The 229,984-nt window shown below is 34.8% G+C and overlaps 1 protein-coding gene and 1 long non-coding RNA gene across 2 annotated transcripts; one reads left to right on the forward strand and one right to left on the reverse strand.

Annotated features, from left to right (window-relative positions):
- Positions 1-1,458: 1,458 nt before the first annotated feature.
- Positions 1,459-221,221, reverse strand: LOC114871252 (zwei Ig domain protein zig-8). The gene is made up of 6 exons (XM_029176926.2): positions 220,474-221,221; positions 164,035-164,198; positions 86,083-86,293; positions 26,797-27,016; positions 22,397-22,494; positions 1,459-1,942 (listed from the first exon to the last, which is right to left on the reverse strand). The coding sequence occupies exons 1-6, from the start codon at positions 220,547-220,549 to the stop codon at positions 1,839-1,841; spliced, it is 873 nt and encodes a 290-aa protein (XP_029032759.1). The 5' UTR covers positions 220,550-221,221; the 3' UTR covers positions 1,459-1,838.
- LOC123988211 lies at positions 95,215-95,837 on the forward strand. Its single transcript, XR_006829778.1, has 3 exons — positions 95,215-95,306; positions 95,403-95,681; positions 95,787-95,837. It is a non-coding gene; the product is annotated as an uncharacterized LOC123988211 (long non-coding RNA).
- Positions 221,222-229,984: the final 8,763 nt, after the last annotated feature.

Below are 229,984 nucleotides of genomic sequence, written 5' to 3' on the forward strand. Positions count from 1 at the left end.
TGGGATCAGTTAGCTACATTTCGTTATTGAAAATTGAAAAATTGATCAATCCACGGTTTAATTATAAAGTATCCCCTTGATGATACATTTGGTTGTAAATTGAAATCTCGATTGGTTCCGAAGATATAAGGCTCCAAAGTTTACTTCGTAACGCGAGGGTTGTGAATGACCGAGATTGTATAAAAATGGGGTGACCCACATTTTTTCCTGGAAGTGCGTACGGGTGGTGGTAGTAGTGACCGTAAAAACATTGGACTTCAATGAACGGAGAGAGTGGGAGGTCTAAGAGTGCGAGTGAGAGGCCTGTCAAGTGAGTGAAGGGTTTAAGCTTGCAAGTGAAAGAATTCCAAACGTGCAAATGAGTGAAAGGTATGAGCGCATGAACAAGAATTATCTAGAATATTCTCAATATTGCAATATAAGAAAAATTCTCCTAATATTTGTCATTTTTCATTAAAGGACGAACGAATTCAGTTTTGCACTGTTAACAATCGTCTCCTTTCTAACAATTAAATTTACATAATCATTCCTACTGATTCACGAGCTTACGTATTGAAATACCATTTTCAAATCATATACATACAGCCATTCTTTCTTATTAATCACCATTAACAGCATACACCATGTAAAATGTTCTTGTTTCCTTATCTCGATGACACTAGAACGCAGTAATAATCTGCAAGTTATTACACATATCGAACCTGGGATACTACGACTGACGTATCGATAGAGTGTCTATAGATGCACTGAAAATTGCGATTACGCGTTTTTTTATTATTTTTATTATAGAGTTCCTTCATCGACGATCCTTCTTGCACCAAGATAGAGTGTGCTTAAAAAAGTTCCATCGTTGTTCGTTGATTCGTGCAATTGAATTTTCTCTTGTGCGTTGAAGAAGCTTTCTTTAATTTTAACTGAGCTAATATTGATTCAATTGTTTGCGGATAATAATCAATTTTATAAAAATTTTACCACGAACGAAAATAATTATTTGTTACAAGATTGAACAATAAATTGAACTTGATTGAAATTAAATTACAGCTTCTTTTGAAACCATTTCTATACACACATCTGAAATATCAATTTTCATTTCAATTTTCATCGCTAAAACTCTGAAATTCTATACACACATTTTGATTAAGAAATGAAACTTCCCAAGTGCGATAGTATAAATATAAAAAACATGAAAACAATTAAAGTAAGGAAACCTTTCACGGGACCAAATATGATACTCTATCATCAACAATTTTTGATTGAAAAAGATGCTAAAGATTTAATCCTTTTTATTTGATTATTATTAAATTTTATATGAACTTTCTCAAATTTATTAAATGAATTTCAATTATTTTTAATAAAACACGAAGGACTGATTAGAGTTTAAACTATTATTGAAAAACTGACCTTAGGGCTATAGTACTGCTTCAAAACAATCAAAAGAAAGTCTTCCACCTAATAAAACAAAAAGCTTCGTTAATTCACGTTACCATAAATTTCCACTAAAAAGAGAAAAAAATGGTTAATGACGATTCCTCCGAATCAGAAAATTAAAAGAAAGAGAAAAAGAACTTGCCAATCAGCTTTATCGTTCATCGCACGGTACAAGAAAGCTTCTTCGTCGATGATTGCTCGTTCAGCCGTCAATTGAATTTCGATCAAGGTACAAACAGGGAATGGGGGTGACTACGTCTTATTGTGTCCAACGATCCATCGAATTTCACTTAATGCTCGGTAAGATTCATCATGTGCGAGAAGAAAGCTCCTCACACGTGAATTCACACACATGTTCATTCACACACACATGTGTACATGCCACGCACAGACACGTACGAGAACACACATTATCTCAATTGACCCAAAAAGAAGGCGAGCATTAGGAGGACCGTCTTCGATGTTGGCGAGCCTGCTGCCGTGTTCCCGTGCTGCATTGCGGCTGGATGCTCTCCTGAAACAAAAACAATAAGTCCTGGATTAGTGCCTGCTCTACACTTCCGGTTCCACTTCCACAATTACCTTTTTTCAAGCTTTAGTTGAATGAAATACTTGGCTTTCTTTCCTTTCACTTTTATATTGAATTATTAGAAATTTTTATTATACGATAATTAGGTGCTAATTTCTTAATTACTTAAATTGATTACCAGGCAGAACTTTAATTTTTTTACTTTTAAATTGCCAGGTATTACATTTTTATTCTAAACAAATTTATCTATTATTTTTCTAATATTTAATTCAATTTATTATTTATAATTCCAATTAGGTAAGTCAAAGAATTTCTAATTAAGAATTCAATCTAATTAAAAATAAGAGTACTATCAATCATTGCAGTGTCATAATTCGTAAAGAATATCTTATTCATATTATATTAATATGAACTGTACTGTATTATATATGATACAATTACAAATTAGGTCGGCATAAACTTATGACCGGAAGCGTATAGATAGTGTCATAGAGAAATTGTCGTCGGATCAGCAACGTCAAAGCTGTATCGCATTGGGAATTAAGATGCGCTACTGTCTGTCAATCATATAGGATGAAAGGCCCCTTTAAACGGCCGCGACAGAACAGAAATTAGAGCATCGATTAGACGGTCAATTATGAAATTGCATTTGGTGGACATCATACGAGTAATTCGACGCTTTCAGCCAGTATACCCGCGTGCCGGGAATGTGGATCGTTACGAGTGCGCGTTTTGTCCAAAATATAATTAATTAATGCTGATAATTAGAAGCATTTGGTAGCCGGCTCACGTAACTTCCCTGACGTAATTAAATATTTTGTTATCAGTAGATTGCGGATGTTTATACATTTATATCACACTGGAGTAATGGAAACAATTTATAAAGCAACACGATGGTCATAAGAACACGAAAGACATAAAAGAATTGTTCAATAGGACTTATGATACACCAAATTAAAGATTATGGATTAATAAAAATAACCACATAAGCATTTCTTTAACATTTTTGATACAAAATGGTTAAATCTTTATTTAAACATTACATAGTGCTAAATTGCAAAATGCTTGATTCGTTATGGCAGCTACTTTGGATTAAGATTATCAATGAAATATTTATATAGTCATTTTTAATAAATTTTAAGCTTTCAAATGATATATCATAAGCGGTATTCTGAAATACTTTTATGTCATGAAATTCAGTCAGATTTTCCATGTTTCAAAACCTAACGTCATCCAAAATTATGAGTCTGAAAAAATATATCAATATTATCCACATCTTTTTTAAACGAAAAATAGGTAGCTGACATTCGAAACGGAAGTTAGCATGCACATTCGACGAATCTACGGGACAGTTTTTTACCATCAAAAATCAGGTTCCTTTTTCCGACAGTGCAAATGAGTTACGGATCCGTTTCGAAGTGTAATTAACACGAGCAAAGTGCACGAATTCATCTCTTTTCCATGCTCGATGGATGCACTGGACACCGCGAAAAAATAAATATTCAAATATGCATAACAGCCACGGATGGAGAATTTTCGTCCACATTTTAAACTAGTCCAACTTTAGCTTTATTTTTTTAATTCCTTTGACTTTGTATTTCAGAGTCAATTAAATTTTAATTCTGGGATTTAAACGTAATTGAACGTTGAAGCAATGAAATGTTAACTACAAAAATTGGTTGCATTTAGAATTGAAGATAATATTATTGCGTTTATTATTTAAAATAACATATACAAGATACATACTTGCAATAATGAATTACTATCACTTTTAATATTTCAATAATATATCATAAAAATAGCACTATGCTATATTTGATATTTAAAATAAAAATTATAAAATAAAATACAAGATAGTTGCAATGATTAATTGCCACTACTTTTGAATTGAAAAAAATTGATTAAAATCGTCGGTGTAATTGCTTTTGCTATTTCGAAAAATTTGAAATGCAAAGTACGATGCGAGGATAAAAGCAAAAATAGAATAATTTTCTTCCTTTCTATTCGATTTACGAAATTTCAGTGTAATTTTGTACACGACCGTCGTCTCGCGGCGCGTTCACCTTTTTGATTTATTATTTGGCTGCGTTGCTTTTTGATTTATCGCGTCCCATGGGATATCCAGCTTGTTTTTTCACCGGGCGTGAAATAAAATTTCTCGTGTAGGTATATTCGGGCGCGGGGGTCAAGGGTTGCTTTCGCTACTAATTTCACCATGGCGTACACCTTACTTGCAGTTGCACATCACGCGCTATACGATTTACGTGACGCGACGGGGCTCGTGACGAGCTGTTCCACCACTACGAAACACGGTACATCCCTTATGCAGTAATTTCGTCTGCAAAATCTCGTGGGTAGCCTATTGAGACTACTGATTTACAAGCAACCTCTGAATAAAGTGCCTTAAATGAAGTATGAAAGATTGCCTTTTAGGAGTAGCAATCAGAAATCCATTGTTTCTTTAATAAGTTAACTATCCACGTTGACTATCTATATTTTGAAATTTGTCATTTAACAAGCAACAATCTAACCGATTTAGCTTAATTAAATATTCCTTCAGACTGAATGCAATTAATTTCTGAGATTACACATTCGTAGCTGAAGAATTATATTCACGGTTACTTATACAAACTTATTAATTAGCCATATTACGAACAACGATATTGTGCATAATGAAATGTTAATGATATTTTAGAAGCATAGTTATTAAAGGTAATAGGATAATAACAGAGGATAAAGTGAATTTTAATAATACAAGGGTTATGTGTTTAAACGGTAACATTTTTCCTGAATATTTAATTAACACGCCACGTTGAGGATTTCTGAAGAGCTATGAACACATAATTGTTTTAAATCCGTATTTAAACTTGTGCGCTTATTAATTTTTCACTCTGATGTTTTATGCTCAGTCCAGTGAAATTTCAACTGTATAATTTGTACTTTAAAGAGAATAAAGTATTTTACAATTATTCATCTAACTATTTTTTATCTTTAAAATCAAATTTTTTTTTGTGCACTTAGACAGAGCAATTATAAATAAAAGAGTATCTAATTTCCTTTAATTAAAGTGACTGCAATTTAATTTTTCCTGACAAAGAATCGAATTAATTCGCATCCTTTGTAGAGGCTAAAACTGTTAGCAACTCGCTAAAGACAATTATCCAGTGTTCCTTGACCACTCTAATCGCATTTATAAGCGGAAAAAAGGTAAAACGATAAAGGCAAAGAGACTGGGAAAAATAGTTGAGAGTAAAGAGAGTCAAGTACACAGATAAGCGGAGTAACAGCCAGATAGGGTGAGAATAAAAGAAGGAAAGGGGATGATATATACGGGGAGTAACGAGCGATAAGGAATACAGCGTACAAAATTGTCTATAATTTAGGATAGTTTTCTTTTATTTAACATTTACTATGATTTACTGTTTTACTATGATTAGATTTTATTTTTGCTATAACTTTTGTTTAACTTAGAATGTTCTCTCATATTTTTATCCAAATGAAGAGGAATTATTATTAGTTTTAGGGTTACATTCTATATTTTTAAAATAATTTGTACTTCATTTTATGAAATATAATTGATTAACAAAATACATCTACCTAAATTATTATAATTTTCCATTGATTTAATCATATTAGAAAAATCTTTTAATTTTGTTACCATTATATAAAGCCTTTACTAAATAGTTGAAATCCATGCCAGAATCACCGAGGCGAAGTTGAATCACCTTGAAATTCAAGATGCTTGTTGCACCCATGAAAGCAACACCTACACTAAGGTACATTGTAATAACGAGGTAGATTTCAACAACAGTTCCTTGTTATAACTATACAGGAACATAACAGGTTTCAGGGTGGAAGCTACTTGATGGATTTCTACCGTAAATTAACTGCTACTGACATTAACCAATACCACTAAAAAATTTGTAATTAAAATAATTATTCAACCCTCGAATGGCGAACCATCTGAAATTTTAATTAAAATTTGGATTGCATATTATTTTCATTTTTTAAATTTTACACTGTGCCTATAAAAATGACTTTTCCAATATATCTTCACATTTCTTTATTACAAATGTACCTAAATTTTTAAAATAAAATTCTACTTTAAAACCTATAATTACTAAATATTTCCAAAATTCGGAATGGACATTCTCATTTTACCCTTCATTATTCAATCAACATCTATTGATCTAAATAGGTGAAAGTAGAGCAGAAAATTGTCTACATGAACCAGAAACTTCCAAGAAGGAAAAGAAATTATTTTTAGAGTCCCATTGACCAACAAAGGCAAAGAATTTCCACGAAAGGCAACAGTTTCGACGCGCAAGAACCGTGCATTCTTCGCTCGTTATTCACTTTAATTAACCGTGATTCATCAGGAAGCATACAGTTGGTAGGGGGACAAATCTTTCGCGAAGCGGATCTAGCTCGAAAACGAAGGTAGCAGGCCGATTCGTCTTCATTAATTACTCGCGTCGGGACGCGGCCTTTGAAGCTGCGGTTGCTGCATTACTTCCGTGGATGCATCAAACCTCGTGACTCGTTGGCTGTCACGTTTCACGGTTAAATTAATTCGAGCGGTATCAGCAACTTCCTGTCGAAGGCCAGCCGGAAATGAAGCGTTTCTAAGCGACTGGACGCTTTACTGTTAACTATCATCGACCGAGAGGAAGATAATTAAAATAAGAGAATTTCATTTCAAGACGCGTTTTCAAATATTTTCTAATGCTTCAAATTTAAGGATATTTTAACAATAATAAATTGTTTTAATCTTTTAATATTAAAATTTGCTTTTTAAAATAAATTTCAATAAAATTCCATAGTAGAAATCCCCCCGACCTCTTGGACAATTGATCCCAGCTCGCTAATTATACCAGCCGGAAGATTACAAGGCTCTCAAACGAGCCATGGAGGAAGTTGGAAACACCGGAAATTCGGTGGTTTTCAAACGAGCTCTTCTGCTACTTCAGTCTCGATCGTGTCGCATCATTTCAAAGACACTTTGCGACAGCTTCCCTCGTTCACTTTTCATTCACCGTCTTTGGTACACAGTTTAATGGTACTTCGTGGTCATTGAATGATGTCACGAAAGCTTAATTCCTAACTGAATGTCCCCATTGAACGGAGTTGATGAGAATTTCCCTCATTCAAAGTTTTACTTGCTTGCAGAGGTTGTTTTGAATGATAATTCTACGGTTTGCCATGTAGAAGTTTGATGGCGAACTACTAAATGAAATCACTCAGTCGATGTTACATTCACTTAAAATTTCAATCGATCAAATAAAAAGAAATATTTAAAAAATCAGTAAATTTATTACTCTGTTAATATAATTAATAATTAATTGTAATTCGCTTTTCTAGTCAACTTTTATTTAGTATTTATTATTCTGGTTAATTAAATGATATACCATGAATCGAAAAGGAATTTAATGACACAATTTTGCAAGCACCTAAAAACGATTATTTCCCAAACAATTTCAAAGGGTGGCCGAAAACACTTCTCAGACAATTTCTGAAGTGAACTCCAAGCTGGTCGCCCAGTGTCCTTTTCCCTGAAACATCGGTTAAAACTTTCCTCACTGATGGCGAACGGTATCAAATGGTTGGTAAGAACGCAAGACTCGCTGAACATGGAGCAATTACCGACAAATATTCATTTCCTTCGTGGAATTTCAACGGTTTAAGAGCGTCGAGCGAATTGAAATCTGTGAATTCGTCGACTCATTCCAGCTTGCACGAATCAACGCCTCCTGGCCACGGTTTAGAATGCTTTTAACACGATGCAGCTGTTGTTGGAAGGCAACGACCATGAAAGGGCACTGTTTTATATGGTGCTTTCGAATTAATGGAAATTTTTTTTCAACGATTGACGCAGTATTAAAAGTATCAGAAATAAATTTTATGGCATGAAATGCAGGAGAAGGATATGCTAATTTTATATAAAATTCGTAAAATTTTTCCTTCTAAAGACTCGATATACTAAGTTTAGAACAAACTTGTTTTATACTTAATATAATATTAAATAATTAAACCAATCAAAGATATAAAAAAAATAATAATGAGTAATTTTTAATTATCATATTAAGAAATTAGAAATATTAATACAATAATCATTCAGTATAATATTTTCAACAATTTTTCTATTTCTTTAATTTAAAATTTTATTTCCTTTATTTTTCGTTACAGAATTTAGTAATTTAATTTCGTATAAATCCAAATCAATTCTGTTTGATATATTTAATTTAGTATGACACTAAACTGTCACAATTTATTGCGTTAAACACTTTCATCAGAATCAAATTACCATTCACATTTTAAGTGCGAATCGATCATTTCAAATGAACCTCGTTTCTATTTTAATTGTTTCAATTACTGACAAATGCATTTCTATTAAGTGCAAACACTTTGCAGCTGCTTTCAAAATTAATTTGATTTAATAATTTCAGTGCAAGAAACCTATTAGATTCCGGGCAAAAATTCTATTTCTAATCTGTGTTCTTTCAAAATAAAATTAAATATACTTTTACAATAATGTAAATTAATTTTAAAAATTAACTAAATTTTTAGAAACACTAACCTTGTAGTTGATGTGACAATAAACCCTAAATAAAAAAAAATATTCATAAAATAAACAGAAGAAACATTAAAATTTATTTTTAATCTTTCATATAATTTTGAATGAAATATTGAATTTTCCGTGCTTATTATATAATTCCTTTTCATGTGGCTGACATATTTATCATTCCGTTTATCTAAAACGAGCTATGACACAATTTAAACGTTGAAATTTCACTGGAATGCTTAAAACAGTCGTGCTAGTTCATCGTTGTTTGCTGTTTGCCACGGTTTTCTTTCATTTTCCTAATTAAATCATATTTAGGTTACTATAATGTGGGTCACCTCCCAAGGGGACGCTCTGAGGCAACTTTTATCGAAGTTTCATTGTTTCTGAATTATTTCATCTAACAATCGAATCGTCTGCTATTTATACAACTAGCCAACAAAATAGAAAATAGAAATGGAATTATACTACTGTAACCAGATCGAAAATTCAATGCTTTTTGAGTTAAAATCCCCCTAACATAAAAGTGTGAACCCTTTGATGTTTGACAAGTTCTTTTTTGAAGGATATTTAAAGGATTTTTTATTTAAAATTTAATTGCAGAACATCAATATTTGAATGAGATGAATGGTGCACAGAAATATAAAAAAAAGGGATGGGTGAAAAAATGATGGAAATTTTTCTCTTTTATACTGTTTCCCTTTTGATATAGATTTATTTAGTTTTTTTTAGAGTGACTATAAAAAGAACTATTTAAAACTTCACAGAACCTCCAGTCAAAAAATTCTATTTGTATACGAATTCTTTCCAAAGAGTCGATTTGGAAACGTAATTTGGAAAATTAATGGAAATAAAAAAAAATTCTACAGAGACGATATATTTTGTTTAATATTTAACACCATTAATTTTACATTAGAAGACCAAGCATGAAGCATAAAAAACTTTCAAGCATAAAGCAATTTGAAATTCAAATTAATGTCTTCCCTGTTGTATTTCTAAAGAATTTTTAAAATTCTCGCGAAGAAGTAATTTTATTATAAAATCACAAATTTAATATTAAATAAAAAATAGATTTTTTCAATTTAATCATTTAAACTTCAAAATGTTCTAAAACAATTATAGTTGTGTAAATTAAATACTTCATAACGTGACAAAAATGAAGAAGTTGAACGAATGAAATTTCACCACCTTCATCCAAAACACGTCAGCAAGGTAACAACATAGCTTTCGTTGGATCCATGATCCATTTCCAAGAAACATTCTTTTAACTTCACAGGACTTTAATGTCTCTTCAAGCACAGAGAAGAAGAAAAAACACGAAGAAGAGAAAAGAGAGAAACATGTGGTCGGATACAACTACGAGGATTCGTAGAAGCTTCCTGTAAGATGAGATGATTTCCTTCGAGACCAGATTTCTTAAACCCTTTGTTATTGTCTTCATTTTTATTCTTCGTCTGTCCTTCTGTACAACGACAACCAAAGGGTAGCTCCCTTGCATTTTTTACCAAGACATTCGGTTTCACACCGAGATGAGCAAAGCTAAAAATACCCCTTCCTTTTTTTTTCAGCTCAGCTTCTCTTCTTGGATTAAAAAAAAAGCTAACACCTTACGCCCCAATAAATTACTGTTTGCCTGTGAAAATTTTTTCCAAACTTATTTAGATGAAAAGCACTGCAAGCGTGTGTTAATTTTATCCAAGGTAGTTCTAAAGGTAAAGCTTCAATTCAAGAAATTTTATTTTTATTCAAAAAATGTTTAAACTCGAAAAAGAAAATTCTAATTATATCATAATAATTGCACTTATGTTTCAAAACTATAGTAACACTTTTCTATCAGTTAATAATTTTTCATTTATTATAAATTATTAATCTTTCTACTGAGTGAAAAGATACAAGTTAAATATCAGAATTATTGAAATAGTAATTCTGCAACAGATTTAATTGCAATCTTTCCCATATTTACTTCTGCACACAAAGTTTATTAAACATTTAATAATGTACAAAATACTGTTAAATAAATATCACTTCTTTTAGTCAAATAAAATCAATTCCTTCCTTTAAATGCCAATCATAATTGGAATCTCGTAACCCAATATAAAACCAAACGTTTCAATTGTCAATCTACAAACGTTTTACGAGTAATAAATGTATTTAAATGAATATATAACTTCTCGTATATTTTCCACGATATTCGATTGGAAAATCATTCAATTCTATCGGTTCGATCAGTAAAAGGAATGTAATATACCAAACGGGTGCAAACGCGCTTTCTGTAATAAATCGGTTCAATCAAACACGTGCATGCTTTATCAAGAGAAATCTATTTTCACGCTGTTATCAATTGGATGCTTTTTAATTCAAGCTGTTTGAATTAAACTAAAATTGTCAATTTCTCACGCACAAAAATCAAAAATTTCTTTTCATAGATTTTTCGGACGATTGTTTCATACGGACTATTGTAATCAATCGAACGTCACGGTAAGAAATGAAATATTATAACGCTTCCACGGATGGTAAACACATTCGCGTCGGTATTTGTACAAGGACAGACTGATGTCGAGTGCATCCACACACTTTTCGCAAATATTGAACGAACGTGTGCATCGCGCCTACGCGATTCGACCGAATCAACAACGCCTTATGAAAATCGTGTTCCATCGCGAATCGTGGAAAAAGCACACGAATAGGGTAAATAAATAACGTACGTTTGAGGAACGGATCATTAACTTGCCCCTTCAAATATAATACAAATATTCGTCTTTTTGATTTTTATTAACATTTTTTTTAAATATGTATCACTTAAGAGACAGATTTGGAATGACTAAAAATATTATTTTAATTTAACTGGGCATATTATCGTAAATGTTTATGAATATTTATTGTAAATTTGTATTAATATTAAAAATATATTGATTTACGTTACACCATGCCATCAGAATTTTAAATACGTTAATCTGTTCCATTATACATTCAATGATATTTACAAATACATATCGATAACCCAAGGGTTTATTTGTTTAACATAGGTGTAATTTAAATTTATTTAAAACTTTGAATTTGTATATGAAATGAAAATAAAATATTCAATCCATAAATTCTTTCCCTATAATTAGAATATTTAAATAGATTTCATATTTCCTGATTCATTTTCTCTTCACTGAACAAATAAATTCCAAGCCATTATTTCTTCAACTAAGGAACTTCCACAGAAAGGAAAGCTTCTTCATACTCGATGGAGAGCTTCTGTTCCGATAAAAAATTCATCAAATCAAATACATTTCATTCTGTCCCGAAAAAAAGAGAAACAAAACGAGAAGAAAGGAACGGTCGACCGTATTCAATCAGTTCCACCTTCAATTTCCACAACTCATTTCCACATAATTTATGAAAAACTGCAATGCATTCGCGGTTGGAGAATACGGAAACAAAGGAAAGAAAGGAGAAATAACGAACTCGACCTCTGCCCCCTATTCCTATCTAAATCGAACAGAAATGAATCCCTTTGGAGTCTTGCGAATGAAAAGAGCAACGAAGACGTTCAATTTGCATATGTCACAATAAAAACTGCAAAATTTATAAAACATACATTTAACAGTCAATTAATACAAAAGTATTTATTCTATTAATTATTAACCATCGGATTATACTGTTCTCTTAAAAATTATTCTCCCAATATATGTACATACGAAAGCCTTTCATTAAAAGATTTAATTTTAGGTTAAAAAGTTAAAACCTTTGCATATGTTATATAAGTTTGGATCATTAAATTAAATATAGAAATGTCTATTATTTCTGGTAATTATATTTGTTAATTATTAATACCCTAAAATGAGAAATAAAAATGTTGAGATATCACAACTGTACAAAAATTATTTTCATTCAATTTATGAATTTTTCCTGATTTTTCCTGTAATTTACAGTAATGGAATTTGAGAGTAGATTGATAAAAATGTAAAAAAAAAATGTATCAATCATTCATGTTCCTGTTTAATGGACATCGTGTTTATACAGTAAGTCAGCTAGGGTTTTAATAGAAATGAAAATGATCCATGATCGTAGCAAACACAGATCTATCATATCTGTCCTATGAAACTGGATGACCCAGGAATTATAAACGTCCTGGTCGATTCTCGCATTACCATGTTGAAATGAAACGAAAATTGTGCTGAAACAGCGAAACAGTCGATTGAATCGCGGTTTGATGAATCGAATCGCGATTACGCTCGTACTAATTGCGAGTAACAACGGCGTTCTCTTAATTGCTGTGATTACCTATCGAGCTTGATAAACCCTCGAGGCGTTCCAGAAGATGGAAATATACCTTTTAAGAATAATTTAAAATAAAGTACATGGTGTGAAAATAATTTTCAAACACTACACTCAACCTATAATAATTTTCAGTAAAATGGAAAATTTTGACAGGTATTTTATCATTTGCTTTTACAAACATAGAAAAGTTGGATTAAGTAATTATTGTTGAAAAGTATAGTGTTTCTGAAGTTAGAATCAATCTAATCACGGAAATGGTTTCAAATGTATTATACGAACCAAAGAAAGACAAACTTCAGAAATCACTGTGTTTGCTTTCTTAGAATCTCCTGTCTCTGAAGTGCACCGAAGAAACCAGAGATCCATATCTATAATTCTGACCTACCATGCATTATCAAAGAAGATATTGCTGTTAAGTTGCAAGCTTCTCATAAAATAGTACCAAGAAAGAGGTCAGTGAAGATCATTACCAGAAGTCGAGGAGAAACCGATCAATTCGGTCGAAAGGGTAGCTATTGTTCGATGGAAAACTAATATCCGGCATTATCGAACGACATACCCACCGAGTTGTCGCTTTATTTATTTTTACTTTCGGCCAGAAGCTGATTACTTTTCCGATATTTACCTCGGTTATTCACTATTAATCACCGTTCAATGATTTCCTATGCGAGCAACATTTTCCTATTTCCCTTTGATTATTCAGAACAGGGAGTAAATATAGACCAGCCCCCTCACCATTTTAACGTTGAAAAATTTTAATATTCTAAGACTTTTAGATTCTAAAATTCTAAAATTCCCAAATTCTCAAATTCAAAAATACATACTGCAATTCTAAGATTCTCAAATCCCCAAATTCTAAAATTCTAAAATTTCAAAATTCTAGGATTCTAAAATGCAAAAGAATTTATCTACGACTTTTAATTGAAATGTTTTATGTTACACTTTATGATACCTGGTAAATTTTCACACTAGGAATCGTACACGTGTACATGTATGTACAAGGGGTCACGATTATCCCTGTAAAGACGTCTACGTATATTTATGATCGAATTAACCCACGGAAATACCAAGTGCACCGACATAAATGTGCTCGTATAAATACATGACGACGGTTGCGTTTATATATAAAATCGCCCCCTGGCAGAAGCCAAGTTTTGTAAGGGTAGACAGCATTTCAATTTATGGATTTCGCCATGGTAGACGATGGTTAGGTGAGATCCTGGGACATTCGAAAGCTATCGATTCCAACAGACGTCTTGCTGAATTCGTACAACTGGCGTTTGATCTTCTAGCCAATTCAATTTTATGGGAAATATAGAAAGTTGTCAAATCTTCACATTATCATTAGTGAATTTAGGATTCTTTTCGCAAATGGACTGAGAATTATTTTTCAATGAGAAATTGGAAACTTTCGTTTTAGATATTGATTCGTTAGAAAATAATTTCGTTTTAAAAAAAGACAAAGAAATATTGAATATAAAGAGGCAACAACAGTGAATAGACTACAGTCAATAGGAGCCGAGATACCGGAAATTAAGTTGGTCGACGAATTATGCAAATGGTAAATGATCGGCAAGTCGAAGAAGCGGGTATTATCGTTTCTCGATCAGACACCAGCACCAAAGACCGATCCGCGTTATTTAAAATTGAAATTGAACGTCCCCGAGCTTTTAATTAATGCAACGCGTGAACGCGGCCTTGGTCCGTTTCTCTTCTCACTTTTTGCCAATTAAATTTCGCCATCGACGTTTCCAACGATATTTCATTGTCTCTTTCTTTCTTTTCGCGCCTACTGCGTCCAATTAATACGTATTCGCTTAATTATTCCGTTACAAGAATACGATTGGAATTTGGAACGAGTGATTTGATCAAGATACAAGGACCTCCCATAATAAGTGTTCAATAGCATTTAAATTGAGAATGAAGAAAAAGGCGTAATTAACGCATGAAATGTATGATACACAAATCAGTGATTAATTACACACGAGCCCTTCAAACGTCAAAGAAATTAATTGATTTGGCGAATGAACAGTGGTCTTATTAAAAATAAAATGGAAAATTGTTATTAGCCCTCTCTGGTAAATTTTCTTCATTTAAATATTTAATAAATAATTTTAATTTTTCTATTTCTGATGCAATTATATTATTTTTTGAACAGTAATAAAGAAAATTTCCAGGGTTAACAAATTCATTCCATTTTAATAAGCATCACTGTCTCTCAAGATCTAATTAGTGTCTTTAAACTTTTCTTAAATCTTTCAATTAATATCCTCGTTCTTTTACACTCTTCCAATTAATACTTTCGCAACTTTTTCTTATTAATATCCTTCGCATGCTTTCCTGAGTTTCCTCGTTAAATGAAAATTTCAACAGCTCGAAAAGACTCCTTTCCTAAGAATCGACGTACGTGTTCCTTTGCAAAAATTGTTCATTATCAGTTGAACATGAAAGTAACTTTTAAGAGCCGAGTGATTAGAACAAAATAATAAAAAATAGTCTTTTTACACATATACAACACTACAAGTGTACAATCTTTCCATTCTTTTTAATTAAAATTGCCTGATGTATCCTGTATTAGAACAGAAACTGAGGTTCTCAAACTGAAAAATTCCATGTAATAAAGAAAAATTTCTCACAATCTCACGGAAAGATGGAAAAACGAGCCTTCTTAATTCAAATCAAAGGGTTTGGACCTTTCGCAGGACCTTGGTCAGCGAAGTGCGAGACGAACGTTTACGTTTCCCCGTGTACGTGCTTCGCGTGCCGCTTGTCTATTTGCTCCTGATTTGATTTCGATACCCTGGTGCGATTCACTCAAGGGAATCGCGGAAAAATCTGCGAGGGCGAAATTTTCCAAGCCGACCTTCGAATCACGCGAGGTCCCTTTGGTACCGTCTCCACGGAATCGGTTGATCGAATATCGAAATCCTTTCTGTTTCCATCGAACTAACCCCGCCACGATATTAGTTTCTGTTTGTCCAACAAGATTTTACGAGCAATTCCAAATATAATACAAATAATTAAACCATATGAAAAGAAAAGAAAACTCTGAACGTCAATAAAGCTACGCTATAATTGGAAATAGTGTATTAAAGCGTTAAATCAAAAAGAAATCTAGCATTAAAATTTAGGTAAATAAAAAATGGAAGCAATAAAACAGCTCTGAATATTATTAAAATCACTAATAATGTAAAATAAAATTTTAAGTGGATTTCCTCATACGTCTGACAAGCATTGATGTTTCTACTGTGGGAATCTATAATAACTCTCAGACGGCGGACCATGGCGAGAGTCCTAATTTTAATTGAATTTTAAACTTGATTTTTAAAATTATTTTAGATTCTATTATTAATTATTCTAGATTCTGCTATTTTATTTTATTTATTTTTAATGTTCCGGAGCATTCTTTATAATCTAACTAAATACAATATCATCGTTATTTCAATCCTGTTAAATTTTTAAAGACAGAATTTAAATACTGTACAGAACAATTTCACTTTTTCACTAATTAAGATTTCACGTTACTTACTTTACTTGCATTCCATATCGAACAGACATTTCATCGATTTCCCACGAGAGTTTCATTCCAATCTATATGTTCGATCAAAAAACTACATGAAAGATATTCCGATACCAAACGGATTATATTGAACCCTGATTACAAATACTTTTATAACTATGAACATTAAAATTATTATAACCACCGATGTAAATTATTAAATCAAAAAATTCGAAAACTTACAATCAGTAAAAATATATGACACTGAAAAACTAAATATTTGTTGAATCTATCAATATAAAATTAATAAAAATTTAATATAATCTTCAGGCTTAAAATAAAATTAAGCAAGCAAAAGTAGATGACGTTCAAAATTTAAATATTTTCTGAATATATAAATATAAAATTCATGGAAATTTTGATATCATAGGTTTCTCTCCGAACTAATAAATGTTATTTATCCGAATTTTGCAAACTGCAGGAAAGCAAACGGTATATAAATATTGAAAGGTTCAATCGGATCTGCAGGGAAACAGGATGGATCGTTATGTTTCCATTTAACATTCATCAATTTTGATGGATAACTTGGTGACAGTAATCTGTTGCGCTTTACTGCTCTGCAATAAAATTGCTTTCGATTCATCTTGTTTTATATACTTCCCAGCTGGTCGTTACTTCGAACATAAAAAACTTGATATCCAAATGTGACAGCTATTTCAAAGTTTTCCCAACAAACTTTACTATCATCATCACTATTATTTTATTAACACCGGTATAAACTACTCTATATTAATTCTATTCTATATTTATCCCCCCCTAAATATTTATATTTGCAAAACAGTGCTACACACACACACACACACACACACAAATATAATAATAATAAGCTGAAATATCATGAGTTCCAGTTTTATAAAATTACCAAGGGTTTTTTTCTATGTTACGTACTGGTTTCATTATCTCGTTCTTTTCTTACAAAAACGAATCCCAAGATTCCCGTATTCTGTTTCAGGTGTCTAAAGCAACGGCGGTTGTTTCAGCGGGGCCAGAAGAAGCTTCACCATGCTTTCGAGATATCGAGTGTTTTGAGTACTTCTTCGGTATTGGATATCCAGAAGAACTTTCATACATACATACATACACAAGAAGTATCGAATTACCAAGTATCTTCGGGACACCTTCGGTTGCTGCGTTCGATTACCATAGAAATGCGTCGGAAAAATCGTATCTAATGCGAGTATGCATTTTCCAGAAATGCGCATAATGTCAGCCGCATGCATTTACATTTATTGTGCTCGTTGTTTCCCTTTGCTTTTGACATCTTCGCCATACGGATCGAAAGAACGGACTCGATATCAAAATTCAGATGGCGTCAAACCAAACGTGTATTGTTTCGTTGAGTTTCTTTAGTTCGAAATGAAAATATTGATAAATAAATAGGACTTGTAATACATTAAATTAAAGCTTAAAGTTTGCTGAACATGATTATATAAACCGCCTGTCAATATTTTTAACCCAAGATGCGTGGTTATGGATCGCAACGGACAATCTCAAGTATTCAATTTCAAAACGTGAAAAGTCTAAGATGATTTCATGACATAAAAGTGTCACAAAATAGCACTTGTGATATGTCAATTTAAAGCTTAAAATTGACTGAATATGGTGGTATAAATGCTTCATCAATATTTTAAATTCAAAATGACTAATTACTCGTTAGAGTAAGGTAAGGATCTTTAAGTTCACAAAAGCCCAAACTTGTTTACAGATTAAAGATCGAATCGTATCGACAGTTTTAATCACGTTCATCCCGATATCTAATATAAGTAGCGAGATGCTGTTCGCAGAATCAGCTCGAACGTTGCCGGAAGTGGCTCGTGAGTGAAGAAGAGGAGGTGGATGGATGGTGGTATAAGGTAAGGGACGAGTGGTCGTGGTCGTGGCTATGGTGGTATGTGGCCTATCTAAGGGTTAAAGGTTACCAAGCGGATGTCTAAGTGACTTGCAAGGCTGCAAGGTTCGCGATCGTTGCTAATCTTGTTAACCCCTTCAGACCCCACCCTCTCTCTTTCGTTTTCCACTCACTCAACGGATAGCTAAATCGTCGATCTACCGGTTGGATAATTTTCTTTCAACTCGATTGAACATTCAATCGATCAAAAGCGTCCTTCGTGGTACATCATTCTTGATCTTTGATCGTTCAACAGAGATTGAAGGATTAAAAATTTCAAATAGTTCTGTGATTCAAAATCGGTTCCAAATTACACTTTTATAATTTAGTTTAATTTTGTCACATAGATAAATTCCAATGAAAACTCATTTTAATTAATTTAAATATGAAATATGAAAAAATGTGAAATGTTTAATTATCAAATATTAAACAAACTAAATCAATGCTCATATTTTCTATTGTCATTAGAAATCATAAAATCTCATGAAACGTGAGATATTTTCAAATGCCATAAAATAGAATGGAAGTCAAAGAACCATCAATAATCCTCTGATAGAACATACAGCTTTCAATCACCGATCCATCATCCATTCAGTGGTCACGTTGAAAATAAACCAATCTTACGGCTGATCTTGAAAAAAACAGGAAAATAACAAAAAAAAGGGGTCTACGCGATACGTGGATTCCTTTTTTTCGAGCTTCAACATTCTACATACTACGCGTCATTCTGAAAAGCACGCAGAGTCTAATTAATCTGTCAAATGCAGCCTAGCTCGGCTAGCAGACGCGTGAAATGTCAAAGAGCTTGTCAAATCTCACCGTTAGCGTCCCGTTACCAGCGTCGGGACGCTTTCATTGAAAAGTATGCGGAAAATGCGACCGGAATGTGTCGAAGGAAAACAAGCAAGATATCTGTTCCCTGGAACGGGCGTCAATCGGTAAACTTGGTGACATCATCCTCGTTTTTTTCCTTCTAAAATCAACGAACAGAAATGTAGGTCGTTCATTTCTTTTTCTTTCTTTTTTAATGTGTATTTGAAATTGAAATATTTTTTTAAGTGATACATATTTTATTTTATTAGTTGAAAAATGTTTTTAAGGGTTGAAAAGTTTCTTTAACATTTGTTAGATGATTATTTTTAGAAATAGGTAAACGAAATACTTAAATCGATGATGTAAAACCAGAGCGTGTAATTTTGCATATTTATAAATTCTGACGCGAACGCGGTAAAAGCCATCGTCAATCGAAATTGGAAAAAAATTCCAGCCTTCGGAAGAGTGGATCTGGTAATAATCGGAACAGCTCTAATTTATATTACCGTGTCACCTGTTTAACGAGCATCCAGACCTCAAGAGGGATTGTTTATCGATCAAATATTTGCTCCGATGTATAGTAAATGACACGGTTTCGTTTTGTAACTAAACACCGTATAGAATTCAAATCGTTAATTAATTTTCTCTATTTAACGAATTTCATGAACATAAAAAAATTAAATAAACAATTTGCTATTTACTAAGCAAAACTACTATAATTATTTTGACTAAGTAAGGTTCGAATCCTTTTTATAATTTAATATCTAATTGAATTTCATTAAAGTTTCATAAGTTCGTCATCAACATGTTTGCTTGGTATAATACGTACGGCAATATGAATGCAGTTTACATTGTGTGGTGCACGAGTCTCGAACAGACACAAGTTATCAGGGAACATCGGCTCCAATGTGCAACAAGGAAAGACAAACAAGATAGTTTGATGGCTCTACGATCGGTTCAGTTAACAATATGTCTTTGGTCAACGTCAAAGGGCTCGTTTGGGAAAGTTAATGAATCAGTATCTAATATCGTGCTTAATAGAAGATGAACGAAACTTATGGACGAGAACGTTCCTTACGGACAGAATTGATGAATTTGTTATTTAATCTTGAACTACAATACGGTAGTGAAATGCACAAGTCATCAGAATAATTGAAAAAGAACTACTTTAAGGTTCTATTGAAATTTTCGTGATTTTTAGCTATCTAATGCCTCAATAGGAAATTCCTGATTCTAATTCTTTATTTTTCCAATTCAGTAATTATTACTGTCATATAATATTATTCTTCTCAATATTATTTCCGAGGTTATATCAATTTTCGGGAATAAATCCCTGATTTAATTGTAAAACATTTTACTATGTCGATTTTTCTTGGAAAATACTCGTACGAGGTAATCGAAAATTCGTAACGAGCAACCGACAGGATTGCAATTTCACCATCTCGCAAATCGTTCTAGTTTTTACGTGGTCCATAAATGAGACGTTTAAATTTTTGAAACTCAACTTCGGAAAACTGTTCGCCACCTTTTTACACACTACTAAAAGCAAACTAACTTCCGGCAGGTAAAAACATTTCAGTTGCTTTCAGAGCTTTTTTCGCTTGGCCAACTTACCTCGAAACTTTCTAAAATTCACGCTTTTCAACAAATTTTACTGCTCTTTATTAATTATGGTATAACTGACAAAATGGTGCATTTCGTAATGAGAATAAAATTCTTTTTTATTAATTCTTAATTTTGTAAAATATTAATAGAAAATTTCCAATTCTAATTTTGTAATGTCCTAACTTCTAATTTTTTTAATTTTCAATTTTTCGAAATTTTCTTAATTTCCTAATTAGAATTTTCTAACTGTTGAAATTTCGATAATTCTTAATTTTCTTAATTGTCTGCTGATAAAGAGAATCCTGTTTTTCTATTAATTTTTCCAATTTCAATCCTTATTATTTCATCCACCAAATACAAAAAATTGAAGGGATTAGTGGTCTCATTCATTTACCATCATCAAACTACTATTTAACCCGTTCAATTCTACACACAGTTGGATTGATCTAAAAAGAATATCTATGATTGCACGTGCACAGGACGTGTTCCAATGCAGTGTGGAAGACTGACCGGAAGTCAGGATCCGGAAGTATAGACGAACGGAGAAAAGTACAGAGAGAGCTACTAGTTTCCTTCTATATCTAAAAGATTCGATGGTGGTTCGAGAAAGGAATCGCATTACGTTCCGTTGGAACTGTTGTAACAAAAGGGGAGATAATGGCCAATGGAAAACTCGAGCAACGAAACGGATAAAGATCCCTGGATTACAGCTCCACCATCTTGTTCTTGTATCTAATTCCTTCTATTTACAGGGTCCCCTACCGTGAAACCACCCTGATGAGAAAACCAGCAGACCTTTGCCTTTTTTTTAGAACAGAGCCATTTCTTTCAACAGAGTGAAACTACTCTTTTCTGCTGTTTATTTATTGTCTTGATAAATTGAAATATTCTATATTCTTCTTTATTTTGGACTGTATTAACCAATTTTGACCAATAAAAAGTTTATCAACTTTAGTTTATTTTCTTTAATTTATAAATTAGATATTAAAAAATTAGAATTAGAAATTTCCTATTAAGGAATTAGAAAATTAAGAATTAAGCGAAATATTATCATTTTGATAATTGGAAAATTGTCTTGATTATTGATTTTAATTATTAACCGAAATTTAATATCGTTCAAGAAAACGTTTCCTTTAATATTCCCTTTTTTTAATTTTCTTTACCAGAGGAAGTTGCTAGGAGTTCGGAATAGAATTGATAAAAAATTTTCTGATCGAATCAAGTTTCTCGCTGCGTTCAATTATTATACAAAGACTCGAGAAGCTCGGAGTCGAGGGGAATCTTTTGAAAATTCCTTTTGCATTCTTCTGTTTGAAACGCGTGAAACTATTTCGCCGAAGAAATTCGAAAGAATAGGAGATTCAGTTGCAGCTAGGAAACTTCGATGAAAATGGTATATCCTACTGATATCGAAACTTCCCATGGATGTTCGTGAAATAATTATTTCAAGATATACATGGTAAAAATGTTAGAGAAAATAAATAAATTGTTAGAGAAAACTAAGAAGAAAAATTAGTATCAAGGAAGATATTTTGTTTAAGAATGATTTCAAAAGATTCACGTTTGACTTGGTCTCCTCAAAAATTCACAGATGCGTAAAGTGATCGCGATTGCAATAATATCGAGTGTAATTCGAGGTCTTCGAAATACATGTATAAATATCAGCCCGTTTAGAATCAAGGGACTGGCTAAAATACGCGGTATTAGAATCGCTGTACCATGCAATTTCTATATGCAACTCACCATTGATGACGTGCACGTTGACGCTGGCCTTCTCTGCCACAGTGGGCACACAGCTATAGTTCCCAGAGTCGCCTGGCTTTGCATGGGTGATCCTCAATCTGTAATAAAACGAAAAACCGATATTAATCTTACTGAAAATTCATATTTCATACATATATACTAGTTATGATTTTCAACATAAAAATAAAAAATAAATGATGATCAAATTTTCATTGAGAAACTTTTCTTTCTGAGCAATAGAAAAACAAAAAAATTAGAAAAATTATGTTTATTACCTACAGTAATACTTGGATTTTAATTTACAGAGAAATTAATCGTATAACGATGTGTAAACGACAGCAAATGGCTTCGATTTCACGGAACGATCGTTGTTACGCGGTTCCGTTCACGAGCTATATGAAATAATTAATGACGAAATTAACAATGAAGTGTCGATGATCTAACACCCTATTAACTGGTGTTCAATAGCGCTTGCGGTACGACCAAATTTCCCCTCAACGAGAAATATAAGCGTTTTGTGATTACACTTCACTGCGTATTCATCAGTTGAAATTTTAATTACTTCAAAGTGATGTATTTATACCGAGTGCTCTAATTATTGGTAAAAGCTACCGACTTTCTCTGTCGTTGAATAGATCAATTTCCTGATTTTCACTGACAAATTTTCAGTATTTGGTGTTAATTTTATATAGAAAATCATTTTTATCGATTATTATAATGACCTATGAACGAGATGGCTGCAAATGAACACAACAGTATATTAGAATAATATCTATTCTAAATAGAAATGATTTTTTATATGGTACTAATAATTTTGGCAAATGTAATCCTTATACGATTGAACGTATTAAAAAATTCATTAAGCGACTAATACTAATTAAAATTACAATTTTATTATTTAAGTGAAATAAGAAAATTGAATTTAGTATCATCTCTGAGAAGAATTCTAGAATGTAATTTTATCTAAAAATTAAAAAAAACCCTGCAACAAAGTTTTTATCCCAGCCAGTACGTAAAAGGAACTAATTGTAAGATCGAATAACCAGGTCAGAGTTAGCTACAATCCTTCTTGTCTTTTCTAATGGCAATTAATCCTCCTGTCGCGAACCTCGAAGCAACACACACGAAATTACACTTTTCAGCATCATTTAACACGAGCACACTGTACTACCAATAAAAGTCATTGGACGTCTGTTGCTAGAAACAGCAGAAATATTGGGTATCATATCCAGGCGTCGTAAATAAATCCAGTGATCCTGTTCGCCTAAGCGTATTATCCTGGTGGTAACGTTGTACATCATCCTTTTCAGCGACGTAATAAAAGCACCAAAACCCTTCTGCTTTCGCGACCTACCACTACTTTGTACACACTGATGTTAACGGAACAGTGTGTTTCAGGATAAGTTATATAAATCGTCCCGAAGGGACGAATATAGTTCACTCGTGATATGTGTTCTATTTTTATGAAACTCTTGGTAATTGAACATTTTTGTCTCGAATTAAACGATTTAAATAATTTAATGGGAGATTTTCAGTCAAAGTACAAATGTTTTTGAAATATTACATATTCTGAGGATAATTTAAAAATCAATCATTAATTGGAAGGTTTTATTATTTTGGAAAATTTACTTCTTATCAAAATTATTCGTTTTAAATTAAAAAAATTATTAAACTACCTTTGTGAAGGTATATGTCAATCTTTGATTACATTTGCCAATTTATTTTTAATTTGAACATAAATTGGTATACTCTAATGTTAAATAGAAAACTGATACCGGATGTATGAAACAATTTTCACACTCCATTATCGAGCAAATAAAAATCCTCTAAGTCTACAATAAATCCACTAGGTCAAAGGAGGGTGTCTCTCCCAGAGAAGAGAAAATAATTTGACGTCAAATACACAGGTGACACAATGTAGTGGCTCGTAAAGAAGTTCCAAAGCAACTCGTTCCCAACAGATTATTGATTAATCATTTACTTGTGTTTCAGTAGTTTCATCGTTCGTCGTACTAACGTATTACACCCCTGGGGCTAATAACGATCGTTTAAGAACTACGTAACAGTGGCCCTGGAGTTGCTGTTCCACCGACAAACCGAGAAAGCCTTGAGAAATAATTATTTTCATTTTCAACGAACAAACTGGGTCTGCCTTTAATAAACCCTCGAGATAATGAACGTAAATAACAGGTGGACGAGGTTAGTGTCGCCCAGTGAATTCTGTTGACTTTGTACCACATTGCTGATAAAGTGGTTGTGAAATGTTTAATTCAATTTTACTGAAGCTATTTTAACTCTTTCATACCATATACTAAGGATTAATTGACTTAACAATTTAACTGCCAGGATTATAATTGGTACGACACCTTTTATAAAGAGATATTAACACTTTGATAGTCAGAGATTTTATGATTTTTGAAATTTCTCTGAAAGGAGATTATTAAATTCAGGGGGAATTAATTTTCAAATTATAATTAATTATAAGAAATTAGGTAATGATTGGTAAAAGTGTGGAGAATATGAAAATTTTTATTTCAATTTGATAATTAGTATTATTAGTAAAGTACTTCGCTTTTTCAACGCTTGGAAATGTGCTGTACCATCTAATTAAGACACACAGAAATTTCATGTAATTAGGTCCGTAATTCTCCCAATTTCAAAGTTTAGGAGATGAGGGTATAAAAAATAACTTAAATCAGATTCCGTTTAGCGATCTTTAATCCTCCGTGGCCCATGCGGAACTCCTCGAGAGAGAAGTCTCGCCACCCATGCTGCACCACTCCCCTTGCCGTAGCGACTCTACGGCGCACCATGCCAGTATAAACATAGATAAGGGCCCGATCTGGCCAACGCTTACAAAAGCTTTAATTAAAAATGAACACTGAAATTTTGAAGTGAAAAAAATTTACATAATGTATCTAAAGTAATGATCTAAAATTTTGAAAACCAAGAGAAAAATATTTTTTACTAATCTGGTAACATCTAATTGCTCATTCTAGGGCTGTAGGGCATCGAGTTGTACAGGTCTATTGTGTAACCACGTAATATTCAGTTGGTCGTCGAGTAGGGTAGAAACAAGGCGAGCGAAGTGTCCTTTGTCAGCTGGCCTGTGCACCGTGAAGACGGATCGGGCGTGCTCTGCATTTCTAGCCGGACCTTGTCAGCCCTTGCCGCCATTTCTGTCACGTTATTGCAACCGTACTGCATCTGTTTTTGGACGTGATTGACGATTGTCAGCCCCGATGAATTTACGAGGTCGTACATTGGCTCAAGAACCCCGAATTAATTGTCTCGTGGATGACACTGCATGTTACTATCTCTGTCTTTTTGCGGCGGAACATGTGTTCGTCGGTCTTTGTTGTGAAAATTAGAGCCCTGCGGCGAATTGCCCTTTGAAACACTTGTAGGGATAACTAGTGGATCAACGGTTATAGTTTTGATGATTCATGCGGGCGATAATGGGAGAGAGATTATGGGGATGAATGGAGCTGCTGTTAGAAATTAGTGTCAGGGGTGATTTAGTAATTTCTCAGGCTTTTTATAGGTTTTTTACTTTCAGATCTTTAGTATTATTAACGATTATAGCAAAGAGATAGGTTTTGAAACATTATTGATTTCTCAAGAAGGATACTTAATCAATTTGTAAATTTTCAAAAAATCTTATCAGAGAAATTCAATAACTTTCAAATGATATTTAATTAACTTAATTAAGAGTGCTTGAATTTTTAGGACGGCTCTCAAATTCTGATACCGAGAATCGTTAATTAAAGTTAAATAGCTAAATAATTAATTCTGAGATTCATAATAAAAATTAACAAGTTTTGAAGTATTTTTTTATTATATTCGTGAATCGACCTACAAGAATTTCGGGCAAACTTTTAATTGGAATAGCAAGTTTCCACGATGGTGCATGCAGTTCACGAAAACGTCTCTTTTTATTAGAAGAAAGCTATTCACTGCAGAAAATCCTGCTTTGTTATGAAACATTTTATTCAATTTGGAAACTTTTACTATAGAATCGTTCTATACCATTGTTCTAAGAACTTTTAACCGAACATATGATGGTACCAAAAGTTGTCATAATGGTACCTTTAATTTTATTTATCTCACCCCATGTTTTATTTCCATTTATTAGAGTTCAATTTCTTGAGCTTTGAAATTTTGCTCTTGTATTAGTATTAATTTTTTCCAAAATGGAACTTTGAAATTTAACCTTTAAAATTATTACCTTGTATAATTACTAGCATCAGCATCTGTTTTCTTCTCCCTAAATTAATTAATTATACGACCAGTGTCCCCATAGTAGAACCACCAGGTATTACGTTAAGACTCTTAATTCCTCTACATTTTTATATAGAAAATAAAATAAAATAAAATAAAATAAAATAAAATAAAAATACCTTGATGTGAGTGCGTCGCTCCATTCTGTTTCCACAGTGATACGAGGCTCACCGTTTACGTCGTTCTCCGAATGTGGCGACGTTACTACTGGCTGACTACCACGGTACCAAGCTACTGTACCCAAATCATGAGGTCCTTGAGACATCAGGCAGGTGAGTGTGAGAAGGCTGCCAGTTTTTACGTATATATCCGATGGCCCACTTATTCTAGCTCGTGCTTCTGTAACAAAAAATGTTTTCATTCGTCAGTACAGCTATAATTGGATTTAAGGTAGGTATTTAAAAATTGATATTTTCAGAATTATTCAGAATTTTTGCAAAATATCTTGTACAATTTTATTAGAAATCCCATTAAATGAGTAATTGTTAAAATAAAATATTAATTAATTTTGAAGCACACTTTTCTTCATTTACTTTGTGCTTATTTGATTAAATTTATGACTATAGGTAATCGTCAAAGCAGTTAAAATGTTAAAGGAATAAAATGATAAGAAGTTAGAAATCAGAATGCCAGTTGACTAAGCTTTAAAGGTAGTTTCGAATGCTGCGTCAATGTTACGGACCTGGCTATCCGATATCCGATACCGATAAATTATTCATATCGCGGGGAAATCGCGTCGTATATAAGCACCTAGTGTTGGACCATCCTGGGATTTAGTTCGACCTACTTTGTAATTAGCACGCGAATGGTTTCCTCGACGCTGTACATTTATAATGTGCGTGAGTAATTAGGTGCGACTGAAATTATCGTTCGAATTTACAGTGAGAGGTCAAATTTCGTCCTAATACAAACAGTTCAACCCTGTCATCCCATTTATGGGTCACAAAATCTTACGTATTCAGTCTCGTTTAACAAACACGATACCTTAACAGGTGAAAGAATTTAACTACTTAAGATTAAAAATAAAATATGTTAATAATTTTACAAATCCACACATCGTATAGAATGTTTCAAAAATTCAATGGCAACCAAGTGTAATTTAATATTTGATTCCTGAAAAGTTGAACAGATGTCGAAGAGATAGGAGGAAAAATTTCACCCTAGATGTATTAAAATTTAAAACATATAAGACTTTTGACAGGATACTCGTTGAAAAGCAACTATAACCGAGGTTCATTCGCAGGTGTTCTCAAAGCGAGTGTCAGATCCTTTCGAATTCTGCAATAAATCTTTAAATGTCTGACGTATCCAGTTGAAGCCTTTCCTTCACTTGGTTTTTCTTTTTTTTCCTATTTTCCGCACACTTTTTTTCGAAAACCCTCATCAATTTCAGCCCGGCCAGAGAGGTATCTATCAGGCCACAGTTCAACGAATACGGGCTAAACAGAAGAAAAATGTGTCCAGTCACCGTTGAGATATCAAATTCGAATGGGAATAACGAACATTCGATTTGTGGTGTTTCATAGCGAAACAAACTAAAATAAATAAAAATAAAATAAAGTAAAAGGGTAGAGTGCAGTTTTATGAAAATACAAAATTACCCACCATTCATTAAAATTTAAGTTTTATATAATTATTAATTAGTTGAAAATTACGAATATTAGCATTTTCATTTTCGAAGAATTCAATGCAAAATTGAAAGTTAATTAACATCAGAGATTTTACAGATACTTTCACACCAAGAAATCATACTAATTGTAAATGGTTAAAAATGGCTGCTCGATAAGATTCACGATGAATGGAGGGTGGCAGGAAAAAGCATTAACGAGTAATTCACACCAAGCAGAATCGACTTTTCATTATGGAAAAGTTGGACCAAGGCTAACTCTCTCGCGGGAGAAGAGGAAGCTCGTTCAACTTCCTAATGAAATGTTCCTTACATTGTATAAAATAGATAGCGACGTCTTTCTTTTGCTCTTTTAAAAATTCTTTCACCCACCTCAACTTGGAATATAGGTTAGAGACTCTTGCTTTAAAGGGTTAAAGCTAACAAGAGACAGAGAACCTTATCGTTTTCTCTGCCTTCTTTCACGTCATATACATATAGTGTATTCCTTGCACTGTGTTTTATACAAATCCCAACAAATTTTATAATCTGGACTAAAGAGAAATTTATTTAAAATCCTGTATTAACTAACTACTTCAGTATTTAGTTATTAATATTTTTATATTATCGCTAAATATCTTTCAATAAAATTCTACAAATTCACGACTATAAAACATCATAAATTATCCACAGTCAGCTAATAAAGAAGATCAATCTCTCAGTGAACAAAGAAAAAAGAAGTCTAACCAACCCACGTTGAAGCGAATCCACCCTCCACACGATATTGCTCATAGCGAGTTCTCAAAAAGAGGTTTACGCCGAGTTAAAAAAAAAGAAGAAAGAAGGTAACAAGGAGGAAGAAAAAGGAAGAAGGAAAGTAAGCTTTGTAAGCAGCGGCAATGAGCTTACCCCGGGTACTTCTAGAATACCGGCGAGAAAGGGGTGAGACCTAACGTTAGCTAGGGAGAGAGGAAAAAAAAAGCCTTGAAAGAGTGGATGTCCTTTTGTCGTTGCACCCTGAAAACCACCGACACCAAGCGTCGCGACGCTCGGTGTCGTTACCGGTGATGTTAATATCTTCGTAGAACATTAGGGTTTATTAGAAACGAGACTTCGTGCAAGCGAGCAGTTTCTTTTCTCTCTTCTTGCATCCTTTGTCTTTCTCTTTCTTTTCAGGAAGTTGAATACGTTTTTAAATTTTCAGCTTGATATTTTGTTCAAATAGTTATTCATACATTTCTCTTACATCAATTTTAATATTATTAATTATTATTATAGAAATTTTGCATTTTTTTCAAGATTTATAGTTCTTAATTTTCTTTAGTAAAATACAAAATTTTTAACTTCTAAGGTTCACAGTATGTTATTTATTTATTTTCGAAAATATTTTTGGAGGCTTTCTGAATCAAAAATCAAAGTAGATATTCCATATTATTAGCATCTGTTTTTTGTTATTTGAATTCAGGGAGATACAACACAGCCAAGGATTAAAATCATAAGGAGAACAGGAATCTGTCTTTTGAAAGGGTGTCATGGGGTTATCGGGAAAATTCAAAATCTGCGTAAACACAAGGACCATGATTACGTTCACTGGCAAGAAGCACTTTGGGCGTGCAGATACGCGTTAAATTACATCGTTATGCAAATTGAACGATGTTGCTAGTTTTCGAGTCGGCTGAATTGCCCGACCGGCAAATCCGATTAACCCCCTTGCCTCTCTTATAATAACGACACTCGTCCTCCACTTCACAACCTAATTTCACTGATTCGCCTTCTAACTTGAACGAACGATGGAAAATTTTATCCCGAGTAATGAGCAACGATGTCGTTTATGTCCTGCTATCCAGATAAATCGTTCGCGAACCGATTTAATTAGCTGCTACTTGATCCGTATTTTAATCTATGTATGCTATCCTTCAGACAACTTTTTTTTCTGAATTTCATTTATGGAGCAGCAATAAATTATTAATTGAAATTAAAAAATATTGGAACCCGAGTCCATATGATTTATACCTTTAATCCAACTTCTTACTTATGTATTTATGAAAAAATTAATATGCATCTATAAGAAATTTAATATCAAATGGCATTGTTTGAATTCAAAGAGTTGAAGATACAGAATTAATCAACGATACTTCGATGAATCATCGATAATCCTTGGATTATCGAGGCCGAAGGTACCGTAACTCATTCGAGACAGACTTTAAGACGAATCGTTCGAATTAATTGCTTTTCTGTCGGACGCATCGTACCATTGCTCGCAGCCAGTTGTTGATCGTATCGAGGATTATTCGTGTAATTTACGCCAGTTTCGTGCGTCCTGCTCGAAATCGATTATTTGCCACGTTTAACTTCCATCAGCGTTCAACCAACTGTGTTTGTGCGGCTGATAATTGTAACAGGAATTGCGTGCAATTAGGCACAAACTGGAATTGTGCAACTTTGATTCCTCCCTTTGTACAACCTGCCACGCGATGTTGTTAGTGATTCGAACTGTTCAATCGAACTGAAAATTGATTTTTTCACCTATCAAACCAACATCGACACCTGTCAATTAATTTAAAACACCTTTAAAAATAAATAATTAATTGAAAGTAAGAAATTCCAAATTTCACATTATAAAATTTGAACATCGATAAGATGATCGATCGAAGGTGTTCGATATTTCCGGAAACGGTATGAATAGCCGGCTTAAATACTCGAAGGCAACGGATGTTAGAGATGCCAATACCGACAGCTGGCCGTATATCAAACGTCAGTAAGTCGGATTTATTACGTTTCAAAGTTTAACAATGTCCAAGGGAGCTAGTGCCGATTGGCGTGACTTTAACCGAGTTCACCAGCAGCTTCCCCGGTTCACGATAGATAGTACAGAGTAAAAGGAAGAAGGGGGTTCTCGACGGTGATTCAGCCGGAAGTTGCACGGGTTTTATCGGTTCCACGCGGACCCCGACCCTAGCCCCTGAAGAAAATAAAATCTGCACGAGATAGATTGCGAACGAGCAATAACCTTGGATGTTATAGTGGATGGCTTTCGCAGGTTTACAGTTGGATTCCTGTGTAACCAGTGATTTCTATTGGGCTACATTTCGATAAATGTTTCGGGGGGATGTTATGAAAGGGATGGAGGCGAACGGATGTTTGCAGACACTGCTCTTATTCTTTCTTATCTATGTTTCATCTTCTTCCAGCAATAGGATAGATTTTCCAACATATTGCTTTATTTGGAAATTTCGTAGATTCTAAAAATATGAAATTCTTTTTAGAAATATTAAATTGTAGGCGTTTAGTGGAGGGGAGAGAGTTTCGTCTCCCCGGACGCCTTGAGTTCGGGCCAGGGAGCACTAGGTGGCGACGAGATCGCGGGTGTTCTCTCGCAAGTGCTCTCCCGGCATGCCGTTCGGATATATAGAAGTTCCGAATAGCGGTACGATAGGTGTCTGGGGCAGGGATCGTCTGTTGTCAGCCCCACTGACGAGTCTGACAGACGATCCCGAGACGAAACGCCTTTCTCTCTCCTACAAAATGATATTGATAGTTTCCTATTTCCTAATTGTCCTAAAGTTTTAATTTCCTATTATTTAAGAGAATTTCACCGCGAATATTCCTTCAAAAGCAATATTTTCCTGGACAGTTTGTTTTGAAAACGAGGCAAACGGAAACAAAAGCGAGTTACGATCAGAAAGCCACAAAACAACAATGAACGTTTCAGAGAAACGGTATACAGGATGGTGCAAAAATTCGTTCTGATCCCAAGTAGGATGCATAAAAGATCTCAAGCTAGTAAATACGTCGGGCCGAGTCGATTCGAAAGCACCACACTTAACCCATCGCGTACACACACGTGCACCCTCGACAAGAGGTTGGAGTTACGGTGTTTATATCATACACGTTCGGTCTCGTTGTAAAATTTGGAATGTTGCCCGAGTATCTGGGTTAAGAGTGGCCACTTGGGTTGCATCGGCGAGAAGAAAAATGCTCGAACGTCGTCCATGGTTCCCGGAACGGATTCCCCTGATCCCAAATGCTTTAATCGATCTGAAAACCATCCTCGATATATCGACGAGTCTGGAGGTGAATGATCGAATAGTTGTTTTTGAAAACCATTAAACAGAAGACGAAGATAACTACTCTACCTAAACTGACCACGGGTCTGGATGAACAAAATTAAAAATTAATTTTCTAATCGAATTCTTCCATCTGTTATTTCAAATTTCCTTTCCCCTTTCATTCATCCTCAACTCGGCTAAATTAAATTCATCCGACTGGTCGGTTACCCCCTCTGCAGCAGTTAATCCATCAAAATAAACTCCGCACCACATTTCATCCCATAAAACGAGAAACACGCCACAATATGAACATCTTCCAAGCCATATACAGCATAGAAAATTCACCCCTTAATACAACACAGTCCGTTGCATTCGCGTACCAATCATCCCGCGTAAAACCATCTCGTAGAGGCAGCAAATACGGGAGTAATCCTCTTCGTCCAGATATTCCCTGGAGCAAATTTTCTCGCGGAGAGAGAGAGAGAAAAAAAAATAGGAAGGCAACAGGAACAGAACGGCGAAAGCGTGGCTCGGGTACGCGAAGTTGCTATAAATCGTGATGCCATCAAGACGGACGAGCGCCCATCCGTGGGACGATAATAAGCCGTCCATGTTTCTAAGTTTCCGCAATTTCCAGGCGCAAAGTGAATTTATACGGTGGCCAGCAGGCCGTAATGCAAACCGTTGGCAAGTGAGTTATTCGACTCGCGGGACCATGGGCAATGGAACTTGAAGCAGGCCACGAACAATCGTTGCTGATGATAATCACTCGGGATACGACAATGGGCCGCGAGGAAACGCGAGGAAAAAGCAACGGACGAGTTCAAGAAGACGCCCGAAGGTGGGTTTTGGACAGAGCCGCAAAACACTGGGGAGTTCAGGGAAGTTCATTTAACTTTAGACGATAATCACTCGGTCGAAATGAGATAAACCGGCCGAGCCGAGAACGGTCGAGAGCTTTGGGAATTGTTGTTTTATGTTGTTCAATGATTAGTTAGGTGTTAAGAGATTTTAACGAGTGGGTATATATATTAGGACCTTTTGTATGCTACCATTAGTCAAAGAAATAATATTCGTATCTGTTAATCAGAATATAAAATATAATTATTTTGTTAATAATGAGTTTTGTGCTGGAAAATAATATGCTCTGTAATTATTTAATATTTTAAATTTTGTTTTATATAATTTTACACATTTCTTCAGTTATGTTTCTGATTAATTAAAAAATGAATCTAATGTTTGCTCATCTCTTCTGTTAAATTATTGTTTATTAATTAAAATTTAAAATATAATACTAATGTTCAATCACGTATTTTTATTCACGAATATTTTGAAATAATTCTTTTCCTTTTATTCCTACAAACTCTCACGTACTTGCATTTGATTTTCATTCAAATGTCTGCATCTATTGTTTTTGTAGAAAAAGGGTGATCGCTGCAAGGAAGATCCATGCGAATCCCATAGCTTAAAACTTAAACTAATACGTCAGTGCGTAGGATGAAAGTTTCAATGTAGAACGTAGACAAGGGAATAGCCTGTAGAATAGTTAAGTTGGTGTCCTATAGACGATGTAATCTGGGCTACCTGTTCCTTAAGCTGCTTACTGTCAAAATAACTTAACGTGCATCCATGCTGTCCCAACAACGCGTCTAATGTCCTACTTAGCGCATCCTACTTCATTACTAATGCAAAATTTGTGTGTATAGATTAAGGGAATTACAAGGAATATTTGTCCGAGTGTAACATTGAAATATTCCGCTTAAAAGCGGATCCTATTGAAATTTATACAAAAACATTGAAAAGAATAATTTCACCTATCACTGATAGTGTAATAAGTGTAAAGAATGAAATGGAAAATGAAACCATTGTACTTTGAAGAACTGCAATTAGAAAATTATGATAATCAACCATGAACCCACGGTTTAGAGTTGATTTATTACAATAAAATACAACCGATTTGCGTGAAAATGACACTGACATTTATACATACTCTCTAATTACTCTCGATATTTGCGTTTGGCGATAATCATGGCGACGATCTCGTCGAACCAAGTAATTATCGTCAAACTTTCAACCGCATAGTGTGTCGTGCAAAAGCATAATCGTGTTTATCATTAGAATACCTCTGTTTATAGCTGTGAATAGGGATGGCACACGTGTCCCGTCGTTATCAAGAGAGAACATCGATTATTATCCAGCAACACAGCACGTTCATCTGGCTTGATAATTACAATCTCGTTCGGTATTCTGCTAAAACGTACGATGGGATAACCGAACGAAACCACTTGTAGCTTAATAATAACACCATTAAGCCAGGGTCACCCCGTGTAATGGGGTTGTTACTGTTCTTCCGAAACCGATCGGAAGTTTATGGTATAGGAAATCCCAGAAAAATGTGAATTTTAAATAACAATAGCAGAAAAAAATTGTTTTATTACAATTTTATAATATTATTAACTAGGGCTAGAAGTTAATCGAGTTATTTTTAATTTTTACCTTCTTCACTATAATATGTACTACTTGAAATTTTTATTTTTATTTTAAATTAATACATCAACGAACTTCAAGTGTTCTAACTTAAAGTCATTAAGAATGAACACCTGATACTATCCGCTGTCTAACAAAATTAGATCAAAATGGAAGGGGACCACTTTCGGCCTAGTCCTTTGTCAGGTAACATCAGTCCATTGTACTCTTTTTAGTAATTAACACGTCCAATAAGAGTGTACTACATCTACAATAAATATTATTTTTAATATCAACATCAAACCTATCGAATTTTTCTCTTTCTAGCATCAATATACGACCGAATAAATTTAATCGTAACTTTGTAAGTAGTCAATAAAATCTCTTATAAAAATTCAGAGTATAAGTTTAAGCATGACTGAAAATATATGCAAAACGTTAAATCTTATAATCTACTAGTTTTCTTGAAATAAATTTTCAAAGAAAGTATAAAAAAAGGGTGGTCAAATGAGAATCTTTGGTTAACCTAAGTTAATCTCCGCAAATAATAGAAATTTTTCATTTACTATTTACATTTACCATCATGAATCTACTGAAAGTTCACTAAAAAAGAATCTACTTCCCAAATTCGTTCAAACAGCTCTGACATCGCGGTTTCAACAAAGTGACGGTGCAGCAAAGAGCCACACTATCCGACCGTGCAATTCTAATTGTTCCCGATTCGAACCAACATCATTCGAATATCTGGAATTCATGGATCGTTCTTTGAACGGCATAGATCGTAGCCGGAACAAAAGAGGCAGCGCGTGTTTCCGCCGAACAATGTACGACCGGTTATAAGCAACGAAACAGTCGGTAAACGCATTCTAGCACGGCCAGAGTGTTCGCCTCGGTGAACAGTCGTCCACGTATTAATTATCTCGTTATACGAGACGCATTCCTACTGCCTGCTCATAATTTATGCAACCTATTTCCACTTAGTGGCGGACCAATAAGCGTTGATTGAGAATTCACCGCAAAATTTGACAAATCCATTAAAACGAAAGAGAAAATTTGAGAATTACTATCAGAGCTGCAATGTTAATTACAATTTGAAAATTTAAAAATTTTATTAAGCTGGTAGCTGAAGAAAATTAATTTTTCGAAAATTTTGTAAATCTAAGATCATATTGTTAAACGTTTCACAGCTATTGTTTCCTTACGAAAACATCCACGTTCTGTATTTACCCGTTCGTGGAATTCGCGAAATTTTACGACACTGTTTATATTATGGTGTCCAGTTTGCACTATTATGAAGCGTGGTCGGTTGAAAAACGGGATAGTAGTTTAAATTTATGTCGCCCTCGCTTGAAAATGTGTTTTACTTTGTTTTTTCACCAGCTAGTATTTAGCTGTCGGTTTATGCAGATACCCTTGCCTCGTTCAGTATGCAAATGACCAGGGAAACGGATACGGTAAAATTTAGCTTGATGTTATCGTACAAGCTCTGTGTCTTATTGTTTGCACGTGTGCTGATGAGTATGTTTCAACGTGTGAAGGAAAATATAATTTTATTTAAATAAAAGTAAAGAAAATATATATATTAATATTTAAAAAACTTTGATTATGATAGTCAGGAGCGAATTAAGATTTCTGGGGCCCGAGGTATCCGAGGAGGCTCCTCAAGGGAGGAATCCAGGACTGTTAGGCTCCTCTTATTCCCCTTATACCGGCGCTGATGATATTTAACGCGTTGTTAAAGTTCATCGAAGTTTGCCATTTGATTTTCATCAAAAGTACTCGCACAGATGGAGAGGCTGTAATCAAGCCACGAACCCTTTGGATCTCTCAAAGCGATATGCCGTTTAAAGTTTCACTTAGCCGAGTTTACATTTTTAATTGATCGTTTAATTTCTCGCCTCTATCTGCAAAGGCAATCAGCTAGGCAAACAAACGTCGCCGACGAATGAGACGAGACAAAATTTGATCATTCAAGAAGACGCATCGCTTCAACTTCATTTTTGCTTGAACTTTCAAATTCGACAAATTCAAAGCATACAGGATATTCTAACATTATACATGGTGCTCCAGATATTTGAAAATATCTTGAAAAATGAGAAAATGGTGGATTGGACACTTTTACTAGAAGGGGTAGTGTATGACACGTTGGGAAATTGGAAAAACAATTTGTCTTCTTTGAACAGTTTTCTTGGACAACTTTTTGCTTCGAAAACGTGCGTCGACTTAAATGTGTCCAGTGTCTGAGATTCTCGAATGATGTGTGAGAAATGGGTTCGAGAACGATTGGAATTTTGCAGAATGTTCGAGTGCAATGGATGTTGGAATGTTTTGATTAAAAGGAAAATCGAACTATAATCAATTGTTTAAAGTAGTTTTAAAAAATTCTTCAATTATAAAAAGGAACATTTGAGAAAAAATAAATCAGTCCTGTATATCGAATTTTTTAAAACAAATTAGCTATCAATTTTTCTTTTAAATAACAAAAAAGAGTATCTACTCGAACCGATATTTTCCACTTGGATATTTTCAACGGATGAAAAATTTTTTTGCATATTGTAGGAGGAAGAAAATTTACGGCGAATAATTCGAGCAGCCTCTAATTAATCCCACGGAGATTTCCAAAACGTTATCGATAGCCGATACCTGTTCTCTCGATTTCTATTCAAGCGTGCCACTCGCCGATTCTCAAGTTTCAGCAGGTGGACAAATAATTTTGCGGAGGAGCAAGTGCCTCGTTAATTCTGTCGAGTCGCGATTCCACGCTGTTTTTCTCGCACAAAAAGTTCATTTCAGATATTTTCTTCGAAAAATACAAAACCGATAATAACTTCACTTTAAAAAGTTTCAAAAGTTCGAGAAGTTCTCAATATTTATGGTAGATTGAAAAATAGTAGGAAATGCAATTTTTATATTCCTTGTTTGGTATGGTTTCAGTATGAAAATACTATAAAAATTTAATAAAAAAATTAAAATATCAATTGTGTCTATTAATATATAAATAAATAATATTTTTCTAGAAATATTGTTTCATTGGTTTAGTCTGGTTCCTTATTACATATTGCAATAATTGTAGAATAAAATATGTGTTAAGTAAATTTTTAATACGTCTGACAGAAATAATGTGTTCCCGATTTTAAATAAACGTTTTATATTCCATGTCGTAAGTTATCCATGAGTCATATACTCAGTGACACATTTACACTTGGCTAACCAGTGAAGTTGCGCTCGATCGAGCATATCGTAAATTGAAGCTTTATAACTTCCTTACCTCATAAATACTAAAATAAAATTCGAGCCGTGAGAACTGCTAGCAGCATTAGGTTTAGTACCTTTAAATTCCAAATCAAACGCTAAATCTAATAACTAGTAGTTCTACAAAGTGAAGTAAATTATTGTTATAATTTTTTCCAGACTTCAGAGGATAAAGAAGAAAATATTTTAGTTAAACCTTTTCTTTACCAACAGTGATATTGATACCTTGAATTTCATGGATCCATTAAAAGAGCATTTATATGTAAAAAAAGCAACAGTATCTTTCATATTTTACTCGTTTTCACGGTAAATCACATTTCCAGTCACGTAAAACTGAGCACAGAGACGTCATTAGGAAGAGAAGACGTATATAGAAAACGCATCTAACGACAGAGTCTGAAAATACATACTACTGCCTCTTGATATAATTCATTTTATATTCTTATATTTTCTCAGGGTATACAGAACGAAGAGACAACTTACTTCGTGTTCACCTCTTGACATTTTTGATGTTGAACTAAAGTGGAAATAAAATTTTTAATATTTATTTATCATCGCTAAAAATTTATTCAACATCTCTATACTGTAGTCATTACGAATTGAATTTATAAGGGACAAAAATATTTTCAGTCTCATTGCAAATTTAGACTTTAACGATAAATAAAAATCGACAACGATCCAGGTTCAAAAACCAAAAGTCCTCCAAAAATAAAATAAAATTCATTTCAAAATTCCGTGCAATTTTTCCCGTAACCGATACTTTTTCAAAACAGAAAAAGAATAGAAAAAATAGCATCGCTTTTTGCTGTAATTCAAATCGTAAAAGTTTTCAAGCGCACACCTTAAAGCTGAAACGAGTGGGTAGCTCGTTCAGCCACGATCGATGCGGCCCATCCGGAAAGAAATATTGCGTCGGCGTGTAAACAAATACTTTTCGAATAAAAGCATCCGATACTGAGGTAGCCGGGCTATCGTTTATTCTTTTTTTCTCCAGCTTTTCCCGCTGTATTTTTTTTCCCCAACCAACCAAACGCGCGAACGTAGACACAAGGCCTAGCCCAGTGAATTTGTTTGGAGCCGCCACTTTCGATACACTAGCCATGCACGGGAAGAAATATCGTGGCCATACGTGGCCAAATAACGTTGTTTCACGTGCAGTTGTTTTTTAACGGGACGATTTAAATACGTGACTGATGGTGCATGCTGATCGATGAAAAGACTGATTGCGACACACGAGACACTATTGAAGAAACGCGAAAGTGTTCCTATGGTGGGAAGGGTTGCAAATTTACAACTACTGCGGAGTTGAAGAGATACCATTAGAAACTTTACAATTTCTTTTGAAATTATTTTGGATTCCTAATGACAACGCGTGGAAGAGGACTATACAAGTTAACATGTCAAATGATAGGAAGGTATTCCGACAAACACTATAACTTTTAAATTCTAAATATTATAGCTTCAGTATTATATTAATTTGATTGCGTAATAAGTGGAAAATTTAAATGAGAAAGTAGAATAATAAATTAATTTTTTATTATTTTTTTACCTACTCTTTCAAACATCTGCTTCATCTAATATTTATATTAGTTTACGTTTAAATTATTATAGCTTCAGAGATATTTAATTTATTTTTTGCAAATAAATTAACACGTACTCTTATATTTTGCCTGGAATTAAAAATAGTTAATTTCGAAGATAAGTAACGAGTTTCTAATATTTTCTAGACGCATAATGTCGAATGTTAAACACGAGATAAGGGATGAACAAGGCGGAAAATGGAACACGAGCGGCAAGCTTTTATTATTCGTCAGCTGCGGCTCTCTCAGCAACGACGAAACACCGGCCACTTTCATGGGTGCATTATGTGCTCGGTTGCGATATGTGCATCGCAAGTTTACGATCACCGTAAACACCGTGCTGTCTTAATGTGCGTTATAAAGTGAACTTTCGAACAATCCTTTGCCTTCTTGCTTTTATTCCCGATCCTTCGAAACGAAGCGCGTGACGATCAAATGTGTGTTTTAAAAAAGTAAAGGAAAAGTGAAAAAAAGAAAGGCACAACGAGTTAGATAGAACAATAGAGCTCGTTGAAACGACAATTAAACGTCACGAGGCCAATAATAATTTCCCCCTCGTTGTACACGATATTTCGCGACCGCCATTCAACCACCGATTGTTCATTGGCTTTCATTGCGCGTCATCCACCGTCATTTTTCATCTTTTTAGAGAGCGTTCGCACGTAGCTGGAATTATTTGTTCCGTCGATGTCGGCGCGATGAAAAATGCCCCAACTTCTTTCAGAAGAAACTTCGTAATTAATTTCCCTTCGTGTTCGCGACAATGTTGACGATTGTACCGAACGATGCTTCTTAAATGCGAAGTCACGGGGTTCTTTTTTGTTCTCGTTCGATACTGACGGCGAGACATTTTGTGAACTTTTGCTTTTACTTTATATTTAAATTTTTGTTTGAGTTATAGAAGATAAAATCAAAAAATACAAAATGATTTTGGAATATTTGAAGTATTAGATTATCATATTAAAATTAAGGATCTTGGAATCTTTAAATCAAAGTAGAAATTAAATAATTTTTAAATTGTGGAAGGTTGAAGAAAAGTTGTTAATAAAAATAAAAATTTTTCAGTTGCTTAAATTTTCATTTCTACAAAGTCCAAAAATTTCAAATTTTTAATTCCTATACATTATAGATTATTCAATATTTATTTCTACTGTAAATATAGGATATTCAAACAATAACTTCTAAGATATTGTTCTCAACAACAGCTTTGGAGATAGTTTGAAATGAAAGAAAGAAATCAGATAGAAACTACAGGATATAGATCTGATTTCTACGCTGTAGCCTTCACCTCGCACAATTTTTATAGAGCAATCGCTTTCCACGTTCTCTAAATCACATTTCTCCTTATATGGTTTCCCGTATTCGATTCGCGCGAGGTTCTTCAATTTTCAAACAGCAATTTTCTTAAAATTCTACCAGAATGTATCAATAGTTTCTTATATCCACATTTCTCTCACTAGCGATCGAAGAATACCAAGAACCAAGAAACAATTAACTATATAGTATGTTATTTGGGTTTTATTTTATAATGACTTAATTAAGAATTAAATCAAATTTTATGTTAATTAAAAAACTTCAATTGAAGAGTCATTACATATAACATGTAAATTATCTGTATTTACCAAAAATAAGATAGTTGCTTTTAGTATTAATAAATCTTTGAATTTTTCTAATAGAGGATGTGTAAATTAATTGTCTAAAATCATTAAAGACCAAAAATTGGTATAAGAAAATTAATGTTCTTTAAAATTCAATATATGTTAATTATAAAACTTAAAACTTGCAAAAAAAAATATACAGATAATAATAAAATGTAGAGGTAAGTAAGAGACATAATGTTTACTGCAATAATACATTTACAAAACAGTTGGATGGGAGAAAAGCTTGAAATTAAGAACACCAGTGAAACTTGGCAAGAGTGTCTGACCAGATACCGACTTATCTACTTGCGCCTGAATATTCAAGTTAACACAAGCGTTCCTTCACGTGTTTTTTTTCCCTCGTTTTAAGGCAAACATTTAACCAGTTTCTAGATTGTGTTCCTTTGATAAACCTTGCCAAGAACAGAGATAAAGTAAAGTTCTTTTGTAGAAAAAAACCTAACCAACTTCTATTTAATTCTAATTCTAAACAAGTTCGTTCGTAAACGTTGTTAGTAAACTGTGCAATACTTATTCAAATTCCTTTAAACGTTTATGCTAATTTGAAGAGGATACTCTTCCATAATTTCAGGCAACAAATATTTACATACTATTTAAATCGTTAGCATCGATCGCCATGTTTTAAAATTCCAGTCATGATTCTTGATACAGCCTCCCTAAAATGTATCAACCACCCGAGAATAATTTTTAATTTTCTTAACTTCATGAATTTTATACCGAAATTATTTTATCCATTTGCAAAGATGGATTCGTTAAATGAATAAAATAAATTTACCACCACATTCGAACGGTAATTCGGTAGTATTTATTTCGAGTAGAAACGGAAGTTCATCCATGAATATTGATGGGACAAGTTTAAGTGCAAGCTCCATAAAATTTCATTAACAACCACGGCCATTCGAAGCGCTAACGCAGCGGCAATTATCGCTGGGAATGACGAACGTAATGGGAATAGGTAATAACCGTGGGAACCTATTATGCGTCCTATTTAGCAAAATCTGAATTGGATTGCATTAGACACGTCTTGTCACAAACTTAAACGCGAATTGATCGTCGAAATCTGATTTTAATTACGCATTAGCACGTCAACTGCTGCAGTGAAAATTAGGGTATTTGGTCAGACACGTTCTAATACAAGTAATTAAGAATAGAGATAATGATTTTCTTAATTTGTCATTCTATATCATTGGTTAAATATTAAGAGTAATTAATTAAAATTAATTAGTCTGCACAATAACTTAAATATTATCAAATTTCTTTATGTTTTCTTTCATCCAATGAACATACACAGGATCTAATACAACTCAGAAACTAGTTCGTTCACCCTGTAGAGTATCCTGATTCTAATAAATCTAGTTTATAGTTACTACTATCCTGCATGTATGATTTACTAGCTAACTCGTGGACCGTGCACACTTTACCCTCAGGTTCAACACTAACAACTATTTCATGCTAATTATATGTTTTAATATTAGAGAATCAGGAAACTAACTTAACTCTCTTCAACTATTAAATCTTCAACTAGAAGCTTTCTTGTTTAAATTTAATTTAACTATATTTATAATAAACATTCACTAGTATTATATTTCATAGTAAAGATTAGTATAATAAATAAGTCCAAAATTTTCCTTGAAATGCACAACTTTTAATTATTATTTTATATCAAATATTAAATAAAACCCTTAAGTCTCAGACCCTTAGGTTCTCAAACTCTTAAGAACTTAAGGTTCTTAAAAAGTTTAGATACTTAAACTCCACAAGTCTATTTATTTAAAACAGCAGAAATATGTTTAATCAAAACGAATCCTAAAAGATAAGAATAAATTTTTGAAGATGCCAAGAGGATCGTCCTTCCTTTGTAATTTAGACCAAAAGCGCTCTGATTTCAGAAGTAATATTAATTTAAAATTTTCTACTTCTTGTATCTGAAACCGTGAAAGATTCAGTAAAACTTGAAGTAATTCTCAGCAAGTGGCCCGATGAAACGTTAACACCCGCCTACTTGACAGCTCCTTTCAAACTTTTCGTCGACCGTCTCACGAGTGTCACTCTCGAGTTTCGACTGGATGGGTCATTTATGCAATTCAGAGCCGGGAATAAAAGGCGAATCGAGGCGTACAGCCAAGGGTCCAGATAAGGGGAACAGATTGCGAAGTGAAAAAGAGAAAGTTACCCTCGATTATGCACCCTAGCACGAAGCCCAAGAACTAGGCTAATGCTTGCTGTTCGAGAAAATTATCATTGCAGACTAATTGCCCTTGTGCTGGCGTTAGGCCAATTATACAACGTTTCTATCCTACAACTGACCGTTCTTCTCTGTAGCTGGCAATTATACTTTCGTGTTAAGAACGACAATAATCAGTGAAACTGCATTTTCGTCACCTCTTCAACTACTTACATGAAATTTTCGAAGTAATTGAAACTGAAAATTAAAGTACAAGTGACATTTCTTAAAATTCATAAATTAAGAACAGACACCGTTAATTAAATCCTTAAATATAATATTGTAAACGAAAAAGAAAAAAGAAATTGAAGATAATAAATGAAGACGAACTTTTCTACTAGCCTGTATAAACATATAAATAAATAATCATTTTTCAGAAAAACAGTTCCACTGATTCACTTTCGCTACCCTCCTAAGACAGCAAAAAGTTAATGCACTTGATATTTTCTTAATTAATCTCCAGTTCATTCTTAACTATTCTTTCTACATCAGGTTAACTAAACAGAGAGACAGTGATGATATATAGAGGCGTAGAGACAAAGACGAATAGAGGCTCTGTAAATTCACGTGGATGAGCAACGAGCTTAAAAGCTGACTCGACCATGGACGACCCCTTGTAAGCCAGGTACACCAAACATTCAACGACTACACATGGGAGAAATACGCGCGCGCAAGTGTGAAACGCACACAGTCGGTCATCCAGGACACGTTTACTGAATTTCCACAGGTTCTCCTTTGAGCCTTGGCTGTTGGTCCGCAAAGAGAAGGCGAAGGAGCTCGTAATTCTCTAAGCTCCGCTTCTACACGCTCGCGTCTGTCTACGCGGCTATTTTCTGCGGTTCGCGCGTATTATGCGACGAACCGAGCTGGCGCAAAATTATACGCTTCGCGTGTTTCTCCAAATCCTCTGAGATGGGTTCGAGTATTCAGACCGTCGTCTTACAGTCGAAAATAAGATAATTCAAAATGCAAAAAATAGATAAATTTTGATGTGAACGATAACGACGAGAAAGTTGAAAGAATGAAAATCACGATTGAAAATTTCATAAAAATTTCGTTTCCGACCGATTTCACGCTTTTACCCCGAGTAATTATAAAACGGATTTCGAATCTCTTCGCGGTCTTTTCGTTCGAATCGTAGGACGGAAATTTAAGAACTAACTTGGAAATCCCTTTCATCTCGAAACGGACGGGCTTTTATTGTTAGCACCAAGGAAACTCGTTTTCCACCGGTCTCGTCGTTCATTCTTGCAGCATACATAACCGGCTTCCTTGAAAATCTCATCTCCTGACAGATTTTGTTACGTGCCCGCAGCAATTTCCGCCTATACTTTCGTTCGTGTTTCATTTCGACCAATTTCTCTGTCTTTTTGCCGCAAAAATCCGACCAAGATTATCTTTCGTCCTTCTCGACGAGGAAAAACCGACTTCCATTTAAAAAATAGGATAACCATACTTCTATTTTCGATTTTAATGGAACTGTAAGATATACGAATATTTCTTCGATTCAAAACTGAGAGATTTTCAAAATTGAGTTTTTTGAAAATGAAGTTTTATGAAAGACAAAATTTAATTTTAAAAAGAAACTAATTGTAAGAATAAAGTAGTTGTTGATTGATTTGCCTCTAGGAAGATTAAATTAGAAAAGTTTTTCAAGATCTTTTCATTTGTCCCAATGAAACAATCAAATATTCCATAATTATAATATTAATAACGGTGGAATAGATATTCTTACCTTATCAAAAGTTGGAAGGTTTCCGTACATTCGGGGGAGAGCACTCGACGAAGCAATGTAGCAAGTTGTCAATGAGAAGATTATCGAAGAGCACCAACACTTTCATCGCGGAATATCACTTAACTCTATCAAAACTAGTTCAAGACAGCACTCAAACGAGGATTGAAGACGGTACTCCAATTTGAAATACGGGTGCAATATTATCTTCCCGATGCTCCACGAAATTATGGAATATGGTATCAATAAAACCCGCTAAGATTTTAAATTCTGTTCTTGTTAGTCAAATTTTTCATTAAAAGATGATAGTTAAATACTATTAACGATCTCAAAATAAATATATCTGTTAATGCACTCACGTTTTAAAATAACGTAAATAATTGAGGAAACACACGTACGCGTTATAATTTCGTACGAGGTGTTCACGCGACGCGAGACGAACACCGACTGACCCTGTTTCGAAGCTATGTAAGTCCCAGTTGTAAACAAAGTGAGGATTTATTTTGAAATGATCGAGAGCCTCCTCCGAGGCTTCTTACAAACATTGTTTACAATTTCTCAACGGGTTACTCAGCCTTGAACTTTTTCAAATTAAACATCTGTTTCGATTATTGTTCTCCTTTTTGTATTAAGCTTTTTGATATTGTTATATTCTGTAATTTAATTTTTAAATAACGTTTATCATACTTTACATTTAAATTATCATAGTTTCAGAGATATTTAATTAATAATTAATAACATATTTTCTGCGAATTGTAATTCAAGGTAATTAATTTTCCAACTAATTTTAATGCATACTCTCATGCTGTATATTCACTTTAGAATTTCATAATCTACTGAAACATGTATTACTCTTAATTGCTTAGTAAATATTACCTCGTTATGAACATTATTATAATGAGTGATACAAATGATTTCTAATATCTTGATTAGAATAAACTACCCTTACAATTATTTTAAATAATAATCATAAGAATTGTTATATCCTCATTTTATAAATTACAATACATGTTCTATAAGTCTCTATTTTCTATAATTTCTCCGTTTTAATTTCAATAGATTTGTAATTGCCAAAGTCATATTAAATTATCTATTAAAATTGTTCTTAAAATGAAAGGTAAACTTAAAACAATCTTTCTTTTAACCTGATCCTCTAACTTCTAAGATCAAAGAGGCTGCAGCTGAAGTGTTGCATTCTGTATTTAAACCAAGTGCGAAAGTAAACGTAATTTGTCGACTCGATGTCCTCTCTAGGGAGTTGGATATACATGCAACTCGATCGAACGCGTGCAATTGCAGCTAGCTGCTGCAGCTGGCAGCCATGAAACCAATTACGGAACTCTGTTAATCTCTCGAATGTTTCAGGAACTCGGTGTCAAACTTCTGACTAGCTTAACCATCGTTGACACTTATGTTTATGCATACGGGTGTACCAATTTCTCGTAACCACGTGTTCTTGTCAAACATATGGTTATATTTATTTCTCCATTCATAAAAATTTAAAAGATTGCTTTAAAATTATAAACGTCTTAATCAATTTTTTCAAGAAAATTTCATTTTTAACCTTTGATGTTTCTAATCTATAAACCCATTATATTATCTAAATAGCAAAAAAATAGATTTTAAAAATCAATTGAACAATAACCATAAAATGAAAAGCATTCACTGCAAAAAAACTCAATTTACTCTTGTTGATCAATACGCCCATGTTTATTTTATTTACAAACAGGGTGTAAATGCAGATAGCGATTGTAAAATACCCAAAATGTTAAATATTCAAGACACGTTGTGAAACTCCTGGCACAACACCAGAAACAATAGCGTGCATTTTAAAATACCAAAGCTATTGTGTGTCCCAGTATTTCGATAAAATGAAATAAACCACAATCAATTTTCGGTAAGAAAATTATAACAACTGTTAAAGGTTTCACATGGTAGCTTTTATCAAATTCCACCGGTATGTATTAGTGTCGATTTTGAAAGTTCCACGGGGTTGGTAACCGCATAACAATCAGGCTCACTTTGCTCGTAGCAAGGGTAGAAATTATTTGAAACATACCAACCATGTAATTGTAAATTCATGATGCATTACGAGTTTCTACGATGCGAAAGTACATTTTACACCATAGAAATGTTGGTGAATAGGCAAACGCGATGAATAATGGAATTCTAAAATCATCCACTAAATTCACCGTGAACATCGCAGATACACATAAATATCTGAATTCATTGAAGCTTGATTATTCACAAATTTTCCATTATCGTACATGTTCCATAGATTTAGATGTTACAAAATGTTTTAAAGATTTCACTAAATGTTATAAGAAACACTTAGATTCTAATCATTTTTAAACGAATAGTGTACAATGTAGAAAATGATAATCATATGAGGTACAAAATTAAAATTGTGGCTCTCTCCATGGTTCGTCATCTGGGGGTTAAGCTAAATGGTACTGAAGTATGAAAAAATTTAGGAAGTGGACTTTCTAGGTGGCTCATATTATTTTTCCCGAGTCCCTAATACAATATTACCAAATTTTTGTTATAAATTATTTATGATTGAAGCAAATGGACGAAGCAAGGCAATGTTGAATTTTTTGGAGATTAAATGTTCTTTAACGTGTGATTGACTTTCTGAAGCCTATTCTTAATACAGTCAATTAGAATGCTTGCCATCGTGACGTAACGTTATCTCCTTGGCGAGCTCTGAATACAAATCATTCCTAGGATTACACCATAGAGCAGCGAGCCACGTGTATATGTAGCAGGTATACAGGTATACAATTAGAGTCTGCGGTGGCAGGAGTCACGAAACTGCCATGAGAAACTGTGCTAATCCCTCCGCGTTGCTTCACGATGTCGCTTGCCTCGATGTTAGCCCTGTTTGACGACTACCACCGAGTTTCAACAACTTTGTTTGCAGCCACATCTTCAGACGTCTTGTTGCAAATGGCGCCTACGTTTCCGTGCCCTCGCCTTTCCTTCGTCGCTTTCCTTATGCTTTTCCTCTACCAATAGAGAATCGCCTGGTTCGTTCGAATTGTTTACTCTGACTGGTCGACTCGACTGGATCGATTCGACCAGGAGCGATTGAATCGTTTCACAGAATTGGTAAAAAATTCTCTATTTTTTTTTTCGGTTAAAAATAGTTTGATGGTTGTCCATGATATACAAGAGATTAAAAGAAATTGATAGCTTTCGATGAATTTTTGGTGAAGTGATCAGTTGATGTGAATTTTTATTTAACGCTTGAATTTTGTTTTTTCAGGAAAATTGTTCTGTACAATTGCCTATCTTGTATGTATTTATGTAATAACATATAATTTTGAATTTGAGAGCGGGTAACTTATTTTATTGCGAATTACTTTAATTATTTTATTTTATCGTGATTTATAGTAATTTTATAGTGGTTGTCAAAAACTTGATATTTTTTAATACATCGTGTTCGAACAAGTATATCATTTTGTAGTAGAAATCAAAAGGACAATGCCACAAACAAGTGAATGCATGTGTATGTCAGAGGTGGTTTCCGAAATTTCGTACAGGAGAAGTGGATATCCAAGATACACCTCGCTCTGATAGGCTGGAAACCACAGATGTCCAGCAACTGACCACATTAATCGGTTCTGATCGACACATCACAATTTAGGACATCGTGGTAAGGTTCAGCATTGGTCAGTCAATCGTTTCAAAACAACTTCAATAAATTGGAATCGTAAAGAAAGTTCAGTATTAAAATTTATTTGAATTTCATAATAAAGAAGATTTTAAAGATTAAACATCAACTAATTGTCTCATTTCTACTGTATTAAATATTAAATTAAAACTTTTACGTATATTTTTAGATTTATTGGTGACTTTTCGATATACAAAGTATTATTCACTTATGCGGCTATCAAGTCATTGTTCACAAAAATAAAAACAAAATTAACGACTTGGTCACCGTTCGTTCCTAATCCGTCAAATCGTCGAAAAAACAGAGTATTGAACCCTAAAACAAACTAACCCAGAAAAATTTCAACCGACATTGAACCAGTGTTGTTTCACGGTGGGAACAGTCCGCGTGCAGAACAATCACGATAGTGTTTAGCGTCGAATAACCCATACATGAAATCGGATTTATTCCATGAAAATCGATCGAAATTCGACTAACTCCAGTACCATTGGGTTACGAGTAAACAGTGGGAATAAACCTTGGCGAATAAAATAACATTATTACTTATCCTTTATGCAATAATTTTGTCTTATATGGAGTTGATACTTTGACAGTGTACTAATTACTTATTTTTTGAATATCATCATTATCGAGACAAGAAGTCAAAATATAAATTTAATTCCAGAATTTCCAGGATATTGTCCAGCTACCTAATTGTTATGCTTTTATATTTTTTTAAATAATATTTTGCAAAGGTATTAATTTATAATATTCCTCTTTTTAACTAATCTTTCAATTAACGTATTAAATCGTCTTCTGACAAATAATCACCGATCTCAAAACAATTAAACAATACGAACGAGTCGAAAAAAGGGTGCTACAGGAATGCATGATTGAATAAACACTGTGAACAAATACGATGTTTCTATAGATGGAAAGAGGGGGAGTATAGGAATACAGGATGAGAAACAGAGAAAGTGATTCTCAACACGAGCATTGTTCAAGCTGCGTTCGTTTTAATTGAAAGGATATATGGTACACAGGAAACCTAACAAACAGCACGTGTCATCGCGCCAGGTTCAATATTTGCGCTCTACCGGTGGCTGCTGAGATTGAAATGAATTGGACGAATGCAGAAGAATGCTGTTAAAAACAACAAGACACTATGCAAATATAGAAACGTGGACAATATAAATAACGACACTTGTAAACAGTCCTGAAGTGTAATAACAGGATTGTTCGGGAAGTGGTTTTTCGAATACACGTCTCGTAAAACGTGTGAATCTTTAGTTACGTCCCTGACAATTCATAGAATTTCTATTGTTTTCGGAGAACGGAAAATACCATTGTGTTTGTAAAAATTTAATTTTGGTAGCAAATATGATGGAGTTTCTACAGGAATTCATATAATTAGAAATTCTTTTATTTATTTAATTAGAAATACTTAGAAAAAAGAAGAATGATCATCTCCTATTTTACGAAACGAATATGTACACTGGTGTCTAACGATAAAACAAATTTCGAAGAAATTCAGGAACTAACGAAATTATTGAAAGCTAACATTAGCTTCCCACGAGTCGAGTAATCGTCGTTAGTGGGCATCGAATTCCTCTCAGAAATTTTTCCGAATCGATGATACTGGGGATGGAGGGGAATCGGGAAGAGGGAAAAAGAAGCAAGAGATTAAAGAGTTTGCAATTCAAACAAAAGAAACGAACACACGACGGAGCTTGGATCGACAAACATCTTCGCGATCGGTGCAATATGACTTTCCGATCTCTTGGCGATTTCGATCCTAAGGAATCGAGCAGAGAGAGAGGAAATAAGTAGTTCAAGACTTTCTTCGTCGTCCTGGGAGAGGAGTATTTACGATCGCTAAGCCGATAAGAAGGATTCCAAAGGGGAATAAGGAGAATTTGGCCGCTTTTTCACCTCTTATTTCGGGACAACGAGGTCGTTTATCTGTAAAAGAGTGCATCCACCGAATGCACACCCTATAACCAGCCATTTAACGTATTCCTGGTACTTTTTGGGGATGGTTCAACCCCTATTTACAGTGGTATACTGCGGCTACATTATTTGCCATTAATTATTTTCTCATTCGACAAATAATTTTTACTTTTCTGGTCATTAGTTTAATCAGTATTTTTAGTGATAGAACTTGGTTCCTTAGAAATTTAAAAATTTTTGAATTTCTAAAATTAAAAGGTTGACCTGAAAATATTTGACTACCTTTTCAATCAATTCAACGAACTTCGACAGAAAAGGGTTAATTCTCAATTAGGAAACTTAACTAACGAAAGGATTAGAAGACAGCTCGACAATGCCAGCCATTTCCAGGACGCGACAGATTCGAGAAGAATTAATCAAAGAGACCAAGTCGGACAGGAGTTTGTATCTCTTGCGATTCGATTTGTAATCAACGACGGTTCAATGAAATTCCTTTTTGAGGCTCCTTTGTTCCACAAAACAATGACGACGTCCGATAGTATGGCTCGATGGGAGAGGGAAGGGAGATTGACTTCTTGAAGCGTGTGCGTTGATCAGCAAAATTCTTCGTTGAATTAGTCAAAGATCCTGGCTCCCAGTCGAACCTGATGATACCGAAGAATGTTGGCGGTAGCTCGACGAATAATGCTTGGAATGTTCGAATCGATAGAGCTACGATAGATCTTGATGAACGACTTCACACCTTCGAGGTGACGAGTAAGATCAAGTTTAACATCCTTTTGTTAATTACGGTCACACTTCTTCTATTTAAAGATATTAAAAATTTCTCATCACCTAATTTGAACGAATTTACAATATTTTCCAGAACCTTCAAAATATACGATCGTCTAAAATATCTTTGACGCTTTATTCAAACCGTTCGACAGATCCATCGGAACACGGATATTTCTTCTGGAACCGCAACAAAATAATGGGAAGGATTTTAAGATAAGGTGGATAGCGGAATCCCACAGGGACGACACGTAATAAGAAGAGATTTCGACCATTTCCCCATTTCTTTCGAGACGATCACATTGTTCAAGCCAGCAATTGGGCTTCGATTTCCACGGCCGCTCGTCATTTCGTGTCCCTTTCACTTACACGTTCTTCAGAACACCAGATTTTTCTCGCTTTCGAACAAATCACCGCCAGAATAGCTGCTTCAAGTGAATAAACTGACCAATTGTGGCTAATGGAACCGTTGGAGTCCGTTGGTCGTTACGAATCTGAGGCCAGTCGTTAGTTTGTCCACTGAACCACGTGCCCTTCTATTCCCTGACCATTAGATACCTTGACGTTTCGTTTATCTCGTTTTTTCCCCCTGAGAGAATTAAATTCTGTATTGAACTACAGACTTTTTGCTACGTTCCTTGTATAGGGTTCGTTCCATCGATTTCTTATGCGTTTGGCAGCTCTTCTGCTCTTTATTGGGGCGATTTTTGAAACTATCGTCAAGAATAGTTGTTTTGAAGTTTAAATTCAACCAACCGTCTTTGATTTTTATGAATTTTTATTTAATTTTGTTGGTACTTGTTGGTGGTAATTATCTTTGTACAAATGCTTCAATTAAATAAAACTGAAAATATTTTTATATACACTCCCCTATTTAAAATAAAAAATAATACATAAATGACTGCGGTTTAAATTAGTCTCACAGTTTTACGTCAAGTCTGATTATACTTCACTCTCTGCACACTTTCGTTTCAATTAAAACGTGCAAAATTCTGCTTTTTTTGCTTCACGCTTCAAGATTCACATCAAAAGAAGGCAACATACGTCCGCAAGCATTTTGCGCAAGTTGAATTATCTCGGTCGTCAGTTCGACCGAAAATGAAAAATGGGAAGAATAAGGATCAAAGGAATCACTGACCGCAATTATACGATCAAAATTTTCTTCATAAAAATAGAAAGATTGTAAACATCCTTGACAACTGAAACATCAATGGAAGGATTTTCACTTTGTCAATTTTCAATGGCAAAATCAACAGTGAATACTTTTTAACGTAGATATTATAAAAGAAAAATAGTGCAACATGAAATCTTTATAACCAAGAAAACGATTAAAATATTTTATTATCGTCTCGATGCAACATTTAATGCATTATTAATTGCATGTCTCAATTATTTCGCAATTATTAGAAATTCTAAATAATTGTTCGTTGTTCTATATAAAATTTCGGAATCTTAAGATTTCTAAAGAGTATACTGTTTAAGGTTTAAAAATTCCAGATACACGCCAACATGATATAAATGCATAAACACCCGCGGATTAATTATGACACGTACAAGCGTAAAGAAACAAAACACAAAGAAAAAAGGAAAAGCGTGAGGTGAGGATTTAAATTCCCCGAAGACGAGAGGAAGAGCTCGACAAAACTTGCTGGGAAAGTTATTTAGAACAAGGTATTACCGTCGACAGTTGGTGAAGCTCTGCTTAGAAGAACGGATATCTCTCCCAAGGGAGCTTGCAATTTTCAAGCGAAGAAAAATCAGTTTTTTTTTCCTCTCTTTATCTTCAGAAGTCTCACGAGAATATCCCGCAAACGAGTAAGTAATATCGATACCTTGGGATCCTCCTTGATCTGTTGTTCGATCACATTGACAAACCGAGCACGCACCTTTTCTTTGACAAGGATTACTGTTCGATAGGTCAATTTCAGGAGAAAAGAAGAAGAAAGTTTTTTAATATTTCTACGGTCATTTAAATGGGATTAGGTAATCTTGGTTTACCAAGATGGATCAGAGGAAATTAAGTAATCATGGGTAAGTGATTCAAGTAACGAATTTAGGAGATGAAATTCTAAGAGAATTTGATGATAGAAAAGTATTGTAAAAAAGGCACTTGTGGCATGTTAAGTTGAAGATCAAGGTATAATAAATATAATTACATAATGGTTTTATCAAAAATCTTAATACAAGTTAATTAATGTTAATATGTAAGGGATTATAAATTAGGTATTTACTAACGATAGTTCTTCTAGGAATTCTTATAATACTTTAAAATACTGTTATTCAATTTTAGAATTTAAGTTTGCAATTTACTAATGTTATTTCAAACTTTCTCTTTAATTAATTGGTGGTATTATAAATTTCTGATGCCAATCATCCTTGGTAATTAATCTGTTAAATCTGAAGAAAACTTCCAAGAAACTTAGATATGCAAATTAATACGTCAAGAATATTTGAAACTAGTATAGGTACCAGTGAAAATTGAAAAACTTGTGATACTTAAATACAGTTTCTTTGTTACTTAAAAAAAAAAGGAGAGAAATAGTATACAAAAGTGATTAAGGGGATGAAAATAAGGAAAGTTTTTCCTTATCTGTTACAGTTTCGGTGAAAATACCTTGTGATACTTCGTGCTAGACACGTTGCATAAATCTTCGAAGATAAAAGAGCTAAATCAAACTCGTGGACAGCTTTTAGAACGAGCCATATCACTATAGTATAGACCGTGCACAAGTAGCCCGAATAAATTCTATGAGATAATAAAGTCCTGTTAATGTTCATTGCTAAACAATGCAATATTGTTTAATGTATTCAACAAAAGGAAAATTATCTTTCTTTCAAATTAAGAAACGAAAATTGACTTTAATTTTTTATGAAATAAAGTATTTTCAAGTTTCTTTTACTCTAATAAACTGTTTACCTAACACTATTGAAATATTTTTTAATTTTATTTTATAGAAATGCTACTCAAAATAACAAATTCTTATTATTGTTACTATTATTATTTTTAATTATTTGAAGACATTGAGTTTACAGTGTAAGTCACTGATATTTGTCTGAATGGAAGCTATCAAATTTCAATTTCTGTTTCATACATAGAAAATTAAAAGATGCGTGAATCATCAGAAAACCACCCAACCCTTTTCCCTTTTCCCTATCTAATTTTCTTTTTAATTTACTGGACTCGTGTAAGAAGCCATAATTTAACAGGGAACCACAGAGACACTGTTGAGACATTCCGAGACATTAAGCGTGAAAAATTCAACGTTCGAACAAGCGAGCGAGTGAATCGCGTTGGGACAGGCGGTAGCTTTGGGCCAACCGTATAAAAATGAATTCTCATGGCAACAGAAGGACTTAAGGAATACGGGGTGATAATTTTTTTTCCCTCCCCCGCGTTTTCACATAAACGCCAAAGAACGGTATAAATTGTCGTTGTATCCTCGAGGAAAACGTCGGTAGTTAATTTTCCTGCAAGGAGCCGCGGAATTTCCGGTATCGTAACTGCATCCTCCCTGGCCAGCGCAAATATAACAGCGTCGAAATTAATATCCGCTCGCGTTGATAAAATAGGACACTGCTTTATGAAATTTTCTGTCCCTTCGTCGCTTATAAAATATAGAGCCACTGGCTTGCTTTAGGAACTATTGATTTTCCAATGGAAACTTCATTGTAAAGGAAACTCGAAAAAATATCGACTTACAGGTTTATGAATTTCTTGTTTTATGTATATATTCTTTTACAATATTTTATTATAGACTTTTATATTATTTTTTCTGTGATTAAAAAATAATAGTGTGATGTTTAAAGAAATGTTTTTAAAATACTTATTTCTAACTTTAATGTCAATACTGGTTTAGTAGAAACAGCTGTTTCAATAATATTGAACACTGCAATTATGATGTTCAATCGAATAATCTAATTTGTATTGACAATTTAGCAAGATTTTGTATGGAGAAAATGTATCATCGATTCTATTTGCTTTCAGATTTCCAAAATTCGATACCACAAGCTAAACCAATTGCCACAAGCCTATCTTGTTTCACTGAAATTTACTGCAGAGATAGAAAGCGTGTTTTCCCGGTAATAATAAAAACCAATATATGCTTCACGAATGCAATGCTTTGTACACTTTTGATGAATTCAGTATTTAGTTTTAATAGGATGCATCAAAAGTGATGATTCTTATACGAGTTTTGCAATTTTCTAATTTAATATCACAAAGAGATAATGATTTAAATGAAAAGGAATTGTATTTTCTAATGAAATGAATATATATTGTGTTCATAAAATATTGTAAAGTATTTCAGCTTTAATCGTAGTAAAAATATAATCTCATGCATAAACGATTTTATAGTATAATTTATATAGATCTTAAAATTTATGTTACTCTCATTCAGTGAAAGTTCACGATAAAAAGGTTTTTTTAAAAATGCTGAGACTTGGTGTCATCAAATATGCGATTTACATATCAGAATCTTCAATAAACTGTTATCACAGAGAAACTCCTTAAAAAATGATCGACATTATTTAATCACTATTATATTGTTAACCAAATTAGAAATACAGTTTTTATTTTTATCGCTGTATTCATAATATAATCACAGTTATGAATAAAAACAAATGGTTTGCCGAAGGAATGAGTGATTCTTTTTGGCGAATTGCTTCTTGTTAGTTTCTGCGTGGGTAGAATAAAATCAGTTCATTTGTCAAATAAATTCTGATTGCTGTCTTCTTAAGTCACCCTTCTTAGGGGAGGCACGTTAATCAGTTCACCCTTAAGGGAAGATAAGATTATTTGATCAAATAACGAGATAACCAAAGAAACTTAAGTCACAATCACTTTCCAAACATTATATTTTTGTTATTCCTACATATACTATTCTATTTTGATAAAGATTTGTATTATTACACGAATGCATATCTTTATTAACTTTATTAACTTAGAATTTCAATTATTGAAATCTGAGAACTCTTTATTTGAAAAAAAAAAAGAATTAAAAATGTTAATCTTTAAATAATACTACTCTATATCAAATCACTAAATAAATTACTATTAAAATTTCAATATTTTAATAAGCAGAATTTTACCACTTTTTTTTGTTAACTTATTCACAATGCAATTAGCAGCAGCTTCTTTTTAAGATTGTTCAATCAACCTCAAATTAAAGAGGTCAGAATTTATCTATCGTTTTAATTAACAACCTGATTTATTAGGTGTAAAAGGGTTCATCGATGAATATCTTGGAAGCGTTGAAGCCGTCTTCGCTTCATCGTTATGAAAAATATCCTTAGATGTAAAAAGAATAATGCATCAAGTTCTTTGCTGGTCGTCCAACAAAGTACTCGTCCGGCAAGTTATAAATTGTATTAATGAAGGTACTATTAATCATGGCGGAGGTAATTAATATTAAAGCGGAGTCGAGCTGACGAGGCCTCTTCGTTTCGTCGCTTTGACATGGAAAACCAGCCCCGTATAATGCAATCTGCTAGACGTAGTACGGTGTAGTAGCTAATACACTAATGTGCTTGTATTAAGTGGCCGAACAAGAGGTATATCCTTTTCTTCTTATTAAAAATTCTTTTATTAAATCGTAATCCCCATTTTATGGCGATTACATCAATTTTTAATAGAATCCTTTAGTTGGTTATATCAAACTTCCAACGTAATTTCAATAATATCTAACATTTTCTTTCTCTTTTTATGTTCCAATTATCTGACCACAGCACCCATTATAATTAATTAGCTAATAAAATTCGCCCATTAATTTTCAAACGACGAGTTCTGAATTTTATTTAAAAATATTATCACCATAAAATTCAACCACCTTTCCTCTAATAACTCTAACGAGACACCATTCTGTTTTATTCAATTCGATTACGTTGAATGACAAAAAAAGGTGCCAATCATTCGAATTATTTATTTTCGGTCGAACGGAGCGTGATAAAAAGTCTGCTCATGATAAATCGACACGATAAAAAGCGACCAGGATAAAAGGAATAAAAACAAAGAAAAATCAGACGGCGAGGCCACGAAACGGTGCAACATTTGACTTTAAATTGGCATTTGCTGCCAGCACCGGAACAATGGCGACAGTTTTTATTTTTACTCTTCCTTTTTTTTTTCATCGGACAATCGAATGTTCATTAACGTATCGGGCGTTAGTCGAAAACGATGCGTTCGGTCGCACCTGCTGTCCGTTCGTCGTTTGTTCACGATTATTTCGACTGCGAGGGGGGAATAATAATATTAATGGCCGGCGATCGCGCTGCTACGATATCGTCGACGATAATTTAAACGGGAACATGCAAACCGGAAGCACGCTTTCCGGCGGCTTGATTAACTTTGATGTATTTATTGCTGCATTCTGAGGTTGCCTGCTTCAAAAACCGCGCGTTGAACGCTGTCCTTATAAATGAAATGGAATGAATTAATTGAAAATTAAGTGAAAATGTTACAAAATTTTTTAGATGATCTTTTGGAGATATAGATATACAACATGCATGATGTTAATGATTTCTTGGAAATTGAATTTAAACTTCGAATCAGCAAATACTATTTAAAGGTTAACGAGTATAAATTGTATATAATTAAGCAACATTACTTTATCCCCTTTTTAACAAGTGGAAAAATTATCGTGCCCATAATTTCAGCAAAATCACCTATTCTCCACTATAATTTGAAGTTTCAAATTAACGCACGAACGGGATTATTTCCTACTTTCATACATCGATTGCTTTTATTCGGGCGCAAGTATGTCCCAGATTTTAAACGCGATAAATTTCGAGCAGTTAACAAACAAGAAGCAGATGGAATTTCACAAAAGTTTCACTAGAAAATGGCCCAGTTTCGGATATATCCGGTCGTGCGTGAAACACGAAATTCATAGTCGTTTAAATGCCACACTTTCGGTAACAATGTTTCAAACGAAAAAATATTGTTACGTCATGAAAAATTGCGTTTGTTTCAATTTCTGTGTATTCCGAAACGTGTGGTCTCTCGAGGTACAGTTTCGTCGATGTTCGTTCCATCGCGGACAGAAAAAAAGATTCTTCTTTCTCTTTGCCAGTTCACAATGAAATTACTGTGGACTAGAAAACGAACTTGAAAGTCGTTACTTCCATTTGCAAAGGGCTTTTGTTGGGATTTAATCTCCCGCCCTATAGGGATATTCTATATTCGTTTGTACTCTTTCTCTTACTGAGCGTCCTCGACGTATTGTTCTTGTTTTTCCTTTTTCTCTTTTCCGTTCAAAGCTACTAGAATAAGATGTATCTTCTGTCATGAATACATTTAGCATTCCTGGCTTATCAGAATTTAAGTTTAAATAACATTGGTGAAAAAATAGAAAGTAAAATTTTATACAATTAACATCTAATAAATAATTTTTAATACGAATCAAGACAGCTTTTAACGATAAACGTTAGACATTTCTCTTCAGCGATGTTCTTATACCGGTGTTTCGTGCACGAAATTGCTCAGCCATTAACAAATAACCTTGTTACATTATCGATTTTGTTGCTCGTTGTAAGTAAGTAACAGCGCTGCCACGACATTATATTCAGCTGACGTAGGTGAATTTAATTGCGCGTAAAGTATGTTCGTATTGGTTCCTTTTATTCAAAGAGTAAAGTAACGCTGGTTTAATTAAAAAGTTTATTTATTTTGCAATGAAATTATGAGGATCTTGAAAAAAAGATTGAAGAACAGCATTGGAATAATAAAGTATTTCAAAGAATATCAAGTTTTGAACTATATCAGACTTAAAATTAAGGGCTAAACTTCAATACTTGCTACTAAATTATTTAAATAATTCTAAAATATAAAAATTAAAGAGTAGCTATAGAAACACAAAGCAGATGAAGATCGAAAATGTTTAAAGTAACTTGCACTAGCGATTCATCAAGCTATAAAAAGCTAAACAAGCTTCTACCATCAAAATTAATAAATAAACAATATTAATGTTATTAATATATTAATAAATTGATAACATTCTGTTGATAGAATCAATTATAAAGCTCATAGTGTATCTCAAAATACATAAGAAAAGCGTATTAAAATTACTAAAACTTTAAATTGTTATTAACAAAAAACTACTCGGTATATTTTCATAAAATTATTCTGGTAACAAACTAGAAACCTTTCTCTTTAATGCAGTGTTTTCTGTTTATGGATATCTCTATCTGTTGCTGAGATATCGTGGTGTGAAGACAAGGGTAATTTTTTGATAGTTTTCGCTAGCGCTCACCGCTGGTCAATGAGTGGTCACGTGGTCAGTAGTAATTCACCTGTTTTACTACTACTATAAGTGCGTACGCACTTCCTTGAAAAATGTAGGTCACGGCGCCCATTCATAAATTTCTCCTTACGTGGCACGCGCTATACGCACTTTGAAGCCCTATATCTCCGGAACTAATTAAGATATCGCGTTACAACAAATTGCGTTATCAAGGGTAGACTTTCCTTTACTTCTAAAGCTAATTATTGTATAAAATGTTTCATTTTTTATATTAATTGTTAATGTTATTTTATACTATTTGGACATTCTGGTATTGTCGAAAGCATTATTATGCTCTTTTAAACGAATATATTATTATTTCAATTATCTAAGTAATATTGCAGACTAAAAATAGTTACAAAATATTTATTGATAATTTTACTTCTAAAATCGTGCAGCAACCTGTAGTTGAAGCAATCATTACTTTGGAAAACTTTTTAAAATGGATTTTCATCAATGTTGATTAATTATGCAAACGATGCCTCATTAATTACTGGAACTTCAATACATTAGACACAACCACGTATAATCAGCAGTGAACAATTAAATAATTTGATGGAAAATGCGTTCCAATTTAATCCACTGTGCTTGTGCAACGCATTAAGAGAATTAAATTTCCCTCTCTGAAATATGAATACCAGAATGCAATTCTTCTTCGGCCAAGTAAACTCATTCAATCTAATCCTCTGGAAACGTACAATACCGTCACGTGTACACAGTAATTTAAAGTATCTACAAACGCAATTCTTATAAAAAAAAACCGAAAACAATTAAGAAGACTTATTTGTTGCGCTGCTATAATAAAACGATAATTAACACTGAATTACCGCTGAAAATTTTATTAGCCAATTATCGTTAGTTTTCAAAGTTGCAGTTCCAGTAAACGGTTCGTTGTTTTATTATCTTTCAAGCACTCCGAGAAATTTATGAAACGTTTCCTTCCGGCGTAACAAGTCGCTGAAAAACGAAGGGAAAGGCGAGTGGAAGACCAGAAAGATTTATTACCTTTTCAAAGATCTCTATATTAAAATTTTATTGTTTACCAAGTAAAACGCTGTGTTCGTTATGACGTTCGACGACAATCGTACCTACGCAATTTTCCTTGTCGAAATAAAGGCTTTGCGAGACCTTTTGTTTATTGCAAATTGTAATACACTCGTGAGTGCCGGCACCAAGTTAAGAATGATTGCTCCGGGAAATGAAGAATAGGGCCACGGCTAAGATAAAGAGAAACGAGAAGAGTAAAAAGAAGAAGGTTACTTTTCCCTTCTTCCAGGAAAAGAAGAAGAAAATAAACAAAATCGTGTGATACATTGCGACTACCCTTTGTCAAGAAGAGAAACACAATTTAAAATGGAAACCCCTGAAATGGAAATAGAGAAGCTTTTCTTGAATCCTATTGTGGAGAATGAAAATTGATTTTAAAAGTAATTTTCAATAGCTTTCTGGCTATAGTGGTTAAAAAGAAGTTTTTAAATGTACGAAATATTAGCTACAATTGGAATATGTATTGTAAATATAACATTGAGTATCAATAATGAAGTGACAGGAGTATTCGATATATTCATATGACATTCTCATTCACTTTCGTTATATTTTGATTGTTTGAAGTATCAAGCAACAATCGTGACGTTCGACTGGTAGATAAAAATATCTGTCATCAAAGAGACGGAAAAGAGACGAAAAAGAAAAAGAGGAACATGGAGATCGTGTAACAGAATTGAAAACAATGTAACGTAAACTTCGAGAACGAAAGCTGACCAGGTTTCAAATTTCTACGTCGATTTACCAACATATGTACATACGCTAAAACTGTTTCACGTATTGAGGTTACAGACCGGATACATTCGTACAATTCACTTTATCGGAAAATTCGAAAATGCGATTTCTACACGAAAATCGAGTAGAAATTCAGCGTTCAACAATCCCTATGTTGAAAATTTCAAATGACTCTATACAGCGACATGGTCACGTAATTTTATAATATTCTCTGTCTGTTGGTTTCGTGGAAAAATATCAAAAAGTCATTTGTATTTTATACCAACTCGTACGATCGGGTTTCAAAATATGGATATATAAAAAATACTTAAATAATTATATTAAATATAGACTGCCTTTGAATAAAATGATCAGTCGAAAGATGGAAATTTTATATATAAATTCAAAACCTTATATTTTAAATAATATATTTTCTGACATCGATTTTTATTCTATCCCATATCGATTTCATTTTATTCCATTTTCCTCAAACATAAAATCTTGTATGTAAAAATTTTACTTTACATTTTCGATCTATATTTGCACGTGAAATCAACAGATACCTTCCCAGTTGTAGTTTTCAGCTTCGAGATTCTGCTTCCATGGAATACAAAATCCAGAAGAATGATAATGTTACAAACTTTGTATTTTGAAATTCCAATTCCAATTACAGGAAATAAATAAAATCATTTTATTTTATGATAAAATAATTTTGAATATATTCTTCGATTATTAAATAACGCTGACAAGAATAATTCATTTACAATTCCTTATCGTGAATAACTCTCATTTGCTTTTCGATTTTATTTCATGATACTTTTAAACAATGAGAATCATCAGAACGGTGAAATGCGAAATAAATGACGTACCAATGCTCTGTAACCAATTGATCCGTTATTTGCCAACAAATAATTACGAATTCCTCGATCGAAGGGAAACCAAGTATTTGAGAATACACATACTTAAAAACCCTCCAGTCAGCGTCGACCGACTAATATCGGTTGAATTTAATTACACGTGAAATACGACCTCGTTAGCTTCAAATCAATCTTTCTCTTATAATAAACGCGGGGGCTCCTAATTAACGGGCCCGATAATGAACAGATATTCACTGATTTTCAATATTCCGGCTTAACGTTCGCATCCCATCATCGGGATGGTTACTCGATTCGATGCTTCATCCTCATTTTGCAGCTTAATGGCATTGTTTTTATCGCTGATTTCACCGACACGATCACAATTATTCGCCAACACCGTTTCGATAGACCAGCTTCTTCGATAAAAGCGATTTCAGAGTTAATGGAGGAATATTTCGTTCGTTGTTTTCTAATAACGAGCAATTGATTCAAATTGGAATACAATGGTAATTTTTTATAATTACTGCCGAGTAATCTGTGCACGAATATTGCATTGGTCGCAGTCGGTATTATTAAATATGTAATACTTAGGAGCTAAGAAGATCTTCTTTGATTTCATTGAAATCGATAAAGATCTCGAGCTCTTTAGATGGCGAAACATCATATAAGGAAAGAATTCATAAAACGCTGACTTTTTGCATTTTTTGCGCACATATTAATGGAAACTGCTTATTTCATGCCGTTCAAAAAGAGGCTGGAACGAAGGAAAGAGGGGTTCGAACGTGATAAATCGTCGTTTCTCGGGTCGGATAACTAAATACGATATTCCAAACACGTATACGCGATCTTTGTGCCGCTTATAGAGGAGAAAAGCGTGATAAATGATGGTTCAATCAATAGTTGCGTTTCCGAATAACGATCCTCCACGACGTGATGGAAATATTTGATAAGCCGTGAGATATCGAATGACCGAGAGGACAGGATGTTTAATTACGAAATGAGGAAAATACTACCGGTAACAAGATGAAAATTAACAATTTGAAATTCGAAATACAATATTACTTTTCTATTTTAATTTGAATACAATTTCATCGTTAATGATGAAATTAATAACTAAAATCAAAACTATTTTAGGATTTGAAAATTTGGACAATTCTAACGTTTCATTAATGATTTATTTCAAAATGTGAAAAGCTTGGAAATTTCAACACTATAGATCCCCGTTGCATCCATTAAATATTGTATAGCGTGTTCGTGGTACACATGTCAACCAGAAAAATTGAAAATCTTAGCTGTCAAAAGAATACTTCTTGGTCGCAATATATCATTCAGGGGATTTCTTTTTCTCTAGCTAGCTGATATGTCGAGCATCTCGCAACCTTTCTGCATCTTCCATGGGGGTATGATATTGAAAATAGAAAAGAGAACGACCATAAAAGTATTCTCCATCATAGAGGCTCGCACAGGTTAATCACCTAGATGGGATACTCTAGCTAGAGATGCTGAAATTCGTCTGGAAATCCTACGAATGGTATTCAGGTGGCTGCATAATTAACACTAGACGCAGTGGAGTGCTACCATGATGCAAGTATTGCAGTTCCTCATTTTTCCTTCTCTTTTTCTTTTTTGAGCATATGCGCAGGTGATGAATTCGTGTTTTAACATATGCTTTCCTACAGTGAATATTGTTCTGGACGAACTATTGAAAATTTTCGAGTTGCAGGAAATTTTTTTAAAAAGATGCTGCTTCAGGTAACTCAGCCATTAAATCAAATTTCATAAGATATACACTATACAGTACAACATTTTTTTTATGCTTATGTTAGGTATTTTTCAATACACAAAATTTGAATTGAACAATTTTCATTTCGTCAAAGAATAATATTACTGTGTTTGATACGAGATTGATAGAAAATTCATACTCAGAATATATCATCAAATAACATTTAATTATAACATTTCCCTGGCTTATGTTTTATATTTCAATTTTACAGACGCGAAGATCTCATCAAAAGTTCTCTCTTGACACCGTAATAAAATCAAATTACTCATTGACATAAAAATTTTAATCTGAAAACTTCCTTTCCAATAAAACAATCCCTAGAAACCCTACAGAAGTTTCGCAATATTCTCAATCGTTCCAAGCAATAATACTTAATCGAATAAAAAAAAGAAAATACACGATTAAAAGATTAATTAAGCTTTTCATGCTATTTTTTGATAACTATACAGTAAAATGATTTCGTAGCTATATTTACTAGGTCTGATATAGATATGACGTCTCACAGAATGTTATGGAGTATTAAGAAAGTAGTTCGCGGCTTACAGGAAACGTAATCCTGCTCGACGGTACCTCTATCCTTATTAGGTCTTAACGGGTTTCCGGTTTGAAGATTTCGATATCTCTACTTCGATTGCAACTTCTCGACTTGTAAGACGAAGCTTAAAGCTATCATCCATTTGATTAATATTTCTTAAATTACGATTTCTATTTAATTAGAGAACCTTAGATTTGATTAATATTTCCACTGTAAAATAATTATATGTTATTGATTATTTGGTAGATGGAATAATTCATATTCTAAGTTTAAAATTTTTTTAAATAAAAATTAAAGATTTTAGAATCTAAACAATTTAATGATACATCTATTTTGCATTGAATTTCTATTATTGGAGCCACATGTACTTATTCTATTAAAATAAACTACAATTTTTAATAAATAAATACACTCGGATATTGAACCTCAGTATATGAAATTTGTTAAAAAGCACGTATCAATAATTGAAACATCGAAAACAAGTGATTCTAAAATGAAATTACTGATTAAACAAAAAACATTCAATGCAAGAGGAAACAATAATCCTTTCAAATAATACCTTTCGATCGTTATCAAAATTATTTCTATCACACTGAATGAATTTATCAAGAACGTACATTGTTTATTAAAACACTTCAAACAGAATTTCCAAGCTTTTGTTTTATAAATTTTAATAGGTACATGAAATTAAGGAGAGAAAGGGTAAATTCAACCCTCTTATTTCCAAAATCGATTTCCTGTTTAAACGTGAATTATTGATCACGGTTTAACGTGAAATTATACGTACTTGTTGATGCTTAGTTATAATTATTGTAAATTCACAATGAAAAATAAAGAGCGTGTACTTATGATTGCTACACCGGAGGCGACGAAACACGATCTGGCCAGTTAAATAGCCTGTTAGCTATCTGCTAGCTAATAGAAACGAAATTATTAGTACGGTCAGAGTTAATTAAAATCGAAGCCCATTTCATTAAATCCTAATTATTCTCATTACTAAGTTTTAAGCATTATTAATGCCGGAGGTGATAGCCATTAAATAGTTTCTGAACTGTCATTGGACAGATGTGACTAGAATTATTCGAAAAATAGGAAAAATTATAATTGGAGTGCTTTATCTATTTAGATTTTTAAACAAAACATTTTCCTAACTTTTCAAGGGATTAGAAAATCCCTTTGAGCTCTAATGGTCAAAGGAAAATAATTTTTCATTATTATAATGGAAGCATAATAAAATTTAATTTCGATATTTCATGAAAGATAGGTCCTAAATGAAAGGGAAAGGATTAAATTTTTCCGTTTGACAAAAGTTAAAAGATCCCTTTGATCTGGCACGTACAATAGAAAAATAGTACATCAGGAAACGCGTTAATCCTTAGATCAAGCAAGCATGTTCAGCTGTCCGTACGATGTCAAAGTTAACGATCGCCTTAGTGTAATACGGATCCAGAAACTGATACAGCTTAAGCCGGTGCATTAAACTTTAAGCCGAGCTTTCCACGGTGACTCGCCTATCGACAGAAATGTACGTCTCGCATCGAAGCTGCTTCTTTAAGGTGAATTTAGAAATCGACTCCCGGGAAATGCGATTCTCTCGCGAGACGCCCCAGTTGAATGCCAAGAGAAAAAGAACAAGAAAATCGCGACGCTTTCAACTTTATCAGCGACTGAAAACGTTGACCCACTTTTATTTCATAGACCTTTCCCTCGATCACTGTTCTATATAATCTTGAGGTAATTAACCCTTATAATACCATTATAAGTATTAATTGCTTATTACTATAATTAGATAAATCTCAGATATTTAGAATTTAGATCTATAGATTATTAATATCATTATCAAATTGAATTTCTAATTACTATCATGTCACAGTATAAATAATTTTCAGTATCAATTTCTTGCACTTGAACATATTTAACGAAGTACTTAAGGGGCATCGTGCACTAAACTTGTATAGATAATGCAACGATAAATTAGCCTCGTTATCAGCGATAAAGGATAATCAAGGGGATAAAGAACACGGTTGACAACATAAAGCAGGCTACGACCAGATCGTTTCACCATGAAGCTTTCCCAAAAGGAGGTAGCAAGTTACGTGTTACGGATAAAAATGTGGAAGGGATTTTACTGAAGATCAGCAAAGCTGGGAAATCGTGCGTGGAAACCGAGGGAAAATACTATGAACTGGCTGACACAGAAGGAAATAAAGGGAAGAAGGTAAAGTAGTCGCTGCTTTAACCTTGTTACGTGTTACGTCTGATCATTTATCATTTCGTACTACTGCCAGATAACTTGCTTCCAAGAAGAAGTTTTCAGTCGAACAATAAACAAGAAAATATATTGTGTCAAACATTTTGTGTTCATTTATTTTCCTCCAGTTTTTTTATTTCTTTTTTTTTGAATACTTTCATAAAAGTTATATACAGAGACAATTATGGTATAGATAAAAGACAATAGTGGTCACCAATAACTAGCACTGACAAGTAAAAAATTATAAATATAATTTAGCAGAAGTTTCTATTGAGAAAAAAGGATTATAAAGCTATCTATTATTCTAGCTTCCAAATGGGAATATCCCTTTAACAATTGAATTGTCCCTCTAATTTATTTTGACAGGACCCTAATTAAGTATGAATATAAATTTCCATCATTTTAATTAAAATTTGATGAACATTTTTTGGATGTACCCGGTCGACAATAGTAACTTTGCTTTTCCCAGTCGTCCGAGTCGAATTTTTCCAAAGAGGTCCCGACGAACCTTTGATAATTTCGCGTTTCGCTGCATAAACCGAGACTTTCCGCGAGCGGTCGCTTTAATTGCTCAAACGTCATTTCAACACACGGGTTTCCTTCCGCTTTCATCCATTTCACCGTTTCGCGTTTCCCGTCGTTAACAGTGTTCTATTAGCGCTTTAGACAGCCCTGGTTAAGCGGTTGCTTCAGGAACAAGTTTTCACACGGGACGGTTTTTTGTCTGGTCGACAGACACCGATTTTTTGATGAGCAGACCAATTAATTAACGACGCGTTCAAAACGTGAGTAAAGAAAAAAATTTTCACATCTGCCTTTAATTCCATCTTCAATCGTCTAGACATCATTCACCATCGAATCAACCCTTTTCTCTGTACATGTATTAAAATTTTGATTGTTAAAAGCATCTTGGTTTTGATATGAAAAATTGAAAAACAGGAATTAACCTTCTCGAGACGAAAAATAAATTATATGTTTAAAAGGGGTTAATTGAAGGGTCAAAGTAAACGCGTTTGTGCTCGACCCTTTTAGAAAGTAAATTATTTACGAAGAGATTGGATTGCTTAGGATAATACGACAAAATGAACCGTCCGCTTTTCCGCAAACAAAACGGAGCACCCGGGTTTTGAATTTTTGTTAATTAACTGCGATTAAATCGACTTCAGCCAGATTGTTTCGCTGCTGCGCACCAGGGATAATATTTGTAATTAAAGACAAATAGAACGGTTGTGACGCGAACTAGATGGCTGGGTACACGCGATATTGGAGGCTTTATATCGCCACGTCATATTCGTGGCTCGTTATTTCCGCTAGAGTTGACCGCAGAAAAAGGATAATAAATTGCCGGTATTGAAACACCGCTGCTTTCTGTGCCATCTCTCATCATCGTCATTGGAATATGTTTCTTTCTGGGATAGAAGCTTTCATAAAGTATTGTAAGTAGTAATGGTCCGGTGATTACTTTTAATACACAAGATATCAGATGACTAATGGCACATGGTGAAAGGTAGTAATTCGAAATAAGAAAATAAGTGGAAAATGCGAACAGAAAATATCTTTGTAGGAGGCATTCTTTATCAGAAAATCTATTTTCATGAATTTGGTTTTATTTTCTGTAATAAAACACAGTTTCTAATCCTTTTCTAATTCCTTTAGTTTTTAAACATTCGAACTTTTAAATTTTATTTAACAATTGTACAATTTCCTTTTAAAGGAACGAAGGGTTAAGCTAATTAAAAGAAATTCTTAATAAAGGTTTTTTTATTTTGTATCTATAGCGGTTTTTTTTGTGATTGAGATTTGATTGGTTAAGTGATTACTTGGTCGCGAAGAAAATTTATAGGAATGCATAATTTTATGGAGAAGGGGTGGAGGCTGAATAACGTGAAGGTATTTTTCATGGCTACCGGTTGAATGAATGCATGAACCACGGTTGGTCACGAAATTTATCGCGGTTCAGACGTAGTGTTGAATTTTTATATCGAATAATCTTCACCGGTTCGGTCAAACGTGAAATCGTTGCGACGTGGAAATATTTGTTTACAATGCATTCAAATTTCCCGGGTGGAAGAGAAATTTATTCATGTGCTTGCAACTACAAATGGGGGTGAAAAAAGAAAACTGTTTCGTTCCTGATCCTTCTCCTTTGCTTGCGTTCTGTTCGAGAATTAACGAAGCATGAGTTAATATTTAAAATGGACTTTTATAACGACCGATTAAACATCTTTATTAGCTATTTCATCAAGTTTCTGAAGTATCGTGATAACTTTGATTTGTTGATTTTCACCAGGAAAACTTCGATCAATATTTGTCGAACACTTGTTTGTCTTTGAAATTGAGATTTAGTTTAATGTGATATTATTTATTAAATTTGGAAAAATATTATTAGGTTAGTTCAGTTAAAATGTAATCAAAGCTCTTATAATAGAATCTTAGAATTTGAAAATTGGAAAAATAGAGGATTAGAATCTTAGAATCTAATCTTTTTCTAATTGTATAAGAACTCCCTGATTACCAATAAAACACCCTTCAAACAATTCTCAAAATCGAATCACACTTTCTGCATAATAAAATGGTCGTGCATTACCTTTGAAACGTGTCTGTTCTATCGACAGGACGTCAAGGAGATCTATTAATCGGTAGGAATCTCCTTTGACCGTTGAAACCCGGTTAATGGAAAAAGGTAAAAGGTCAGCGACGACACGTGGCCAAAGACGAACGAGCTATACGACGGAATAATTCTTGCTCTTTGAACGATGTAATTCCTTTCACGCACAGAAGCTTCTCTCGAGAAGAAACGTGAGAGGGAAGCTTGAAGCTATCGCATCCTTGCAAATTATTATCCACGTTCTTTTACGACCGTATTCTACTAACAAAATGACACGGATTACATCGTCTTTCATCGAATCAATTTTTTTTTTATATCCCTCTACTAGGAAGACGGATACCTGATCTGTACAGGGTGTCTTCAAATTGGTGCAATCTTAAAGGGAATGATTCTGTATAAAAAATAAATTGTGATTGCAAAATCAAAATTTAAGATGATTTTAACAAAGGATAACCTTAGCCAAATAATTTAAAAATAAAGATAACAGAAGCATCCACTTTCCTATTTAAAATGCTTCGAAAATTTGAATTATTAAAAATATCAGTTACAAATTTAATTGAACTATTTATTATCCGTTCAATAGGAACGTGCAGATTAAAGATAATATTTTATCAACTTTGAAAGAAGAGATTAAAAAGTGCAATCTATTAGGGGTGGAAAGATACGAGAAGATTTTCAAGTCGGCACTCGTGTTTCTCGGTGTAATCATCGTAAGTGATATCTACCATAAAGCTTGCTGACCATTACTATGCTTATCCATGGGATTTGTCCTTGCTACCACTTCCTGCTTTCGTTTTCCTCTCTTTTCCTCGATCCCACGGTGGAACGAATAACTTCTACGATCCCCGAACTCTTGAAGCTTTTCCAATTATCGGCTGAATCATTCGATTCGCGCATTTGCATTCGGCTCGTCCCCTTCAGAACTTATTTCAATGCTAATACGTCACTATTTACCGTCTCTTATGTACTTAATTCATACAATGTAGCCTTTAGAGACACACTGACGATCGGCATTGATTTTCGCAGTGATTAATGCTCTTCAGTGATTATTCTTCCAGATTTTATTTTACAAATTTTTGCAGAATTATGGATGAATTTTGTGAAACGAACAATTATTATTTTCAGTTGAAATCAATTACAAATTTTCTCAAGTTTTAAGAATCAATCAAACGTATATTTGCTTCAAAATTCGAATAAAATAAAATTTGAAAACAGGAAACAGATTCAAATATTCCAACACTGCAGAAATCTAGAAAGAATAAAATTACCTGAATCGAATAAACGAGCAGAGAAATACGAGTTTCGATAATGTTTCTGGAAAATAGTGAAACAAATTCCAAGCTATAGATTCCCGTGGGAGCGAAGAAGCCAGGAAATGACGCATTGGCGAGCTTTTCCGTGGGAAAAGTCGGTCGATCGCAAATTTCGCGATCTCTTCCTTCGGAAGATGCTTGAAATTTATCGCGTGTGTGCTTCCACGAGTGTGCACTCTCCCGCACAACGAGATTCGAAACACTTTTTCCTGCGAACGTGTACCAGCCAAACACATGGAAAATGAACTACATCCAGAAGATACACACAACTACCGATTTTATCGAATTTCTTCCTTCTTTTTTCTTGTACAGGGAAATTTCAAATAACAGATGATAACTATATTTCTCTACGCTGTTACGTTGTTTTCTCCAAAAGAACACATTTTCCTTCTTTTTTTTTTTTTTTTAATTGTTCTACCTATAGAGGAGAACTAGAAATATTCTTCTATAAGTAGAAATTTACATCTGTTAATTATCAAAAGGTGTAATTTATTTTTTAAGCAAATTAATCACCTTAAATTCAAATTGAACTAGTTCATAATTATGTAAAATACAATCATCCTTGTAACATGAATTTATAAAAGGCTAAAAGTTTCTTGAAAAAAGTGAGTTCAATTTCTTGACTCTACTTGAAAGTTGCAAATTTCAATTAATCTTAACCGTTAGTATATTAATTGATCATTAAATATTCAAGATCAAAAAGCGCTCTGCATTATAGCTGAAAGTCTCATAGAATCCATCAACTTCTTTGCATTAATAAGAAAAGTTCTCGGAAAGAAGAAGAAAAGACTACGATGATAAGTTGTTTTTCCTTGTGCGGACAAGAAAAGTGGAGGTTATCAGTCACGTGAATTTTCGTACCACTTGTATATTTCCCGTGTGAACTTTCGAGAATTGTGTTTCGATATTTTTCTTATCGAACGTACTCCTTTCAATAACGAGTTTTCCCCTTTCCTGTACAGGTATTTCGTATCCATGTAAATCCCGCCGTTTATTTCGCCTCGATGAAAGAAAAGTGGTACGAAAGAATTTGAATATTAATCTTTAAACGAGATGGAAGATGAGGGATACACGTGAAAAATGTGTTTCACGTGTGATTGATATTTTTGTCAGGTCTCAAGAGATAAAATTTAAAAATACCTTTATTCAATCACTTGACTGATATTAGCAATAAAAAATCAATTTTGACAGAATTGAAGTGTGTAAACAGTTATTTATTAATAAATATTAGTTTTAAAATGTTGAAAGGTTAGCTTTCTAATTTACTTTAACATCAATCATGCAATGTGTATTAAAAATATTAATAAAACGTTTATGCAGTATTTTTTGCCACACCTTAAGCTTTAGTTTGATGTATCACACATGCTATTTTGCACTACTTTTGTGTCATCGAATCTTGCCTAACTTTGTACCTGTCGAAATCAATCATTTGATATGCATTAGTCCAGTGGTTCTTAAACTGGGTGTCGCGAAATTTTGAACTATTTATATGTAAAATATGAATAAAAGCTTTCATATCTTTACTAACTGTAAAAATAATAATAATAGGAGTGGCGTGAATTTTGTTTAATTGCCAGACAAAACAGTTTGAGAATCACTACATTAGTCTAATACCGTATAGTTTCTCGTAAAAATGATACGACAATTCACAAGAAAATAAAGCAAATAGTTTCTCCTCTCATCGGCCAAAAGATCCATGAAAAATTTACTTTATTGCGAATAAAAACGAGCGGGAAGAAGGAATCGATGTAATGTCCTTTACTGCACGATGCGGCCATTACACGATTGCTGGAACCACGATCAACGTCCTTTTAACAACGAACAACCCTTGCAACTATCGTTTGCTTTACAACAGCTTCGATAAGTCGAGGTTGTCCATACACCCACGCACCAGATCATCGAAACGTAATGGATTAGAAGTGTAGTCCGATTCGTGTTATGAAACAGCTCGCGTAAACGACATGATTCGCATAGTTGCAGTTTAGATAGCGCCTTAAATGGATGCTTTCCTGGAAAATCGTTGGATTTTGCTTCACAAAGAGATTCTGAAGTGTATTCTCTTTATTTTATGGAACTACATGTACGAGTCTCTTATTGTTTGAAGTTTAAGCTATTAAAGATCATTCATCTGAACGAGAATAAATTATATTTAGACTTTGTAATATAAAAATAGCCAAATATATAACATTTTTGTGAAAGAATAATTTTTTATTTCATGGAGATAATTAGAAACCCAATTTTTTCTTAAATTAACCCTTGGGGAGTGGATTATTAAATTAAAATAGGTACATTAGTATTTGACTTTTATTAACTACGACAATGAAGTTTCAAATTATCAATAATTATGATTAAACTACCACTGCGTTCTCCATTTGATCCTCTTATAACTTACTCGCGTTATTACCACTGTCCATTTTCCATCACAACTTTCAATCTATCATCTGATAACTAAAAACCTGCTCATCTAAGCTTAACACAATTTACAATCTCTTCAACTTCACAATTATTACGAAATGTCATGCCTATTCATAAAAACCACTTCAAAGAATCATTCAAATGAGGTTCCCTAACGTAATTCAGGAAATTTGCAGCTCGTTCAGTGCAAACACAAGAAACTAACAGGGAAATTTGTTTCGATAAAGTTCAATGTGCAAATCGGTTAAAGGTTTTCAGGGCGTGAATCAGTGGGTCCACTAGAAACTTTCCATTGGCTGTTTAGTGGCAAACACCCAATGGGTGCTTCGTAAAACAGCGTCTAACCAATAGCAATTCCAACAGGGTAACCCATAAAAAGTTGGATTTTAAACGAAACCTTTTTCCCTCCTGTTTGCCAGGAAAATACGCATCGATTCTATAGACATTGGATAATTCGCTATAAATTCGCGATCAACCCCTGATGGATGCTACTTTAATGAAAGGCAGTCGTAATTTTGAATGAATGATCTCTGCAAGCACGGACCATGGAGAAACACCGTAACAGATTTGCCTACAGATAAAAGTTTTATCGGTTCGATTGGTAAAAGAAACTTTCGGTAACTGTTTCGACTTTATCGTCCCATAAAAGCTGGATATATTAGGGAAATGGGGTTTGAAATTTAACCTTCAGTTTTCTAAAGGTTTCTTTCTTCAATTTTGAATGAGGTACTTTAAGAAGCTCACTGGTGTACTGGGAAGTATAGCTGAACTTTGAAATTTTTTTATTTCAAACTTTCAATTTGATACCTTGAAGTTTTAATCGTTACGGATACGAATACTTAATTTTTCAATTTAAGCTATAATTGAATCTTAACAGTCTAAAGCGATTAAATGCACTTTTTGAATTTTTTAAAATTTGAACGGCAAAGCATTTGACTGATGCTTAACTTTTTGTACTTCATTGATTTCTCAGCTGTTTTGTGAAATTATTCAATCTCAATTATAAATGATCGGAAAAATCACACATCAAATATCATCTTTTACAAGTATTTCCGTGACCAATCCGTGATAATAATCACAAACCACTGTACAATCTCATAGTTTCTCCGAAACTATTAGTACAGTTATCCGTGAACCAACTGTTATCTTACTACCAAACTATTCGCAATCGAAATTCATAGTTTGTGGCAACGTTTCCAGGTGGATTTCAGTGAAAATTTCGTGACAGGAAGCAACTAATAGCAAAAGTCGTCACTGAACTAATTCTTGCCCACGTTCACCCATGAGGTAAACCGGAAGTTTTGTCACTTTCGGTATGCTGAATTCCCGAAAGAAAAGTATTCCCCGACAGAGGGTAACTTTTCGTTGAAAAGTTTTCGGTAAGTTTCGCAAGCAAAGCCACAGATGCTTTATTCGAAGTATAAAATCGACTTTAGAAGCTGAAAAGTTGACGTGACATTCAAGTGACACCGTTTTCCTCTTCATACGACTGCATGATATTAAATGCAGCTTGGGAAAAGGAGAATTTATTGTTTGTTACTTCAACATTTGATAAGGTAAACTGTTTAAATTAAAATTTCTATTCGTAGAAAAATCTCAGTTATTTGAAATGTTTAATTTTATTACAATTTTTTTGTATATTCATGAACTTTTTCTTTAGGTAACATTTGGAATGTCTACTTTGATGTAGTACTGCATGCTACATTTTCATATTACATTTTTCTTTGCTGGAAAATCAATAAACAAATATGATTTCCAAGAAAGATTATCGATGCTATTTTTGTCAGAACAGCCAGCAAAATAGATCGAATTTTCTTGTATTGTCAGATGTCAAAGCAAACAACGACAACGAAGTGTCTCGGTTAGAATAGCAGAAGAATTCTAGACGGTCGACGTACACTTCATGAAATTGGAGACGTACTTCTTGGATATTTCAAGAAACTAACCCGCAGAAACGAGTGGCTATCCGGAAATTCCACTTTACAGATGCGAAAACATTAGTTTAAATATTGTATCACCGTTGCTGCCTTCGTTCAAACCGAATCATACCGCATTGCGAGCGCTGTTCTACTCAACAAAATTATACACAGACACGATTCTCTATTTAGTTGCAATATTTAACATGTAAAACGATACAGTGAAAATGGACACATGTGATTTATTTTCTAATTTAAACCTTCTATTTGTTTGTAGAAATGTAGAAAAATGTAGAAAATTTCAATTTCTTTACTTTCCACAATTATTTGCTCCAAGTTTAAATCTACAAAAACACTGTCGCGACAAAACTGCTCATTTTCTCTTGCAAATTACCACGTTTCACTGTCGCGATCGCACAAAGGAATTTTGCAAATTTTCAAAGTTGTTCAATTATTTAAAAGCAACGTTCAAAGCTCTTCTTCCGACTGCGAGAAATATTTGCGCCAGCTACGTCCTCAACGAAGCTTCGTATTTCACTTAGCAAAAACATCGCGTACCAAAATTTTACCAGTTAAATTCTTTAATTCCCTTGCGCTCTTCAGCGTGGAAATGAAATGAAAATCCAATGGAAAATTCCTGCAGCGTAAAATTTTAAATACGCCAACTTTTCTCTTTTTAGATATTATGTTCGGATTATAAACAGAAGCTTAATGGGCTGTTATTTTAAATGAATTTTAATATTTAAAATCAGAAAATGAGTAAATTCTCAGCTGAAGAACGCAACTTCGACACGATCGGACTATCAGAAATATTTTTGCAGTCGCGTTTGCATTTTTCTCGTGTCTCAAAAATCGTCGCGATTCTAAGAAGGAACTTTGCAAACATTAACAGCTGTTTCGGCCGTGGGAAATTGGCTCCTTGAGTATGACTCGTGGCGGCGGGGATTTTTCCGAGAGCAATTTTCACGGCGACCGCGTCGCGACTGGCTCTTTCGAAAGTGCCCGTAAGAAATTCGCGAAAATAAAGCCGTCAGTCCGTAAAGTGAAATCTTTAAAAAACCACCACCCTCTGTTCTTGAAAAAGTATTCCCCGTTCGTCTTTCAAAAGGCAGAATCAAGCTTAATAATTTATTTATTACCTATAAATGAATTCTTTCAATTAGGTTTAATATCTCAATAATGCATGTAATTTATTGGCTTCTCCTGCTGTGAAAATTTTATAAATTTTCAAGAATTAATAGAAAAGAAATTTTGTTATAGAGCTAGAAAAGATTTGAAATTCTAATTCTAACTTCTAATCCCTCTACAAATATAAGATACATAAAATGTGTTAAGTATGAAAAAACTTCGAAGAGAAAATTCCACTACCAAAAGGAACCATAAATTTATCTTTTTTCTATAATCCTCCTGTCCACGAAACTCTGTGATACACTTTACAACTTAAACATACGATTCCGGAAAGAAATAAAATGACAAACTTGAACGGTTAGTGTTCTACGTGATTCGATAAAAATATTTGTCACTGAAATTCTCGAAGAACATTTTTAAAATCCTCCTGTTACTTTATTCACATCGACACCCGTGAAACATCCCCTCTATACCAAAGGCTTTTCTTTTTCATGTCCGCAGGAATCGATCCCCTCATATTTTTCACCCGCAAAACGGGGTGGAATTTCAAAATGAAAGAAGTCGCTTTTCCAGGGACGACACACTTCGCCTCGCTTGCCAAACGTCAGCTGTATAAAAATAATATTGATCCTGATATTCCGGGGCCGGGTTCAACGGAAGGAAGTAGACTGGAGCAATACTCATGCGGTTTCTATTGCCGGGATATCGCTGATATCCTACGATCATCCAGAGACACTTTCGTGTCGCTGTTTCCGCGGAAAACTATCCTCTATCTCTCTGATTTTTCTCGTATCGTAGAAATACATGGGACGAGATTGCATTTTTCCCCCCTTTCCTTCTGTTTCTATCCCCTTAGAGTTCCTCGTAAATCGAAATGAATTAATTTAACACATTTCTCTAGGTTTCATATCTAGTAATGTAACAAGTGGAAGGTTTAAAATGAAAATTGGAACAATTGGATTTTGAATAATAATAATAATGTAAAGTGTCAATGAACTAATTTCAAAAGGTAGATGCAAAGAAAATAAAAAATTTCTAATCTTAATAGCAAGCAGTCTAATTACTTTTTCCAATCATATAGTATTTAATTCACAAACTAAATACTTGAACGTCTGGAAAATGATAAGATTGAAAACCCAAGTTTATCAGGACTTTCCATTCTATTTTCGCGAATTTCATTACTTTTATTAATTTACGATTCGACCAATAGTTCATTAACACCCTGTATTGAGATTTGCAAGAACATTCCGGACGTAAATAGGTCAGGCGTTTATTATGTTATAACAAGCACGCGTTCATTATACCAGCTTCCGTTTAACGAGATATTCCCGACGTAATGTCGGCCTATTAGCAACCGGCAGCCTAACAAAGATTATTTTAATAATGCACACGACCGGGGACTAGAAGGTGGTGCAGAAAGGCATTACGCTTAAATTATTGTACCATAAAAGATTCTTACGCATCCATCCATTAGATAAGCAAATAAGATCATAGTTATTAATTACTTCATTCACTTACACCCTTACGTACTTTTTTTTTTTTTTTTCGTAAAAAATTGATGTGAAATATAGATCAAAAGCTTACAGAATGTAAGTGTTATAAAAATTTCATGTTTTAAAATGACTGATGGGATCAGAACGCATCTCGCAACCTGTTAAAAAATGCACCATGTATTCTCGAAGAGTTTTTACGAGCACCCAACGTTATTACCCTTTCTCTACGTTTCTTAATAAGTTTTTAGCGACTCGTTTCAGCTCACGTAATCTTGGGTGATAAAGTGTTATGAATATTAAAGTGGGATGCAGCTTATGATCAACAGAGAAAATTAATACACTGTATTATTGTTAGTATTCAATCTTATTAATCCTGAGATGGAGGAGACGAGATTTTGCTCATGTAAATTACAATTTATAGTTTAAATTTAATTTTGATTTAGGTCAAGATCGATTCGATTCAATTAAAATCTTGAAATAATAGATAAACGTTTGAATTATTAACAATTTCTCTGCTATCACCAATCTCTAATTAATTTTTCTATAATATCTATTATGAATAAGAGCAAAAACTCTGAAAATTAATAAATACCATGGCCACGCAAAAAATGATTACAAACTTTTAATATAATTTAACGAAGGACATCGGAATTGTTAGCTTATTTAAAATGTGATTGAAACGTTAATATCGTGCATAGTTCTGAGCTGAGTTAACTTGATTAAAATTCCAGGGTCGGACCTGGCTTCAACAATTCCCTCTCTTGAAAAAACTGTCTTTATTGGTATATACTCGTTAGAAGTTTACGCTACATCTTCATTTATAAAAGAAGTTACAACGTTCAAGCCCGGGTTGTTTTACTACGTCACTGAAAACAATGCTTCGCAGGCTGTCATAAACAATTTAATCCCTTTGGAAGTAAATATGAATCATAACGGCTCTCTAAGCTGACAGATAATGCTACTTAAAAATTATTTTTCTGAAAATGTAAAAACGGGTTGTTTAACTTCCCGTTAAACAAATTTCAAAAATCAAGACGACTGAATACTTTTCAAGAAACAAGTTTGTGGAAGATTGAAATAATGAACCGGTTTGTGCAATTGTTTAAAATAAGTAAGTAAACAAAACGGTCAGAGTGAAAGGAAAGTTGCCGGTTGAATAGAGCGATTGCAAATAGAAACACGAAACAGAAACGCAAGAGGGGACGTAATTATTCGCAAGTTCGAGCGATCGATCCTCGTCGAGTACGCTTGAACGAGTTCGTTTCATTTAATTCGAAATTATGAGCTCGCGTGTCGCGCACGGCCGAAATTCCAGGTACACCGAAAATTCTGCAAGCCGAAAAAGGAAATTTGATATTTGTCGCTGAGGTACGAGGTACTAATGCAAATGCCATGCTCGGAATTCCGCGTCGACCGAATGATTTTAATCTTCGAACTCGACCCCGTGAAAGTATCGATTTTGACCCCTAGCATTCGCGAAACTGTGTAGAACCACTGCTTTATGCGCGTCTGCCACCGACATTCGGATTTCAGAAATTATCCCTGCACTTGATATGAAAAACGTTCGCTTTGTTCTTTCGGACAGAAAATTATGATCAAAGAACAATATAGAATTTCATTATCAAATTCGTACACTATAGAAGGAATATGATTTTATACTCTACATTTTTTATAATAATTTCAAAAATATTTTTGAATCTTACAAATAGCTTCTGAATAGAACAAATTAAACATAATTTATATGCAAATAACAATTATTATAATTGAATCGTTGCAAGATCGAATATTCTACATTTAAAATAATTACAAGTACAAAGAGATAATTTTAACGCAAAAAATTGCTTTCAAATTGAATATATGTGCCTTTTAAAGGAGCTCAGTTTCCATAATGATGATCAATTTTGATAGAAACGTACGATAGGTGCATTTAATGATGTAAGTGGGGTACCAACAGAATTTTTCCAATTATTGGAAAATTGAGGGATGGTAAGGTACTTGATCAAAAGGAAAAAGACATTTCTATCCTTTCTCTCGGCGAACACGTGAGATTACTACTGGAAACGAGGGGTTGGTTTATTTGTAATAGGTGTTCGGTAGACCAAGTGAATCTATAATGTCTATATCGATCCTCTCTCCGCCCACTGATAACAGGGAGCCTTTAATGGTCCTGAACCGGTGAAAGCAGTTTATGTGAATAGTATATTGCGCCGAAGATGAAGGAGAATGGCAGAAAATGGGCAATTTTGCACTTCCCAGGGAATGCAGAATTTTTATAAGACCATCTCGCGGGTTTAAATGATGCAAAATGCATAATCATTTATCCAGTAACGACGGAGCTGATTCTGTAATGCATCTAATTAACATATATTTTATCACCTTATTAAAATAATTATTTTGACGAAGTTGGAAGTCAAATAATAGAAAATAATTCTTAAATATTTTCTTATGAATTAAAAAAAAAAATTGAATTTCTATAAAATTTCTATTATAAAAAGAAAGTGCCTTTTCTTTTTGTACTTTTTAAATAATAACATCTTCATACCTTTGCCTTTGAAATGAACACACTTTTACAAATTACAACTCTCAGAATGTCTCTAAAACAAAGGAATTGCATCTCATTACTCAGCTCCTGACAACAAAACATTTGTCCCGTTTCAGTAAGAATTGCAGCACGGTTCAAGAGAATATCTTATTCTCCCATCGATCATGGAGACGTTTAATCACGACGTGAAACGAGTATCACTCGTAAATGCTTGAAGCAAGTCTGCCAGAACCATTTAAGCACATTCATCGTTCACGATAGGTCATAAGCGACGAAGTTGAACGGAAGTTCGCGCAAGAACGGCACGGCATTTCTCGCGTTGAGCGCATCGGTTTCCGGTTAAATCATTGCCGAATCGACCTCGAAGAACGAACGCCATTATTCTCGCGCGATTACCGCGAATTTCACAATTGATTTGTAGCCCCCTGTGCTGCGTTGCAACACAATGACTACGCGAGCGAGGAAGGCTGGTAGAAGCGGATCGGAGGAGGGTGAAACCAATTAAGCCGTCAGTGCGTTAACGCGTGTCATTCAGTCCCATATTGTAACCAAGTGTGACCGATCGTGACAATAAGACTTAATTGCACGAACAATGTCAAACGCAAGCCTCATAATGATTTGTCATCACTTTACCTATTTCCTAGACCAAAAAGTCTTTCATTAACCGAAGGATATTTTCTTAATGCATTTTTCACGGAAAATTCTTCGCGAACGCATCTCAATCGCATCGTACCAGAAATAATCGGACTTTTAAAATTCCATTTTCTAAAATGGAAAAGCTTGGTAAATATGGAGAACGAACAGAATCCAACGTTGATTGAAATTTATATACAATTTTCTTCGTAATCCAGTGATTACTTTGAAATTTAATAAAACGAATGCAGGGAAATTGGTATTGTAATATTTTACTACATTCAATATATTTTTGAAGAAAATTCATGAATATTAAAATAGAGACAAATGAATTATATGATTTCTTTCGATTTCTTCTTGAAAATTTTTAAAATGAAAAATTTCAAAATACTCACAGCTCAGTATTAGAAATTACAAAGACATACGTTTCTCTTGTAAAGTTAATTCCTTGAACTTCTGTCTATAGAAATATTTTAGTGAAATTGAATTCCAAAGAATACTGTGAAAATGAAATTCGGACGAGAATTGCTACGTCAGAAATGTAATTATTAATTAGCGAAAAAATGGTTCACGGAAATATACTAGGTTCTTTCTTACGACATTAATTTTCAGAAATTTTGTTCGTCGATAGTTACTCTAATTAGAGTTTTAATTAGCGTCGGCGTAAGTTATTTTCGGTGAAACGCAGCAGAAGAGAAGGCTGAAACCCGAGAGGCACGGTGCAATCGTAAATAAGACCGCGGACAGTCGGTGTTATGGTCGATGTTACCATTGAATAATAATTTTAAATTAAACGAAACGCCCGGAGGATGAAATTTAATTCAATCTCCGTAAAGGTACTCTCTTGGTGTTCGTACTCAAGTACTCGTAAAAGTAAAAAAAAAGGTGAACTAATCTATTTTTACGCGCGTTCATTTATCCAAATTTCGTAGCATAAAATGAACTTGCATGAAAATTAAAAAAAAAGATGATATTATTTTAACGCGTTAAAAGCCACTACGAAAACAGCCATATTTACAATTTTTTCAATTTCCATTTCTTACTTTGAGAAATTAATAAAAAATTTCCATTGTATTTTCCCTTGAAAAAAGGGGTAATTAATCAAAGCCAATTTAATCATTTCCTTGTCACGCCATTTATCGAAATTTAATAACGACCGTTCATATTTTACTAATGAAACTGAAGGGGGTTAGTTAATGGTAGTGTAGAATATCCGAGTACAGATACGAGTAATTTATTTACGAGAGCTCGTATCGAGTAGGCAGGCATCATAGCATGATTCCGCTTTCAATGAATATCGGTCAACCAAGCATAATATCACGATCAATTACGCAATCTGACGTACCAAAGCGAAACCACTATGCCAACTGATTCGCTGCTGAATTAACAATGCTTGAACTTTCGATGTAACGCGACTGTTACTCAAAACAGCCCTTAGAATTTCATTTAAATTGCACCTGTTTCGAGCGAATGTTATAATATTCAATTCTTGGATGCGGTTACACCCGTTTATCAACGGATGCTTCGCACCTTGGCTCGTTTTCAGCCTGGAATCTTAAAGGGTTGACAATCGAACGAAGAAAATAGAGAGAGATTTCCCGCCTTGGATAATTCTCCGCCTCTTAGAACGTATTCTGAAATAAGTCGCTGAGGAATCTAATAACGTGGAATATTTTCCAGACTGAATTCTGTTGTCTCGTTCTCGATGTTTTCAATCCGCTCTGAACAGGAAACGAGAACGTAATTCTATTTAATTAAAACTTTTGTTGCTCTATTCTTCTTCGACGTTGCTTTGTTCGTATGGATATTAGCATTATTTGTCTGTCATTGTTTTTAGCTGGTTTATTTCTGATGTCGAGAAACATTATATGCAAGAATTTTTTTAATTAGGTCAATATCTTTAATATTGTCTCTCATTTTCTGATTTGATTATTATTGATTCATTTGAAGACTTGATTAAAATAATAGAAATAATTTCCTTCAATTTTTAAACAAAAATTAATATATTATCAATATGCACTCTCTGAAATTATTTTATAATTATTAATTATTCACCTTTACTTGTTGAAGCAAATTCACACAAGTGCTTACTTCTATTTTGCTCTCGACACCACAACACCTAATTACCGGCGTTCAACCCTTTCCACAGTCAATGTCTTGCACTGTGAAATCACGATCAGATCCGATACCACCCTTCAACCGGAAAACATTAACCCTCCCCTCGTCTCGCATCATCCCTACTGGCGACTTGCTTGACAACCCGATGAAAATGCTAATTAACTGGCGCGGATTTGGGAAACAATAACGGTGTCATCGAGGCTGGACAAAAGCAAAACAAGCCACCTCCGTTCGCAGTATCCTTCGGACATTATGTACGCACGAGTGCAACGATGGGGGTTTAATGGGGGTTCTCCTGACGATGCAGGAAATATGCATACAATGTGCTCGAAGCAAATGGATCGAATTATAAATTTAATATGTTAAAAAATAGAAAAGAATTTTTTAATGATGTTTATTTAAAAATTTAATAATAAAATATAATTATTTTATTTATATTAAATTCTGGGCAGAAGAAAATTTAATTTTTCTTATTTTTGGAACATTTTCATTATTTGGAGAGGATTTCAACATTTTCTTTATCATTTTTATATAATTAAAATTGAACATAATATTTTTGGAACATCGAATATAATTAACGAATGAAATAAAAGTTTAAAGCAGAGCGTACGATACAGTGTACGAGTTCGTGAATAAAAAAAAAAAAGAACTTTTTTCCCCAATCCTGTTTAAATTATCACCGATGAGAGAACGGTGGCTATTACCCAAAATTAAGCACGTTCCACCCTGAAACGATCTCAATTCACAGGCCAGCAAATTTCTCTCGAGCTTTATCCTGTACGCGTAAAGTTTCGGTCTGTGCTTTTTGCCCGACGGATTTGTAAAATTGATTTCACCATCGAGTCCATGGTTTACGACTTCGACCGTTCGTTCGACGCACCGAAAGAAAGAAGATTTATTTCGCACGAACTTTTTCTCTTGCTCGAGTACGAAACGACAGCGACGTTAGACATTTCAGAGATTCAAATATAGAGGAGTTACAAGAAATTGGTGTAGGATTTTTCCGGATTTATAGAATCAGTAATGTTTGAAGTAAATCTTGGGAACGGTGATGTAGAACTGGGAACTTTTTTTTATTATCTCGAATCTTAAGTGAAATTTTCAAATCCCCACATTCTAAAATTCTAAGATTCTAGGATTCTAGATTTCTAATATTCTAATACTCTACTATTCTAGTACCCTAATATTCTAATATTTTAATATTCCAATACTCTAACACTTTAACATTCTAACTTCAAACCTAAGGTACAGAGATTCCGAGAATCTAAAATTCTAAGACTTTCTCATAAAATTTCGTAATACAAATGCAAGATATAAAACACTTCACCCTGTTAATAAAACTAAAAAATCTTTTCCACCCTAGAAAAGAATCCTAGTTACGCCAATATTCATCGCAAAACCTTCCTTTCCCACCTGAGCCTGCATCTACTATCTCATACCTCCCATTTTCTTTGTCTGTGTTCACAATTATGACTCCTCGAGCTCCGTTGCTCGTCTATCTTGTCAAGATTTTAATGTCAACCCTCGTCTATGTACACGATTCTACATCCGCCAGACGAGCTACATAAAATTTCAACTGTTTCTTCTTACAGACGTTGCATTTGGCGATAAGATTAGACCGATACGAAGAAGGATCAAGTATTATTTTTTTTCCCAGGTTTCTTTTTAGATAACAATTGTCAATGGATTGTTGCGTCTGCTGTGGCTTTTCGCAAGCGTTGTAAGCCGGGATTCGTGCTTGAGACGTTTTCAGCTTGAGCCACGTAAGCGACGCGGATACGCGGATTTTCTGGCGCAGCCATTCAAGGGATTAACGATAGGTGTCTGCAGACGATACTTTTATTCTCAATCTTCGGCAACAAATTTTATTCCATACGTGATATTTTATTACCTATCACAGATAAAATAGAAATAGGCAGATTCAATAGATTTTATGTACTGGCAAACTTTAATTTTGAAATGAAAACGAGAAAAATCCATTAATGGTAGTTTTTCAATTTTTCTACTCAAAAATAACTTGCTATTCCTGCACGATATTGTCACAGAATGTAACGATAAGATTGTATGTCTCTCGTTGATTAGACACACGCTAAGATAAGTGAAACGCGATAATATCGTGTCGCAGGGTAATTATGTACCACGAGTTACAGAACACGCTTTCCATGTTGCCCTGAAGGGGGTAAACCTTCAGCCTTATAACACCGAGTCACGCTCTTGTCACAAACCATCGTCCAAAAGTGACAAATCAAACCATATCTATGGAACAGTCAAATTAGGAAAAAGAAAGGGGATAATTTTATGCATTTCAATCTACAGTCGATTGCAATCAAATTGCTATCCCGAACTCTCCTTAAAGAACCATTCTAATTTCAGAAATTTTCATTGTAACTTCAGAATCTTTAATGAATCTTGGTTCTATCTTTGCCAAGCGAAAACGTGGACATAATTTGCCACAAGCGTTGCCTTCAATTTCACAGTGAACGCGGAAAGTTTACGAGAATTCGGTTGCAAGTTGCTAAGTTATTGAACTGAGAAGATTAAGTTCTCGCCTAGCCAGTTATGCCAATATTGAAGTTAGTCTGTTTATAGTATACCTTAATTTCAGCAACCGCTATTAAAGTAGTTTGTTCGCGGGTTCATGCTACGTTTTATAATTTTCAAACGTCAGAAACGTTTTACTAAAAAGGAAGTAGAGTAAATCCGTAAAAATCTTAAGATACAAAAATGGTTCCATCGATTGCTCCAATATTCATCGAGGATTTCGTAAGAAAAGGAAAAGCATCGCCAGTGTCGTTGCTTGTATCACCGTCTGAATAATATAGAATGCACTTACCGATCACGTTCAAGCTGTAGTTCAACGACATCTTTGGTTCCGTGCTGACCTGGCACTCGTAAACCCCGGAATCTCGTTCTTGAGGAGACTTGATCTGCAGCGTCCAGTTCTCCGATTTCTCGGGATGGATCACTTGGAACCTTAGATCCGACGTGTACATGGAGATCCCCGTGCTAAGGATGTGCATGTCCCTTTTACGCATCCAGGACACCTGTGAAATAAACAGAAAAACTGGTTAATTAGCGCATAAAAGGTTTGTTCGTGAAAGAGCTCAAGTGTTGAGGTATCCTTGAACTATTCACATGAAGATTACTCGAGACGTACGCGTTTAAACAATCCCTTTCAAGGGGATGCTATTTTCATAACTGAGAGATTCGTTTATATTTGCATTTCCCTTGCTACTCGACCTTTTTTCCACCTCTCTTCTCTTAACGAATTGTAAGTAGACAAGATTAGGAAACCTAAAGAGGAACTTCCTTTTCGACCAAGAGTACTTTACAACATTATATTATGGAAAATTTTGAAAATGAAAATGATACGAAATTGAAAATTAAATTGAAATTGTGGTTCTCTCCCTGGTCCGCCGTCCGAGGATTAACCAAAGGGATGCGATTAACTTGATAATAATTTTAACAATTGTAATTTTAATTTACTACATTTTTGATTGTTGAAAAATAGACATATTCTTGATACTTTACACGTGATGATGAAGTATACTTTTCATCTACCTAAACCGTACGAGTCGTGTTTCAAGGATTCATCGAAAATTTATTTCCCCGGTTGACGATCTTACGTGGCACGGTAATTAATAAAGTAAATTGTTGTCCGTGCAGAGTCATAAAATGTTCCAACACCGGAAACCGGTCCGACCACGGACTTGGTTACGGTATCGTTTCATAATTAATTTCGCGACTCCACTTTCCCGCCCACGTAGCGCGAAACTACAATTAAAAGCGTTTCGGACGTTTCCTCCGTGAAAAGTTTTTCCCGTACCAATTACCTCAGCTGACCACTCGCAGGGACAATGACAAAATTTAAGGTGGTTCACAATGCGAACTACGTACAGGACCGCACGCTGTTTTGCGTGTGATTCAGAGGTGGCTTTCCGGACAAATGACAATTAATCCTGACCATTAATTAATGGCCGCGGTCTACCATCAATTCAAAGGAAAAACTAGCTACGTGAAAACGTGATTTTGGTGCCCCAACGAGTTCAACAGCTATTCTAACCAGAAATTTAGTTTACAAGTTCACAGGATATTTATAACAAATTTATTTATTAAATCTGACAAAAATGAATTTTCTCAGGTTGAAACAAGAAACTTAAACTCAAATCATAACAGAATCGTTAATTTTTCAAATATAATTTGTTGATGTAATAACAGGACTGCTGGATAACAAGGTAGTCAACACGTTAATAAACTGTACAAATTTCATTTTAACCTGTGCAAACACCTTGTATAATTGAAAGATGCAAACGGCCGTGCAACATGTTATAATTATCGTCAAATAAACTTCCCCTGTAGGGTGAAGAGTAATTCGTTACTCCTGTACGTTGCTAGAGTATTCTAATTGTATTTTCCTCTCATGCATACATATCCGAATGGATGGTCGGCTCATTTACGATGCTCGAAGAGACTGGAGGATCACGTTTCTAAATGATTCGGTAGAGCGAATCAAACTTCACGGGCGAAAGGTACGCTTCGGTTGGAATTTAATTTTCAGCTTCGAAGTTGCTAATGCAGCAGCCGATGCATCATGGAAATGAATGAATCAACGGATACTGGTGTTGTAGGAAAATAAAAAATTCGATATTCCTTTACGAATTGTCCTTATTTTTTAATCATTGTAAAATTCAAAGGATATTTCTTTCAAATAAACACGATGATCAAATAGTACTATTTACAGGTTCATTAAAGTTCAAAATGATTTCACATCCCAAAATATTCATCGTTTCCTTCGAATTTCCTTAATTATTTCATTACACTGTAACTAGGTACACAAATTACAGTAACACTATCACGTATACTGTACACGCGGGTGACTATCGCTTACAGTATTGATTGTAAATGATCGAACACTATTAGTAAGCCAGATTAATTTGACTAATTTGAATCCCTCTGGACAGGATCGAGTACAGTAAATCATAGATGGATAACTGAATATACAAACGAGTCAACGTGCATATCTTTCAAAATACTGCACTAAATAAAACATAGCCGTTGAAAATACTTAATGAATATTTCAAGCTTTTACGAAAGGTTGAATTTAAACGACGAACAAAGGCTTTTCTCGACACAGTGGAATGGTTGAATCTCGCGAACTGACGTCGCGTCTTGGATGCATTCGAACCGAAACGTGTCCCTCTTTCTCGCGAGAGTGCACGCTTGCGAGTAAATTTCGCGTGACGATGAAGTTTGATATTAAATTTTCGGACGAGCTTCCCAGTTTTCTCACTTGGAGTAACGCGAATGGCCTGCGGAAATTCAGACCACCTAGGCACAAAGGGAGCGAACGAGTTTCGACTAATTTCAAAAGACGAGACGAGAAGAAGCGTGGCGCGTCTCGCTAAACGCGTTTTAGAAATTGCCAGTAAATTTCATCGCGACTCATTAAGCATCGGACGGGAGACTGACACTCAACCGTGGCTCTCTTTATTCTGATATTCACGGAACCAGTTTTATATACGTGAAATTAGAATTTTAGCGACGCGAATCTTTGTTCGCTTCGCGCGATTCATTTACCAGGTTGTGATGCAAAAGTGTCATTTATCAAGGGTGGTTTTTTCATTCATTTTCAATGCACTTATTTCGTAAATGCTGCTAATGAGACTGAGATATTTCATCCGATGAATTCATTTTAGAGTTGTAGTTGAACGAGGGTTTTTGAAAATCTTGAAGACATAATTTACGAATTTCAATTGACACTCGAATGACGTAAAGCGGAAGCTAGATCTGCGGTTGGTTGCTTGATTTCCGTACAATTTACCGTAGACAAACTTTCGAAAGCAAGGACAAGAAGACGCCTGTGGGCTCTCGGTACGATAACTTCGCCGATTGTCAAATCGCGAACTGGTTTTGTTCCTGTCCGAGGAGGTAGCCCATGCTAGCCCAAAACTTCTACGGATTACTTAGACAGCAGTTCGAATGGCGAGAGATATTTGGACGCCGGTGTTCTCAAATATCTTGCCCGTGAACAATGGACACGCTATGGCGGATAGATCGTTACGACTGAAACTACCCTTTCCTTCGTTATGGAATCTTATACCCGGACGATGTACATGGATTATTGTTAGATATTCGGGATGTCTTTTCAAATTGATATAGAAATTGAGATAGAACATGTCTAGCATTTGAAGGAATAAATATTAATCACTATAATTATGTGGTTGATAAATTGATGGTTCATGAGAAGTGAAATTATAGTATCATTAAAAGGACAGTATCTTCGGGTGGTCAAGATAGAACAATAGAAAAATACAACAAAGGAAGCTTTGCTAACATTATTGTCTGAGAAAAAGGGAAATTTGAATGAGAATTGAAGTTTCTAAGAAGGAAAAGTTTCTTTGTATGCAGGAAAAATACCTCGATAAAAATCTTTCTCTTATATCTTTGATCCAACTCTTAAGATCTTTCAAGGGTGTAATTGCGAATAATAGGTCACAGTTTGTTTGACGGTTCAAACAAAGGAGTCTTCAACTCAAGTCCTAAGCACATTTGCTCCTTTCTTCGCAGAAAAAACGAACTTCTTTTAAGATGAGAACATTGGGAAGCTATCTTGCTTAAATTAACGTTTGATTATTCATTTAGAGGTGACACGTACCTACTTGAATTTCTATTGAAATTGAGAAATTTAGAAAATGGAAAATGATTTAAAATAGAATTTAACACTCTAATTTATATACTCAGTCTACTCTCACGTACAATCAAAGAAATCTTAACGGAATAGATGAAAATATTTTTATGAAGATTGATACAGCATTGTGGTTCTTTGAAAGGAGGTCCGTTTTATTTTCCGACACCCCCCTTTTTTCGAATAGGAACGATATATTCACCGTTTCATGGATACGCATTCTACAAAGCCCTTTTTTTCAAGCTATTCAGTCACACTTTCACGCGTAATCTTTTTCATTCGTGGATGAAATCCGACCAATACTGAAATGCCGAAAGCTTTCGAGCTTTTAAGATAAGTGCTACATCGAGCATGAATGGCTATAGAATAACCAAGAATTGTTCGGCTTAATACGTCTCTGAACGACAGAATTTACACGTTTGAATAATATACGTAAAAATGATTTACGATATAACAGAATCATGTTATCATATTCATCAAATACTTTCATTGTTAATATGTCATTCTGCAAAAAAATTTGTAATTATTCAAGCATGATTATTCTCTTCTGTACAGCTGAAAATTTTCAAATAATTGCAATTAGATATTATCATGATATGATGCAATAATGTATGATATCGTATTATAAAATAATAATTACAGATGCTAAGGCAAATATTCTCATTAGCAACCACGTAGCATATTAATTATAAACCATATCTCTGCTCCATTATATAGAAATTAATATTCTGATATTTCAAATTTCTTCCCAGCTTTTATACAGATAATTATTCTTTCTTATTTACCATTTTTTAATTTTTTAGCCGTAGTATGTAATGATCTGTAAATGTCTCAAGAAGTTCCTCAAAATGGACGAAATATAAAAAATAAAAATTGGGAGTATTGTATATTTACCCAACATTTTCTATTTATCGCACAAGTGGAGTGGAAACATATTTTTTACCCACCTAGATCTCGGCTAAACATTTTTGTTCACTTAATGTTCGCCGAGTTAATAACAGCGAAAGGAAAGAGGAAACGATGTTCCCGGGGTGCGCACATTATTTAAGCATTTCTCGATACCGAGACGCGTTTCGAGGGCGTTCGCTGTTGTATTTTGCCCGCGATAACCGGCGTCTCCGGTGAATAAAAAATAGATCTCGAACTCTCCGCGGCACGGGCAACGATTTAATCCGCTGATTGCGCGGAACGTATAACCCCGGCCGACTCGCAATAACGTTCTCGATCTGCCGTATATTTGTGGAAATCGGTCGGCACGATGGGATACGTTTATGAGTCATAAATCACCATGGCAGGAAAGGGCCTCCCCGTATAAACCCTGGAAAACGTAAACAGGTATCGCGATATACGATTTTTTAAACGGTTCCTATCGCGGAGACTGCCAAAAATTTCGCGAACGATAGAAACACGAGACCGTAACGGACCCCCGATCGATTTTTGAAACTCGTTACATATTTCTGTACACATACATTTTTTGTTTGCTCATAAACCATATGGAAATTCGATTTCTGTTGCTGTTATTGCTGTTGGGGGAAAAAAGGAAAAATTCGATATAAGGGCTGGTTTAATTGATACGTATTTTTAATGAACGTGCGTCGAAGGTTTTTGTTAATTACGATAGTAATTGCAATTTGAACACGTTAGAATATTTAGATTTCAATTGCAAATTCAAATGAAATTTTATCTTAATTTATTAAGAATTAAATTTTTAACTTAACCCCAATTTGGAATTCAACTAATCAAATTTCAACTGAGATTTCTACTTGGAAATATTTACTCCTTTTAAAAGAATTTTTATTAACACAAATTTCACTATACATAAACAAAAATTTCAGTGACGTGTAATGCAATTGCAGTGCAATTATTCAAAATTACAGCTCGGATAGTAAACTGTTTCATGACAAAAGTTTTGAAAGAATTTCATCAGCTAATGGGTCCGAAATTTCCTTCGTAAATTTCATCCGGTGTGTTAAACTGAACTATCCTCGCTACCTTGGAGCAACGAATAAAAATAAATGACAGGTGGTCAAGAAAGGAGCATTCAGACAAGCAGACAACATGGCCACGAGGTTGGAGGGAATAGACGGGACTCGACTTAGCCGGCGCATTTGCAGATTGCATGCAGCACGATGCACCCAAGAGGACGCATCAAAGTAAACTTCTTCGGTATGCGCGACGTCGTTCATTCCCGTTGGGAACACGCCTTCAAGCAACGCACTGAAATTTCGTTGGTAAGAAACGACCACCCGAAAATCTCACGAGGAGCTTCATTCAACGAAACGCCGGGTCGACTACAATATTTTCATCTAGGTCGATCCAAAAAAGGAACATTTCTTTTTGTTGCTACCTACTATAGAATTCCTTCCCTCGATTAGGGTGAAAATGATTCGATGTATGTTAGAATATATTTAGAATTCGTATTCGTTTGGATTATTAGTTTATTAAATTAATATTTTTCCTAAAAGTTCTCAAATTTTTCGTTAAATCATAGAATGTAAACATATATAAATCTAATTATTTTCGTGATGGAACATCGGTTGATGCATGGGATATTTGACATCTTAATCCAGCCTAATCTAAAGCATTTCCCTCTGGGTTAAAAGCTTCCGATGACATAATCCCCAGTTATCAAGCTTTCTCACGTATATTTCTAAAATTCGTTGAAACTTTGCGCAAAAGATAAGACTCGCGTACACAACCGATGTTCGTCTGGCAACGTTTTCGCTTGCACAGTTATCAGAACTTTTAACAACTCGCGAATCTTTCCGCCTTGTTCCATTTGCGACCAGGTTTTCGGGAGTAAGCTTTGTGTCACGATGAATGACAGACCATTGAAAAGGGATAAAACAAACAGAGAGGAAGTTGCGTGTTTCGCGTTGAGACATACGACAAATATCTAGTATGAAAGTTCGAGGAAGAAAGAAACATTGGAACAGGGGAAAGAGAAGCATCGGTGCGGAAAACATTTCTATTGATACTTTTCTTGTCGACAACAAGTGGGCACTTACTGGAATATTCTTTGACACATTGATTGTTACAGTGAAATTTGACATACGAAAAATGTAGAAATTTCAAGTTTTCAATTTCAGTATTTAATTTATTTACCCCTAGGTGTGTCATTGGTTTACTGTTAGAATTTTTAGAATTTCAATATTAGAAAATTAGAATATATACTACCACACGGATTATAGGCAATTAGGAATATCAATAATTAATTCTTTATTTTAATATTCCTATTTAATAATTTAGATTACCACTTTAATTTCAGTTCCTCTAATTTTAATTCTATGATAATTCTAATGCTTACTAATTTTTATTAAAAGTAATATAATATTTGATAGAAGAATCCTATACCACCATAGAACTCTACACTAGATAGAAAAATATTTTAACTAACATGTTTTATTCGACGAAAAGTTGTAGCAAACGGTGTCACTGGGACGAATTGGCAGCAGGTACGGAATCGTTATCAGGAGATGAGATATTCCAGCCTTGCTAGGATCGAGGAAACTTGCATCCGGCGTGTAGGCGATAGAGAGGACAGGGGGTACGATGACAACGAGATAGGAACAGAGAGAGAAGGAGAAAGATTTTTGCCGGTCAGAGAGAACACGAAGGCTTGGCGTAACGCCACCCAAACGAATATTGCCAATAAACTGCCAATCCAATTTAGCTACGCAGAAAATACTGCTGCTCGTCGTTACGAACAGCATTGACTTTTCATCGGCTGTTCTTGATTCTGTTTTCTGTTCCTGACAACCTGTTTCAACCAAAGGAGAATATAAACGTCTATCCTTTAACTGTCTGTGAAATTGTCGAATACTTATCACGTATTAAATAATGAATTTATTGATCCTTACAGGCAGATTCAAATTGAGAGTACTTCTGATAAATAATTACATTCTAATTATTAATGAAATTAGGCTTTCTACTTGGAAATATCTTTCTTTTATTATAAAAGAAAATAATAATTATTTTCCTGATCTAATAATAAATGGCTAACTATTTTATCTCGTTTTCTGAATATATATAACCACAGTCTAGACAAGAAAAATATCCAATTGTCTGGAGCACGATTAAAAGTTTTTGTGAGCAAAGAAAATCGTATACAGGTCCGCGAAGACACGAAAACAGAATGAAAAGGAACCTCCGCAACGACCGGTTGGAAAATGAAGCGAAAGAAATAAAAGCTCGGTTGTACGTGCGATGCACTTTTACTGCATCATCGAGGTAGATATTTGTTTGGGCGCGGTATCAGTAGTGTAGCTTTTTCTGTGCCTGGAATTTCAAAGCACCGCAAATTACATTTGCTTCCCATAGTTTTCGGATATGCTCTAGCGAACGATAGAAAACACTGAGTGTTTGTTTCGCGATTGAAACAAAAGCTTCTTTTATTATCATTTGCTTTGTATAAGCTTCGTTACATGTACGTACTCAGATTCGAGTTGCATTTCCTTTGATGTTGAACTAACTCTATAATGTTGTTCTTGAAATAAAATAGACATTTTTATCTCTGTTGTTTCAGTCAACTTTATTAACATTTTTTTATGCGGTTAAAGTTTGAAACAGGAAACAATTTAAAAATAGGTCATTTGGAATGTTTATTAATTATTGAAACTTGTATCGCTGTAATTTATTAAAACTTTTTTTTTAAGCCAAGAAGAGCAGTGTAATAAATCGCGACATTTCTGATCTAATTTAAATTTAAAATATGAGAATTTTAATTAGTAATTAATATATGAATAATATACTGTCAAACATCAGTAACTTTTCATTCGACTGTCTTTACACTTGATGCCCATTTTTCGGGCGTGCAAGGTGTTCCTCCCTTTGATATATTGTTACAGAGAATCCATTTTTCATTCGTTGTAATCAATCTGTCGAAAAATAGATCGACGTTCCGACAACTGACAGGGGACGAGCAAATTCTTGTTTGGTCAGCGAAATTCTTTCCCAACGATTCGCCGTGAAACTCGAACGCCGCACTTTCAAACAAATTTCAGAACGTTTTATAGCTTTTCGAACGGTCGTACGATGCGTTTCGACGTCCTTTGTAGCCGTAATAAACAGTGGAATGGAATTTTTTCGGGGTCAAATTGCCAGTGAAATTTGTGCATTGGCCCTTAAAATTTGTATCGTCGAATCAAAATCTGATGGAAATCTAATATAAAATAATTATTGTTCTATTCAAGGATTCTTTTTTAAAATTTATACTTGGAAAAAGTGAAAGGAATGCTAAACACTTTTCTGATATACTATTAATTGAAGGAAAATAGAATCTGAAATGGCAAGTGATAATCGTTTCCCGAGTACAAAGGGGTAAGAAACGTTTGCAGGCGGAAGAAACACGAGGAATCTTGTAGCAATGCGGGGTGAGATATGTATTTAGGCCGACAGTCAACATAGAAACTAGGAATATTCAGTTAGCGGTAGCGTAATCTAAACTAATCTGGTGCAATCTCACGCAGAGTCACCTATACACGTAGCAAGTGCTCGGAAGTTTATTTACCTGAAACGAACGTTTCATCGTAGCCGTATCAATTTGCAACGGGAACGTTGTACCATTCAACTGAATTATTGCGAAGAATAATTGTACGAACGGAAATTGAGTTCTCCGTGAATTGCTTCCGAAGTTTCAAAGCATTTTACCTGCTAACAGTACTCGGTGATTATTTTCGAATGAAACGATAGAAGGGAAGCCAATACCTGTTAATCGTTTCCTTTCTTAATTAACAGAACTCCAGTGGGTAAATGACCGATTTAATTAACGCATTAATTCTCTATTCTTTTGGAAAATTTTCTTATCAATTTTTATTGACTATCATAGTACATATAACTTTGATTTTCCACAGGGAGGTGAAAAGGTGGTTACGATGGTTTGTGGAAAACTTTTTCAAACTGTGAAGCCCAAAACTTTATCGTTTCACGACGGAAACCTTCGTCGAGCAATACCGTATAACCGCACGCACTAAAATATGGATTTACGAGATACCGATTGCTATTGAGAATTATGTAATAAACCCAAGAAGCACGTATAGTCTTAAAACGCTTCAAAAATTTTGATACCACACATAACTTTAGTAGAATTTCAAGTATTTTATTTTATAGTTTACGAGTTTGAAATGCAATTGTCATAAATTCAATGCAGATTGCTTTGGCACATATTTGATAATAAAAAAAATGAAAATATCATTCTACAAATGATATCAAAGATCGATGCGTTGTCCGATTGAACATGATAAATATTTTGTTTCAAAGGGTTTAGATCACTCGATCCTCAATTTACTTCTGGAGATGTCTTCTTTGTTGGTCCGTCTATTCAGCACTTCTCCAAACTATGCATTCATGAGTATGATGCTCGCGATCAAGCCGTAAAAATAAAGAAGCGTCGGTTCCCCAGGAATTTCCCGCCTTTGATATTGCGAATTCCGTCTTACATATCTGTAGAAATGGAATCAGGCGAGCGTCAAAGTACGTTTCACGGTGTCTCCTCTTTCGACGAGGATCCCGTGGAGATTCATCGATCCGACGTGAATACGACAGCTGGCTTCTTGCTCATTTTGGCCTCTGATCTTCAGCGTAAGACTGCACAAGGTCCCTCGGGAAGGGAACGTAATTAACGCTGAAGATCAGACAAACTTGTACATTCTGCCTGCTATGAATCGAACACTCAGATCTGATCCTTCAAATTGATATGCCGTAAGTGCATTTCCGCGGTATCCCTATGAAATTGTTTATCATTGTTTGTTGTAATTGAGAAGCAGCCATTTTATATTGCAGAATTTAACGAGGGATTTATGTTGTTATTTGGTGGAACTTTAAGTTTCTGATTGATGTACCACAAGTGCTATTTTTCAATACTTTTATGTCTGAATATTCAAATTATTTAACCCTTTCATTCTCAAATTATCTAAGAAATGACTTTTTCCTATTTTTATCCTTATTATATAACACATAAATGATATATAAAAATATTTTAATATTTATGGGAAAATTAGATTTTTATAAATATGGATACTATTCCATTTTATATTTTCCAAATTCGTTTATTAAAATTTATGCAATGTTGTTAAACACTAGTGAATATAAAAAAAATATATGATAATGATATTTTATTTCATAATTTAAAATATGTAGGTTAATAGGTACACTGAAAATGAAAGAGTTAATAGTTACAGTACTTTTCTCCCTGTTCCACGTTTATCGTTCCAGAAAGAATGCCGAATGTTACCGTATTCTGTACGTAAAACAATTTCCCGATGCGAAATGTTCATAATAAAAGCCAGGCATAAAGTATTCTCACCTAGCCCTTTTACGATCGTCAAGATTTCCCCTGGAATTCATAACTTTAGTCGCAAAATGCAACACTGCCTTGTAGATCTATTGCGTAAAAATTCAAATAAAAGAAGGAAGTATACATTTTGTTCTAGTATAACCATAACCATTACAAGCCTAAGTTTTACTCATAAATCATAAAGTTACACCTGTTTTCCTGGGATACTACCAGCTGTAAATATTATTTTTAATTTTTAAAATTTACTGTAGTTCATAATAATCAAACATTCTATAGATCAAGTGATCGATTTTGGAAGCTTTCAATTATTAGAAAACTTAGAACGATAAATTCACCTCAAACTCCTATTCGACCCCCAAGTAATTCCCTAACCATAAATCTTTGCCACCTCTGTTACTAACACACTCTCTATAAAGGTCCTACCCAATGAAATGTTAATACTCACTGATAGGTACAATAGAGTTTGTACTTCTATCTTAAGAAAATTACATTAATTTTTAATAAAAATTAACTCTAGATTGCTTATCCTTAATTGTAGATTTTCTAGAAAAAGTGTAAAGCAAGGGATTAACTCTTTGATAGTTAATTGCTCATCAATAACTCGATAAAATTTATTATTTATAAGTTCAAATACCTAATTAGGGGAATTTCTAATTATAAAGGGCGATTCAAAAGTCACGAATTCCACACAATTCTAGGGATTGCTTGAATTATCACTCTGTATTGGTTGAAAAAGAAATTCCAATTTATGTAGGTGATGGATTTTCATGCAAATTCAAGTGACATCAACACGTTAAAACGTTAATCATTGCATTCGTCTTTGAAACGCGACAATAGTGAGAAGAAATTGAAGAGCAGCAACTGTTAAAAAATTCCATTCCTTTCAAGGAGTCGTTGCACGAACACTCGAACATCGGAGTGGATCGAACGAGCAAAGGAAAAGCGTACGTATTTAGATTGAGCGATATCTTGCAGAGATTCCTATCGAGAGAGAATGCTTTTGTGCAGACAGCAATATGTTCTTTCTTGCTGCTGACAGATATGAATGGCTCGCTGCTGTAAAAGCCGGGAAAGTTTCACTTACTTTCGAGCCTGTCCTCTCCCTTTTTTTTTTGCACTTCTACGCTCGTTAACCCCGCTTGCACTAAGAATATTTTCGTCGTCAGAAACGCTTAACGGATTCCAGCTTTCATCTCAAGTAAAAGCTCGATACGTAGCATCTGTCAACCGATAAAAATCGATCTGTATAAGCTTTACCGAACGATTAAAGAAGATGGAACGTTTTTATTAGCTGGCGTTTAAAGGTTTTTGTTGGAACAGAAAAAACGACGTTACACGGAAGTATTCTAATCGATTTTCTATCATTCGTGAGTTTTATCGGGTCGATAACTTTTTTATCGATAATAACGATAATAAAACTTATAAAGGTTTATTTGTATACTTTAGATTCTAGAAAATAATAATTGTTTATTTATAAGAAATGAAAAAAAAAAAAATAATTTTAATAGTCTATTCTTGAAAATATCTCATTTTTAATTCTAGATCCTTGGATCATGGTGGACTAAAGTAAAAAATCTAAAATAATAAATTAAAGTAAACCTAAATATTTCCTAAAAATGATTATTCTACCGTGGACTCTGAATTGTACTGTGGTGCATTAATTAAAAAATTATCATGAGAAACCCTAACTATCCACGACATTGATACATTATTTAAGAAAAGATTATCATCTGCTCTGACGACCATTTACCAACGAACGTAATCTCAGGATTAATATTTCAGTACTTAATAACACCCCGTAAAATTAACACAAAATTGAAATAAATAAATGTCCCGTGAAAAATTGGTGACTAATATATGCTGTGATTAGTATAAAAATTATGAACTACGATCCTGTACATCGTGCTGGAGTATCGCGTGCACAGTTTACATTTATCTGCACATAAATTTTCACGAAAGTACTTGAAACAGAGATAAAACGCTTTGATCGATAATTCACCTAGCGATTTGTAAGGAAGTTAAAAGGTTGTCACGTGATATCATTAATGTAAACTAGGATCATTTATATGTGAAACAAATATGCATGATTTGCATTTAACAGCAATTTTAAAAGTAATAAAATATACGTTTAATTGTACTTGAAATACTATCCAAGTTGGTCACATTTCAATTATAATATGCAATTAAATAAAAATCGAAGCAACGAATGCTTTATCTCAGGTGTTAAAAAACAAAATTAGGTGACGAAATCTCGACTTTCTCATGATTTAATGAGTTGGATTTTAATCGTTCCCGTTAATTAGCCAGTACCGTTCGATGCATTACCAGTCGACGTTTTATTTCACCCAGATCGTAGTTCGTTGTTCAACGTGAAAATAATTTCTCGCGATTCATCCCCCTTTGCGTTCGAGTTGCAATTGTAATTGCTCTCGCGTATATCGTTCGCGTAAACCCCATTCCCATAAAACAGTTCTATTAAATTGAGAGAGCGAGAAATCGTGTCGATAAATTTATTCAGAAATTCCCAGCAACCTCTCGTGTGCTGACGTTAGAATTAATTTACACACGCGTTTTTAATTGTACGTAGAATTATTGAAATTCTTAACTCGTTCGAAAATGCATTATTTTCGAAGGAAACGTTGTTCCATGAAATTCATTCACCACTGCGTCTAGCTTTTAAGGCTTTAATACTGTTAAAAACGTCATCCAACATGCCCGTCCGGATAGAGGGATCCATTGAAAGCTTGAAAGCATCAGCTTGTGTTTCTTTAATCTGCATCAGCTGCAAAATCGAGAAAATTCCGAATCCCCAATCGAATTCGTGAATCCTATTCAAAAATTTTCAAAATTCTTTAAAGACCCCGTTCAAAAATTATATTTTGCTTCCAAATCAATTTCTTAAAAACTTTCAGTATTATAAGACAATGATATGTACACTTTTACAAAATATTTACCAAAAAGAAATAATCTCTGGACGAAATTTGTTAGAAGTGATACCGTTTTTAGAGAACGCAAACTTCCGTCACGTTTGCTTCTGGTTTCATTCAAAAACGAAAAGAAATATCTGAAAATAGCTAGGAGATATTTTTTGAATCGAACATTTGTACTGGTTTTTCGTATGTGCAAACGTCACAAAGCAGTCTCTGTCGGATGCACGCTTTGAACGATGCAAGCACGAGCTTCCAATAGGAAAACAAATAAACACGGAGATAATTATGAAGAAGTGATAGACGAATCCACTGATAAAGCAAGGAATATTGAAATATTGTACAGTCGCGGGCATAAGGATCCTTGTCTACAAAGAATCCTTTGAAGAAGCCAGTTGAATAGCAGAGTGGTGGGTGGTTTTTTCTCAGCGGTCCGATCCTTTGCGAGCCACGACAAACGACTACAAAATCGACTTTAAGGAGCTTACAAGCCTCGATTCTCGTCCCCTGAAGGATCCTCTCGAACATTATAGCCTACGATATGTTTCGGTAGGATGTTTCCGTCGCTGGTCACCGTACCGGCGTGAAATTGCAACCTGAGCAAAACGATATTACTGCATCCAGCACATTATCGAACGCATAAATGTCAGTCGAAACTCATAAATTTATTTCTTGCGCACCGTTGAATATCGTCTCGATGCTTGAATCGTATTCGTACCCGGAAATGGAAAAAACTGAGGTGCATTAGGACTAGGATGCATGGACCAGTTTATGATACTGATTTCACTATAGTATTATTTAGAACATTGCACTGGTATTAACTCATAACTGATAAGGAGAGGTCTATTATACTCTAGTAATTTTTATTTTTCAAGGGTCAATTCTGTACCTCAGCAAGTAGAAAATGAAACGATGGTATAAATGGCTACGCACGGTATATTTATGGCCCCCATTTAATTGTACTAATCGAATCAGGCGTTTCCTTGAAAAGGACAAATCTCGAGTATCTTCTATAATAACAATAGTAAGGGGTATCGTAAATGCCGATGAACACAGAATGAACAGAACGCGAACAATGAAATGGCTGTGGGCACCTACAGTAGTTTCCGTGGTGTAAGTCAAGCAATATTTAGTGATAAAGCAGAAGAGATGAAATGGACTGAACTATCTATGGTATTCACAATAGATTCTATGTGCACTTATACACCCTTGCTAGTATATCAACATCAAATTGTGATTTTGCTGCTACTGGTTCTCAATTTTCCAAGGAACACCCTTTTGTGTCGAATGATATGATTTATTGATCAATGGAAATCCACGAAATACGGGACTTTTTAATTGAAGAAGCAACGAAAAATATTTGACCACTGGTTTTCTACAGAATTTAATCAAAACATAATCAGAGTTTAAAAATAATATCAGATTTTAGGGAAAATATTAAAAAATACTGTGAAAAGGTGTAATATAATGATCTCCAATACTATGCAAGGTATAGTAATTTAGAAATAAATAATAAAATATTTTACTCTTGCTTTTTATCAAGTTTGATATAGCTCTATGTAATTTTACATACTGTCATTGCTTTTTGTAAAGTATTACAGATTTTATTCTACATTTTCAATTCACTTTCTTAAGTAGGTCAAGTTACTGCTTGCATTAGCTACAAAACTCTGTATAAGGGTTTGAATAAAAGTATTTGGTAGAGAACCACTGATCATCACATTTTCCTCGGCGCTAATATAAATTCCTTTTATGCATAGTACTTGCGAGCAATCCAATATCAGACCCAGAGTCTGATTTAGGTCACTCCTTGGTACCCTTTCTCCATTTTGTATTTTATCATTCGTTCTTCCAACACCAAAAAATATATTAAATATATAGCTGAATTGCAAGTTAATTTGCGATAGAAATTTACCTCACATCATTCACACAAAACGTTAATTACCCTTATACCTATGAATTAACTGAAGGATCTCTTAATGAACGAAATAATTTGGTAAAAATTTGGTTCGTGCAAGTAATTGGATGATTTTAAATAAATAAATTTTCTCTGGAATAATTTTAATTGATCCTTTTTCGTTGATATTAAATCCGATGAAAAGATTTATTAAATTTTCAACGTATTCCATTTATAAAAATTAAAAAATCCCAACTTGATACATAACAATTTTTTAAAATAAAATTCATGGAAAATTTTGTGAAGATGCTGACAGGAGAGACCACGCATAAGAAAATAAAGAAAGGATTCTCTTGTCTCCATTTTCCCCATGTCAAGCACTCAATACTTGAACCATTTCAATTCACAGAAACAAGGATCTAGAAGGCAGTCTTTTATCCGATACGAAGAGGGGAAAGTAGCGACGTCGCAAGCATCAGAGAAGATCTTCTACAGGGAATGTTTCTGTTTTTCTGTCACAGTGTAAAGGGTGGAAAATTTCGAGGGAGGAAATCCGTGAACGGCGTCCCAAGGACGGGAAAGTTCGGCGGTTTCGCGACTCGTCGTGACAGTGGATTGGAGAAAACAAAATTTCCCGTATACGAGCAACGAAAGGTAAATTTCAAGAGGGAAACGTTACGTCCGGTAGTAGAATCGGAGTAAATTCAATCTGCATCGTTCGTTGTCGCGGAAGGAAGACGGAAATTGTCGAAAAATCGTTGTTCGTTTCTTTCGTTCGCAAAATGGACCGACACAGGGGTGAGAAACAAGAAACTACATCTCGAGAAAACTCTGCGCTTTGTTTAATCCCGATAAGGAAATATAAAATTCAGGCTAAAACTGAATACCAAACGAAAGTGATAAAAATATTTCAAAATAACATTCCTGTCATATAAAGTTTAAAATGTGATTGGACAGTAAAAGATATTAAAAAATATATTTGTTAATTTTGACAGATGCTAATGCAATTTAATCTTGGACGACTTAAAGGATCGTTATGTCACAAAGGTTTCATAGAATAGGTGGCTGCAATCGCTTATGAGCGATAGACCTTTTCATTTAATGCAATGCAAATCCAGGTATTTCACGTGAAAAAGCTTCGATGCGATAGCGTCATAAATCAGAGAGCCGACTGACTTGGAAGATTCAATTTACCGACGTCGACGGTAGCACGGTTTCTGCAGTTAATTAATCTTCATAATCCTATGAACGGGGCATCGTCTTAAGATACATTTCTTCCGCTATTCTTCAATATGCGAACGAAGCAAGTATCGATTTTGTATTTTCCTGTCTCATTTGAATTTTAAAATAAAAGATAACTATTATAAATTTTAATGATCTTTTAAGATTCTTCTAACATGTTTTATTTAATTTATGTTTAAATAAAAAACTGAATAAAATTTGTGAGAAAAATTTAATTTTGAATATTTTCATTTCATTCTATGTATGCATTATTTAATAACGTTAAAATTAATGTTAACTATTAATAAACAAGCAATCTATACACGTGACAATTTTCTAATTGTACTTTATCAAATTTCAGCACTGCATTTTAATTTCTAATTCATAATTGATTACATTCGTTGTACAGATCGTAAAATTTACTTCCATAGAATGTAAAATGCTTGTAGCAGTATCGTATCGGTGATCTGTTTACCGGTGAAAATCATGAAAAATGAACCTCAATACATCAATTTCAAAGTTCTCTTCATGCATTACACATCTGTAGCCTCTCGTGCACAGTATAATGGGATTACGTGTCAAAACAACCACTACTTTGTAAAGAAATATTGAACAAATTATATCCAGCTCGCAATCTAACATCTTTCGTACAGAAAGCATAACAAACTCAAAAAATATTAATTGAAAAATACCAAAATCAAATTGAATTACATCACAAAATTAAATTCATAAAATAGTCTCAACTGTATAATCTTTCAAAAAGAATAATTGAAAAAAATTAAATTGCAGAAATGGAAGTTCAATTATACTGAAAGTTTTGTAAAATTGTTCCAGAAAATTACATACGAGTGATTATTGAAACGGGGTAGCTAAGGTTACTGATGAAAATTATGATTTTTTTATAACTCATTAAATGTAATTTCTGCTAGGTCAATTTATCTCTTTGGGATCACAGGTCTGCGCATTAATTTCGTTCGATTTATGATAGATACTCGTGAAAAGGGTAATTGGAAATTGATTTCTTCCCTGACACAATTCTTCGACGAAATCCTTTAATCTCATCGCAACTGTGTAAAATTACTCGCCACCAGTCAAAGGCTCTTTCTATTCTCGAACATCAATGAAATGTTTGACATTTAACGAAACATTGAATTCAAACGTGATTGCAAATTCTGTTTAATAATTCATGGTAGAAATTAAACAAAATTTATATAATGAAAGTAAACAATACATAAATAAATATACTAATGACCTGGTTACTTTATTAGGAATCTGAAAAAATTCTAAACATGAAAAATCTATAAATATTTAAAAAATTCTATTACATATTCACAGTCAACAAGTTTTGAAATATTTTTGTAATTCAATATTTTACCAAATTTATTCCAAAACGTTGACAGAATACAAATTTTGTAATACATGATTATTATTCAGTGAAATAATTATTTCGACCTACTTTCCAATTGTAATTAATTATTTCCAATGTCATTTTACTGACCAACTAGAAATTAAAATATGTAATACAAACCAATCCGAACCAATTTACTTTACAATAACATATAAAATGATTTTAATAATGAATAATAATTATAAAATATATTCATATCATACTGAAACAATCAATAACTAAAAAATGGTCAAACATTTATTGATTCTGGACAAATTAAAATCTCCTAAATCATGTTTTAACCCAGCTTTCTTTTTAATTTGTTTATTCGTTCGTCATTTATCGAGATGAAAATATGCAAATTGAAAAAGAGGGCGTACCATCCTGTTTCACTAAAATGAACTGACAGTTTTATCGGTTATTCAGATCGACATTATTTTCCCGTTTTCTCGCCTTTTTCTCTTTTGCTTCGTTTGCACGCGGAAGTACTGCCTTAAATAAGAAACAGATCCGATAGAAATTACTGTATTAAGTGGCTTCTGAATATTCCTACATTATATTCCTTGAGAAACTGTTGAGTTGTTTGGTTATGCCTTCGCCGACAAATGTTTATCACGATGGAGATGCAAGTAAGTACATTTTAAATTAATTATTCGGTTCAAATAACCGAGAAGAAATTCAGTACTCGATTGCTGAAATAAAATATGGTAATATATTTTCAACCTTTCATCTAATGACTTTTTAAATTTAAATTTATGAAAGCAGTGCACGAATATTTTTTTTACTAAAAATTTAGAATTTCACTGCTTATGAGGAATTCGAGTTTCTGGAGTAGAGGATAGGAAACAAGATTCCCTGAGAACTCAGTGCAAATAGACTTGCATGAAAATTGAATTGAATTTCAGATGTTCACGACCGGGCTTATATAACTTTTATAGTTACTTTTACAATATTTTTGACGAAACTTCTGCTTCTGTAATTTTCTGTACATGTACTTTGCTTAAAACCCTTATGAATTAATACAGTTCCTACATTTCAATTAAATTCAATATCTAAATACGAATATAATACCACAAAATTATTGCAAAATTAATATCAAATACAATAACCATATTTCTAAGATTTGCAACAGTTTCTGCAAAGTTTTATGAGATCCTATTTATTTTCTGTTCTCTCTCGCCAGAAATTTCACAAGATATTAATTAGACGGTAAACGACTTTAATAGTTAGAAGAGAGCACTACATCATAAAATTATTATAACATAATTAGCGACACTTAGCCCTGCTTTGAGACTGTACACCTACCTAAGTACTAATAAAACATAGCGTCATTGCGAAACTTGGCATCCACAGTTCGAACGATACCATCCCGCTTGTAATTCAAGAGGCAATATCAGATTTCACATTGATTAATTCTAGGGAGTAAATTCCCACAAAGCCTGCCATTACGCCTAATAGGCTGTAAATACACGCAGATGCGTGCAGAACGTGGTGGGAAATACATGTGTACCGTATTCTGTTCACCACCCTCTCTCTGTTTCCTGTTATTTTTAACTTTGCACCTGAGGGCGTTATAAACTAGCAATTCGAAATTATTTCACGGTAGATAGTAGATAGTATCAAAATTCATGTATCCAATAAATATTACAAATAAACAAAAAAGATCTTCAGGTAGTTGAATTCTTTGCAAAATTAACAAAAAGAAATTCAATAAATATTCGTACGATTTTCGTACGAACTGACGATACGTTAAAAATGCAGCAGTTAAAACTGTCTGCTCTGCGAACGCTTTCTACATCCACTGTATAAAACAAAGTGAATTTCAAACGATTGGAAAAAAACGTTTTGATAAAAAGAAATATATCGAATTTGTTGGTCGATTAATCGATATTCGGGGCATGGAATTTCCGAGAAAACCGACCGTTACGTCGAATAGGGTGTAAGTAAACGCGTGTACAGAGCGTGCTGGATCATACATATGCACTAGCAACCGTGTGTATCCTTCTCTTCGATTCCAGTTAACGTGGATCACGAACACAGCATCCCGATGCTGCCGGTCACCGTTCCCGAGGGTTCGTCCTGCAATTTAAATGACTGCGACACGCAGCAAATTCCTCTCGGGGTCGGCCAACAAGAACAGCTTACCCGCAGCCTGGTCTCGGTCGGTTCCAGCGTCTGCCGAATCTGTCACACTAACACCTCCAAGGAGCCACTCATATCACCTTGTAGGTAAATGTATCATTTACTAACTCAAACTATTTTAAATTTTCATTTAATTTTATCTATGGAATTTCTTCGAGAAAAGTGTTGTATCATTAACCCAATGATAATTTTCAGTTAAATTATTTCTTTTCATTTTCACCTTGTATCACAGATAACCTTAATAATTTTATCTACATTTTAAGCAAAAATTTTAATTACGAATCAAAGTGTAGAAAGAAAAATAAAATTGGAGAGAGGGAAGGGGGCACGTTGCCACCCTTTGCTTTAACCCTTTGGCTCCAAAGAGCAAAAGGAAAACACAGTCATTCCTCTCTAATTATTTATTCAATATAGAACAATGAGATATAAATGAAAAATGTTGAATGAAATATATTATTAAAAAGGGAATAAACTGAATGCAGTAATATAGGTTTGATATGACTTCAAATCACATATAGAGCTTTCATGTGACAAGCATCCTTTCGAACAAAAAACAATTGTTAAACAAGTTCGTAGTGTGAAATATGCCTGAATTGTCGAGAAGAAAAGGTGCGTATGCAGCAGACACATTTCGCGTTGTCCTCTTGATTTACAAGCTTTTCGAGCGTGTAAATTGATATCGTATACCTACCATGTGAATCCAGGAATAGGAATACATGAACGTCACCGATAAAGAAGATTTCATTGGTAATATATCATCGACAATAACATCCACAACAATGTCATTTATCAACAATTCGCAGAAATTACATTTTCCGTCGCGCAATTATATCAACGAATGGAGTTCATTCATCGCGAAGGGATTAAATATAAAATGCATTTACATTTTTATGATACGTCAATTGATCGTTTTCAAAGTTGTTCCTGAAATATCGACAATTTTCATTTTGACAATTCATTGCAATGAAATCCTGATGGTTTAATACTCTTCCACTTTTCAGACAAATAACGCTCAAAAAGTAATTCTGCCTCGAAAATAACATTTGAATCCGAATTTTAGGAATTTTAATTGGATACTATCGATTTTATGGAAAGTGGAATTTAAAAAAAATTCCAATGGACATCAATGAATGAATACGAATAAAAAATTTAATCTTTCAAGCTATTGAGGTTCTAATTTCAGTATCATTGCACAGTTTTCATACAATTTGATGATATAAACTTAACACGAAATAACAAATATAACTACAATTAGACTTGCAATATAAAGTGGCTAGATATTATTTATAGTAAATAATGATTGATTTCAAAATATGTAAACTCTGAATTAAGTATGATTTATATTATTATAATTTCTTTAATAATTTTTTAATTGCTACACAATTTGTGTCATGAAATTATGAGAGACTTTTCATGTTTCGAATTTGTCCTTTTAATACGATACAAGTTAATATTGAGTAAAATTAAATGAAAAGCTATTTACAAAAAATTATTGGCGCTAATTAGTGAGAAATTAGTTGATAGAAGGTAGTCGGAGCATCCCAGGCATTTTGCAAGAACTGTAACCATTTTAAATGCCTTTTAACGACGGAACTGCGAGAATGCTTGTAAAAATTGCCCGTTAATAGCTCGAAAATTTCGCCTTTTCCCACTAATTATCCGTCAGTTCTATGTGCAACAAAATTTGCCCAAGCAAAATTCATTCTACATTAAATCCTGTAATCACGTAAACCGATTACGCGTCCTTTTAATACTTTGAAGATGATGAACTTGTATAGACGTTCAAAGGAAATCATCTACATTCAATAAGTCTCTTTTAATATTCTGAAAAATATTATAAAACTTGTAACAAATGTTTAACAGAAGAGATATTTTGCATACGTGCTTCATCATATGAATAAGTTAATTCAATTTGTAAATGTATACACGAATCAATAGTATTATAATATTGCTGTTCGTTTTGGAAAAGCAGAATAGGTAACAAACATTTGAACGCCAGAAACAATCGCTATTGGCACGAATAAATCGTTTTACAATTATACTCATAAATTATCGAAAGCAACGACGTCAAATATGCTTGTTTGCCGATGAACGTACATATATGTACATTTTGCGATATTGAAATAATCAGGTCAAATACGATTCGTGTAAATGTTAATCTTGAATCACTGTGTTAAGCTCCAGCATAGCAGTTAACAAAGTAGATTTTCACCAACCTATTACTCGTAGATAACAAAAGATAATTAAACAAAATATTTTCGTTCCATTAAATTAAGAAAAATAATTCTTTACTCTTATTTTTTGTTATGGAATCTCAACTTCTTTACATATTATTTTTTGATAAGCATCATATAATGAAAGTTTGTTGAATAAGGTTTTATATAATACCGTACTCTCATTTTTCTAACAATTTGAATTGATGCAACCATGATATGGAAAAAAGTACTAAAAGCCAAGAGAGGTGTAAAGAATTTTTTTATATATTCTCCAAGATCTTAAATTATATTAATAATAATTTGGATACTTGTTAATTATAAAATTAAAGACTTCAATTTCGTTCCAAGTATTTTGAATACCAGAAAATAGGTTACACAGTTATTCCTTTAAAACATCGTGGTTTTAAAATATTTTACCTTTCATCTTTTTCACGTATAAGTTTAGAAATAATTTCATGAAAGAAATTTTTAAACCGTGCAGCCGGTACACCTTTCAAAAACTATTCAATCCACTACACGACTTTGCAATTATGCAAGGGGTGCGTTAATCCCCTCAGTTTTAAAACAGAATAGTTTATACCTAGTCTAAATGGTGCACTTCAAAAATGAAAAAATTTATTTTTTCGGTCACTAGCTATTAAAACGATAAATCATTTACGCAGCCTGAAAGTAATTCAATGAATTCGCGCAATCCTTGCATAGAAAATCGTTTCAACAGGATCCAACCAGCATTTAAATTCGGCATTTTTCACGTGTCAAATGCGAATCATCCCTTTCCAACGAGTGTACAACCGTTCCAAATCTAATTAAGGGCTCGACCTAGCGTTCTATAACTTTAGTTTCGCTTCAGTACCGCCGAAAAGTGAATGAAAAAGAGGCACAGCGTTATTTCAATGCGCGAATAAAAATTTCACCGGTGTGCTTTGACTCCGCTGACTTTTTATTTTTCACCTTTCTTTCTTCGCAATCTCTGATTTTCTTTTCCATCTGCCTATTTCTCTTTTTCCACGGCATTCACACCGAACACCCCCCTAACGCCGCTATATTTTTTTTCCCCTCTTTCGCGTTTATTTCTACGTTCTCGTTTCTCTTTTCCCTCTACACCATCCGCGAACTTAATTCACCAGATCCTCGTGAGAATTCTCGCGAAACGACACGCGTATCGCGTGACCCATTTCTTTTCACCTCTTTCTCTATGGCTTCCACGATCCAACGCTATAACCATCACGAACAGCGTCGTATTTAACAAGGTGTCAAAAGGCGTGAACTCGCGTAACTGTGGGATAAGGGTGTCGATTCAGAAAGGAATGAACTGTCATGGATAATAACAAGATAATTAGAAAACTAAGGAATCAAGTAAATAGGAAGCTCAATCCTGGCTGGGGTAACAGATGCAATCCCATCAGTGTAGTTATGGGTAAATCTACCCAAGCCGGACGGAAGGTGTCGAATATGACAGAAGATTATAGAAATACTTTTTTTTTCCAGAAGTGTTATAGAACTTACTCTATCATATTATTCATTTTTGATAATTTTTCTAAGTGCCATCCGGACGCAATTTTATGACATAAAGTATTACAAATTTGAAGTAGAAATTTTTCATTAAAATGACAAACTAGTTGAATGATTTGAATTGGAAAAAAAGAAAACGATACCACTCAGTGTGGTTAAGCTTCACCGCATCGTACACGTGTCTCGATTGCGTTCGGTTACGCAATTCATCATTGTGATTAGTTCGGTTTCGATGGATTCCACGTGGGCTGACTACGTTTGATCCTGGCTACATACAGATTAGAATTGGATCAGACGTACACCGGGCACGTGCCATCCATTAATTTCAAGAAAATCTTCCTTGGACCCGGTTTGATCAATTGTAATGGCGGAGAAAATGAACTCGGTAATAGTTTATGTTCTTTGGAGATACTTGGACCAATTGAAGTTTGGACCAATTGACGTTCGTTTCATTTTTTAAACATTTCTGATAAATTATTAGCAATGTTTCAGGGAAAGAAATTAGAACACGATAACAAAAGCTACTGTAACACTTCACAAGTAATAGAATTTATAGGTATAGATGAAAATTTGAATTTCCATTTCAAATTTTTTATTTTTCTATCGATATCTGCACAGTCGGGCGAAAAATTTTCCCTGTGACGGGGCAAAGTAAAAAATTTATAATGTTCGTGCACAGAGGATGGTGGAAAAACGAATCACGTAACAGAAACATTCGAGTCGTCGGATCGCGATGTTTTTTGGGCGGAAAATACCTTTTTCTATTATTTTCCTCGCGCGAAGTCGAGCGAACTCGCGAATAAATGGCGAAGAGCGAACCGGCTTGATGAAACGCGATGGATGTTTAGAAAGTGGACTCGTTGCAATTCAGTTTCCGGGAAGCGGAATAATTGAAGGAGGCGAGAACGAACTTTTGCTTATGTATTGAAAAGCGCGACGAGGCGTGAAGAGGGAAACGTTGCACGCCGGACAATGTTGTAGAGATTTCACTATTCGAACCGCCGGAAATCAAGCGATACAAAAAAAAAACGAACTAGAACATTGATTTATCTCTCAGATTTTCATGCTCTATCGGAAAATTCGGTTGTACTTAAAGTAACAACGAAACGAAACATTATATATAAAAAGAGACAAATTAATTAATTTAATTTACGCTTCTCATGTCGCAACAAATGCCAATTTTCCATGCAGCAGTAAACATTTTAATTAGTAAAATAATTATCGTAGATTATTGTGACATTACAGACGATTGCAATACAAATTGTTTTTGTTAAATTGCTTGCTCAGCATTTTTCTATGAAAATTCTAACCGAACACAGTCGGCAAGTATAAATGTTACAGACTTTACTACGATTCAGCTTACTCAACGTTTCTGGTTGGGTCTCCGAGCATGCTAAAAGCAACGTTTTAACCTGCTGAAGTAGGCAAACACACGTCTAAGAAACTTGAATGCGATGCGACTCACTGACTGCAAAACGGCATAATTTTAACAGCTGCCGCCACGACAGTTATCGTGTTAACCCTTTTTTGTACTCGAGCCACTTGTTTCTGGCGTAGACAATGTTTGACAGCGCACTCAAAGTGTGCCATTTGAGCACACCAGTAAAGAAACTGTGGACTAAATACTCTTTTTTTTGAAAATAGTACAATTAATGCATATTTTATGTACAACGTTATTGTTTACTCCTTTGTTACAAATGTGTTTGAATAACTTAAAAGGCACTTTACTCGAGCCGTTACCCTTTCAAGGAATAAAGAAACAAGCAGAGGCGTGAAAAATGTGTGCAAGATGTAAGAAGTCGAATAGAAATCTCGGCTGTCCTCGTAATTTTCAAACTTGCAGAACTTCTCCTTATCCGAATGTTACTATGAAATATAACGAGCCTGAATACTCCGAAGGAAATAAGATCGAACTGGCTCCGGTTCGTGATGCACGAGCACTTTTATAACATGAATTTCGACGCGTTCGTAAGACGCAAGATTGAATCGATCTTCGATTCGACGAGAAACGTGACGATGAAATCGTTTTCGAAAATGGACCAATCTATCCTCGACGTTCATTTGTTAAATGGATGCATGAAAGATATACTTCCGGGAAATATGGAGCTGACTTTTATCTATTAATCTTCATTGCTTCATATTGTATTTGTGCCATCAGTGTTCCCAGATAATGAAGAAAATATTGAAATTTAAAAAAAAAGGATAACACGGGAACTGAATTCCTATCAATCTTCATTTTATCAATTTCATTTTCATTCTTATTATGCTGCAAATTTTCGTTGAAGATAATATTGAAATTTCAGCTCTTAATATAGTTATTGCTTCGTTACTATTATTTTTATAATTAATCGTTTCAGGTGCAAAGGATCATTGGCTTATGTGCATCTGGCTTGCTTAGAAAGATGGTTGAATCAATCGTCTCGTTCCTATTGTGAATTGTGTCGTTATCACTTCAACGTGATCGAAACGCCTCGTTACAGATTGTAAGTAAATTATATTACTTATTTGATTGTATAACACAATTCTAGAACTTTATTTATCAATTTTATTATATTCGATTCCATTTCGAAAGCAACGCATGAAAATTCAACTTGTTTTCGACTTGCATAGTGATCACTTTTATGGGAACCTTCAGGCCAGAATCGTTGAGAATATGGATTACCCATCCGAGGAATCGTAGAAACATACAGTCAGATTTGCTTATCTTCACATTACTTTCTGTCGTTACGATGGGCTTGGTAACAGTATGCCTTTTAGGTGAGTTTGCTCGTTGCGAATATGAGATTATTACCGAACACAGTTACCATCGACTTTATTATCTTTTTTATTTACTATCCAATTAATGTTGATTGCGGTCGTATCTTTCTATTGCGAGTCATTCGTGTTCTGTTATTACCATACGATCCATGAATATTATAATTATTTGAAATTTTAATGCAGGTATGCAATACTTTGTTATCGAGGGAAAGAAACTTGGAATTTCGAAGCTCTGGACCAGAAGGGCCATATGGTTTTTCCTCGTCATTGTAGTGCTGGGATATATCACGACAGTGTATTTCTTGGGAAAAGTAATTATTTTTTTAAGTATTTATCATTCAGTAACAAATATCCATCCCATTACATACGGTTCTTACTCTGACGTGGCTGACCATATATGTACTTATTCTACTTCCCCGATCAGGTGGCTATCTCTGCCTACTTGTCTGACTACCAATTCTACTTCTTTTACTTCTTATAGGATATACTACTTGTCTAATTACCTAACATATTCATTTGCTTGTCTTGCTATCTGTGTATTCTTTATGTCTGACCATTCGCCTACTCATACTACTTATACGACTACCTACTTATGTACAGCATTCTACCGTCCAAATATTTATTTTTCTACATGCAATATGAATGATAATTTTTAATCTGATTATAGTACTGAAGTCTGTGTACTTTTATTGATCTAGAATTCATTGGAATTAGATTCTTTTACCTTATTTTACATACGACGAGTGTTTAGTGAAGTCCTTCGAATTTTCTTAAGAAGCAACGTAATTATCTTAGCATATGATTTAGTATAATACAGCATTACATTTACAGACAGTAAAATGAACTAATACGGTTACCGACAAGTTCTTTAACTGACCCACCGGAATCTGAAACTTTCCGAGTTTCTCGTGTCAGCCGCAAGCTGACTTTTTGTGCAAATTCAAGGCATATTCTTCCCCTGAGTAATCCCCTTAATGACTGAGCAGTTTGCTCTTTCATTTATTTTTTTCTCGCAACTTTAAATCCGTCCAGTACATCCACTAGTTGGTCAGACAGAAACTTCAAACTTGCCACCTTTGTTTTCATCAAGCAGAGATGGTGCTTCATTTAAATGCGTCGACCATTTTCACACACGACTCCAGTTCCTCTATTTCAAAAATAATGAAAATTGCTTGGCCCTTCCTGGATGTATAAAAACTAGTTACGTTTTATTATGACATTTCACCAGTCATTCTCGTTTGTCGTTTGCAATTTCTTTTATTCGTGCACGCAGAGAAAATTGAAGTATCTGACAAAGTTTCTATTTTAACAATTACCGAATAGTTGTTTTCATTTCGATTCTAACAATTTACAATTTTTACTTGATAATAAATATTTGTTTCGACGTGTTACTGGTTTCTTAAAACCGTTTCAATATTAGACCTTCAATAACCAATAACCAATAGATTTCGTCTTCCAAACATCAAATAAAAACAACCAGTAACCGAGGAACAAATTTTTCATGGAACAAGTAGCTGTTCGAAACTTTACAGTGTCTTCCTCGACTAGAAACTTTACATGACTGAAACGTAACCGTGTTGGAGAAGCACACCGAAGAAAATTTATTGCTTGCAAGCGAAAAGAAAAGCGTTGAGTCTACTTGAGCTTGCTAGCCTTACAAGTGCGCTTGGATTTCCAGAAGCTTGTAAACATCATTCTCATAAATTCACTGCTAAAAGTTTCCTGAACTTCCTTATATGGTTGGACATAAAATTATTGCAATTAATACGTACAGTATAAAATTAAATTTTATTCCATGTTAAAATCAAACTCAGGAAAAGGAAATTGCTAAAAAATTTTAGAATTGAGAAAATATTAAATAGCAATGACCCCATCAGTCTACTTGTTAAAAAATTATTTAACACTAGAACTACCAAACTAGTCAAAACGAGTGGTTTCAAGCTTCTTATTTTAAATTACAAATTTTATCGAGGTATTTTTGTTGAAATATATATTAGCTATTGTTGAGATAAAGAATGGATGTATGTATTAAATTATGTTTCATCTTCCATGTATTTAATTTTCTACGTTGTTTTCATCTTCAAAATAATCGTGCATCAAACGTCGGTAGTTCCAGTGTTAATTAACTTCCTATTTAAACAGAGGAAGGTAATATTACTATTCTAGTGTTGATACAATTATACAAGTACCAGATGTTATATGAACATGTAACTCTAATTGAATGTAAAGAGCATCAGAATTTATGGTACTATCTAACACATCATAAGATTAACAGCTTCATTGCCTCCTTTTCTTCCCGATGCAATTACCACGAAACAAACCGCCCTTGGAAAACAAAGACCTCGCCGAATTCCTTTCCTCAACGAGTTAGCTAACATTCCCAGGAGGGTTTAAACGTACGGTTTCATTCGCGTCGGTTGTTTCTCCGCGGCGGAAAATGTTATCGAGCGTTTCGTTCGAGGGTAAAAACACGAGGAATTTCGCGTTGCATTTGGAACTAAGCTCGGAGGCAGGTCTAGGTCGGTAACCTTTTCCAGCCTCTTCTCTCCTATTTCTCACGGTTTATGTTTATGCGACACGATTCAAACGACCTAGATAACGGAGCGACCCAAAGCGGATGCATTTGAGCCACGGCCGCAAAGGTGAAACAGGTGAGCTGACAGTTGGCCAACTGAGCCGGAACAAACGCGACACGACACCTTCCTTCCGGTTAAAGAAATAACGCCAACGACAGATGCCGGTGGAACGGCACACCGTTCAAATACTTCTGGATCCCTTGGAATTCTCCGGGTAACCAAGAAGGATGAAGGTTAATAAAGTTCTTCGACGGAAGCGTCTTTCTTATGGCTTATTTTTCCACCAACTTCCGCGCAAGCTTGTTACCTTGGAATATAAATTAACGGCGAATATCCTTGGCGAAGTGGTAACTTATTAAAATTCTATGGAAGGAAGTTGAGTTTGATGGAAAGAAACGCAGCGTGCATAGCGGTTTAACGTTTGCCTGCTTTTCACTGAAAGGGAGGAAGGGTTTGTAAAGAGAAAGACGAGAAGATAATTAAGGAGAAAATAAACACGAATGTGGGTTATGATCATGGGAGAACTATGCGAGCATTCTAAACGTGGTCAGGAGTTAGCAATGGAAAATCTTCGGTATTATAATGCTTCATTTCCTAAGCTTTCCCATCATTTTCATTGGAAGATATGATGCTGCATTTGTACCTCCGTAGTATCTAAATTTTAAGCGATAAGAAGACAGAAAAATATGTTTAGAACACGTTGAAATCGAATATTGAGAGAGAAATGTTTAAACTAAAGAATAGGTACTGTCAAAATTTGACTTTATATTGAAAAGCTAAACTTGATTTCTACCAAATTTCATTTAATATTGGCCTCTATTGTCGCTGTTCGTCAGTCAGCTTTTCGAGGGTTGAATTGAAATTTTGTTTTTCTACATTTCAAATAAAGGTAACTCTTTGACAGACTGGAATTTTCGAAATGAACGTTTATCAAGAATTTTCACGCACAACTGCTTTTACAAAATTTTCACACAGAAAGGAACAATCACTTGTAAAAGCTTCAACGTTTATTTATTATAAATATATAAAATGTAAAAAGATGAAAAGATTTTAATTACGAAAGATACATCGTACAGAAAATGAAGAATATTTACGCTACATCTCTGTCATGAAATTTAACAAGAAATTGAACATTGTAGAAAGAATATCTGAAGGGTGCTTAATAGAGGCACGACAACTTCCTTTTATACTGTTTTGTACTAACGTCAATCAGCTTTTAAAACTTTCATCTCAGCTCGTTTTCAAAGAACAATTTACTTTTATGAAACTATGAAAATACAATAGAAACAATATACTGAACAAACACGATAAAATAAAGAAAATCCAGAATTATTTTTAAAAGATTATATGGGAATTCTTAAGAAAATTTACACACGACTCAAGTGAATTTAAGTTAAATGTAATAAATAAAAATTTTAAATACATCATTCACGCATTAATTTCAGAAATGATTTTACTGCAGAAAAATGCGCATGAAATTTCACCTACGTTTCTTAAATACAGCATCGCCAATGTTCTCAAGTTTTCGCGGAAAAATTCTCCTAAAATTGGATGTGTTAGACACGTGGGCAAGGTAACGGAGGAATATGAAAAGACAAAAAAGAAATGGCAAGCTGAACTGAAAAAGGGGCAGCAAGATATTGCAAAAAAGGCGAAGGTAGCTTGCACTAGGAATCACTAGGAGTTCCTTTCATCCTTTTGAAGCTGCCTGCGGTTGATGGAGGCTGTAAAAATACAGCAAACAGGCGGCGGAATTTCCGCTATCGCTTTATACTTGACATTACATGGCTTACGTCCAATATTTCCTGATACCGACTGAGGATCGACGTTTGACAAACGATAGAACATCTAAAAAAGAAACTTGTGTTCCAAGATTTAAAAAACTTAGTTTTAATAGATCTCCTGTTCAAGAAAATTAAATTTCTATTTTTGACTAATTGAACTCACTCTTTTACTATCAGTATTCAATTAAATATTTGTCTAACATAGAACATCTATTTTTTTAGATGAAATAATACCTAAATTAAAATTTTCCAAGTTCTTATATCTTTTTATTTAATTGTTCAATTATAACATATTAAATTCAAAATGTTTTATGTACAAACAAATTGTAAGATGGAAATGAAATCAAAGTAATAGATCAGAGATGAAACAAATCCGTTTTAAAAAGGAAAAAGAAATGCGTTTGCCAGTGAGTATTTCAATGAAAACGACAGAAGAATTTCAAGTGAAATCTTGTTCCTACTCCTATAAATTCAATTTCTATCGAATCGGAATCCGGCCAGTGCACATTTAATTGAGAATTATCACGTATACGTGACAGTCTTGAATCAGTTTCATCCCTCGCGATCAGGTCATTCGAGAGTAATTTATTGAGAAGAGTGTCTTTTGATCCTGACAACTGAAACGACCTAGATAATTTACACCGTGAAGATTTTTCTCTATTTTACCGGCCCTGAAATCATTTTTCTTTTGATCAGGACCAGGTGTCGCCTTGGTACAGGTGGTGGAAAAGTACCGTGAATGTCAGGCTCGTTATGGACCCTCAACTATTCAGGAGGCCACCAAACGACTCCTTTCAAGGATACGAGAATCAAACGACGGATAATACTGTTTTACATAATGTCAGGTTTGTAAACTTAAAGTATATCCTTATATGTGTACAAGATGAAAATTCTTGGGAATTTCACTTTATACACTACAAAGTCAACTCCAGTGTAAAATTATAATTACATGCTACTATTAAACTTTTTCAGATGCATTGCAGGAAATCCTCAATGACGACAAAAGAATTTCGAATATGTTTCTATTTACCTGTTGCAATAATTCTATTCAAGAAGAATGAATTGTTCTAGTTCTATAACAAATATGTTTAAAATCTTCTGTTCTAAATAAAATTAAATATTTCATACAGTTTATGTAGTAATTCTTTGCAACAAAATATTTTTAAATGACACGAATGTAAAATTAATTATTCCATAGATAATTAAGTATATAATTCTTCACTAATAATTTTCTTGTAATTTGATTTACTTAGAAGAATAGAGGGTCTAATATTCTCAATAATCAATATTAGTAAAGCAAAACTATTTTTATATCCCCAATAATGAGATCATTTATCTTCTACAAAATAAATTTATAGTCACTACTACACAAGGTCTAAGTTCAAGTATTTTCATTCGAGTAGAATCTAAAACATAAAGATAACGATGGTTGTTTGTGCCTAGCTTCGGAACGAAATGTATGATAATAGCGCGATATAAATAGTTGGCGAACCGCCAGGTGAGTTAATTGCTAGATCAGCAGTAGTTTCGTTTTCTCTGTGCAGCCACGTCGGGTCGGGCTAATTTTTTCTTGGCAAAAGGTGTGCCCGAGCTCGAAAGATATTCTCATTTAATGCATCGCCGTGGCTGCACCTGCATTTGGATCTCATTTGGAAGATTAAATCTTTCGTACGACCCGCGAATTATGTACACTTTCTAAGACAGACTGAAATCTGAAAATGCACTGCAGATAAGCTGATGAACAAAATAGCCTGGAGCAATTTAAGCCGTGTCTCGTTGTAGAAATTTATCGTGTTAAATAATTTATTATTGCAAAATTCTACTTTACTGCATTTAATATAAAGAATAATTTAATTGCAGCCTTTCTATTTCTCGGAACCATGAATATGTATGAAAGTACTATTAAAAAAGAAATCAAAGAATTCCGGGAGCAAACCACGTGTTCACCAGATTTTCTTATCAGAGAAATAAATCGTAAGCCAAAAGCCGAGCAATTAGCAGTAAATATTCTTCGTCTCGTTCTGGATAATCCGTGCTTAAACGGCAGCCGGGTTCGTTCGACTTTATCCGGTAGTTAGTTAAGCTTCAACAAACCAATTACAGTGTCCTGCGAAGGAGAGGTACTGACTATCGTTGGATCAGGGACCGAGTGAACTGCGCGGTTAGCTTGACATTAAGTGCGGAACAGCTGATCCTTAATGACCAATTCGCGGAATTAGGCGGTGTAATTAATGGCCGCACGAACGAGCCGCTTACGATCCCTAGTTACCAACGCTTTGACACGTGCCTCACTGTTTGTTGAATATGTACACTGACGGCTAACGACAGTCCTCTTCATTTTGACAAATCAAAGATACACAGGACATACATGTCCTAATGATGTTTGCAAAAACATAATATTGAACGCGCAAGAAAATTAATTCTTAAATGAATGATATTTTCGAAAATATTAACTAATATAAAATGTTCTTTTGGCTTTTCTGTCTACTTTTTATTTTAATATTTATTTTAATTCAATTAAAATAATACAAAAACGTCGAATAACATCTACCAGGCTGATTGTTTAAATATCTGAGATTGAATGCATAGGTAATTAGCGCTTTCGTGTTTCAATTAAACATCACTATTAATTTCTCACATCTAACGTATCATAAGGAGAAAGAGACACGCTGGAAACTATAATGATACAATTAGCAATGCAATTATAACTACAACTGCTTAGACTAATAGGTACCATAATTGCTGGATATTGCTATCCCTTTATCCCATATTTACATTACAATTGAAATTTTCCTTTTGAACGTTGTATAAATATTATTTTAATAAATTCCTCATTTTTCTTATAATAAAATCGAGAACATTACAAAGTGCCAACACCAGAAATAATTAGTTTCTCGAGGAACTCGTTTATTAAATAATTGGGCATTAAAAAGCAATGTATTTCCGGGATACGTTTCAAAAATAATAAAAATCGAGAAAACGAAACGAACAGATGAAATATGAACACCATATATACGAGACATTTTAATAACCACAATGCACTGGCCGTCCAATCCGTAGTAAAAAAAGGAAAAAAAAAAAATGAGTTGACCATAGATTTTGCAGGATTAAAGTGTACTTTACCGAAGCCAGAAGGGACCAATATGGAAAATGAAATATATAATAGAAGATATTATATCCTTTTCTCGCGTATTTCATTGTTTTTATTCGCGCAAAGTCCTCTTTTCATTGCAATATTTTAACAAATTCTTCTGATAAAATGTATGTATATTTTTATACATCCCAATTTTTTTCATGTGAATTCAAACGTGAACGATTTAATACAGAAATAAAAAATATTAACTCTCGGACAGCGGACCATGAAGAGAGCCCCAATTCTAATTTAATTTTGTATTTCATATCATTTTCATTTTCTAAATTTTACACTGTTCCTTGAAAAATTATTCTTTTAACCTAACTTTAGGCTAATGTCCTTGTATATGTTGAGTCGCAAATGACCCAGGCTTCGCCGTTCAAGGGTTAACTTCTGAATCGAATATTAACACCTTGTAATCCTTTTAAGAAATAGCAGAATGTAGAGAAACGAAGTGAGCAAACGGAACAACCTAATTTTATTTTATACAATTTCAGAGAAGTTTACAAGTTTACTGGAGTTTATAATCCACTTTAGAGAGACGCTTCCGTATAGGTGGCTCAAAGAAGTGAAACTAAATCAAATTGCCCCTAATTACCCTTTCGTCGGAAACAGAAATAGGTCAGCTAACAAAGCGTACAAAACTGCTCTCAAAACACAAAACAGTCAGTCAAAACAAAAATTCAAATTCTGAATGTAACAATAAACTCTTCTATCTTTACTATTCATGACTCGAACAAAGAGAAATAATAATGACTACCCCTGAAAAAGAATTTATCATTAGACACAAATATTTTTGAAGAATGATTATGTTCAACGGCAAAACTGCGCATTATTTTACTGTATATTATGAAATGAAATATTATGAAATATGTGCCTATGGTAGGAAATTTAACTGGCGTTTCATACAAATTAAATATTAACGCAAAAGTGTGCACACGTGCTGAATTTTCTATTTGAAATATTTCCTAGTGGCGCTTCATTTTGTCGACGCTTTCTACGTCGGTCGTACAGAATTTAATTATCATGTCGCACTGACATTCATTTTGTCGACAAACCATTTCTCACCCGTCAACACCTCAGCAGATGCATACAAAAGTAGACTATAACAAAGTGCGATCAAACATGCAAAATTAGAGACACTAGGTGGTGCTAGAAAACAAGAAGTACTCGTAACCAACTGTGATTACGTCTAACTTTCAAATAGAAATTATATCTGCATGATTCATATTTCATCTAACAAGTAGTATTTAGCATATTTCAAAATTTAAACGTGAAATGTAATTTTACAGCACCGATAATGAAAATCCTATGATAAAAAATTATTCGATATGCAACAGTTAAATGATCCAAAGCAATTATTAATCCTTCGAAAGTGGAACATAAAATTCGTCATGAAACTGAAATTGTCAGTATTTTGAGCAAACCTATCACAGAATTAATGGAATACAATCGAGTATGGGAACAGAAATTTGCAGTTACATATTGGATGACAATTTTAAAGGAAAGTAGAGATTCAAAAAAGCCAATTTGTCGAAACCGCTGACTACGAATTAAATGGAGTAACGCACAAAACATTTCCCGCTGACGAATGGAATTTTTAAACGGATCCAAACACGCGATACCCTTTGATGAAATACCTATTAAAGCCTACGAGTGCGAAACCATCAGGTTCTTGAACTTTGCCCTATCGATCCGTGAAATTACCGATATTTAACCCCTTTCGCGTTACCCTTTATTGGGTGCCAGTGAAATTTCTGTCGGTTTTCATGGTAAATAGTAAAATCTTTTATGCGTCTGTTTATTGCACCGCCGTTTTACGACAGTTTAAGTACTTTAAATTTCGTTAGTAAACACTACGTATCCTTTGAAATGAAATTCCCTATTTCTTGTGGAAGGAACAATGAAAAAATTTCAATGTAATTTGAATAGATCATTAAATTAATAGATGGTGGAATAAATTATATTAGGTTTAATTTTCTTTCAGTGCTTAATTAATCCCCTGATCACTAATTAGAAAATATTAGAAATGTTATTTTTCGCATCTGGAAAGTTCCTGACAAGTTATCTATTTTTACTTCTGTTTTACAGATAAATATTATTATCTATTATTAATTTGTTATATATAAAATTCGAAATTCTTTTATTTGAAGTGAAAGAACAATGGGTCTGATATTATCATTGATGAAACAATAGAACCGACAAATAAACGCAGCTAATATTTCTTCGATACTACGTTCTGAAAGGTTCAACATAATCCTTTGGCTTTCTACTTTCTTCATACTAGAAAGTCCATTTATCCGAAGAATAAGAAGCGTATAGAGATGATTTATTGTCAGACGGATTATGCTAAGGATGTTGCATCACGAATGCATTTCTGACGATGATAAATTATGCCGAAATAGGGAAATTGTGTAGTGTTGCTATTTTAAGAAACCAGCCGTGTCGGAAATACATTTTTGATGATTTATGTGATCGAAAAATGTTACTTCCACGTTTACGTTTCGTTCTCTATATTCTATATCATCCATTATGTTAATAGAAATGTCATTACCAGGAGTAATAATAAGCGTTCGATACATCCCCTTGTAAATAAACAAAGCATTTTAAGAATATTCTTTCACACATTACAAATTCTAAGTTGCATAAATTCAGCTTTAAAAATATTTAAAAATTATTAAATTCAATAAAAATTTTAAAGCTACCGCAATTCGAATATTTTAATTATTTTTTGCAATACTTTAAGCACCAAGGATGAAAATCCAATTTTGAATTATCTGGAGAATCTGCGGTCTTATCGCTAGAAATAAATATCTATCGAAAGAATTATTTTATACCTATATAGCAGAAAATTTCAACTTCATAAAACAATAAACATCAAGGATTTACCATACAACCATAATTTTCATTCAACTTACAATAAACTACCACTTTAGAAGACAAAATACTTCCTCGTAATGCAGCACATTACACCGGAAGTACATTCAGAAACACATTAAATTTCTTGAAAACTATTGGCCGTTGCAGTAGCAAGCAAAAGCTCCGGTTTTCCCAGGGATCGCGGCTCACGGGAATCAAATAAATTACTAGTGAATTATTGGTAAGTGCAGTTTTATAGGTGTTTCAAAACTGTAGCCAAGAAGGACGGTGTTCTATAGCAGTTTAAATCTCGTCGAAGGCGTAACAGAACTTCCAGTTTGCCTTATCTTTCTCTTCATTCAACCAAAGGCTTTAATAATCCGATGGTCTACTTGAAAATAGTTCTCCACGTATTGAGAAATTTCGTGAACTGTATAAATCCGCCAAACTAGACATGTTTATTTCGTTGCCTATACAATCAATTCTCCTATACGTTGTATATTATTGAAATTATTATTGGCATAACCAGTATCTTCTTCTGGGATGGGTCAGGCCCACAGAATTGTAGAATATTAGAATTTCAAAATTTTTGATTTTTAGTATTTTGTAAACTTAGAATTTTTAAATTGTTAGTTACGCAAATGAAAATAATGGTTTTCTTTCATTTCGAACTGAACTTCAATTTAATATAACTAATTATCAATGAAATATTCAATCAATTTAGGATGCACCATTTCTAATTTTTATTCTAATGGAAAATTTCATAAATGGATTAACATCAATTATTATTATTAATCTATAGAAGAATTAATATTGAATGAGAATGGTTATAATTATAGATGTACAAGTACACTTCATACTGTGTATACTGACAGCAAAATACAATTTTCAGGACACCCTTTTGTATCGGTAAGTACCATTCTATACAGTAACAATAATTAAAGAGTCATAAAGGATATTTCACTAGCTCGTATTAATGATGAAATGTTGAAAGATCAACAGAGCAATCATAATATTGTTAAATATTCGACCGACTGGTAATTGTGTCTGAAAATTAATCCGATACGCACCCGACAAATTTTGTAAATATGAAATATGTAATTTAATTTCATAATTACTCCTGTGACACAGCTGAATACAAACTTCGTTATTTCGTTTAATAATTATAGCCAGAATTCGTTTTAGATTTTTAAATTAGAGTTACAAGGTAATATGAATGGTAATTCAAAAGGACCACGTCAATGAGAAAAAATAACTTTTTCTCCAACGATTATTATCTAATATGCAGTGAATCAAATTTGAAATTAGTTGGAGAATAGCGGAATTTCGTTCCCCCGCTTATATCTTCGTTACAATGTCATTTTGGTATCGTAAACTAAGGCGAGACTCGATATTGGTAGTAAACGTGCAGTTGATGCAAAATCCAAACGGAAGGAAAGGGGGACGGAAAAAGGAGCAAAGCCAACTCTAATGGTTATGACTGGATCGGGTCAACCAACTATTCGCTGCATGGACAGAATACGTTCTGAATTGCGGTGGGTCACGTTATCCCACGACTCCAAAAATGGAACAGTCTCATAATAAAACCAGCAGGTTGCGCCTTCAGACAAATGTTTCGAAATCGTGAACACCAAGCCAGAATTTCAAGATTATGAATACTAATATGTTTTTCTAAAATTTTTAGTCGAACTTCAACTGTACTATACTACCCTACTCCATTTTATTATTATATTATTCCATACCTACTGTGTTGTTCTATAGATTTAAATATAAGAAAATTTATTAAATTTGTAAAGAATTAAAAAATTAAAAATCATCAATTGACTCCATAAAATATTTTTTAAATGTTAGAAACAAATGTTGGATGAAATTGTTATTCGGATTAGCAGCATGCGTTCCTTGTCAAGAGTTTGAGAAACAATTAATTAAGGCTCAGTTCAGAAAGGCTTTAAAATATTCTCTAACAACAGTTTTTAACTTCATAAAACTTGGAACAAAGAAAAGCGTTCATTAAAGACCAAGGTTCAAAGCGATTAATAAAAGTGGATTTCAATCGAACTCGTAGTCTGCAATCTTCACAAGGAAAGATTGGAAAAAGCAGAAAAAGAACAAAAGACTTAATCAATGGATATTTTATAACAGATGCGGAGAAAATATCTGATGAATTTATAAAATATGTATAATTAATCATCGAAAGAATTAATTCTAGAAACGTACTGCTATTACAACTTTTAATCATCCGTAATCGTAAGAAATCGAAGGAACAGTTTTCACGAACTACGTTCCTAGAAGCTAGATTGAAAAACCTTCGTTCTATAGGATTTTCATGCAGAAACTTTGAAGAGTGTTTCTAGGTTCGAATTTTCTTTCGCTCATTGTCAGAAACAAATAGTTCATCGAGCGGAGAACGTTTCTCGCGATTCTACTCCCTGTTCTCCTATATAAAACTCGAAACAATCGCGTCAATCGATTCAACGAAAAATTTCAACTATTCGAAAAGGTAATTACGGCGATCATGGGAACATTTTCCACTTAACTATCACCAATTAAGAATTGTATAAAATTGTGTATTGTATTATTTTGTAAAATTGAGAATCAAATCCTTTTTTTAATTTTCTGATCATTATTTTGTAAAATAGAAAGTGAATTATGTAAATTTTTAATAATAAATTTTGTTGAATGATAAATTTAGAAGAATAAATTTTATCGTTTATAACAGAAGGTACTATTTCCCTGTTCTCTAAGAATCAATCGCGTTAAATACAATTCTGTCGCGTTTCTTTCTTAACGATCCTCTTTCTTGAAGATTACAATGACAACAATTGCAAGCACACAAATGTTTGGAGCATTAAAGCAGGTTAGCAGGTCAAACATCAAGTCGATAATTGGATACCAACAGAATCTCTAGCATTGAGGAGAATCAGAAGGGAAGGAGGAGAAAGGTAAGGGGAATAGGACAAGTTTGCACAACACGAACGAGAACCAAACCAAGTTTGCGCGATTGAACCGATAATCCCTGATTCTGGCGATAGGTATTTGCGTATCCATCGTAAAGGGTTTCGGATGGGAACAAAATTGTCGAATAATATAGATACCATTCTGATACGATATGGAATGTACAAATAGTCAAGAACGTCTTGAAGAAATCAAAAAAGATTTTTCTTATAAAAGGTTGATGTATTATTTTAAAAATTATTTAAAATGTATACTTTTATTCATAAAAATAAACTTCAACTAGATCAAAATTCATCATTCCATTTCATGCTAACGAAGGGATGATTAAAAGATACTGATTTTAACAGGACAAGATGAAAAGTTTGAACTGTTTTTAAGGTTGACTTATGAGAAAATCTGTCAATCATGTATTATAGAAACCAGAGAAGAGTTCTGAATTGTTTACGTAATCAGGTATTAGATTGATTTGATTGATGTATTATTAATCTTAATCTCCTTCAAACTTTGAATACTGTCCCCATAATCTATTCAACGTAAGCTAAAGTTTACTTCAACTTAACCATTAGGTTTACTTGATAATATTCCTAATTGGTAACATCATTTCCAAAAATCATTTTACATAGAATTAAATAATATTTTTTAAACAGATGAATTGTATTGTAATTTAGGACTTTGAATCTATCATGACTTTTTCTCCCTTCACAAATGTGAGCACAATTAATTATCAAGTAGCTTAAAAGGATTGATTAATTCTCTCAATATCATTCAGGTTTATTCGACCGGGATTGGATTACACGCGTTTCCAATTGTTCTCGTCAAGAACGCGTATTCACCGAGAGGAAGGTTGATTGGGCACAGCTGTCCCCTTTCCAACAGAGGATTTCACGAAATGACAAGCCCCGGACATCATGATGAAACAGAGAAATTTTATTAAGACGATGTGCGAGCCCCTACAATGTCTCCTTGATTGTTCTAAGGAAGTTTCATGGATTTTAAGCAGTAATTTAACACTTTATTCTCAAGAGGGTGAAATGACCTTCTCTAGAAAGTCCTTTATATGTTAGATGAGTTAATTTGTTGCTCCTTTCATTTTATATTAACAAGATTTTCAAAAATTATTTTGCACTATATATATTTATATTATTATAATAAAGCTACAGAAAAATATTTTCTTTCATAAAAAATTCATAAAATGTGATCAAAAATATAGAACAGCCCACATGTAATTAAAAACAGCATTCCTTTACTTTGAAATATAATCTAGAACATGGAAATATTTTTCAGGAAAACTTGTTTGAGACTCTGAAGAGGGAATGAGAAAATTTTCCTCAAACATAATACAGAGGAGTAAAGAGATTCCTTTTCCCATTAATAAAATGTGATCATTCAAGACAACGACGTCACTGATCCGAATCCGTTAAAAATCCCGAAGAGCAAGAACAATGGGGGGTCGTCATTAAAAATTTCCAAGCTGCGGCTAGAACGGGTTCACGGTATCCGCCACGTAAGAAGCAAGAATGCTGAACTTTCTCGGTCGAGACTCTCCACCTACAATTTCTAACAGTTCCAAACTTGCGGCTCGTTTCGAGCAGACACAAGAAAATGCAGCCTGAACGTATATATCCCCAGTCGTCATGAATACGAGCCCTTCGCCTTGCATCGCTATATACGTACCGTGACTTAACGCGGGGAATCCTCGAAGCCCGAGCTTGGCCTGAAGCGACCGGAAAAACAATTGTTCGCAAGCTCCTAAAGTTCCGTGCTTTTTATCGTTTTCGAATTCTGCCGCGGGACTGCCTCGAGACAAGCTCCTCGTCTGATGGTTCTGAAGGAAGACGACGATGGATCGAAAGAAGCAGTTGAAATGGAAAGGAAACGACGAAAAGAAGAGCAAACGGAAGAACGCTTGGCACGTATCATTTCAAACGAGTCTCGTTTATCAGTCGCGTATTCGAATCCTTTTACCTTTTTCCATACCGTCTATTTTCTTACGCCTTAATGATCTCTGCTACCGTCTCCTTTGATTCGAAGGTTCCTTCGAGCCGTAGGAAAGGCAAAGAAACTCGAAGAACAAGTGAACTGAAATTTTTATAATCACTCCCCTTCGTTTCGACGTTTGAAAGATAAAAAGGACCCGTCGAATTTTGGATTTTTCCTTTTTGATTCTCGAGTAAAAATTTATTTTCTCGTATTTTTTGTATATTTCAAGAATTGTTTTTATTGTATTAATTCATCTTCTTCAACTTTTTGATAACCCGTCGAGAAATTACTGTTATTGTTCAGGGATTTCCGGCCACCTTCATAACAATATTTAACATTTAAGTGCGAATCAGAGTTGCGGCCGGATGCAATTCATTATGCAACTGTTTCAGACTTCGTGGTCAAACAACTTCTGTTTCTGCAACTTCAAATAGAATAGGAGAACAGTGCCTAACGCCGAACTTTAATTACTTATTAAAACTACAACGAAACGGTCGTAATATAGAACGAGACCGCAGAAAGAATTCCTTAATGTGTACAATATCGTACAATTTGGGAAACTATGTCGAAACAAAGTTTCTAAATCTACTGTAAGAATGAAATTCCCGAGCTACTACTAATTTAAATTTATTACAAATATATTAACCGAGGGCGTTTTACGAAAAGGAAATTTATGTTGATAAAAATACTACAAAATATACGACCGCCGATATGTTTGCTAATAACGATCATTCTACGTTTATAATATCTACTATTCCAGGGCATAGAATCTATTGAAGAAAAAAAAAAGGACACAGGAGCAATCAATTTCCTGAAGTTCAAACATTCTCTCTAAACGAGGCAAATGTAACAATCAAGCGAGTTTGTTGACCGGTCGTATCAAACGGTCGAAAAAAAAGATCCAATCAAGCGATTCGGCTGGCGAACGTTTGTTTACCGCATAGTTCCGAGCGAGAAAACAGAGCGGAAAAACGACCAGCTATGCAGGACGAGGATTGGAAAGCGACTACGATCCTGGCAAGGCGCATGAAAGAAGGAAGGAGACAGAAGCTAATCGTAAGCGTCAGGTTGAATCAGATCGTATCAGGTGTACTTTCTGATAACAGGAGTAAAATGTACGAAAGGAGATGATCCAATTTCCCATCCACTGTTTCCAAATGATGCTTATCAACTAACTGATGGTAGACGATATGATTTCCTCTTTCATCCAGTCACTTCTTCGCCTATCATTTTCCTTCCTTTTCTCTTTTATTAGCTTCGAGGTTGTACATCATTTTGCGGAAGCATTTAAAGAGTAACTTGAAGAGAATTTTTATTTCCTGTCGATTGATCAAGTAATGTTACTGTGATGCTTCAGTTTGTAATTTTAGTTTGCTAAGAATAGAGGAAAAGGTGGTAACAGTCTGCTCTTGAGCTTTGAAGAAGCAGGGGTGTTTTCTTTTTTGATTGGTTTTACAAATTTTTTATTCAGAATCGCGTAGAAAATGAAGAGATCAGCAACTGATTAATTTTACAGCATGCAGCAAATAAATCTACGATATAAACTTCTTAATTTGTAAATAGTTCAATATACTGGACAACTGAATATGGAACTTTACTCAGAATTTTTCTTTTCCTTGACTAATAATACATTATTTTTATCTGCTAGAAAATTTTATTTACAGTTTGGCGAGTTTCATACTCAATGACCCAATATTTTTAAAAGTATAAAAATTGAAATAAGATTTAAGACACTTGAAGATTTTTATGAAGTAAAACAAAACTAATAGAACAGCATTTGTTAAATAATTCCCATAAATGGTTTCCATATAAACGCAGTGTTTCATATAATCTATTCATTAAAATACGACAGAACAACTAACAAGCTACATTGAAATGTCATTTTCTATAGAATATCGGGGAAAAAATAATGGAGCAACATTCGCATGTTAAACCGTCGAATAAATCGGCGGACAAAGAACTCGTAATGAAAGCAGTTTATAATCGTGAACGGTGTTCAGTAACGTTTCTTTAATTTCATTGACAATTTTTTACCCGTATTAAACGAACGCACACGATCTCCGTGGAAATGTTTTCGCGATAAACACGGTGGATGTGGCGCGATTAAAAACCCCGAATCCCGGTCGGGGAAATTCAAGCAAGAAAAATGATTTCCGCGATAAAACGAGCCGGTACCAATGAAAATTACCACCGTTCGCGATAAATAATACGTGACTCGCATGAAAACCGATGTGCCATTCGTGCTATTAAACGGGTGAATACCCGATCGCGAATAATTATCGTTTTAATCGCGGGCAAAAATCTCAATTGTTGTTTCGTTTCATCTCCAGCCTGGTTAACTGTTGTCAAAATGCCGTATCGTAAAATGACTGATACGAGTTTATGCTTCCACACGAATTTATACCATCGAAATGGTCTATTAAACCAACTAGCTTATTTGCTATCAGATACTTTAGATTAGATTATTTTCCAACTTTAGGAATTTTCAAGGAACAAAATTAATTTTCCTGTCAACGTTGGAGAAAAGGGGGGTACGATAGCCTTCTTAATAATCAATCGTTTTAAATCAACAAATTGTAAAACGAATGGCAAAAATAAAACGTCCCTGCTTCTTCGAAGCTCAAGAGCAAACTGATCCATTCCTGGGCGAAGCAAGTGGCTTTATCAGATGCATTTGAATCATTTAATTAGGACTGAATTAACGAGCCTGGTGATTGGCAGAATAGACAAGGCCAGCTATCCAATTGGTCAAAAATAATATAAATAAATAAAAAATTGAAAAAATAAATGAATCAATAATATTATATTATATAAATACGATACAGATATAATACTATATTATATTTTTTAATATATTATTAGTCTACTTCCAAAAATGCATAAGTCAGAAAATTGTGAGATTAAATTAATGTATGTGGTTCTCTCCGTGGTTAAATATTTCGCTGTACGTACTTGACCCGGTGCAAGTAAAAGGGTTAAAAACTCTGGAAACAAGATTAAAAAAAGCTACACAGGTATCCGTAAAAAAGTTAGGAAAATAGGAAAAGTTGGAACACCGAAACGGTATTATCTACGATCTAACGTTCGATCTAGCCGGATGAATCGTTTAAAACCATGGTTTTAAGAGAAGAATCCGAGAACGGGGAAGATTAATCGAAACGCGGATTCTAAGACTGATTTCTTTCCACACGCGATCCATCTAGATTGGAAAAGTTTCCACTTTTACCTTATTGTTCGATGCTTGCACGAAGATCGACGTTTCCCTAACGTTTCACTCTATCTACTCCCATTTCTGGTCTTATTCTCGCCTGGGATAGCTAGTCCTTCTTCGTTAGGCGTACGAATCGAAGAAGAGTTTTAAAAGAAGGAATTTATCTATTTTTGGAAATGTTCTATGTGTGATATTAGTCAGAGTATGATCGACATTATGATGTTAAGTATCATATTTTAAGCACTTCGGATGCTCTGATTATTCTAATAATACATTTCTATTTGAAATTATTCGAATAATTCAACAATTTAAAGATTTTCAACTCTATTTCGTGTAATTTATTTAAAAAATAAATCAAATATATCGCGAGTATCACTTTATGAAATATCATCGTAATATATTTGAATATTGTGTATTTCAAATTTTGAACCGTGGAGCACACGTGTTAGGGTGAAAATTACCCCACAGGTTTTTATAACGCTGTCACATAAAAATGAATAGTCGCATGCTTTTCCTTTATTCGCTATCTTTCAACGACATTTTTTACCATATATCGACAATATCTTCCGTTTCCTACTTTGAGATATTGACTTTATTTAAGAGTGTAAGACATATCTCATATTTTGAAGATAAAGTTATTTACATTGAAAATGATTTCCGGATATACTAAAAACTTAATTAATTACTGCTTAAGAATCTTCCATACTCGACCTAACTTTCGCCGTTTTCATTTTTTACCACAGTGTTTACCACATCAAACGCCAGAAATTCCGACCGCGTTAAAAACCCGACGAACGCTGCTCTCGCTACCGGGATATCCCGTTAATTACATCATCAATTTGTTAACTAAAGCAAGTCAATAAACCGTTAAATAAAGCAACGCGTGCAGGAAAACGGATACCTTTGAAACGAGCACACAGTACAAAGCCAGTGTACAGCTTGTAAATTGAAAATCATCGTTTCACCAACAGCCTAAAGCATTCAAAATAAACTTTTACATAAATGTTCGTTCGTTTGATACTTTTCGACAGAGAGAATCGCCTCCATGGGACTCGAATAAGGTGTACCTAGCTACGCTTCCTTTCATCGAACGAACAAACATCTCCCAAACAAACGAAGCAACACAAAAGATCAAAATACTGAACAGTAGTCTGGTTCGCCGTGCAACATCTGTTCCGTTAGTTGACAACAATGAAATAAATAAACGCGGATAGGGAAATCGTAGTGCACGAATCGACACTGTGTATACACTTCGCACAAGATCCAAATTTATTTTGTTCAACTAGAAATTACTAAAGATTCCGAGTGAAAAGAATCCGCTTGAACGCAGAGATTTCAATCGGTTTTTCATGAAACGGTGCCTGGAAAAAAAGCTCTATTTAACGTGTAACGCGAGAAAGAACACGGTAATTAAGAGTGTTTTATTTAACAAGAATCAGAGGACGTTTATTCAGAGGTCGCCTATTCAAGCAATCTGTGCACCGCTTTCGGGATGATCTACGAGTCATGAATGCTTTTGGCAAGGTTTAAAGGGCCTTGAATTTCGAACGGATGTCGATTAGATTCATCGAGGCTCGAATTTCGAGGAACGATCTTTTTATCGGTCGCCAACGATCGCCGTAAATTAAAATAACCCGTAGCTTTTCCAGTTTTCCACCGATAGCTTTTATTATTTTCCCCAGCGTGAAAACGAACGAGCTTTCGGACGATTCACGATTGTATCTTTCAACGGCCCAGGTAACGCCGCCAGTGTGGTTGGGATTAATTAAAAATGCCTGCATACCGGTATTCATTATTCGATACCCGTATATCGTCACTGTTTTACGAGCTTGCTCTGTTAAAATTATTACGTAACATGGATTTATAACGATTCCGTGTATTGCCTAGTGGAATCATGTGTAATATACATTTCTTCGATAGGTTCTGTTTAACCCTTGAATAGCAGAGTCTGGGTCAATCAAGACCCAAAGTTACAAAATATCTATGAGGATATTAACTTAATGTTATGTGTATAATTTTTAAACGAAATAATTTCATAAATATAATTTAGAAAATAAAGATAATATGAAATACAAAACTAAATTAAAATTGGGGTTCTCTCCATGGTCCGTCGTCCGAAGGTTAACCCTTCAGATATTTGCAAAAATGAATTGTAAATTATTCAAACAGCTGCACAGAATAATAAATCAAATTAATATAACTTATTTACAACACCTATGCCTTGATCGACATGGTAATAGCAACATCCAAATTGCTCATATCTACGCAGCTTTAATTACCAAACTTTCGTCGCTGTTAGTCCTCTAAAATTTCGACACACCTCAATTTCGCTTACCACCGACGCGGTATAATGCATCCTCTCACAGGGCGAATATTTTCGCGAAAGCTACGGCCGATTAATAACGCAGACGTAAGTTCTCCAGCTAAATTAGCTAATTAAATTAATTTGTAAATAATAACCGAAATTCGAGACGATAAGGGGACTCTTATATTTTCTACGAAAGAAGTAGCAAGAGTAATGTGATTGAATTTTTGAAAATTTATCAACATAATCATGATATTCTTAAGAGTTCTGTGAATTTTCATGAATTTCGATGCTGTGTTTACCGTGATTACCATGGAAGATGGAAAATTCCACGTAATTAAGCAACCTAATTTTACACAAAGGTTAAGGAAAATACGGTAGAAATTTCCAGATAATTATGAAAAGGTGAAAGCAATTTTGCAGAAAAGAAATACCCTTCTCATAAAAATTGAAAATAAAAATTTGTAAAAAAAAAATCTGACTACCTTTTCAACGGATCGCGTGCAGGATTCTCTATTCATGTTCATACGAAAATCCGTATTGAACCGGAAATTCGAATGCATATCGACTTAAAAGTAACTTATCGCAACGTTCTTTAAATTTCTTATCTCCAGCGGTACCCGTATTTGAGTTTGAACGATGCTCCACTTAACATGAACATCCCGAACGATCGTCTCGAAATTATTGTCCTCCTTTCAGCTGCCACGGAGCCGCGAATTCGGTCTATATTTAATCGATAGCTAAACCGGAAGACTCGGTGCCGCCACGTCTGTGTCACTGGCTGTTGGATACCGGGAAATTATACGCGGTTCCTGGTGCATACACGCGGCTATACATATTGAGTGTTTCATAACATGTGGATACCATTTTATCCGCGAAAGGAAAACAGAAAATAAACGAGATTAAAAAGGGGTTCGTATACTTAAACGTGTGTTGCGAATTATAGTCGATTTTAATAAATAATAAATTGATTTTATTAATACTTTTATGTAATAAATTGTAGCATATTTAAGAAGAATTTAATAAAAAAATTTTGCAATAAATAAATACTAAACAATTACAATTTTTAAAGCCTAGCATTGTTTTTACAGGGCATTTATAAATTTTCATATTTCTTTGTAGCTAAGATGAATATCACCCATTATGAAACACTCTGTGAGCACTACTGTCCAGTAACATTTTCCTTGGTGTGTGGAAAGTGCATTTGCAAGAGATAGATCGTCTGCGAGAAAGAAAAAAAAAATAACACCGGATCCTGGATATTCCCCTTTTGTTTCAGCCCCTACCAAACGGTCCGTGCTTTCGGATTGTTTTTATGAAATGGAAGAAATATCGTGACACGAGGAAAATACGTTTAAGGGGTTCATCGATCGTCGGTAAAGAACAAAGATTCCTCTCCGAGATTCTGACTTCTGGCTTTTTGCTACCGCGAAATTGGTGAAATATCGCGGTACGGGGCGGGTGCTCGGACAGAAGAAATTGAAAGGAATGTTTATGTCGCGTGCTGTTTTTGCAAGCGTTCGTTTTAGACGATCGAACCTTGTACGAATAGAAAAACTACCTACTGTAAGTTGAAAAAAGAAGAAAAGTTAGAAAGCTCTCTTCAAAGTTTTTGTTTTTCTCTATTCAATAAATTGAAAGAAAGTATTTCATTTTCGTTAATGGTGAAAGCATTATTCTTTTTAAAGTACTCCAAAATCCCTCAGGAAATTGTACAGTAATATCGCAACAAATACCATTGTACCATTGCAAAAATCTTTATAAAATTTACATGAAATAACAATTGGTTACATTCACTAATAATTTCATTTAAATAGCAATCAATATTTTTTATCGTTTTGTAACAAATTGGATTTAAAAACAATTTCCGTATAAATTGAAATATTGCAAACATTTCAAAAATCGAATAATATATTGAATACATAATAAAGCCTTTCTCCAGCAATTTTCAATGAATAATTTTTCAATTTGAACGAACTAATGATTAATCGCCCACGCTTTCATATAAAATGTGAAACTACATTTTCCTGTGGTGTTTTAAGTAGGAAATATATATATGTTTATTGTTAGTTGTTCAAAGTAGATCAAGATTTTTGCAATTGGTATCATTTATATTTATATGTATATCAGGTATGAATGTTATTGAATATACAACTGGTAAGTATAATAATTTAGATATATTATTAGGTGGTGTCACGTGATCAATTCTTTGTGCAACGAATATTATTAAATATGTCCTGATATAATAGCATACATTGTACCGAAGATAAATTATACAGCTTAACGTGGCAATGTTTCATTAAATATCTATAAATATCTATAATTATTAATATAAAGGTATCTCTATTAACTCTAACAAGTAAAATATTCGATCGAATGTAAGGCCTTCGTAGTGCTTTAGTACAATTGTATACAGTAAAACCTGGATAAATGCAACCAACATTGGGACCCAGTGGTTGCATTTATCCAAGCGAGGTGTCGAATCTCGGATTACACGCGACGACCAGCCAAGCGTGAACGTAGAAAGAGACAGACAGTGGTGGAAAGAGAGAGGTCCGATGATCAAAGGAAAGAGCCGAAACGTATCGGTGTGACTAATACTAATTGAAGTATAAAACTTTTTTATTTTTGACTTTTTTTTATTGAAACTTTTACTAACGCATCGGTGAAATTTTTCTGATTACAATGGTACCAAACACGATATAGTTTCAATTATAATTACTTGCTAAAATTGATGTTAAAGGTTGGCAAAAAGCAACAGAGATCGACATCAAAACCAGTCGCGGTGTTGGCTCTGGTTTCAAAGGTTTCATTTATCCAAGCACGGTGGCGATTCTGGGCATTTAATGTTGCATTTATCCAAGCAAGGTGTCGATTCTGGGCATTTAATGTTGCATTTATCCAAGCGAGGTGTCGATTCTGGGTATTTAATGTTGCATTTATCCAAGCGAGGTGTCGATTCTGCGTCTGTACACATGTTTTCTATTCAGCCGACATGCCGACTCTGTGTCCGTACACATGTTTTCTATTCAGCCGATATCATTTATGTTCAGTTGTGGTGTCAATTCTATGTTGTTTATTCGATTACTATTGTTTATAAATATAATTCAAACTATATCGTGTTTGGTGTCATTTTAATCAGAAAAATCTCACAAATGCGTTAGTAGAAGTTTAATTAAGAAAAAGTTAAAAATAAAAAAGTTTTATCGTTCAATTAGTATTAGTCACATCGATATTACGGTCGGATCATATTACACGGTTTCCTCGCCGAGCGGCTCGGTTCGGCTTAGGGGGATCCCCCCAAGTGGAGGGGATAGCGATGTTGCACTTATCCAAGCATTCTTTCGTTGCATTTATCCAGGTTTTACTGTACATACATATAACTGCGCAGTAAGAAATGCCACCATAGCGTCACTTAGAAATTTCATATGATACAAGTTGTATATTCAATTAATCTCATTTTTGTTACTTGACTTACCATTTCTGCAGGTAAAAGGAAGCGATGATAGCTTTTCTGGCACAGAACCACACTTCACACGCGAAAATAATAAAGAAAACTTTCGGAGTAGTCGAACACGTGCTTCTTCCTTCCTTGCTGGTGGTAGAATGACAGGAATTGCAAATGGCGCTGGGTACACGCCACAAAGCAACCGCGCCATTATTCAAAATTTCGATCGGAATACGTGATATTTAAAATAACCTAAATACTTGAAAATATATGTATGTTGTAATTAAAAATATAAATGTATTATACATTTATGATTGTTTTCAAACGGAAATTGTACATAAACAGGAAAATGAGAGAATAAACAATATTTTTATACTAATTTGGATTACTAATGCAAGTTGTATTAATAGTAATATTAAACGTCATCGTTAATTTAACTACAGTTGATAATGTGTTAATATCATCTAATACTGATTTGATCAATAATTACATAATACTATATAATAAGCACGAAATACAATAAGATTTAATTTTCTGCATATCTTCCTGCTTATATGAAATAACGTGAAGTTAGGCGGTATGGAAAGCGCGGGCTCTACAGCGTCTACGCACAACTTCATAGTGCTTCCTTGTCACGTCCACGTGCTGTACTGTTATAACGCTCGTCGTAAAATACATAAATTAACAAGAAATTAAACATTATTAAGTACAACAGTGTGGAGAAAAGTGTATTTTCATCTGGTACTAACGATAGTGAGTAAGTATTAATGTTAATTATGTCTTGATACCATAGTTTATTAAATTTTCATCTGAGGGGGGTAATACCACGGTCACGAAATTGTCAGGTCGATCGTTTGCTTGAATAATTTGTCACGAAAAACTTAATTTTGTATTCTAGGTGAACGAATTTGTGGCTTATTTTCTTCCTATGCTGGAGTATTATGCTTGAATCATCATTTTTGGGTAAGTAATACTACATTATCATAATCTTACGACAAATGCATGCAGGCGTGTCGCAATCTCCGTGCAAAACAGATATATTTTACATCAATTATGCACTAAAACGTTATAGTTTAATCTATATTAGGATTAAAAATGCAATTTTTCACGTATGAATGTGATATATTTATATTAACTGCGTATTTATTCGATAAATCCTCTTTCGTTAGAATACATATGTGTTCAGTGATGCGTAGTCACATGTTGAATCAAAATGGCGCGATTATTTGAAACGTTTAACTATACAAGATGAAAACAGAATTAAAGACGACTTGCATTTCAATATTTTATTTTTTATTTTTATATTTGATGCTTTATATTTTCATAAATATAATTTATTCTGAAAAATAATTATTTTTTAATGAGCTAAATAATATTTAATTTTTATATTAAAAAAAATATTTTAGATAGAAACAATTATGTTTCTAAGAGATTGTATATTTCTCAATTAAGCATTCTTCACTATTAATAAACGATAAAGTGTACTTGGGTGAAAGTGCAAATATTTACACTTATCATCTTTCTTTTCTCTTTTTTTTTGTAAAGGTAACTCGATTACTTTTTTTTCTGTATGTTTTATTACTCAAATTACCATGTTATTTATGGAACTTCCTTGTTCTATATTACTTTAAAATACTGTATCAACAATTTTATTTCTCTGCATAAATTCACATAATTAATTGATTCTTTATTAAAAAGAATACAATTTTTTCCTAATTACATTCCTAACTCATATATATTTCAATTTCTCATAACTATTCTTGTCATGCCTGCAGTATCTCGTTTCTGCAATGTAAGTGGCATTTTGGTTCCACGTCTTTGGACGTTTTACGAATTTTTGCCCTACAATTACTTTAGTTTCTTCATCTTAAAGTACTCGCGAGAGTCGTAAAGTTATCAGGGAAGAATAAGTAAAGAAAAATGAAAAAGGGAGAATAAGAAATTGGTAGGTACAGTGGAATCTCGGTACCATCCTTGCATTGAAGGGAATCCAGAGTAGATTACATTCTCTGGAGGAATGTTTCCCAATGCGCCGTTTCCTGCTAGCTGAGAACTTAAATGGCCAGGAATACGGGGATAACTGTTGTTATGAAATCCCAATACGCGTTTAAATGTCCAAGTTTGAGCGTGCCAAAAGTTTCGGTAGAAATACTGTCTTTTCTTTCAATTAAAGATTACCCCGATTCTTTGATCCTGAATGTACCAATAAGCAGACATCTAATTTAATACATTTTATTCTGAAAAATTATCTCTCATTTTTCATCGAAAAAATTCAGCTAAATTATTTAGACGATCCAAACTATTTTCTATCAGCGCACAATGCATAATTCACAAACAACAGCAAATAATATTGGAGTGATGCTAAATCTTAAGACAATATAGAACAGGATCCCGTTTCCGAATCCGTGGACGTTAATCCATTTAGTCCACGTTATTCGAACTATCTTGCACGTATCCAACGTGAATTCGAATGTGAACACCCTGTGCGAGTATTTCAAGCAAGCTGCCAGCACAGTTGAAGCAACCTAGCCGTGAGAACAAATAGGTCGTGCGATGGTAATTATTGTTCGACGTTGTTTCGTGAATTCAGAAATGCAAAATGTCATCGCCACAGATCCTCCGTCGGGATTGCCATCGGTGAATCCTACTCCCGAATCCAGCAGACTAATATCTTCTGCCGGAGAAGAGGAAATCTCGGACCAAAACCGAGCAGTCTGAGAATGATGAACAGATAGATGGTTCGATTAATGGAAAGATGTAAATGTACTTTAGCGAATGGGTGATTAGTAGAACGAAGCGATTAACGATTAAATAGGATAACAGAGATATATGTCTAACGTTCAATGGATGCTAGTGGATTTAATTCAGTGACAATTTTATTCATACTGGAATTAATATAATTCTATTTAATTAATCTATACGCAAAAGATCAAGACGAAGATATTGATTGGAAATTAGAAACTAGAATAAAGAATTGTTAATAACTCTGTAGAAAGTCACTTAGAATGTTCCACAACTTTTACAGTTTCGTACCTTTTAAATAGTTAATTCCACTTCTCCGTGTAACATAAATACATAAACATTCGCAGTCAGTTGATTACCCTCTTCATAGTTTCTCGTTTATCTTCTCAGCGAAGAAAAGCATCTTACACTTGCATTTAAGAGAAGAGTCTTTCTATCTTCTTCGAGACTTTCTCTTCGGCTTCTTGGAATCGATTCATCGTCAAAAGATTAACATAACAAACGAGAACGCGTGGAAATACCAGCAAAGCATCCGACAAGACGATTAAGTGAGCATGCAGACGAATAGAAGAGGATTGAATCGATGAAGAAAGACTGAAAAAGATGGAGCAAGATATCGTTCAGAGAGCACCTGAAGAGGCTCTTCATCTTCATAGAAGGATGTTCTGGGTCGGTGGTACGCGATCGTACAAGATCCGTAAGAATGTCTGGCGACTTGCCAAAAAACATAGCGCCACGATCGTCACGTTTTCCTCTCGAAAGGTCCCCGCGTGGTTTCCGGGCTCAGACATCCGGGATTCTGTCGAACGGTCAGCTTTAGCTAGAACTAAGTCATCGCTCCTTTCGTAGACGATCGATTCGAATCTCTGAAGACTGTTTTTCCATTCTCTTCGACCTAGATGCATTGATCAACGTGCAACTTGTACGATTGCATTCTATAAGGAATTTGTTAGATTTCTTCATATTTGCTTCGAATTTTAGCATGTTTGAAAATCAGAAAAATAAAAATGAAATTAAAAATATTCTATCAGCTATATTTTCATATTTTCCATTTTTCTCGATTCGTATTGATTTTAATATTAATTTATTACATGTGTTGCCGCTTTTTCTTTATCGCCTAATAGAACGTGAACGCGCCATGCATCTTCGAAGCTTAATTACATGATTCACTGTTATAGCTTTATTGCGCTTAATATGAGGATAACTGCAGTGTTTCATGGTTGACTAATAAAATGAAATATTCCCGATATATTATACACAGGATCCATATCTCTCAGACAACAACAATTCTAACGTTAATAGCGTCATAGCTGCAATTAAAAATAAAGTTCGCAGAGGGTTGATTGTGATTTTAGGGAAATTCAACAATAAATCTAAGTAAAGCAGTCTTTTTTAATCATAGAATGACAATGGTCATTCTGCTTCATCTTTTTAATTGGTCAGGGTGGTCTAACCTCCTAAATGATATTCACAATTAAATGATATCAAGTAATTAGTATCGGGGTTATTGTACAATAACCATTCTCCGCTATTCTCCGCTACGGGCGAACTAAAAATGGCGCGTCCGTACGAGCTTGAGGACCTCTTTTCCCTGTGTCGTCCGCCCGTTAATTACGTGAACTTTATCCGATGAAGAGTGGCGAGCTTAAAGGGGAAATTGTGGCTCACGGGATTAAGTTGCCGAGATATCGTTCTAATCTTGTCTCTGGCTCGCTCTTCTCATTACTCGCGAGTATCACGTACACACAGTTTGCTGTCGCTTCCTACCAGCCGAAATTTCTGTTCAAATTGTCAATAAACCGGCGTCTACCTAACGAATCTTCTCGCGTGAAACTGCTCGTCCTCGTTGCTGTTTAAACGTTAAATGGAAAACCCGTGCTACACGGAGCTGGATTTCCAACGAAACTGGGACACCTTTTAATTTCTCGCAATCGCGGCTTTCAATACTAAGAACAGAGGAGACTTAACGTTGCAAGATATTAGTATTATTTCTCTTCACAGATTTTGCACAAAATTATTATTACAAAGGCTAGGAATATAGAACACGCTTATTACGTTTTTCATAAATAAAAGTGGAAACTGTATTTTTGTCTCCAACTGTGAATATGTTAATATTCACCTAATCCTGTAGTAATAATAAAGCTACAACTAGTGCACAAGTGTCTTATGATTTATCAACGGAAGTGTAGATCTAGACTAGCCATAGCAATACTTGTTCCCGATAGTGGATGGAGTGTTGAATAGAGATCTCCATCGAAACCTTTGCTCTAATCTGAATGAAGATCAATGTCGTCCACGTCAACTGTTGCTGGAAGGTAGCCAAACCGATCCGTTTCAACGATGCGTGCGATGAGCAACGATTTATTTACCCTGCCGATCCATCGATACCTTCGCTTCATCTCGATTAAGCCAAACACTCGTCAACAGTGCAGCTCGATGAGCCACGGTACAGGGAAAAAATAGAAAATCAATGGATCGATCGGTTATCCGGTTATCCGAGCCGCGACCTACATTACATAAGGCTGATTTTTTTAATTACCCAGCCGCCGAGCCGGTTGGAAATTCATTATCGATTTGATCGATTCGTTTAGCCATCGTCACCCGACTGATTGGCATTCATTAACGAAATTACACATTACCGGCCGTTAACGTCTCTCTGTGCTATTTCGTGGAAAGTTACACGTAATCGTAACGAAATTAATACGATCGAACGGGTAATTGGATATTGGAAAAATTTCCTAAATTCAGACTTAATATTTAATATGAGGTTACCGCGTATGTTTAGCTACCCCTAATAGACTATCATAATCATGAATATTTATTGATTTGCTTAGTATTTATTTTTATACCTTTAGATTAAATTGTATCGTTACTATAGACTCAGATTAATTAAGTAGAAATAGAAACGTGCAGTCGAGTATAAAATAATTGAAATTATTAAGGAATTAAAGGATTTTGTGAACGAAATTATTTTTTTCTTCCCTTCGGTATTTAATAATTACATCAAGATAAAAATGTTCAAACATCGTTTGCTTTTTTCTCTAAAGGGATGTGATTAGCGATACTTTATAAACTGTGAATTAACGATCACCAACTTCAGTAGGTATTACCTCGTCAACCTTTGTATTTAATCAATCTTTTTTGTTCCAGCGTGTTGGAGAGTCCCGTTCAATGAAAAATTCCTGGCGTAATAAAACCAGACACGGACTGACATCGAACGAATAAAACTTTAACGAAGCTATGCAAATAAACACCTGAGAGAGGATAAAAGCTGATACGAGTGTCCAGCGGAATCAGGTCATCGGTAAGTTTTTCCCCGTTCATTTTTATGTTAGTCTATAGAGAAACACCGGGTGAGATATTTGCTTAGTCGGGATAATTACGGTCACTACGTGCCCTGTAATCTCTATATATAGACGATGATATATTTTCTCACCCTGGGTACACTCTTTTCACTGATCAAATCTATAAAAACAGTGTTCCTCATTTTTATACTTAAACCATAAATTTTCATTTAATTTAATATTTATAAAACACAAATATTTTTAATGTATTGTAAATAATAGCACTATATTTTGTGTCATATTCATCAGTGCATGCTTTATATTGTATGTTATTCTGACCTCCTTTTGAATTATTATTATTCTCTTAAAAAATTTAATGTGAAAAACGTGTTCTGAGATTAAGGATGAAAAATATTTTCGAACAATTCCACGTACTCAACATTTTTTTTTCTTTCTATTTTCAAATCCTTTAATAAATCAAGGAGTTCAAAATGATTTCATACAGAAATTCTCTGCAATTTTTTATTCCATCGTGTGCTTTTTCATGAAACATCCTTTGTCGTCCGTCAAATATTCTCATATCAGTATCGCAATAACAGAATCCTCCGAAACAAACATCGTCCACTCTGTTTTACACAAACTACAAAAGGAACGACGCGTTTCTAAACGATAGAACATAAAAGTAGAAATGCCAAAGGGGGCAGGTTTTAACATTTAATTGAAAATCAACGAAATTAACGTAACACGAGTTAGGTGTCGATGAAACGAGGTGGTTGGTCGATGGGTCAGTCAGTCAGTCGATTTCGTTGGCTTTTATATGGGGCGACATGCCAGTAGTCGACTTGGCGAGAGATTCGACGGTCAATAAAAAAACAATTACCATGGCCCGTGACCGTAAAACGTGACCATGCGGACTCAGTTCGTTTCTGTATTCCCTTTCTCTCTTTTACTTTCCACGAGGAGCTGGTTTTGCGCCGCGGAAAATTGCTCCTGCGAACGCTGCAGCCGACAAATGCCGTGAAAATCGGATTGCTGATTGCTGTACTGCGGGAAACGTCCCGTTCATTCGATTAAGCCGTCCGAAAATTTCGATCGTCGCTTCGCGAACGACACAAAGTCTCTGGACTGTCCAGGTACGACTCGTTGATCCTCGAAATTCCCTCAACGATCCTTTTTTTTTTCCGATGTCAGTTATAGCGGATTTTCGTGAGTGTGAAAGCGTGTGTAGCTTCAGAATATCAGAATACAAGTGGTCAATATTTTTTCATTTGGACGTTTATTTGAATAGATTGAAGGGTTGAGAGGATTCTGTGCTTCTTTGCAGAGATAGAAAGAAACAAATATTTTTCGTTACGCTCGCCTTTGCTGGAAATTAGAATTGTATGTAACGAGACATTTTTTAGCCAATATGAGATAAGAAATATTTTCCTTTTTACCGGTGTTGGTTACCCTTTGGAATAAAAAGAAAGGAAGAAGCTTCCGAAAGCTATGCGAAAGTAAATTCGAAGAGAAACCCCTTTGCTCGAGGCGTTCAGACACTTTTTGTTAATTAGAGGTCGGTAAAAGTAACGCAAAACGAGAGTACATTTTTGGTCTCTGGATGGCTTGGTTGCACATTTAAATTGCCTCGTTTTTAATCATTTGCATATGCTCCATTTTCTGTGGGTACGTCAAAAACATTAAATGTTCAAACAATGGAAAATTAGGGCACTGTAGGTAGTCTGCAAGTTAGTCTAAAAAGATTTTCCAAGAAGGAAAATTTCATAGCATAAAATTATTACCAGATGGCACTTATGGTACATCAATTTAAAACTTGAAGTTTCATAAAAATAAATAGTACATGAACGTTTCATTAATATTCTTAATGAAAAATAGCTAAAAGTGAACAATTTTTAATTTTTGATTTGTACAAAATTTTTTTTAGTTATTATTTTTTTCGAAAATAATTTAAACGAACGCACCCCTTGATTATTTTACTTGTTTTTTTGTTTTACGTATAAAATAAATAATTTCTTTTGCTTGCTCGATTAAGTCGTATAATTTGTAGTTGAAGGGGATGCCTCCATTAACTCGAACGCGACCGATTGAACGTCGTCCTTTCTCGACTTGATCTAAATGCGGAACGCTTAACTTCGACGATAACGATTATCGTCGACTCATCGCGTCATAATGGCAAGTATGTTTGTGTTGGTGACGATAACTTTGTCCTAGGACCGTCTCGTGAACGATGCACCAAGGTTTTGCCTTAGCATTCGAATAATTATTATCATCAACCAAGCACGAACTCGAGGTTACATTCTAATTGCAAAAAAAAACAGCTCAACTGTTTTTATAAATTTTTACAAGAACCTAAAGAACTGGTAAACTGAACAGGAATAATTGATGACAATTTTTGGTGAATTGATTTTCGAGAACATGAAAATGATAGCTTTCATGTTCTCAAATATTATTGTACTAGTGGAAGGAGGGTTGTGGGCACGATACTTCTCTCATAAATTACAAAACTTTCGGAATTTTTATATTCGCCGAATCGTTCGGAGTTTAATGACCGTGTAGGAGATATCTGTTAACTCATCTTAAATTATATTCTGCCGTTTGGTTTTATTCTTGGAGGATTTATTCTTGTAATATTTCTTTGAATTTTTGTAAAAGTTGTTCTGATATTTCAACACATTAAATTATAAGAGAAAAATGTAAAGATAAATTACATTAATTTTCCAGAGTAGCAAGTGAAAATATCATACCATAAATAATTATAATTATTTTTGGCTCTGACACCCTTTCATTATTATATTTCCAAAGTTTCATAACATTTCTTCAAATGAAAATTACCATTGTATATTGTACAATGTTGTTTCATAACTGAATCAGGCATTTATTATACACTTTCAGCTGGAACTTTAAAATCCATTAGGAAAATTTATTTACCTTCAAATATTACCTGCGTAAGGGAACGACCCACTTCGATATAATGGTATCGTACCGGATTACCTCTGTTACTGAATATTTATGAACATTTTGCGAAGTTTCCCAGTTTCTATGGCATTCGATAAGCGCTGTACCAATCGAAATACAAAAGTTTCGTACGGTAATGAGTGGCTCGAGCAACATTTAACTTCTTCTGTAAGCATACCTGTCCCTGTACGATAAAACTCCTTAGAAGATGTATTCCTTGGATTAAATGCTGTGGTTGATCTTCAAAGCTGAGGATTCAAGAACGGAATTCTCGTCTCAGTCAAGAATTATCGCAGTCATTTCAGGAAGTCTTATCAACGTCGCTAAAGGCGATCCTATTGAATATTAACCCGATAAGAATTTCTGTAAAATTATATAACAATGTCTTATTTGCTGAATTTGAATAATATCACCATTTCAAATTCAAGAAATTCTTCTTTGACAAATCATTTCCAAGATATTCTATAAAATGAGGACTTTCATCTCCTCAGGGTGGATAGTATTTTTCATTATAAGGAAAAGTGGGCTAGCGTTAGAAAAAAATTAGTTTGTGGCTGCAGCAAAATGTTGCATATACTCTATAACTTTACGTATCTAAACAATATTGTCTGAGAAGTTCAATAATTGATACTAATTACATCGTACTAAAGTTTCCTTGTAAACTCGTAACACCCTGCAAGTCTCGTGCGCGTTAGACAGTATTCCTGGTCCCCGAACGAGCGTTCTGTATCGTTTATCGTGGCAGCAAATTTTACGAAATGCAACAATCTAGTTAACCGGAGCCCCGCAAATTGTCGTCACCGTCAAAGCTGTGCACCGTCGAAATTATCGAGGAACCGAAAGCGGGATGAACCGGTATTCACGTTCTTCCGGAATTGGCTCGCTGCGAGCACGCGATAAAGCCTGCAGCTCGAAGGGAAATCCTTGCGGCCAGCTGAGCACAATTTGCTGTGTTACACGAGCTTCCGGCGACTGTTCCTATTGGACCGTTCGTAGAACCCGATACTCTACCCTTTCGATGGAACTGTTACATCACGTTCATACTGCTATAGTAAATTGTCACTGGGACAATAATTAACCTAGGATATTTCATGTAAAAATTAAATAATATTTTCCAAATCGTTAATTTTTTAAATATTATATCCTGATACTATTTTGCAAAAATTATCCCGAATAATTAAATTGTAAAATGTTAGAAGTTACTATAGCAATGTGAACGTAGCTTTATGTTATGTTTCCATCCGGTGTCCTGCTCTGCTTGATCCATCCTCTCGAAGAAAGCTCTCGATCTTGGCGGACAAAGGTCCGCCGGATATCCGTCGAAACTGTTGGTCAAGTTAAATTAAGACTCGGCTTTCAATTAGCGCGATAAATCGAACTTTCTTGCTGGAAGTTTGGTCGCCTCTCACAGCCGAAGGATTTTGGATCAACCGATCGGACGTTCCTTTTCTGAAGGCTTTCGCGACGACGACAGATATCGAGCAGAGATATCGATAGTAACTGCGATGATTAATTCTTGCCAGGGAGTTGTCGACCAACTTTCTCGCTCCATTGTCAGCGACACTTCTGTTCGACTGATTTTCTCCGGGTTCATAAAATTTGATTTCTTCTCGTTGGACGTTTATTGGAGATTCTGGCGAACTTTCAACGGGATTCACGTTGACGTATCTGATTTTTGTACTATGATTAGAGGTTTCTTTTGTCATTATTTTTTAATTAGACATGTAGAAAAGAATATTTATTTCATCTCGAATAACAAGAATTTTGCAAAATAAAATTTCATTTAGAAGTATTTAACGTAGGGAAGGGATAAGATCAGTGGAATAAGTAGAATGAACTAGCATTGGTCAGACATAAAGGAAATTTGTAATACATTATTTATGGGAAGACGAAAACTTTTTGTATGTTACAAATTTAATAAATTCATGAATATCTATATATTCTAAGAGTAATTTAGAGGATTATCAATTTTTCGTGAACTCTGTATTCTCCACGAAATAGAATTTTAAATGGCAAACAATCAAAAGGAATAAACAAGTTTACGCATCGAAAGTTTATCCGCGACGTTTCAATCGCTATCCGTAAGTATCCTCGATAGAAATGGAGGTCAAAAAGTTCGACTTGAAGCAAGACGGAAATGAACGACGACGACTTGGAAACTTCTGCACTAAACTCATTACTGTCGAAGCAGATATCACTCTTTCGTTGCAGTTGTTCAAACTTGTTACAGTCAAACAGTTCGTTCATATCAATGGTTAATCTTCTCCCCTATCGTATGGTCGTTCGACTCCTCGCCCACTCATTATCGACCCGCAATAATTTCCTCAATTTCCGTTTCCTTCGACGAAACTTACGCTAATAGCTTTGACTCTGCGAAGGTTAAAGAAGCGTTACGTTTCCTGGGAAATCTCGGTTCGATTTTCAGAATACAAACGCGCGGATTCGTTACATCTAGCCTTATGGTTTCAACTTTCCTAGACTACGTTTGACGACGAAGAAACTTTCATTGCTTTCAAAGAAACTAACATGCGAACATAAAAAGTTACTGCAGCAGGAAACCTATGAACCTCGCTTCTGAGAGTTTATTAAGACCCGTCGTGTAGAAGATGGTAAAGACAGTTACAACCCACTTCAAGTGGTGCTTTAGATTTGTTGACGAAGGTACTGGCAAAGTTTCTTTTTAATTGCGGTTCTTCTCTTCCGAACATACTCGATGTTTCATTATACTCGTAAACTTCATGTCCTCATTTTATTAAGGAATAAGTCTTGTATGGTTCAGATTTTAATTTGTCGTTCAGTCTAGATACTAATTGTTTTTGTATTATTATAGAATAAATGAAAATCTTTTGTACGGATTATTATTGCTATTTCGTTTATTCCTTTATCAAAGGTACATGGCAATAATATTACAGGCTGTTACAATATTTTTAATTAATTCAAATTATTGAATCATATGAATTTTGATGGTAATTGCTTTTTAACACCAAAATTCCACAGAAAATTATTTTATTTTTTTAAATACTGGCTTTCCTATAAATTTACGATATTATGCCGTTTGTCTGTATCCTTTTGTACATTCAGGTACAGAATAAAATATGCAAAATTCATCCTTCAAATTCTCATATCTGAAACGTCGATTTTCCCCTGAATTCATGGCTTGTTTTATTACCCAATAATCTATTTTTTCCCGTCGAACGATCGGATATGCACACGAGTGTTACGTTAATCGATTATCGGCGCAATGAGAAAGGGAACAGGGTGCCTCTACAGAGATTCTAATAGCACGACGGAATCCAGACAATCGATCTTCACTGAACGTCTTTATACAGAGGCGTTCCAGGCAATCACGGTAGTTAGTACATGGAAATGGCTTCCGGATTGCTAGCGAATTCCTGGATATCCCGTTATCGACGGTGTCCGAGTCACGTAACAGAACGTAAAGACGACTTTGAGCGTTTGCAACGATAGCTTTCGCAGCGTGTAACGCAATTGGCCGGCCTGCTGTTGGATACACACGTTTTGGCAGGATGAAGCAACGACGAGTAGATAGAGAGACCCGAAGCATCCCCTAACGGTAGCAATAGCTTTGATCCGATGTTTGCTACATTGCGTGCACGCAAACGTGCCAAGTCTAGTTGTTCGATCGTTCATTCGATAGGTCTGACAACACGCTCTGATATGTCCGCTCTGCGAACCGATTATTTGTCCCGGGCTCATTAGGAACCCGCTGTGCTTTTATTACCCGCCTTTCTGATCGACCCCTGTCTCGTTGTCTTTTAATTGCCACTCGTGAAGTTCAATAACAAAGATGTACCCAAAGGTTCATTTACTTAACTCTTCGGGTCGGTAATTGATGAAGTATTTAATTTCAATTAATCTCCATTCTCTGCTTGTTGATTTAAGAAAATCTCGTCAAGTTACACGAGTTTCTTAAGTACACTAATAACGAAAAGGAATAAAATTTTCTCTTGCTAGAAATACATTTTTTTTATATCTTGTTTGATACTTCAGTAAGGTAGCTTCAATTTTTGAGATTCTTCCGGTGGTTTTTTAAAAATCTTGTACGGTTGCTTTTGAACACTCGATCAGACCGGAAAAATTCACGCTAACTTTCGTTAGGAAGTCGTGAATGTGTAAATAAACTGGTTTCAACAAACTAGGAAACTCCATACGATTTCGTTCAGCGTGAAATCACGTTTACCTTTGCGTTATCGACCACCAATCGATAGCGTTTCAAGCGTTGTACAAAAGTTTTTGTACAGTTGACAGAAGCAGTTATTCGGTCCGTAAAAATGCAACACGTCTTTTAACTCTTTGTAATGTTTGCTCGCTGTTCTCGACTTGTATTTTATTTCGCGCTTTGTCCCGTCACAGCTTATACCTGATTCCCTCTATCAATATTACAAGGCCTTTCATTGGCATTCCATTCATGAATGTTTCCTTTTTAGTTTCATTCGAATCCTGCCTTTTTGGCAAAATTGTTATTTAGAAAGAATTAACAGTTTGAGCTGCAGTAATCAATTTTCATTTGACTATTCTTATTATTGGTTTTTCCAGGAACCGTAATAAAATGAAAATATTTCAGAGATTTTCCGGAGTGTATGTTTGCGAATTTAAAATCATATCGTGTCAATTTATGAAAACGTAAATATGCGATTGTTTCGATACCCGTCATTTTGCCTCATCAAATTAATGCCGCTTTAATTATTGAATCAGTTTTAACGAAGGCATTTCATCAACAGATCAATCTTTACTTAACCTGAAACGATGAACTTTTAATTAAAACGAAAATTTCATATTATACAGAGTATGTAGTCTGATCTCAAAATTATACTTAAGGTTATTTTATAATAACTGTTTAATCTGATCGCTAGTAAATACTCAAGTATTTTATTATCCCAACAATATTATTAGATTAAAAATCGTATGTGATTTTATTTTAATTTTGAAGAACTTTGTGGAATAATAAAATTCGACGATAATCTCATACATACACGGCAGTATAATAATTAACGATCGTTGTACCATTAAAACACGAACGTGCATGAAATTTTCATTTTAAAAAGCGTATAAGCACAAGCTTTCATTGGTATTTTAATACGTTATGAAATTGCACAATTAAATTCTGAATACTGATCAACGTTACTTTCATTTGCATTTCAAACAGTCTGTAAAACGAAATACCACGTAGCTCACTTTTTAACATAAATGTAATAAGTTGGATTATCGTTATATTAAATTAAATAAAATAGTAGCAGTCCATTTCCCTAATTATTTATGAGTTCCAATTTTACAAATTACAAACCTTTCACGGTTGAATTTTGGACTCATCGATATTAAAATAAAAATTTACTCCTGTTCTAATTCAATTTCATCGTAAAATCGAAAAAATAAATGTTTTTGAAGCAATTCCAGTGGAATGAAATTTCAATAGAAAGTCAAACTTGAAATAGCCGCGTTCGCAGTGCACAGAAATCGCGAGGATCGATCGAAAAATGTGGCGGCCACTTCCGGTATCCGGGCAACATTTTTCTTCGAATTCGAGCCAGTTAGATTAATATCAGAAAGCTGTAGGTAAAAATCCGAAGGGAACGATATTGATTCGTCCGTATTTTTCAGTGGCGGCAAAAAGGTTTCTGGTCACCGTGTATTTGCACGTCTGTGATCAGTGTCGAATGAAAAAAAAAGGATTGTATATATATATATATATAATTTATGACACGCTACACTCTGGAAAGTCATTAATCTTTGTATAGCACAGCTGAGCACGTTTCCGCATGACCGACGGAAATCTCGGCAGGAAATCTCATTGGTAACACGTTCAAGGTTCGAAACGCGGTTTCTACACTTATATATCGTATTCCATCGAAACTATTTTTTATGTCTTTCCTCGTAACTAATGCTACATAGAGACGGTTGCAAGTTTATGGTGTTTTCCATCGAACGACCGAAAATTCATTTATTCGAATCAGTGCACGATCGCTCAAATTAGTCGGAGAGTGTTTCATACGATTTATCATTTTCCAAATTTTTTTTAGAAAAAAATATTTAGATATTCATCTAAAAATATATAAAAAATAATATATTTCTAACTCGAAATTTTATTACTCAAAAGTTACATATTCACATATTATTCATTTCCCAAAAGGACGACTATCGTAACATTCTATCTCTAGATAAAAGGATAATTAATATTTAACCCCATTTTAAATTAGAGGCACAATCGTCTCGTGTAGATTAGCTTTTACAGGAAATATCCTTATTTATTGTACCTTTCTGACTGCCTGGAATATCGATTAACTTTAATGTCCGTAGATGAACGCCTCGATTATCCGCAAGAGGATTATTCTTCCTATTTATGAATCGTGGGAATATAAAAAAATAGAGATATCATGCGACGCGAACGAATCTGATAACAGCACAGAGATACGGTATCGATCCGGTACAACATTTGCGTTATTTCATTTACCTATGTAATTTTATTCGGTACGTAAAAATGATCGGAACAAAAGGTATTAACCTCGCTGTGAGATATTAACAAAGAGCCGTATAATTTTCACCCGGTACTATTCACTGTCATTTACACAATCGTATTATAAAAGGCTGTGCCGCAGCTCTTCGTGCCTTCAATGAAAATTCGTCGATCTCGCGAAAGCTTTTATTAAATACCGTGCTCAAAGGTACAAAGCTCTTTAAACCATTTTTTTTAAAGATCAGAAAGGAGATTTCTGTGTAGTTGATCCTTTTTACGTACGTGAAAGGTAATCTTTCGATTCAGAAAGTATTAGTTGTTAATCTAAGCGGAGAGACGAATCGTTACAGTTAAATCAGCACGACGATAGTTGGTGATTAACTAGCTGTCACAATTGCATATCGATCAACGATCCATAATTTTGATTCCAACCATTGTCACCAGTTTATACGGTCAAGTGAGAAGGATTTCGTCCTCGGTCCAACGAACGATGTATTCATTGTAGCTGACGTACGATTGCGGTGTTAGATTGCCAAGGAACATGCATTCATCTTGTCGTGCACGCGTCGTTTGCTAATTGCACTTCTCTCTAATATATTTACGACTTCTCCTTTGGCACCATCGACTCGTTTCAACGCGAATTATGTACGATATGTTAGAGTAGTTGCTTGACAAACAGGGAAGTAGATGATTCAGAGTGTTGGTTATCGCGTTGATTATCTTGCGATTTCATTCGAATAATTATAATTTGGAAGATGAAGAAGGAATCGAGGGTTAGAAAGCGTTAGACTCGGTCTTTCTATGAATAACAATTGGGAGGATGGAGAAATCGATTCAAAACGACTACGAAGAAATCCTTTCGAGGAACTTATACAAATTTTCTTCTTTGAAGTTCCTGTTTCTCAGGGTTGAAAGTGCATCAGACCGACTGCCATGGTTTCATCGCTTCACGAGGATAGAATAACTTCGTTCCCGGACAGTTTTCTCTGTGGCAAGCCGGGAATCTGTTTGCGGGAAAGTTATCCGATTCACGCCGTTTTTCACGACAAAACGACAGTATCTTGGGAATGATCAAATTAGAGAAAGTTGAATCGCAACAGGGGAGTTTAAACGGGATCGAGGGAAGCAAGAAAACGAGGTTCGTTCGCCTCTTTGTTCGATCGTGGAACGAGACACATCGATTGTCGACGGGACAATTAAGGACGATCAGCCTTTCCTGGGGACGAGTTTATCCGATAGGATCACGTTAACCCCGTTCGCATCCCTGACATTGAATAGCTTCGATTTCGGATACAGTTAAAATCTTTATGAGAATAAAAAAGTTGACGATGCCTTTATCAACAGATATGTCAATAATCGTTTTGTACGTTTTATTAAATGCCATCGACTTGTTTAGTTTCTATCACATATGGAAAACGTATGTTTTTAATACAAACAGGCGTGGACACATTTTCGTGGAAATGTTTATCTGTTTGTACGTTCCAGCTTTTTGTATCAAACCAAATGTTTGTTTCGCAAACTGTGTTTCACTCTTGTAACGTTCAAAAACATTAACTGTATGTTCAAAGGATATTTCTATTTTGATCTACCTTGAGGCATCACAACATGGAAACTCCGAGGTTTAATAATTCTGGTCTCTTTCAATCATGCTGAAATAAAGTTCTCAGTAATAGCGAAGGATAATCAGCGTTCAGAAGTTTTCGTTCTACTTGAATTTCATCAAGAGGAATCTGACGAAAATGAATTTCCTTCGAATCTGACGTTACCGGAGGACTTTCTTCCCATGTGCATCGAATGGTGGTCTCTTTTTTAAACCGGAGCCATTCGTTGCATCCACACTCGATCGTCCCGGGATAAGGGTTGCCTGCAAATCCCACCCTCTAATTTATTCGCGTTGCGTCCGAACTTTTCGAAAATCCCGTATTCCCCAGGAATCTGAACCGACGAATTCGACACAGACGGTCCGCAATAAAATGCAAAAATAAGTTTTAACAAGGGACCCCGCAGTCTCGAAAAATAGTCCACGACGATCGAAGAATCCAGCCAAAACGATGTCCTATGCTCTCTACTTCTCTCTTGTTTGTTTCCGGTGATATATATTCCGAAGAAGCAAAACGATTCGCGTTCGTTTCTTCTTGGATTTCTAGAGGTTGCATGTAAGCAGAATTTTGTTTCGAAGACACACGAGACAAATTAACCCTTCTGGCTTGATAAAATTTTATCTGGATGCTTCTTACGCGATATTTAAGTATTAAGATATTTATAAATAACAAATTTTCTGTTGGTCTATGAGGGAAAATACAAGTAACGTGAATCATAGCCATCACATTATTGAATATGATAATTTCGCGTGATTCATTATGAAATTTTGATTACGATACCCATGGGAATTAATTTTCGACCCTTCATAAAACGAAACGAACGTTTGCGAACGAGAAACGTTCGCAAAGTCACAAGTTTAATTGTTTTCCTTTTGTTTCGATTCGAAATCGACATATAATTATCGTTCTTTCATTGTACGAACGCGAACGATTAATATTTTATTGTAAAGGCATTGATTTCCTTCCTATGTCTTCGACATACCCGACTCGTTCGTGTAGCTTCGGGGATGAAAATGAAATGCCGCATTTTACCGGAAAATCGGCTTACGTAAATATTATATTTTCATTAATTTCACATTCAAAAGGGTCGAGAGTTTTGAATCTATTGAATTACAATACAATCACTTGATTGTACCTTAGTTATTGTGGGTGAAATAAATCCTTTTCACCGGAACTGAGCTTACCTCCCTTTACTCTATCGTCAATGGGGGGTTTTCAAGGGTTGAAATTGCAAAATTATTCTTCTGTAGGTATTGTTGCACACCGTGTTTTCATAGTTCGAGAATTATTGTTAAGAACCAAATATTTGTACGGCATACAAAGAGGTATAGAACGAGTTTAATTATAAATTAAATAAAACAAAGGTAACATGGTAATCGTACCGTAAGATACGATTCCATCGAATAATTTATTAATCGAATTTCGTGGTTTGTTAGAGCACGGTTTTGTCCCAATCTTGTTAATTAATAATCTAATTGAATTGAGTCAGAATTTTGTAGTATTATGAGCAATATTGTATAATTAAATGTTGTTCTATTTTTATTGAACGTTGTTTTAATACCTCTTAATACATTCATTTTTACTTACAATTCATCTTGCTGTTGGGTTCAACTTTTTAATTCTATTATTTCAGAAGAACTCTTCCAAGTAGAAAGTCCTTTATTTCATTAACTTAATTAGCAAATGGTCACCATATTTAATTTCACCTGTCCATCTAGGGCACCATTTCTACCCAAATGAAATTATAATTTTTACAATTTCTGAATTTATAAATTTTTCCAAGAATCAAGGTAATCGTTGGAAAAAATAAGAAAGATTGGAAGGTTACACGAAGGTGTACACTGGTCGTCCAAGAAAATTCGGGGTCGCCGCATCCGGTGGCAATATTTAAAAAAACGGGCGTCTTTAGTTGCGCGAGGGCACGAAACCCTCTCGTCTCCCTTTTATGCATTGTTAACCTGACCCACATACATCTCGGCACACCTGGATGTGCATGCAACCCCAACGTGCTGGCTGCGTGGAAATAGAAGAGCGGAGAGACGCGAGAAACGTATCAGCAATGCGGCAGCTGGGCTCGTTACTCTAGCGATGAATTATTCTTGTGTTCAGCCTCGGGTTTGTCGCGATTATTGCTCGCCACGGGAGACCTTGTTACACTAGACATGTATTTCTTATTGTACGATAAACGACGCGGATGTCATTTCGTTGGTCAACAATGACAAGCACGTGATCCTTCCTGACGCGTGTTTCTCCATCGTAGCGAGGAATAAGCGTTTCAATAGTTGGTACTCTTAATTTCCTTTCGTAAAATTTATATTTTCTATGATTTTCACTGATCACATTTTTGGTTTGGTTGCGTTTAAATTTAAATTTCATCTTTCAGGAAATTTTTATAAAATCAACAATTCCTTCTATTATGAAATAAATGATCAGAAGGTTAAAATTTTAAAACATTTTACAGTTGTTCCAGAGAAAATATTATTAGTAAATTGTTCTGAAATTCTATCTACTTCGTCGTCTATCGAAATGGACGTCCATTTACACTTCTCTCGATACCGGAATTATCCGTACTTTTTCGAGTCCATACCGCGACAGAAATATTCTACCGCAATGTCATCGCCAAAAAAGATCCCTGTTGACATATCCTGTTAGCTTCCGTTGACAAAATCTACGTTTTCCGTTTGTATTTTTCCGTCAAAGAGACCTTTAGACTATCTGGCAGAGGTAGACAATGTCCTGCCTTCTTTTTCGGTCCAATGGGAGACTAAAGTGTCATAAACTTCTACAGGGACAGACAGAAATTAGTTTTTGTCGGTACCCCGAGCGAATTCGGAGCTTGCCAAAATTCTGTCCACCAGTGGATCCAACAGACACCGTTACACCCTCGTCAAAGGGTAACTGGAGTTTGTTGAGTCTTTTTGGATTCGGTAGTTGAAATGTTTTGAAACAGCGATATTTTTATCGGAATGAAAATTCGTATGAAATGTTTTGTTGAACTTACGAGGATCTGTGTTTGACTGAATGGGTCACTAGTGGTGACAATTTTATTAATACACGTTTTCTGGTTATTCGTTAGTCTCGTTGTTTGCGAGTGACTCTTTCCATGACTTTATCCCTGTCATTTTGCGGGAATTTTTCGCACAGCGTGGCCGAATAATCACGAAACACGTTTTACTTGTGTTTGCTTTCTACGCGAAAAAAACTCGTCGGGTCGTGCAATTTTTCAGAAAAATCTCGTGATACGAGAACGATTTTCATGGATTTATCTTGTGGAAATGAATTATTCCATCACGTTAACAGAAAAAAATTAATTATTTGTGCAAGGAATATAATTACTGGTGAAACATTAAAAAATATTTAGACTAATTTTCTATGTACTGGTGTAATTATAAAATAATTTATTCAATTTTTATCAATCTCCCTTTTTTCTAATAGCAAACATGATATCAATATTCACCATTGTATTCTAAAATTTCCTTCGCGATTGATTAAATCCGTAACAACAGTAAATTAACCGCGAAGAAACTTAATTAACGCCCCACGAATATCCACTGGAAGCGTGTAATGTAAAGTCGCGATCTTAACGAGCAGAATGGAAAAAACAATCGAACTCCGGTAACCGTTTGAAATTATTTTGCAATTTTATCGGTTCGTTTTGCCCGTCCAATCGCTGCGCCATAAAAAGGGTGCGAGACGAATAAATACAGCAGAGGGGAAAAAAGAAACGGAGGGAAAAGGGGGTAGGAAACACGAAATTGAAAAAAACTGCCAGACGTCGAGGAAAATGCTAGCTTTCCCGTCGGGAAAGCAATTGTTCGGATTAAATACAACGGCTCTGTCGGGGACCTTTCCATATCCAGATTTAATTTATTCACCAGGCATAGTCTTGTCGTGATGCGCGATCGAATTCAGATTACTCTTGATTGGTAGGGGATACGAAATATTCAATTAATTTGACGGATTCAAACGTGGCTGATGGAATTTTTTCGATAAAACGTTTCAACCTTCTTCTTTAATATTCTGATGTTAATTTTCTATAACCAATTAGGCATTTTGCTCTGATATTTTGTATTATTATCAACCAGTATTCTCTATTAATTTTAACCAAAATCATGTCTTTTTTTTTATGCATCCTTTTTCCGTTTCGTTTTATGGGAAAAATATTTGGTGGTAGCTCGTAATCGGGCGTGATAATTATTCTTAGGGTGCATTAAACGTTCAGCGTGTCGCGTTTCGCTTCCAGTTTCAACCGATTCGAAATTCAACGTGATTTGTCTGCGGTGGCCCGGCGAACGACCGATTTAAATAAGCACATTTTAATTTAACGACACCGATAAATGTGCGCCGTGTTATTGACGTTAACAAGCTGCCGCGAACTCGAATAATTTGTTACCGAAAATTGACCAGGAACATGACCGAGTTGCGTCGACCGTGATCATCAGAGGAGATGGGAAACTATTTACAGCTATCATTTGTTTCCAAAACAAATTGTGCGTGCGTGTGTTCATCTGTGTTCGTGTCTCGCTCGGTGAACTTCTGTTTTTGTACGGCCTCTGTGCTTTCAAACCAGTGCAAACTCGGAGAATTGTTATTATCTGTTTATGGAAAAAGCAGCTTCATTAAATTATTATCCGAAAGTTATTTAACATTCCGCCACGATTAATGGAAACAAATTCTGTTAACAAAATACAAAATAAATCAAAAGTATGATACATGTTTCATACTTGTTTCCCAGCATATTTACAAATATCCCTTTGTTTCTGAACAAACAATTTGTATTTTCTCATTCATCTATATTTAATATTCGACAGCAGATAGTCGGTTGTTTTCATAAAATCTGAATAACCCTGTTTGAAGAGACGTATGGTGGAGTACGATATTGGAAGATTTATTTTATGCATCGCTTAATAAATTTAGCAACTTAACATTGGCGCTTGTTTGCGACATTAAATTAAGAAATAACTTCATCTTTCGTTTCTACGGTAGAATTTCGTTTATTCATTAGAATTGATAATTTGTTTCAAAGGTGTATTCATGGGGGATTCATAAACCACGTGAAAGATTCGTCTTTTCCTTTCTATTAAAATACCAGTATTATTTCGGAAGAGTGAGACACAGAGACGAAGACATCGAAAACCAACTTTGCATTTAATTATTGTTGTCATTATTATTATTCCAATCATTGAACGATTAATTATTAATTAATTAATTAAATATTGAGATAATTATATTGAATGAAAATAAATTTATTCGAAAATATTTGTTTATTTTTATCTATTCTTAATCAGATTAGAGAATTTTCGAGTTTCTCTAATCCGTAGACAGTGATAGCACATACCATTACAATATTTTGCTTGTGTCCCATTCTGTCGAAATAATACCAAAATACCATTTATATCCTGCAATTTAAAATCATATCAGACTGTCTGTTTTCACTATTTACTACATCACTTAATACTGTACCCACTTCCGGCACCTCCTATAAGTATCCTGTTGTTCAAGGATTACTGGTACTTGGTGAATTTCGAAACAGGACTGCTGGTAGGGTGATAAAGGTCGGTATTGAACTCGGCCAAAGGATCGAACAGCAAAGAGCAAGTTTACTGGGGCCCGAATGAAACGAATAAACGTGTTTTCACGGTGGAATTTCGTTTCGGGTCAACGAACGCAACGTCATGCAGGAGATTAGCAATGCAAATGCTTTGTCCTATTTTACGGATGGGCATCGTACATAAGCCGCGTAAGCCAGAGAGAAGTCGGTGGCGTGGCGCGTGCAAACATAGTTAATGTTTCGATTCTGGCTAGGACTAAACCACCGACATAATATGCCGGAGTAAACACACTATGTCGAAATTCCGGAACATTCCAAACAGCGTCAGACAGGCCGTCGTGCGTGATTAACCTCGTTACCAGAGAAGAATCAGCGACCGACATTGCGTGCAACGATATACCTTCCTGTACAACCTAATTGACTTTATTTATTTCGCATTATCACGAGATTTACTCGTGATACACTTACTCGTACTGTATAGAACTGAGGAAAGTAAACTTACCTAGGTGAAATGACGATATAGGGGAATGAGGATCTCTCAAATTTTCCATTTTGACGATATTAATATTCAAAGTAACTTAGAATAAAATAATACAATTTTTAGTTATTAAATGATATAAAATTTAGTACACAACTGGGAAGTGGAAATAGCAAAGTACATATTATTCAAATATTCCCTTCATTATTTAGAAACGGTGGACATCTTTTGAGATAGCTGGAATGATTCTGAACAACTTTTTCTTTTATCAAAATGTTCGGTAAGGTTTAATTTCGGAATTATTAATGAAAAACTCTAACCAATCAGAGCGCGTATTAACCAATTAGTGCGCAGGCTTAGGAGTGTCGGCTACGATTCGACGCACTGCTGAGTAGTTTGTTCGCGGCCACGGTCGAGCACGGTTCTCGTAGCCAACACTCTCGCCGCTGAGCATGCGTCCTCTGATCGGTTGATGTTTTGTTATTAATAATTGAAAAACTAAGCCTTAACGAGCAGTTTGGTGAAGGAGGAAGTTATTCACAATTACTTCAGCTGCCACCCCATCGAAGGATGTCCATCCCTAGCCGAACACGCTGTATATGGGGTCCATTTTTCGACCTCAGCCTATGGGGAGAACCAGAAATCCGAGGCAGAACTATTTTTCCTGGGATAAAATACTCGGTACTGTACCTACATAAAAATTCTTTTTTGTACTTAGAATGTTTTCTTCGGTTACGTTAAAATTTCTTTACTACTTTCTTCGTAGACTCATAAACGGTACTGCTTGGAATATTGGAAAATGTAGAATAAAGCGATGTTTAACATGGTAATTTCAAAGTTATGATCAATAGCGTAGGTTTAGGAGAAGGATTTCAAGTGTACTACCCTGTACAAATAAGTTTCCAGTTTCCTCTAGTTCAGTGTCCATAACTATAGTTCCGGGAGGGTAGTTTAATCTTATAAGAATGTATACACGTGTACAGGCTTACGTGAGATAAATGGTATCGTACGATTAAGCATGGCGAAGAAGTTGAAATTATAATCTTCTTTTTTTTTTAATAAGAAAATTTGCAAATGCGATCAAAATATTATCTAATTATTTCTTTAATTAGTAGCAAGTGTTCATTAACGTCAGAATTGAAAATAACGTGGAAATTTGAAAATTTATTACAAAAGTAGCTTTACAATCTCCGTCAGAAATTACCCTGATAATTATTCCGAATAATAAGTAGAAAGGAGTGAGGAGTGGGTGGGTGTTTTCATTAAGCAAGGAAACGAAACGGGAGCGAGTTTAATAGAAAAACGATTTTTCACGTTCTCTTTGATAGCCAGAAGATACCCTAGGCAGAAAAAGGGGTTAATAGTAATAAGATCGGTGCTCGAAGAACTCGTCTCAAAGCGAATGGTTCATTTTGCTTTGAATACGCGATAAAAATTCGTTTGGAAACTCGCCGTTGTTTAACTCATTACCGAAGCTGAATTAAACTCGCGTAAACCGCTTTGATCGTTGCCGAAGATTCAATCTAGGAAACACTTGCTGCAATAAAACAGCTTCAGTTGTAAACCAATAAGGCGAGTATATTAGTTAATAATGAAATTAAATGAAATTGCAGAACTGAAGTATATTAATTAATATATTATATTATCAATTTTGATGAAAATTCTAAAATATTTGAAATTTTTTATTTTCACGTTTATACAGGTACTTACAGAGGTTATTGGAACAAAAAAGTTTTGGAACCTTTAATTTTTTCGCAAAATATTTTTATTAATTCGTTTTTAATATGCAAAATAGTTTGAATATCCGTGGAAGTAGTTTGGTTTATTTGATGAAAAGCTGGATCGCTGGAGGGTTTCCTAAATTTAAAGATAAAATCGATCGGTGTTATTCCAGCGGTCTTTTTCGTCCGTTCCAAGGGTCTTCTAATTGCCTCATTCGGTGAACGTCAATGGATTTAAAAGGAAAGGGGCATTCATCGACAAGCTGTGACCTAATTAGAAGGGATGAAATGATACTCTGCTTGTTACCGCGGTTGGAAAGCTCGAAAACTTGAAATTTTTTCGCCGCGAAAGCGTAAAAAGGAGGGATCTCTGATTTCCTCGTGCGACCGCAAATGACCGCTTGTTATTTTTACAACAGCCATTCCATTCTACGCAACCCGATTAAGTTGAATTTCTCAACAGTAACCAGAGATGGGTAGCATTCCTCGAGCTAGGTGAAATGAAATTAGGAAATATCTGTCGAGCGACTTTCCTCTGCAACTAACGACATTATATCTCCCTTTAAACCCCAGCTTGCATTCTGTAATCGTATTTCCTTAATTTTTACAACGCTTCACAGCTAAGGGAAACCTTGATGCCTCTCTAATTTTCACATTCTTCTTTTATTAAAACGGTTGAAAGTTAAATGGACGTTTCGGGGGCTGTGTTTGTATTTGACTTTTCGTTTAATGGAATACTGTGTTATTCGCGAGGAAAGAGTAATTTTGTACGGAATTAAACGTTGGTAGTTCGTTCATGTAATTTCAGCGCATTTTCTTGGCAACATTTTATCTTTGCAGTATTTTTATACCTATTTCCAATGTACACGATCGCTTCGCTTTTTATAAAATTTCATTGAGAAACTATTTCTAAATGCTGTTCCTTTCCATTCTGATATGCTGATATTTTGGTTAACCTGACCCATATTAATGAGCGTCAGGAAAATTCGCGACAATCCGATTACAGAATCGAAATCCCCGCTATTAATGCAACCTGCATTTCGGTCGAACGGCTGAGGTATTTGCGCGTGTATCATTAATTTGTATCAACAGTAAGTCGATTAATATATAAATATATGCAGTCGCCGTTATGCTGAACATTTGTCAGGCTCGGTACACGGTCGAGCAATCTGATGTTTACAAAACTGTGACATTTATTGTAGACTTTACGTGTTAGATGTTCGGGAAATCCTGATTTCTGTTTAATTCCGCTCGGCAATCATTTCGACGTGCGATTTATGGGCGATTTTAACTCTCAGTCAAACATCTATTATCGTGACGAAATATTATTTCCACTGCATAACACGAGTAAGATGTGCGAAATAAAATTTCATTTTTCGAAAATTCGCGTTCGCTGAATTTGAAAATTTCAACACGAAAAATAGGGGAAAATATTGATCTTAAAAACTAAACTTAATAGTCTGAATTTTTATAGTATAAGGAAATCTTTGTTTAAAGTAATAATAATAAAAAGTTAGTTAATTATTATTAGATTAATCCGTGTCGCTATATCTTACGCTTAACAATACTATGATTATAAAAGATAATTGAAAATTATTATCCTCCAAGGAATTCGCTAAGTATCAGAGGCATCTTTTTTTATTACTTCCCCCTCTTAGACGAATTTCACGTCTAATAGATAAATCCACTTACCTCTTTATCACCCAGCTGATGTACTCTGCAATGAAGAAAAGCAGTCTGACCCACTGCTGTGGTCACGTTTCGAGGGACGTTCATCTCGAACGTTGGCGCGTTAGTGACGTTCTGATTGCCGAACACATTTCCTCCCAACAGCTTTTGATCCCGAACAAAAGTTCCTAAAAACAGCGAAAAGTGATTGAGAAATGTCCAATTAGTCTGGTGTAGAATTAATTAGCTGGAGGGTACTGAAAAACCAATTACAAGTAGAACAATGAAAATAAACGTACGGTGAATAAAATGATTTTCTCTTTTTGTTCTGTAAAATGTAAATATAATGTGACGCACAGAGTTTCGTTATTCAGGTCTAATTAATTAACAAAATAATTAACTCTGATTCCTATGTTCAACTCTTTTATCGTTAGCACCTGGTGATGATTATTATTGTCTGCTAATTATACCTTCGTTTTTGAGTAAAAACTCGTAAAACACTGTGCTTCATTGTAGCATTCTGATAACATTTGTTCGTTACACACTCCACTGTATGTTTTAATGGCTTTCGAGATATCCTGGGGCTGTTAATTTTTCAGAGGACAATTTCATTCCTTGAATTTGAGTATCTATATATAAAAAAAATACAAAAAATAGATTACAGAATATTTTAATTGTTCTACAAATCTGCAAAGTTTCATCAACACCATATGGAATAGTCTGATAACTTTGTTTGGAAGAACAATGATTTGCATAATAATTAATGCTTCATGCATGCATTGATCTCACGCGTCGGTAAATCACAATGTAACAATTCCTTTCAGAACCGAATGACCAATGTCATCGATAACATTAACACCTGAGAATCCATTGTCCGTCGGTTCACAATAGTCTTTTACGATGCTGACTATTATGAGGTCGCATCGACAAGGAATCATCACCGCGTTGCATTGTGATTTCTATTGGCCATTGTTAACGTTATCAAGAGAAATAGCGGATTCACAGTGACAGCTGTCAATGTATTCTTCGTTATTGATTGTCGCCGTTTGAAGCAGATAACCATATGGGTTCCTGGCTAACCGTGACCCGAAATCCTCACCGACAGATTAGGTTAAGCTTTTAGTGCTCACGTTCGATAGTGAAGCCGAGAGTAACTTCCTGTGAATCGGTGAATCGCTTTTGATGAATGAAACTCTTAAGTAATACTAGTAGATTTATGTCGAAATAGAATAGAATTTGAATCATTTAAAAAAAAAGTCTGAAATTCCAATTTTATTTTTATTTTTCTAGAAATTTAGTTTACGAACTTACTTAAAAATGATTAAAGTAGAATAAGTGATCTACACAATTAGTATTGTAGCATTTCATCGATTTCATTAAATTTTAAATCCACTTCGTTAGAAATATCAAAGTAATTATGAAATATAAATTTTAAGTAATAAGCTCCAGATGCGCGATTTAAATGAAAGGTATTCGATTTAATGGTAGTTTCGTTAGAAGCACTGATTTAATATAAAATCTACGGATTCATAATCTAAATGAGAGGCCTTAATTTAATACCAGGTTCCATTCCACTTTTGAATCTTCTTTTTTTCATCGAACTTATGCAATTTACAATAACTATTATTTTTTTTCATTCTCATTTTTCTATTCATCTTTTATGAAATTCTAGTAGGTGTTTAATTGATTTTTGATCAATTCAGCAGCACATTGACTTCGTAAAAAACAACTCCAAGCAATCAAGACGAGATTTAACAATTTCATAAGAAAATTAAATTCCATTCTTCCTTGTTTCTACGACAATAATCCTGGCAATCTCTGAACCAAGGCTGTTGACTTTTTCACAGCCTTCTGAATTCGTTCGTTGCAGCCAATTCGAATCGAAAACACGGTGCTATCGCGAGGAAGCGGAGAGAAAATGTCAGAAGATGCAGTTCACCATCCTCTCCGCTTTCCTGGATCTCGTTTCGTTTATTAATCCGAGAATTTTAACAGAAGCTGAAGGAAGAGGCGCAATATTTGCAGATTGCGTTCGCCTAACACGGCTCGACCAGTTTCTTCTTCAAAGACTAATATTCTATTTTCCCGAGTGGCCGAGCTTTCAGCTTCCGCGAATATTGCTACTCGTTTCCTAAGTGGTCTCAAGGAAATTCGGAGGTTCTTGCGATCCACGGATGGACGGAAGGATTTCTGCTAATTAACCGAAGAGAGTGGATTTAGGGAATAGCTCGAATTTTTTTGCTAAAGACCGTTCATAAATGTCATCCATAAAGATTGACCGATTTTATGCATTCGGCTTTCACCGAATCAATTCACTTATCAACTGCTTCTAATTATTAATAACAACTTCTTTAACATTTAAAAAGAGAATAGTTTAAGAAATTTCGTACTCTTAATTTACAACTGCTATGCAAAAAATGTCCTTTATATTTGATCGATTCAGCATTAAACATAAAGCTATCTAAACTGTCAGAAAAATGAAAAAAAGAAATCGAGAACGATAAATCGCGGGTTATTTAATGTACCTGGCTGTAGAAAACAAGCCACAGATAACTGTCTGACGGATATTAAATCCAAACAGGAACGAAAGTTAACAGATCATTTCGGACAAAAGTGGAAAGGATCCTTTTCGTCCGAATTCAGGTTGCAGCGAGGCTTTTGTCGAGGAAAAAGGGGTGACTTCCGTCCCGTGACACGCTGAAAGGAGATATATCGCCAGCTTTTTACAGTCGTCGTAAAACGACTTATCGGACGTCTGACGCGAAGGCTATCTCGCTTCTGATCTTTGTAATATTGCCTCCTAAAGCTGCTACCATTTACAGTACGTAGATATAATACTGTTGGAAAGTCTTACGGAATCAACGAAATTTTTCCCAGAGAAAAATCGTGGAGTTATTAACTAGTATTTCAACACCTAATATTTTTATATGACAGTAGAAATTGTCAAAATATTTGAAATTATATTAAAATTATATTAAAATTGTGTCTCTCTCCATGGTCCGTCCTCGGATAGGAGATAATATAACATTTCTTTCATTCAAATATCTAATAGATTCCACTTCACTTGTTACGAGTAATGTTCTGAAACTCGTGAGTTGTGATACGTGTATGCGGAGAGAGTTTAACTGGTCCCTGGGTCATTTCACGAAAGGATATTCAGTTTCGAATGTTGTTTTATCGGGTACCCATGGAATTCTGTTAAGCCTTGGCGTGATCGAATTATGCAGATTCCAGCCTGGTTTCTGACGATGATGGAATTTTTATTAGTTTCGCCGGAATTCGTATGTTAATTCTGTGCAAACGGTCCTCCTTTTTTCGCGTTACCATTCAACGGATATGGCTCGATTCGATTTTATCATTCTATTTGGCGCAAAACTATCGATGCCAGAGAATTCCCTGTGTTGTGTAAATCGTGACATTTCTGCTCGGAGAAGCTGAAACTGGTATCAAGAATGCAACATATGATAAATATGAATGTTTGAATAACTTGAAACTTATTTCTAGAATTTATTTTCGTACCGACTGCAGTTGAAAATAAAAACTAAAAATTGAAGAGTGAATCACTTGAGAAGTTGTAAATTTCAGAATTTAGGTCATCTTGAAAAGTAATAAATTTCTAAATTTGAAAATTTTGAAGCATAAATTTTTGCAAAAATATTGAAATTATTTTCAAAATATTTTATAAAAATATTTTGAAAGCTACCAAACTGAAATGTATCATTTTCCACAACATCTATTTAGAACGATCGTGTTAAACGTAATAAAACAATGATTTTAGTGACATTACCAGTGTTTCATGACGTCGAACTCGAACTTTGTCACTGCGGTCGTTTCGTTGCTAGTGATCAATAGATATGGGACACTAAATAACCGGGTTGTCGATTGCAACGAGCAAAAATCGTTACATGTCCGAACAGTGCCTCGAGCATTTCGTTGTCATAATTCAAACGTACTGTTTCGTGATTAATAATATGGCAAGGTACGATAACGATAGCCCTTTTTCCTCGAAAATCGGACGTTTATTTTTCCGCGGAGGAACTTTCATGATATCAGTTATTCCGCGTTATAAATCGAGTCATCGATTTACTAGGTCGACGCGAAAGTGAAGTGAATTTCTGTCAGGAATAAAAACTCTACCCAGGTGTTCATGCTTTCATAAAAATCAATCAATTTTACGTAATTTATTACACTGTGTAGAATTTAGAAAAAATCGTACAAATCTTAACAATACACTGGATATTCGAAAGTATAAAACAGTCAATATTTCAACAATTACTTTCATGTTTGTTTTATGTCAAAACAGAATTGATTTCAATATATTGTTCTCTATTCAAATACGATACATACCACTATTTGTATTAATTATCAGTAGAAATGTATGTAATTATAATTTGTTTTCGCTAATTGTTGATTAATAATTATCGTTAGCGTTAATTAAATTACAACAGGATATTATTGGTAATTTATGAAGCAAATGGAGCGGTAATTGAAACGTAATTGTTAAACAAATTAGAAATAAAAATCAGCCGATTGAATTTTATTCCATGCATGGTTTATTCGATCGAGCGTTCCATCGATAAATCTTTGGACGTCGCAGATGTCTTCGGGATCGAGGTCCTTCATATTCGCGTGGAAAAGGATTCCGCAAATGGCCGAAGTTTGCGAATTTCTCAGCTACGATGTCCGACCGATGCCGGGGCTCGTCCTTCGAAAATTTCACGGCAACCTTCGAATTTCCGTGAACGTGACATCCGGTAAGACAAGCTGCTCCTTTTGGTCACCGTACTCGTGAATCATGAATTCAATCGATGACTGTGGCCCGGAGTGGTTTATACACCGAATTTCCTCGCGCAATTTTCGGGATTTACGACACTAAGTAAAAAGTGACTTCCCGCCGAGAAAAATAATCGGTACTCTACTTACTCCCTCGGACATTGTGGCAAAAAAAATGCATAGTAAGCGTTTACAATTTGTAAGAACATTCTTCAAATTAATGTTGGAAAATTCAGATGTCAAGATAAATTACAGTTATACACTGATATAGCAGAATCAATAATATTACCTCGACTGGCAATAAGTCTGAAACGTAGCAGCAGAAATGAAATATCATTTATGCTTTTATCCGGAATGTACTCTGTTCGTAAAATATTATAACTCTTGAACGTAAAATTTATCGCTCGCCGTTTCTCGTTCGATTAAAGAAACGATCGGGCAAACAAATAATTCAATCACGCGATATTTATTATTTTACATGACACGGGGATTAAATTTAATCTGTTCCTTCGTTTCTTTTTCAATTTAATCATCGCCGGATCGCAACAAAACAGTAGTAACGAAGGGGATTTCGAGCAATAATGCATCGGTAATTGTGTTTCGTGTTGAATTGAAAAGAAAAAAAAAAAAAAGAGGAGAGAATGAACGAGATTGAAGCTCGGCTTTAATGGTTGATCATTCAGGACACGGATTTTCATATGCAATTAAACATGAAAATTTCTGCAAAGGAAGCGGTCGCGCACCAGTCTCGGAAATTCATCAAAAAGTGTATTTCGCTGTGACGTCGAGTGGTTATGAGAATCAGCTTTAATTACATAGGGGGGTCAGTAATTGCAACCGGTTAATTAGATTTTCAGTACAGCCTGCGATTTTCGCTACAGGAATAGCTGACCGACGACGATCCGGTTAATAACGATGTGCAATCAAAACTGTGTACGAGATAGAAAAAAAAAACATTCTTTTCAACCATTTATTATCCACGTTTAATGATTTTTTTTTGTTACGAATATACTGATATTTTAGTTACAATTCATTTAGAGTTAATTCTTAAACAGCGGACACTTAAACCTTAAGACATAGATGACTGACACTATGATCAAACAAAAATTGTTCATATTTTCCCATTTTTCAAGTAATTATTTAAAGATAAAAACATTTAACCATTTTCTACAGTAGAATCTCCGTCCTCAAAATATAATTCCAAGAATTTGCTGTGTACATATTTCAAAGTTTAAAGAAACGGAGATTCCATTCGAATACTCTGTTAATTCCAGGAGAAATGAAAATTTTCCGAAAAATTACACGTTTCAGATTTTCGGAAGGACAAAAGCTTGCAGGGTTTTATTAGTTTCCCCTGTAAACGTTGCGATACTTGGACGCAATACGCAATCTTGTTTACCTTCAACCAGCTTCGAGTTTCCTAGCACGGTTAATAAATTTCAAACATCCGTATCCGACTGTTCCGTTGCGTGTCTCTGTTCAAACATTCCATTCGCGATAAATCGTCTCGTAAAATGTTTACAAAACGTTCGTTCGATCAGTCGGAAAGAGGAGTCGTGGAGAGTCACGTGAAGGAACGTAACTGGATGAGCAGCGATTTCGTGCTCGCTCGCGTCCTCATCGATATTTCAGTGAGTGTCGCGTGGTTCACCTCGAAAGAAGTCACCGACGAAAGATGGTAAATTCTATTCCCGATGTCGCACGCAGCTGTTGTCTCCAGCTTTTCCGTTGCATAATAGAACAACGCGACCAAGTTTCTGGCTTTGACGCGGGACCGCTCTTGGGATTCTCGCTTCTGTCACAATTTATGACCCTAAAGGTGGTCCATGGGTCGACCCATGGTTTTTGGAAGGGCGAATGAAATCATCGTTACTGATAAATATTTAATCAATTTTCGGGTAGATAGTTTCTTAGGGCCATTATTTCGTTTAACACATTGACAGCTACTGAAAGTTTTATCACACGGTAATTTTATTTTTTTATTATTTATAATTTTAGATATCTAACAAGATTTTCGAGGATTCTTGGGTAATGGATTCAAGCAGCACCTCCATATGGATGACACGACAGCCAAGGTGTTCAGTACCAGTTCATCGAAATGGTAAGTACAAACTAATTTGCTTTGCAAAGCATGCATAAGATTACTGGTGTCATCCGAAATCTGATCAATTATTGGTTATTGATCATAAGCACTGATAAACAAGATATAGTTTATGTTTTTACAAAACTGTCTCATGCATGAAAATATAAAATAATAAAGCTTTTTCCATCAGACCTTGATTGCTCGTTTTAGAAATTTAATATATTAAATGATTGCAATTCGTATTTTTTAGTAATTGCTATAATTTTGAACGAAGTCAAGCAGTGTCTTATTATGCAAAACTGTAGAGAGGTAATTTCAGAGAAATTTATTAAAATGTACACATAATACATAGTACCTTTTGTATGCATTTATTTACTTGAGCTTTTTTCAGTCTGCCTTGTATCTCTAAATTTTCATAAAATTTGCATAATGAGATGCTTGAGGTAATCAAAATTAACGTGCTCATTACGGCAATGAAAACATTATTACGCTCATAATAACGATTAATCATGTTTGTTAGTGTTAAAATTGTTGAGTGCTTTAAATTTTTAACGTTCTAAAAGATTATAAATTCAGTTTCCTTGAATTAGCATTTTCATATTAAATCTTTATTTTTCTTTTTAATAATAATGCCAAATGAGCACATGTTTCTAGTGTTACAAACTTTGAAAAAAAATTCCAAATTTTTAACTGTGAAACTTGTCCCAGAATCACGAAGCAGCTAAAACAGCTGGACAGGTGATTATACGCAGCTTTGGACAGCTGCAGTGGATTTCTCGAATTAGTGTTGCGTGGTATGAAACATGGGTGCACAGGATTTCATTAGTGTTGCGGATGATGAAGCGTACCGCGTAGCTGCTCTCGCGAGTTTTTTTCATTTTTTTCTCAGTCAATAAATTAGTGTTACGTGCAAAGCACCCCTCGCGTTTCCCTTTTATTCTCAATAAATTAGTGTTGCGAATAATTAAGCTGCCTGGTTACCGTCGGGAGTTTTGTTCAGTTTAAATTTAGCGAATTAATATCACGAAATACGAAGCCTGTCATTTGCAATATTCTATTTGGGATTTATGAATTTACTAATACCCTTCTGGCTATTGAAATCTTTTTTTTAAACTACATTTTGTGATTTTTATATTTTCCTTTTTAATTGATCTGCTGACAATAATTGAAGATCCGTTGCTGAAAATACTAGTGGAAATAATTACTGTTTGTTAAAGAATAATATTTTTTCTTTTTTGAAATGTTGACATTTTTAAATGTTCTGAACTTTCAAATTACTGTTTGTTCAATGATTTTATATGCTTTGAAACATTAGATCATTTTCTGATCATATGATCTTAATTAATTAATTATCTTGTTAACAAACATTTTTCTAAAATGAAATTCTAGCAATTTTTCACAATTTTCGGTTTAATATTTTCGTTCATAAATTTGATGAATCCAGTTTGATTTCCTTATTGAAGTTAGTTTGACATATCGGCAAACAATAAAAAGAGGACAATCAGGATGATAAGAGGGCATAAATGCGTTGCCGCAGGTATTAAAATATTCATAGGATCGCTCGTAAATAAGAAAACCGTCGAAAGAGCAAAATATCGCGAGATATAATCGTAAAAGTTTTTACGATAACACGTAATAAATTCAATCGTTCAGGATATTTTCCACGATCCGACAGAACCTTGTTATCTGTTTTATCGCTTGCAATTAAAGCGTCACTGTTCGATGAATCGGCACGCTTTCCATTCGAAAACACCTAGGACCAGATGTGACCATTTTCCTCGGCAATCGAAGTAATCAAGAACGGGCGGCACTTATTATTCAACGAGACGCGGTTGTAATTAAAAAAATGAGTCAACCTACCGTCCCTTGATACACCGTCTATAAATAAAGATTATTCGTAATCCCGCCAACTAACCAGCGGCTTTTTTTCTGTTTCGAAGAAAATGCACCTGGAAACAGAGAATAATGTCCTTGCAAAGTCAATTAATTTCATGCTTCAACCTTCCTGGCGAAGGAAATAGAAAAATATCGGAAATATCAATCGTAAACAGTGAAGATATATTTCATAGGAAGGTCTGATCTCTTAATCCACAGACTTTCTGAGAGATCAATTTTAGCACATTTGCAATAAAAATAGGAAAACGATTTCAATTCCTGGTTCAAATGATAGAGAAATATTTTTCTTATAAATTGGAAGTGGAATTTTATTTAGTTACAGTTAAAATTTTGTATTATAGTGAAATCAATTTATTAAGAAATATTGAAATTTCTCTTAAAATTTATCAGTTGAATACTCTTTACTTGTTTTTCCAGTTTTATTTCTTCTTTGTATCATTTATTTCTTTGTCTCTGAACTGAACCGAAGCATACAGTTTTCTATGCACGTGGAAGGGAAATATTCATCCCTGTAGGTTCTTTTCTTGCTTCGCAAACGAGATTTCAGATAGTGTAGGAGGAAACTTTGTAGCGAACTATGTCGTACATTTCTTTTCGTCGTCGGAAAGCGATCCTTAGCCTTTGATAAATCGTTGCTCGTTGCTTTGCGAACTGCTCGACTTTGTCCATGTCATCGATGGATACGCAAAGAGAACTGGCGATACTTACTCGACGTTTTCGTGAATTAATCTGACAAAGAAACACTTTTTCCTGTCTCGAACACCGCGACGATTTGTCAGGATTTTTCAGACAAATGCTGTTGTTCGAATTTGATAAAAGTGTTTGACTTTCTTATATTTGTGCGAAACAACGCTTGTTAAGATTGTTTTATTTTTCTTCTTTTGCAATTTAATATTACTCATAGATACATTATTATTTATTATTTATTTTGTAACGTAATTCTAAAAGGATGGACTAATTCACTGTAAAACACTGCTCTATGTTTAGCAATGGAAATGCGATTACTTCCAGTACGTATGCAGAAAATTATTAATAATTAACTGTTGTAAACCGAGTTACGATTAATCTGACATTATTAGTCCTGTAAATCTAATTGAATTTCCTACCTAACTTGAATTGAATATATTATTCATTGAACGTGATGACCCAGTTGCCCATAGAATTTAGTTGATTTAACAAATATCTAAACAGCAATCGTGCTTCGTGAGATTTAATATTCTGTTTATTACCAACATCACCGAAAATCAACCAGGGATAATATTAAAATTAGACAAAAGTGCAGAATCAAAGTGCACTAATTAATAGAGTAATTCAGTGAAAGAAGGAATAATTAGAAGTAGAAAGGGTATAGAAGAAAAATTCGGATTTTCAGTTGATTATTCGCAAGATAGATTGTAGGAACGTAGATCAGGGTTAAGCAGAATGTCTAGACGATCGTTGAAGCTATCTATCACGAGGAAACTCGATCGACAGGATCCAGGATCTAGCGTCGTTACTCGAAGGAGAAAATTCTTCTGTCACGCTTGACCCCATACGAATAGTGTTCTCCCTCGATCAGTACGCTTTCTCTTCTTTTACAAACACACACACATACAAACACGTTTGTTGTCGATACCATGGGAAATTGAAAAACAAACGACTATTACTGTTCTCGTATTCGCTCAGTCGATTCGATCCTGGCGCTACGCTTTTCAATCCATTCGCACTTAACTGGCTCGCATTTGCACACCCCTTAGGGGATAGAACTACGAGATATCAGTCACCGTTTCAACGTTTCGTTTATAGTGTTATTCGCGTGTAACGATTTACACTGTCGCAAGAAAGATAGACCGCAATAAAACACATTGCAATAATAGTTATTTGATTTTTGGGAAAATCAATGGAGGCTTTTGGAAATAAATATGGGGTTTATTAGTACTGTTGATAATTATTCGATTCTTTAATGTAAACTTAGGATTTTCTATCTTAAGTAATTTTATTTAAAATTTTCTTATCCATCCATCTTTTCAATTTAATTTCTCAATTATACTAAATTTTTGATATCACCCAGGAACACCAGGTGAATACAATTTAATATAATCTGAAACGACAGGTTAATTAGCTTGTATTGAACAGTTGACCCTGCACAGAAAGCAGGGTATATGTAAACCGAAAGGAATTGTCGTTGGCAGTTCAGTTCGGTTATCGTGGAAATTGAAAAGCAAACAAGTAAGTATAGCCTCCATTGATCTGCCAATTTAATATGCCAATACGGATCGATTCATTTCCATTCAAATTATTTCCACTCCCAGAAGCCCTCGAGACATCTATTATATTCATTGTGATAATGTGTTGAAATCTTCCTGAATTAAAACATACACCTGGTAGAACATTTGTGCTTTCGTATAATTATAGAGTTCATTATGATGTTAAAATGCAGAGAAACATATTTCTACGAAACGTTGAAAATTTTTTATATTTTACAGGAAAATTGTATTTTTTTCAACTCCATTTAATTAATTAAAAATTAGAATGACGTTCTCTATTTTCGGAGGTAGAATTTTATAAAGGTACAAAAAGGTGATTATTAAAGTATCGCTTAGCTCGTGAATTTTTCTTCTCCTTTATTCCATAAGAATACCTTTTGTGTCCTCAGAGTGGAGGAAACATAATATGATTGTCATTCGAGACGATACGCTGTCACGGCATTGTGTTATTAAAATATACGGTGTTAATAATAAAAGTTTTACAATCTTCATTGAAAAAGAAAGAAAAAAAAGGCAAAGTTTCGCGAAATAACCGCGGGGAAAGTCGCGTTCATACGAGGGGGACAAGTTATGGGAGTTTCGAGTGGAAAGTTTAAATAGATAAATCAAGTAATTTTTCGTCCAGCCGAGAGAACTCGGTGGAGAAAGAGTGATTAAACTGGATGTCAACAGCGTGAATTAAAACCGCGATATTTTAACGTTATCCGATGTTTTATCGTAATTGAAATTGCACTGTAAAATATCCCCTTTCGTCGAAATGAAGCGGCGTTGGTAGCTTGATATTTCGTAAACATTTCAATCAAACGGATTACGTTAAACTTTTGATCATTACTCGTCAGTATTTTCGTCTAGCTTTCCAATTGAGCGTTCAATGAACAAAAAATTATTCTTGGATGCTGAGTCTAAACTGGAAAGAGTTCAAGAATTATTATTTAAATGTCCATTGGAAAGCTGACACAGGAAAATAAAATGAAATGAAAAATATTTTTTATCGTGCTGAAATTTAGTTTCCATTTTCGAATGCATCTGATAATTGGTGATAACGTGACTTACTCTCAGAATATTCCATAAATTTTTGATAAATCCGTTTGTGAATGGAGAATGAACTCCGTGCAGAAGTGATTCGTTATGTACAACGTTTGATAACGCGAGCATAGATGTGTCTAATGAAATATAAATTTCGATTCCAAAGTGAACACGTTATACAGTAAATGAAACAGAAAAATTTATTGTTAATATTTGACTACTATGTCATTTATTTTTTGATAATATATATAATTTTCAAAGAATTATCGTTAGTATTCGGAAACAAGCATGAGCAAAGTAGATAAGCTTAATTAAAAATGGAATTACTGCCTGGTGAATGTGCAGTGATTAATAAATGCAATACAGTTTAATATCCTTAATCTCTTTATTTTATTTCCAAACATTTAAAAAGGATAATCAGCGAGGAATTACAAAACGTTTTTCAGCGGTATTTCATACGTAATACGATATTTCTCATTTCTACGATACAGCTGGTAATCCTTTGTCTCGTTACCTTTTGTAACTTTAATTCCAAACGAAAGCCCAGAAGTGTCCAGAAGTACGCGTACCTGCCTGACCGTATATATTACCAGAACAGTCGCCTTTGAAACGAGTAATCGTTTCGAAGGATCCGCCATACAGAAGCTGTCAAAATATTCTTGAATTTTCCGCGACAGAGATTTATCATCGTGGAAGGAAAACAAAGAAATAGAAGAAAAGAAGAGAGAGGACAATGGCTGTGTTACTCTTGAAATTAATGAATCTTCGCGAGGACGGTACTGAATGGTGGCTCGGTCAATTGTGACCCAGACCTACCGAAAGTGTACCACTGAGCATGGACAAAAATTGGACATACAAATTTTTCAAGAAAAAATTTACATTAATTCAATTTCCAACAATTCATCGCTAAATAATTGAACTTCCAAAGGTTGAATTGAGAATACAAAGCAAATCTTCGCTTTGATTTAGTCGGAAAATTCGTCGACCGGACGAGACTGTAATTAACGGACGGTAGATTGTATTGAAATTCAGAAGCCACCGAAGGAGACGAGTTGAATGCGTCAGCAACTCACAGGACTCCGTAGTCCTTTAAAGGACGTATGGCTAGCCAATCTTGGGATACAGTGGAGAGAGTAGACGCTTTATCGCAAGTTAATTTGCAAAGCTGTTCACATCGGGGGATTCTGTGTCAATGGAAGGATCGTGTATCCCATTCAGAGAGCATAGGTTTGCCGAGGAAGTCTTTTAAAGGAAACGAACATCCTGTGTTGTCGTTTTTCCTCTTGGCAGCTGAAGGAATCCCTGGAATTTCCAGTGCACCACTCTTCGTCCAGTTGCAACCGGAAGGGATGCTCGGGATTTTCACTGTTTCCAGTTAGCAGAGCAAGTTACGCTTTGGTGGTTTACTTTGAAATTGAAGTTTGTTTCTTGCTTATGAATTGCCTGTGAAGATCTTTAATCACTTGAAATTTGTAAGAAGATACAAGTAAATACTATCTGAGATTTTTAATACCTGCAACTTGTTCATTAAAAATTGAAGGAAAATCAGTGCAATTTATTGCAATCGTTAACGTTTTCTCGAGAAACGAAGCGAAACTGCAAGAATACAACGCGAGCCTTTGTAGGATTAACTAACGACGGTAGTCGCGATGAATAAAACCCAAAGCTCTTCCTTAAAGGATACTGAAAACAATGGAAAAGCTGGCTGTTGTTCTGATCCGGAAATGGACGCGGTCGGGTGGCCAATTTTATCGACGCACTTTTCAAGATAGCGACCCCGGGCCCCAGAGGCGACCGGGAAATATAAGATCGAAGGAGCAGAGAAATCTTTGCTTTCAGGATTTTTCAAGCCCCATAAGTATAAGTAACGCCTCGACGAGAGATTTGGACACGTAGCTAGTGGATACGTATAACTACAACGCGTCGTCTGAACGATGAAAAATGTTTCTTCGTCGTTTCCACGCACGTTCATCCGTTCTTTCCAGCCAGCCAAACTTCCCTGACGGTGTCGAGAAGTTTTTAACTTTCAGCCGGTGGCCAGGGAGGAATTACCACCGAGCCATGGGGGTAGTTTTTTAGCGCTGCTAAATATTTATGTACTCGCGAGCTCTCTAGCGATGCAGAAACTGGGATTTCGGTGAAAGAAATATTTCACCGGCGATGCCTGCGTATAGTGCACCCAGTCGATGCAGGGTGATTTCGAGGAATTGAGTAGGGGGGACGATTTCGATCCATAATCACTGTTGAAATAGATAAAAGATTAATTTTTAAATCTTTATTAGTAGACTGAGTGATTGTGAATTTGTAATTATTAAAATTAGGAGTAGTAATTTTCTTGATCATGAAAGAATGACTCTGCAGTTGTTTATAATATTTTCTTTTTTTTTTCCTTTTTTCATTATTGAAATGGAGAGATATTTTCTGATTGAAAAACTTTAATAACGAAGACTTGACTTTTCGAACTCTTAATGGTATTAATTGAAACGTTTGCATGGGTTTTAATCGTCTTGCTTAGTGCTGTTTTAAATTTCTCCAAGTCGAAACAAGAATTCGTAATCGAGTTCGGAAAAGGAGGCAAAAGTTGGAGGCACATCCACTCCTCTCTGGTACTTTGCCGAGTTATAGATTAATAATGAAAATGCATATTTACATACTAATTGACTCTCAACTGTAGTGGCGGAAAATGATTTACATAGGCCAGTGCTTCGAAAACCATGGTTCAGATAGAATTCAAATTTACATGCCGCTGCAGCAAAGTTTACATTTAGCCCGGCATGGAATCGGAAATTTGAGAGATTTAGCGGAAACTTCGTTGCATTTCCGTGAAAACAAACGTTCGTCAGAGTATTAATATTTAAATTTCATTTTTCGTACCTTAATTTTCAGTAACATTTTTAATATTATATATTTGTGTACTTCAACGTGTACGTAGAAGAGAAACTAATATCCAGATATTGCTTTTTTACGCTTTAAATTACTGAAATTTTACATGAATGTATTCATTTAAAATTATGAACACTGGAAATTAAAATTTACATCAGAAAATTTCAAACAGCATTTCATTTTTATGGAACATTTCATCTTCAAAATTGATTATTTTATTTTCGATATTTTAAAACCTTTGTTACGTTGATTTCTTACATATATAATTTATTATATTTTAATCATTTCAATTAATATGATTTGTGGCTAAGTATTTAGCATAAAAATTGGCTAAATTTTTTAATTTATTTCTGAGACGAGATCATTTCGTAAGTTTCAATTCTTTTAATTTCTAAACTCGTTTGTCTCGAATTCCGCGTTACCACGAATCTGTTTTCCTCGCGTTTTCTAAATAGCACCCATGCTTCTTCCGTAAACTGTTAACTCGTGAAATTCTTGCCGGACCGCGAAACGAACTCGAAAACAAAAGATCTATTGACAAGTTCTGTAAACTACACGGTTTCGGTAATGCATTCACATTCTAAATGAAAGCGGTGAAGTCAAACACGAATCTGTGATTCAGAGAGTATCAATTGTGAAACAAATACCGGAGAAAAAGCAGTCGAAAATAAACATCTATTCTATTTTTTCTTTCATTCTAACAATAGTAGAACTACTATTGAATAACTATAAACTTGCCCAAAGCATAGTAGCAAATAGAAGTTTGGTAACAAAGCATTTCAACAAAGTTGAACACGATTTCGATTTACGATAGCCAGTGCAAATGAATCAGTTTTATCGATGAGGAATATAAAAGGGATCGTACTAGGCACGTTGTCGTTTTGTACATTTCGTATTTTATGGAGTAATAAAATATTCATCACTGTTGGAGACATCTACACGTTTGTTTGACAAATTTTTCTGTCATATATTCGGTGGTCGATTTGTTGTCTTCTGAAATTTTGAATTTGAATAATACGACTGTGTCAATCATTTGATAATTGTAATAATATACGATTGAGAGTTTTGAAAATCATTTCTCTTTTATAGTCCACAAATAATTTGCAAGGTTTTCTTAAATATTAGTACTTCGCTCCAAAGAATCTTAACTCATTCTGGATTTTGCAATTATTTTTCTCGACGAGATAAACATTGATGTCAAACAACATCAAACAGGGAATGAATGGAATAGCTTGTTGGAAAAAGGAGCTAGAGGGCTGCTAATAATTCACAGCGTTTCCCAAACGAGAAGAAGGAACTAGTTTAAGAGGAGGAACGAAAGACAAACAAGGAAGAAAACGGACCCGGGTGAATTGGTGGCCGCCTCCTCCCGAGCGGATCGTAGCACGGGGCCGCAACCATAAACTCGTCTCTTCCTGGCAGACCAGTCGAACTTTTAAGACGAACAGAAGGCGGCAGGCTTTTATTGCTTCTGGCATCTCCAGGGGTCCCCGACCGAACGAGGAAATTGGAAAAAGAGGAGGGTAAGGGTGACCCTTAGGGGGTGCTAAGACGTGCCGCGAGAAAACGCAACACCCTACCTAACATTTTAGGGTCTTCCATGCTTTTTCTTCCTCATTTTTATTGACTGATGCTTGCTATAAATGCAGATGGTGGTAAAAAAGATCAGGATTATAGGGGATATGAACATCAGTAGGGTATAAATCATTTTTACTTATTCGTATCAAAATAAATTTTAAGTTCGTCTTGCCTCAAATTGGTATGGAGAAAATTTAATTATACTCAATAAACATTCAAATAGATTTGTTTAATTCGATTAGAATCCAAAGGACGTAAAGGTGTTACAAAATGTTATTTTATTAGCGACAGCTGTGCTTCAGCCCTGTTTCCTTGACCGACGTAATTACGGCCTCTTTGCGAATAGTAGTAAAATCCATTTAGTGAATTGGCAATTATTCCTGTGAATTCCTTCGTTAGAATGCGAACCGGCAGAAGGTGCCTTGTCAAGTGTTACATGCATATTTAAGTCCGCGTTACACGAAATACCTCTCTGATCTTGAATCTGCTTTCAAGAAAGATATTCCATTTTCTTAATAAATTAATCGAAAACTGAAGTTCCTTCAAATTGAAATTTTTCTCTTTGGAAACTTAATAAAAATTTGTTTCTTTATTGAACGAAGAAATTTATTTCTCTGTTATTGAATCAATGGCAAATTCCATTATATCTACAGTTGTAAAGAACATCGAAATGGTTTGATGTATTTCTTATGGAAAGTTGAAGTCAATTACGTAGGCGATTTCAAAGTCAGAAGCTGTTAACTCGATATCACTGTGTGGTAGACGTTCGTACAGACACGAGGCATTATATCTAGACTAGATGGAATTGCATCGCAATCGGTTCTCTGCAGAATGTTCCACAGCATTTGACGTAAATAAGCAATTTGTCGATGGACTCTGTTCGCAGCTCGACATCCGGAATTTCCTTGTTCGCCCAAAACGTTATCACTCCACGTGGAAATCTCGTTCATCGATTGCTCTCTGCTAGAGTCTCTTATTGCATCTTTGGTTAATCTGTTAATCGATGTTTTTCTCAATTAAAAAAGGGGTTCATTATATAAATGAACGATTTAACGTACCATCGTAGCATTATAATTAGAAATATTCAAATCTCCGTCTTATATTGTAATATTAATTCCGTATAAAATTTTTTAAAATTTATTCTTCGCTTAATTACTCGATAATATTAAACTCGCGATGTAGGTCGTTCGTGATAAATTCCTTGAATTTTGTATAACTGAACAAAATTAGTAAAGGAAAATCTAAGACAAACGTTGAATATTATTAGTAACATCCTAATTTTGCAAGGTACCAATCTAAATTATTCCAAGATGAATTTTAGAATTCATAGATACGTCAGTTCCAAGGTCAGTTAATTTTAGATTGATATGAAAAATAGATCAACTCGGAGATAAATTAATTTTACTTCAGCCAGTTCTAAAATAAATCCATTCGATGACAGATCTATCAAAATATAGGTCAACGTGAAAACAGATCATTCAAAAGTAGAAATGTCAATTCCCACACAGTTCAATTTAAAAGTAGATTAATTCATTATTCAACTAGTCTACATCTAATATTATGAGCAATTTCAAAACATTCCAAAGTGTAACTTCGGTTAAAATTAGTAAACTTATCCATCAGTGGACATAAATCTGGATAACAACAAAGATGATAATAAAACTAAAGGGACGTTATTGGACAATCATTGCAGTAATGTCTAGGACAATGTTTTCCAAATGAAGTTCTCGAGTCTGAGAATGATCGTAAGGAACTACTATTACTCGTTATCCACCGACGTCGTCAAGTTTGTTCGAAGCCGTGATAAAAGGGATGAACAAGGACGGATCATTCGTCGGCCATGGGACATTGTTACAATGTCGACGACGACAAGTTTTTTACAAGTTTATGGCGGAGAAAGGAGCACGGATCTCATTATCTTGATGTGTCCTCGTAGACATCTGTACGTGATAAATTTCTCTCTCTTCCTTTCCACCCGTCTACCCCATCGTCTTTTGCGCTTTTCTTTACGTTTCTTCTTCGTTTTTCCTCCTCCTTCGACCATGGTAGCGAGCTTTTCCTCCGTCGAAAAGATCCATTCGTTATCCATGGATTATTCTTTTCCAGTGTTTGAAAAATCTCCTGTTGTCGTTTGTTTTCTTAAACATCATTATTGTTTTCGAGTTTCTAAAGCTGCTCCTCGATCAGTGAAACGATTCTATGTCGCTCAAAGCTTGGTCCCTGCGATCTCGTTCTATTTCTTAAGATTAAAAATCATCTTAAAGGTCGTCATTTTCGTAGAATTGAAAACATTCAAAGGGCCGTGATCGACCAAGTGAACGTTTCTAAAGGATGAAAACTTCCAACGTTGCTGAAGGAATGGGAAATACATCTCCATCGGTGTATCACTTCTCAAGGGAATTTTTTTAAAGACGCTCGCTTCGATTTTTTCAAATGTAACATCGATAACTTTCACAAATATTATCCGGTTACTCTTCAAACGGATCGTATATACGTCGAACATGAAATGCAGGAATTAAATCGTAGATAAAAATAATAATCCTTCCTGGAATTGAGCTCTTTACACGTTGAAGGGGTTTTTTGACTTTCAAACTAGCAGAAGGTTCTCTCGCGAACTAGGTAGAAAAAGAACAGAGGGACTTAATCTCTCGTCGTCGAGGTCGAAATATCGCCTGTGGCAATTAACCGTGAACATTTATTCCTCTCTTCGTGACGACGGTATCATTTGAAGCTTCAGTAATGCCAGCTTTAAAGCTAAATTTGTCATTTTCAATTATCTTTTTGTAGACATTGGTTTTTCTTTCTTCCTGTTCGAAAATTTCTCCAGTGCCATAACACTAATTATACAATCAATCAATTTTGGTATTCAAGTTATTTAATTATTAGGTTCTTACTTTTTATTTAATAGATTGTAATAATTGATTACATTCATTTATAATAATTTAGTTGTGATCCTTTTTTGGGTTTTTAAATTTAATTCTAGAATCATTATTTTGTTCAAGTACCACTTTGCTGTTAATTATTAAATGTAAACTAATTTATTTTGGGATATTTAAAAATTTAATGAGACAGCAGAAGATTATTAAATCAATTATCACTATGTAATTGATTTGTTATTGATTTTGTTGCAAAATGTTATTTCGTTTGATTGACATTATAATCGATTTTGGACGAACAGTACAGTTTACAAATATAATTATCACAGCGAGTGGTCAAGTTACACAACCATTATCATCACGCTCTAACTAAGCGGTTTAATTAAACATCAAATTTGTTTAACACAGCCTGTCAAAATATTTAACGTGGTAGCTAGTATATTTGTCTAACGAAGCAGATTTTCGAATGATAACTGGCGAAAGCTCCTTTCCACGCTAAATTACATTATTTCGTTGAAATAATTCGAGTCTCTGTTGAAACCATTTATTAAACGGAAACTGTATACTGCACAGAGAAACTTTAAAGCTCAACGATTAAAAATATTAATTAATTTTGTATTTTCTGTTGATGAATAATTATGTTTGTTAATTTTTCATTGACTATTTTAATATGCCTTACTCAAATTCAATAGAATTGAATTAGAGTACACCTGCTCAACTCAATGTCTTATCTATTTTATCATCTTGAATCATCCCTTGTTGCGGATAGCCAATTCACCCCTCGAAAAGCAGTAGCCACATGGTGAGACAATGTTCCAATTACCGGACAATGGCCACGTGTTGCTTTTAGCAGACGACAGTCTGGTAAATGTCAAACGTCTTAGGTTTGTAAGAAATCTAACGCTAAAAGAATCAGCAATATCTTGTTAGTTCTCATAATGATTTCTAATGTGACGAACAGTGCCCCAGGAAATTCCTTTCAGTTTCTTCGAAGCGAAATATAAGTTTCTATCTTTAATAATCTTTCAATATTTAACCTGGCAACATGGTTGAACCTCGTGTACAGATTACAGAACAATTTTATTCAAAGAACTTCTTTATATTCTAAGAGAGTGTACATGTAAATGAACTAGCTATAAATAACTTCTTTATTCCGTGGCGTAGGAAAAAGTAAAGTCTGTTGAGAGATAAATTTTGCATTTCCTGAGGTTTTAAAATCGTAGCCAGACCAGTCTTTTAAAGGAATGTATTCTGTAATATAGCGGGCATACAAGCTTTTATTTCATACTCTTGTTTCTTTGCTTTATTATGCAGCTTGAGCAAGGGATTATATTATAGAAGTTAATTATTCCACGTAGCAGACATTATCAACTCCACTTTCTGGTGGTGTTTCAATCCAAATTTGCATATACATTTTATTTTACTACATCATTAATTCGCGTACATGAGAACAACAATTATTATTTATCGAATTTTATAAAATCAGAAATTAGAATTTATAAACTATGACTCTTATTTTAATTGCCTGAAATCAATTTTTATTAAAATTCAAGAATATTTAATTGCAATAAGAAGATCTTGCAAGAACTTTAAATTGAACTTCAAACCATCGCATCGGAGAGAGGAATCGATAGCTGAAGATTCCACCTGATAATTAATTCTTGATTTTCCTGAATTCCTCCCGCTGCTGGATCAAGTCTACGAACAATCATTATCCCTCGGTTACACCGACCGATTAAAGATAAAGTTTAATTGCGAGCTTAACCGAGCCTAGAACGGTGGCCAGTAATTGCACTTGCAAGGGAAGCTGCGATTTCCTTCGTTCGATTATAAGACTGAGAGTCGATTGTAATTCCCTTGATCGATCTTTTCGTTGATCAGCTGACGTGGGAAAACTTGAAAAGACCCAGATTTTCAATCTTGAAAAGTAAAATTATACTATGCTCGTCTTTCTACTGCCTCTTATTTTAATATCAGATTTGAATTTGACAATTAAAAACCTCTTACATATGATCTTTTTAAGGGTGAAAAGAGTTTTAAATATAAAAATAGCCTTCGCATACTCTAAAGATTAATTTGCATCTTCTTGTAATGAATTAATTATTGATTTCTTTATTTATTGCTTCACTTGAAGAATTTTATGACGTTCTACGATTTAGTATCATTATAGGGGACATTTATTACAGTTTGACAGCAACAGTTTTCAAGAGGGTAGTAAACACGGATACGAATGCCTATAACATGTCGATGAAATAAATATGACTCCTGGGTATCCTGTTGAATTTTGCATAACCACTGAGAAACTTTGCTACTCTTCCTACATAAATATGCATGAGTTTATGCGACACGCGGTTAATTAGAAGTAAGTGCAAATATTGCTCCTTTCCCTGATAAATCAAACAATGAGAAATATATTTCTAACGATCAGCTAAGGAAATGAATGATCTCTTTCGAATCCTCTAATCGATTGTTAACTACCGAAGTTTTTCACACCATATATTTCAATCACCTGGAGGCAAGAGCAGAAAAGTTTCGTCATTACGGTATCAAGGAAATAAATTTGATGTTCGAACGGAGTACAAGTAATTTGACAAGTTTCACACAGATTGATATGCGAATCAGTGATACAGAAGTTGGCAAATAGTGGTGGTAAATAACTCCTTAAACTTTTTTTCTCTTGGATAAAGAAACTGCTCTTTCTCTTTAAATGCCGTTTAATTGAAGAGCCGAGCTCATTTCAGGTTGAAAATTTCTGTCAAACGACGGCTTAACTCTCGTTCCCTTCGTTGTTAATTCTGAAACGTTTAAATAACTTGCATATCTTAATTTACTTGGAAGTCCAACAACATAAATTCCACTGATTAACAAACAGATAATCATTTAAGTTAATGAACAGATCCTTTTTTTTCCCAGACTCAATTGTTTTTCACCGAAGAGATTTATTTTAATTTGATGCTCCACGCTTTCGGCTATACGCGCTTCTGTACGTGACTTCGTAACATAAATTCTTTATGCAAATTACGAACTGAATACAAAGTAAACCGATTCATTATAATGCACGATCTATGCAAATGAGTATTTTTCGAGAACGCGATGTTTACGCGATCAGCGCGAGCCGGTGCACGGTGAATTTCTCATTTTATTTTGCACCTCTCATTATAAGCATCGATCGCTTTTGTATTGTAATTAATGGGCTTGGTTAACATTCGGTTTGGCTGCTATAACTCAGCAAATGAGATGTGCTATACATTTCTCGGTAAGCAGTGAAATATTGTTTATATTAAGCTTCCAATAAATGGATTGATTGTATGTAGCTTCACGTGGGAATCATTTTTAAATGAATTAAGTGTACCTTATTTTGCATAACAATCGAATATATATTTTTTTGCATAATTAGCCAATTATTGCAATAAGTAATTTTTAACCGACTTCGAAAAAGGAAAAGGTTACTCAATTCGATCAGTACATTGGTTTTTTTTTATTTATTTTTATAAAGAATTTTTCGAAAATTTTTATTCAGTGAAAATGGAATGAATTTTCAAATTAAAAAACAACCTGTTCAGTTTCGTTTAAGGAGCAGTTAAGCTCATCTTTCCTGAAACTAAAATTCCAAAAGTATTCCTCTGTCAGAGACCGGCTCAAAGGTGGCGAGCCATTTCTCGAGAACTTTTGACTCTACTTGGAAGAACTTCTTCATTCGCAGTTCTTCGTTAACCCAGAACAGTCTAACCTAAAACGTTCCTCTCCCCCGATAATTAGCCAGGTCGTGAGACGTTTTTCCCCCCTCCTTTCAAAACGACGTGACTACATTGTTTGCACGAGTTGCTTTAAGTCATCTCGTTGCTCAGATGCAGCACGTACAGCTCGTCCGTTAAGTTGCAGAACTTTTGAACATGCTAATTTCATGGTTAATTCTGATGTTTTTGGGAAACGAGGTCACGAGATGACGAAGTGAGTGGACACAAGGGAGAAGAAGTCGAGTCTTGGTTGTTGCATGGTCCCTTAATTGCTTTTTGCTTTACACCTTCACTGTCATAATGAAAATAATCACATTTGATGTGGTATATTATAACAAAAATTTGTAATATAGTGACAGTAATGAAGTTATTGGTCATTCTAAAAGAAATAAAAAAAATAAAGTTAAGAAAAATAGTAGAAATATTAATGAAAATTTTCAAATAATTCCTCGTAATAAGCATGTATTTGTTTCCTGTGTTTTCCATAATTGTATTAATTAGTTAACACAAATTATTGGGACGTATTTCATATCAGATTCGGATATATTAACCAGAAATATTACATCCTGCATGTATCATGTCAGGGATCGACATTAAATTTCACGTTATGTGAAATTACATAGCAAACGGATGTGATCGCTTTCCGCTCTATTACATTTCACGGAAATTACAGTATCATATCGAGATATTCGAGCTCACATTTCCTACTATGGCATTTCGAACCTGTTAACAATCAGTGAAAATGCAGTTGATTTTACAAACACGTCTTTCAATTGTTATTTCTCAATTCAGTAACTTATTCGTTAATCAATCAATGTTTTGTTTTTTTATAAATCCTATTTAATTCACTATGTCAGAACAACTTTAAAACGATGGGTATCTTTGATACTAATTATTTATTGAATAAGTTTCTATTTTTTGAAACGACAAATAGAATTATTTTTATATATATATTTTTTTAGGTACAAGGTCACATTCTTGAAAAATAGTTCAGCAAACGAAAATTGTTGAAATTTTAATTGGCTCTTGAAAAATTCAGAACATGTCAATATACAAAAGTACTTCAGTTACCTAGTTTTAAGCACATATCTCGAGGCTAGAGTCAATCATACTCAAATTTAACAAGGTCTAGTCTAGAACATATCAAGATACCATTCGTAACCTATTTTTCGGAATTCAAGAACTTATGTTTTATATCATGTTCTCTTATAAATCTAGCAATACACACAGGGTATGTAATAAACTGAGGTATAAGTATTTTTATATATTTTGAAGTTGGAAAAATGGATCAAGTTTACGATACAAGCGTGACTTTTTGTTACACGTTGAGATCAAGGATCCCTTTACTTCGGTATCAGTTTTTTCATGGGTGGAAAAGTTTCCCATGTATTTGAGAAGTTTCCACTTCGACCTGCTTCTCAATATCGATTAACGTACCATAAAGTTACTAAACCGAAGATTGCGTAGAACGCGTGTAAAATTTATAGTACCAGAAAAATAAGTTTTTCAAGATTTACCTGTGTTGAAAATCTTGCAAAGGTATTTTAAAATATGGTGTTATTGAAGGTGTGCTGTTCGAAATCAAATCTCTGCAATATTTTCAAAATAACATTTTTCTTTTCTTGCCAATTTTTTAGATGTGTTCAAATTGTGTATTAGACACTTTTAAAATTATTAATTAGCTGTAGAAATGGGTGAATTTAAAGTATCTTTATTATTTTTTATTATAGTATAATTTTAACTTTTGCTAATGATAACATGGTAATTATCTAATAACACATAGTAACAGAAAAATGTCTACCAAAAATTGAATTACCACCTAATGTAATTTTGAATAAGATGGTCCAAAATTTTTGGCAAGCAATGTACATGGCGAATAATCAATTACCTATCAGGGATTGCTTCGGACCAGCCTCTTCACACCGAACAGAAGATCAGATTAGATCCGAGCACTCAATCGTAATTAGCAGGAAGCAAACGACCTCGATATCTCCAAGTATCCTGGTATCCGTCGTCGCTTTCCTCAAGAACGAGCGGATCGCGATCCGTCACGCTGGTCCGCCAAACAGGAACGCCGGTAAACGCGACGAGAAATCGATAGAATCGATGACTGGGCATCGTCTAACGATCGCCTACGTCGACGTTGAGTTCAATCAAGCCGCACCAAAACGGCTCAATAATTTCTCGATGTATAGCCCCCTATCTCTCTCTCCTCGTCTCATATCCGCGATACTCGACGAGCTATTGGGCCATTCAACGCGCCGATGATGTACGAGCTGATATTCGGGACCACACTGATTCGGCAATAAATATATAGGAAAAGCGATGTACTGATTAGACCTGTCGGGAAGATTCTACTCCTGTAGAACTTTGCATCCAGAAAGTTTGTTCAGCTTCGACGATGCTTTTGGACCAATTCAAAGAAGCTCGTTTTATTTCGCTGAGATCAAGTTGGACGATTATAATTTTGCATAAGTGTTGATTAATTAATGAAATGGTGCCGGTGATCGTTTGATTTCTAAATGTTTATCTTTAATATTTTAATATTTCAACATTGATGGAGTTTTTACTTTTATTCATTCTATTAGATTCTAATTAAAATTTGAAAAATTAAGAAGGTAATTTTGCGATCTGTATTGAGGTATACTTGTGTACTTGTAGTATCTTGTCATATCGTAGGATTGGGCGTATTTACTATATTATTCAGCTGGTGAACGGTTAAAAATGACTGATATGACTTCCAATATTTCGTAATATCGCGAGACACTCGATCGCAGTGCCGAATCTTCTGAAAGTACAGAAATAGGAAAGGTATTTCGGTAGCAAGAGGCAGCTGCAGTTGTCGTGGCTGATAACTTCACGTACTTCCTGACTCGTCCAGATTCCATCCACTTTTCCGGATGAAAAAAGAGGCTAGAACATGTACGTCCCTTTTGTGACTTTTCGAACGACTGATTTCTTTCTATTCTCTTCTCCTATCGCTATTCCTCTGAACGCTTCCCTACACATTCGACCACGTATATTCGCTTTGTGAACACTGACCTTACATTTGCATGAAATTCGTCCAAGAAATTGATAAATTAATCAAATCAATTGAAATAACGTGAATTAGAAACGCTATAATTAATAGAAAGATCAACAGTAAGGGCTACTTCGTATAATTCTTAATTGCAAGTCATGAAAATAAAAAAGGAAAAAAGAAATCATTTCGTATTATTTTGTAATATTAGAAAAATCCTCTCGTAGCTGATAATACTGCAATATTCCATTCATTCTGTGTAATTATCATGGAAATGAAAGACGAGTCGTTAATGGAAACTGCTGTTGATAATTAATGATACACTTGATATCTTTGTTACCATATTTCGATTACATCCGAATTTGTTGTGTAATTTCCACTCGCGATTATTTTTCCTGAAAAATCTATACAGCAAATTATACATTACTCCATCGATTGTGTAATGAGTATTTGCATGTTATAGCGATATCATGGAAAGCGGAAATCCATAAAGTTTCGGATAATTCTGAAATGTAAAACCTCAATTATACGATAATTATATAAACACGAGCCACGTAATAATTATTGCTAGCAATAAAGGAGAAATTTACGCGGTATTTTCGATATTCGCCAAGGAAACAATTCTTCCGGGCACGATTATTAACAATGGTAATTATTCCTTTATAAAATCAATTCTGTCGAGAAGATGATTTAACTTCCTGATTAAGCTAGATTTTAGTCGAGCCAGACTATGTTCCTTAATTATTTCGAGATACAGTCTGCGGTACTGTTCCGTCTTTACGAACTTGTTGCGACACCACCACTTACGCATCCCTTAGACACGTGTCGACGGCAATGCGGGAAAATTTCACCCTCTGAAGACGATCGCGACACACCCAGATAACGATTCAATTACACGCTGAATATTCCAACTGCTTACACGTAGCTACAGAGAGAATTCGCGAAACCGTTTTCGGCTTCGTTACCAGCGAATGCGCGTAATTTCGCTTCCTTAGACGCGGTCGGGGGTAATCGTGTATCAGGGTGAGATTCAACGAAATTTTGCGGTGATACCGAATTCCTACTGAAATTTCAACTCGCGAAAACTTTACTCTGGATCCTTTTCGCTCGTGAATCGTTGATTAACTGGAAGATCTTGAAATGTAAAATATAGTTTACGTCGAGCTATGTCATTTTCTAATTTTTCATAAAAATTTATCAGACTTGTAAAATCCCTCTGGCAATCCTCTTCTTTCATTGTTTACAAGGAACAATGAAAATTTAACTAGTGGCAATTAGGTCTTTTACTTTTATCCAACAAGACCATACAAAGAGTTGTACAATTATAAGATTTTTCATATGAAAAATATTCTAACTTCCTTTGTATTTCAAGAATAAAAAAGAACCCCATGAAGTACTCCAATGTTGTAATGAAATCAAGTTGTTATTCCTCACGCGAATAAGATCAAACAAAGATTTATTCTCGGATTAGAAGGGTTTTTTATTTTTTTTTATTGCATCATCATTAACAGACAACAACTCGCAACAACGTTTCTTGAAGGCCACTCCAATTACTGTATCGCAACAGTCGAATTACTTTCTCGGTACACTCTCGTACGTAACACGCTCCAGATACCTCGAAAGAAGACAAATACGTAGCCCGTCAAAAAGCAGTGAAAAATTTCGCGATTGTTGCTTTGTTTCCTCTTTAAAATTCATTGATACAATGGTTAGACTCGTTAAAATTTGCCTCTCTGGTTCGTCTTCATATTTTTATTAAGTGGTAATTAATAATTACCTGGTTCATAATTGAAGAACTTTTTGATATCAGTGAGATTCTGAACTTAATTAAGTCAATTAATTAAGAAATAGCAATAATAATACTATTCAAAATTTTTCTTTTCTTTTTCTTTTTCTTTCTCGTATTAATTACTCAGATACATTGTATTTAAGGGGTTGCAATGGAAATAGACATGTGTAATAAGACATGAATAATTAATTTTCAAATCTATGCTTTCATATTACTATTTTATATTACTTGAAATTTGTCACCTTGTTTTTTTTTTATCAATTATTCAAATATCATTAGCGTTTTATCATATTATCCTAACAAATTGAATTCCTCTGCTGCTTTTGTCACTTTCCACTGAACTCCCAGATAACACAGGGTGACACTTGAAACACCGTGAAGATACGTCTGCTAGTTTTTTTTCCTACCAGCGTGAAACGATGGTATGAAACTGGTCGACTTCAAAAACCGACGCTGATAATAACGAAACGGGTCTCTAGATAAAACGAGCAAACGGTTATCAGTTCCGCATCACGCTTCACTGATCCACTCATCGATTCCACTCCTTTCTTTCTCTTCTTTTTTCCCCCGAAGTACCATTCACCGTGAAAAAATGATTCATGATATTTGGTTAACAAGAAATACCAACTCGAGCCTGTCGTTACGAAGAAATCTCTCGTCAATGACCTGGATACAAAGTTGATGGAATATCGAAGAGTAGTAATAAAGTGTATCTTTGAAATGTACAGCGGAATCCAGGGTGTTGAGTTATTCTATTAGTACTTGTTACCATTTCAAAAATTTAGTTCTCGACATTTTATACGTGTACATTGTCAGGTGTGACATTTTGCTCGTAATATAATTTATTTTATTAATAAGGTGTCATCGATCAAATTATCCTATGCTCTATAGTAATTTTCTAAATTTTGAATTTCTACTCAATTTTGTTATCAATAGATTTCTTCAACAATTTCTCCTGCTTGAACATCCACAATGTTGAAGTTATCGTTCCCCTGTGCATCTTTCCACAGCTGCATCCATATCTCTGTACGATTTCCTCTACAGTGCATTTCAATTCTTCCGATGTTATCGGACAGAGAGAGAGTGCAAGCTTGAAAGTTCACGCTGCAGCTCTATGTAAAATAGAATCGGTCCCGAATTCGCTGACCGTGCGATACTTTTCTTCTTTAAGCAATTCAGCTTGCTTCGGCGGTTTTCGATACGATCACCTTCTCACTCTCGGCAAACCTGAATTTTCTCAAAGATCGTGCAACACTTCGACCTGTTAATCAAGTTTGTACGGTGAAAGGTTTCCTTCAGCGCGAGAGAAGGAAACAAAAGGAGGGAAATAAGAAGAATCGTTGATCTCTTAGAATTGCAGGTTTCGTAGAATTCAAGCACCCTGTTGTAATTATCTCGAATGAAGTCTACAAATTGAACAGTTGTAGAAATGGAGGTCGGGTATAATTACTTGCTTCGCAGAAAAAATAACGTAGAAATTGTGTTTGGATTTGTACTCCATTTTAGTGGAATTTTCAATTTGAAAATCTTATTATCTAATTTCAAAAAATTAATATTAATAAGAAAAGATTCGACTGTGTCACCTGGAGATTAAACAAGTATCAAAGGGTTATGTATTGAATTTAATAATAATCAGTTTGGAGAATGAATCGAGTGAATTTGGTAACAAAATAATCTGTTCAGTTCGGGAAATACGGGTCAAAAATGGGGCGTATGAAACCATCTGCCGCGATGCACCAAACACTGAATCCAGATGCAAGTATTGACTACGTGACTCAGCACCTTATGAGCGTATTTTCATGCAACGACACGGTCACACGAACTTCAATTAGGTTACGTGTGCGTAACAAAGTCATGAGTTTAGCGATAAGTGTCTTGTTAAGCAGTGATCTACAAGTAAACTACCGTTCGAACATGAATATCAATAGCTCGCTATAGAACCCTGTATTCCGTGTTCGAAATTCCTATTAGCGTATTTCAAAGAATTTCAATTATTTTGTACTTAGAATAACAAACTTTATTAAATATTTCTCACATCATAAATTTCATAATGAAATTATAAAAAAGAAAAATGAAGATTAACCAAACTCTTTCAGAAAAAAATGCTATCTTTCTTTAAGAACTCATCTCTGACTGCACCTCTGCATTTGCAACTGTGTAAACGAACAGTCACTGGCAAGTGGAAGTACATATTCTTGTTTGTGGAAAAAAAGTTTCCTCCTTGGGGTACAGGATCCTGAAATCATATCGTAGGATTGCTCATGGGGGTTGAGCGAGTTAAACACACCGAGCGAAGCGGAATTTTTTCCTTCGCTTATTTTCATCTTCTTCTGTTTCATATTTCTCTAATTTCTCTTCGTTAGTTGGTTCGTTATTAGCGGCGAAAGGATAAAATGAAAAAAAAATAAATAAATAAATGATAAAGTGGCGAACATTTCTAGGCGCGTATACAGTTGTCACCAGTATGAGCATCCGGAAGGTTAAAGAAAATTCTTCAATCTTTATTTAGAGCAGAGAGAAAATTCGTAAAATTGTGAAGGAAGATAGCGGTGTTGTGGCAAAGACCCATTCGCAATCTGTCCGCTCGACTCGTCTCAGCTCGACTGGCTCTTTCAAGCAACTGCGCAAAGCGGCAAGGCGAGCGTTGCTAGCTCGTGATTCCCTGTCTACTCGTTAATTTCCGAGCGGACAAAAGGAGAAAGAAAGCGAGGCGGAAAGAAACGGGTAGTTTCACCGGGTGCTGTAGCCGGCAACCTTCCAGAATGCAATCCCACCGCTTCCACGGTTGCATTTAGCTGCTCTACGAACGGAGCCAGGCCGTTTGAGTTAATGAAAGGCCGAAAGGTTGGAGACGCTGACGAGGCGGCCTCTTCTCTCCAACCCCGTCTCCAGTTATCCCTCGTGAGAATCCACTTGCACCTAGACACGTTTTACGTGCCACCCTCACTCTGATCTCTCTGTTGACTGGTGCAGGCGCTAACGTGTGCCACCTGTGTCTGTGCAACGAGGTTCAATGAAATTTTCCCTCGGTTAACGAACCAAGGATCGACGTTCTAACAAATTGTACCTTTATTTTTCAAGAGTAAAATGATACAATCTAACGTGCTGAAATTTGTTCCTACAGGATGGATATCTTGTAGAACATCGATGTCGATTTATTTTCAAAAGCTTGTGGAGAAAATAAAATAATTATATTGATTGAAAAATATATTGATAGTGTACAGAGATTAACAGCGATGGCATTAGAATAATTTTAAAAATCTATGTATTTCTGATTTTTTTAAATTGATAAAAACTTTCGTCAAGTTCATTAGATTCGTTTATCCATGAATGTTCGTTCATCAAGGTCCTTATCCCAGAAAAGTTTCTTCTCAGTCATCAGTTGTGCCTGTTGAACCAACAGCGCGAAAGATACCCCTGAGAGAAGATGTGTTATACTATATAATAGTATCGAGTAAACGTACACAACTGCAACTTACTGAATGAGTTGTGGAACTTTGGAAAGTTTCGCTGCTATTTATCTGCATTAGTCTCTGCAATAAGTTGACCCGTAACGAAACTTGATAAGAATCGTGTGTTACTAAAAGGACTTTCAAATATAATTTGCTCAATAATCTTCTTTTATTTATAAAAGAAAATCTATAATTACAAGTGATCAAAGCATTGAGCCGGATAAAAGGGAGGCTGTTTCCGTAATTCCAAAGCCATTTGATACGAGCACTGATCAAGCAATAATTTCCACAAACAGAGGCGGCTCTTCGGGGCTAACGTACGCAGTAGAGTACTTCCGCAGTAGAGTAAGCGCGTATGTAGTCAGACACGCGTGCAATGGAGAGAGGTGTGGAACAAGTAGCTACCGAATACATGTGAGCGGTTCGCAACGCGCATACAAACCATACTGAATACCATAAATGCACACGAACGGGCGTAGGTTTGTAAAGGACAGTTTCCAGAGTGGATACAAACGGTGGTACATAAAGCTGCGTGTACAAAGCAACGCGTGTACGTAAATACAGGTGAATTCAGAGCGTCAGCAAGCACGAACGATTTTTGTTGCATAAAGTGTCAATTTGGGGATCAAAATACGTATGTAGTTGCCAGATTTGAACATTTTTAAAATTACATTATTTCATGTCGTAACCACTTCATTTTCAAAATACTATTTTGATAGATTATAATTTTATACTTGAGTCGATTTTTAATTTTGTATATAATTGTAATTGCTATGAATCAAACTGATAGTGTATTTGTTTATTGCGATAATCACAGTTTTCCAAGAATTAGATTTAAATAAAATTTACTCTTCGTAAATTCGTATATCTAATGACGAGAAGATCCTATTTTCGGATGTGTTTCAAGCACACGCAACGAAACGAATAGGTACCGATAGTGTACCGATTGCGGTAAGAGCACGCGTATATTTTCAACGTACAAAGTGAATCCAGAATTGCGTTGCGATTCGATGTTCACCTTTGGATCTTCCGGAGATGGAAAATGAACGAGCTTACTTTGTGAAACGAGCGCTTGTATAATGTATCAGGTGATTTGGGAAAGTGGGACAAGCAACAGCTCCTTTTCAGGCGAGGATTGAGAGGAATGGGAGTGGAACGCATTTGTATCGTTTAAAAATTCTGTTTTTGTTAATGTACCAGCGGTAGTGCAAATTCACTTGCGGATTTTTTAAATGCAATCTCATTTTTACCCCGATTCTGTATGAGTCGTAGGATGCAATAATTGAAATTCAAATATTTTTAGAAATATTTTGTTATTGTCATCGATGGAAACTTACATTTTTAAAGGATTTTTAGTTTAAATTGAAAGATAGTGATTTTGATGTATTATCTTTTTTCAAAAAATTAATTTTTCTCTTACTTTCCATTACTGATATCAAGTTTATAAAAATAAAATACTTTATCTTCTCATTTTTTCCAATGTTCAAGAAAGTGCTAGTTTTCAAATTACTGTGAAACAATGTTCGCATTATTTACGGTACACAACTTATTCAAAAGACATAAAGTTTCGTACTAAATTCGAAATCGTTGAAAAGCTACGTGTATCCGAATACGTGACTTCGTGAATGTTTACCTGCGAACGTTTCCTCGTTCGTACACAGCAAACAACCACGTCGAAGACAGGAGCGATTGGTGTGCATGCATGAGAGAGTGCATAACAATTGTACAGGAGTTACAAACAACTATGTAGTTACGAAAAGGCCATTGCTATTACAGATATTAACTCCTTCAATAGAAATGACTAACCTTGTTTGTGTTAATGTTTTGTATAACAGTTGATTTTCACGGGTCAAGTATAAAATTTTAGATAGAATTTCTAGGAATTTACAAGCATAGATCTCTTGAAACCAATTATTACTTTTAATGAAAGAGGCAAGTATCAAGTCTATTGATGTAATTAGGATTTTTCTTTACGTGTCGCAAAATTTTATAAGAGTATTGCAGAAATCTAATAGGCCAGAATTTTAAATTTGTAGAATTTCAGAATATTAAAATATTAGAATATTAAAATATTAGAATGCTAGAATATTAGAATATTAAAATATTAGGACATTAGAATTTTTGGGAGATCAAGGCCCACCTGATCCTAGCCTCTATCAAAATTTCCCAAGTTAGAAATCATTGTACCTTTTCGCCATATTTGTCTACAAGGACGATTTCATAAGCCGCGATGGTGGAAGTTACGGCTCGTCGAAAACTCATAAAATTACAATATAAATTACGGTACAATAGGCCTCGCGATAGGCAGATACTAGGAGGAAACCATTGTATCGCCGGCAGCAAGGTAACAATGGTCCACGGGAACAATAATATGCCAGAGAGGGATGTAATTATCCTCGGTGCAAGAGATACTCGGCATTGTGTTGCGAATATCTATCCCACCGCCATTTGAGACGTTGCAGATCCGTCAAAGATTCGCAAGACTTTGTAACTTACAATCGTCTGCTAGCTAATATTAATCGTGCTCCCGTACTTCTCGACGATACTATTAAGCTTTGCATTATTTTCAATCGTTGAAAACCATTCGTATCAGTTTCACGTCTCCACTGCGGATGAAAGGATTGGGCTTGACGTTATAACCGGGATATTGTTTTATCGACGATCGCGATTACCTTGTCCACAAGAGCGGATGACATTTCGGTAATAGCCAGTCAGGGTGCAACAAACTGCGATGTCGTTTGGAAATATTTTCGATAATTTGTGGAAATGGTTGTTTCTTTGATATTGCCTCTATACGATGTTTAATCTTAATTTAGTACCATAGGGTGGTTTGGAAATATTTTTTAGTTAAATTCTTGAGTAAATTAGTTGCAAAATAATTACAATTTCTTTTGAAGCCTTTTAGATTCTCTGGAATAGAAAACTAATGGGATAGGGAAATACTTTTATTTAATTATCAAGTGTTTAAGACTTCCAAATTTTATGAGCGCGCGATTAATTGAAAGGATTAATTTCTTGATATTAAAATTGATTGAACGAAGAATTCTTTCGAGTAGCAATCCTTTCAATCGTTAACAACGGAATTAAGTTTCCCAATTGAAGGAGAAAAATAAAAGTTGCTTCTCTGTCGGACACTGCAAGTTTCATGAATATTTCTTCGCGTTTTCCGGAAACTCGAGATCCCCCATTTCTCCAACTTCCCTGACCGATGAATCGAGTTTGAAGGTCTGTGAACTTTCTTCCGGGTAGATCGTACCGTGTGGAAACATTTTAAACAGAAATTCACGTGTCCGAACACAATGAAGCTTTGTCTCATTTAGCTGATGGGCATCGACAAAGGATCGTCTGTGCTTTAGAAATCAAATAGGTCTTGGTTCAGCGTTGAAACCGGAACAATCCAATCTGCTTGTGACCACGAAGAGGAAAGTTTATGGACAGAGTACACGCAGCTTTGAATCTTACCAAAAATTTCAAGGTTTTTGGTTGACCACAAAGGCGCCGTAAAATATGGATGGAAAAGGGAGTAGAGTATTTCCTGCTTTCGTTTCTTTCAAATTCTTCCAACAAAACCTTCGTTGATTAATCGAGTCATTTTGAACTTCGTTGAAAGGACAATTTTCTGATTGAAAATTTTCTATTAATTTGATACGAAAAATCTGGTTTTACTACAACAATGTGTTCTCGTTTTCGTGCTTTCCTTTAGAACCGTATGAAAACCACATTCAACGTCATGTTTTACGAGTGGTAAATAATAAGCAAGGAGAAACACGTTGACAGGGGAATAAAAACATTTGGTAGATTTACTTTTTCATTTTCCTCTGCTCGTTGAATGCAGCTGGAATCTGTATTAAAGCTGAACAAACAAAAATCACGGTAATTCAATTAAAAGAAAAAGATAATAGTGAAAATACAAACAACGGTATCAAAAATTAAAATTGTATCTTTTTCGAACTTCTAAAATAGTGAAGAGGATTATTCTAACTAAAAATGGAAAGAATCCTTATATGATCGAAAGAAAAGCAAAGAAAGCTATACAAGCAGTATTAATAATGCTCGATCAACATAGCTTAAATTGATCGTCTTACAAGAGGTTCTATGATCGAATAACCCGGAGATTGAGTTAAACATCATTCACCATGGAAGGCAAATAAATATTTTTCTTGTACCAACACGCGTCTGATATCGTCTCCAAACACTTGTGTGTTTTCTTGATATATGAAGCACAAAGAATCCTTTGCCGTTCACTATTTCAACCTCCCTTCGTAAGATCTATAAGCTAGCGTAAGATGATCACGGAAGGGGGAAACCACAACGTTATAACTGGGTCAAGACACGATGGAACGTGATACTAGCTGCGAAACCGAAAATTGAATTACCGAAGTCTCGAGAAGCTGTTCAACGTATGTTGCACAGGATTTAATTTGTTTTCTGCGGAAAAATAAAAATAGATAGGGGTAGAAATTTTGATAATTATTTCAGAATGAATTTTGGGTTAATTAAAGTTTTCTTAAATTTTAATTATTTTTTGTTACATTAAATTTGTGCTGCTAGTATTCGATGATTTCTGTAGTATTCAACAAATCAATTAATTATCACAGAATCAAATACCTCATCGATGATTTCAATGTAACGCTTTCTAATTACATTGGATTCAAAAATCGATGACTGTGCACGAAACGAGACAGCAATTTTATTTATCGTCGAATGAAAAAATAGTAAAAAAGGAAACAAAAACCTCACCAGTTTTTTGTATGATGAAATACTGGTTGCAACGTATGTTCGATAGAGTCAGGGTAAAACTGCTTAGACCATAGAGAACGTGTAACCAACTGCGAAAATCGAGTCACTGCCGGTGGAAAGGCCAACAAATGTTGCGCGATTCCATGACCTACCGCAATGTGGTTGAACATGCTAGCCACGCAGCCGGCAAAGCCAGCATTTTTATTATCTTTCCAAATAACTGACTCGAACAAAAGTCTCGAAACTTGCTCGCGTGTTTCGATCCAGTGTGTACCGTTCGCTTTTCTCAACCCAAACCTCAGAATTCTTACTGCTGAATTCTCGGAATTCCAATCGTCCCCGGAATCTTTGGTAGAATTTTTATTTAACCGTGTGTGATTTATTTGTCATTATTTTATACGCGTAATTATGAGAGGATTTAATATCAATATTGTACTCATTTTTCAAAATAGCAATTTGCAATTAAATCACAACGGTATTTTTATCAATATTTCATGCACTATTTTTATCATTACGATAAAAATCTCATTTTTAAAGAACCTGTGCGACGTATTTTTCTCTTCGACGACGTTAATCTTAATAGGACGAGAATTCCCTTGACTGGAAATCAGCATTAAAACATTTCTGAAAGCAATACTGTTCAACGATGCTTTCACCGAGAAAATCCTATTTGACTGTTCTCTCGAAGTCGGCTGATTTCAGGAATCGTAAATCACTCTCGATCCAATGGTATTCCCGAGGAGCTAACAAACGCATTTCTCCGTCATTTAGAAGTTACGGCACGAATCGGATCGAAACGCGTCATCCTTAAACAGAGGGTATCCACAGAATGAGTTGTGAAGTTCTCGCTAGTGCCCTTTTCAATACGATGCTCCGTTGTGTCTCGGTATATAGCCAGCTTTTCTGCCCTTTTATTGATTCAGCGCTTCGCGAATCTACGAGAGTCGCGAAACGCTTTGACAAGCCAGGCTGAAAGTAATTGTCGCTCGAAGCTCGAGAAAGTGGAACGGAGCTTCTAGAGTTCGCCTTTTAAACGTGCTACTCTAGACGAAATTAATAGTGATTATTAACTCGTCGCTGCTGGTATCTTCCTGCTCTCTGATATATTTTTCAAAGCTCCTCACTTGGAAATTTTATTTCTTCTGCTTGCTGGTCTATGCAAATTAGTCGAGGTGTAATTCACTGATATTCACTGGGTTAATTAAATTAATAATAATAATGTTAGTCTGTCTTTTGCAATGTTATATTTTAAACATTATTTAAACATTTCATAATTACCTTTTTCTCAAATTAGTAAAAGTCATCAAAGTGTTAATACAAATTATCAATAATTAATTTGAGAATAAATCTTTCATGGAAAATATTTGGACCATTCCTTCGAACAGAGATATAATAAATCAAGCTGGAATCTTCCAACCCAACCACCGCTTTACCAAACAGTTTGAAAACTCTCCCCTATTCCACGTTAAAAGTTTCTTGCCGTTAAAACAGCTATTTGACCCGATATATTATGATACATCGTTTGACAGGTTGAATTGTAAATGTCGAGGAGTACTTCCTGTTCGAGGTAGCTCATTATAACTTGTATTCCGAGAGACAAGGCGCGAACTTCATCGTAATAGCGCGGTTTGTCGCGGGAATGAGAAAGGGAGAGGGTTCGGTCTGCTCCGCGAAGTAACGAGGCTACGCGGAAGAATCAAAAGAAGAAACGACTGGAATGAACATTGTGCGACGAGAAGAGGCTGTAATAAGTTGAGATACGCCGTCAAAAGTAGAAAGAAGTTCCGAGATTTGTATTCCCGTCCATGGTGTGGCGATGCTACAGCGATGAATTTCGCTCTTTCATATTTTCCTTAGTACGCCTCTAAAAAGAAACGCATTCATGAGGCTGCCTTATCGCTACTCCCTCTTAGAAGGAGAAGAAAAAAAAAAAAGAGGAGAAAAATCGTAAAGCAGTTCTGTTTGTCGAGCTACGAGTACGAACAGTTGGAGAAACGGCCGTCTTGAATCTTGCTCGTTGTTTGCTCTCTACATCAAACAACTCTTACAATTGTTTAGAATAACGAGCTTATTTTAATATTTCACAGCAGCTATTTTATTTTCAATGAAATTTTAATAAACGGTACAAGTGTTTTCTATTTTCTATCACTGGCACAGTAGAAATGGACACGTATAGTCAGACATATTAACGACGGACCATGGAGAGAGCCCCACTTTTAAAATTCCTTTTATTTTCTTTTTCATTAATTACGCGATTATATAAACAAATTCCAGATTCCAAAAAGTATAAAATATTTTACTGAAAATAATTTTCTTCCGTTTCAATGAATTCTCATGAACTTTATTTGAAATAGTACTTTAACCAAGTTCCTCCAGCAGTGCTTGAACCACTCGATCCTCCTCTAAACAAACGTAACTAGCGAGCTGAAGCGCCGTTAGACGATCAATCATTCGACGAATTAATTTGACCATTAGGGGCGAACGTAAACATAACTGTTGGCAAATTCGTTTCGAGGCCATAATCGAGGCCCGGTTCGAAGGGTCATCGACGCGTAGCGATTTTTCGACTACGAAAAGCCCGTTGGTAGCTGAGCGTCAGTCCGATGATTCTGATCGAAAATCCGGCACGCCATTGTACCGTTTCGAGGGCATTACTCGGCTATTTCAATGTTCTGCCAGTGATTTTCGAGCGTGGCATTAACCGGCGGAAAATGCGTTTCGTTGTTAACACGCCGGAATGAATCAACTGGCGTCAAACGCAGATCGTACAAGTATGCCAAACACGGTCGAATGTGTGTGGCGAGCGACGGTGGGTGTAATTGAATCACCGAACAAGCCACTGTAGTCCATATGTCTAATAATGATCCCGGCCATTGATCGATGTGTTAACGGGACGCTAAGTACAGCGAACGATATCGGATATTTCTCGCGTGATCGATTAATTACATCGGCCTGTTGTTCGATTATTTCGCACCGGATGCAATGGATCGTGATTCCCGACACGAAGAGAGAAGGAACGTTATCGAGCTTTAGTTGGACTTCCATTGTGGTCGGCTATCGTGGAGAACGAACCTGCATCGTTGTAATCACATGTCACGATAATGATGGTCTTTCTGGAAACACGTTTACACTCGTTTCTCTTCTAATTCCGGTATTTAGCTAGCAAAGTCATTTCGAGTTCTTTATAGCTAATAGTCTGTTCAGAGTTTGTATTCGAAAACTACCAGGTACTTTGGTATCCCTCTCACTCGCCCATTTTTATTTTACCATAAAATTGTCACGTGAGTAGTGATCATTAGCAGATGCTGAGTCAGGGTCTTTTACTATTATTACTGTTAGTGCACTCGCTTCCTGGAAGAAATGTAGGTCACACTCTGGCCATTCATAAGTATTTAATTTTCGCACCTTTTTTCACGGACTTATATTTCGAGCATAAATTGAGGTGCCGCGTTGAAGACATAGTTTGTATTATTTTTTATAAAATTTATGAACGGAACTTGGATCAGTTTGGATCAACTGTAATATATAGAAGATTGAGTTTGTATCCCGTGGTATCTACACCTCGTCGAACCAACTGATAGGACATTTATAAAGCATCATCCATCGAAACATTGGCTGGCCCATTAATCTTGTACGTTTGTACGCGAAAAATTTTCTAATTTCGCCGCCCAGCACGGCGGAAGTCTAGCTCGAACAACAGGATTCCGATACATCCTACTGGGCTTAATCCCACTTTTCTCTCTGGTTCCCTCTGTCATATACCCCGCTGCGTCTGAAAGCATTGTTGCAGTATCTATACGTCCCATAATATTGGCTGTATATCACGATTATATCCCGGAAGGTTGCTCGATACGTCGGCTCACCGTGCTAGCCACGTATCGCTCGTGACGGTTTTATGCACACCGTTAGCAAACCAATGGTCCATTCGGCTCTTTTTCTTTGCCCTCGGTGTGTCTCTGTGCCGAATAACCCTTCTTATCTTTCCGTGATTCACCGCTACTGTAGCGCAATCGTTTCCATTTCCAGCTCTTCAATTTAGATTCCGCTATCAGAATCTGAAATTCTTATAGTACTCAATGACCGATTCATGAATTTATGGTAACTTTCTAGAGATTGAAATTTATTTCAAATTGTTTGCCCATAAGTTATCCGAGAAATAAAGATAATTGCATTCTGGGAACAGGGCATGTCATGGATTTTAGAATATTAGAATTTGGGGATTTGGGAATTTTAGAATTTTGAAATCTTAGAATATTAGAATCGGAGAATTTGGGAATTTTAGAATTTTGGAATCTTACAATTTGGAAATACTGGAATTCTGGATATTTAGGATTTTAGAATTTTGGAACCCTAGAAGCTTAGAAGCTTAGAATCTTTGAACCTTAGAACCTTAGAATCTTGGAATCTTAAAATTAAAAAATCTTCGAATCGTTCTTGAATACTTAATTCTTTGATACGTACCGAATATTCTCGCGAAAAACAGAGACAAACGGAGGAAAACTGTATGAGCAGTCGTTTAAATGAAAATCGTGTATCATCTTGAGCGTTTGTTTTATAAATTCTGCTTCGAAACACTCCACGTAGCAGTAACCTACTTTATGAACTTTCGTCTTATCTCCTTTCATCGTAGTCGCTCTCCATTGTGCTGAAAACTGTTGTACAACGACAAAACGTTATAGAAAATCGGCATCCGTAAAGCAACAGACCGGATTCTCGAGTATTTTTCATAACGAGATGCCATGTCATGAAAGTTAGCAAACGCACAAGGGTATTGTTCACCAAAGAAGCTTACGATCCGCACAATAATGCCAAGTTTCTCCGCCTTATAGTAAATCCGTGAAAAATGCGAACGGCGGTGTATATCGCGATCTGTATCCAGTTAAGGGGGAAACTTTGAAACAATTCTGGCTGTCGAGGAGTATTCCAAGCGCGGTGTAACGATGCCTGTTTCATGGGATTTGGTAGTTTCGCATCGATTGGGGTACTTTAAGCATTCAATTCGGTTTGTGTTAGGGAAGTAACAAGGACAATGGTAAATTGGAGAGGAAAAGGGATTTACTTTCATTTTGAAGGATTTTCGAATAAGATGGTTTATATTTTTAATAATATTTCAGAATTCAATACTTTAAGGTATTCTATTAGTTATCTAGAAGCAATTATATAATTATCGGAAAACAAAAATTAATTTCAAATATGGCAAAAATTTAATGAATTTATTTAATAGATGTACTCTCAGGTAGCAGAGCCAGGTATCACAGTCACTTCATTGCATTTAATCATGACATCAAGTATACGATGCAATCTCAAATATCGTATCCACAAAACAGCCTGATACGATAGAAAATCGTGGGACCAATTTCAAAAAGTCGGTCGGAAAAATGTGGTTTCAGGAACGAGAGAACGTTCGCAGAATTGCGTTCGAATCGATGAAATGATTTGATCCAATCCCGGTCTCTTCTCAAATATAACCGTCTCTGGGTGGTCGGGAAACAGATAGAAAGAGAACGACCATAGCCATACGGAGGGGTATTAATGGATTTTCGTTCGCGAAACGAGTGGTTTCGGTGATTTAACGAGATAATATCCTCCATGGATGTGGGTCACGGGTGCAGGATCGTCACGGTCGAATTAGCACAGCCACAAACGATTCCGACATTAAATTTAATACACACTGACTTTAAGGGCTCGCAACCCTTGTGAATTACGTTGTTCCACTAGCTTTCGCCGTTCCAACCATATCGTATGTCCAAGAATTAACGTTAAAATTTCGGGAAATTTTTCGCCCCATAGAAGTTAATGGAGAACAAGCTTTAGACACTTGATAGAATCTAAATTGAAATTCATTTTCCTACATTTCTCTATGCAAATAATTTAATTTCTTCGTTATCAAACAATTTTCTTCGATTTGTCTGAACAGTGATTTATCGAAACGCAATAATCGTCCAAAAGCGTTTCCCTTCTTTGTTTCGCAAGTACTCGAAAAAAATTAATTCCACTGCATTGTTGCCGAAACAATGGGGAACCGGATACATCGATACATCGCGCTGCGGTTTATCCGATAATAATCTATCTCAATTTCAGTAATTTCAATGAATCCTTCGGGCTAATAAATTAGTAATCAATTAAACGGGCCATGTTAACGGCTTATCAAATAATTGCAAATTGTGCGAAACGAGGTTAGTCGGACCAGCTGCAGGGCCAAACAGATCGCTGAGCTGAGTATGCCGGCATTAAAGCGCAGCGTCGAGGGTAACCGGATATTTAATTATCAGTCTGCCATAACCTGGTTTCAATTGTCGAATGTTCGTATTCAATGAAAATCCTCGCGATTTGACTGTTCATTCGATCTGTAACTTCTCGCGACTGATCATCCACGAATTCGTCTCGTTACGATTGATTATTGATTGATCTCCGAACAAACTGAGTACTATTGTTCAGCTTATCATCCAAAACATGATTGCTGATTTGTGATCAGCATCAGCCGTTAAGATGATCTTCAGAAGTATAGAACAATTGTTAATTTTAGAGTTTGTGTTAACGATGAATTTCATTAAATTATTTATTCTTGAAGGAATATTTAATACTTTGTTTCTGATTTCAATTTTGGGCAAAATATTTATTATTTATTTGGAATTTTTATTTTCTAAAAATTAATGAACCAACTTGTGCAGCAGTAATTTCCTCTCTTCCTCGTTTAAGAAAACATACGAGCGTCCAAGATTAATCGCCAGTAATTTACCTTCCCTACTAATTCGTTCGATGAAAACAGATTTAAGTGTATCAGTACGCGGTTTATCCCTTCTCGTATCGGTCCAAGTAACGGGGGTTATTTTTCACCTGACCCGGTATCGTCGTAATAGACTTCCACTGGTGGCAGAAAGATCTACAGGAAAATAAATGGGGTGGACGAAAATCGTAGGGAATATCGCTTGGATATTCAAAGCGAACTGACCACGGTTATTTCGCATTGGTATTGCGCCATTTCACTAATGCGTTCCACGTTTCTGATGTAATGTATGGCAAGTTGTGCAATTATTGGCCCCCGGGCAGTCACTGTTCCTCCTTTCCACTCTCGTTCTACCCTCCTTCACCCTCTACTCTTCCCTCGTCTTTCCTTTTTCAGTCGAGCACGTTCCCATTCTACCGCGGTTAATTCGCTGTATACCCAATTTTCTTTGTCAATTTTTGTTCCACTCTTTTTACCACCCTGCCGCCCGACACGATATCGGAAATACAGGATGTTTGTGGTTATTCTTCGTGTTCGCAGAATTTGTACCTTTGTTCAATTTACGCGCGGTATTTGGAGTGAAATAGCGTTGGGTTTGACAGGTGGAAATTCGTGTTAGCGGCAGGGCTAATTATATCCACCTTTGAACCGTGAGTTTTCCGAATTTCGATAATTACGTCATACCTATACTATACACGAATTTAATATTTGAATAATTAAATAACAATAATTCTTTCACAAAGCACTGTTATAAGATTTTTAAGATGTCAAAAAAATTTTCAAAAATTTCTTTCAAATTACTAACAAGTAGTTGAATCCTCAGAGTATTAAAGGAAATAGGTTAATCTAATTTAGAGAAAAGCAATTTGTTCTCAAAAGCTTTTACAAAAGATTTTCTAAAATTTCTTTCAAATTACTAACAAGTAGTTGAATCCTCAGAGTATAAAAGGAAATAGGTTAATCTAATTCATAGAAAAGCAATTTCTTCCAAAAAATTACACCAGATAGTACTATGAACGTTTATAGAAATAGATTTCAGTTTCATAAAAGATAGATTCTGAAAGCGTGGATCGAATATTCCTCGAAGCTGAGTCCTTTGTAAAAGAACAACTATATTAGAACTTCATTCGATCATCGAAGGGAAACCCGAGAAATTCTCCTTTATAGTCCGATTCGAAATACCTGGCTAGCGAATTGAGTAGAAGCGTCCTTCGTGTACGAACAATTCATTCGCTTCGTTTCTTCAATAAACAGACAACGAATGCCAAAGAATTCTCTCTGTTAGATCCTCTTTTCTTTTTTTCTATTGAACTAACCGTCGAAATGTATTCTCTCTATTTATCCAGAGCATTGTATTCGCAAAACGTCCTCTCGACAGTTCCTTTCAACGCACCGTATGCACGTTGACCCAGGTACTTCTGGAAAGATGCAAAAATACCAGAGATCGATTCGGTTATGCATACACTTCCTCGTCTCTTCAACAATCCCTATTCGAGTACGTAGACATAACCGACAAGGAATCGTGACAACCTGAAGGATCATGCATCATCGCGATTTAAATAAACCTTTCGTAAGAGGATGTTGGATAAGTCAATGAACACTTCAGTTATTCGAAACGTTTCACAATTGAACGTTTCAAGGATATTTTGATACTTGAATAGCGAGTTAGACGATCCTCGAAGAGAAATACAATAGTTATTATAATTCCATTGAAAAATTTTACCCAACAATGACGGTCGCTTTTGCAAAAAATTTAGAGGTATTTTGGAAAAATGAATTAACATAGCTGGTGATTTCAGATAAAGAATTAGGTAACTGATAATAAATTGTAGAATAAATTTTCTTTCTTAGGAGCTTTTTTCTCTCATTTCATTTTCTACAATCAGACTCTTTCCTTTATCTCGCACATAAAGAGACACCTGTCGTGAAAAAAGCAGTACAGCTATCTGAAATTCCACTGTTGACCACAAATGAAAAAAGAAAATAAAGAAAAAAGAAAAGGAAGAGGGAGAGCGAGCTTTCAGAAGCTCTTGTAACAAAAGCATCCCGCCAGCGCACCGACGAAAAACTCCAATTGACCCTTTTTTTTTAGCCGCGCAACCCCTGCCCTAACCCGTCATTCTCGTCAGCGACGACCGCTTAACGACGGGCATTTTTACGCTGTCATAACCTCGGATAACAAGTTCCCGATTTAACCGGGCTACCAGCTATATAATTCAATCCCGGCGAACCTTTCTCTCGAGGCTCTACATCAACTTCTGGGACAAACTTCTTGCCCCGACCCGTCTGTCCGTGGTAGCCACCCCTTCATACATACGTAAGATACCCTCTGAATGGTCCAGATTATAAGATTCTTTTATTTATCGTACCTACGGGAATTTCGAGTTGGGAAAACTCAGATCCGAGTGTTTTTCGCTAATGGAACGCGGGAAAATCCGAGTCCCGAGGGCAAACGGTGGTTACCTAAGGGTGGTTTAATTGGCGAGAACGGTGAAATGGAGGATTCCTGTTTTATACGTCGGTGAACAGGAGTATTTTTGTCGCTCGCCAATGGAATAAGGTGATTTTTAAGGTCGTAAGAATTTTTGGATATTTAGCCTTAGAAATTTTTCAATCATAGGTATTTAATACTTGAAATGTGGAGAAAAAGGATTTTTATATTTTTAATAATAATAATATTTCAGATGCACTCTTAAGACTAAGAAAGCTTTTATTAAATTTTATATTCTAAATGTTTATTTCATTTATTTATTTTTACCAAAATATTATTTTTTCCATTTTCAATATTAAAATTCAGAAAATAATTGTTTCCAAACTAACATCAGTTTCTCGACGAATAATAAATTATTGATAGAACTTACTTCCTCGACGGTATTTGGCATGAAAATTTCAGCTACTTTACTAAATTACCATCTTTTTTTCTCTATTGAAGTGTCCCACTTTTACGAATGAAACGAGTACGCCCTTAATTGCGAGTAACAAAACGTGCAACAAATAAATGTCCAGCTAAAGTGGACCGTTCGTCCGATTAAATAATTTGCTGGTGAACGAATTCTCGCGCAACGTGGCTCGCGATAAACCGAATAAACGAGAGTCGCACGTGCGGGGAACAGAAGCAAACGGCGTCTAAACTCTTAACGATCGAAACGCGTGCTTAAATGGCCTGTTCTCAAGTGAATCGAGAGCATTGTGCAACAAGGGATCGAGACAATCTCGTCGTATAATTGGGATTGTCACGCGGTCGCACGAATGTCGTCACACGATGCTTTAATCGATTATCAGATTGTAGCTTCGTATTTCTAGCTTGTCGAATTATTAGCTCGATCAAGAGTTGTTTCAAGTCTAAATCAGAATTGAGAAACACCTGATCCGTGGTGGCTTTAATTCATCTTTGGATCGATGAATTTTCATGAAGAAAAGAGAAATAAATTTCAGTATTCATCATTTTTTATTCGATTACTGGTAAATATATTTATCACTTCATGAGGTTAATTTAAAATAGGACAAAAATTAAATAGAGTTACTATTATGAACCCAACAATTGAGAGCCTAAATTTAAAATTAATTACACGTATTTTTAATTAGTCGAGGTCCAACATGTTTTAATTTTCAGAGAGTGGACCATGGAGAGAGCCACAATTTTAATTTAATTTTGTATTTCGTGTTATTTTCATTTTCCAAATTTTACACTGAACAGCATTAATAATATGAACCTAAAAATTCTTATTTTTAATAAGTAGAGGTCCAACGTGTTTCAATTTTAATTGCGATGATTCGCAAGTTAAAAAGCGCCAATTTTTGAAGTGATAAAATATAAACAAGTAGAAAATTCTGAACCCGAACGAACCAATGACAAAATTATCTTTCCTCATCCTCATTACGCTGTCTCTCCGTTCGATTTAGCGAAGCTTTACAACACAGCAGCTTGAAAACGAACCACGCATCCACGTGCTGCTTGTGTGCAATCGTTGTGGTTAATTTGCAACTACCGCACGCTTGGGATTATTGCCTCAGAGGGATTTTCGTCGTGGATGTGTTCTGATCCTTTTCGATTCGGTTTGCGGCCGCCACGATGCGCGAATAATCTTTATTTCTTTTTCGTCGTGGCCGAGAATTACCGCGGATGTTACCACGCAACGTTGTAAAATCATTATCGTAACTTCTATGTGCTCGATATAACGCGGTCGTTTCGTTAAAAAAGAACTGCAACTAGAATTAGTTTCGCGTTCAGTCGCTTCGGTCTCGTTCTCTGGAAAATCATCGCGTTTTATGGAATTGACAATCTACGAAAATATATAGAAGTGGTGATTTTCTCTGGAGAATTTTTATTTTCTTGCCCTTTTTACAATTTCTTCTTTAATTTTAATTTATGACGGCGAATAATTAATTATATTTTCTAATATTCATTAACATATTATTAACTGAAATTTCTAATTTTTACAATCTTCCAAGATAATAAAATAAAGTCCATGGGCTGAAAAATGATTTAAATTTAAAATTATAGTCATTTTTAAACAATCTCAAACTGAATGTAGAACGTGTTGAATTACGATTGTTGTGATAGAACAGTTTAAAGGATATGTAAGGATACTTGTTTGCAAAAACTTTCAATGTGCGCAGATGTATCTTCACCTTAAATCCGACAAATCTACCTGCTATAACAGTTGCCATTTCTGTCTGAAGTGATCGAGATACCCACTCCGTTCAACAACAGATTCCTAGTAATTTTCTAAAAAGCTTTCGTAGATAGTACAAATCCACGAAAAAATACAGTGTAATTACAAACTTCCACTGAAGTTTTCTTCAACACGTTTTCTCATTTGCAAGCTTTCTGTTCGAACAGCTCCACTACTACTGAAGTGTTTACCCATTTATACTTGGCTGAGAGGTGGTAGAAATTTCTCTATCCTTCTATATTTTTTCGTCTTTATATTAGTTTACTTTTATTTTAAGATAATATTACAATGTATTAATATTTTCTCTTTGTTCATAAATTTGAGGATAAAATCAATATCCACGCATATTTTAAAAATATATATTGTACAAAATCGCTCTTGCACAGTAAGAAATGTTGCAAATGGAAATACGTGAAACGTCACAATTAAGCGATTGAATACGTAAACTTTATGTATTCATTCTGTTCGTTAGTATTCTATTCAGTCAATTTGCTTGACCTTCTCGTATTCTCGATTCTTGAAACCTCTGCCTGCAAAGTTTCAACGTTCACTAATATTTGATTAAAAAATGAATAAATTAATACTTAGTTTCGAGAGAGATTTTCCTATCAAGGAAATGGAAAATTGAAATATGTATTTTTAAAAATAATTTTCATATTGAACTAAAATGAATCGACTACAATTATTAGTGCACCCAAATTCAAAATTTGTATGCAATAAAAACCAAATTTATTCAATAAAATCACAATGAACTATCAGAAAAATAAAAAAAGAAATTGATGTACCATTTTTATGATTTATTTCAATTATCGAAATTTTACTCTTTGTTCGTCGACAGAACATGGCACCTGCATTTTGTTCATAAATTCATTTTCGTTGCAAAAATCTCTGTATTCGTATAAATATCTGGCTCTGGTATATCAGTTGAAACGAAACTAGGGTTTTTGTCGAAATAAAGAACACTCTTTCTGCGATCAGTAGATAGAGAGCATTAAACTGGAACGATGGGCAAAGTAATGACGGTAATAATACAAATTCTAGCCGTTTTAACTCTGCAAAACGGTTTTAAGAGGATTATAGGGGAGCGTAAACAGCGAACGTACTGGAATTTTAATTCGAGCCGAGCGATTTTTCCGCAAGCGGAATTTCCTCGCACGGCCTCGTTATTGCGTGACGTTAATCGAATAACAAGCCCATTCGATTCGCGTTCATGTTAAAAATGAAATTCTTTTTTAAAATGCTTATACCGCTCGCGAGAAACCCTTCCGTGCTAACCGTACGATACAAATATCCAAAACCTTCTTTTTTTTTGTATTTTGTTTAATCCCGTTCAATCGATTCTGAAAGAATAGATTTCAAATAAAATACGATTTTTGTTCCTCTCTCAGTGCGTCAGTGAAAATAATTGCTTCGCAGAGGTAAATACGAAGTTTCACAATAAATTGTTAATTAGTTTAATATTGATATCTTGTGAACTGGTGCATACACACAATTTTTAGTATTAATTGCTTAAAACAATATAACAATAATTAAACTATCTATAATTCAACACTATTTCAGTTTATTTTAATTTTCTAATTTTTTTTTTTAATACTCCAAAGAGGACAATCAAAAAGATTTCCTTATAAAATTTTTAAGGACTTCTATAAATTCATTGTAATATTTTTCATTCACTGATTTTATTCATAAAGTTCCAATCTTCATTTTGTTAAGTTCTCCAAGAATGACTGGATAGAAACCGGATTCATATGATCTATTCGCGCTCCCAATGGAATATAGAGATCAATTAACCCCAATGAAATCTTAAACAAATCCCAAACAACTAACCGGGTTAATCTTGAAACAACGAGGTGCATCAACAGAGGCAGGAAATTACTTGAATTCCGTTTGTCTTTGTTCACAGTCTCTCATCCCTTCCTCGTTAGGAGAACTCGGCTTCTCCTAATAACGTAACCGATCGCAATCACTGTAAATACTCGGTGCTTGCTAATTGAAACGTAATAACGAACCATTCAACCCTCTGTCCTCTGTAGCCGATGTAATTATTGAGGCAGTGATTTGTCTCAAGGGTGAAAAAAATACACCAGAGTCATCCTTCTCGTTGCGCAAGATCATTTGATTAGTTTTCCTTTTTATGGGGGATGCTTTTTTGGGAAAACTAATTCTTTCATCGTGGAATAGGGAAAATTTCCAGAAACTCAAAAAAAAAGAATTGATAATCCAGTAGAATAATTAAGAATATTTTATTCCATATTTTGTGTCGTTGCAAATTAAAATGAATCAAATGTTAATTTACTGAAAAAAATGGGATTCTATAATTTATACCATGTTTATGAAATTTTCCCCTGTGTATAAAATAAAGAGGAATAACGCATCCTGTCAACAGAATAGAGAAACGAGATGAATGAATTATGTTCGACAGAAGCTATTATAAAAAAAAAAAAAATATGAGAGAAGCGCGAACATAAAACCAAAGTTCATCCGCATCTGTGACTATGCAACTGTGCGATAAATTTCTCGTGGCAGCTCGACCTTTTTTCTCTGCCGACTAAGCTTTTTTCGCAAATTGAAACTGATCATGCGAGGCATGCGTCAGGTAATTACGGAAGCAATGTTCGCAAACTCGCCGGAAACACCAGCTACCTCTGTGTAATTGTGTCGTCACAGCTTTCGTTGCAGTTCTCTTTTTTCCCTTTTAACTTCGTCGTTCAGTAATTAATAGACCACTACTTTTCTCCTGCCACGAAAGCTTTTAAACAAATCATCGGCGGGGATGATACGGGATCGTGATGTTTATTAAAAATGATTAAAATAATTGTTAACGTTAACAAAAATAATATGTTTTAACGGCTGTATTTCAAAAGAAAAGAGAAAAAGTGTAATTAAAATGAGATGATTTGAATTTCTAAGCATAATTGAATTTCTGTTTCAAATAATTTGCAAAGTCGTGGGTGAAGAGATTGGAGTTATTTTTTAACATCTACGTGCACACTATACAGGCAGTGCAATCATACTGTTCAAGGACAGTACACAATAAATCTCTTATCGAGAAGAATTGACCCATAAATTCCGAGTTCTTTTCCACAGCGCGTGGGCTTACAATACGTCGATTGTTGATAGTACGATTGAAATATTCTTTTGAATAGTTCCTTGACATTTTCCAGCTGTAAACAGCCTTTCAAGAAATTCATACCGCATGGATTTAAGTTTATTTAATGAATTTCATTTCCATCTGCAATATCATTAATGGTAGTTAATATCTGTAAAATTTCCAGAAAAATACAATAACATTATTTAATCAGACGTAGACGATAAAAGTATAATAATTTTATCAATTTTATCTCAACTTCGTAATAATAGAGTGTTAGATCTGACGGTCGTAAAAATCGCAAAATATCGCGAGCTTTGAGAAAACAATATAGCAGAATAGTGTTATAAAAGGCTAATTTACGATCAGAGTGTCGTGAATGCATCCTCCATTACAGGACGATTTTCGTTTCGTTGATAAGAAGCTGCCTGGTGGCACTATAATAATAGTACGGTGCTTTCGATAAAAAGCGTCGGTGGTGTGAACTATTTACGGAAGTCGATGCCATAAGATGCTCGTAACTAAGCTTGATGCTTTTAGATTTCCGTCTGATACCACCGCAGAGAGAATTTATACAAAATATCTTGCCTTCTGGGAAATAGTTTCACGGCGATATCGAAAACGAGCTAATAATTTAAACAGACGATCGAATGATAAACTTTCGCTAATCCTATAATTCTATACTAATAAGTTATAATAGCTTTTCAATGTGTAGAATACAGGGTTATCGAAGGGACTGGATACTAACAGTTTGCGACAGCTTTAACCATATTAAATCTGTACATCCGAGAGCTTACGTTCTTGAACTTGAGACAAGATTTTCACTGTATATAACAGGTTAAGTTATATGTATGTATATGGATATATAGATACATGTATTTGGAAGTTAGTAACGCCTTAGGCGCATCTAAATCTTCACCCAATATACTAAGATTTGTAGTTGAAGCAGGTCTAATGCTGCAAGCATTATCAGGAAATTGTCGTCGTTAAACTATCCCTATTCGAACTACCCTTATGTCAATATTGCAGTTTACACGGTACTCCGGGTGTCCATTAAATCAACGAACAGATGCTCCTCACCTGAAATGGACCTCCTAATTTACCTGCTCCATTTAGGGTTAATTGGAAAAAGGGGTCCTTCCCTAATAAAAATATAGAGAATATTTTGTAATATTGTTATTTTGGATAACAATCTAAGAAGTTAGAATTTACAAAAATTCCATTAATTGAAGTTCCAAATGAAAATAGATTCAAATTTTCGGGAATAGAATATAAAATTCCAGATGTTAAAACAAAGACGATTATTCAATTACTTGCGCTAGTTTCCTAAATGTAATATACACTGGAAATCATGGTTTAGAATTTCCTATTGAGCATTATGTTGCATTCAATACCCAAAACAATATTTGGCGTTAATCACAGCTCACGTTGCAGTGCAAACACTATGCACCGACAAAGCTAATGCGTAACGGAATTATTTAACACGCTGGTCGAATGAATGACACAACCACAGTGTTACAGCACAGCTTGCTGATTATATTCATACGAGCAATAATATTAAGAAAACACAGCCGCAAAAATTTCCATAATGTTCGGTACAAGGATCCATAAATCACCGTTCCAACACTTTCAAGTATCCGAACAGTAGACTTCTGGCTTATATTGCGAAACCGCGCTCTGTTTTATGCAAGTCGAGCAGAGTCTGTTCTTATCTAAACTATTTACTATCCTTAGTGATAGTCATTTTTACAATATTAACATTTCAACTAACACTTTCCTTCTGAATGAAATATTTAAAAAAATTGCATACAGTTTCTTGTCACGATCGTTCATACTTAATCCTTGATAACTTAGCAGACGATTGAAGCTAAACAGCTCGAAAGCAGTTCGAAGTTTAAAAGCGTTTCATGTATCTTGAGATACGGTATTAAAATTAACAAGTTCGCATGTTAGCAGAAATTCCCTCCAAGCAATACGGCCATGAACAAATTATAAGTTTCCTGAAATCGTGGTTTAACGATAGTTAAACGTTTCTTTCTAATTTTCTTTCAACTAAAAACGACCAACTTTTCTCGCTGATATACCTGAACTTATTTATTGTCTGATAATAAGAAGAAACTCGGGAATATTTTCATAAAGGCCTTCCTCTTTGTTATACATTCGTGCCTTTATCAGCACAAAGGCATAAAGAGTTTAACTTAAGACAGTTTAACATTATCTGTGCTGTTTCAAAAAAACTTTTATTTCATGCAACATTCAAAGCTCAAAGTATCATTAAAAAAAAAAAAACAAAACAAAAACCTTGCTTCTGATCCAAGAAAAAAGAAGAATAGATTCCAGAGGATTCTCATGTAAATCAAAAACCATCAAGTTTGATCTGAAAAAGAAACAAGATCGAACCGCGACATCTCATCGAAGTCTCGGGTGGAAAGAAAAAAGAAATCAGCATAAATTTTGTCCCCCGAAAAAACGTCTCCTGTGGAACCATTCAAGCCTGCCAGAAAGCATTTTCAATGTCGCCAACATTTTTCCGAATAACATTCTCTCGTCAAGTCGTACGCGTCCTTTCCACGTTGCATATATTCAACGATGGCTCGATCGGTGCCAAGGAACAGGGCACGACGTAGCCCGCGTCGGAAGATTTAACAAGTTTTGCCTCGATTGCCACTGGCCGAAGAATACATGGAAGGAAGTAATTCTGTTCGACGAGGCGAAGTGAACCGGTGTCGCGGCGTATCAGGCAGCGGGTTAGCTCCAAAAATTCTCCCGATACGATTCGTGAAATGAGAAAAACCGAGCGCTAAACGACTGCTGGCACGTGACGCAACTTCGTCGGACGAAATGGGATCTCGAAGAAAAAGGGGAAAATAAATAGAGAAGCCCGGTGTGCGTTGCCTTTTACCGTTTCACCGAATGATAAGGTGCAAGTTTTCTAACACGATTTAGGGTCACGGAATGGCAGCGCGTGAATGGACTTCTTACTTCCTTGCGCGATTCTATCGCGAAGCTTGCTCTGTCGAGGGCCTGTAGTGTTTGGAGAGACAAATGGAGTTCTTCTTTCGATTTCGTTGTCAAAAGAACGAAGCAAAGCTTCTTTAAGTTACAAAGATAAAAGTACCAAAATACGAGAATGGCAACAAGCTCACGCGGTGATTACCATCGCAGCGGACACCCATCGCGGAATAATTCTATTAATCCGGAACAATGGACGATGCGTCGAGGATCGAAACGATTCATCCAACCGGCTGCTGTCACTGCAATCCTGTTTGTCGAAGAAAATTACGTTCCACCGATGTTTGTTCGTTCCTGTTTACAGAAATGGTCAGAGACAAGTTCGAAACGGATCGGATAGGGCGGAATACGCGGCTAGACTTGATCGCTGATGAAAAATCGTAAGCAGGCGAGATCACATTTTCACGATTCAATTCGCCACGGTAAATCACACGTGAACGAGAATCGATTTAATGTTCCCGGGGCGCGTGCACGTGATGCGGACAATGCGCTCGGCCGAGGTACACGATGATGAATGAGCTTTTGCCAAGCCTGCGCTGAAAGTTGGTTATCGTCTAAAAGATCCGACCATTTGTACGGAACTTGCTTGTACACCTACACAGACCCCTCGTCGATTCCAACGAAATCTCAAACTTACGCTTTAATTCGTGCTGACTTTTGGGGATACTTTTCGGCTCGAATTGAGAGGCGCTTTTTCTGCCCGAGTGCCGTTGCTGCTCTCTCGTTTATATTTCTTGTTGTGAACATTTTTCGTGATGAATATAAGCAAGAAGTTTGCAGAATTTTTCTACGATTTTGATTTTGTTTTTTGCGTTCAGCTTGTACCTTTCACTGTGCAATATTTTGTTTAATTTACAGGAAAGCGTGCTTATCGTTTCATTGATTATTTCGGTGGAAAATTGAGGAACTTCCTAAAACTATTGGCAATATTACTGTTACAATTTCAGATATTAGCTTCCCACAAATTGTATCCTCGATGGTTCGAAGTACCAAATCGATATATTAATTTCTGCATATTTTCATTAATAGTTCATTCAGTTTCAAAATTTTGGTTTATAAAAAAGAAATTAGAAAATGATTAACAGTGAATTGAAATTAATTCTTGTTTACATTGCTTAAATCTTCAGCTATTTGAACTTTTAATAATACAATTAAAAATAGTATCTGTTCCTCGACGAATATGAATTACTTGAAATACCAACAACTGGATCGATGGAAAGTCATCATCTTTCGTTGCTCGTTGCATTATGAGCGTTATTTCTGACACATTTATATTTCCGGTGAAATCTCGTCGTAGTCACTTGAGCAGCAAGCATGTTTCTCTGATTGCACAATTACGAGCGGTGATTATTTACTTTGCCGCAGCGTGTCACTCGGACATTGCGTTCCCGAGCGAAACGGGCACAGGATCGGGCTGACTTTTAATTATTCAATTAGCACCAGTGTCCCATAAAACGCTCGTAGGATTCTCGTTTAATTTCTAAACAGCCCGAGCTAACAGCTCTCTTGTTGGCCCACCTTAAAGCGAACGTGTTTGTATCAACACATTCTCGTTGATATTACATTGTGTACTGCGTTCTGTTTGGACTACATTAGTTGATTGCATTTCTATTCTATATCCATTTTGCTTCAATTATTCAATTCCATTTTGGTAGTTAAATGATATTATTATTAATTTAGCGTAGACCGTTAGAAGGTGTTGGTATAGAAATTTTAGAAATCTTGGAAACTTTAAAAGTCTAAGAAATTTGGAAATATAAAATATTTTACTGAATTAGAGAATCATTTCCCAAATATTAAAGGATTAAACGATTTCAGTTTCCGTCATTATCCTCCTTTAATTAGGTATTGTGCATCGTTTACGATTTCAACTCGTCAATTATCGAGGAGGATTGCGGGGAAGAAATTTCTGGCTTTGAAACTCAAGCTTGGTTCGTCTGCTTCTAAAGTGCTTCGTAAACTCTTAACCCGGATGCTTGACTCCACATTATGCAACAATGTACAAAGACATAGTTGGACAATGATGGCTGCTAATGCATGCGCTGCTGGCACTTGTACCAAGTCATTAAACCGTCGAGATTAACTGTTATATCTTTCATGCCTATGGAATAAATTAGTCTGTGACTCGTACTTAACAATCGATAAGGTATCGTGAAATTGATATCAAACAGTAATTTGAAAAATAAATAAATTAGAAAATACCAGTGTGAGTAGTTATACATGTATCACAGTCATGAATATTCAACACTGTTAAATTGTGAACACGTGCATAGGAACATTAGTTTATTCAGGCAAATTTCTGTTCAATTGTTTTAGTTTATTATAGATTGTATGGCTGTGCAAACTATTGAATTTGTATTCAGTGATTCATGAATTAAATTCATATCGCCCCTTTGCTAGAAGAATTATTAATTATTCGACCATTTAGTGATGCCAAATTTAACTAACAATTTTTTAAAATCTCTAAAAATATGTTAAAGCGGTTGTATTTCAATTCTAGATAAAAATAGCCCAATTAAAAAATGTTGATTTTGAGACTCATCACTCTTCTAGAAAAGCAACGATTTATAGACGAATTGAAAACAGAAAGTTTCTCGAATTGTCACGTTCCATTTTGAACCACTCAGCCCCACTTCAACCTAAAGATTGCATACGGGCAGAAAATAGCGAACCAAACGAACACGTTTCCATTCGATTCCCTTGAAATTGTCCGTTGAACACCCGAGAAACCACACGGTGCATGCGAATGCATCCTGAAGGAGCCTTTATCTCGACGTTCTTCAGTTGAATTCGAAAGGCAATCGAACGAGTACGAACACATTTGCCAAATTTTTCCCTGAAACATTCACGTGCGTCACGTACCTTTGCTGACCGCGATCGCTTCGATAACCAGGAGAAGAGCAGCGAATATCAAAACGACCAGCCAACGACACAGCATTTTTAACACCTCGTTCTCACTTGTCGATCGTTTCTTTCAGTCGAATCGTTTATCCGCTCGATTCCGCTCGTGCGAGATCGAAATCGACAGCTTACGAATACGAATCTTTTACATTTTCCACACTCCCGAACACACTTAGCCGGTTACGCAACTACCTATTCCGCTCGCGATTCGAAACACTTTCGAAGAGGATTTTAGTCAGTTCACAACACGCGCGATAGAATATCCTCGATACGATCCGCGAGGAGGGATGAAAGGAAGCGACTCGATGAAAATTGAAAGGAGAATTTCGCGTAACTGTGACGAGAAGCGGAAAATCCTCGGGGGGTAAGATCCTCAGAGACGCGGTTGCACGCGCGTGTCAGCTCCGCTGCAACCGCGTTCAGAGCCACGCTCGATCTCACGTGGATCCTGTCTGATCATCGCGAGCTGCCAGCCGCGATCGTCGCACGTCTTTCGCATCTTTTCCCTCCTGATCTCGTCCTTAACTCATCGTTCACCCTTGTAACACTGATCAGCAATTAAGACGATGATTAAATCACAGGATAATCATCGTATCGTTTCCCGAGTCGAGACACGCGCGAATCGACACGTTTAATCGTCGTCCAAGATCGACGATGACGACTTCGAACGCACATGGACCAACCGCGTATAACACGGATGCGGTGCCGCTTGGCGTCGCGGCGCGAAATGATTCTGGTAGCTGGCGTCGTCCTCTGGCTAACGCATGCGCCACCCTTTAAGCTGCGAATCCAGGCGCGGACGGGTTACGCGCAGACCGGTTCTACTTGACGCGCTCTCTACAGCCCTCGACTACTTGCCCGATGCAAGAATGCTCGTCGACGTCGTCGTCGGGTCAGCTACCATGCATCCCGGCAACGCGATACCATCTTCGAGGACATCGTGACGAGGGATACGCTAGGTTGGGAAGGGAATTCAGGGAATTCTTTGAAGGAGATCCGGAGGTGGGTGGATGATCCCTGAGCGTTTTCAGGAGGGTTCAAGGCGAGGGTGGAGTCAGCGATTTTCTATGGGTTCGAAAAGCGTGGTTGATGGTTAGGAAGCATTTAATGAGGTTCAAAGGGAGCTGATTAGGTCGCTTTTATGTTACCATTACATTATGGTTATTTTGTACATATTTTCATTTGAAAAATTTATTTCTTGTTATAAATAGGATAGCCTTTTGTAAATTAAGGGTATTTCTATTGTAGCAATTCGGACGACTTCAGTTTCTGTATAAGTGCAATGTTGCACTTAAAAAAAATGCAAGTGCATATTTTTGTATATTTTTGAAATTATCTTTCATTTTTTTTTTATTAATGCTTGAAGAACGGACCATGAAGAAGATCGCAATTTTCATTCAATTTTATATCTCATATTATTTTCATTTTTTTAAATTCCGCACTTTCTTTTCTCTTAAAAGTCAAGAAATAGGGAACTGACTTGCATAAGGGACCATAATAGAGAGTGAATGTTCTTTCTTGAAGATCCACCGCTTTAAAAGGAGAACGTGAAGATTAGTGCTCATCTCGTGCCGTTCTTAGATACAACGTGCCGCGCGTGGGTGGTCGGATTTAAACGTGGAATCCGTGATAACGAAAGCTTTATACAGTTCGTACATTCGCGTCGCCGTAGACGGTGAAAACATAATTTATGTTGGATCCGTGCGAAATGTTTGCGGATTCCATAATTTCTTCGCCAGAGAAGACGCCTTCCATATTTTCCTTAACGGGTAGCCCGCCGTCGTAAATTTTCGAGTCGCCGCCTCCATTAATTGCAGTTAATGCTATAATTTGCTGGCTACGCGTTAACATGCTGCGATGCATTCCGTTATTATCGCAATTTTCGAACAGTCTATCTTCTACTCATTTTTTCTAATCATTTCTGTAACCAGTTTATAAACAGGAAAAAAAGTAGTGAGAGTGTCCATTTAACTTTTTAATTAAAGTGTTAATTAGCCTACAAATTCTTAGAGATTTTATTTTTTATTTTTTGCCTCTTTTAATCGCTTGAATTCTACCTGACAAATGTCTAATTATCCAACTATGCGGAAGCAGAGTTCAGACCAAAACCTGAAGCAGCAGCTGTAATCCGTTGTCTCAGGGGGCTCGAATGCTCATTTAAATTCCAAAATTCCCGAGCTCGATCAACTTCGTCAAGATTCCAAGTGTTCACGAGGTAGCTGCATGAAAATCGCGCGGATATTCGGGACAATAGCGAAAGGTGTTCGTCGACGAGTTCGGGAAACTCGTTCGCGTTTTAATAACGTTAACGACATTCAACGATAATGTCATTACATAATTTACTTTGTTATTCGCGTGCTTTAGTTGTCTATATGTTACATTATTTACATTTAATTTTGGACAAGGATCGATAGGAACAGTGGTTAGGTCCAATGCTTAAAGATATTACTCGAGGAATAGGCTATAAATAATGACAGATATTATCGTGCATTTAGAAGTGATTTTTATTGGAAACGAAATGTTGAAGAAGTCCTTGTCCTTTGGAATTAATTAAGGTAGGATTGATTGCTCGCTGCTGGAATATTATATCGTATTGATTTGAGATTTAAGTATTTTTTTATTAAACTTGGCACAGGAGTATTAGGGAAGAGTTTCTATTGAGAGAATAATTATTCCTTTTGTTTAATACCGATGGCATGATTCGGTGGAAAAATTACTCATATTTCATTTCTCTAATTAAATCTTTCTCATTAGTTTCTATCGCCCGAATTAATTAAGCGTAAAATATTCGATCGTAAACATGTTCCACGTGTGTGTTTGATCATTTCCCAATTATACGGCATTCAGCTTTATCATCCCCAGGATTCGTAAAACCGAAAGGCACAAAGAGGAGCCAGCCACGCACCCCTCATTAATAGTTTAATCAACGCGATACCGGTTCGTGGTTCCATTAATCTCTCCCTCGTCTAAAGGAAACCACTGAACGTTGTTCCCTTCTCTGATCCAACAGTTTTCTTTTTTTTCGCCTTTTCTTTCTTTTATTAGCGACCGTTCCAATAACGTTGGATTCGTTGAAACGGAACGGCCACTTTCTTTCACGAACGTTATCGCTCTATCGCTTTTCTACGCGGCTTTCTAGGCTTCACTGTACATACATACGTTGGCCAAGCTTTCGCGAATCAATGTGAAAGGATAGGTACCAGCCGGTGCTTGGAAACACCTTTCACATCGGATTGATCGAACAGATCTGTAGCGGAATGTGTTCTGCATGTTACACGTCGGCACGAGCGAGAACGTACGAACTGTTCACGGGTCTTCGTTACGTTTGTACTCCCACGGTTTACCGAGACCGTCTGAATGCACTTTGAATGCAACGGGAGAAACCAGGGCCGATTCGTTGATAATGCGATACCGATTGCTAGTATACCCGAGGAACAATTTGACATTTTGGGGTTTGCTTGATTTTGGAGTACGTGGAAATTCTACTGCGCCAAATTGTTGATTTAGAGACGTTGGAAGTCTGGCATGATTTCACGATAGAAAAAAGTGATATTTCACGACACTTTTATGTCATGAAACTGTGTTAGTCTTCATGCTTCGTCGCGTCTGACTAATCATTTACTTGTACTACTTACTGCAAATATGAGTCTAGCGAGTCTAACACAATTTCAAAAGTATTGCTAAATACCACTTATGCTATATCAATTTAAAGCTTAAAATTTAATGAAAATGACAGTCATGTTCAGTTACAACAAATAATTTATCACAGTGCAATTCATTTCTGTACATTATTAATTCAGAAATTAATTATTAATTATAATTGAATTTGACATATTTTACTAAAAGAATATGATTAATCTAAATAAAATATACAATTTCAAATTGCTATGTGATATATTTTGAAAAATAATTATAAAAATTACTTCATATATTGTTCATTGAATCAGGCAATGCTTAAACAGTTATTTTAAGTGTAATCTTTTAAAGATCCCAAGAGTCTAGATGCAGTGTCCGACTATTTCTGATGTTTTCACTAGATACAGAATTCTCTTAAAACAGGGAAGATTCTAGGTAATCCCCATTGGTTCGAGAGATAAGAAGAGATCGAAAGATTAATCATTCTTATCGTAGGTGAAAAAGCTGGAACGTCGGTGTGCTAACCATGGAGGAAGATAAAGCTGCCGGTCGATTGTTCCCTTAAACCCTCTAATTCCGATGCACGTTCTCCACGTACTCGTTGTGTAAGCTCAATTGCCTCGCTGGCAATCGTTTGCGAGCCCTTTCTTGTCAATGGGCCGAGGAGAATCACCGTTGTAAGAGGAAAAGGTGGCAAACCGGTTGATAGCTCTTCAGCGTGGCAACTTGCATGAACGATTCCCTTCATCTCGTTACCGCCCTGAACGACCGAGGTACCGTGATTCGTCTACTTGAAAACTTGAATTTCATTGACTATAAAAGAAAATAATTTCATTCAGATAAAAGGTTTCAAACAGACACAATAATAATGTTGAAACACACTATAATTGTAATTATTCAAAATAGAACCATTTTAATTCTTCTGAAAAACATTGCCAATAATTTACATTTCCAAAGAGGTAGTGATTTTATTTGCTGTATTATCAGTCCCATTAATTGCAAGTGGTGGATTATCGCTGTTTACGAAGCTTATGTTTTCTAAATGGTAATGCAAAGTGCATTTAGCAAGGAGTACACAAGGAATTCGGGTAATTCGTGTTGTCAAGTAGATGCGGTTCCTCGGGAGACTAAGAAATCGTGGTTTAAGATCCATCCTGTAGCTTCCCACAGCCTCGACGCGAATGATATCGATTTTGCCACGATGCTCGTAGCTACGGTGTAAACGGGCCATTACCCTTGCTACATCTTCCTTAATCTTCGCTGTGTGTATGTAATAATGGCCCGGTGACTGGCACAGTTTCCCCCTTGGCACAGGATTTTTCGTTTTCGTTGATTAATTGCCATACTGGCGCGCTGTAATTGGCACGTTTTAATAGAAACACGCTCGAGTTTCGGCGATGATACGGTTTTCATCGTCTGTTGCATTCTGAAGAAAGAATCTCTGCTGTTACGTAAGAGACGTACCAATTTATTCTCTGAATGGGTGTACAGGGTGTTACAGCGATCGTGGCACAACTAGAATAGAGAAAATAGATAAAATCTATGAAATAAATTTTCAGACGATAGTAGAACTAATAGCACTATTTTTTGAACAAATTACCATTTTTTGTGATTTGGTAGCTTTGTTATGATATAAATTTTCCTATGAACAATTTTATTCTGCATTGAATTCAAGAGAAAATTCCTCTTTCTCTGTGTAATATCAGTGTAAAAGATTTAAAACAGTTTCTATATTTCGTGTAATTTGGTAATTGGTTACCATTTCTATCTACTGCAGTTAGTAAAAACAGAAAACAATTTCATTTCATGTACAATTTGTTCTGTACAAATTGTACTAAAAATAAAGATTTAGGATTCTTCCTCTAATTTTTTTTTTTTTTTGTTTAATCGTGAAACAATAAAGAAATTGAAATCAAACGATGTGGAAAAATCCGCGTTTGATCTATCGTAGTTTAAAAATATCTTTAAGTTATTCTGCCTTCAGAATTAAGTAGAGTAAGAAGTTTGATTGATCGGTTATCGGTAACGATACGTTATGAAGAATTAAACAGTATACTGTACTTTTCAACACCTGTACCCAGTATTGCGATTTTTTTTTTGCATTTTGAAACATTTAAAACATTCAAAACATTTACAAAATTGAAGCACTTTCATGAATAACTGTACATGTTCAGTGGTGGAAGAAGCGAGTTGCACGATGAATTCGCAGTAGTTGCGTGCATGTTAAGTCAGACACGTAATATTCCTCGGTAGAACGATTTAACCGGAAGTTACGGTACAATCGAGTGGATATGCACCGGAAGGTCGTGAGTTATTACAGAACCGTTTCAGGCCAAGCTTCTCACGTCTACGTCGTTTGAAAATTTCGTGGAAATTATGGAAAAGATAGGTAATATCGGGTATTCGAGAACGTACGATAAATCTATCGCTTACTGTCGCGATTAATTTCCTCAAATGAAAATATTGCTCATCCATTGGAATTCGTCGTGTCACTGCTTTTGACACTTGACTTTTATTAAAACATGTACTTTCGATTTTTTAAATTCTAATTTACCATAAAAGGAAAATCGCAATCCAATATTATAAATATTTTTGAAATTATAACAATTTCCAAATAGCCATGAAAAGTATCAAGTCTAAAGGGTTAATATATTATAAATATTGATTTTATCACTCGTTATTTTATTCTTGGATCAAATACGAAGTTAAACATCAGTCATCTGGTACATTTGAACTAATTCAGGTCGAGAAGTCTTTTGCTGTCGAAGTCGGTGGAAAGATTTCTAGTTACTTAAAGATCTTGAAGAAGTTTCGTGCCCTGTTTGAAGAATAAATTGTCGAACGAAATTGAGCAGATCTTATTGACTCGATCTCGAGAGCGACGATTGATCGTTTAATCGGATGCTTAAAATATCTCGCCTTTAATTCACCGCTGAATCCACCGAGGTAAGTCAACGAGATTCGAGAGACGGTCGACCTCAAGGGTTAAAGTTTCATCGAATTAAACTTTCTCCCGTTAAAGTTGCTGCATAGACGATGAAGTCACTTATGGTGGCTGCGAAAGAGGAATCTCCATGTATATAACTCCGGCACACTTATTCAAATATCACTCGTGGTAAGTGTTACTAGAATCTTCACGATCCACGTGGCTGTGAACTTTCTTCAACATTGATCAACGTAACAACGTGTACTCTTCAAGAGCGCGAGCTACCATTTCTCGCTCCAGGAAATTCAATCTCAGAAACTCGTGCGACTTACTTGTTAGTTTAGAATACAATGGTATGAAGGAATTTTTTGTTTGATCATTTAAATCGAGTTGGAATATTGAATTCTAAAATACTGTGATATTTTCAGTACATCAATTAATAAATAAGATTTATTTTGGGACACTTTGATAATTTGAAATTTGTAAAAATGAAAAATATTTATATTTCTCATGAAGTAAAATTTTAATATTTAGATTAATAATTGAGTTTGAACGCTTTATCAGATCTTTCACAGTAATTCTGGTCTATTTAATTTTAAATATTATTTTTAGCCATTTATTAATTACTTAGTATAGAATTCTACAGATACTGCTATGTCAGAATAATAATTTAGTATTTTTTAAAATCTGTTATTATCACAGAAATTAAAATATATAGTGAGGATTTAATCAGTTTTTTTATCATAAAATAATAGATACAATATAAAATAATACATATATAAAAATCAATAAATTGTCGAAAATGCTGGTTCCTTCCTTTGGTACGTTTCAAACACAGTATCGCTAACGCCACCTAACAGTGGACAGTGTGATAACCAAAATAAAAAATATTTGTTAATAAAATAAGCAGGATTTCTGCTTTATTGGTTACTAGATACTTTACTTCAATAGTACACTTCTAATTACAATATCAAAATAGTTATACTATATTAAAAGAGCTATTCAGCTGCAATAATTATCACAGAGGGTAATTACTAGGCATATAAGGGATGATTCCCTCAGTGCCAAATACCAGAGGGTTGTTCAGTTATCATCAAATGCTGAAGAACGAACTCTCCATCGATACCCATGGAAACTGTATAGAAATGAGTGGGAAATATTTCTGCCCCTAGGGTAAATATCTAACAAGGGAAAATTGTATGGTAGCGGGTGAGAACTTGAAGGGTAGCAACTTATTTGACCCTTGGCACCAGAAGCTCATCGTTTGATACATTCCCGCTAGATAACACAGGTAGTACTATCTTCAGAACACTTAGGTTCCCATGTTACCATTCCATAGTTCCAATTTAATGCCATTATTTAAGTCAGGCTGTAATTTTCTACTCGCGTCAATGAATCGCAAAAATTATTTATTACTTTATTAAAAGAAAGAAATTTTCTATTTTGTTTGCTTCTGCATTCAACGTTAGATGGCGACATTAATACCGTTTGAAAGGGTGCGTCTATCGTGAAAGTAAGGCTCCTGCAATATTTTCCGGTTATTAAATCAATTATTAATATTTTCCTTTACCAATATGCAAATTGAATAATTTTGATTCTGAATATAAATTTTCAAATAAAAAATCACGACAGAACTATAATTTATACTAATTTAGACTATGAATAAATTACACTTCAAATGAAGCTGAAGGAAATGTTTTCTTAATGATGATGATCTATATCACGTGGCTGGTTAATTGTAGTTAGAAATGTCTGATGTAGAATTGAAGAACAGGTAACCACTATTGGCGTCAGCTTGAGAATAAATTTAACGACAAGTGATAATACACGAGCCGCGTGTTCGTATAGCACCATCACAAGCATGAAACCGCAATCGATGAAAATTATGACAGTGCACATTAAAACAATAATGAAATATTTAACCACGTGCCGACATCGTGTGGCTAATTTTCATATCACAAATCTTTCTACAGACATAACATATCGCCGCACTATTCCTCATTCATTTTATAATTCTCTGACTTTAGAAATTGTATTGTCTCACGTGGTACTATTTTTCAAACATAACTGCGCGTAACAAAATTAATTGGTATTCATGTACATAGATACTTATATTATAAATTATGGAAAAAAAAGGGGAGATGATAAAGCCAGGGAATTTTTCTTTATTTTTATAAAAATATTTATTTTAAATAAAAGGGAAAAATACCCGTTCTATATTTAAGTATAGATAACATAAATAATTACAATTATCTCAGAAGTTCACTGCTCTAACATTAAATTTATATCATTGCAAACCCTCAGCAACTAACTTTTCAAGGGTTGATCGAGTTTACTAAGAAAATAAGAAAAATCAGGAAAGTAAGGTCCACGATCCATTAGAAATTTTCTCCAAAAACTATCAAAGATAATTAAAATTATCTTAGACATTTAGTGGCACGAAATTAAATTTATATTATTGCAAACCTCAGCAACTAACTTTTCAAGGGTTGATCGAGTTCACTAAGCAAATAAGAAAAATCAGGAAAGTAAGGTCCACGATCCATTAGAAATGTTCTCCAAAAACTATCAAAGATAATTAAAATGATCTTAGAGGTTTAGTGGCTCGAAATTAAACTTGGCAACTAACTTTTCATGGGTTGATCGAGTTCGCTAAGAAAATAAAAAAGATTTCGAAATGTAAAGTCCATGAATCGTTGGAAATTTTTTCCAAAAATTATCGATGATTTCTGAACAATGATCGTTCACGCGGTCGTACACAGGGTAGGCGGAAAAGCCGCAATGGTTAGCACCCGTATAACAACGCGGGCACGGGCAAACGTTGGATTACGAACGGAGCAGTCTAGATCTGTCATTCAGTTTAATCGTTTCCTATGCACTCCGCCGTGCCCATTGTCGACCGAGCTCTAT

Source organism: Osmia bicornis, chromosome 10 (assembly GCF_907164935.1).
Source record: "Osmia bicornis bicornis chromosome 10, iOsmBic2.1, whole genome shotgun sequence".
In the NCBI taxonomy this organism is placed as follows: domain Eukaryota; kingdom Metazoa; phylum Arthropoda; class Insecta; order Hymenoptera; family Megachilidae; genus Osmia; species Osmia bicornis.

Bases quoted from the DNA above. Each gene is read 5' to 3' on its own strand.
- LOC114871252 (XM_029176926.2), bottom strand. From the start codon at position 220,549: ATGCTGTGTCGTTGGCTGGTCGTTTTGATATTCGCTGCTCTTCTCCTG. The intron at 164,199-220,473 runs GTACGTGACGCA...CGCTGTTTTTAG, and splicing joins AGCGATCGCGGTCAGCAAAG to GAACTTTTGTTCGGGATCAA. The intron at 27,017-86,082 runs GTAAGTGCATTC...TTTTTGTTACAG, and splicing joins CTACAGCTTGAACGTGATCG to AAGCACGAGCTAGAATAAGT.